This window comes from Rattus norvegicus, chromosome 4 (genome assembly GCF_021556685.1).
Source record: "Rattus norvegicus strain SHRSP/BbbUtx chromosome 4, alternate assembly SHRSP_T2T, whole genome shotgun sequence".
NCBI classification, from domain to species: Eukaryota; Metazoa; Chordata; class Mammalia; order Rodentia; family Muridae; genus Rattus; species Rattus norvegicus.
Window position 1 is genome coordinate 150193474 of NC_141537.1, and position 230992 is coordinate 150424465.

General features: G+C 42.6%; 2 protein-coding genes, 1 non-coding gene and 4 pseudogenes across 7 annotated transcripts; 3 read left to right on the top strand and 4 right to left on the bottom strand.

Annotated features, from left to right (window-relative positions):
• Positions 1-3497: 3497 nt before the first annotated feature.
• On the top strand, positions 3498-161654 carry Syn2 (synapsin II). 2 transcript variants are annotated; one of them, NM_001034020.2, is given in 13 exon segments: positions 3498-4001; positions 112929-112986; positions 114127-114218; positions 117528-117684; positions 122024-122113; positions 131952-132014; positions 132378-132520; positions 139442-139516; positions 139968-140070; positions 141240-141389; positions 153930-153990; positions 157774-158026; positions 160751-161654. In NM_001034020.2, coding segments are annotated over 13 exon segments (1761 nt in total). In that variant the 5' UTR covers positions 3498-3621; the 3' UTR covers positions 160887-161654.
• On the bottom strand, positions 18174-18592 carry LOC147995025 (interferon-induced transmembrane protein 2 pseudogene; annotated as a pseudogene).
• Positions 70388-72598, top strand: Edf1-ps2 (endothelial differentiation-related factor 1, pseudogene 2; annotated as a pseudogene).
• Positions 70653-72110, top strand: Tuba1b-ps4 (tubulin, alpha 1B, pseudogene 4; annotated as a pseudogene).
• Positions 87695-88636, bottom strand: LOC147995026 (large ribosomal subunit protein eL8 pseudogene; annotated as a pseudogene). The gene has a single exon (XR_015686953.1). The product of XR_015686953.1 is annotated as a large ribosomal subunit protein eL8 pseudogene (transcript).
• Timp4 (TIMP metallopeptidase inhibitor 4) lies at positions 123474-129984 on the bottom strand. 3 transcript variants are annotated; one of them, NM_001109393.1, is given in 5 exon segments: positions 123474-124333; positions 125198-125322; positions 127652-127766; positions 128220-128317; positions 129482-129984. In NM_001109393.1, coding segments are annotated over 5 exon segments (675 nt in total). In that variant the 5' UTR covers positions 129621-129984; the 3' UTR covers positions 123474-124135.
• Positions 136862-136989, bottom strand: LOC120102740 (small nucleolar RNA SNORA76). Its single transcript, XR_015687340.1, has one exon. It is a non-coding gene; the product is annotated as a small nucleolar RNA SNORA76 (small nucleolar RNA).
• Positions 161655-230992: the final 69338 nt, after the last annotated feature.

Sequence of the window (230992 nt, forward strand, 5' to 3'; positions counted from 1 at the left end):
CTTGAATCTCCTCGATCACCTAGTCTGTAGCATACAATGCCTTATGCGTTTTAGATACTTAAAATACATTTTAAATAGGCCGGTTTAAAAAATTATGTGCAAAAAAAATTATGTGCACACTACAAGCTCAATATTTAAGGGGAATTTCTTAATGAAATATATTAGAAAAATACCAAAATCACCTAAAAATAGAAGTTGCATTGTGCTGGCTAGTTGTGTGTGTCAACTTGACACAAACTAGAGTTGTCTAAAGGAGGAAACTTCAACTGAGAAAATGCCTCTATAAGAGCTAGCTGTTAGGCATTTTCTTTTCTTTTTTTTTTTTTTTTTTTTTTGGTTCTTTTTTTCAGAGCTGGGGACCGAACCCAGGGCCTTGCGCTTCCTAGGCAAGCGCTCTACCACTGAGCTAAATCCCCAGCCCAGGCATTTTCTTAATTAGTGATTAATGGCAGAAGGTCCAGCCCATTGTGGGTGGTGCTATCCCTAGACTGGTGGTCCTATGTTCTATAAGAAAGCAGGCTGAGCAAGTCATGAAGAGCAAGTCAGTAAACAGCATTCCTTTATGGTTTATCTATCAGATGCTGCCTCCAGGTTCCTGCTCGAGTTTTTGTCCTGACCTCCCTTGATGATGAACTGTGATATAGAAGCCTAGACTGAATAAACCCTTTTATACCCCAAGTTATACCCCAAGTAGTTTGGTTATGGTGTTTCATCACAGTAATAGTAACCCTGACATATATAGTCTGAAATCCTGCCAATAGAGAAACATGTTTGGGAAAGATTTCTTTGATTTTTCTTAAAAAAAATCCTTTTAGGAATTTTAGGAAGGAAAGTGTGATAAATTATGCTTATTTGATTATCAGCGATATAAGTTTTATTCTTCAGTAGGAAAGAACTAAATTATGTAAGGGGATACAGTTCAATTCTGAAACAATTAAATCTTTACTATGTGGAAGGTAATACACTGGATCTTGGGGGACCAAAGATGACTAAATTACAGTTCTATATTTGAAAAACTCACATCCTAGTCACTACAATATTTTATTATGATGTCTGTGGGAGAGCTGACAAAGTCAGCACATGAAACAGCCCATTCTGGAGGAGCCATGAGTTCATAAACATCCATTTCTCTGCCTGAGTGCTTCCTTTACTTCTCTGTGAATACATTCTCAAAAATTTTTTCTTTCTACTTATGTGTGTGTATGTATGTATGTATGTATGTATGTATGTATGTATGTGTAATAGTTTGAATGAGAATGGCTCTCATATGTTTGCATGCTCAGTCCCTAGTTAGTGGAACTGTTTGGAAAGGACTAGAAGACCTTGTTGGAGGAGGTGTGTCACTGGGAGCAGGATTTGAGGTTTCAAAAGTCTATGCTAGGCCCAGTCTCAGTCTGTCTCTGTCTCTTTCTGCCTGTCTGACTATAGATCAGGATGTAAGTTCCCAGTTCCATGTCCACCTGCCTACCACCAGCCATGATTTCTGCCATGATGACAATGGACTAATCCTCTGAAACTAAACAAGCCCCCAATCAAATGCTTTCTTTTATGAGTTGTCTTGGTCATGGTGTCTCTTCAGAGCAACAGAACAGTAACCAAGACAGTATATCTGTGTAAATGTTATGATATGTATGTGTGGGTATCCTTGGAGGCCAGATGAGGGTATCATATTCCCTGGAGCTGTGGTTATAAGTGATCATAGGTCACTTGACCTCGGTGTTGGGAACCAAACTTGGCTCCTTTGGAGGAGTAACACGTGTTCCAAACTACAGAGTCATCTCTCCAGTTCTGTTAACATTTACCACGAGTCTCAAGTCCTTTCTTAAACATTACTTCCTCTGAGAAGTCTTGCCTCCTCAGAGGTGAATGAATCCTGTATCTTTGTTGTTCCTAAACCACCTTATCCAACTGACTTACAGAATTCCTCACATCTCACTGTGGTTATTTCTTCCCGTCTCTTTAGTGCCTCCCTAGCTCTCAGTGGTGAGTATACCTGTGACAAGGGTTGCTTCCTAATTTTATGGGTTATTTATTTATTTTTCACAACTGGCAGCAGGCCTCTCTGATGCCATTGGTTTAGAGCTGAGCACCAACTGGGATGCACAAAACAGGAGCATCCTGCTAACATTAGTGTCAAGACACTCACTGATTCCATGCAGTCTCATTAATACTACTGAGAACTAAGTCAGATAATAATAAGGATTTAGGCACCACTATTAGAATATCTACTGGGTACCTGATGCTTTACCTACATGTTTACCTACATGTTTACCTACATGTTCCATTTACTCCAGCAGCTTTGAAAAGTGCTATCTGCTTTTATTAGCTGTGGAAGGGAAAGGTTCAAAGGAGTAATTTGTCCAAAGTCGTGTACATCACTCCAGGTAGTCTGCCTGTCACGTACATCTGCTGTATTTTGTCCCAATACAATGGAGGGGACGAATATATCTGAAGATAGATTAAAATGAAGGTCCAAAGAGCACACAGAATTTAGAGAGTGCACAGAGAAGTTTGTAATCAGATAAACCTTCATGGAGATGGTCAGTTAGAGGACTAGGTTTCCCTATAACACTGAGAAAAAAAAAAAAAAAACCAAACCCAAAACCAAAAAACAATGTATGTCAGGGAAGCAAATTGAGGGGGTAGCAAATTGGCTATCCATCTGAGGGATTCTGAAAAGACCTTTTGAGTCTTCTTGCCTCCCCCCCCCCAACTCTGGTTAGTGAGAGAATTGTGCACTATTAGGTGGGCCACAGAAATTGCCTCCAAGTGCCCTCCAGGGCAGTGTGGAGAGGCTCTGCTTAGGTTCCTTCTTCCTCAAGGAGGATGAGATAGCCCTTTACTTTACTGTGGTCTGGATTCCCTCTTCTTGGGTCTGGGAAAGATTTTCCCACTCAGCATGGGTAGGCAGCTTTTATCTATTTTTTCATTCATTCATTTATTTAGGTCTCAGCATACAGGGTGTGAGTTAGCAGCAACAGATTAGTCTATTCCTTCTCATTTGAAAGTTGGGGCCGTTGGCATATTTGTCCTGAGCTTCAGGAAAGGAGATGCTTGGTTTTGCTCACTGAATGGTGCGCTTGAGTGTGCGCGCGCGTGTACACACGCCAGAGCCCGGGTTGGGGGTGGGGGAGGAGAGGCGGGTGTAGCTCTTTTTCTCTCACCTCAGGGTAGGGAAGCTGACACCTCTTCTACCTAGATGGCATTAGGATGGTATCTTCGCCTGGAAGTGGGACGCCACTCTCCTCTTCAAACCACGAAGGTGGTGATGGTGGGAGACTCTAGGCTTCCCTTCCCGCCACACTGCAAGAGCGCCTGGTTCCCACACAGTCACGCTCCGCTAGGGGCAGGGCAGACTCTCCCTTTGCGCCAGAGCCTGAAGGAGGGGTGCGCGCGAGTAGGCGGGGGCGGAGCAGGCTCTGCGGAGAGGGGCGGAGACAGAAGTAGCCACGCCCTTGGCACCGCCCACTGCTCTCTCGCTAGCGGGCTCGCTCCCCAGACCCAGAGCGCCGCGGCTGTCTGCTGGGCTCACGGAGACGCGGACCACCTTTGGTCGCCCCGCGCCGTCCTCTCCGCGCCGCCTGGCCCGCCGCCTCGAGCGCCCTCAGTCCCTCAAGCCAGATGATGAACTTCCTGAGGCGCCGGCTGTCGGACAGCAGCTTCATTGCCAACCTGCCCAATGGCTACATGACTGACCTTCAGCGCCCGGAGCCGCAGCAGCCCCCACCCGCCCCTGGCCCCGGTACCGCTACCGCGTCGGCGGCCACCTCAGCTGCCTCGCCTGGCCCCGAGCGCAGGCCGCCACCCGCCCAGGCACCCGCGCCGCAGCCGGCGCCGCAGCCCGCGCCGACGCCGTCGGTGGGCAGCAGCTTCTTCAGCTCGCTGTCGCAAGCCGTGAAGCAGACGGCCGCCTCCGCCGGCCTGGTGGACGCGCCCGCGCCTTCGGCCGCTTCCAGGAAGGCCAAGGTGCTGCTGGTGGTCGACGAGCCGCACACCGACTGGTAGGCCCCTGCGGGGTCCACCGGGGGCAGGGTGTGAAGATGGACCCTCGAGGTTACCCGGGAGAGCACCCGGGACGAGCAGGTGTCCCTGTGTGGGAGGGGCGAGGGTAGGCACCGACCTCCCAGAGACCGGGTCCTGAGGTAAAGGATTCAGTGGCCTCCAGGCTGGTGGCAAAGCAAGCTACTTCATTAAGCACCTATGGGGCTTAAAAATAGTGATAAGTCGACCACAGGAGGGGCACACAGCTAAGAATATTAGGCAGCACATATTGGCCATGATGATGGGGACACCACAAAGTTGGGTGGGAAGAGAAGGGGGGATGGATCTGAAAAGAGTTGGGGGAGGAAGGGCAAATATCAAAACAGGTTGTACAACATCCTCAAAGAACTAATAAAAAACCAAAACACAAAACAAAAAATACTTATGGGGGGGGGCAGACTTAATAGTTTAGACACATATAAGCTAAGGTGAAAATGGTCCCAGATGGCCATCAAATAAAGGACACCAAAAAAGATTCTAGTCTGCAAGGTCTGGAATGAATTGGAAGTGGATATTAGTATTTAAAATCGATAGGTATTTGTTGTTGTTGTCGTTGTTTGTTTTTTTTTTTAAACCTGTACCTGTATTGACATCAAGGTAGGTTAGATCACAGATGTGCTCTGAGTGTGATTGACATCTATTTAAAAATAATGAGATTGATTATTGTATATATGCAGCATGGAGGGGATGTATGTTTTTAAAATTTTGTTCTCTCTCCCCCCTCTTCCCTTCTCTCCCTCCTCTCTCCCTCCCCCCCCCCGTGTGTGTGTGTGTGTGTGTGTGTGTGTGTGTGTGTGTGTGTGTGTGGTCCTGTGTTTGTGTGTAAACGATGTTGGCTTTTTCAGCTGAATCATGAGTAAAAATATTATAGATTGTTAAAGGGCACAGATAAAATGATTGGCTTTAATGCAGTAAAGGGGAAACTTTAAGAATGCTTTTCTTTTTCTTTTTAAAGAGATATAGGGAATGGGGAAGATTGGGGAAGGTGCTAGGTTTAGTTGAGAAACACATGAATGAGGTCCACTGAAGACTAATTAAGAGCTTCAGAGTGGTTCCTTTGATCCAGTAGGAAGCTGACTAAAGCAATGGTGAATGGTGGGCTGACTGGTGGGTATGGAAATAAGAAAAGGCCAGGAGTCTGAGGTATTTTTTTCTTTAGTAATGTGAGGAAGGGTTTGTGTTTGTTTTGTTTTTCCTAAGGGGATGAGGTCAATTGGTGCCCACACCTAAGAGTTCTTCGCAAGAGGAAGACATGACCCCAGAGCTGTTTATTTCTCTTTTAGCTGCTTCCCTGCTGTGCTTTCTCTGCTATCCCTTCACTGAGACTCTAGGGAGGGAGGGAGGGAAGGAGTGCTGGTATGAGCTGGTGGAAGTGACATGTTACCTGGAGCTGCATGTCCTCCTGCTGTTACCATACTGGAATCATTTCCTTTGGGTGGGTTGTGTGTTTGGCCCTTACTTTTCAAGGTAGTAGAGTGGAAAAGACCTTTATCAGGAAATAACAAAGGTCATGGGGAATACCAAGAGGAGGGTAACAGGGAAAGTATGACAGTAGTGCCACTAGCAGTCTCCTGGAAGGATCACTCTCAGTTCAAATCAACAAGTGTTTGTTCAGGAGGAAGGGAAAGCAAGCATGGGCAATTTAAACACCCACTGTATGTCAGATTCTCTAGTAAGGACTCTTAATGTGATATTCTATTGGGTCTTCACCAGAAAACTGAGACTTAGGAAAGGTAAGTGTTGAGCTTACAGCTATCCAGTTAACAAATGGTACAGTAACATTTTGACTTTAGGACTGCTTGGTTTCCTTCTGTATTGTCTCATTATTAGAATGTTACTACCATATATAGTAACAATACACTCACTTTTTGGGGTTAGACAATGTTGGGGACCTTTTGAAAGACTCACTGGTTTGGGTCACCCAATAGATATCTGAGACAGCTAACAAAGGAATCTAGAGTTATTAAGACTATTTCAGAAGTTAGTAGTTGGGGATTTAGCTCAGTGGTAGAGCGCTTGCCTAGCAAGCGCAAGGCCCTGGGTTCAGTCCTCAGCTCCGAGAAAAAAAAAAAAGAAGAAAGAAAAGAAAAAAAAAGAAAAGAAAAAAAGAAGAAAAAAAAAGGAAAAACAGAAATCAGTGACATTGAGAGTTACTGGTGAACAGTTAAAAAAATGAATCATAAAGAAAAGCCAGGAAATAGGGAGGAATGAGACTAACATTGACATTTCATTTTTCTGTGGATGAATCTGATTCTTGTGAGCTTTGTTCCGATCTCTTACCCAACTGAAGCTATTTTCTTGGTTCTAATTGCTAGTTAGATACCTACAGATAGGTGGATAAGTGTTGAGTATGTCGAGGCTCACAGTGCATCTGTTTATTTAGAAATGAGAGAGTTGAGATTTGAAATTCTCCTTGGATAGGGTTATTTTCTAGGAAGAGTGCCTGGTATAAACCGAGAATCTACTTTGCCCTAGAGACTCGACTTCTGATGGAAGTAATAGGATTCACTTTCCTGTGGGCTGACTCTCAAATGCCTTATGGTTTTCTCTGGAGTAATAACATTGATTTATTAAAACTCTTAAGCCAAGTTTGAGTCTGCGCTTGATGGTAGTTCTGTGCTTCTGTGTTTTTGTAGGTAATAGCAATTCCAAGAATTTTGTCATCTTCTAACATGTCTAAATTTGTTTAAAACACCTTAGTTAAATATTGATGAGTGGTTTTATTGAAAGGTCTCTGAATTAAGGAGCAGGTGGCTGCTTCTGACAAACACAGTAGCTTACAAGGGTGCTTTTTGTTCTGGAGACTAATTTAAATAATTTGTCTTATAGTTTAAGCTACATAGACAGAACTGAGTAAGCAGGTGTTACATATACCCAATGCCATTTTTATGCTGTTCGAGTAGGAAGAATGGAGTATCCCAGTAGAATTTAAATGTATTGTTCCCATCTGAATTATAGAATGCTAACATAAAGAGAGTTTTAACAAGCATCTAAATAATTTCACATTTAAAAGAAATCTTGGGCTGCAAGATGGCTCAGTGGATAAGAGCACTGACTGCTCTTTCAGAGGTCCTGAGTTCAATTCCCAGCAACCACATGGTGGCTCACAACCCCTTATGTAACAGGATGCTCTCTTCTGAATTGTCTGAGGACCAACTACAGTGTGTGTACTCACATATAAATAAAATAAATAAATCTTTAAAAAAAATCTTAAAACAGGTAGCTTTTCAGATCTGTGTTAATATACAGAAGATTCCTTTGAATTTCTTATCAGTGTAATTATGGGCAGTGTAACATGGAGCCCTGACTTCTGACCTGGTTCATGAGAAAACTGGAGGGTATGTCTTTCTTTTCCTTGAAATTTCAACGTAACCTGAGAGCTTTAGATTAATTGCTTACTAAAAGTTTATTGAAAAATACGTGTGTGTGTGCCACTAAGAATTAAATCAAGCTTGTTCGTTCTCTCTCTCTCTCTTTCTCTCTCTCTCTCTCTCTCTCTCTCTCTCTCTCTCTCTCACACACACACACACACACACACACACACACACTATTGGTTTTTGCATTGCCCCAAATACACATCTCTTTGTTTATAGCTAAGTTTGAAGTGCACTTAAGGTTTCACTTTAATGATCTTTACACTTTATCATAGAGAAGGTGATCAGTTGGCACGTTTTGCTTCTAATATGTCCTCACTGGTGAACAGGTAAAGTTTTCTACCAGATTCTCCCTGTCTTCATTCAATCAAGCAACTGTGACTCCAGTTGTCAAGTAAGCTTTTCCTGTTGGCACAGTTTAGCATTTGATTTGAAAATCAGTATGGCAAAGATATTCTTGATTATCTAGAAACCACAGATAACAATAAGTCAACAGTATCTTTATAGGGTACATTTGTTAAGACAAATGATAAATAATATGTCTTCTAAGAGCTTACTATCCAGCTGAGCAGATAAAATTTGTATACATTTTTAAAAAGCTTGCTAAAGTCTACTTCTTGTATTCAAAATATGGCCCTTGGATCAACAGCACTGGCATCAACCAGAAGCATTTTGAAGAATAGAATTCAGATCCTACTTTCTACCCACTGAAATGTATTTTGTATTTGATCCTCATAATCAAATTTGAGACATACTAAACTGACAGATATGTGATTAGTGCTATTAGTGTGCAATGTGACAACTCCTATCATTTACTGAGCAATTACTGTATACAAGATGTTATATTAAGTTCTGAAAATGTCATTTGTTCTTTGTGGTCATCAGGTGATTTAAAAGAATGTGTGGTACAGTTGAGTCGTGTCTCATACCTGCTGTTTCAGCACTCAAGAGGCTGAGGCAAGATGATTGTTTTGAGCTAATGAGACTATGTGTAAGGAAGAAGGGACAAACACAGACGAGAGTGGAAATGAAAGGAAGAAATGAGACTTCAAAGAAACTTGATTTAAGAGAAGCAGGTTTGGCTTCGTCCATAAGAGAATATAAACAGTGCCTAAAAAGGAGGTCACAAAGAGATTAGATTGATGTGATATACAGAATTTCTATGTGTTTCAAGACATGGTTTCTCTGCATATCTCTGCTGTCCTGGAACTTAATTCATAGACCAGACTGGTCTCCAACTCATAGAGATCCACCTGCTGCCTCTTAAGTGCTGGAATTAAAGGCGCGTGCCACCGTGTCAAGTTCAGAGTTTAACATTTTTTCTAAATATTTATTTATGTTATGCATATGAGTACACTGTAGCTGTCTTCAGACACACCAGAATTGGGCATCAGATCTCATTACCAATGTTGTAAGCCACCATGTGGTTGCTGGGAATTGAACTCAGGACCTCTGGAAGAACAGTCGGTGCTCTCAACTCCTGAGCCATCTCTCTGGCCCCAGAGTTTTTGTTTTTGATGGCTAGCTTTTGAGCATTTTATTAAGAATAACGGAATGAAAGATTTGGAGCCTGTTTGGATCAGTGCTCATGAGTGGCTCTAGGGAAATATTTGGATTGGAACTCAGGAGGGGTGGAATCAAAGGAAGTTTAGGTTTTATTTTTGACAGATATTATGTCTCGTATTCCTAATTAGTAGGAACATAACGTTCTTATAGAATTTCATTGTTTATAGCAATAATAGTTAATATTTTAAACTTCTAGGATATAGCTGAACTATAACTGGTTATTTGGGATACTTACAAATGGGAAAATATTGGTGTGAAGAATGTCAAGTGACTTCCTCAAGGTTATTAGACTAGTTACTGACATAACCAAAACCAGAATTTGTAATTTCAGCCTCTAACTTTTTGTCCCTTCATATTTATTCTCATTTCTCTCAACTGTTGGTGGGGGCTTTCGATTTTATAATTAAACTTGAAGGAAACTAAATAATCATTTAGCCTAGAGAAATGAAACAATCTGTTGAAGGTCAAGGTCAAAGGGTAAAAAGCTGGAGAGATGACTCAGCAGTAAAAGCACCTGCTCCTCTTACAGAGGCCAGATCAGATCTCAGCACTCACGTCAGGAAGCTCTACCTCTATGTCCAGCTCCCTGGAATCCCATGTCCTCTTCTGGCCTCCACAGGCACCCCCTCCTCCCTCTCCCCACCTATAAATCTTAAAAAAGAAGTAAAAAACAAAATGGGAAATTAGAACACATCTTTCAACGTATAATTTTTCTTTCTTAATTCACTATTTAAGGAAAATCTCCAATTTAGACTCTCCTTAAAAGTATGTGAAATTTTGCATTTATTTATTGTTTATGTCAGAGATGGAGGGAAGAAGGGAGAGATGGTGCACATGCCATGGTATACATTGGAAGGGCAAAGACAACTTGGGGGAATAAGTTCTTTCCTTCTACCATGTGGACCCTGGGATTGGATTAGTAGGTTTGATATCAAGTGTCTTAACCTGTCAATCTATTGTACCTTTCTTAAAAATACTTTTGTATCTCCTTCAATTCTTTTTTAAAGCTATATATATATATATACATATATATATATTTATATATTTACCTGTGTATATTTGTGCAGGTGCCCAAGGAGGACAGAAGAAGACATCAATTTCTTTGGATCTGCAGTTACAGGCTGTTGTGAGCTGCCTGATGCAGGTGCAGGAAACCCACTTTGGGTCTTCTGCCAGAGCAGGAAGGGCGCTTGACAGCTGAGCCATCTCTTCAGCCCCTCCCTCTCTTTAAAGAGTCATGGAGGAGTTGTTTGGAGCACTTAGCATATCACATAATAGCCAGGGCAGAAATCATACTGTTAGTGGGTTGTTGATGTTTCAGCATAAGTCATTCTAAAATTGTTGAAAGATACTCTTGAAGACCTAGTCATAAAAATCCAAAAATCTGCTAATGTTCCTAGGACCTGTGTTATAATGATGACCTCTTCAGGAACCCTTTCCTATCTTACTGTTCTTATGTATCCAAGATTACTTACTGACTTCCTGTAATCAAATTCAGTTCAGTAGCATTAGCCTTCTAACAAATTTTGCTAAAATATCTTGCTAATTAAGCAGGAAAATCTCCAGAAGGGTTATGCTTGTTTCTAAAATGTACAAAACAGTTTTAACTGGAATATGGTTCATCGCACCATGGAACACAAACCACGTGCTGGGAATATAGGATAGATTGGGTGTATGTATCTGTTGGGATCTTCCTGTTCCCTGAGGAAAGGGCAGGCATTTACACAGCTTTTTAGTATACTGTGTTAACTAGTATGCATAAAGTGTTAAGATAGCACAGGGATAGATTATTGGGATGGATATACTATGATTGGAAACGTTGCATAAAATGTACATCATGATTCTGAGGTAAACCACTTTGCAGCTCTAGACTTTGATTTTCTAAAATTTGCCAACTAAAAGGATTGTAACACACATTCTGTAAGATCGTTTCTTCTCTAACTTTTTCTGTGTTGGTAGTATCTATAATTCTTTGAACGAAAAGCACACTTTTGAGTAGTCTATATTTAGTACCAATTTACAGTTTCTCAACCACTTGATTTCTGAGGGGGAAAAAGAGCTAATCCTGTAATGTTTGTTGTGCGTGTTTCATTAAGGAACTCTTTTGGCTGAATTCTCTTCCCTTGATAAAAACCAAAGACTTTTTTCCCCCCAGCTCTTGCTGTCCTGGACCTCCCTCTGTAGACCAGGCTGACCTTGAATTTACAGAGATCCTCCTGTTTCTGTCTCCCAAGTTTTGAGATTAAAAGCCTGTGCTACCAGTGTCTGGCCTCTATTTTGTATGCATTCTGTTGTTGAACAAAATTTATCTCTTGATTCCTGTTGTGTGTTTTGTGTTCACAGTTTACTCAACATATCCATATCCCTTTTCTCATTTTATCTTCACGGTGGTCCTGAGTAGTAGATACAATATCCATTTAGCAGATAAATAGACTCAGGAAAATAGCTGTCAATTAGCTAGCTTATACTGAAGCTTGGATTAGATTAGATACAAAATTACAAAATTTTCCATCACAAGTTGTTTTGTTTGTTTGTTTGTTTGTTTGTTTGTTGAGATAGAGCTTCTGCTTTGTATTTTGGGCTGACCTGGAACTCAGGAACTATGGCAGTTCTTCTGCCTCAGCCTCCTGAGTTCTAGGATTATAGATGAGAACTACCATACCTAGCTATAAATCCTTTCCATATATAAAGATGATTTATTTTGCAATAATGTATACCATATGATTCATTTTAAGTAGTAGCCACCCGGTGTGTTTCCTATTATGGTATTTACAAATAGATGATACACGCAGGGCTTTAAGGATCATGCCTATTGTGTGGAGTAAGGACATGTTTAAATGCAGTGGCCACAGGTTGAGGGCTCTCTATAATCTCCATCTAATTCAAGGCACTCCTGCCATGTGTGAATCTCTAAATAGATTAGGTGATGTTTTCTGTGTGTGCATATTGGGTTGCATTGCATGCCTGTTCTTCCCATGTAGTTGGAATTAAAGACCAAAAGGCTATAACATTGCCACTTTAGAGGACATGATGGATGATCTAGGAGTGATTCCTCCTAGTATTGCTTCAGTACAGCAGGAAGAGGTAGCTGAGAACAGGGCAGGTTACCTTGGAGAGAATAAAGTGAATAACTAACACAGATCTCTGAAGTCTAGGCACGTCTATGCATTTAGGAATAGAAGGCTATACCAAGTTTGTTATTATTTCTTTACAAGAGCTATTTAAGAAATCTTAGTCATCTTACAGAATTTTATTTTATTTTTTTTGGTTCTTTTTTTTTTTCGGAGCTGGGGACCGAACCCAGGGCCTTGCGCTTCCTAGGTAAGCGCTCTACCACTGAGCTAAATCCCCAGCCCCCAGAATTTTATAATATAAATTAATATTATATTTCAGCTACCCCTGCCTTTTTTTTTCTTCATCAGTTTGAGGCAATATGAAGATACAGGACTGAGGACCAGAAGACCTAAAATTGAGCTCTGACTCCACCATTAACAATATGACTATCAGAATTACATAATCTTTTTAGCTTTTCCTTTCTCTTATTTGATAGTGTTTCAGTGTGAGGCTGCTATATGCCAAACACCATTCTGGATTGTGGAATAAAATAGATAAAATTAGCTTTTTTTATCTGAAAGATGGACACAACAATATAAACAGTGTATATATTTAAAAATGCTGTTGTGAGAATATATTTCAAATACTGTTGTAAGGAATAAATATGGTTCCAAAAAAGCATTTTGTAAAAGATGAGCCACCAATGCTATGCTTCATTCTACATCCCCATTTTATAGTTGTAGGTATCCAATCTGTTTGGGCACCTCCCCATCGTGTATGTGTGTGTACATGTGTATGTGTGCATGTTCATGTGTGTGTATGTGAGTGTGTGCATGTGTGTGTGTGCGTGTGTGGTATGTGCTTATGTACATGTTCCTATATTACATGTATGTGTGTAGGATATACCTATATACACATTTACATGTATACATATACTTATGCATATGTGTGTGTTTGTGTATGTGTATATAAGTGTGTGTGTAGGCCGGAGATCAATTTTGTCTATTTTACCCTATGACTCTAAACCTTGTTTTTTGAAACAGGATCTCAATGAGTCTAGAACTCTCAGAATCACTAAGACTTTTTGACCAGGGAGCTGCAGGGTTCCACCTGTCTTTTCCTTCCCAGTGCTGCTGGTTAGTGGTTTTTTTTTGTTTTTTTTTTTGTTTGTTTGTTTTTTTTTGTTTTTTTTTGTTTTTTTAAGATGTGGTTTTTCTGAGTAGCCCAGATTGGGTTTGACTCATTGTTGTAGTTCAGGCAGGCCTCACACTCCTGGTCTCTTGCCTCAGCCTCTGCATACTGGGATTATAGGCATGTGCCACTGAACCTGACTGGTTTCTTTTTAAATTTGTGTAGTGAGTGTATGTATGTGTATGTGCTTATGCCACAATGCACTTGTGGAGGTTAGAGGACAATTGTGAGAGTTTTTCCTCATATGATATTCATTGCTAGAGATTTAACACCAGTATCAGGCCGGAATTAAATGTGTCATTTTTACCCAATGAGCCATTTCACTACCTCAGCTATTTTTACACTTGATCTTAGCCAAAAGGCCGAGAAGCGATAGCTATTTTTAAAAAAAATATTTATTTATTTTCTTTCTAGAAAGAAGCATTATTTATTTGATTTGGTTGTCTTCAACAATTTAGGGACAGGATTACATAAATTCTTATTTTAATAACATAAATGCTAAAATGGCTTCCATTTCGTTTGTGACCATTAAGGCAAGGGGGTTAAGAGGGAAATTCAAGAAAGGTAAGCAGAATGTATTTAAAAGATGTTGCTTATATTCTTCCCCTTACCTAGTCCATTGTTCATTTTGCTTTCCAAGTACTTATGAGCAAAACAAACAAAGCATCCTCGGATCTTATAATTTAGTTTCTTCTTAATGTTCTTCTCTGACGCACTGCTCGCTATGCTTACCTTCTTGCTTCATAAGCTGCAGCATCTCTTTCAGACTCCTGTTGGTGTTCTCCTGGGTACTTTCACCATTCTCTTGATCCTCTTCTCTCTGCAGTTGTGCTGGACTGAGGATCCTGTGATGTTATTGTTCATTTGCCTTAGTTTGGAGTGCTCTTGGTTTGTGTATTTTTTAATATTTCCTTACTCTGTTCTCAGAGGATGAAAGTACCACGTATTTAAAAAGTCTCGTTCTGTAGATTTCTTTCTTTCCTTTCCTTTTCTTCTTTCCTTCCTTCTTTCTTTGTCACCCTACTCATGTTCCCATTTTTTACTGATCGCCTCTTCTGTTTCTACTTTCTTATCCCATAATTATTCATCCCCACACTTTCTGGGTGTCTCGTCTGTTTTGCAATGCAGATATTTGGTCTTGTTCAGGCATTGAACTGCTGAAACCTACTGAGAAGGTCATTTCTTGGTGTTTGACAATATTAAAAGTTTCCTGGCCTCTGAGCACTGCCTTCTTTGCTGTCTTCTTAAATTTCTTTGCTTTTTTTTTTTTTTAATTAGATGGAGTTGTTCCTCAGGGGACTATTTTCCAGTCACTTTCTTTTTCCATTTGACATTTTTTCACTGGTCCATCTATTCTCAAGATGCCATTTCCTCAATGTGATCACCTCGCACCCCCCCCCCCCATCTTTTTTAACCTTTAATCAGAAATTTGTCTTGATCTTTATTGGTTCAGTGGGCTGCTTGACATTTCTAGCTAGGTAGTTAAAGGCAGCTCCAGGTCATTTGTTCCAATATCGAATTTCTTTTCTTTTTTCTCTATCCCAGTTCTTCTCATGCTCTGTTTTACTTAGAGATACACAATGTTTTAGTTTCTTTTCTATTGCTGTGATGAAACACCATGATCAAGGCCGTTTATAAAAGAGAGGTTTAATTGGTTTTACAGTTTTGGACTGTTAGTCTATGACGGTAGAACAATGACACATTAGCAGGAACAACCGAGAGCTTGTTTTGAGACTAAATATGCTCTCCCTATTTAGTGCTGGTTGTCCTGGAACTCACTGTAGACCAGGTAAACTTCTAACTCACAGATCCTACTGGTTCCCTAGTGCTGGCATTTAAGTCATACGCTACTACACACACTCATATCTTGATCCATAAGCAGGAGGCAGAGAGACATACTGGGAATGCAAGTCTTTTGAATCTTCGAAACCTACTCCCATTGGCACACTTCCTACAGAAAGGACACATCCCCTAATCCTTCCTGAAGAGTTCCACCAACTGAGGACCAAGTATATATGCTTCTGGGAGCCATTCTCTTTTAAATCACCATAACAATGACTACTTACCTCAGATCCTCCTTGACTTTTGTCCAGAACACCTGCAAGTCTCTCCATAATTTCTACTTAACAATTTGAAGAGCTGTTTGAATGTAAATTTGACATTTTAGTCCTTTGCTTAGAGCTTTCTGTAGCTTCTTATGTCTTATAGGTAAAGTTCATGGTCCTCCTGTGATTTGACCTCTTTGTTCTCCAACCTCCTTCTAACCATTCCCAAACATTATTTTTTTGTAATTCTAAAATGGAAGTCTGTACATGTGCCATTCTTTCTTATTTTTGTCTAGCTGTTAACTCCTGAGGTAATTACCTTTGTTCTTCTTTCATTTTGTTGCCTGAGCAAATTTACATTTCTGATTTGAGATCCGGTCTACTTTTATAGACACCCCTTTCAAATGACCTAGACTGTGTTGTGTGCTGGGTATCCTCTTTCAAGCCTATGTCTGTCTGTCTGTCTGTCTGTCTGTCTCTCCATGTTATTTATTTATTTATTGTGTATGTATGCCATGTGGAGGTCAGAGGACACTTTCTAGATGGAATTAGTTCTGTACTTCCACCAGGTAGGTTCTAAGGATCAAATTGAGGCATTGATGGCAAATGCCTTCATCTTCTGAGTCATCTGGCTGGCCCAAGTCCATGAATATCTTTATCCCCAGATATAACATCTGTTTGTCTGTCTCCACTTAGTATTTTATTAATCTTTATATCCTTCCATACATCATAATTACTTCACATACTTTGAAGTATATCAATTATTGATTGCCATATTGAGTTCTACCAGAGCATAAAAAGATTGGGAGATTAGGAAAAAAAAGGATAGAAGGGAACATTGTCCATAGAAAATTATTTTAAGATGAAACATTTTATTAGTCAGTGTTCTATTGCTGTGAAGAGAAACCATGACCATGACGACTCTTATAAAGGAAGCATTTAATTGGGCTTACAGTATCAGAGGTTCAGTCCATTATCATCATGGCAAAAAGCATAGCAGCATGTAGCCAGATATGGTGCTTGAGAAGTAGTTGAGAGTTATATATCCAGATTCATAGGCATCAGGAAGAGAGAGACTCTGAACTTGGTATGGTCTTTTTGCAACCTCAAAGTCCACCCCCCCACCCCCCAGTGATGCACTTCCTTTAACAAGGCATCAACTCCTAATTCTTTCAAATAGTGCCATTCTCTGGTGACCAAGTAAGTGTTAATTTGAATCTATGAATGTGGGGGCCATTCTCATTCAGACCACCACAGACATGTGTTATATATTGGAAATCAACCATTTTTCTCTTCAGAAAGCTTCATATAAGCTTTAGATTGTGTGTATGGAAGACTAATTACTAGTTTCCAAACTCCAAAAACCAACCATCTTTAGAGGTTTAGCTCTGATTGTGAAAGCTATGACCTCCCATTACCAGTGGGATACATTATTTGGACCATAGCAGTTCTAATTGAGTGAAGGCAAATGGAATAAAATATAAGATCAAATTCCTCTTACTTACCTATGTTGTCAATTGACTTTCAAGGGGCCATTTTTCTTAAGCTAATCTTTCCTTCTTGCTTCATTCTTTCCCTGAGTGTAAAATTCTAGTCTTGAGCCATCTAAGTTACTTATCTTTTTTTCTAGAGAAGTAGTTTCTATGTGTTACTGCTTTGCCTGTATTTTTACCAAAGTTTTGTGTAACTTCTCCAAATAGCTCTTTTTTTTTTCCAGGAGCTGAGGACCGAACCCAGGGCCTTGTGCTTGCTAGGCAAGCGCTCTACCACTGAGCTAAATCCCCAACCCCTCCAAATAGCTCTTATGAGCTTCCTGCTTAATAGAAGTACAGGACTGGTTTAATTTGCTGATCTACAAGGACTCTTCAAAACTACCACAAACAATATATTTATTTTAATCAAAAGAAACAAGTTAGTTATAAATTGTGTAATGATAGACTAGCATTTTGGAGAATCAAAATAGCATTATGGTTGACAAATAATCAAAGACAGCAAACCTTCATGATCAGATCTTGAGTTTGCTTGATTCTTCAGTTTTATTTTTCTTTGATTCTCTACCTGTTTGATGTAGCCATGCTAGACTGCTTGAGGTAACCAAATGTGCCATGTCTCCGTGCTGTCATTTATGCTTATTTATACTACCACTGCACAGCTAGAAAGGCCTTTCTTCACTGTCATTGCTCATGAAGTTCTGAAGACACAGGGCTGTCGCTAATCCTTCCTTAGATGTGTTTCATTTTGTCAAACAACCAGTATGACTGTTTACTTCTTGTAATAGTTAACTCACTGTGTTATAATGTTTTATTTAACAGTAATGCTTTAATAGTTCTAGCACTTTACAATTTCTAAGAAGATTTTTATGTATGCAGCCAGGCCTTGTGGTGCAGGCCTGCAATCCCAGTTAGTGTGAATCTGAGGGAGAAGAATTGCAAATGCAAGGCTTGCCTAGTTTACAGAGTTGGTGTTATGTGATACCCATATAGTGAAACGGTTATGCTAGAGGAACATATTACTATATCCATCATTTCACATAGTTTACAGTTTCCCTCAGCACAGCAAGAACAGTTATAATACACCCACTTAACAAAAATCATGACTAGAATATACTTGTAACTGTAGCCCTCATGTTATAATAGTATATTTTAAGGGGCTTGCCTATCCTACATACATGCTTTTATGGGTCAAATACCATATATGCCTGTCTCATCTCTTCACCTTCAACAGTTCTAGGATTCCCTTGAAGGAAATGACTTGTAACATTAAAAAAAAGGTTTTCACCATGTACATTTTTTGAATCTACTGTAGACAGATATGTGAGAGTAATATTTTCATGTATGATGTAAAGGGTTAGGCCTCCACCAAGGCGAGGGGTAGCTGTGAACAATTGAGCACTTGGTAAGACTTAAAATTTAGAATGTGATATCTTTTTTGAAATAGCTTCAAAGTCTGCCACAGAAGTCCTGGTGGAGATAATAATGATTCAGATAATAGTCATAAGGATGCTAAAAGAAATCAGGAAACTAATGTTCAGGCACTTTGTAGTGAAGGTGGGCCTGTGCCCAGTATTGCTTACCAGACTTCACAGAGTACACATGCACAATGAAACCCAGGCAGAAGGAGTTCATGAGGAGTTATGTCAAACACAGACCAAACCTCATGAATCAGGCACAGTAAACTCTGGGTGTGTTAATCATGTTGGTCCTGACAACAGTTGAGCTGTGGGGTCCTGAAGCTCAGCTACCATGTATTTCTCTTTGATTCACTCATAGTTCAACAGGAGTCCATGTTAGTAGTCAGGAAGGCTTAGGATGTTTGGTTCATGGTATTGACTCTAGAACAGTCAGCCTTTCTGGAAGGTGTCTACTGCTATCCTTGATCTAATGACTATAACTTTTATTTAAGTTTAGATAGGTCAAAGAAGGCTTTTAATAATTAACTTGAGAATTGAACAGTGATTCATTAAAAACTTACAAAGTTATCAATGATGAGCAAAATCATTTCTTCAGTTTTTTTATAAATATGAAAAACAAACATCAGTCACATCAACCAAGATAGCTAATTAATGGTTAATGAATTATTTATTTTTACAGTACTGTGGATTGAACCTAGAACCTCAAGTATGCTGGGTAAGTGCTTGACTAATGAATTTTAATCTTTAGCTATCTTTCGTTTGAGATAGGGCTTCTCGAAGTAGTTCTAGGATGAGCTTGAACTCATTCTGTAGTTCATGGAAGACCTGAATTTGCCATCCTGCCTCAGCTTTCCGTATATCTACAATCACAGGCCTATGCTACCAGCCCTGGCTATATTTGCAAATACTTTTATAAACTGTAAGTTGCTATGATGGCATTAATTGTTATTGTTTGATATCTGCACCTTATACTCTTCCTTAGTGAGTGTGTTGATAGGCTCACTGTGAGTCTAAGTCGCCTCTCTGGTGAGGAGAAATGCTTCCATGATTGCTTTCACCTCCCAGAGAATAGCTTCATATCCTCTGCTCCTCTGCAACTCAGAGATGACTTTACTTACTTGTGTCTTTCTCACTGTAGAGTCTTGTCTTTCCTTCTTCTGAACGATAGACTGGTATGGGACCATTTTCCCATTCCAGTTCTTGAAGAACAACTGAAGTTCATTTTCTATCATTTTCTAGAATATAAGCCTCTTATCTGCTTCTCTGTTTAAGGATCCCAACCGTTTTCTATAATGACTCCAGCTTAATTTAATCCTGTACAAGGATACTTGGGCCTTTTTGGGAGGAAATAGAGATACTCTTCTCTGTCATAGACTTGAGTCTTTGGAGGACCCCAATATTAAAACGATAATATAGCTCCAAACTGTTTTTCCTTTATACTTTGTTAGGTTCCAATGATGTAGACCGAGTCCTTTCTTATTTTGCATCTTACGATGTGACTCTAGAGATATATAACAATGTACTATGGTTTCTAGTCCCTGTCTCCTCCCGATGAAAAACTGTTGTTGAGCATTTCATGTATTAAGTGCTGTATTCTTTGTCATTTTAACTCTTAGAAAGAAAATGAAAAAACAATGTTATTTGTTTGTTTTTTTATTTATGCCTTTACCTTATAGCTTAGGGTTGTTCCCAACTAGCTCCTATAACTTAATAACCCAGAACAAACAGCTCCTAATTCTAGAGTGATAGCTCCTATGAAAGCAATAAAACCAGTAAAATACTTGGTAAAAACATTTGTAGAGTGCATTTGTGTATGTTGTGTGTGTGTGTGTGTGTGTGTGTGTGTGTGTGTGTGTGTGTGTCTGTGTGTGAATGCTTTCAGTTCTAAGAACTTCTGTGAAATCTCAAGGAAAACAAAACTACTGTTGTACAGTGGAAACAGTGTTCAAACATTTACATCTCTGTGCTGCCAGCAATTTGTGTCATTACCATAGGCATTCTTGGGGCCTCAGTTTCTATTTAAAAATCAGGAATGTGATTTCTTCTGTCTTCCAAGCCCTTGCAAATTAATTTCTAGAAGTTGAGTGATTTCTAAAATTTGAATCCCTTGGCAGTATAAAGAGTTGTTCAGAGAAGGAAGAAAATAACCATGTACTGGAGGTCAGAAAATGCTTCTCATGTGATTTGGAATTTGAAGGATGAGTGTGATTTATTATTAGTGAGAAGAAGAGTAAGACCAAAAGCAAAACTGTAATAATGATGAGTCTGATATGTAGAGATTTAGGCTAGCTGCTGTGAAGGTTTTGAGTAGGGAAAAAAGGGATGCACATGATAATAATACATTATGTATTAGCCATATACCACATGTTGGGTAGAAACTGCTTTATGAACCAACTTACTATGTTATGAAGATTACTGTTATTAACCTCGTTTGCAAATGGAGAAACTAAACCTCAGAGGCTTAGCACCAGGAGTCTAACTCCTATGCCTATGTTCCCAGCTGTCATGCTCCATTCACCAGGTAATACTGTTCTGTATTTCTCCTCATGTAGGCATGCTCAAGTCTGTGATAGAGAAAGATGACTGAGGCGAAGCAAATTTCTTTTCTTTTCTTTCTTTCTTTTTTTTTTTTTTGGTTCTTTTTTTCGGAGCTGGGGACTGAACCCAGGAAATTTCTTTTTGTATTTTATTTGTTTGTTTGTTTATTGTGGTCCTGGGGCCTTGCATATGTTAAGTAAACTACTGCTGAGATGTACCAACTGCCCTAATAGTGGATGATATTTTATTCCTGTTTTATACTATTCATCGCTCTAAAGAGATAGAACCTATTTTAGAGAGTTCTTAGAAGAATCAGTTGAAATGAATTTTGGGAATGCCTGGCATCATGACTGGCACATGAAAGACTTCAATAACTATTCATTCCACTAGGTCAGGCATATTTTTATAGTACGTTTAAGACAATAGCTCACTCACTGCACCAGTGTTTATGGGAGTCTTCAGCTGAAGTTATATTGTTTATATAAAGTTATATACAGGGTTATAGAACACAAAACCCCAAAACAAACAAACAAACAAACAAAAAACCCAACTTTGAAAAATGAAACAAATCGCAGTGAATATTTTATTCCTTCTCCACATCTTCACTTGTAAAGATGAGATACAATATATTTTGGAGTGTTCTTAGGAGGATCAGTGAAATAAATTACCTTTTGGTAGATATAGTTTATTGCATATAGTTTAGAAAATATCAACTAGGGCTGGAGACATGGCTCAGTGGTTAAGATCACTGACTTTTCTTCCAGTGGTCCTGAGTTCAAATTCCAGCAACCACATGGTGGCTCACAACCATCCGTAATGAGATCCAATGCCCTGTTCTGGTGTATCTGAAGACAGCTACAGTGTAGTTATATATAATAAATAAATCTTTGAAAAAAGAAAATACCAACTATTGGTTTTAAAACAGTATCCAAGAAAGAAAAGAAAGAAAGCTTTTAAACTGGCTAATTTTTAGAATCTTTATCCTTACATTTGAACACTGTCAAATCCATTTGTTTAATCCTTTAATTTTCTCTACGGAGGTTAAGATGATTAACTGATGCCCCCACAGCCAGCAAGTTAGAATGTCAGGATTAAATCTAAGTCTTCGATTTTGATTCTGTATGCATTTCTACAGGCTTCCTGGACTGAGTCTCAGGTGTCTTAGAGTTAGGTGATTGGCTACTCTGGTTGGAAACACATATAGGCAAGAATTCAGTTGTGCAAGACACTTCACAGACTTCTTTGTTTTCCAAATCATTTAGTTGAATCATTTGGTGTTAACTGAGAATTTTCTTGTAGAATTGCAAGATTCTGATATAAAAACGTTAGCGAGGAGCTGCTTTATTTTCTTCTTCTGGAAGGTGATGATTGCAACGTTCAGAGCCATTTAATTCAGGCCATAACGAGTTGATAGTTCTCTAAACATCCATTTTCTTAAACTTAAACTTCCAGTTATGATACCCAAAGTACTTTCTTCACGGTGTCTCAGAGAGCTTGGTATGCTATACACACACAGTGATTTCAGTATATTATGTGGGTGGGGACTGTGGCAACCCAGGGAACGTAGAGTAGATATGTAAAAAGCACTTTCCACTTAATTTTTTCTTAAGTATTATTACAGGCAGTTTTTCTAGTTATAAGGACTGAGAATAGTTTTCTCATATCAGAGCTACTGACTCTAGTTTGAGCTGTAGGAAATAGTGAACTTTTAAAATGAGTTTTGCCTGCATGTATGTCTGTAGCATGTGTGTGCAGTGTTTGTAGACTCCAGATGTAGGCATCAGATCCCCTAGAAGTGGAGTTACAGTTGTGAGCTGCATTGTGGGTTCTGGGAATTGAACCAAAGTCCTATGGAAGAGCAACCGGTGGTCTTAACCACTGAGCCATCCCCCCCATCTCCCTCACTACTTGTCCCTCTCATTTTTTGCCCATGGGCATATGTCCTAGAATCTCGAGCCTATTCCTGAGATGAACATATGTTTGAGACAAAATTCATTTCTGAAGTCTTACTTTCTAGTGCAAGAAATTGTGTAGAATATTTTTCTTCCCCAAATATTTACTCTCACATTAAAAGTACAAAACAAAACATACAAGTCCAGGTATGTGAATGATACACCTACACTTATCCTTATTTAAACCGGTGCAAACCCATGTATATATTCTACCTCATTCATCAGTACTATATGTATAACAAGCAGTGGATCTCTAGAACAATAAAACTGGTTATCAGTAACACTGAAAATACGTGTAAATTATTTTCATATAATCACTTGAATGAGTAGAAATACATGCTTTGTAGGAATAAAGGAAATTATCAAGAATAAACAATTTTTGTGAGATTTTTAAAAAGTACCTCATATAGGAATAATTTATAGATTAACCTGTTAATCTTTAGACTTACTAATGCTAAAAATTCTTTATAGGGGATATTTTATAAGGGTAATTGCATTTTTTAGTTTGGATTTTGGTTTTTAATATAAAGAAAGGAATTTATTTTGCTTATTGCATAGTATTTCTAGGTTTCATTTTCTGTGGTATTAAGATGGTAGGTTGCCTGAGGACTTCCTATAGCTGCTTACTAATCACCAAAGGAGGCATCTAGACTCTGACACTAGAGGTTATACCGAGTTCAGTTTATTAGGAGAAGCAGACATTTTAGATTTACTAAATACAGAGTACATATCAGTGAATAAAGACACATTACTAATTATTGTGACTAAATGACAACAGTTTTGTTATTCTAGGCTATCATCTATCTTACATGTCTCATTCATACACACACACACACACACACACACACACACACACACACACACACACACACCCCCTCAGATATCTAAACATCCCTATTTTAGGAAACATGTAAATGGACACAACTCATAATCAGTTAAACTTATATGAATGACTTCACACTAGCAACATAAAATACACTCAATGTCATATTTCCAGAGGAAATGTTAGACATAATCCATGCACTTCAGCCTGGTAATATGGACTCCAAAAAGCATTTGATTATCTTGGTAAATTTGGTACTAGTCTCTCAAACCCTGATTTACCCAAGCAAAAGCTCCTCCTTGTCTGCTAACCATTGTTGTAATTTTTGGTAGTTTGGATGCCAGAGTTTGAGGAATACTTTCTTCAATGTTAAGTGCATTTATAGTATAAGTAGGGATGACTTTACTGTATGTCCTGAAAGCTTTAAAGATTGCACATGTTTATGGAGGCAAAGATACAGGTAGAGTGTCCTCAATGCATGGCAGTACAGATGTAGCCTGCTGCTCAGTGTTATTAGGGGGTGTTTAAAAATTTGGGTTCTCATATCACAGGGAGCAGAAAAAGCTGGAAGACTTTCTACTTAACTGTGAATTACCCTGCTATGGGGACCACATTGCTACCAAAGGCATCTTGTAGTCAATAAGTTTTCTTTCTGAACACAACTGAAGCTACCGTGTTTACAACAGGTGAGACAGCCTCCTCAGTGTTGTAGGAAGCCCAGGCTCATAGGTGGAGTCCATCATTGGCTTCAAGCTGACCCCGAATGGGAGGGAGGCATTGTTGTACAAGTCGAGCTCATTTGCCTTAGGCTGCTGAGCTCCAGGGAAGGGCCCTGAAACTAGGATCTAAAATCAGACTCCCAGGGAACAAAAGAGAGTTTTGTTGTTGTTGTTGTTTGTTTTGTTTTGTTTTTGCCCTGGGGCTTTCCAAATTTGATTGCAGAGGCCCTGTCTAGGGCAAACTTCCTGCCTTCAGTGGTGAATACCCCAAGACCTAAGAACACTGAGAATTGCCAGGAGGTAATCATCCTGTGAATGGTATCTTCCTGTGTGGAAATCTAAGTTTCAAAGTCAAACTCCTCCTCGCTCATCTTTATCTGGAAACCCAACTTTAAGTTAGCCCAGGATGGCTGCACATTGTTGCCCATCCCCTCATTCAAACACTTTTTGGTTACCTCCAGCTCACTTGTAAGATTTCCACTGCTTCATGAGGCTTGCTTACCGCCAGTGGAATCAGCAGTTGAAAAACCAACTCTGCAAGATTTTTTTGTGTGCTAAAATTTGGAGAAATTTTGGTGATTAGAAATGATGACAATGAAAATGTAAGTTGCCAGCTTCTTGGGCAATGTAGGTCAAATTGCTGTTGGCATTCCTGTTCCCTGTCAGTTTCCAGCAGGTAAGATTCAACTATGAGTTGTAATGGCTGTTAGTGATATTTTTCATATTTTTTGCATTTTTATAAAAATGTATAAAGACAGAAAAGCATCTGTGAGTAGAATTAGGACATTTTTAACACTAAAGCTATGGGAAATATGAATCTTCTTTGCCAACTTCTTTTTTTTTTTTTTAAGATTTATTTTATTTATTATATATAAGTACACAGTAGCTGTCTTCAGATACACCAGAAGAGGGCATTGGATCTCTTTACAGGTGGTTGTAAGCCACCATGTGGTTGCTGGGAATTGAACTCATGACCTCTGGAAGAGCAGTCCGGTGCTCTTAACTGCTGAGCCATCTCTCCAGCCCCTTTGCCAACTTCTTAAATGGAAACTTTTGAAAGCATAAATTATTATTTGGTCTGGCAAAGTAGAATGTGACTGATTTCTTGCAGCATCTAGATGAACTGTGAAGTTTTGATTTAAAAAAAAAGGAACTCATCTGATCCTGAAATGCCATTGTGATGCTATAATATGTTATATATGTAAGAGAAATGTTACAATTAGCTGTATATGTTACTTTGTGTATTGTTTTATTTACTTGTCATCTAATCTTGAGAAAAAATAGTATGTTTTTCCTTTTTAGGAAACCAATGCTCAGAAAGTCTGGTTTTCTTGAAGTCGCTATAATCAAATCAAGTTACATCTAAACTTTAAACATCTGATTTGTGCCCCTTTCTCTTTCAATTCCTCTCCAGCTCAACTCTCTTCTGAGCTCGGCGTCAGTCAATTGATAATGCTCTTGTATGCAGTTCCAAGTTTACATAAAAAAAAAAAAACTGCCTAAGCTGGAAAGAGCCTGTATGGTTTGTGACAGGTGCTGCGGAGGATGTTTGAAAAATAACTTAAGGACTGTCTCTTTTCCTTGTGTTTTTGTTAATTCTTGTAATACTTTTTAAACTTAGAACACCTTCTGTTTCTGGTATATTTCAGACTGATTTTAAATTGTCAGGAAAGGGAATTTTCACTCAAGAACACAGTTGTTTTTGTTTAAAAAGCATTTTGTTTTTCTTTACAATAAATGTATAGCTTAGAGCTCAGGGTGTTGTCAGACTTAAGTTTCCACTAAAAGGACTATTTTTGATTGGTGTATCTTTTTTATTCATTTTTGTCCCCACATAGTCCTTCTTGCTACAGTCTCCTTTCTCCAATTAATTCCAGTTATAGTTATATGGAAAGTTCTGGGACCCAAAGGTTAGTTTTGGAGGAGGGAAGGTATTTCTAAGCTCCTGCTCCTGCAGGAGTCTTCCTTGAAAACTGTGGCGACTCCACTTCCTAAGCATCACACTTTACTCTAAACCAGGAACTTCGGAAGAAGAAAGAGTTCCCAGAGACTCTTCAGTGAGTTGATTTAGTTTTTCTTGTGGTTAAGCCTTAGAAAGAGACATAAAGAGCCTTCTGTTTGTTCTGACTGGTCCAACTCCTCTTCTTGGGGTTCCCACCCATTTCTTTCATTCTTCCACGGACTCTTCCATAGGAACCGTTGCTGGAAGGCTGAGCACAGGCGATATTGCTTTGTCTTCACAAAGCTTACAGTTGACCAGTAAGACAGAGTTAAATAAGCAATGCAATAATGTGTTTTTATTGTTATGTCAGCATATTCAGAGGGAGTTTTAGATAGAAAGTTTTTCTCTGTGTTTTTATCATAGCAATAGAGCAAAGAGAAATGGCTCTCTCATCTTTTCATAATTGTTGTCAATATTTATCTAAATATAAATTACTTCACATAGCTGTGCCTGGGGTTAGGTTGTTAATTAATTTTAACTGGAAAATTTAAATATTCTAATATTTGTTTATGTTTGCTTAAAGTATGTGAACTTCACAATTTTAAATGATATGTTCATTGTCAACGAAGAGCAGGTGCTGGTGATAGCCAGAATGCCTTTTTGAGTATTTTAACTAAAAACATGAGAATTTGTTTTTACATGGTGAAATAATCAGTGATTATGAAGTTAAGAGAGGGATTTGTGGGGTTGGGGATTTAGCTCAGTGGTAGAGTGCTTGCCTAGAAAGCGCAAGGCCCTGGGTTCAGTCCTCAGCTCCGAGAAAAAAAAAAAGAAAGAAAGAAAGAAAAAGAGAGGGATTTGTAGGGGAGGTGTTTTGAGCCAGGGTATCATTACATAGTCCTGGGTGGCCTAGAACTTGATATGCAGACTAGGCTTGCTCAAACTCATAGAGTCCACCTGCTTCTGTCTTCCAAGTCTTGGGATTAAAGACATGCACCACCATGTCTAGCCCTACAAAAGCATTCTTTAAGATAAAGTCAGTGTGTTAGGTAGGACTAAGACCTATGGGGTAAAGAGCTGTTTTATTCTTCCTTTAACATTTAGCAGCTTGGCTGATAGTAAATTTTGATAACTGTTGAAGAAATATGAAGTTCTTAGAGCAGTGAATAGGTATCTTTTAATACCATTTGTACATCATCTTGTATTACATGAAATTTCATCATTTAAATTTTTGAATCTCAAGGCTTCATGATATTGAAGGTCTCTTTGGAATGAGTATGAATAGAGAAGGTATGGTGCTTTAAGGCAGTATACTGGAGATTATATCCACAGTAGGAGAACACCACCTTCAGGGGTGAATAGACACCTAATAGTAATGAAGTGGAGATTGGTGGGAAACATGCTCATAAGTGTTATAAGAGGATTTCAGGTGCTGGAGAGATGGTTCAGTAGGTAAAGTGCTTGCTACATAATAACGATATCTGGTCCCCCAACACCCATGTAAGAGCTTGATGAAATAGTGTGCATCGGTATCCCCTGCATTAGGTGGAATGGAGGCAGGAAGATTCCCAGTACTCACTGGCTTGCCATTCTGTGAGCTTCAGGTTCCATGAAGAAACCCTATTTTAAAATATAAAGTGAATATTGAGAGAAGAAGACAGTTGATGTCAACCTTCATCCTGTGTATGCACACACACTCACATGCACACATCTGAACACACACCCACACACCCACACAGCCACAAAGAACATGTCAGAAATAAAATTTATTTCAGAGAACCCATGAGACTGGAAGATAACCCCTAGTTACTGATCATAGTATCTTTGCCTGTAAACGTATATGAGCATGCCATATTCTAGGATTCTCTTAAGACTTAACTGAAATAAAGAAGTTATGCAAGTGCTCTATAAATTCTAAAGTACTGCATCAATAAAAACTTATTGTCAGTATCACCATAGCACAGTGAACACAAGAATAGGAGAGTAAATTTGCCTTTCCCCCAGGAGATTGAGTTATTCTTTATGATTTGCAGTTAGTTTTTATCATTGGAAGATGAAATCACAGTTTCTAAACATTAGCTTTCCTCCACCTCCGTCAGGAGATATTGAGGAATAGAAGGTCAAGAGTTGGCTTTGTGAAGACTGTAGACTTTGTTAAAGTTGTATCACATTAGTACACGGCTATCGATGCCTGATAACTTCATATAGGTCAATGAAAAGAAGACAGAGTAGAGGATATATTTAGTTTGAGTTATTTATTTCACCTTATTGGAGCTATTGGTCAAAATGAATTGATCCTAGGGTGAGATTGGGATTTGATAGGGGTTACTGTTTGTACTTTATCCTGTGGCTAGTGTAAAGTGGTGATGGTTTGGGGCAGAGGCTGATTAGATGAGTTCAGTGCTTAGTATAGAAAGTGTGAAGAGAAAGAACATGGACAGCCCTGATGTATTAGAAGCTTGAAATAAAGAGAATCTGGCCAGTGGAGAAGCAGGGATGGATTTGTGGTGTCAGGATGCAGTCACTAGTTAAAAGAACTCTTGGGCTTCATGATCTCATTCTGCTATGTCTTTAAGAGGTTTCTGTATGAGCTTTAAAATGAGTATACTTTAAATGACATCCATAAAATACACAAGTAATGATTATATAGCTCAGTAACTTTTATGAAGTATGTGTATATTACCAGGTCCTGCTCAGCCTCTGAAGTATCTTCTCTCATCATTTCTTCTTTACTAGATGGCCACCAGGTTTTCTTTCTTTGCTACATTATTTATTTTGCTCATCGTATATATACAGATTCATACAACATAACCTTCTTTGTGTCTAGTCTTGTTAGTTTGTCCATGTCTTCATGAGACTCACTTGTTTCCTTTTGTACAGCTTTAGTCTCTTCTCTTTCATTGCTGATTTGTATTGTTAGAAGGTAAAAGGTCTTGTCACCTTTGTGAGAGATTATGAATGGTAAAACTTAAGTAAGCAAAATATCTGCCTTTACCTTTCCTTTACATGCACACAAAGCCTCTTGACCACCATAGGAAAATTGCCATAGTTAATTTGCTAGGATTAGTAAGGGCTTGACAAAAGGAAACATTTGGGCCGGATATAAAAGAAGAGACGTTGAATAAGTGGGTTGGGAAACTGAAGAAATAATGCATTTCAGGGAGAGGAGTGAGGTGGGAAAGCATGGAAAGATACTGCTATTTTGGAGTACTGTGTGTGATGTGGATACTGTTTATGATGGGAGTGGCGTGACTGAAGTGCTCTAGGAGATAAGATTGGATTGTCCCTGGGCTCCTTTATAAAAGGTTTTGAATATTATAGTGGTTATGGCTAATAAAGAATTATAAATATCTTCTATGAATGTTGAGCTCTACCAGATGAAACTTAGTTTTGTGTCTTGATGAGTGTCATGTCTAAAAGCACAATGAGGAAATAAAGGGAGGATGTTCTGCTTGTTGCAAATGAGGAGTGCACTAGAGTTGCTTGTAGGAAATCTATACTTGTTCATATAGGAAAGCAAAGATAGGTAGTGTTTGAGTACATTTCTGAGGTAGGCAGAGTGGTGCATGCCCTTTAATCCCATCACTCACAGAAGGATCTTGGTAAGTTCAAGGCCAGCCTAACATTCATAGAGAGTTCAGAACATCCAGTCCTACATAGAGAGACCTTATCTCAAGCAAACAGCTAAACATTTCTAAGCATAATTAGTTCAAAGTCATAAAACTCATGTTTAAAAAAGAAAGATGATGGACATATTCTGAGTATGTTCAGCTTAAGGTCACAGAGCACATGTTCAAAAATGAAACATGGCATGTGCCAACGCTAGTCAGCAGAGAATGTAATATTTAATGAGCAGAGAGTACTCTAGATCACCTAAAGAATGAGTTCAGGGTAACATGATCTCAGCTGATCTCTCTAACGAGTGTTAGCTGAATAAAATGTAAAACTTTGAAGTTACATTCAAAAGGTACTTTTAAAGGGGCAGCAGCTTTCTCACTGTAAGGACTAGAATTTGCTTCTAAAGGCAGATGCCTCACTTCGCAGCTAACAGATGCAGGACCCCCACACTCAGAGCAGTATTGGATGTTAACTCAGGCAGGGGTAGTGTTCATACACTCAGAAATGATGCTGATCAGAGAAAGCCTTGGTGATACAAGGTCTATCCTGATTTCCTCGCCACATAAGGGTATTGGATATATGCATATTCCTTGCATCAAACAAAGTGGTAAAGAGTTGGAGGTTGTGCTGAGGAGAAGCAAGTCTCACACTGATAAATTAGCAGTGCCCTGGCTTTTAAAACTCATCATTAGAGCTGGAAGATTATAATTTAGCTTCCTATGTAAAAAATTAGAGTAGGCCTCCTGGCTCACTCTCCAGCTCCTCTCCATAAGGGGCCTCTTTATTTTGTCCCCAGAAACATATGCTTATTTGTAATGTATTCCATTTACGGTAACTGGAGCAGTGCCTTTCCATTTTCTTGTCAAATTCTATGTCCCCTGCCTGTTGATCTTCAGAGTCTGATATAATGAGCCTATGAATTACATTAGGTTGGAAATCAGCTCTCTAATTAAACACATATGAAGGATGTTTCACTCATTAGCCTTTAAAAAAGCCTTTGTGGTTTTCAGGTGTCTTTGAGTCCTGTGAAATTTCTGGCCTGGGTAAGAATAGCTTCAGATTGGGGTACAGTATCTTGCTAGATGGGAGAAAGTGCCACTTTATTCATTTACTAATCACCCAGAGTGAGTCGGCGGTGGTTGAGATGTTACTGTTAACAGGCACTGCACATGTTACACCACTGAACACTTGTATTTTCGGAGGGACCGTTTCCATTTTACACATGAGCAGTGGATTAACTAAGTTCCCTCAGTACAGCTACAAATGGATGGACAAGCAATTGAGTTTAGGTGTGAATTCACAACTTGTGCTTTTGTGCTTCATTACTATAATGGCAGAACAGTTGTATTGTTAATCAAAACTTTCATAGAGAAAGTTTAGGAGAAGGACTTTAGGTATCAGAAAAGGGGTTTTTGAGGATGAGCAATTACCAAAAATTACAGCCTTCATGAAGTATTTATAGAGTTGGAAGCAGCACCATTATGTCTCTTACCGTGGGAATCAAGCGGTAAGCCAGAACTGCTGGTAACTTAGCTAAGTTCCAGAGGTGAGGCAGAGCAGGACACAAGAAACTGATCTGAAGTATGGGCATTTTAAAAATGAGACATTATTTACATATTACAAAATTCACTGCTTAAACATACAATTAATTGGTTTTAGTGCACTCATAAGTTTGTGTAACTGTCAGAGCTATCTAATTCCAAAACCCATTCCTAACCCTCAAAAGAAACTCCATACCTTTGGCAGTCACTCCTCAGTTCTCTTTACTCTAGTCCTAGGCAAACAAGAAGTCTCTTTTCTCGTTCTGTAGATTTCCTTGTGCTAGACATTTCACAAAAATGAAATAATACAATATGTTGCTCTTTGTGCTTGGCTTCTTTCATTTTAGCCTGACATTTTCAAAGTTCTTCCATGTAGGATGTCATACAGATGAAGGCAGGTACAAGATAGAATGAGGCCTGTCATTGGACGAGAAGGAAGGATGGGTGGGAGAAAAATTTTAGAGAGAGGAGGAGACTGGAGGAGACTGAAGCAGCAGCAAAGGGAACATGGAGGCTGATTTTAAGATTCCTCTCGGCTGTTATGAATATTCTTAAGGGATGAATGTTTACAGGGCTTTGTATGTCTAGGTGGGCAATTATATCTTATCAATTTGATCAGAGGTTATTGTGTTGTGTGTTCTTTCATGTGGCAATATAAGTTCAAGAGAGTATGTAGTGGCTGGAGACACTAGGCCACCTCAGAATTGGGATGTATATTTCTGGCATGATGGCAACCTGCCTTGGGAACTAGATGGGTAGAGAGATTGTTGCCAGGTTCAAAGAAAGCCATTGGCAGTGTGATATGGGATGGAGCAGGGTGGGTGAGACGCTTTGCTGACTGAGATGAAGATATCTGCCAGATGTCTTGGGGCACTATGGTGCCAGATCTAATGTGGGATAAAAGACAGCTTTTTTTAAAATAATTTTACAGCAACACTTCCATATTTTAGTATTTCAACGTTTGGGTTCTTTTTATGAAGTGTGTGTGTGTGTGTGTGTGTGTGTGTGTGTGTGTGTGTGTGTGTGTGATAGGGTCTTCCTGTGTTGCTGTCCTGGACACCATATCCAGCTGGAATTTTATTTCTTTTTACAGAATATACCTTGTATACATTTACCACATTTTCTTTATCTAGATGTTATTTTATTTAGTATACATTTGATTTGTTTCCATGTTTCTATTTCATATGTTGTAAATAATGCTGCTATGAGCAGCATTTGTTCACAAGCAAGCATCTCCTTTCTTCTTCCCCTCTTCTCTTCTTTTTCCTCCTTCCCTCTTCATTTTCTACCTCCCTCTTCTTTCTTCTCTCTCTCCCTCCTTCTCCTGCCTCCTTTCTTCCTTACTCCTTCTCAGGGTCTCAGTGTACTCTTAAGTATGTGCAAAGGAGTAGAGGTGCTGAGTCTGTGTTTAACATTTTGAACAACAGCCAGACTGTTTTTCCAATAATGGCTACACCAGTTTACATGGTGCATGCATCATTTTACATTTTACATTTTACATGCGTCCTCACCATCAGTTTATTAAATCCTTGACTCTAGTTATTGTCTTTTAGAAACATATACTATTATAGCCATCCTAATGTGTATGAATTGACATCTTTTTGTGCTTTGGGCTTGAGTTTCCTTAATTAGGCATGATGTTGAACATTTTTTTATCTTTATTTACTTGAGTATTTCTTATTTACATTTTGATTGTTATTCCCGGTTTCCGGGCTAACATCCCCCTAGCCCATCCCCTCCCCTTCTATATGGGATTCCCCTCCCCATCCACCCCCCATTACCACCCTCCCCCCAACAATCACGTTCACTGGGTGTTCAGTCTTGGCAGGACCACTGGTGCTCTTACTAGGATATTCATTGCTACCTATGAGGTTGAAGCCCAGGGTCAGTCCATGTATAGTCTTTGGGTAGTGGCTTAGTCCCTGGAAGCTCTGGTTGGTTGGCATTGTTGTTCATATGGAGTCTCGAGCCCCTTCAAGCTCTTCCGGTCCTTTCTCTGATTCCTTCAATGGGGGTCCCATTCTCAGTTCAGTAGTTTAATGATGGCATTTGCCTATGTATTTGCTGTGTTCTGGGTGTGTCTCTCAGGAGAGATCTACATCCGGTTCCTGTTGGCCTGCACTTCTTTGCTTCATCCATCTTATCTAGTTTGGTGGCTGTATATGTATGGGCCACATGTGGGGCAGGCTCTGAATGGGCGTTCCTTCTGCCTCTGTTCTAAACTTTGCCTCCCTATTCCCTGCCAAGGGTATTCTTGTTCCCCTTTTAAAGAAGGAGTGAAGCATTCGCATTTTGGTTATCCTTCTTGAGTTTCATGTTGAACATCTTTTGATGTGTTTGTTGCCTGTTTGTGTCTTTTCTTTTCATAGAGAATTATCTATGCAGTTGCTGGTCTCTAATTTAACCAGACTAATTGGGTCGGTTTAATTACATGTGACTTTTTTATTGCTTTGTAAGAGCTCTTTATATATTCTAAGCACAAATTTCTTACTAGGCCACTGGTTTACTAATATTTCCTACCATTCTTTGTATTGTCCTGGCACTTTTGGTAGGACTGAAGCACAAATTTTAGATGTAAATTTACAGTTCAATTTATCAGTTTTTTAAAAAAAAACTAATTGTCTTGTTGCTTGTTTTGTGTGTTTATGAGAAACTGTTGTTGGGGCTGGAGAGGTGGCTCTGTGGTTAGAATACTGCCGTGAATGAGGAGGAAGGGCAGGCCATGTCACAACCACCTGGATTCCAGCTCCAAGATCCAATGCCACCTTGCCTTCTGTCCTCCTCAGACACTGCACTCACATGCAACTCCCTGACACACATACACATAACTAAAGTAAAAATCAAATATTTAAAAAGGGAACTATTATTAAGTAAAAGCTCACAAAGATTTATACTTGTATGTTTTTATACCCCGAGAGATTCAAACCAAGATCTTGGATAAGTTAGGCAAGCACTTCATTGCTGGGCTACACTCCCAGACTGAACAACTGCACTGCTTTTTAATGTTTTTATAGATTCTCTCTTCCATTTGGACCCTTGAATCATCTTGCCTAAATTTTTGTTTATGATGTGAATTAGGACTTGAACTTCATTCTTGAAAATGTAGTTCTATCTATCTATCTATCTATCTATCTATCTATCTATAACTCACCTATATTTCTGAATGTTTTATATTTCACACAACAAGAGGGTTGGGGAAATAAATGTAGATAAAGGAAAAGGGATAGTATAGGTAGAAAAGCCAGGCATCCTTTATCTACCTTGAGATTCAAGGGTAACATGTGTTACTCTGTTTTCTTCTATATCTTGAAAACCAAGAAGTAGTTTCTTAGAGCTGGAATATGGGGAAGAGGAAAAAGATGAAGATATGAAACAGATTTTGCTTCAGAAGAGAAAGGAATGGACGTGGGTGTGGGATCTCATGTGTCCAGGCATCAAAACTTGGCAGAGAACTTACTCTGAGCAGATGGAGTGAGGATTCATTGCTTGACAGACTGACTCAGACTTGCCTCCCTGCAACCAGCTAACGCTGGGGATGGTTTGCATCTCTTTCAAGAGCTATCTGATGATGGCATTCCTCCTCCTGTTCTGGCAGTGGGGAGTTCAAACTCCAGAGTTTGCCCTGGTTTTCTGTAAGGAGCTAATGTGGTTGTCCTTGGTCCTCAGGGATGATGATTGGCAAGATGGGCATTTCTTAGTCTAATATGTTTAAACAGGCAAAGTGGCTTCTACAATCCACATTGGTTTAGAGAGGACTTTTAGATTGGATTGGAGCTTGCATATGTGTTCTCCCAGCTCCTACTCTGCTCTGGAATTATGAGAGATAAGAAATGGAAGCTTCTGTGCAGTCCAGTGATTGGCCCAGTGAAGTCAGCACAGGACATGCTGTGGGTGGGTGGGAGGGAAGGAGGGGGACTGGGAAAGACTTAGAATTATTCTCTAAGTAAGCAGCTTTTCAGAAATTATGGATTTTGCAACCAGTCACGATTTTAGAAACTTGTGAAGATGAGCATGCTTTGGATTAGTTTGTGTCCTTCCCTTTAGCTTCTCCCTTGCTAATCTAGTCTGGAAATGCTGCCAAGCTCTCCCCACAAATCCCTGCTTTCATTACAGTGCACACTATTCAGGTGCCCTAGTGCCTGCTGATCTGCACCAAGCCCATCATCATACTGCCTCGCTTTGAAGTTTATGTCTAGCCATGTTTTCTATCTTCCTTCTAGCATTTGTCATTTGCTCCTGGGAGGCTTATCTCCTCTCTGTCCCCCAAGATAGAATATTAATCTGCACCTGGACCTCTTTCTCTAGACATTTCTTTCTTCTCTAGCTAAGTCCTGTCTGTCCTGTAAGATTTAGCTTAACTTTGTCTTCCTTCCAGCTATTATAGATTAATATCATCTCTGCTTATCAGACATTTATAGCAACTTCCAAATAATTTAATGGTAAATGATACCATATTTTAACTGTGTTAGTGTTGAATATGAGTCATTCAAAGTCACAGAATGCTTCCCTTTCTTACCTCCATTTAAGATATTGCCATGGCTGAAGAGATGGTTCAGCACTTAAGGCTGTGTACCGCTCTGGCAGTGAACCTGAGTTCTATTCCCATTATCCATATTAGGTGATCTCCAGTGGCCTGTAAGCCCACCTTCAGGGGATCAGGCACTTTCTTCTAGCCTCCATGGGTACTGCACTCATGTGCTCAAACACAGGCAGACACATAATTTGAAAAATGGAAGTCATTTAAAAGTTTGGCAAGGGGATGGAGACATGGCTCAGTGGTTAGAAGTGTGTGCTACTCTTCAGAGTAGTTTATTTCCCCAATGAGACTCCCTTGAGAAAACTAAAATTTTATGTGCAAATGGTTATCAATTGGATATTGCTTCTCGGATGGGATGGGGCATGCATCCACTTCTCTTTTCAGATCTAGGGCCCCAACTGGTGCAGACCCATGCAGGTCCTGTGTATGTTGCCTGAGTCTCTGTGAACTCATAGGTGCACCAGTCTTACTGTGTTTAGAAGATCTTGTTTCTTGGCCAGCAGTAGATGGCCATCTGAAAATGAACTTAATGGTATGTTTGAAGGTTCTTTGTCTCATAATGTGTCAGGACCTGCTCTTCCTTCTTCATTCCTTCCTTTCTTCTCTTTTCCTTCCTTCCTTCCTTCCTTCTTTCTTTCTTTCTTTCTTTCTTTCTTTCTTGATATTTTAATTTTTAAATTCATTGTCTCTCTCTGTCTCTGTGTCTCTGTCTCTGTGTCTCTGTCTCTGTCTCTCTCCTTCTCTCTCCCTTCTCCTTCCACCCTCTCTTTTTATATCCTACAGGCCCTTTGCATATATCATGGTTTCCAGTTTGGGGATTTTATGGGATTCATGAGTATGATCTCTGTTTCTCACACCTTTTCTTGGCCTTTTTTTCCTGCTGTTTGTTTGTTTTGCCCTATTCTGATTTATTTTATTATTATCCCTTAGAAGCCTGTTTGTTTTCTTTTTAAACATTTATTTATTTATTTTATGTTCAGACACAAGTGGATCTGAATTAAGAAAGGTACAGACTCTATACTGCAGAGAATTGAATAATGCTCCTCCCCTTCACTTTCTGCCCATGCTTACCCAGGACCTCAGGATGTGGCCTTATGTTGATGTAGAGAAATACTTGTCTAAAGAGCTTGAGATTATATCATCCTACATTCAAAATGGGGAATCAATCCAATGGCGTGTCCTTGCCAGAAAGCATACACAGAGAAACTTTGTCTTTCTTAATCAGCTTTGCATCCTTAATCAGCTTGATCCTGGTACCCTGACTGGGGCGGCCAAGGAATAAAGAAGTGACAGACAGATGAACAGAAGAAACGCTGGGATTGGGTGGGCTGGACTCTCTGATGGAGAAGCTACAGCACAGAAGCTCAGTGTATTTATTACAGTTGAAGGGGGCAGTTATTATATACAGCTCAACAGGAGGCAGGATTATTGCATACAGGTGAGCAGGGAACCTGCTTTAGCTGTCTGAAGGGGAACAGTTTCAGCTAGTGAACATGGTGGGGCAGAATTGGGGGAGAAAGCTACAGTGAACATTGTTAGAATATACAGCTAACAATCTTACTTGGATCAGAGGAAAGCTTTGCCATCTCTCTGAGCATACCCCTGAGAAGACCTATTTCCCATGATTCTAAGGCACGAGGTCCTTCACATGGCATTCGCCATGTCAGCAACACACATTCACTCAGGACTTTAGGAGACTTCACATAAGCAGCCACAAGCCAGGGACCAGCAAACATTGCTGATGGTCACAGAATCTGGAAGGAACAAGGTACAGCTGGTCCCCAGTAGCCTTCAAAAGTAAAGTGACCTGGAGGGCACCTTGATCTCATGTTTCTACTCAGAGAGTGTAAGTGGAACACATTTCACACATTACATAGTTTGCAATTTACTTAATTGAAATGGTTTGTCTATGCTGGATTGGCTAAACTTGTAAACAGTGGACCAGAGGTCTCATGCACCCCTTGCTTTCCCTGAGATTGTTCCTGCCTTGTCTTTCCTAATGCCTTATTCCCCACCTCCTACACAGTGACACCTCTTTCTTAGGTCCCTTGTCACCTATTCTCCTTGTTGCTATTTCTCCCCATATGGAAGTCTATAGCAGTTCATCTGCTTCTTTTTTCTTTCTCCGGTCTGTCTGTTCTGGTGTGGATCCTGTCTTATTTGCACAGGCATGCTATAGTTGTCTAGGAACTGGGGCTCATCTCGCTCAGTTTTATATCTCTGTACCAGGAATCCTCATTCATAACACCTGTTGTTTGTTGAATTTCTGTTTTCCTGATCCCACGCCTAGCAGGTTGGTTTTTCTTTTTCTCTTAGCCTCTCATTAAACTGTCTTTTAATATCCTTATCTTTCAATTTCTTTTTTGAGCCAGGATCTTATTAAATAGTGTAGGCTGCTCTGGAGCACGTTCTGAGGCTGAGGTCAATTTTGATCTTGCCATTTTTCTTGCCTTAGCCTCCAGCAGACATCCCTATACCCTGGAAGCTTTCTTTTCAGTGGTGAGGATCAAATTCAGGTCCCAGGGAATTATGGGTAAGCCCTCTACCTATGAGATACACCTGTAGACAAAATATTTTTAGCTTTGACAATTTAACACTGAGAGTTGGTTGAAGTCCTCTGTAATAGTATACTTTCTAAGAAATACCCAAAAAATTGGGAGACTTGAGTTTGAACTCTGACCCCAGATCTGACTTAAGTTATACCTCTAGAGAACATTTGTTATTTTTATGTCTGAGTGTCATTTCCCCCTTTAGTGTGGGAATATGGGTTTTTCTGGGGTGTACTTCCTCCTTAGTACTCAGGCTTTGGACAGAGCCTGTTTTATCTCTGACTCCGAGGATGAGCTTGGAAGCCATGCCTTGCTAATAAGAGCATTGCACTCTTGTCCACAGAGATAGGTCTAGGTATGAGCTTCCAGTCTTAGTTTGAATTGTCATTCTGACTTTTGATTTTTAGAGCATAGATTTATCTTTTTTGCAATGGATTTGGATTTTGGAGGGTAGGTCAACAAGTGAAGTCAAAACAAACATGATAAGAAACTAGGTCTTTTGAATTCCTAAAAGTTATTTATCTCAAAACCTATGCTTCTTAAATATGTGTATTAGTGAATTTTTTATTCATCATCTCTTTTTTTTTATTAACTTGAGTATTTCTTGTTTACATTTCGAATGTTATTCCCTTTCCCGGTTTCCGGGCAAACATCCCCCTAGTCCCTCCCCCTCCCCTTCTTTATGGGTGTTCCCCTCCCCACCCTCCCCCCATTACCGCCCTCCCCCCAACAATCACGTTCACTGGGGGTTCAGTCTTAGGATATTCATTGCTACCTATGAGGTCAGAGTCCAGGGTCAGTCCAATTATTCATCATTTCTACTGGAGTGTGCAGTTTAGATAAGCTTTAATGAGCTTGCACTTCCTCATCTCTAAAGTAAGTACACTGGGTTCAAAAGCAGCAGATTTACCTTTTAGGTGTTTAAAACAATGAATTCCTCGTCTGTTGGTTTGTTTGTTTGTTTTGTAGTCTAAGTGTTCTTGGTCTCATTGCCCTTGTGGGTTGCAGGGGTCAGAGTTCAGGAACTCTTTTGGCAACCCACTGTCATGCCACGCTCTTACCGCCAGGGGGCTGTACAAGTGCTGTGTCGTGAAAATGTGATCGTTGCATTGCGTTTATCTTAGTGTTTTTAAGTGTCAGCAGCTGCTTAGTGACTGAGATTTAATTATAATTTATAATAAGTGGTAAAATTAGAGAAATTTCTGATTCAATAAAAGGGAGTGGCTAAAATAAGACAGGTAAATTCATTGATCTTTTGCTGCAAGTAGAAGTTTGGTTTCTAAAACAAAAAATCAGCAACAGTGATGGACAGAAATATACTTTAGGTTTTCATGTGTTAAATAAATGACTCGATTGCTTCTATTTCAACAATTATTCCCTTCCTTGGAGGAATCTGTTGTTTATGGAGACCACCTCTGTGATTACCATCACTGATGGGAAACATTCCCACAGTCCTAGGACCGTGTCAGACCTCAGGCAAAATTACCCACTTGTCTCTCATGCCTGCATTGTCCTGTGCATGTCTGCTTGTGTTATGCGGACTCCCTACTTCACTGTGTCTCCTAGGACGGCGGTGACAGGGAGTGACTTGCTGGCCCTGTGGAGTTGGAGTTTACCATGTTAGCAGGTGTCCAGCTCCACAGCGCCTCCTAGAAGCACGGGGCTGGACTGTGGAGAAGTTAGGGGGGGAAAGCCAAAATCAGTTATGTTTAGGGGAAAAACAGCTTCAATTTACACCATATTCCAGTGAGGAAGTGTTGGGCCGTGGAGAGGCAGAACAGACATGGATTTTAATTAGTTCCTTCTCTTTTTACCAGGCAGTCATTTATTCTCAGAGCATTTTTACACTTTACAGTATTAAATTACAACTACAATTAACTAATTATTTCTTTAGTGATTATTCTGTGCTGTACATTGCTAAGGATACAATCAATAAGAATCATATGGTTTTGAAAACCCGGAAGCCAGCTCAGCCAGTAAAGTGCTTGCTTCTCAAGCAGGAGGGCCTGAGTTTGACTCCAAAAACCTATGTTAAAAAATAAAAAAAGCTCTGTGTGATGGCTTGTGTGTGCAGTCCTAGTGCCAGCAGGCAGAGACAGGCATATCACTGGGCTTCCAGGCCAGCTAGTTTGTCATTTGGTGAGCTTCAACCCAGAGGAGCCCTTGTTTAAAAACAAGTTTTACAGTGCCTGAGGAATTACACTAGAGTTATCCTGTGATCTCCACATATGTTTACACAAATGCACCTGCACACACACACACACACACACACACACACACACACACACACACACACACGAGAATTGCACTGTTGATAGTTACAGTCTCTGCACCTAGCACAGCAATAGAAATTTGTTGGATGAATAAAAGAAAGTCTGGTAAGTTGGATGGGTGAATTAAAATCAGCCGGGGTGACTCTGCTAAGGATTGTCTGTATACTAAGTGGAAGGGGCAGCTGTGCAAGGGTTTTGTTAGAGTTTGTTACCCTGGCCTAATCTGCTGGGCAGTAGACTCGGGGAGCGAGAGACTGGATGCTGGGAAGTGACCACAAAACTGCTGCAGATGTTCAGATGGGATTGAATTGTCAGATGAAAGGGGCCAGAGAGAAGTGGCGTGGCATAAGAAATATTAACACATTAGATAGCCAGGGCTTGGTTGATTAGGTGAGAGATGAAGGGAATGAAGATGCTGAAGCTTCTGACCACACAGCTGGGTGTGTAGAGGTGGCCCTGACTCAGGGGGGAGTCTGAATAAGCAGGTTTTATGGGGAGATGAGGAGTGGGTTAGACTTAGAAGTCTGAAGTTCAGGTGAACATACTGTATTCCATAACTGGTCCATACTAGGACAGAAAGAACTACTTCACTCTTTTTTTCATGATGGAGTGATCTTTCATTGACTATACTGAGGCACAAATTACATGCCACAGTAAACTTAGGGAAAAGGTAATTTTCATGGCAAACAGCATTATGATACTGTGAACTTCTGTTAGAAAATGAGTAAGGCTCACAGATGGTTTTGATCTTGGGTAAGAGGAGGGCACCTGATTTATTATTTTAACAGATGTGGTAGGAAAAACTGGGCAAAGCTACAGAAAGTTGTGTAGATTGGATGGTGGGAAGTTAGGAATGCATCCATCTGGTGACTTCTATTTTCTCTGTTTAGTAGGCGGGTGGGTCAACACCGAGAAAGAGAAGGATGATGGAGGGGGCTATTTGAGGGAAAGGAAAGATTTGAAATGATTGTCTTTTGACCAGACAAACATGCCTGGTCATGTGTCGGGAACCTTCGTGATGTGACAGTCTGCTCTGTTGTGCTTCTTTTTCCTTCCTGGCATTTTAGCGACTTGGAGATGCAGAAGGTGAACAGGTACTCGAGCTGACCAACATTTATTTTAGGTTTCTAACAGATGAAGGAAGAGAATGAAAGGAGATTCAGATATTGACATCCTAGATCACCGAGTTTTAAGCCAAATATCGAGGCAGATGAGGGACTGAAACAGTGATTATTAAATGTTCAAACACATCAGATGTACATGATGTTTGCTCATTTGGTTGCTGTCACTATTATGGGGACAGTTTATAATGTTGCTTAGTTTGAAGGAAACAGCTAACATGCTTTTTTGCTCTGTGTAATTCAGAATTAAAGTAGGTCAGTAAATCACAAGCCTCTAAAACCCTGGGAAACCATGTCTTTCTGAAGTAAGCCAGTCTTATCTGCTGTGTTTTACTTTCCTGAGGCTATTTGTGATTTTTTTTTACCTGTTTCCTGAAAGTGTAAGTGTCTTATGAGGATATTTGCCACCTACATAGTCTTCCTTTTAGTTGTTGGCCCAATTGCTAAACCTTATTCTATAGCTTACTATGTACCTGGCACAATTCAATCGTATAATGCCAAAGACAATCTAAGGAGTTTCTCAATAGTGAATACTTTCATTATACTGTCTTTTAAAAATTCTATTATCAGTCTTTTGAAGTCTTATATATACTACCCCTCCCTCATTTGAAAAGTGAAGTGAAGTGAAGTAACATTTCAGGTTGTGCAGCTAGGACATGATACCTGAGGCTCAAGCTTGCATTTCCCCAGCTCCAGACTTCTTCCTAATTCTCTACTAGAGTTACAGCAATCCACAGAGTAGCGTGTTCTCTGTTCACTGTACCATTATAGCAGCCTGTGTAGGAATGTTGCAGTCACATGCATATCTAAACATCTAAACACCAAGAATTCATGTCAGTCTTTTGAGTTCAAAGTGAGGTAAGATTGTCATGGCTTTTGAGTTTGCAACTTGTAGAGTATATATAGAAAATATCTGTAATCTCCTGTTTTGAACTTGTTTTCTTCTGTAACAGTCTTCTCTTTTGTCCCTTCATATACCCACTGGAAAATACATTGTTTTGTGTTACATCTTTGCTTAGGTGGCCAATATATTTGGAAACATGTCCGTGTTCAGAGTCAGAAACCAGAGTCAGCTGGAATCAGTACCCTGGAGAGCTCCATGCACTGGGCTGTTGCTGCGTGCCAAAGTGAACCCAGAAGTTTCTGGGCTGTCAGTACACATCTCTGCAAGGAATTTTACAATCTTACTATGCTAAATTTTATCAGAATAGTTTCTTTTTAAAAGACAGGGTTTCATTGTGTAGCCCTGGCTGACTGGGAATAGCTATATAGACCATGCTATCCTCACAGAGATTTGCCGGATTGTACCTCTGCCTCTCTAACTGGGATTAAAGGTATGCACCACCAAGCTTGGTTTTTCATTTTACATATAAAGGCATTCAAAAGAAGAATAATGAAATATAAATATCTTTGGCAAAAGAAGCATGGTAAGCTATGAGAAAGGCAGAACAGGATCCAAGTCTTTATGCACAATTCAATGTGAGATTATGCAATAGAGCTATTTCTGATTTGTAATTGTCTCTCAATAAAGACAGTTCAGATAATGTGTTTTTTAAGTAAAATATTCTGTGTAATATTTTAATGCTAAAAATAATTGGTTTGGGGGGGCTGGGAATTGGATCCAGGGCCTTTCCTTTTCAAGGTAGGCACTCTGCTGCTGATTTCCATCCAGCTTGTGTTCTGGACTGGTGGGATTTTAAGATAACTTTGTAAAACTACAGCAGGGGGATGGTGTCTTTTCTTCAGGTTCCCACAGTGGCTTTTGGTAGAGGCTCTTGTTTATACTGAAGCAGAAGCAGAAGTTGTTGTGTTTCGTGACAAGTTGCCACATTCTCTATTTCTTGCATGGGCTCAGAGAATACTTTCTTGAAAGGAGGTATGGGAACACTAGTCTTCAAATTGCTGCTCCTCCTGTAGATTTTACAGCAGAAAGATTCTTCAGTCAGGACTAAAAGTCTGAGAGGTTCTGTGGACTTCTTTGTTTTCTGTGCTGTATGTTCTGAGCTACTCTACATTCTCTGGGAGAGAACACCTAGGCTGTTCCAGTCTCCTTGGAGATGGGTTTTTCTGGAGCACAGAGAATAGTCCTTAAGTAGTTTAACTGCAAAGAAAGACCGTCGTGGGCACAGACTGTGTCTGCACAAGGCTTTGTGTGTTCTGGAGATGTCAGGGTCCTACCCTTTCAGGCAGGAGTTCCTCAGGCATTCGTTCAACTTATGTAAGAAAGGAGCTGTTCAGAGTTGGCTTCTGCTTGTTTTTTCTTCATTTTGTCCTTTTGTTTTGTACTTTTCAGTGATAATTATGCACCCATCAAATGCTTCAGTTACTAATATGCTGACACATCCATATTTAATCCTCATACCAGTCATATGGAATGCGTAGCATTCACAGTTTAGCTTGGGGAGTCGGCAAACACTTATTGGATGTTGGTTATATACTATGCATTGTGCTAGAATTTCTCATTTATGCACATTTGTGTACACACACATAATTTTAAAGGACTCATTTTTTTCTGGAAAGAAACTGAAAGTTTAAAGAGCTTGTGCTCCATTTATTTCTGGTTTCTAGTACTTACCACCGGGTTACACTTGTACTCAGCATTAGAAATGTCTCATGCAGTCCAAGCAGTGCCTGAAGGTGTCATATTTTTGGAAGATGGAGTAAAACTTAAGTAACTGTTAAACTTTTGTTCTTAGTCATTTTCCAAGGTCAAGAGTTAATTGTAAGATAGCAAGAAGAAACAACATTGTCATGGGGACTGAAAAGCTAACGGATCTGTAGAGGGGTAGGACCTGAACTGAGGAACCTAGAACTGCTCTAGTGCCCAGGCCTATGGCTAGCATAATAGAGTTGTGTGTTAAATGGGTTAGGCCAGTAGCTGATTTGTGGGAGTGCAGAGTGGGGTCAGGAAAACAAGGTAGAAGAGTGTTCTAATCAAGATCACTTGTAGCAGCCAGGTCTGGTCATGCCTTCTTTCCTCGTGGAAAGAGAGAAAAATAGATTAATTTTGTTCCAAAGAGCTGTAACATATCCAAGATTATTAGTATTGCCCCTGTGGTTTAGCCTTCCAATAAGTGGTAGGTTAGGGGGTTGAATACATAGCCAGTACACGTACTTTCCTTTGACTGCCAAATATAGCTTTGAATTTATTGCTGCTAGATTATAGGCCTGTCTCTTTAATAAGACGCCGCTCATTTAAAAAAACCAGATTTCCATAGCCTGAAGAACTTGGGCAATAACTCCCTATCCTCATTCCTAGACTGTGCAGCTCTCTTGGAGGGAGAGTTAAAAAGATATGTTGTGCTGTGACTCTTACAGTCTGTGGTCCTCCCCAGGACCTGGCTCCTTCATGCTCCTTTGTCACTCAAGTTATTCCAAACTTACTCATGTGGTGTGAAATTTTCCACAAGCCTCCAAAAATGTATCAGAGTCACACACACCCTTATTCAGTGGGGTTTCTCTGAAAGCTCTCCTCTCTACCTCCCCTTCTCCACCACTGTCATTTTGTCCACGACAGCTCCCACTTGAAGGTATCCCTTTACCTTCAGATCTTCTCCAGGTTTTAAATGGAGCCTCTCTTTCCTTTAAGGCTCTCTTATGCTATTTTTAATACAGCGTGCTGTTCCTTTCTAATGCTCTCCCCCTGCAAGGCTGGATCATGATCTTGAAGTGCTCTTTCCTAAAACAGCTAATTCCTGAAGGGCAAGTATGTGTCAGCTTCTCTCAGGAACCAACAACCAGGCTGCTGATCCTTTTACTCTAACATGTGCCTTTCTGAAGATGACTTTTCTCAGGAAACTTTACATACATGGTTTCACCATACTCTACAACCATCACATTGAAAACTCTCACATATCATTTCCATTAAATATATGAAGAGACAGAGACAAAGGAAAACGACCCTGAGCGGTTAGACATTAGCTTACATTAGAGCTGGGAATTGGATTCTGAGTGAGTCTTCCTTCTTATTTACTTAGGAAGTAGATGACTGAAAAGGAACCAGAATGCAGATTCCCCAGAGAATGTTAGTTATTCCAGTTATTAACCTTTATGTGTCTGTGGTGTGAGATGGTAGTAATTTACTTCTTTTCCTGACAGTGATTGTTCCATCTCAAGAAAACTGTTCCTTCCAATGCTGGACAATTTACCTCATTAGTTCCACTCACTCCACTCTCATCCCTTCTGCTAACACTGAGCATTAGGCTGTCAGTGCCCACTGAATCAAGACAGAAGCACCCGGGAGGGCAGATGTGAAGTCAGTGCTGGAGTAAGGGGATAGCTTAAAACCCAGAAAGGAATGTGAGTACTGGAGACCCATTTGGTATGGCTTTTTCTGTTCTTTCTGTGGTGTTATCTTTACTAAGCAATACGTAAGAGGATTACTCATCTTTACTACCGCCTACCCAGCCTCCTGGAAGGCTCTTCTGTTCCAGTTCCACAATAGTCCTGACTACTTTATCATGTTTCAGAATAACTCAAAGAGTCGTAATGTTTGGCTCCAAACTAGATCTTAGCCCTGAGATGGACCAAAATCCAGCTCTCTGGTGACAGGTAACACAAAAGTAGCCTGTCAGAATAACTCAAGAGAACTGCTATTGAGCCCGGGAGTGAAAATGCAGTTACCAACTACCGACTACCAAAGAAGTCAAAGCTGTTACTTCTAGCCTTGCACTGTAAACAACATGAAAATCATTCACGTTTCCCGGACTCATCTAAGAACTGAGATTCCAGAACAAGCTACTTGTGGCAGCTGATCTTGGTTATCTATTTGACAAACCTGGGAAGAGAAAACCTCAGTTGAAATTTGCCTCTGTCAAATTAGCCTGTAGGTATATCTATGGGGCACTGTCTTGAATGCTAATTCATATAGTAACATAATAAACATAATAATTTAGCTCAAATCAGTATTAGTTCATTAATTTGTGACAAATGTACTAAAGATGTTAACAGGAATCTGGGTTTGAGGATAATGGAAACTGGGTGGTACTTTTACATATTTTTTCCTATAAATCTCAAACTGTCTTAAATGATAAAGTTTAGTTTTATAAAATGAAAGTAGTTGTTTCAACATCAGAGGTAAAATAAACAAAATATTACTGGGGAAAACAAAAAATTAGAGTGTTCTGTTTTAGAAAATAAAAAGTTAGAATGGAAAGAAGTTTAATCAGACTACAAGTGATGCGCTTAGTGTTTCCTGAAAACCCCATCCTGGCCTCCTAGCATGAGGGAGGAGACGACAGTATGCTGTGATTGATTGCCGAGACTACAGTATGCTGTGATTGCCGAGACTACAGTGTGCTGTGATTGCCGAGACTACAGTATGCTGTGATTGCCGAGACTACAGTGTGCTGTGATTGCTGAGACTACAGTATGCTGTGATTGATTGCTGAGACTACAGTATGCTGTGATTGCCGAGACTACAGTATGCTGTGATTGATTGCTGAGACTACAGTATGCTGTGATTGATTGCTGAGACTACAGTATGCTGTGATTGCCGAGACTACAGTATGCTGTGATTGCTGAGACTACAGTGTGCTGTGATTGCCGAGACTACAGTATGCTGTGATTGATTGCTGAGACTACAGTATGCTGTGATTGCCGAGACTACAGTATGCTGTGATTGCTGAGACTACAGTGTGCTGTGATTGCCGAGACTACAGTATGCTGTGATTGCCGAGACTACAGTATGCTGTGATTGCTGAGACTACAGTGTGCTGTGATTGCCGAGACTACAGTATGCTGTGATTGCTGAGACTACAGTATGCTGTGATTGCTGAGACTACAGTATGCTGTGATTGATTGCTGAGACTACAGTATGCTGTGATTGCCGAGACTACAGTATGCTGTGATTGCTGAGACTACAGTATGCTGTGATTGCCGAGACTACAGTATGCTGTGATTGCTGAGACTACAGTATGCTGTGATTGATTGCTGAGACTACAGTATGCTGTGATTGCCGAGACTACAGTATGCTGTGATTGCTGAGACTACAGTATGCTGTGATTGCTGAGACTACAGTATGCTGTGATTGCCGAGACTACAGTATGCTGTGATTGCTGAGACTACAGTATGCTGTGATTGCTGAGACTACAGTATGCTGTGATTGATTGCTGAGACTACAGTATGCTGTGATTGCCGAGACTACAGTATGCTGTGATTGCCGAGACTACAGTATGCTGTGATTGCTGAGAGGAATAAGAGGGCATTGGACATGGACTTCCAAGATCCAGTTCTGATTCTGCCTGAGAATTACCTATCCCCACTCCCCACCTACCTTACTGAGGACTAAATCCAGACCCCACACAAACTAGAGAAGTGCTCTACCACTTTTTAACCATTTAACTTTTAGAAAAATCACTTTATCCTCAGGCCCTTAGATTCTTCAGCTTTTCCGTGAGAATGTTGGACTAAGTGATCACTGAGGTCCTCACCACAGTTAACATTTGACGGCTCATGTGCTGTAATAAATCAAGGCTGATAAACTGTACTTTTAGAGCTCCAGATATGTAATAGAAGTGTCAAGAATTACAACCATGTTTATTGCTTGAGCCTTGAGAATGAATATTTTTCTCCTAGGCCACACTCCTGTAGTGATTGTCTCTTCTCCTAGCTCTTCACACATGGTAAGATAGATGTCTTAATCTCCCAGATAGGTTCACTGTATGGTCTTCATAGCTTTAGAAGAGCAAAGTGGATGTGAAGGCACACAGATGCAGCATGAGGATTGATTGCATTTGTTGCTGGAGGTGTGCTGAAAGTTGTTAGAAATACATTCAGTATCTGTGTGACTCCTTCATGGTGTTATACATGAAGGCTCCCTCAAGAGGGAGAAAATGAATAAATGCTTCCTTGACTTATATACTTCTGTGTCAACTCCATCTGTATATCATACCTGCAACTTTAAAGCTGTGTTTAACATTTAAATTAAAATTTAAACTCAAATGTACTAAGTATATTTGGTTGTATTTAACATCCCTGGTGTGTGTGTGTGTGTGTGTGTGTGTGTGTGTGTGTGTGTGTGTGTGAAACAGCACTGTCAGTTGGGGATCAAGGGGTGTGGGAGCTTTACATTAAAAGCTTAGATGAGATAATGAGAAATCTCTTGTTTTATTTGTAAAAATTTACCTTAGGTATAAGTGATATGTCAATTAATACTGTCTTACTTTGGGTTTTATTACTGTGAACAGACACCATGACCCAGGCAACTCTTATAAAGGACAACATTTAATTGGGACTGGCTTACAGGTTCAGAGAGTCAGTCCATTATCATCAGGGTGGGAGCATAGCAGTGTCCAGGCAGACTTGGAGGTGGAGGAGCTGAGAGTTCTTCATCTTCATCTGAAGGCCAATAGAAGAAGACTGGCTTCCAGGCAGCTAGGACGAGTGTCTTAAAGCCACACCCACAGTGACATACTTCCTCCAAGGCCACACCTACTCCAACAATACCACACCTCCAAATAGTGCTCCTGCTCTGTGAGCCACGGATATTTAAACCACCACAAATATGTTATGTATCTTTTAATGCCTAAAATGATAGAGAAGAACTCCCTGCCATTGTAGTAAAATCACGGAATAACCACATGTGCACATTTATCTATGGATATTGCTTATATTGTTTTTATTAGTCTTGTATTTATCTTAAAATTATAAAGTGAATCTCCCAGGTCATTATTGAAAAGATGTTCTACTTTTCCCTAGCTTAATTTTTTATATGCTGTCAATTATCAAGGCAACATTTTCTTCAGTGTTTGGACAGTGACTTAAACATTGGCCATTTTTTTTTCCATTTCTAAAATCACTAGAACAAAATACAAGCTTAAAAACCTATTCAGAGGAAAAGATGTGGCTATTTAAAATGCTGTATCACAAGTAAGGTTTTTAACACAATGAATTACTCACTGTTTTTAAAGAGCATGTAGCTGGCAGTGTGAGCATCCAACCTCCACCAAGTGCTTAGGACTTAGCAGGTACTACTGTAGTTACTTTAGACAACATGTACTAATTTCTGATTAGGGTACTATATGACCATTGGAAGTTGGAAGTTACTTTTTAAGATCAATGCTAAGTGACAACATTATGCCAGATATGTTTATGTGTTTGAATCCTTATGTAACAACCCCTTAGACAAGTATCATTACTCATCAGAATTAAGGAAGGTTAAATAACTTGTCCAGTATCACTTGGCTGTGTGTTTTGAACACAAGTCTGTCTTTGCAAAGCTCTTGAGTTTCTACCACAATGCTTCTGGAAATTAATGTACTCCTCATAGCTCTAAGATTACATGTCAACTGCCTCAGTAGTCATGGGTAATATGAAGTAACAATTTTTCAAAGGTAACATCTACCTGGGAAATTGTATAATTGTAGATGATAAGAGAGAGGAGGGAGGGATGTGGAAGGAATTCTGAAGCAGCTGCTAGCTGATGGGCTAGAACTTTGATAGAAGAGGAGGTGTTATAGAGGAGGAGTTACAGTTCCCGTCCTGATTTTTTTCTACATTGTTTTTCTATTCAGTTCAGTTTGCAGACAGTAGGCAGTGGCCACATTGTCTCCTCCCTAATCTAGTCTCCAGAGCTAGTTACGTTAGTAGATACAATTCAGCACAGGACTTCATGCCAGGAATCCAATTAAAGTAGAAGCATTGCTAGGGAAACTTATGTAAGACTATTCTAAGGCTAGCAATAATTTCAACTCAGCTTTGTGCAAAAATCTTTGTGATTTGTGATTTCAGTGGTGATAGAAGAAAGAAAATTTATGTTTAAGAATTTGAGGCCTGAGAATGTAGTTCAGTGGTGAGATATCAGCTTACCTTGAAGGTTTGGTTCCCCATCCAGCTGGAGGGTAGAGATATGAAGGCTGAAGAAAAGGGTCCCTGGAAGGCATGGCAGGCACAATGTTCAACACACTAACAAATATGGCAAGAAACAGATTGAGCAGCTGTCCATGGAAGACAAAGCTTCCAAGCAGACACAGAAAGAGACATAGAAGGGCCCAGGCACGGTGGCACATACCTTTAATTCCAATACTTAGGAGGTAGAGACAGGTAGATCTCTATGAGTTAGACCAGCTTGGTCTATATATCAAGTTCTATATATGGAGACCTGTATAACAAGATCCTATCTTTAAGAAAATGTGAGTGGAAGAAACACAAAGAACTAAATGCAATTAAGAGACTTCAATAAATGTACATAGGAGAGATTCCTGTATGTCCCACCTGCTCCAGCAAGCAGGAAAGCAGTTACCTGGGCAAACTGTAAAGACAGTCCTAAGGGCCTGAGAGCAGGACAATTGGCCCCATCCCTGAACTGGCCCTGCCCCTCACCTGGGTAAAGCTAGAGAGCTGTCCCTGGTGGGTGCAAGAGGTGGGTTGACCATCTAAGCCTTCACCCAGGCCCAGATTCAGGGCTTTAAGTTGGCCCACCCCAACATCTGCCCCATCTGTGAACTTCTGGAACATGTAAAGGGGCTGGTTCTGCTGAGCCAAAGCTGCAGGATTTCCATAACACAGGGAAACAGCAGGACATCAAAAAGGAGTCCTGATGAGGATCCAGTATTGATAGTGTAGCAGAAGCCAGAGACCTCAAACCTGACCAATGACTCATTGCAATGAACATTTTAAGTAAAGCTATTTGGGCAAAAGGTATACTGTGTGCACTGTGACACACAACAGCTTCCATGGCAAGATTTTGTTTGCTTGCTTGCTTTTGGAGAGGAGGTTGCAAGGGTGGTGGGCAGATAGGAAGGTATGAGGAGATGAATGGGATTGGGGTGCATGATGGGAAACACTCAAAGAACCAATTAAAGTTAAGAAAAAAGTCTCAGCAAAAGCAAGTTGTTCTTGTATTTGATATGATGATGACAATTTATCCTATTCTTTGTTTTTTGTTTGTTTTTTTTTTCTTTTTTTTTCGGAGTTGGGGACCGAACCCAGGGCCTTGCGCTTCCTAGGCAAGCGCTCTACCACTGAGCTAAATCCCCAACCCCAATTTATCCCATTCTTATCTAATATCCAGATTCTCTGCTTTTAATATATATAGCTAGAATGAAAGGTTGTCTGGGAAACTTGGAGTTATGTATAAGAATAAACATTTGTTTAAAACACACACACACACACACACACACACACACACACACACACACACACACACACACACACACTAGGGATGTTGAGATACCCCAGCTAGCAAAGGTACTTATTGCCAAGCCTAACAACCTAAGTTCAATTCCCAAGATCCACATAATGGAAGGAGAGAACTGACTCCCACAAATTGTTATCTCATCTCATCTCATCTCCTGTGTGTGGCGGCATGCCTCACCTCTGATAAATAAATAAATAAATAAATAAATAAATAAATAAATAAATAAATAAATAAATAAATGGATGTGAAAAGTGAAAGCCTGCCCTTTTGTATGCAGATGCAATTGTCATTTCAAATACCATGCAGCCAGTGGGTTTATAATATGAAATTTCAAGAGGAGCTGCTTTAAGAGGAGAATGGTATATGTAACAGCACCTTCTGATTTCAGAAGGAATGAGCTATTGTTTCCAGATAGTTTCTCAATTCTCCAATAAAAGGTCACTGAAATAATTTGCTTTTCAGCATTCCTTATTTTAGTGTCTATTATAATTATTAGGCTGTTAATTTTAGATGGTTGAGCTTTTAGTCCCTTGTATTTTCTCTTGTTAATACAATCATGCATCTTCTAAAAGTACTCAACAAGGCTATTCAATTTATCAGCCTTGTTAAACTCAGAGATTGTGCTCTCTTCCTTTCTGCTGTAGTTCACTTGGTTCAGCTGATTTTTTTTCCCTAACTGTGCCTGAACCTCAGAATCAGATTCCCCAAAGTATTTTTCTCAGTAATCTAATCCATCCTTCTGACACCATGCGTACCTCCTCCCCACTATGCTCAGTCTTTGCCAGTGATCAAATTTTATCCTTGAGTCTCTAAATAGACTTACTTGTAATTTATTTTCCTACTTGTCTGTGTCATTATTTCTTCAAGGCCCAACTCAAGTGTTACTTTCTTTCAAGAGCTTTCCTGTATTGTTTACACTGTTCTTTCTCCCCATGGGTATTGGTTTTTTGTTAACCTCAGCATCTGTTCTAAGTCTGTAGGTGAGCCCAACTGGTGGCTTCTGGGCTACATGTGGTCATTGATAGCTGTGAAAGTGGCCCAATACAAAAATCATAAAATTACTTAGAACACGATGAGATTGTGTGTGCATTAAGAATAATTGCACAAATCAAAACAACCCTGAGATTTCACCTCACACCAGTGAGAATGGCTAAGATCAAAAACTCAGGTGACAGCAGATGCTGGCGAGGATGTGGAGAAAGAGGAACACTCCTCCATTGTTGGTGGGATTGCAGACTGGTAAAACCATTCTGGAAATCAGTCTGGAGGTTCCTCAGAAAATTGGACATTGAACTGCCTGAGGATCCAGCCATACCTCTCTTGGGCATATACCCAAAAGATGCCTCAACATATAAAAGAGACACGTGCTCCACTATGTTCATCGCAGCCTTATTTATAATAGCCAGAAACTGGAAAGAACCCAGATGCCCTTCAACAGAGGAATGGATACAGAAAATGTGGTACATCTACACAATGGAATATTACTCAGCTATCAAAAACAACGAGTTTATGAAATTCGTAGGCAAATGGTTGGAACTGGAAAATATCATCCTGAGTGAGCTAACCCACTCACAGAAAGACATACATGGTATGCACTCATTGATAAGTGGCTATTAGCCCAAATGCTTGAATTACCCTAGATCCCTAGAACAAAGGAAACCCAAGACGGATGATCAAAATGTGAATGCTTCACTCCTTCTTTAAATGAGGAAAAAGAATACCCTTGGCAGGGAAGGGAGAGGCAAAGATTAAAACAGAGACTGAAGGAACACCCATTCAGAGCCTGCCCCACAGGTGGCCCATACATATACAGCCACCCAATTAGACAAGATGGATGAAGCAAAGAAGTGCAGACTGACAGGAGCCGGATGTAGATCGCTCCTGAGAGACACAGCCAGAATACAGCAAATACAGAGGCGAATGCCAGCAGCAAACCACTGAACTGAGAATAGGTCCCCCGTTGAAGGAATCAGAGAAAGAACTGGAAGAGCTTGAAGGTGCTCGAGACCCCAAAAGTACAACAATGTCAAGCAACCAGAGCTTCCAGGGACTAAGCCACTACCTAAAGACTATACATGGACTGACCCTGGACTCTGTCCCCATAGGTAGCAATGAATATCCTAGTAAGAGCACCAGTGGAAGGGGAAGCCCTGGGTCCTGCTAAGACTGAACCCCCAGTGAACTAGACTATGCGGGGAGGGTGGCAATGGGGGGAGGTTTGGGAGGGGAACACCCATAAGGAAGGGGAGGGGGGAGGGTGATGTTTGTCCGGAAACCAGGAAAGGGAATAACACTTGAAATGTATATAAGAAATACTCAAGTTAATAAAAAAAAATAAAAATAAAAAAAAAGAATAATTGCACAGTTCCTGAGCTCAATTTCTGTATATGACAACATCATATCTGAGTTTCAAAAGGTTGGAGGTAGAGTTCTGAGAGCAGAGACTAAGGAAAACTGAATTTGACTCTCTGTGGCATCCTTACAACCACCTCGATTTGATAACTCAGGTGGACAAAAGGACTCAGCATGTGGTCACCAGAACTGAATTCAGGGCAGTGGAGGAATAAAAATCAAAGATGGCAATTAAAAGAGGCACATGGACAAGGTATAGAGAAAACCTTGTGCAGATTTCCCCAAAAGCAAGTTAAGATATGAGCTTGAAATGTTATATGCCAGAAAAACTCATTAGAGATTGAGTGTGCTAAGGTTTTTCTGTGTCTGCTCATGTAGACATCTTGTGTCTCATATAGACCAGCATTTCAGACCCTCAGAAAATATAGCACATGTTCAGCATAAACTGTTATATACAAATATCTCATAGTACACCACTTTTCTGAATTCCGAGAATGCCTTTGACCTTCATGAAATCTAAGTTACCACTTGCTGGCTAAGGCCAGTCTTCCTAAGGGTTAGCAATCTCATCCTGTAACTCTTTTTGCAAAGTGTAGTGTTATATGACCTTTCTGAGAATGCTATCAGAAGCTGAAATTGGCTGCCTTAGGAAATAAATATTGCCTTGTTACTAAAAGGTATTTAAAATACAGGTAGTTAAAAACCTTTATGAGAAATTTAAAATCACTTGGAACATCCATTGTTGTTGTGGCATTCATAGTCTGTACAATGTTCAGTGATTCTTACTCTCCTTAGTTTTATCTTTTGGGCAACTCTCTATTTTGGGAGGCAATGCCTTCTAGGATTACCATCACTAATGCCCCCATCACTTTAAAGTTGGAACTTTGCTTTGAGACTGGTGGACTGAGCCACTAAAGACAGGAAAGGTCAAGGGCGGAACTGAGGTTAGTATTTTTGCTCTTTCTTCTCAGAACTTTCCTGAGGATTGGGAAGCCTGTATGCTTGATGATACGTAGAAAAAAACTAAGGGATTGAATATTTCTGAAACTCTTGTACCATTATAATGACTGTCTTTGTGGACCATCATAATTATATCACTAAAAAAATCTGAATGAAAGCCACTGCTTTCCCTGAATATGGCTTTCATCATTGTGTTCACCTCGTGTTTCAGATAAGGATGTCTTTTAAAACTTTCAAAAATCCAAGAGAAAGTAATACAATCAAACTCAGTTACAGGAAAAGAAAATGATAGGACAATATCCCTACTGAATATAGGTAGAAAAATTCTCAACAAAATCCTAGCAGGTCAAATTCGACAGAATATCAGAAAAATCATTATAATCAAGAAGATTTCTCCCTTGGATGCAAGGAAATTATTTTATTTTATTTTTTCTTCATCTTTATTAAATTGCATATTTCTTATTTACATTTCAAATGTTATTCCCTTTCCCGGATTCCAGGCCAACATCCCCCTAACCCCTCCCCTCCCCTTCGATGTGGGTATTCCCCCCCCCATCCTCCCCTCATTACCGCCCTCCCACTAACAATTCCATTCACTGGGGGTCCAGCCTTGGCAGGGCCAAGGGCTTCCCCTTCCACTGGTGCCCCTACTAGGCTATTCATTACTACCTATAAATTTGGAGCCCAGGGTCAGTCCATGTATAGTCTTTGGGTAGTGGCTTAGTCCCTGGAAGCTCTGGTTGGTTGGCAATGTTGTTCATATGGGGTCTCAAGCCCCTTCAGCTCTTTCAGTCCTTTCTCTGAATCCTTCAACGGGGGTCCCATTCTCAGTTCAGTGGTTTGTTGCTGGCATTCGCCTCTGTATTTGCTGTATTCTGGCTGTGTCTCTCAGGAGAGATCGACATCCGGTTCCTGTCGGCCTGCACTTCTTTGCTTCATCCATTTTATCTAGTTTGGTGAATGTATATGTATGGGCCACAGATGGGGCAGGCTCTGAATGGGCGTTCCTTCAGCCTCTGTTCAAAACTTTGCTTCCCTATCCCCTCCTAAGGGTATTCTTTTTCCCCTTTTAAAGAAGGAGTGAAGCATCCGCATTTTGGTCATCCTTCTTGAGTTTTATGTGTTCTGTGCATCTAGGGTAATTTGAGCATTTGGGATAATATCCACTTATCAGTGAGTGTATATCATGAGTGTTTTTCTGTGATTGGGTTACCTCACTCAGGATGATATTTTCCAGTTCCATCCATTTGCCTATGAATTCCATAAAGTCATTGTTTTTGATAACTGAGTAGTATCCCATTGTGTAGATGTACCACATTTTCTGTATCCATTCTTCTGTTGAAGGGCATCTGGGTTCTTTCCAGTTTCTGGCTATTATAAATAAGGCTGCTATGAACATAGTGGAGCATGTGTCTTTGTTGTATGTTGGAGCATCTTTTGGGTATATGCCCAAGAGAGGTATAGTTGGGTCCTCAGGTAGTTCAATGTCCAATTTTCTGAGGAACCTCCAGACTGATTCCCAGAATGGTTGTATCAGTCTGCAATCCCAGCACCAATGGAGGAGTGTTCCTCTTTCTCCACATCCTCGCCAACATCTGCTGTCACTGGAGTTTTTGCTCTTAGCCATTCTGACTGGTGTGAGGTGGAATCTCAGGGTTGTTTTGATTTGCATTTCCCTTATGATTAAAGATGTTGAACATTTCTTTAGATGCTTCTCAGACATTCGATGTTCCTCAGCTATGAATTCTTTGTTTAGCTCTGAACCCCATTTTTAATAGGGTTATTTGTCTCCCTACAGTCTAACTTTGTGAGTTCGTTGTATATTTTGGATATAAGCCCTCCATCAGTTGTAGGATTGGTAAAGATCTTTTCCCAATCTGTTGGTTGCTGTTTTGTCCTAACGACAGTGTCCTTTACCTTCAGAAGCTTTGTAGCTTTATGAGTTCCCATTTGTCAATTCTTGATCTTAGAGCATAAGCCATTGGTATTTTGTTCAGGAAATTTTCTCCAGTGCCCATATGTTCAAGATGCTTTCCCACTTTTTCTTCTATTAGTTTGAGTGTATCTGGTTTGATGTGGAGGTCCTTAATCCACTTGGACTTAAGCTTTGTACAGGGTGATAAGAATGGACCGATCTGTATTCTTCTACATGCTGACCTCCAGTTGAACCAGCACCATTTGCTGAAAATGCTATCTTTTTTTTTCCATTGGATGATTTTGGCTCCTTTGTCAAAAATCAAGTGACCATAGGTGTGTGGGTTCATTTCTGGATCTTCAATTCTATTCCACTGGTCTATCTGCCTGTCTCAGTACCAATACCATACAGTTTTTTATCACTATTGCTCTGTAATACTGGTTGAGTTCAGGGATAGTGATTCCCTCAGAAGTCCTTTTATTGTTAAGGATAGTTTTAGCTATTCTAGGTTTTTTGTTATTCCAGATGAATTTTGCAAATTTTCTGTCTAACTCTATGAAGAATTGGATTGGAATTTTGATAGGGCTTGCATTGAATCTGTAGATCGCTTTTGGTAAAATGGCCATTTTTACTATATTAATCCTGCCAATCCATGAGCATGGGAGATCTTTCCATCTTCGGAGATCTTCAATTTCTTTCTTCAGAAACTTGAAGTTCTTATCATACAGATCTTTCACTTGCTTGGTTAAAGTCACACTGAGGTATGTTATATTATTTGGGACTATTATGAAGGGTGTCATTTCCCTAATTTCTTTCTCGGCTTGTTTCTCTTTTGTGTAGAGGAAGGCTACTGATTTATTTGAGTTAATTTTATACCCAGCCACTTTGCTGAAGGTGTTTATGAGGTTTAGTAGTTCTCTGGTGGAACTTTTGGGGTCACTTAAATATATAATCATATCGTCTGCAAATAGTGATATTTTGACTTCTTCCTTTCCAATCTGAATCCCTTTGATCTCCTTTCCCGGTCTGATTGCTCTGGCTAGGACTTTGAGAACTATATTGAGTAAGTAGGGAGAGAGTAGGCAGACTTGTCTAGTCCCTGATTTTAGTGGGATTGCTTCAAGTTTCTCTCCATTTAGTTTAATGTTAGCTACTGGTTTGCTGTATATGGCTTTTACTATGTTTAGGAACGGGCCTTGAATTCCTGTTCTTCCAGGACTTTTATCATGAAGGGGTGTTGAATTTTGTCAAATATTTTCTCAGCATCTAGTGAAATGATCATGTGGTTTTTATCTTTCAGTTTGTTTATATAATGGATTACATTGATGGTTTTCCATGTATTAAACCATCCCTGCATACCTGGGATGAACCCTACTTGATCATGGTGGATGATTGTTTTGATGTGTTCTTGGATTTAGTTTGCAAGAATTTTATTGAGTATTTTTGCATCAATATTCATAAGGGAAATTGGTCTGAAGTTCTCTTTCTTTGTTGGGTCTTTGTGTGGTTTAGGTATAAGAGTAATTGTGGCTTCATAGAAGGAATTCGGTAGTGCTCCATCTGTTTCAATTTTGTGGAATAGTTTGGATAGTATTGGTATGAAGTTTTTATGAAGGTCTGATAGAATTCTGCACTGAACCCATTGGGACCTGGGCTCTTTTTGGTTGGGAGACTTTTAATGACTGCTTCTATTTCTTTAGGAGTTATGGGATTGTTTAAATGGTTTATCTGTTCCTGTTTAACTTCGGTACCTGGTATCTGTCTAGGAAATTGTCCATTTCCTCCAGCTTTTCAAGTTTTGTTGAATATAGGCTTTTGTAGTAGGATCTGAGGATTTTTTTTAATTTCCTCTGATTCTGTTGTTATGTCTCCCTTTTCATTTCTAATTTTCTCAATTTGGACACACTCTCTGTTTCCTCTGGTTTAGTCTGGCTAAGGATTTATCTATTTTGTTGATTTTCTCAAAGAACCAGCTTTTACTTTTGTTGATTCTTTGTATAGTCCTTTTTGTTTCTACTTGGTTGATTTCAGCTCTGAGTTTGATTATTTCCTGTCTTCTACTCCTCCTGGGTGTATTTGCTTCTTTTCGTTCTAGAGCTTTTAGGTGTGCTGTCAAGCTGCTGATATATGCTCTCTCCTGCTTCTTTCTGTAGGCACTCAGAGCTATGAATTTTCCTTTTAGCACAGCTTTCATTGTGTCCCATAAGTTTGGGTATGTTGTACCTTCATTTTCATTAGATTCTAAGAAGTCTTGAATTTCTTTATTTCTTCCTTGACCAGGTTATCATGGAGTAGAGCATTGTTCAACTTCCATGTATATGTGGGCGTTCTTTCCTTATTGTTATTAGCCTGTGGTGGTCTGATAGGATACATGGGATTATTTCTATCTTTCTGTATCTGTTGAGGCCTGTTTTGTGCCCGATTATATGGTCAATTTTGGAGAAAGTACCATGAGGTGGTGAGAAGAAGGTATATCCTTTTGTTTTAGGATAGAATGTTGTATAAATTTCTTTTAAGTCCATTTGGTGCATAACTTCTGTTAGTCTGTCTATGTCTCTGTTTAATTTCTGTTTCCATGATCTGTTCATTGATGAGAGTGGGGTGTTGAAATCTCCTACTATTATTGTGTGAGGTGCAATGTGTGCTTTGAGCTTTAGTAAGGTTTCTTTTATGTATGTAGGTGCCCTTGTATTTGGAGCATAGATATTTAGGTTTGAGAGTTTATCTTGGTGGATTTTTCCTTTGATGAATACGAAGTGTCCTTCTTTATCTTTTTTGATGGCTTTTGGTCGAAAATCAATTTTATTCGATATTAGAACGGCTACTCCAGCTTGCTTCTTCAGACCATTTGCTTGGAAAGTTGTTTTCCAGACTTTTTACTCTGAGTTAGTGTCTGTCTTTGTCTCTAATGTGTTTCCTGTAGGCAGCAAAATGCTGGGTCCTCATTACATATCCAGTTTGTTAATCTGTGTCTTTTTTATTGGGGAATTGTGTCCATTGATGTTGAGAGGTATTAAGGTATAGTGATTGTTGCTTCCTGTTATATTCGTGTTTAGATGTTAGATTATGTTTCTGTGCTTCTCTTCTCTTTGTTTTGTTGTAAAAAGATTAGTTTCTTGCTTTTTCTAGGGTGTAGCTTGCTTCCTTGTGTTTGGCTTTACCATTTATTATCCTTTTTCCCTTTTGCTGTGCAGTATGCAAACCTATGAACAAAAATGGGATACGATTAATATATTTCCATTTAAAATAAAGCTTCAGAAAACCTGCTGGCAATTGTTTCTATTTTTCTTTATTGTCCAGGCACCTGCCTTGCCTCATTAGGAAAAGTAATTGGAATATGGCTATTTAAAAAGCTAATGCATCATCTTAACAGGTTTATCCTTTTTAACCCCAGTAAAAGCTTGAAAAAAATAGACACGCCATGAGAATGCAATCTGGGGAAGCAGATTTTGAGAAAGTATTAGAAGTCTCAATAAAGACACACACCTGTCATCTAAGGTGAGGCAGAAAGACACTGAGTTCAGTCATAACTTGGGGATGCACAGTGAGACTCCATCTCTCAAAATAAACTTTAAAATATGCTCCAAGATAAGTGGGTCATTTGTTAGTAGGAATTATGACTGGGTCTCAAGTTTTGTCATGTGCTCAAGGGGACCTCATGGGGAATGTGACAGTCTGTCAGAAGTCACGTCATACCTGCCTGCTGGCCTGTTCAAAAAGTCGGCTGCAAAGATGTCTGAAATCTGATTAAAAATGTCCTTTCTGCCTTTTTTTAAAAGTGGCTAAGGTAATGCTACTACCTTGTTTGCTTGATGCCATAAAGTATTGATTTCAAGAGCGTCAGTGCCTCTGGAAAACAGTTCTGAGAGAGGTTCCAGTGGACTCCGTTTCAATTGTCTCTATTTCCTTGCTACACGCAGCTCCTGGGTCAGAGAGCAAAAAGATCAGGAACATTGCCAGAGCTGGGCAGCAAGAATAAGCAGGGGGGGGGGGCTAGAGAGCACTGAACAGGTTTCTTTGGAAACCCTGGACTGGTAAGTGGAGGAAAAGAAGAGGAAGAAAAAGAGAGGAGCTTTGTCCGTCTACGGCCCAGCCTAGCTTAGAGACCGGCAGAGACTGACTAAAGGACACAAGTGGGACTGGTGAGGCTTCTATCTTAGGGTTTTCATTGCTGTGAACAAACACCATGACCACAGCAACTCTTATAAAGGGCAGCATTTAATAGGAGTCAGTAGCTAAGAAAACTTAAGAAACTAACAAAGTCCAAGCAATATAAAAACATGGCTATGTTGTAGGGTTGGATTTGTAGAAAGATATTGTGTAAATTTGGTTTTGTCATGGAATATCTTGGTTTCTCCATCTATGTTAATTGAGAGTTTTGCAGGATACAGTAACCTGGGCTGGCATTTGTGTTCTCTTAGGGTCTGTATGACATCTGTCCAGGATCTTCTGGCTTTCATAGTCTCTGATGAGAAGTCTGGTGTAATTCTGATAGGTCTGCCTTTATATGTTACTTGACTTTTTCCCCTTACTGCTTTTAATATTCTTTCTTTGTTTTGTGCATTTGGTGTTTTGACCATTTGGTGTTTTGACCATTATGTAACAGGAGGAGTTTTTTTCTGGTCCAATCCATTTGGAGTTCTGTAGGCTTCTTGTATGTTCATGGGCATCTCTTTCTTTAGGTTAGGGAAGTTTTCTTCTATGATTTTGTTGAAGATATGTACTGGTCCTTTGAGTTGGGAGTCTTCACTCTCTTCTATACCTATTATCCTTAGGTTTGATCTTTTCATTTTGTCCTGGATTTCCTGTATGTTTTGGGCCAGTAGCTTTTTCCATTTTCCATTATCTTTGACAGTTGTGTTGATGATTTCTATGGAATCTTCTGCTCCTGAGATTCTCTCTTCTATCTCCTGTATTCTGTTGGTGATGCTTATATCTACAGCTCATTGTCTCTTCCTTTGGTTTTCTATATCCAGGATTGTCTCCCTTTGTGCTTTCTTTATTGTTTCTATTTCCATTTTCAATTTCTTCACCTGTTTGATTGTGTTTCTCTGTAATTCTTCTGTCTTTCCTCTCTAAGGGCTTCTACTTGTTTACTTGTGTTTTCCTGCATTTCTGTAAGGGAGTTCTTTATGTCTTTCTTAAAGTCCTCCATCATCATGATCAAATGTGACTTTAAATCTAGATCTTGCTTTTCTGCTGTGTTTGTATATTCAGTGTTTGCTTTGGTGGGAGAGTTGGGCTCCGATGATGCCATGTAGTCTTGGTTTCTGTTGCTTGGGTTCCTGCGCTTGCCTCTTGCCATCAGGTTGTCTCTGGTGTTACCTAGTTTGCTATTTCTGACAGTGGCTTGACCTTCCTATAGGCCTGTGTGTCAGGAGTGCTGTAGACCTGTTTTCTTGTTTTCTTTCAGCCAGGTATGGGAACAGAGTGTTCTGCTCTCAGGCATGTAGTCATTCCTGTCCAGTGGCTTTTAGCTGTGCCTGTGGGCAGGAACCAGAAGGGCCTGCCCCTACTTCTCCTAGGTCCCTGTGCGCAGGGGGCCCAGATGGTGCTAGGTGTTTTCATCTAGAGTCATAAATGTGGGCAGAAAGTAGTGTCCTCTGGTTTCCCAGGTGTGCCTGCCCCTCTGAAGGTCTAGCTCTCCCTCCCATGGGACTTGGGTGCAGGGTACTGTTTGACCGGGTCCTTTCAGAAAGCCAAAAATTATAGGATCATTTCAATAGATACAGGAAAAGCTTTTTACCAGGCACCTGCTCTGAAAACCTTCTGTTTAGTGGCCAGCCATGGTGGCACACACCTTTAATCCCAGGACTGGAGAGGAATTGTCTGGTCATTCTCTGTGAGTTTGAGATCATCCTGATCTACAAATAGAGTCCAGTACAGCCAGGGCTTTGTTATACGGAGAAACCCTGTCTCAAAAAAAACCCAAAAAACAAAAAACAAACAAAAACCCCCAATACAATAAAAAAAAAACAAACAACGCCACCATACACCCATACACATTCAGCATAGTACTAGAAGTCATGCTAAGAGCATTAGGCAGGAACAAGAAAAAATGTGTTTAAGTAGGAAAGGGAAAAGGGAAAGTGAAATTGTGTCTCTGCTCCATTCTATTATATTTAAAAAGGAAAAAAGTAAAAATTCTACCCAAAAAAATCTGGTAAGCAAATTCAGTAAAGTGTATGCCACAAAACCAATAATGTTTCTATACTCATCAAAGTATACAATTTTTTTTAAGAAAACAGTTCCATATACACTAATATTCTTTAAAAGCCTAGGAGTGTGTTTGACAAAAGAGGACAAAGATTTATATATCAAAAACTTGTAAACATTTAAGAATTTCAATATGACAAATATATATTAGAATACATGTTCTGATCGTGAAGTGAAAGCATGCTGTTACATTTTATACTACCCAAAGCAATTTATAGATCCAGTGGAATCCTTTTAAAATTCCAGTGTCACTTTTCACTATAAGTACAGTAGAAATTTCTACTATACTTACAAAATCACTAAAAGCCCCTGAACATTCAACCCTATGGGTAAGATAACAGATTTGGAGACATCACACATCCTAACCTCAAAATACAAGGTTATTATGATCAAAATAGCTTGATACTGACATAAAACATACGAACAGAATAAGAAAATCCAGAAAGAAAGCATACATATATAGTTAACTGGTTTTCCTTGAAGGCACCAAGAACACACATGTGGAAAGAATGTTCTCTTCAGCACATAAGTTATGGGAAACCTGGGTATTCTACTAGTCAGGACTGAAGGTGGATGTTTATCTCATACCTTATGCAAAAAATCAGCTCAGATTGTATTAAAGACCTAAATATAAGACCTGAAACTAACATAAAAGTCAAAGGGCAGAGATTGTGTATTTAAAGGTAGATGCTATGGTATAATGGTGTGGAACGAGTCAGCAAAGGAGGGATTCACAAAATCAGGCAGGGACAAAAGTGAAAAGGTCTTTGAAAACCAGCCATACCATGAGTTGTTTTATTTATTTATTTTATTGTTTTATCAAAAGAGTACCAAGACGAAAGAGTTTTTGATTCAGGTAGCTGACTTAGTTACTTTTCTACTGCTATGGTAAAACACCAAGCCAACTTATAAGAGCAGCATTTTTCTACTGGAGCAATAGCTGAGAGTTTACATCTTAAACCAAAGCACAAGGAAACGAGAGAGAGAGAGAGAGAGAGAGAGAGAGAGAGAGAGAGAGAGAGAGAGAGAGAGAGAGAGAGAGAGAGAGGGAGGGAGAGAGAGAGAGGGAGGGAGAGAGAGAACACAAAGAGAGAGAGAGCACTAAGAGAGAACTAAGAGAGAGAGAGCACTAACTATTTGGGAAGTGGTGGGAGCCTTTTTTTTTAAACCTTAATTTTCAGTGATAGTCTGACAAATAATTAAGAAAGTGGAGGTTGAAACCCAACAGGTCACAGTGAAATCCATAGGGATCCCACTGGGGATATTCCCTGAGTTCTCTGAGGCTAAGATTTCGTGGCAGCATTTGACAATAACCATGGTGGGTATATACTGAGATCACTGTGAGGATAAAATAGGGCAAAGTACATTTGTACTGAACTGGAAAGTCATTCACAAGTAAAGAGCAAATCACGAAAAAAAAATAGATAATATGGCTATCTGCTCCTAAACTTTTTGAGTCTTGGAATCTCTGAAATTTAAATATAATTCTTCAGACATTCAGAGTTCATTGTTTTCTGAGAAAAAGAAGTTCTTAGGAGTGAAAGGAATCTTAATTGTTATCCAGTCCATCAGTTATCAAATCTACCTGTGTATAAAAAATCCATGCAGCTTTTTTATATATAAATAAGGATTTCCAGTTTCTATCTCACATCTCTATTAAGCCCGATTTTTCTATGACTTATGGGCAGTTCCTAAGTAGCCACATAGAGATAAACACTGGCTTTATCAACACTCTTTTTTTTGTTCAGGTCCCACAAATGCTTCAGCCTTTTCTTTGAGTATGAAAATTTGTTCTTCTTGTTCTCTGTTATTCTATTTATGTCTTAGAATTAATTCACCTAATTAGCATTCCTCCAACATTTTCTTGACCTAGGACTTTTCTTCATACAGTAAATATTTACTGATTGACAATTTAGAATCTTCAGGAGATGTGAGAAGTGTTTATTGAGTTAGGGTTTGAGATGACTGGAGTAATTTGTTCTTCTCTTCCCTCTCTTTCTCCCTTTCATCTTCTTCTTCCCCTTCTTCCTCCCCCTCCTCCCCCTCCTCTTCCTCCTCCTCCCTTCCTCTCCCCCAGCTATCTGTTTTTTTTGGAGGGTGGGCTTTTACTATGTAGCTCTGGCTATCCTGGTATTCACTTTGTAGACCAGGCTGGCCTCTGCCTTTCCAATGTTAGGATGAAAGGCATGTGCCAACCATAGCTGGCTTGAAGCAGTTCTCTAAGTTTTCTGAAGGAGCATGGTGACTTGAGAGTAGCTCTATAAACCCTTCTTCTTTTCCACATCTTCATAACTATCCTGACTAGAGTATGCTGAGATAATTTCTTTCCCAAGTTCTGTTAGCCATCCTAATGATCTTTCCTGCCTTTTAGGATCTCTTTGGCCTTGAAATGATTATTTCCTTTCTTTTGGTTTTTGTGTCTTCATTAGTAAATTTACATCAAATTGATCTTAAAGCTATTTTTTTTCCAGCTCCGGTATTGTTATGCTGTTGTCCAGACTCTCCTAGACTTTGGGGACACTGGCACAGCAGGACTCTTTGACATAAAAGCCAACTTCTGGAGAATAACACTTTCACTTACGTTCCAGACTCGTGGCATGTTAGTATCAGTGTATCCTGTGGACTTTTAATCAAAGGAAACTCTGGACATAGGAATGGTTTCATCTTAAGCATTCGCAGCTGCAGCTGAGAATGTAAGATAGGAAAAGATTATGGATGCCACTAGACCCGTTTTAACAACTGGGTAGTTTCAAAGCACACCATGACATCTGAGTTATTTTTGAATCCTGTGGGTCAGAATGTGTTTAGTTCCCTTTCCTGGAAAGGTAGAGCATCATTAAAGAACATTTGGTCTTGGTAATGGGCTGAATTTTCCTTTATTCTTTTGGGATCTTTAGCTGTAACAAGGAAACTTAGTAATATGAGTACTTTGATGTGGACAAACTAAGACTTTCTGTTGAAATCAGCTTGCTTTTATCATTGACTCTGAACACGGTTTTCTTTTCCATAGTCTTTTTTTCCCCTTGATGTTTGTAACTGTTTTAACTAGTCATTCTCAAAAGTCCTTACTTTACCATGTCTATTCCTATCCACCTTTTCTACCTATTTCTAAAATTCTAAGAGGCATCTGCCATGCTATTTAATCCTTCTCAGTCTTGTATGATCATCTCATTATTTTGTGTGTGTGCATTATTTGTTGTTTTAGAGACAGGGTCTTGCTATTAGCCCAGGCTTGCCTTGAGTTTCCCATGGAACCCAGGTTAGCCTCAAACTTGCAGGTCTTAAACACCCAGCTGTGCATTTAGAGCAGTCTGAAAAGCTATCTTGAACAGATCACACAGAGAGAAAGCAGTCTGAAGACTACAGAGTCAAGACCTATCTACAGAGATCTGTCTAGGAAGCCATCTTGAGCAGAGTATAGGCCACCAGCTTGGACTCATGATTTGACTTCAAGTCATTTGTTTCGATGCTCTCAAACACCCCTCTCCAAGCTGAGGCCAGTCCTTGGCAGTCTTGCATGTAGGAAGCTCTGGACTCCATCCATAGAAGTACACCAAGAAGAGATTAGGGGATAGACGCGGGGGGGGGGAAGAGAAAAACAAATGTAATAGAAAGTGTCATATTAATAACTGAAGTTCAAAGGATAAGGCATGATGGAGGAAAACTCAGAACTAGGTTTTGTGATCCTTTTTCTGTTTCAGCCCTGTCTCCACAAGTAAAATCTTCACTTACATTTCTTATATACATGTCTCCTAAATTTTCCTTCCTTCAAATTGGTGTCATCCCTCATCTCATGATCAAATAGTTCTAATTGTCAACCTAATACAGTCTGATCACCTGAGAAGGGAGTCTTAATGAAGGATGTCTAGTTCAGATTAGCCTGTGGATATGCCTGTGGGAGATTATCTTGAATATGATAATTGAGTTGAGCAGACTTGCCTACTATGTGTGGTACATTCTCTGGGTATAGGGCCCTGGATTGTGTAAGAGTGGGAAAAGCGATCTGAGCACCAGTATTCATGCATTAATTCATTGCTCTCAGATCTTGACTATGGATGCAACGTGACTAGCTGCTTCAAGTTCCTGCCATCTTGGGGAGGGGGGAGAACAAATTTAAAGCAAGCTTTATTAAATTTTAAATGCTGACCAAGAAATGGACTTTGGTTAGGACCATTCTATGGAAATTTCCAGCTGGAATGACCAAGTTCCTCCATATTAACTGCCCCACAGTGATGAACTGTAACCCTTTCTCCCTTAAGTTGTTCATGTCAGGATATTTTATCATGACAGCAGAAAAGAAGTAAAGATGATTTCTGTGGTGTTTGGTCTTAATTGTCAACTCGACATAATCTAGAGTCACTTAAAAAGGGTTCTGAGAATGTCAGTGAGGAATTGTTATAATGGCGTTGATTGATAAGAGAAGACTTGCCCACTGTGGATGGCACAATTCCCTAGGCAGAGATTTGTGAATTGTATAAAATAGGACAGGCGGAATACTAGCTTGTTGACTGACTCATTGCTTTCTGCTTTTAAAAACCTTATTTGTTTACTTATTTAGTGAATGCACACATGTGCTACAGTGTGTAAATGTGTGTGTACAGGTCAGAGGACAACTAGTGGGAACTGATTCTTTCCTTCTACCATGTGAGTCTTAGGGATTAAACTCTGACAATTGGACTTGATGAAGTTTCTTTACCAGCTGAGCCATTTCACCTGTCATGACTGTGCTCTTGACAGTGGATATGATGTGACAGGCTGTTTCAAATTTCTGCCACTTTGTCTTCCCCACAATGATGGATTGTAACCTGAAATTGTGAGATTGCTTTTTCCTGACATTTTATCATAGCAACAGAAAGGAAACTAATTATTAACACCTTATACCCATCTTAATAAATACTATCAATCACCATCCATTCAATCATGATAGAACTTTGAGGTCACTTTTTACACCTTTCCCATTCATTTCATCTACTTTAACATGAGCTAAATCTTTTATACCCCTGTATTTGTCCTTACATTTTCTCTATCCCAAGTCATCATCAATTTTTATATATATTAAAAAAATAGGTTCCTCTATATTCTTCCTGTTTTCACACTTACCATCTTATAAACCTTTCTCCATAAGAGATTTAAACAGAAAATTTAAATTTAAGCAGAAAAGATTTAAACAGAAATGAATTAGTTAATGATATGGTTAAGTGTTTTTGTATTAAAGGGTTGATTCTTGTTGATGGTTTTCAGAATCCCACACCAGGCCAGGGGGTGACTCAGAAGAGCACACAGGTGACTGAGACCAGTCCAGAGCTCTAGAACATTTTCAATAATCTGATTCCAAGTGACATTTTCTCAACATTGAAAGCACGTGGTTAGAGACAGAACTGTTAGTTCAGAACTTCTGCTCCTGGTACTGTAAGGTTCGTGATAATCGGTTTCTGCTGTTTGTGACTATTTACAATATGTTCTAGTAACTAAATGAATAAAGGAAATGATGAGAATGGTTTGCCCTTAAATAGACACAATCAATGAAAAGATGGAAAGTGTATATATTTGTCTATACATGTTGTTTATATACTGCTAATTATATAGTTATTAATGGTAAATATAATCATATATATTAGAAAATTAACAGTCTAAAATTACAATAACTGAAACAGAGTTAAGCAAGCAAAAGAAATCAGTAGATTTTAAGATTGGTTATAATTGAGATTATAGGGGTCAAAATAAATAAAAGAAAAACTACATAGAGCCTCAGATAACTGTAATTCCAGCCAGTGTCTCAATAGGAGATACTATAAGAAAGAAAAGGACTGAAAGAATATTTGGATGAAAGATAATACTTCCCGGAGCTGGAGAGATGGCTTAGTGGTTAAGAGCACTCTCTGCTTTTCAGAGGTCCTGAGTTCAATTCCCAGCAACCACATGGTGGTTCACAATCATCTGTAATGGGATCTGATGCCCTCTTCTGGTGTGTCTGAAGACAACGACAGTGTACCCACATAAATAGAATAAATAAATCTTGAAAAGAAAGACAACACTTCCTAATTTAATAAAATATTTGAATTTACAGATGCATGAAACTTCACAAGGTTCATGTAGGGTAACCTAAGTGTTTAGATATATAATGAAACCCTCAAATGATGGACTTAAAGAGTAGAAAAGAAAAATAATGATTCATCATGTACAAGAGAGCCTCAGAAAGACTAACAGCTTATTTTTTATCAGAAATCATAGTGGCACACACATACATATATAATGTATACATATATTTTAATCTGACATTTTTCATATATATTAACATTTTAAATTTATATAATTTAATATACTTATTTATATATTTATATTAAATTTATCAATACAAATATGTAATATTTAAATATTTTTATCTGACATTTTCCTTCAAAAATAGAGGATGGGGACTAGAGAGATGGTAGATAAATGCTATACAAGTGTGAGGACTGGAATTCAGATACCCAGAACCCACATAAAAACCTGGCAGGTATGGTAGCCTCCTGCATTTAGGAAGCAGAGGGTGGGGAGAGGGAGGGAGAATCTGCAAGGCAAGCTGATTAGCTAGACCGGGAAGTGGTGAGCTTTGGGTTCTGCAAGAAACTCTGCTTAAATACATTAAGTGAAGAGTGGCTGAGGAAGAAATCTGATGCCAACTTCTGGCTTCCATATGCACGCACATACAAGATCACACATTTGCATCCACATGTGTCAACAGGCATATGTACTTACATATGTACCACATACATACACAAGCAAAAAGAAGGTGATAGCTCATGTGGTATACTTAAACATTATCATTTAATATATATAATTTTTAGTCATGTGTGTATGTGTGTTGACAAGTGGGTATGTGCATGTGAATGAAGGTGCCCTTGGAGACCCGGGGCATTGGATCCCTGGAAGCTGTAGTTACGGATGTTTGTGAGCTATTTAGCATAGGTGCTGGGAACCAAACTCAGGTTCTCTGGAAGAACAATAAATTCTCTTAACTACTAAGCCATCACTTCTATCTAAAAGTTTTTAAATAGAAAAAGCATACCTTGCTCGAGCAATTGCCAGAGCCTCTGGACGGACCACCACCCCCACCGCGCCATGGCCAAGAGTGACTGGGACACCGTGAAGGTGATGCGCAAGAAGGGCCCCACGGCCATACAGGCTAAGTCTAAGCAGGCCGTCTTAGCAGCTCAGCGACGAGGAGAATATGTAGAGACATCAAGAAATGGACTGCTGGATTGCGTTACTTACCTGGACTATTAGTTGTCGGGAATGGTAACCGGGACCCGGTGTCTGCTTCTATCACCCTCGCCTTCTAACCCGTAACTGTCATGCATGAGTGCATCTCCATCCACATTGGTCAGGCTGGTGTCCAGATCGGCAATACCTGCTGGGAGCTTTACTACCTGGAACATGGCATCCAGCCTGATGGTCAGATGCCAAGTGACAAGACCAGTGGGGGAGGAGATGACTCCTTCAACACCTTCTTTAGTGAGACAGGAGCTGGCAAGCACATGCCCCAGGCAGTGTTCATAGACCTGGAACCCACAGTTATTGATGAAGTTCACACTGGCACCTACTGCCAGCTCTTCTACCCAGAGTAGCTCATCACAGGCAAGGAAGATGCTGCCAATAACTATGCTCGTGGCCACTAAACCACTGGCAAGGAGATCATTGACCTTGTCTTGGACAGAATTTGCAAGCTCACTGACCAGTGCACAGGTCTCCAGGGCTTCTTGGTTTTCCACAGATTTTTTGGGGGAACTGAGTCTGAGTTCACCTCCCTGCTGATGGCGCGGCTCTCTGTTGATTATGGAAAGAAGTCCAAGCTGGAGTTCTCCATTTACACAGCCCCCCAGGTTTCCACTGCTGTGGTTGAGCCCTATAGTTCCATCTTCACCACCCACACCACCCTGGAGCCCTCTGACTGTAGACAGTGAGGCCATCTACGACATCTGTTGTAGAAACCTCGACATTGAGTGCCCAACCTACACTAACCTTAACCGCCTTATTAGCCAGATTGTGTCTTCCATCACTGCTTCCCTCAGATTTGATGGGGCCCTGAATGTTGATCTGACAGAATTCCAGACTAACCTGGTGCCCTACCCTTGCATCCACTTCCCTCTGGCCACTTATGCCCCTGTCACTCTGCTGAGAAAGCCTACCATGAGCAGCTTTCTGTAGCAGAGATCACCAATGCCTTCTTTGAGCCAGCCACCCAGATGGTGAAATGTGACCCTTGCCATGGTAAATACATGACTTGCTGCCTGCTATACCGTGGTTCCCAAGGATGTCAGTGCTGCCATCAAGACCAGGCACAGCATCCAGTTTGTGGACTGGTGCTCCACTGGCTTCAAGGTTGGCATTAATTACCAGCCTCCCACTGTGGTACTTGGTGGCAACCTGGTCAAGGTTCAGAGAGCTGTGTGTATGCTGAGCAACACTACAGCCATTGCTGAGGCCTGGGCTCACCTAGATCACAAGTTTGATCTGATGTATGCCAAGCGTGCCTTTGTGCACTGGTACGTGGGTGAGGGCATGGAGGAGGGGGAGTTCTCTGAGGCCTGTGAGGACATGGCTGCCCTAGAGAAGGATTATGAGGAGGTTGCTATGGATTTTGTGGAAGGTGAGGGTGAGGAAGAAGGAGAGGAATGCTAGTTCATTCATTCAGTATCAGTCAAACTCAAAACTCCAGCTCAACACTAGCTGCAGGCATTGATGCTTCTGTGCTGTTTCCATTCTGTGGTCATGTCTTCTCCATGTGTACCTCTAAGTTTTCCATGATGTCTCAAAGTAAAAGCTTTAAGAAAAGAAAAGAAAAAAAAAAAAGAAATGGACTGCTGGCCAGAACAAGCAGCATTCCATCACTAAAAACACAGCCAAGCTAGACCGGGAGACAGAGGAGCTGCATCACGACAGAGTGACCCTGGACTTGGGCAAAGTGATCCAGCAGGGCCAGCAGAGCAAAGGCCTGACACAGAAGGATCTGGCAATGAAAATCAATGAAAAACCGCAAGTCATCACAGATTTTGAAAGTATCCAGGCCATTCTGAATAACCAGGTTTGGGCAAAATTGAGAGAGCCATCGGCCTTAAGCTCCAGGGGAAGGATATCAGGAAGCCTATCAAGAAGTAGCTGAAGGTGAAATGAACACACAGCCTCGAAGGCAGTGGTTCCAGCTGAGCTCTTCTGGCTGGTCCCCCAGGACCACCAGCACTGCTACGGGTCTCCTCCTCACATAGTCAAACGGAACACGGGGCTCAGGCCTGTGTGCCCCCTCAACCCATAACTGCTGTCAAACAAAGCAAAACCTTGCAAAAAAGAAAAGAAAGAAAGAAAAAGATAGAAGAAAAGCATACCTTTTTCTGCTCACAGTGCTATAAAACTGTAAACCAACAACCCCCACTAACAACAATAACAACAACAACAACAACAACAAAGACAAAACTTTGGAAATATACAGATCATGAAAACTGAGCAGATTATATTAATTAAAACATTAAGAAAGAGATGAACAGTGTTTCTTAATTTTGAGCATTACTAGGCAGTGGTAAGCACAGTGCAGCTGGCTGTTTCTGAAGCCATGGCCATCCCTTTGAAATGCATCTATTTTCTCTCTATATCCAGACACTGCACCAAGATGAGAAGGAACTTCTTGTGTCTCTGACAACCTAACTGAGTAGTCTGAGCAGTCTGGTTCCAGCTATTCAGGTTTACCCGAGAATGCCAGTTCAAGCATTGGCTATTGCATTGGACTAGGAGTCTGCATCTGTTATGCAACAGAAATAAGGTCTGATCCTTTTGTGCGTGTAGACCTTTCTGCGTGCCCAAAAAGCCTGAGGAAGATTTTCCAATTTTTCTTTTATAATATGCCTTGCTTCTGTGTAGCCTGAGGTAATTTTCACTTCCTGAGCACTGCAGTCTTTTATTTATACACAGTGTTTGACATGACAGACAACTAACAAATGTTTCAGTGAAAGATAAGAAGCCTAAGAAGAAAAAGTGAAGATCCACATTTTTCTGAGAAAATGAAGGAAAGAAAACCTGAGATCAGGAAGTCTTACCTAGGGAAACAAAACCAAACACAAATGGTGATGGGCAAGTCCTTCAGTGCATAATTCACATAGCTGCATTAGAAAGTATTCTCTCCTAAGGTTTTTGGGAGAAGATAAAAGTTACTGGGAAAAATCTATTATGGCTTGAAAGGAGACCCTCTCTTATCTTAGACTAATCTAGCCACCTTGATGTGCATGATGAAGTCCTGCAGTTCTATGGTTTCCAATGTAGACATGGCTTCTATAGTTCTTTTGCAGTGTGACACCCTATTTACTCATTCACAGCCATGCAGTCAGGTGTAATGCATGTAGGTTTTGTGCTTATAGTCACACAAAGTTAAAATTAAGATATCTGGGTGCTGGGAAAAATCTGTTTTCTAAGCTTATTCTTGTTGGCAGAATTCTGCTTGTTGTAGTTAGACTGAGATGAACCAGCAATCACTTTGACATCTGGAGGCCATGTACATTTCTACACATGTAGCCATGTCCATTTCACATTGTCTTGTGCTTCAGCTCTCTGAGTTTCTCTTCTCCCCAGCAGAAAAAGCTTCTGCTGTAAAGAACATGTTGATGTGATAGGCCTCCCTGGCTCATCTTCCCATTTCAAAGTTAACTTTGTCATGTGATAACCTGTTCATAGCACCCGATAACCTAGGGTTATGGTTTTGTCTGCCATATCTGTATTCTATTTCAACTCACTCCCCCCACCCCCAGATCTATTGGTTTTGAGGAAAGCTAATGGCTGACATAATATTTCAGTTAGTAAGTAAATACCTACATTTTTAGTAACCAAATTAATAATAGAAGTTACCTACAAGAATGATGATCTTCCTCATGTTCAACTATTTGACAGAAAAAGTCAAGTACTTAGTATGATTTAGAGAAGTAGATAAAAAACTAATAATTATTCATTATGCAATTCAGGGTTGTGACCATTGTTCTGGTGCTTATATAGAATAATATGTTTAAAAATTTCCATTCACAATTTCTAATTTTAATAAATTGGCATAGTTTTGATGATATGATTTACTGGGTATTATTTGTTTGTTTATTTGGTTTGGTTTGGTTTTTCAAGACAGCATTTCCTCTGTTCTGGAGCTCACTCTGTAGACCACACTGGCCTCAAACTCAGAGATCCATCTGTCTTTGCCTCCCAAATGCTGAGATTAAAAGTGTGTGCCACCACTGCCTGGTTAAAAGCAAAATTCTGCTGTTTATTCACAGAAGTGTCTGCTATACTTTTTTTCTGGCATAAAAAAGAAGAACTTGAATAGGTGATGAATTATGGATTCAGGTCTTGGTCCTACCATTAACTAGGGAGGGGTGGTGTGTGTGTGTGTGTGTGTGTGTGTGTGTGTGTGTGTGTGTGTGTGTGTTTCATGGAGTCAGACACATGCTGTGTATTTCAAAATACAAATCAGATGGTGACACATCCTATGTTAAAAACTTTGCATCTATCTCATAGAAGCTTTCTTATTTAAAGGAAAAAATACTTGAAGTTAGACATCAGAAGTATTAACTATTTCGTACTGCCCACATTCAAAACAGATACCGACAATAGCTTCTGTGAGAAGTTTATCTTTGGGATTGAAATGCCATTACTTTGGGATTATCTATTGCCAAATTGTTTCCTTCCTGCTTGAATGTTTTCCCTTTTACATCTTATTAAACCTGTAGTTTTCTCTAATGGATGTTGTTACAGTATAATGACATTGACTCCACCCTTATTGACAATCTGCTGAAAAAGTAGATTAGCAGATATCTAACAGAGATCTTGTCAGTATAATGATGTCACATAATCAGGCTAAGTAATGTAATTCTCTGCTTAGTCAGTTGTGAATGGTCATCCTGAGAGGTCAATCCCATTTGAGATGACTCATGTGGGTTTCTGGAATATGGCACTGTGCATTAAAGGAAGTCATGCAAAGGGAAGCAATTCCATTTATTCATCATCTTTGTCCTTTCAGTACAACGTAGGCTTTAACTTATCTCCTTCCTTCCTTGCCTTCCTTTCCTTCCTTTCCCTTCCTTTCCTTCCTTTTCCTTCCTTTCCCTTCCTTTCCTTCCTTTTCCTTCCTTTCCCTTCCTTTCCCTTCCTTTCCCTCCCTCCCTGCCTGCCTGCCTGCCTGCTTCCTTCCTTCCTTCCTTTCCCTTCCTTTCCCTCCCTCCCTGCCTGCCTGCCTGCCTGCTTCCTTCCTTCCTTCCTTTCCCTTCCTTTCCCTTCCTCCCCCTTCCTCCCTACCTGCCCGCCTGCCTCCTTCCTTCCTTCCTTCCTTCCTTCCTTCCTTCCTTCCTTCCTTCCTTCCTCCCTCCCTCCCTCCCTCCCTCCCTCCCTTCCTTTCTTTCTTCCTTTCTTTCTCTAGAGACAGGTTGCTCTATTTGGCCCTGGTATTATGAAACTCTTTCTGTAGACCAGGCTGGCCTCAAACTGGGAGATTCGTCTGCTTCTGCCTCCTTAGTACTGGCATTAAAGGTGCACTACTACCACCCGGCTAGTGCAACGTTTCTTAGAGTGATTTGACTACAGGATCTCTACCTTAGAACACTCAATAAACCATAGAAAACAGTTTGGGAAGGACTAGTGCCTTCTAACGTAAGGAAGTCCACCCAAATCTCAGGGAGCATCCATGTGTGTTTATTGTAGTTTAGTCACCACTCATCATCTGGCTACATTATAACAACTGGGGAATCGGAGGCCATTCAGGTCTGAAGAGACTTGCCCAATATACTGTTAGGGACAAAGTTTGGATAAGAATAATCAAGATCCCTGTCTCAAATTTGAGTTTTCCTTTATTATAGTTCAGGTCTTAACAACCGAGAAAAGGACCTAGTTATGAGGCTCCTCCTATCCCCCTGAAGATGGCCATGTCTTTAATTCTCACAGTTTGGACATAGGATTAGGGAGAAGATCTCCTGTTCTAGGAGATCCAGTGCCTCTTCTGGTGTCTAAGGGTACTACACACATGGTTTATAGACATACAGGAAAGGAAAACACTCATACTCATGAAATTTAAAAACTAGAGTTTACTTTAAAATGACATCTGCCACTAACATGAACTAAGTCATCCTTTGCAATCTTCATACGATAGGAATGAGCATTCAGTGAGTGAGGGTCAGATATTTAGCAATTGGGACTTAAGTTTTTTGGTTGCTTATTTGAGGTACAATATTTTTTCTCAAAATTTCTTGACTTTCTACTTAAAGACAGAGATGGGGGAGACAGAAACCTTGAAGAACGTTTTTTTAAAAGCATGGTAATAAAGGTTAAGCTCAGAATGTCACTGGAAGCCTGTACTTTCGTTCCTAAATACTTGCTTTAGCATATGTTGAAGACCTTTCATTCTTACTTCATTCAACTGGGAAATATCAGAAATCTTCCTCTAGAAGTTTCTTACAGGAAATATAAGTGGCTGGACTTGAGAAAGGGAACAGGATTAGAAGTGAGGCAAGAGACAAGCAGAAAATGAAATCAAATGCATAGGTTGAGAAAAGGTACATTTTCATCCTGGTGTCTGCTGGTTTTGAACTTTGCCATCATGAACAAAATCTTTAATCTCTCTGGGCATGTTATCTGATCTCTAAAATAAAAATAATATTACTCTTTCCAAGATTATGAAGATTTCATAAATCAAAGTATTTTAAAATGTTACTATGTTATATTCATGAAACCAGTTACAGTTTGCCTTTGAGGAATTAAGTAACATTTTTTTTAATTTAATTTTTTTTATTAACTTGAGTATTTCTTTTTTTTTTTTTTAGTTTTTGATGTTTAGTTGTGAATATTTATTCTGAGTCTTTTTTTTTTTTATTAACTTGAGTATTTCTTATATACATTTCAAGTGTTATTCCCTTTCCCGGTTTCCGGGCAAACATCCCCCTCCCCCCTCCCCTTCCTTATGGGTGTTCCCCTCCCAAACCTCCCCCCATTGCCGCCCTCCCCCCATAGACTAGTTCACTGGGGGTTCAGTCTTAGCAGGACCCAGGGCTTCCCCTTCCACTGGTGCTCTTACTAGGATATTCATTGCTACCTATGGGGTCAGAGTCCAGGGTCAGTCCATGTATAGTCTTTAGGTAGTGGCTTAGTCCCTGGAAGCTCTGGTTGCTTGGCATTGTTGTACTTTTGGGGTCTCCAGCCCCTTCAAGCTCTTCCAGTTCTTTCTCTGATTCCTTCAATAGGGGACCTATTCTCAGTTCAGTGGTTTGCTGCTGGCATTCGCCTCTGTATTTGCTGTATTCTGGCTGTGTCTCTCAGGAGCGATCTACATCCGGCTCCTGTCGGTCTGCACTTCTTTGCTTCATCCATCTTGTCTAATTGGGTGGCTGTATATGTATGGGCCAAACGTGGGACAGGCTCTGAATGGGTGTTCCTTCAGTCTCTGTTTTAATCTTTGCCTCTCCCTTCCCTGCCAAGGGTATTCTTTTTCCTCATTTAAAGAAGGAGTGAAGCATTCACATTTTGATCATCTGTCTTGAGTTTCCTTTGTTCTAGGGATCTAGGGTAATTCAAGCATTTGGGCTAATAGCCACTTATCAATGAGTGCATACCATGTATGTCTTTCTGTGATTGGGTTAGCTCACTCAGGATGATATTTTCCAGTTCCAACCATTTGCCTACGAATTTCATAAACTCGTTGTTTTTGATAGCTGAGTAATATTCCATTGTGTAGATGTACCACATTTTCTGTATCCATTCCTCTGTTGAAGGGCATCTGGGTTCTTTCCATTTTCTGGCTATTATAAATAAGGCTGCGATGAACATAGCGGAGCACGTGTCTCTTTTATATGTTGAGGCATCTTTTGGGTATATGCCCAAGAGAGGTATAGCTGGATCCTCAGGCAGTTCAATGTCCAATTTTCTGAGGAACCTCCAGACTGATTTCCAGAATGGTTGTACCAGTTTGCAATCCCACCAACAATGGAGGAGTGTTCCTCTTTCTCCACATCCTCGCCAACATCTGCTGTCACCTGAGTTTTTGATCTTAGCCAATCGCACTGGTGTGAGGTGAAATCTCAGGGTTGTTTTGATTTGCATTTCCCTTATGACTAAAGATGTTGAACATTTCTTTAGGTGTTTCTCAGCCATTCGGCATTCCTCAGCTGTGAATTCTTTGTTTAGCTCTGAACCCCATTTTTTAATAGGGTTATTTGTTTCCCTGCGGTCTAACTTCTTGAGTTCTTTGTATATTTTGGATATAAGGCCTCTATCTGTTGTAGGATTGGTAAAGATCTTTTCCCAATCTGTTGGTTGCCATTTTGTCCTAACCACAGTGTCCTTTGCCTTACAGAAGCTTTGCAGTTTTATGAGATCCCATTTGTCGATTCTTGATCTTAGAGCATAAGCCATTGGTGTTTTGTTCAGGAAATTTTTTCCAGTGCCCATGTGTTCCAGATGCTTCCCTAGTTTTTCTTCTATTAGTTTGAGTGTGTCTGGTTTGATGTGGAGGTCCTTGATCCACTTGGACTTAAGCTTTGTACAGGGGGATAAGCATGGATCGATCTGCATTCTTCTACATGTTGCCCTCCAGTTGAACCAGCACCATTTGCTGAAAATGCTATCTTTTTTCCATTGGATGGTTTTGTCTCCTTTGTCAAAAATCAAGTGACCATAGGTGCGTGGGTTCATTTCTGGGTCTTCAATTCTATTCCATTGGTCTATCTGTCTGTCTCTGTACCAATACCATGCAGTTTTTATCACTATTGCTCTGTAATACTGCTTGAGTTCAGGGATAGTGATTCCCCCTGAAGTCCTTTTATTGTTGAGGATAGCTTTAGCTATCCTGGGTTTTTTGTTATTCCAGATGAATTTGCAAATTGTTCTGTCTAACTCTTTGAAGAATTGGATTGGTATTTTGATGGGGATTGCATTGAATCTGTAGATTGCTTTTGGTAAAATGGCCATTTTTACTATATTAATCCTGCCAATCCATGAGCATGGGAGATCTTTCCATCTTCTGAGGTCTTCTTCAATTTCTTTCCTCAGTGTCTTGAAGTTCTTATTGTACAGATCTTTTACTTGCTTGGTTAAAGTCACACCGAGGTACTTTATATTATTTGGGTCTATTATGAAGGGTGTCGTTTCCCTAATTTCTTTCTCGGCTTGTTTCTCTTTTGTATAGAGGAAGGCAACTGATTTATTTGAGTTAATTTTATACCCAGCCACTTTGCTGAAGTTGTTTATCAGCTTTAGTAGTTCTCTGGTGGAACTTTTGGGATCACTTAAATATACTACCATGTCATCTGCAAATAGTGATATTTTGACCTCTTCTTTTCCGATCTGTATCCCTTTGATCTCCTTTTGTTGTCTGATTGCTCTGGCTAGAACTTCAAGAACTATATTGAATAAGTAGGGAGAGAGTGGGCAGGCTTGTCTAGTCCCTGATTTTAGTGGGATTGCTTCAAGTTTCTCTCCATTTAGTTTAATGTTAGCAACTGGTTTGCTGTATATGGCTTTTACTATGTTTAGGTATGGGCCTTGAATTCCTATTCTTTCCAGGACTTTTATCATGAAGGGGTGTTGAATTTTGTCAAATGCTTTCTCAGCATCTAATGAAATGATCATGTGGTTCTGTTCTTTCAGTTTGTTTATATAATGGATCACGTTGATGGTTTTCCGTATATTAAACCATCCCTGCATGCCTGGGATGAAGCCTACTTGATCATGGTGGATGATTGTTTTGATGTGCTCTTGAATTCGGTTTGCCAGAATTTTATTGAGTATTTTTGCGTCGATATTCATAAGGGAAATTGGTCTGAAGTTCTCTTTCTTTGTTGTGTCTTTTTGTGGTTTAGGTATAAGAGTAATTGTGGCTTCGTAGAAGGAATTCGGTAGGGCTCCATCTGTTTCAATTTTGTGGAATAGTTTGGATAATATTGGTATGAGGTCTTCTATGAAGGTTTGATAGAATTCTGCACTAAACCCGTCTGGACCTGGGCTCTTTTTGGTTGGGAGACCTTTAATGACTGCTTCTATTTCCTTAGGAGTTATGGGGTTGTTTAACTGGTTTATCTGTTCCTGATTTAACTTCGATACCTGGTATCTGTCTAGGAAATTGTCCATTTCCTGAAGATTTTCAAATTTTGTTGAATATAGGTTTTTATAGTAAGATCTGATGATTTTTTGAATTTCCTCTGAATCTGTAGTTATGTCTCCCTTTTCATTTCTGATTTTGTTAATTTGGACGCACTCTCTGTGTCCTCTCGTTAGTCTGGCTAAGGGTTTATCTATCTTGTTGATTTTCTCAAAGAACCAACTTTTGGTTCTGTTGATTCTTTCTATGGTCCTTTTTGTTTCTACTTGGTTGATTTCAGCTCTGAGTTTGATTATTTCCTGCCTTCTACTCCTCCTGGGTGTATTTGCTTCTTTTTGTTCTAGAGCTTTTAGGTGTGCTGTCAAGCTGCTGACATATGATCTTTCCTGTTTCTTTCTGCAGGCACTCAGCGCTATGAGTTTTCCTCTTAGCACAGCTTTCATTGTGTCCCATAAGTTTGAGTATGTTGTATCTTCATTTTCATTAAATTCTAGAAAGTTTTTAATTTCTTTCTTTATTTCTTCCTTGACCAGGTTATCATTGAGTAGAGCATTGTTCAATTTCCACGTATATGTGGGCATTCTTCCCTTATTGTTATTGAAGACCAGTTTTAGGCCGTGGTGGTCCGATAGCACGCATGGGATTATTTCTATCTTTCTGTACCTGTTGAGGCCCGTTTTTTGACCAATTATATGGTCAATTTTGGAGAAAGTACCATGAGGAGCTGAGAAGAAGGTATATCCTTTTGCTTTAGGATAGAATGTTCTATAAATATCCGTTAAGTCCATTTGGCTCATGACTTCTCTTAGTCTGTCGACATCACTGTTTAATTTCTGTTTCCATGATCTGTCCATTGATGAGAGTGGGGTGTTGAAATCTCCCACTATTATTGTGTGAGGTGCAATGTGTGTTTTGAGCTTTAGTAAGGTTTCTTTTACGTATGTAGGTGCCCTTGTATTTGGGGCATAGATATTTAGGATTGAGAGTTCATCTTGGTGGATTTTTCCTTTGATGAATATGAAGTGTCCTTCCTTATCTTTTTTGATGACTTTTAGTTGGAAATTGATTTTATTTGATATTAGAATGGCTACTCCAGCTTGCTTCTTCTGACCATTTGCTTGGAAAGTTGTTTTCCAGTCTTTCACTCTGAGGTAGTGTCTGTCTTTGTCTCTGAGGTGTGTTTCCTGTAGGCAGCAGAATGCAGGGTCCTCGTTGCGTATCCAGTTTATTAATCTATGTCTTTTTATTGGGGAGTTGAGGCCATTGATATTGAGAGATATTAAGGAATAGTGATTATTGTTTCCCTTTATATTCATATTTGGATGTGAGGTTATGTTTGTGTGCTTTCATTCTCTTTGTTTTGTTGCCAAGACGATTAGTTTCTTGCTTCTTCTAGGGTATAGCTTGCCTCCTTATGTTGGGCTTTACCATTTATTATCCTTTGTAGTGCTGGATTTTTAGAAAGATATTGTGTAAATTTGGTTTTGTCATGGAATATCTTGGTTTCTCCATCAATGTTAATTGAGAGTTTTGCTGGATACAGTAACCTGGGCTGGCATTTGTGTTCTCTTAGGGTCTGTATGACATCAGTCCAGGATCTTCTGGCCTTCATAGTTTCTGGCGAGAAGTCTGGTGTGATTCTGATAGGTCTCCCTTTATATGTTACTTGACCTTTTTCCCTTACTGCTTTTAATATTCTTTCTTTATTTTGTGCGTTTGGTGTTTTGACAATTATGTGACGGGAGGTGTTTCTTTTCTGGTCCAATCTATTTGGAGTTCTGTAGGCTTCTTGTATGTCTATGGGTATCTCTTTTTTTAGGTTAGGGAAGTTTTCTTCTATGATTTTGTTGAAGATATTTACTGGTCCTTTGAGCTGGGAGTCTTCACTCTCTTCTATACCTATTATCCTTAGGTTTGATCTTCTCATTGAGTCCTGGATTTCCTGTATGTTTTGGACCAGTAGCTTTTTCCGCTTTACATTATCTTTGACAGTTGAGTCAATGATTTCTATGGAATCTTCTGCTCCTGAGATTCTCTCTTCCATCTCTTGTATTCTGTTGGTGAAGCTTGTATCTACAGCTCCTTGTCTCTTCTTTTGGTTTTCTATATCCAGGGTTGTTTCCATGTGTTCTTTCTTGATTGCTTCTATTTCCATTTTTAATTCCTTCAACTGTTTGATTGTGTTTTCCTGGAATTCTTTCAGGGATTTTTGCGATTCCTCTCTGTAGGCTTCTACTTGTTTATTAATGTTTTCCTGTGTTTCCCTAAGTGTGTTCATGTCTTTCTTGAAGTCCTCCAGCATCATGATCAAATATGATTTTGAAACTAGATCTTGCTTTTCTGGTGTGTTTGGATATTCCATGTTTGTTTTGGTGGGAGAATTGGGCTCCGATGATGGCATATAGTCTTGGTTTCTGTTGCTTGGGTTCCTGCGCTTGCCTCTCGCCATCAGATTATCTCTAGTGTTACTTTGTTCTGCTATTTCTGACAGTGGCTAGACTGTCCTATAAGCCTGTGTGTCAGGAGTGCTGTAGACCTGTTTTCCTCTCTTTCAGTCAGTTATGGGGACAGTGTGTTCTGCTTTCGGGCGTGTAGTTTTTCCTCTCTACAGGTCTTCAGCTGTTCCTGTGGGCCTGTGTCTTGAGTTCACCAGGCAGCTTTCTTGCAGCAGAAAATTTGGTCTTACCTGTGGTCCCGAGGCTCAGGTTCGCTCGTGGGGTGCTGCCCAGGGGCTCTCTGCAGCGGCAGCAACCAGGAAGACCTGTGCCGCCCCTTCCGGGAGCTTCAGTGCACCAGGGTTCCAGATGGTCTTTGGCTTTTTCCTCTGGCGTCCGAGATGTGTGTGCAGGGAGCAGTCTCTTCTGGTTTCCCAGGCTTGTCTGCCTCTCTGAAGGTTTAGCTCTCCCTCCCACGGGATTTGGGTGCAGAGAACTGTTTATCCGGTCTGTTTCTTTCAGGTTCCGGCGGTGTCTCTGGCAGGTGTCCTGCCGCTCCTGGGCCCTCCCCCACGGGAGCCCAGAGGCCTTATACAGTTTCCTCTTGGGCCAGGGATGTGGGCAGGGGTGAGCAGTGTTGGTGGTCTCTTCCGCTCTGCAGCCTCAGGAGTGCCCACCTGACCAGGCGGTTGGGTCTCTCTCTCACCGGGTCTGGGAGCAGAGAGCTGCTGCGGGCCGGGATCCCGTAAGTAACATTTTTGCTATAATATAAAAAGGAAATCTGTGAAATTCCTGATAATTTCTAAGTGCTCTTTAGAGTTTTTGTTCTATTTTCATTTTATTTTCCTTCCCCCAACACACCCCATCTCAAAACTTGCTTCGCTCCTTTCATACTACGTCTTGCCTCTGTAAGGAAATGAAAAAGGCTGACTATACAGAAAGCTCTTCTGGATTTGGAGTAAGGTACAAGAGGAAAGAACTCTCCCTGTCTAACCTTTTTGTAACAGGCCATAGATTAAAGACTCAAAAGTTGTATCATTAGTCCTACTATTTATTGACTGGTTTACACAAAGTAAGTTTAATTTTTAAATAAAACTTAAGTGCTATATTTCTTTCTTAAGATGTTGCTGTGGTGGGTTGAATGAGAATGGTCTCCATAGGCTCTTATAGTTGAGTACTTGAGCCTAGCTGGCAGAACTGTTTGGGAAGGATTTGGAGGATGGGCCTTATTGGAGGAGGTGTGTCACTGGGGATGGGCTTTGAGGTTTCAAATGCCCATGCCATTTCCAGTTAGCTTTCTCTGCCTGTGGATTAAGACATAAGCTCTCAGTGCTCTCAAACCATACCTGTCTGCTTGCTGCCATGCTTCCCACTGTGATGGTCATGGACTCTAACCCTCAAAACCATAAGCCCCTAAATTATATTCTTTATTTTATAAGTTGCCTTGGTCATGTTATTTTATCACAGAATTAGAAGAGTAATTAAGAAAGCACTAATTATAATATATCTGTAGTTGTGATCAGAATATTGTTGTGTTGTCATTATCATTGTCACCATCTCTTCCTATCCAGATCCTCTTCTAGTTCTTAGGTAATCTGAAATGAACTTTAAAGAATCGCTCATTCCTTACCAATCCCATAGAATGGGATGATTGAGAGGAAATCATCTTCATTACTTATTGGGTCCTTCTCTCTCTCTCTCTCTCTCTCTCTCTCTCTCTCTCTGTGTGTGTGTGTGTGTGTGTGTGTGTTTCTATCTTTCTCTCTTTCAAATATCTTATTTTTCTTTAAGTTAAATAAGACTTTTGACCTCAAAACATTACACTTATTTTTTTAAACAAACTTTAATAATGATTTTTAGCTGACTGTGGTGGTACAGTCCCTTAGTCCCAGTTCTCTGGAGGTTGATGCAGGTGGATCTCTGTGATTTTGAGGCCAGCCCAGTCTGTATAGAAAGTTTCAGAATACCCAGAACTGCATAATAGAGAGATCCCATCTCAAAAGACCAATTTTCTAAAAAGATCTATTTGTGTTATGTACAGTAGTGTTTTCCTTTCATGAATATCTGTGTGCCATGTACCCTTGAAAGTCAGAAGTAGACATCAGACCTCTGAGAACTATAGTTATGGATAGTTGTGAACTGCTGTGAGTGCTGGGAATTGAACCCAGGTTCTTAGCAAGAACAAGTGTTCATAACCACTGCATCATCCCCTATACTTATTTTTGGTATCAATATTTTCTTCACTCTATCAGCCAAAATACTGCATCTGGCTAGTGGGTTGAGAAATCTGGAACTCCTTAACTGTGAGTTCCCTGCATTCAGTCTTGCATCTCTGAGGACACTGACTCCTGTTCTGCATTAAGCCATCAGAGATGTCAGTGTACTGTGACATCTAATTCAGGGATCCGCATGTATTACATGGCTGGAGAAGGAGCATGGTGACTGGCATAGTGAATTGGAATCTGGGTCATAGCATCATGTTGCCAGGCAGGCTTCTGAGAAAGAAGTATTCAGGACCTACTCAGTGTTAAAGCATAGGTAACTGTTGCCTGTCTAATCTGCCATTTGTGCTGTTACTAATGTCCTACAGAAACTTTCTTATGTTGTTACTGCTGCTACTAAGAAACTTTCTCATGCCCAAGTTCATTGCATATTCTTTTACATTCTGTCCTCTTGGAAACCATTCACAACAGAAGTCAGTAGAACTGCTTTGTATAGTTACCCACAATAAGCTTGGCCCCGAACCAACCACCCAGCAGCACTTTCTCTACCAGTGTATGGGCTATTATGTTATTTGCTCTTGTAAGCTGCATCTGGGATGGACCCAGATAAGAGAGACACCTGCACCAGTATAAGAAACTATTTGGAATAAGACTTTCATTTTGAGTAGGAGGTAAAGTTGAAGTTCCCAAGACCTCTCTGGAAACTAACATCCAACTTGGCAGGAAGAAATGTGTACATGGGTAACTGACATCCTGACTGGCAAGTTAAGACATGAATCTTTGACAAGTAATATATGACAAGTCCCATCCTGATTGACAAGTTATGACATGAATATTAGACAAGGCAAGTCCCCTGCCACAGCTGAATACCCCAACCAATGGGAGCAGGAATAGGTCTACAATAAAGACATGTTCCTAAGGAAATCCTCTATTCCTAAACCCTGAGTGGTGGAATAACTTACACAAATGTTTGTAGATCTCAGGGTTAAAAAGCCCTGAAGAATCTTAACTCAGTGTCATCGTTCAGCTCGGAGCTTTACCCTGGCCCTGATTGATTAATCCTAGTGGCATATGCTCAATAAACTGTCCCTAGCTGCATGCAATTGGTGTTTGTGTGACTTGTGAGGAGACTCCTGGACCCCAACATTCAGGCTTTAGGGAGTGACCCCTGGAAAAGAACCCCAGGTGGCTGCTGGTAGAATCATATTAGTCCTTCCAGGACATGAAGAAGCAGTATTTAACTGAAAAAACACAAGGTTGGTATATGTTAAGGATGGGCCAAGCTTAGAATGGTACCCAGCCCTCCTTGAAGTCTGAAAACACAGCAGATTATGTCTGCCACTGCTACCTCACTTCCAGATCAACTCTGCTTTGTCTCTGAGGCCACTCCCAGGAACCCTGTAATCAGATCTGATTAATTCATTTTCTTACTCGGCATTGTTTAATTGCCCCATCAACTAAATTGTGACATGGGCTACTTATATTTGTTTTAATTCTGTTTATGATGAATGCTTGTCCTTGTAACATATATTCTGTGCTTCAAAATGTTTACAACACAGTTACAAGGCTGTTAATCTATTTGTTTTTTTTAAGATTTATTTTTAGCTGGGGGGGGAGAGAGAGAGAGAGAGAGAGAGAGAGAGAGAGAGAGAGAGAGAGAATATGAATATGAATGCTACTTGTCTGAGGGTCTGCATAGACCAAAAGAGGGTGTCAGATCTCTTGGAGTTGGAATTACAGATGGTTGTGAGCCTGCCTGACATGGGTGGTACACGTTGTTAATCTCACCATTTAGGAGACAGAGGTAGGCAATTCCTATGAGTTCAAGGTCATTCTGGTTTACAGAGTTCCAGTATAGCTAGGAATACACAGAGAAACCCTGTCTCAAAAAAACAAAACAACAACAACAAAACAAAACAAACCCAGAAATGGAAAAAAGAAAGAGAGAGAAAGAGAGGAAAAAAGGAAGGAAAAGTTGATTTAAGCTTTTTGTCCACTTTTTAATTGCATTTTCTTATGTTAGAAGGCCTTTCTATATTCTGGATATTAAACTCTTACCAGATACATTCTCAAGTAACTTGTCCTTTCACTTTGACTTGTCCTTTCCTTTTGATGAAGTCCTGTTGTCTTCCCCCACCTCCTGTGTATGCCTAACACTTATGACTTATAGTTCTACCCTTCAGTGTTGGTTCTATTCTGAGTTAAGTGTTAAAATGTTAATGGTACAGTCAAGTTACATTTCAGTTAAGTGGTAAGCACTCCATTAAATTCCTTTCAGCTCAACCTGCTAGATACTGGAAATTTTCCATAAAAAAGGTTGAAGGGGAAAGAAACCTACATTTCATTCCTCTTTGTACATCTGTCTACCATATTCATAGCTTTACAATGTGGGTATGATGGAGGTAAGATGAGTGTGGCAGGCTCCCAGCTGTGTGGTGACTTTCTACTCAGACCTCCTTTGTTAGCCTGGTACTCTATGTTGTAACTCAGGATTTTCTAGAGCATGTACCAAAGAAACTAGCCTCTTAGTCTTGATTTTTATCCTTAATTACTATTGTTGGCAAAATGTCATTGCTCTGAAATGATTTCTTGCTTTTCATTCCAAAGAATAATCTAATGATCTGAATAAAGGCATTTTTTTGAAGGAAGATACTTTTGTAATTATATTTATGTACAGAAAACTTAGTGTACATTTAACCCAGTTTAGTGGCGAGTTCTTTAGCCTTTGCCTTTTCCAGCTTGGCAATGCGAGCCACAGACTTAGGACCCAGGACATTGCCTCCCCAGTGGCTGCGGATCTTGTCATATCTGTCATTATAATTGGTCCTAATAGTTTCCACCAGCTTAGCCAGAGCACCCTTGTCTTCCGAGTTAACCTGTGTGAAGGCAACAGTGGTGCATGTCTTCCTGTGGACCAGGCGCCCTAGCCTGGCCTTTCCCTTGATGATGCAGTAGGGCACCCCCATCTTTCCACACAGGGCAGGCAGGAAAACCACCAGCTCAATGGGGTCTACATCATGGGCAATCACCACCAGCTGAGCCTTCTTGTTCTCCACCAAAGTGGTGACTGTATTGACCCCTGCTCGGAGGACAGGTGGTCTCTTAGTTGGGACGTCCCCTTTGCCAGCAGCTTTCTTATCAGCGGGGGCCAGCAGCCTCTGCTTCTTCTCCTGCTTTGTCTCTGGCCTGTACTTGTGGGCAAGCTTAAGCAGCTGAGTCGCTGTTTGCCTGTCCAGGACCTGGGTGAACTGGTTGATGGCAGGAGGTACTTTGAGCCGCTTATAGAGGATGGCTCTTTGCCGCTGCAGCCTGATGTAGCGGGGCCATTTGATGAAGCGCGTGAGATCTCTTTTGGGCTGGATGTCCTGCCCAATGCCGAAGTTCTTAGGCCTTTTCTCAAACAAAGGATTGACCACCTTTTTGGCCTCTTGTTTCTTGACCACGGCGGGGGCCGGGGCCACCTTCTTCCCCTTGGCCTTCTTTCCTTTGGGCATCTTGCTCGGCTGGAGGAGAGAGCGGGCATTTTTACAGAAAGAAAATTTGATTGTGAGACAGGAGAACTACATTCCTGAAGAAACGTCACATTATGTACCAGGTCAAACTGTTGATCAGTGGTAGAATTTGGACCTGGAGTACTTTAATCCAATTTATCAAACAAATGAACCAGTTCTTTATAATAATTGAAAAAAAAAAACCACCCAAAACTATATGTCCCCATTCCAACTCTGCTGCATGGACAGCGACATACTTCTGAACCTAACCCCGGAAGCAAAATCAACCTTTTCTTAGATGGGAATATTTAGTCTCTTCTCAGTTGTCACATGAGGACTTTTCAGCCTTCATAGCTGTGGACTATTTTTTGCTTTATCTACAACAAGCACTAGGAAAATTGTCTGTTACTAATATGCATTTATCAGATGAAACATTCCAGGCTTCAGATATCCCCTTAACCTTTTATTCATCCTGTATATTTCATTTTATTTGCTTGTTTGTTTGTTCATTTGTTTTGATAATCTATTCAACCATATAATAGGGATTATTATATTAAAAACAACAACTCAATAACTGTCTAAAAGAATTCATTGAATTCAGGTTTTTACTTCACTTTTAGGTGACTACTTTTAACAAAGTATTTCTCTGCAGAGAGAGTTAGAACCCCGAATGAGTCACTGAATCAGGATCAGAGGGTTAATGATAACCAGAAAAAGAGACTGAGCCTACAAGCTGATTCATAGGGTTATATATCAGCTCTTTTGAGGGAAATGACCTAGATAAATCAAAGACTGGCAATAATGAACTCATAGCCTCCAGACAGCAAAAATTGTGGATGTTGTTGAACTCCTGAGGAAAGAAAAGAAAACTCTTTCTTAATCAAATTTCTGGACTTAAAAGTAGTGATTTTTCTGAGATTGCTGAGTTTCAGACTGCTAATACAAAGGGAGAACATGATCAAAGGAAGGTTGGGAGACGGGGTAACAAGAGGACAGAGAGGACAGCAAAATGAAATGGCTCAGCTTGTAAACACTTGCCTTGCAAGTAATGTCCTGAGTTAGAATCCCAGGAATCCATGTAAGAGATATAGTGGCACATATGTATAATCCCAGCAGCAGGGAGATGGAAGGCAGATGCAGGAGGATTCCTGGGAGTTTGCCAGACACCTAGCCAAGCCTATATGCAAAGTTCCAGGCCATTTAAAGACCTTGTCTCAAACGAAAGATTGTCCTCAGGCCTTCATAAACATTCTGTGTTTGCCTTCTTCCAGCCTGAGTGGACCCATATCCAAATCTATACCAAAGGGAGGGAGAGAGAGAGAGAGATGGAGACAGGACACACACACACACACACACACACACACACACACACACACACACACCCTCTTACAGTGTCTTTGGCCTCCTCTGGTTTTGTGAATGGCAGTACCTGGTGGCCAATGGATGTTTGCTGGAGATCCATTTCTCTGGAGGTGGAATGGCCACTGTTTCAGATGGTAGTGTCCATAGCTGCCATTCTTCAATTACTTTTCTAGACCCCCAGGACTTTAGATCCCAAAATGAGCTCTATGTGTTTGGTTGAGAAGGGAAGAGGCTTTAAGTAGCTATCCTTCTCCATAGTCAGGAGGGTTCCTGTTTAGTGATTGCTGTAGACTAGGTTCCAGAGCATTCTCGAATGGAGTCTAATCTTGGGGCTTCCATTTCAGTGTCAATGTTACCCAGAAATTTTTCTGTAGACACACTGGGTGGAACATATATAAAAGCAGTCTTTCCCTACTGCCCTATGCAAGAGACACACTTAAAATGGCACCATTACTGTTAATTCTCCCTACTTACAAAGGTCATTTGATTTAGTTCTTCCTAGTGAAAACTTACCAGTTTCTCCTAGAGATGGCTGAAGAGACAATCAGCATATGTTTACAGAACGCTAGCTTTGCCAGGTGTTTTGGGTTAGACCCTGAGCTAGGTAGATTTGGTCCCTAATATTGTACCAGAAACAGGTATTAGGAAAAGACATACTTGTCTAAAACTGATCTAAAAATCTTCATGGAAATGACTTATTACATCACTCGGGATTTGAGCCCGTATAAGATCTTGTCACTCATTGTTTAGAAAGGCCCAGGGAGGCAGAGTGCTTACTCAGTCCCAGCCCACCATCCTTATTTGCATCTGGAAATGGATCCAAGAAGTCTGGAAGGTAGGAGTAGGAGTCTATTATATAACCTGCAAAACCATTTGCTTACAGGCTACATTGCCAATTGTCAGACTCCAGACTTCTCTCCCGTGACTGTACTTTCTGTCTTTTGTTCTTCCTGCCTTGAAGTTTGTGGCAGCATCTCCAGAAACAGGACTTAGATGATCTGGAAGGAGTGGGAAATGGGAATCCCTGTATATTCTTATTGTGCCTACCCAGACCACTGTCTTGCCTGAGTTTTGACAACATGAAGGGTGTTTGACGTGATATATAGTGCATTCTCAAAACTTGGTCTAGCTAGGGAGCTGGATTATATGCAGCAAGAGCAAAATAAACATCAGGACCAGGATTCAAACAAGTGATATCTGTGCAGGGTAGGCGGCATGAAGTGAGGCAAGAGCAGCGGACCCGCACGTGGAGAATCAGATTCAAAGGCTCATTTGTGAGTGAATTTATTTTTCTTTAATTCACTTGTCTAAAAAAGAAAGAAGGAGGGGGTTGGGGATTTAGCTCAGTGGTAGAGCGCTTGCCTAGGAAGCACAAGGCCCTGGGTTCGGTCCCCAGCTCCGAAAAAAAGAACCAAAAAAAAAAAAAAAAAGAAAGAAAGAGAAAAGAAAAAGAAAAAAAGTAATACTAATGTAAAGTTCTTGACCTGCCTACACCTCTAGGTTCAAGTAAGAGAGTATATGAGTGAGCTTTGGAAAACACAAATTAAATAGAGACAGATGGGAAGTGACAGTGTCACATTTTAATGTGGGGAAGCAGAGACAGAGAGACAAACCACCTGTGGAATGTTCCCACGCTGGGATGGACAGCTGTTTGTTGTTCAACCACAAAATGTCAATTTCTCTTGCCTTTTAGCCCACTTTAGTCGGCCTTGCTTCCTATAAGACCCTTAACATAATGGATATATTTCTGGCCCTATATAATGTATTTTTGCAGGATGTAAGGAAGATTGGTTTTTTTTTTATCTGTTTGTTTGTTTCTTTCTTTATTTATTTGCAGAAACTATTTAAGTAACCCAAACTGGCCACAAGTTCACAATCCTCTTGCCTTGACCTCCCAAGTGCTGGGATTACTGCCATATGCTACCACATATAGTTTGTGGATTCATATTTCATCCTAAGGATGTTATAGTCATATGCTGTCTTCATTGTTGGGTCTGACAAAAAAAATAAGGTATTCCCTAATATAAATATAATACAAATTGCAAACAAAAATTTTCTAGTAGCCACAGAAAACCAGGCAAAATTAACAATATATTTTGTTTAATACATTATATTCAAACTGTTTCTTAACATTTAATTAATACAAAACTTCTTTATACCCCAGTCTGGGCTCAAATTCGCAATCTTCCTGCTTCTGTCTCTTGAGTAGTAGGATTGCGGTCTTCTGCTTCTGTGATGGTTGTCAGCTTAGTGGGGTTTAGAGTCACCATGGAAACAGACTTCTAGGTAAGTCTGTGAAGGATGAGGTTGACTGAGGCAGGAGGACCCACACTCACTGTGGGCTGCACCATTTCAGGGGCTGGATGTCCAGGGCTGAATACAAAGGAAAGAGGGGGCAAAGCATTCATCAAAGCATTAAGCTCCTCCCACCTGAAACTGTGAGCCAAAGCAAACCCTTCCTTACATTGCTCTTGTCACAGCAGCAGATGAATTAAATAATAAAGCCACCATGTCAGGCTGACACAGGTGTCTAATAAAATGCTTACATTCTTTTTCATGTTGATTCTCCAGAACTGGCTGTGTATATTCCTCGGAGCACATTGTCTACAGTAGTTATTTACGTGCTAAGGAGCCACCATGGCTGAGGACTGTTGTGTTAGAAAGTGGAGCCTCCCGCAGTCTCCATTTACACCCCTCTCCAGTTCTGTCTTTCTAACCTTCATCCTGTCCTCATTATTTCCTTTCAGTGGGTCTGCCTATTTCCTAGCTTTCTGCCCTGGAGACCGGCTTTCTTCCCTTTGGTTTGGTTTATGCATGTGTCTGTTGTTTGCCTTCTCTTTCAGCTGTTTGAACTCAGCTGTGTTTTCTGCCCTGCGTCTTTCTTCTCTGTAAGCATTCAGCTCTGTTTTCTAACCATGTTCCATAAGGACTGGGGTAGATATCTCCTCATTTGTGCAATCTCACTTAACCTGGGCTCTCTGACCTCAAGCAGAAATTTGGTGAGTTTTAACAATTGAACAAATGAATGAGTTATTTTTGGATTCCTCACTGGCTCTGTTTGCCCACCTCAACAGTAGCTTTTGTTCTCTCAGATGTTGCAATCAGGCAACTTTCATTATTTTTTTGTTTCATTATTATTATTATTATTATTATTATTATTATTATTATTATTTGGTGAAAAAGGGGTCTGGGCAGAATTTTAAACCTATTCCGCTGTTTGTTTGCTTGCTTACTTTTTCTAGCACCCTTTTCTGCAGTCACTTTTCAGGTTTTCTGACCCCATTGACTTGTGTCCTATGAGATCCTTTTGGAGCCTGGCTACTTAGCTGCCTAACTTGTGCTATCTGGTGTTTTCCCCTGTGTTCCTTCTCTTCTTACCTCATGCCTGCCTCTGCTCTGTCTGAGCTCCTGTGCAGTCAGGTCTGTTGACATCATCATAATCACAAATGACCGATGATGTAAAGTCCAAGAGGGTTCACATTTTAAAACAATGCCCCCCCCCCAAGATACAACCCTGTATATAAAACTGGAGCTGCTACGGTTGAAACAAGTTAGAAATACTCCAGGGCACCACAGAACATGGTTTGAGAGCCATGAGTCTTGTTAACTCCTTCCCAGTACAAATGGGAAAACAGGCTAGAGGAGTGAGACAGTGTGCCCAGTGCAAATACTGCTAGCAGCATGAGCTGGACCAGAACTCAGGTTTCCGTTCCAGGTCAGTACTCTCCTAACCACAATTTACTGCTTGGAGCTTCATTTCCCAAGGGGAGGAAGCAGGAACAATGGGTCTTTTATTGTATTCCCCTTGATGAAATCTGACAGGGTCTACCTCTCCTTCCCTTGTAGAAGATCAGGTTGGCCCCCTCTTGTTATTGTTTTTCTCTGGGACCCAGGCCGGGGCTTGCCTCAGCCTTTGTTCTGCTCCCAGTTTTCGTGGTGCCAAGAAGGATAGGGAGAGAGCGGATTCAGACAGGTCAAGGTGGCACAGATGTTTCCTGTCCCTTGGCCAGTCTGGCTGTGTCTTTCAGAACAAGCTGAATACCATGGCCAGGTGTGTTTTCGGGACCTTCCAAGCCCTTGGAGGTGGTAGGTGTTTATAACCGCAATTTCCTCATTGCCTTCTGTTTTTCATAGGCCCCTAGCCACTCCCTGAGGGAAATAGATTCCAGCCTGTATTCTGAGAGTCCTCCATCATTCCGAGCTCTCTGTAGTCTCATTGTTTTTATTCCTAGTGTCTTAAGTCCTGCACCCTGTGCTTTCTCCTAGGCACACGGTTCTCTGCCCTTTCCTCCTCCTCCTCGCTTATTAACATTGTATGCATCTTTCTAGACCAAGCTTATGCAATCTCCTCTGTTGTTTGTTTAACTTTGTGGGCTTTGTCTTCCATTGTTTTCCTTCCTGTGTTTTATGCACAGCATCTTTGTTCATGCCTCGTTGTTTCATATTCTGTGGCCTTCCCTAGGCTGTTGGCTCAGAATGTCTTGCTCTACTCTTTTCTTTTACTTTTGTGTGGCTCAGTCCTATTCAAATTTAGGATGGGCTTAAGCTTCACTTCTCAAGTTGTCCTCCTCTCCCCAAGCATGGTTAGATTCCTCTCATGATCCAGTGCACACCCTGTGTTTTATCTGTGTCCCAAACTATTCAGTGTTCCCAGAGAGATAACCTGTGCCTTGTCTCTGTATCTTTACCTCCCAGAAACATCTCACTCATGGTTAGTGCTTAATAAATATGTAAGAAATGAGTGAATAATTTTAATATTGTGTTTTGAGTTGTATTCTACATTTTAATAGTTATCTATCTACTAGTAGGTGAAAATCCCTGTGAACATAATGATGTGAAAGATAATCTATTTGTCCCTCTTAAGGACCTGTTCATAGTAAGTGCATTAGTCAGAGCTCCCTAGGCAGACATAATAGGATGGATTGGTATGTAGGTAGATATGTAGGTGGGTGGGTGGGTGGGTGGGTGGGTGGATTGGATGGATGGATGGATGGATAGATAGATAGATAGATAGATAGATAGATAGATAGATAGATAGATAAACTGACTGATCGACTCTCTTGGTTGTAGGGGTTGACAAATCCAAATTCGGTGCAGAGGCTGCAGACTAGATGCTCGAGCATGTACTGCAGAAATGTGTGAAATCTGTACGGTATAACAGCAGGCTGGGAATTCGGGGAGGGGGGTGGTTTCCAGTACAGATTTACAGTAGAAGTCTCCCTCCTCTGAGAAATGTGATTTTTTCATTAATACTTTCAATTACTTAGATGATTCTCATCCACATTTCCTAGTTAAGTCCACTATTTACTGTCAGCTGATGGTAAGTGCTAATCACATCTACAGAATACCTTCACAGCAGCATCTAGATGTCTCTAGATGTTGTTGGACACTTAACACTGTAATTGGGAACCATAGCCTAGACAAATTGACACATAAAATTTTATCATCACAGTAAGTGACCAACCAATAAATGCCTTTTGAATTAAGCATCTTATCTGCAGTTCAGAAATTTTTCTATTGCTGGTGATCATTTAATCTCTGAAAATCTTACACCACTAAATTCTGACCACTCTGAATGGAAAATAATGTTCTTTGAAATTCACAAATGAGCTTGCAAGAAAATGAGAGCATATCCAGAGGCCGAAAATGAAGACAGACTGAATAGTCAGACAGAGAGGATATTCTGTCTTAGGAACGTCAAGGGCTTAGCTTTTAATACAAGACACAGAAGATAGTGACTTGAATTGTCATAAGACAGGAGTCTTGGAAAATGGCCTTTGGAAAAATACTGAGACCTTTAATAAATTGGTGGCTAGAATAATAATATTCTCTTGTATATGTTTATATAAGAAATGTGTTTATGAAGGCTCATGTTCTTAATAGGAAAAATTCTCCCTTCAAGAATTCATAAGCACAAGCTTATTTCACTTGTGTTAATATAGCCTGGTGATTTGAGGTCCCACAAGTTCAATATTTAACTAAAATGTATGCCCAACCAGTGACAGCTTAGTAAAAAGTTTGGATCCCTAGAATCCATGTAAATGTGGAGTAGGAATGGACGCTCACATGTGATTCCAGCCTCAGAAGGTAGAGGTGGGATCCCCAGGTCGCAATCAGGAAAGGCCATATAGGCAAGCTCTGGGAATGGCTGAGAGCCAGCGCCCTGGTGAATAAGATAGAATGGTCAAGGAAGACACAAAGTCAACCTGCATGATTCGTGTATGCCCTGGCATGTATACACACATACATGTCATGCATATACTTAGGAAAAGAAAAACAAAAATGTGATCACTGCTTCAACAAGAGCTTACATTTTTCTGTTTGTTTTTTCCTTTTGTTGTGATTTTGCTGCTTTGAGAACTGAATCTAGGACCTTGTGAGTGCTAGGCCCTAGGCCAGCACCTATCACTGAGTTACATCCCCACCTTTTTTTTCATTTTTTAAAAGATTTATTTATTTATTTCATGTATGTAAGTTCACTGTAACTGTCTTCAGACACACCAGAAGAGGGCATCGGATCCCATTACAGATGGTTATGAGCCACCATGTGGTTGCTGGGAATTGAACTCAGGACCTCTGGAAGAGCAGCCAGTGCTCTTAACCTCTGAGCCATCTCTCCAGCCCCCCATCCCCAGCTTTTAAAAGAGGAAATTACACACTAGTGAAGACAAACAGAACTGTGAACAAGAAGGCAAAGCCGGATTGTGATAAAAAGAAGAGAAATACAGTAAAGCAAGATTAAGAGAAACAGAAGGTAGAATGAGGACTCTAAATGCATGTTCAATCATAATTCTAGAAGGAAGGGACAGAGAGAATGGAAGGAGACAGTTTTCAGAATCGATGGCTGAAAAATTTCCAAAACAATACAAGGTATTAGGATGTACATCAGGGTTCAAGGATTCAGCAAGGCCACATTTAGACATGTCACAGAATATCAAAGACAAGAGTCAGTCTTAAGAGCATCCAAAGACAAAAGAAATCCCCAGTGCAATTAGGCTGTGGTGCAAAACCAGAATGTTGAGAGAAAAAGTAGTCAGTCTCAAACTTTCATCCTAGCTCAGTTTACTTCACTGAAGAATGGGGATATCATAGAGACAGGCAAGGGTGTCAAGGTGATGTCATAGGTAATTTCTGAAATTAATACATTCACAGCTATTATCAGAAAGCAAATCCAAAGGAAGAAAAAACATGAAAGAAAGCAATAGTTAAAGAAATTGGTAAATATGCAAAGATCTAAAACAACAAAACTCAGAAAAATCCTGATGTATAAAACAACAAAAGCAGCGCATTCAGAGAACTCAAAGGAAGACAAGAGTGAAAGATGCCCATAGCATGTGGCAGAGAAGAGCGATAAGGAGAGACATGGGTGACAAATGTTAGATACCCTAAGGTTAGAGAGGGAAGAGCTGCTGCTTAAAGATAGCCAGGTGAGCAGGGTACGCGTGTGACAGAACTAAAAAGTAACCACAGAGAAAATAGCAATGAAAGGAATGGCATGATTAGTAAACAACTTTGAAAAGAAAAGCCAGGAAAGATGAACTCAACTTTACTTATCTAAAGCAGGCCAAGAAGCCTTACTATCCATCATTGTGAGGATAAATTAGAATATGTTTAAAACATGAAGAAGAAATGAGTCAGGACTTTATGTAACACCATGAGTACATGTCATGTATGAGAAAGGTGGGTAGACATAGAACAATAAATACCACTTATACAGAGTTCCCTAACAAGTAATACAGCACACAGTTGGTGGGTACAGGCACATGTAATAAAATTATAAAAACACGTAGAGAGAAATGACAAGATTCACTTGGAATTGTCTCTTGTGGAAGAAAGATAAACAGTGGGTTTTAGTGGTGTATTTCTTTTATAAAAATCTGAAAAGGAAATAAAGAGAAATAGTAAGACTGACAAAGCTAGGTGGTGGACAGACAGATCCATGTTTGGCATTCTTTAAATATTTCTGAGCACTTGAAAACTTACTTATTTTGATTAGTAAATGGCTTAAATTTGAAGGAAACTGTGTACCTGGTTGAAAAGTTATGTACTAATTAGTTAACTTTCACTTTTCCTTCATCTTAAGGCAAGCTATACAATAATCTCATGAATTTAAACATCTTCTACTAAGTCCGGTTACAATTCAAGACTTCAAAACAAAACAAAACAAACAAACAAAAAAAAAAACCAGACTTGCATTTCTCCAAGGTCCTATCTCCCTAGGTGATAATTTGCTCAGAAGACACTGTACAGAATAAGAACTCAGGTTTATCCAACTTCCAATATTTGATGCCTTATTCAATGTCCTGACCACTGAAGAGAGTTTCATTAAATTCCAGTTATGGTAGACATCAGGCTTAGGCAGAAGAACCCAAACTCTATAAGGAACGTTTGAGAAAAGAACATAGCCCTAAAGAAGTGATGTCTCAATGAGCCTGTTTACTATTCCCAAATGGTGGGCGTGGATAAGAGAAAGGCCGGGGAGTCTTATGTAATAGGCCCAGAATCAAACAGCAGGTTTCATGATGGAAAATTTCAGCTCAGTCGACAGTGAAAGAGAACAACCCTTAGCCCCATATGTCCCACTGAGGGCTCTTTCCTTTAATATTGTACTAAAGTAGATTTGATGACCTGGTTCTAAGTTTCCTACAGGGGAACATTAGAGGTAAGTCATTGAGGCCTTCAAGTGAAGTTGGCCACATGTGAGGTCGATGGTACAGAGAACAAACCTACTTTTAACTTCATATATGTTTTAGGAAAACGTCAAAAGAATAGAATCCAGAACCTAGAGAATAAATACTTCCCTAGAAGGTATCTTTCGTTATGAGAACACTGTCAGGATTTCTACATCACCATCACCCAAATTTGCTTTATAGGTCTAGTCTGCAGAAAGAAGTCTCTTGGTTATTGGTGAATCTAGATGTTCATCAGTGGATAAAGAAAATGTGAGATACACACACACACACACACACACACACACATACACACACACACACACACACACACACACACAATGGGGCTTTATTCAGCCATAAAGAAGAACATAAGTGTGCAATTTGCAGGAAAATAAATGAAACAAAGTTCATATTGGACAAGATAAACCAGACGTAGAAAAAATATTCTGTGTTCTCTCATATACAAAATCTGTCTATCTGTCTACCTACTATATATAGTAGAAGGGGATCATTGTGAAAAGGAACAGGTGTCCAGCATGAGCAGAGAATGGACACATGGGATAGCAATGGATGGGGGGGGGGAAGGGACATGATCCAAGTGCATTATATACAAGCATGAAAATGCTAAAACGAACCAACTGCTTTTGTTCAATTAATATACCCTAATGAAAACTTAAAGTTTGTGATGTTTTTCTTTTGTAAACCACTGTAATCAAAAAGAGGATTAACAGTTATAAAAGTTGCTTGTTAGAAAGGTATCAGACTGTGCCTAATGGGGCTGGCTGTCTCTACTAGCATGCATAGGTAAGCCTTTTAAAGGGATAGGCTCTTTCAGAAGTCATGCTTACTTGGAAATGTGTGTTAAAATATCAATGAACATTGTTATGCTCAATTATTTTTAATATATCAAATAAATGGAAACTAGCATAAATGTGAATATCTTAGAAAATTACTAGTACGTTCTGAGGCTTTTTAGTGGATGCCCTTTAAAAGTTCAATTTGTTGATATTATTGTTGGATTTGTTTAGTTGTTTATTTATTTTAGACACAGTTTCATTTCATAGACCAGGCCAGCCTTGAACTAACAGAGTTTGTTCAGAGATCTAATAGATCTTTGTTGAATGAGTAAATGAATGAGATTTATCATATTTAAAGGGTTCATAGAATATGTTTCACTATGACGATACTAAATAATCCTCTTCAAATAAATATGTTTGAAGTCCAAAAGGGACTTTGTCTTCAGGATTGGGTTGGGCCTTAAAACTACTACTTTTCAGGACTTGTTGAGTGTGAGGATTATTTCGAATCATTAACAGTGGCTAGAAGTAAGGACACATTGACAAAGAAGAGAGACAGATTAGTACCTGGCTTGAATTTCCTATTATACCAGCATTCCCACAAGATTCCCGTGGTGTGATCTTGGCCACTTTTCTCCTCTAAGTTTCAGTTTCTTCACCCATGAAGATGAAAAGAGGGCACCTAAAGATGGTCTCCCTTTCCTGTTGCTATACTCAGGTGCATCTGGGACACTATGGCATGTGACTTGCAGGACAGTGCCAGGTCTCCTTCCAGCATGCCAGAATCAGTTGTTATTACTGCATCTCCCCCTGAAGTGGTGCCAGCTGGAAAATTGTGGAATGGAATGTGCCACCTGCGCTGGGATTTGGAAATCCAAAGCATTATTGCCTTGAGATATGAAAATGTTTCTGCTGCGCTATGCTAGTGAGTGGGCTGACAATGCCAGCCACCACAGCTTACACTTGGCCTGAGAAAGGAGGCTCGAGCCTCCTCTGCTAATGGGAGTAGAGCATGGGAAGAGCGCCCTGAGTCTTTGCAGTTTGCTCTGTGAATCATGTCCTTCCTGGTGATTCAGCAGCCCAAGAACTAGCACATCCTCGGAGCGACAGAACCAGCTTCGCTGCACTCTGCAGTGCTAGGCCTTTTCCAGACCTTGTTTCACAAGCACTCTTAACAGAAATCATGATCTCTGTTCAACTTTAGTATCTGGTTTTGGGGAGAATTACCATCTTACTATAAAAGAGGCGTGGAAAGGAACATGGTTAGAATTTTTTCCCCTCTAAGGCCAGGTAGGTAGAATGAGCAACATTGTGCCTTTTTGATTGTGTTGTTGTTGTTGTTGTTTTGAGACAGATTCTTGTTCCCACTGTCTTCAGATTTGTGATTTCTGGCCTCTGCCTCCTGAGTGCTGGGATGACAGTGTGTGCTATTAGACTTGGATCTATTGTTAGATCTTGAAGTAGTCAAACATTTCCTTTCTGAGAGCCTGTTCCTCATAAATAATAAGTAAAAAGCCCCTAGGCAGAATTTTCTCTTAGAAAGATGAGAGATTGTGTTCTTGTTATAATGAGAATAAAATATGCAAGCCTTTCATTAACTGCTGTGTTGATGTATACCTGAAATAGTACATTAAGGGCTGGGGATGTACCTCATGGTGGAGTGCCAGCTCAGCACATACAAGGCCCTAAGTTTGTTCCAAAGAACCAACTAGCCCTGTCCCCACCTCCCAAAAGTGAAAGAAATGAACAATCAAACAATAAACATTTAAGACAGAATTCAGCCCTGTCATCTGTTAGAGTAAGTGTTCATTGTAAATGCTTATTTTTTGCATTTGTTTGAGCTGTGCATAAGATAAATATAGCAATTCCCATGTCAGCAGTGTTCTTGCTATAATGTTCTTTGTCTCTGTCTCTGTCTTCTCTGTCTCTGTCTCTGTCTCTCTGTCTCTCTGTCTCTCTCTCTCTCTCTCTCTCTCACACACACACACACACACACACACACACACACACACACAGAGAGTGGGAAACAGAATTGGCTCACATAGGTATGGAGATTAAAAAGTTCTCAGATTTTCAGTTGGCAAACTGGAGACACTAGTGAGCCAATAGTAGAAGTTTCAGCCTGTGTTTAGAAGCAATTTGGTGGCAGTCTAACAGACACACAGGCAGAGAGAGAGGGGATGGGGAAGGGAGGGGGAGAGGGGAGAGGGAGGGAGGAAGAAAGAGAGGGAGGGAGAATAGTTAGTTCATGCTTTAGACAAGGCCAGCCACATTGGGAAGACAGTATGCTTTACTGAGTCCACTGATTCAAATGTTAATCTGATTTTAAAATACTTTCACATGTTAGAAATGCTGTTTAAATAAATAACTGGGCACCTAGTACCCTACTCAAGTTGACACATGAAATTATCTGTCATAGGTGTGAGTCACATAAAGTAGAAGGGAGTAAGGTGAGCTGTTGAACAGTAGAACATGTAAGCTCTTCAAGGAGCACATACCCTCATGAGGTACATGGTACAGTGGGAAGGAGGAGAGACATAGCCTGTCTTTGTACTTTGTGGGTTCTTCTTTCCCCCACCCTTTATCCCCCCAATCCCCAGTTTCACCCCCTATCACTAGACAGGAGAGAAAGGAGGATAGAGGGGGGAGAGATCCACGATCTCCTTTCTTTCCTACAGTTTCTTTGAGCATGGCTACTAACAACCTGAGAACAACAACCACGCCTCTCGGGGCTCCAGCATTCATACACCCTCTGGAAAGTTCCCAGAATCTCAAATGTCACACAGTCACGGGAACTGTTTGCAGCTGGCAAAATCACACTTCTGCTAGGCAAGGCAAATTGTGGTCCACTACTGAGGACAATCTGAAGTATCCCCCTATCCCCACACCTGGGATTAAAATGAAAACACATCCTTATAATATTTCTGTGTTTTTGAAGAAACCAAAATTCCAAAATTGTCACTGAAGATATATGTGGAAATTTAGCTAGTGACACTAGTTCATGTCTGCTTAAAATGACAAGTTGATGGGTTTCAGATTAGGTTTTCTTTAAATAAAAAATTATTTTATGTGTATGGGTGTTTGGCCTGCATGTATGTCTATGCCCCATGAGCCTGCAGTGTCAGAAGAGGTCAGAAAAAGGTGCTGGATCTCCTGGAACTGGAATTACAGATGGTTGTGAGCAGCCATGGGTATTGGGGAACTAAGATCAGCCTGTTCTCTTAGCCTCCAGGCCATATCTCCGGGTCTTCATATTAGGCTTAAAGAAAAAAAGAAATTACTGTAGGAAGAGGAGATAGGGACCCTAAAGGATGATGACAGCGTGACTTTGCAGAGGACAGGGGTACAGTGGTGGTAACTGGGAAGTGATAGGCAAATAACTAGATGTAGGCAGTAGTATGCTTAGCAGGCTTTTCATGGTACAAATGGTGACCGGACAGCCGCCTCCTCAGCTCTCCAAGCCAAGCGCCCCAGGACAGAAGTGTGTTCTGTACCAGAACCCAAAGAAAAGGGTGCCTTCTCCTAATTCACGCAGCCAGGCATGAGTTTGAAATAGAGTGGCAGTGTGTCATGGGGAGGGTACTTCTTTGTGTCTAGGTTGCTGTTGAAGGACAGACCTGTGGCCTACAGTGGCAGTGACTGTTGGTATGATTTGTAACCTTCCATGGGAGACAAACCTGGAGTTTCTCAATGTCAGGGGCCCCGTTTATCTTACATTAAATACATCCCTATCTTTTGAAAATGACTGGCATAATTGTATAAGCCAGTCATGGAAAGAGAATCTGTCCATGACGGCAAAGCACTGTTCTGTAGCTCCACTGTAATTACAAACAAATGCATCCAATCTTCCCGTCATGTGTTCTCCCGAGTTACAGATTTTTCCCCCTAATTTTGATAACCTTGTTATCTCGTAATGCTGCATCATTTAATTACTCCCCAAAATAGATGTCTTCAGAAAATCTGCTCAAGAAAACTTGATTTGTTCCCAACTGAAGTCACAACTGGGTGCCTACTAGGGAATTCATTATTTTGAGAGCTTTGGGATTGATGTTAGGGGTCTCGTCTGCTAGCTGAAGACCTCCTGAGAATTACTTGGAGGAATTTAATAAACTGAGGAAAAAAGGACTAAGTGCAAATCCTCAGTGGCCTTTAAGCTCAGGACTCTATCAGGTTGAGGCTGGTTGCCCTCTCTGGTATTAATATCCAGATGTTGATCTGAAGCCAATTCAATAACCTTGTAAACATTTCCTGAGTGTCTGCTTTATGCCAAGCAGTAGAACAGGCATTGGAAATTAAAAAAAAATGTGTAGCACACAGCCTGTCAGACAGAGATGTCCAGCATCTAAACAGAATCATCAGAAGAGCATTCGATTTTGTTAACTTGTGACACCCACTAACTAATAATTTTAAGTAAGCCAGTAGATTCGTTTCAGACTCATTTCCCTAGAAAAATCAGTAACATTGGGGTGGCTTTGCCATAGGAGGCACTAAATATTGTAGGGATGAATTTAGGTTAGGGTGAGTGACATCTAACCATCCAGTCTTTCTTCTTCCCCCACACTCATGCCTTCAGTTTGAAGAAGGATCATTACTGTAGTTTCCTGAAAACTGTAGCTATTGCACTGGGTTCTGTTTTTCTCTGCATAATTTTTCTGTTCATAGTGTTGTTGGTGTAGAACACAAGACCCAGTACACTGTATCACTGAATACTGCAGCTTGGCAAGACCGAGTAGAGCACTGAGAAGCCCTCCGTGCTGACTTCCCAATACCCTTGCTGCTGATAACATTTTTAAAAGTTCTCTCAGTCCTTTTGTTATTGCTATGACACCTCTCAGAATTATCTTGAGGGAATAATTTTCTGCCATTCTGGCTACTTTATGAGGTTGTGGTTGAACAATGGTTAATAATGTTCTGAGACTTATTCCCCCCCAAATGTGTTTTCTTACACTTAGTCACATTAAAACTCCTCTGCCACTTTTCTGCCCACGTGCACATCTTCGTTCCCCTAATCAGCTTGGCATTTTAATCTCTGAAAATGCTGAATGCCATCTGCGAACTTGGCAGTTTCCCCATGCACTCTTCCAAATCATTTATGAGGATGTTGACTAAGCTGTCAGTCCACTCGCTCTATCTAAACAATGCCTTCCTTGCCGTGTTTGATCCAATGACTCAATCACAGAATTAATGATACAAAACCAACCCCTGAACATTTCATCCACCAAGGCCAGTGCCAGTGTCTTCCTGTTCTTAATTTCTTAGTCCTAAATCAAATGTCCACAACAGGCACTTCCCCATGTACTGAAAGAAATTCATTCTATCCAAATCCAAATTTGAGTTAATAATCTCTTCACTGACATAAGGTTCAACCTTATCTCATCTAATGATCTCTGTTCCAGGACACTTGCAGTAGAATTCTGTGTCCCCTTCTTTCATTAAGTCCTGTTTTTCCAGTGCCAGTGTCGTATCCCAGGTAGTCTCTCGAGTTCCCAGGCTCAAACAAGTGACTGAGTTATCAGGTGAGTGCTGTGCAGTAACTGGGTGTCAGCAGAGCCGCACCCTCTGAGGTCCGATGCAGCACAGGCTCCCTGAAGCCCCATCCCTGCTTCCTTTCCTTCAGTCTCAACACGGTCTCTTGGACCTTGGCCTCACCTGACTATGTCACCTTACTACTTAAAATCTTGGAGAGTGTTTTTTAAAGCAGTTGGGAAAGCTTGAACATAGACTCAGTAAAGATATTAATAGAATTATTCACTTTGTTCATGAGACGACAACCTGGTTGACCTCTGCCACTATCCTAGAGTAGAGAGTCATGGGGAAGAAAAGGAGAGAGAGAAGATTCCAGGTTTTCAGGACAGAAAAAGCACACAGCACAAAGAGTATACATCATGTGAGTAATTGTATGGGTAACATGAAAAATTTAGGTATATATTATGCTACAATAAAATTAAATCATCTACCAGCTACAGGTCATGTTGAAGAATGGGAAGGACAAATGAGTTCTGGGATTCTCTTTGAAGTATTCAACCAAAGCCAAGTGTGGTGGTACACACTGTTAATCCCAGCACCCCGTGGAGGCAGGAAGATCAAGAGTTCAAGGCCAGCCTGAGCTATCTCAGACACTGTCTAAAGCAAATAAACAAACAACCTTAAACCACAGTCCCAAGAACAAATATGTGAAGGCCTGACAAAATAGTGCTGAGTTTTGAGGCAAACATTTTCTACAGTTAAAGAAAATAATACATTTTATTAGGGGTTGGAGAGATGGTTCAGTAGCTACAAGCGCTTGTTACTCTTGCAGAGGGTGGATCTTCAGTTCCCAGCAGGCTGTTCACAACTGCCACAGCTCCTGGGGGTTCAACTTTCTTTCTAGTTTCCTTAGATGCTGTGTATGCTGTGTGCAAGTGTGTGTGTGTGTGTGTGTGTGTGTGTGTGTGTGTGTGGCCTTAGCTGGTCCTTAAGTCTCACATATTCAGCCTGAACCCATTTCTCTGCTAAGCCATAGTGAGCTGTATACCTGCAGTATCTGGAGCCTTCCTCAAGCCCTTGCCTTCACATTCCAGTGTTTGTCCTCCTTAGGTCTACCATTTGAATTTCCATGGTGCCTGTTTGTGCTTCTGTGGCTGATTTCCTGCACCACCATCTTGTATGGTTGGTTTTGTGTCCTCATTAACCTGTGAAAGGAAACTTATGTGCCTGGAAGGTTGAGACAACCTTCTGAGCTATACTAATCTTTTGTTTTTATGTAGTTGTCATTGTGTGCTTTAAATTTTAAATATTTATAGAGAAGACCGAAGAGTGGAAAGATAATTGTTAGTTGTAAATCTCAGGACGTGTAAGAAACCTTAGCAATCACTCATTGATATTGGTCTTCTGTAGACGTTTTTGTCTACCCAGCAACTGCTAATACCCCACCACTCCCACCCACACTTACCACTGTTTACTCAGCAAATTCTTGCTGAATTTACTGGCATGCCACAGCACCCCCATGCCTGTTTTTGGGGGGCATGGCACAAAGTGTTATTTCTCTAGAGAAAGCTCTCTGCAGATGTGCGTGTTTTAGAAGAAACAATTAATTAGTGGCTCAGTGGGTAAAGGTGTTTGCTATTAAAAACAAGTCAGGTCCTCAGAAATCCAAGGTAGAAGGACAAACTGACTCAGCTGGTTGACCTCTGACCTACTCATGCAGGCTGTGAACATGTAAATAAAATTAAAGAAAAGAAGAAATATTTAAAACAAACAACAAAATCCCAATGCCACTCTTTTGTTGTGCTCAGGACTGAACCCAGGGCCTTGACCATGTCTAGTAGGAGCTGTGCCCGCCCTCCAGCTTTCATGCCCACCCCAACCAGGAGGAACGGGATGTGGAGAGTGATTGTAGGGGCCACCAAGCAGTAAGCAGAAAGTGCAACGCACAACTCTCCAGTAGGTGGCAGCAGGAACTCACAAACTCAAACAGCAGATCAGGCCTGCAGACTGGATTTTTACCTTTCTCCCCCAACTACCCGCCTCCCTCGTGTGTGTGTGTGTGTGTGTGTGTGTGTGTGTGTGTGTGTGTGTGTGTGTGTGTGTGTGTGTGTGTGTGTAAACAGAATCCTGTATTTCCAGTTTCTCAAATTCTTTTTAAAGCGTGCACTGCTTGGTCAAAAGAACAAGTCACTGAGAGGCAAAGACAAGCACTTTGTTAGAGATAATTGTCTAGACAAGTGCTAGGCATCTATTAAGTCCTTGGCTATTTCCAAAGCTCCAGGAGATTTTCTGTGAGCCTTCTGGAGCCTACTGATGCCGCGTTAGCAGTTCTTCTCAGTTTGAAATTTGGTCCTTATGCAAATGTCAGTCGTCTTGGGGAGGATTTAGATTAGGCCAGTTATTGGCCCCTATAGATAGAGTTTTAAAGCATGTTTTCTTGTGTGGATGGGTAGGGACAAGAGAATATGACAGCCTAGCACTGGCATGTGAGAAGAGACATGTAGGCCTGCAGAGACAGACTGGGTCCTTTACTGTAACAATGGCTTTTGGTTTTCTATGTCAGCCATCCACAAACCAGACCTCCCAACATCTTCAGTGGGTAGGCAGTTCCTGACTGTGAGCCTGCTAAGTGAGAGATGGGTGAAGGATTTGGACATTTAAGACGGCGGTGACTGTAATTGTACAGGCCTAAGTTCAGAACATGCAGTCACACAGCAGAACAGAGTAAATATTTTAAATCTAAAAGATTCTGGGAAGTCCAGGATTTATACAAGAAATGGTCTGAAGTGATAGTGCGCACACAGGGCAGGCATCCAACTATTAGACAACTGCCTTTGAAAGTGGCATTAGATGATCCTGCATTGAGCCAAGTGTCATGAGCAGACAATGCATATGGTAATAGTCCAGAAGGTGAGGAAATCACATTGATTACATTAACATAAACATTTGCTGTGTTTTCTAACTGTAAATTCACATTCCCATAGGATTTCAGGGCTTCTGGAACACTTCCATCAGATTCCATTCCTTTTTAGAAATTAATAATGGGTTTTAGTATGAAACTTTCACACATGTATATATATGTTCTGACCATATTCACACACACACACACACACCTATAACCATCTCTTGTCTCACTTCCATACACATAATACTCTTCATAGCATCTGCACCCCAGATATTATCAAATATGATAAATTACATAAAGCATTTAGTGTTTGGTTCTTAGCAAGCCTTTACTGCTAATTATTAAATTTGCCATTAGCTACCCCACCCACATTTGTTTTGTTTTCTTTTGTTTTGAGATAAAGTCTTAATATGTTGCCCAGGTTGATCTCAAACTTTTGGGCTCAAGCCATGTCCTCCCTCCCCCATCATGCACCACTAAAGATACTCTCTTCCTTGAATAACAAGAGTTATGTCTCGATGCCCCTGCTCATTTTAGTAATAAGGGGAGATGGTTTATTACCCGGTCCATTAAGGAAGCTGCACTCTGTTAAACTCCCATCCTCAGCTGCTAGGCTTATTAAGAAAATGTTACAATGGGGGGAAATTGACAACACAGGCTCCACAGATATTTTTAGTTTGTGCTGCAAGGGTTCTGTTTAGGATTGAGCACAAGGGTACAAATCTGGAGAAAAATCCATGCTAAGTGCTTACTCTGTTGCCATCTTATGTAAGGGACAGTATGGGAAAACCAAGGCAGGTGACATACACTTCCTAAACTTCCAGGCAGGAAGATGTGTGATATATGCTTTTCCTTGGGTGGGAAGAGATTTGATAATTCCGTAAGAAGCTGTGCCTATTTATCGCATCAGAAACTCTACAAAAATTATTTCTCATGTCTACTTATTAAAACGTAAGCCATAGCACCAGTGAAGCAGGGCTGAGAATATGGAGATCTACTCACAGGAAACACCCATTAAGTCACCATGCAGAGAGAGCATTTCATGCAGCTGTTACAGGGTTCCCACTGCTGTGTGTCACAAAGCCTATCACCGAGACACACTCTGGATTGAAAATTAAGGCCTGAAAAAGGTTTTGTAGTTCCAAGATGACATATGTGTGTGCTTGGAGCACACAGTCATGTTTACACCCCCACCCCACTGGGAAGGCGTGCTGGCCAGTGATAATGGAATTGTATGTGTTAAGACATGAATGGAGAAATGGACTGTTTACATTTTTACCCTTTTATGTTGTTTTGAATATAGATTGACTAATTTATCAACATAAACAACTTTGTTGTTATTTGTTTAAAGGTAGAATCCACAGGTCACACAGCCAGGAAAGGATTCAGCCAGCACTCACACCCCAGACCGAGGCTGCAGAGCATCTGTCCCTGGATCATAGCACACTGCATCCTGCTTGTAGTGCCCCCTTAAGCTCAGGAGGTGTTTTTGTCATTTGCTAGCAAGTCATGGCACTTATTACATGAAGTTTTTTCTAGAACACCAATCAGAATGTCCTAGTGCCAGTTGCTTCAAGAATGTGTTCACCCTCTAGAGGGATCTGTGCCTTGTCTGTTGCCATCTTGGCTCTTTTATGACAATAACACTGTGGCTTAGCCAGGAACAATCAGTGACCCTGGACCATGAAACACACACTAAGATTTCCAACAGGACAAATTACCTTAAGGAAAAGGCATTAGGATAGCTTACGAGGTTGGAATGGAGGAAAGGCATGAAAACAGTTCCATTAGCCAATTTGGTCAATGGGCAGGTGCAGGAAGTGGCAGATAAACCTAGCCAAGAGCTATAAATATCCCCCAGTATCACTGTTCGAAACCCACAAAATAAATGAGCAAGTTAGAAAACTTGGCAGCATGTAGCATCTAGATGCAAACTCTCAGTTCTCAGCTTAACTCACAATGTTTTCTGTGAGTCGGCATTCTGTTGAACTGTTTTGGGGTTTCCGTTTCCCCAGCAGTTCAATGGACAGGAAGCATTCTCTCTCTTGACTCCTTCACAGTGTTGTGAGAAACTAGTATGTCGAAGAACATACTTTGAAAATGCTAATCTGCACACAGAATGAAGAGTTATTGATAAAGTCTCCGAGGCTAATCTTACAGAAAAGCTATTTGAGACACAAAGGTAAGAAGAAACATCAAGAGAGCATTTGTGATAGCAGTGCAGGCATACAACCAAAGAGAAGCCATTTTGTTGGTCCTTTATTTTAGTTTGTCCTTGCTATAGTCATAAGCAAAGTGACTGAGTCTACTCGTAAGCAGATCAGTGACAGTGTCATGCATAGACAAAACTGTCAAGAGAGTGGCATGTGCTACAGGGCATGCTGGACTGTGAATGTTGCTCAGGGTCCTGGATGCAAGCGGATGTGAAACTTAGGAAGGAATTAGGGCAGAGGTGGGGGGTTGGACTTAGTGATCCATCTCCAGGATGGCCCAGTGCCTCAGAGGAGCAATTTCAGGGTGGCCAGGGACTTGGATAGCACAAATGACAACTTCCTAGAACGGTCTGTTCCAGAATCCATAGAGCAAAGGAAATAGCCTGGCCTCATCCTGAGTAAGTTGACAGGAATCAGGAAAGGAAGTATTTGTGGTGGGACGAGTACTTATAGCATCATTAAGTTTCTTCTGAGTAGAAGAAAAATGGGGGGGGGGGGAAATGCTGCAGCACATGTGATAAGTCATTTTCCATGGTGTGGGACAGTGGGGAAAACACAACAGAGGAAGATAGTGCTGTGTGGCATAGGGGCGCCGCACTCAGGGTCCCGTGTGACTGTGCCACTAACTTGCCAATGACCTTGGAAATGTCATTTTCTTCCTTTGAATTTTGATTCTTTTTTTTCCTTATTGTTGTTTCAAAGAATTGTCTTCCTGTTTGGTCAGTCATTATGAGGATCAATTATTCTTACAAGCAACTAGCATACAGCTCATAGAACACAATGTGAAATAAAATATTGGCATACTCCTTTATTTTGAGAAGAGATTTGGAAAACCTCCACTGAAACAAGCTAGTTGGAAATGTAGAACACAGGGGGAGAAGCAGGCATGATTTAGCCTACTAGGTGCAGGTACTCAGGCCCTTCTTTACAAACAGAAAACAAAGCCTAAATAGCAGAGAAGAAAAATCCTACAGAGAGAAGGAAGCTTAGAGGCAGGCAGGAAGGAATACAACTGCAAGAATGTGGTCTCCTCATACAGGCCCGATGCAGGCCATTAATGCATAGGATGAAGCTCCTCTCAACCCTGGCAGATTGGGAGGACACTGGGCTGCATAACTTAGCATCACTTGTTTTCCCCAATGTCTGTGATACAGGCTGTATATGCTCGGTTGCAGTTGCTTTCCTTGGTTGTCAGCTCTTCTGGTATGTGTATGAAGAAATCAAGAGTTAATAGCAATCTCTCTCTCTCTCTCTCTCTCTCTCTCTCTCTCTCTGTCATTCTTTCTATTTTGATCCCATCTTCTTTTTTAAAAAATAGATTTCTTCTCTCATACATCACATCCCAAGCACAGTTTCTCCTCCTTCCACTCCTCCCAGCTCTGTCCCAGATCTCCCTCTCTTCCATTTCCCATCACAAAAGAGCAGGCCTCCAACAATAGGGCAAAGCAAAAATTCTTACACTGAAGCTGGAAAGGCAACTAAACAGGAGGAAAAGAGTCTTAAGAGCAGGCAAAAGAGTCAGAGACACACCCACTCTCACAGTTAGGAGTCCCACAAAAACACCAAGCTAATATCAAAAGCATATACAGAAGATCCAGTACAGACCCGTGCAGGCCTGTGCTTGCCACTTCAGACTCGTGAACCCCCCCATGAACTCTGCTTAGTTGATTCAGTGACCCATATTCTCCTGGTGTCCTCCATTCCCACTGACTCCTATAACCTTTCCTCCCCTCTTCTGAGGGATTCCTTAAGCTCCAAGGGTAGGAACCCAAAGGAGATCTCTAATTTCGACTCTTTCTCCTCAAGTTTGGCTATGGGTCTCTGTATCTATTCCTATCTACTGCTTGAGGAAGGTCTCTGATGATGACCAGAAGAGATACTGATGTATGAGTATACCTGAATACCAGTAGGAGTCATTTCATTGATTGTTTTTAAAGATACATTATATTTGTCTCTTCCCTAGGTCTCTGGCATATCCGGTCTTTGGTTCTTGGCCATCCAAGCAGTGTTGGACATGTGCTTTCTCTCATGAAGCGGCCTTAAGTTAAATTAGACATTGGTTGGCCACTCCCACAAGCTCAGTGTCATGATTGCTCAAACACATCTCACAGGCAGGACACATTGTAGTTCAAGTTTATGGTCCAGTTGGTGTCCATGTTTCTCTTTCTGTCACCACCAAAGAGTCTAGAACTAGGGGTGAAGGCTCCATGCTTAACCTTTCTATGTTCAATGAGCTCTGTAGATGTTGTCCTTTGCAATGGGACCTCATTGTTGGTTTGCAGAGAGTAACCATCTGTCCTAGCATCAACCTGGTTGTTTAGGGATCTCCACAGACCCCCCTCATCTAACAACTCAACCTAACACAACCCTGTCCATAGGGATTTCTTTAAATCCTAAAAGTCTACAAATTGATGACAGTTACATGTAGAGTGAAACATGGGGTTAGACAAGGACACATCAGAGGTGTGTAAGATTGACCTAGTCTTTACCAAGAACAATATAGAGGAAATTCCTATTTCTAGACACACACACACACACACACACACATTCTCTCTCCTCTTCTCTCTCTCTCCGTCTCTGTCTCTCTGTCTCTCTGTCTCTGTCTCTCTCTGTGTGTGTGTGTGTGTGTGTGTGTGTGTGTGTAATACAGGAGATTAGATCATAAAATGACAAAACAGTTGAAAGTAAAAGGATACTGTGGATAATTTTGCAGGTGGTGCTAAAGGGAATGAAGTGGCTTGCTTGGGACTTTATGGCAATCAATAGAATCCAGAGCCAGAACCCAGGTCTCCTGACTCTCAGTCTGGGGTCCATTTGCTATAGTCCTCTTATTGAGGAGATTACATATCTGAGTTCACACGCATGAACAAAACTAATCAGTGTGCCCTTCTCCCTTTCTCTAGGGCCAAGTGCTTTCGGGGCAAAAAAATCCTTGGAGATTATGACATCAAAGTAGAACAGGTAATCAGCAAGAAGCCTCACATGCCCTCCATCATCCCAGAGTGAGCCATCTCTTACTGTCCAATGTCCCCCAGTGGGTTCTTGAATGCGCATCTCCTGTCATAGGGCTTTTGAATTTTAACGGTTCAGCTGTTGGTTCAGAGCAAACAATGTGATTCTCAATGGTCTCTTGCAAGGCAGGTTTCCCAAGCTGAGGAAGCATTGGAGGAGTGTCTTCCTAGGCCACTGACCTTACCCCCATGCTGTTGATGGCAGTGTGATTCTGGGCAAGCATATGTCTTAGGCTCTGCCTACTCTGACCCTGAGGCTGCACTTCAGATAGAACATTCCCTTGTTTTTATAAGGATTTTGAAAGGCTGTTTGTTTACCTTCCTCTGCCTCTTGTTCCATGTAATAGAAAATTAGGTCCTTTGTAAGGAGGAGATGTGCTGTTTAAATATATTTTCTATGTAATAACAGAAGTTATTTCTTTTCTCTGTGTTAGAATTTACAGAATAATAGGATACTTTCCTACCTATTGCTATTGCTATTTGTTGATTTTTGCAACATTATCTCACTAAGTGGCCCGGGCTGTTCTGGAACTTGATTTAGACTTAGAGAGATCAGCTTACCGCTGTCTCCAGAAAGCAAGGATTAAAGGGGTACACTACCATGCCCAATCTATATTCCATTCTTAAAACAACTTGTTAGATATTCTGGATTGATTTAAAAAAAACTACCTGTGTTATAGACTGAAGAAACGGAAACCCAGGCAGGGCAAGTACCTCAGTTGACATGCTGTCAGGGACAGGGAGACAGAAATCTAGTAGCCTAACCCAGAATCCAGTGCTTCAAGTAGAGACTAAGAAAGGAGATACTGGTCCTGGTCACATTCTGTCTCTGTAGAGAGGTTCAGGGGAAGCTGAGCTGGGAATCAGAAGACACAGTGAGAGGTTTTTGTTTGTTCAGAAAAGTCATGTGACTTAGGCAGTTTTCTCCTTTGATAGATAGGAGAGTTCTCTCTAGCACCAACTCAAAGGGTTTCCTTGAGTACTGGGTGAAATCTAATGGATGTGAGAAAGATAGAAACTAAATAGATGTGTGGTCTATGGCTGCTGCTGTGTACGGGACTGAGACTCACTGTGTACTCTTACTCTCCAGGCAGAATTTTCAGAGCTTAACCTGGTGGCCCATGCGGATGGAACCTACGCCGTGGACATGCAGGTACTCCGGAATGGCACAAAGGTTGTCAGGTACGGGCCTTTCTGTTCTTGGGGTTGCTGTCCCCTCCACTTGATGTGGTGGCTTCAAGTCAGCTTGAGATGGTTGCATCAAGTATTACATGGACGTGCTAGAGAAGGCAGCTCTTAGTCCAGCTTTAGAGAAAGCAACCTTAAGTTTCACCGGTTCACTCAGAGGTAACTGATGTTAGGACTGCTACCTACCCTCAAGTCAGGGTGGTTTGTGCCTTTATCTCTCTCCAAATAGTAACCCTGGAGAACCAGGTCCTGTTGCTTTTGAAAACATTTTAAAGCACCCGACCTTCCCATTTATGCTTGATTTGTTCAGATTCACTCGGAGTTGATGGCAAAGCCCTGCCCTGCACTGAATGCTCATTTTGATGCACATCCCTGTATCTTCTCTTCATGCCTCATTCCCAACAACTCATGTGCCCAACAGGAGAATCTACTGTTGAAATAGACAGTATTTGTTGTAGATGGAAGAAAATTATTGGGTCCTGAGCACTTCTACACCAGGTGGTGTCCTGAGCACCTTGGTCTGGGGTGTTGATGAATGCAGGGAAGTTCTTTCATGAAGGGAATGAGAATTCCAGATGGGAGAAATGGTTTCATTTGTCCAGAAACTTAAGATTGCTTTAGGTTTTCAGAAATAAGTTCTAGGTTCCAGCAGTGAATAGCACTATTCTTTTTTTTTTTTTATTAACTTGAGTATTTCTTATATACATTTCAAGTGTTATTCCCTTTCCCGGTTTCCGGACAAACATCACCCTCCCCCCTCCCCTTCCTTATGGGTGTTCCCCTCCCAAACCTCCCCCCATTGCCACCCTCCCCGCATAGTCTAGTTCACTGGGGGTTCAGTCTTAGCAGGACCCAGGGCTTCCCCTTCCACTGGTGCTCTTACTAGGATATTCATTGCTACCTATGGGGACAGAGTCCAGGGTCAGTCCATGTATAGTCTTTAGGTAGTGGCTTAGTCCCTGGAAGCTCTGGTTGCTTGACATTGTTGTACTTTTGGGGTCTCGAGCACCTTCAAGCTCTTCCAGTTCTTTCTCTGATTCCTTCAACGGGGGACCTATTCTCAGTTCAGTGGTTTGCTGCTGGCATTCGCCTCTGTATTTGCTGTATTCTGGCTGTGTCTCTCAGGAGCGATCTACATCCGGCTCCTGTCGGTCTGCACTTCTTTGCTTCATCCATCTTGTCTAATTGGGTGGCTGTATATGTATGGGCCACATGTGGGGCAGGCTCTGAATGGGTGTTCCTTCAGTCTCTGTTTTAATCTTTGCCTTTCCCTTCCCTGCCAAGGGTATTCTTTTTCCTCATTTAAAGAAGGAGTGAAGCATTCACATTTTGATCATCCGTCTTGAGTTTCCTTTGTTCTAGGGATCTAGGGTAATTCAAGCATTTGGGCTAATAGCCACTTATCAATGAGTGCATACCATGTGTGTTTTTCTGTGATTGGGTTAGCTCACTCAGGATGATATTTTCCAGTTCCAACCATTTGCCTACGAATTTCATAAAGTCGTTGTTTTTGATAGCTGAGTAATATTCCATTGTGTAGATGTACCACATTTTCTGTATCCATTCCTCTGTTGAAGGGCATCTGGGTTCTTTCCAGCTCCTGGCTATTATAAATAAGGCTGCGATGAACATAGTGGAGCACGTGTCTCTTTTATATGTTGAGGCATCTTTTGGGTATATGCCCAAGAGAGGTATGGCTGGATCCTCAGGCAGTTCAATGTCCAATTTTCTGAGGAACCTCCAGACTGATTTCCAGAATGGTTGTACCAGTCTGCAACCCCACCAACAATGGAGGAGCGTTCCTCTTTCTCCACATCCTCGCCAGCATCTGCTGTCACCTGAGTTTTTGATCTTAGCCATTCTGACTGGTGTGAGGTGAAATCTCAGGGTTGTTTTGATTTGCATTTCCCTTATGACTACAGATGTTGAACATTTCTTTAGGTGTTTCTCAGCCATTCGGAATAGCACTATTCTTACCTCACATTAGTCATAGGACCCTGGACCCCTGGAGTCTAGTGTCCAACAGAATCTGGCAGGAAAGACCAGGCTGAGTTTGTCTGAGACCTGGCAATAGGAAAGTGGGCTTGCCCATTCTGGACTCTGAAGAACAACATAGGTAAAGCTTATTCAGGTGTGAGGGACACTTAGGTAGATCCACAACAGATAGACAGACTTCTCCATCCGTGGGTTGGGTGTGTCACAGAGACGCACACACAGGCGGGTGGTGACAGAAGGAACAGCAGCAAGACTCCAGGGCAGGTGCCAACAGGGAACTTGAATGACTCTCATAACTGGGATAAAAGGTTAGGATTTTCTGTCAGGGATGCAGCTGGGCTTCAGTGTCCAACAGGAAAGGACTAATTAGGGGTACGGGGGCCTCTGATCAGATCAGAATGCCCCGAGCAGATGTTATAGTAAGTTTTTGAATGGCTGAGGAGAGCGCCTCTAACCCTCACTACTAGAGCCGGTCTCTGAGCTGGGTTGGGTTGGATCTGTAGGTGGAGTTGGATGGTGCCTGGGCAGAGGACCAGGTAGGTCATTGTACATGGTGTCAAATGCTGAGCTGCAGAGCCTTGGGGCAGATGCTGTGACAAACTGTCTCTCTGGGAAGATCTGTGACGCTAGGCATGAAGGCAGGCAAGCTAGTCCTCTGAAGCAGCGCTAGCAGGAGCTTTGCTGGCTAGAGGTGAAACCAGGAGAGCTTTCCCGTGCATGGGAACATTCCGTACTCTCAGTGCTTCCTGCAGCCCCGTTGCTCAACCTCAGTTCTGCAAAAAATATTTGCACCCTCCCTAGCGTCCGCTTTGGAAGGATAACACTGGGAAGTTTGGCATCTGCCCTCAGCCAGCCTAGCTCCTTGCTCTCCTGGGGCCTGATGAGGGCATTGCCTATTTTAGGGAGCAGCTTTAAGGAGTTGAACAGTACATTAGGACCAGAGATCTGGTAGTCGTGTGGTCTTCCAGGACCTCACTGGAGCACAACTCTAGAACCACAGGCACTTCAGGCTTTCATACTACCCTATGAGGACAGAGAGAAATCCCTTTCACTTAAGGTGTGGGGATCTAAAGCTGTCTTTCCCCCTTTGAGTGTTTGTATGCTAGAAGAACACAGCATTTAGTCCAGAGAGAGCCAGAGATATGGTCCTCAGATCTTTGGAAAGTGTACTGGTACTTCATTACCCATCCAGAAAGGATAACACAGGGGTCATGGACTGGGCATTCATTTGCATCTCTTCTCTGTCTTAGGCTTTGAAAATGTGTTACTTGAGGTGTTAATGGAAACTTGACTCTGCATTCTTACCAGGTCCTTCAGGCCAGACTTCGTGCTCATCCGACAGCATGCATTTGGCATGGCGGAGAATGAAGACTTCCGCCACCTGGTCATTGGCATGCAGTATGCAGGCCTCCCCAGCATCAACTCACTGGAGTCCATTTACAACTTCTGTGACAAGCCATGGGTGGTAAGCACACCACCCCCACTCCCAACCCCAACCCCCGCAGAGTGCCTCCAGCACTCCAGTAGTTATTATCACCGACTGAGAAGCTCCGAGAGGCTTGTCATCTGGGAGTCTGGATGGGGCAGGCCATCACGGTAGCATATTACCAGATGTCATGGGCTGCACAATTTTGCTGCAGAGTAGACCTTTGACCTCTCCACCATGCTGTGCAAAGATCCCGTAATGAAAACCTTTCATGTAGGTCTTTCCTTGACCAGGGGCTACCGTGGTAAAAGTGCCTGCCTCTTGCCTCTTAAAATGGGTAAACTATCAGGAAGGCCTAGAGCCAGTAGAGAAATTCAACTCCAAACGGTGTTAGAGACAGTTCTACCAGTGCTTCAACAACCGCAAAGTCAGGTTCTTCTGCACACGCATGAATCAGACAGCACATGTGAGTTGGAAGTTTCCTTTGAGGTAGTCAAGTCCTAACCCCTCATGGGAGAAAGAAGAAAACGAGGAGCACAAAACCTCTTTGTGTGTGGTGCCACCTTCTGAGGTTATTCCACGTAATTTCATTTAATCTTCATGATAAGCTTACCAGGGAGGTATTATTATTTTCACTTTGTACAGAGAAATAAGACCCAGGAAGGATCAAGTCCCTTGCCAAACTTACAGAGCCAGGATTTCTGTAAGTCGCACTGCCTCTCACACGAAGTGAAGAAGAACTGGCTTGGTTCCCGCCTCCACAGTCAGTCTAGAAACCTTGGAGGGCTGTGGAAACTTTTAGGCTGAGAAAGTATTGAAAGAATGAGGCATGAGGGACTGGGATGCCTGGGTACTCCCCTCGGCTAGCTCTGCTGCACCAGGCTGGCCTCACTGAAGGAAATGCTCTCCTCTAATCGTATCCTCTTCATTGTCCTGTTTTTCAAAAATCAAATTTCACACATGCTAGATTGCCAAGGTTCACCAGGCTTATTGTGACATTTCAGAACCTTAAACCTCTTCACTCTGGGAGCTGGAGGGGTATTCTGTAACCACACAGGCCCACCGACACTGTTCTTGACTTTCGGTTGGTTTTTTTATACTCAAATGGGCAGCTTTCCTGTTCCCTGAATGCCAGAGAGACCTTCCAGTGTAGGAGGAAGAGGTGTGGACAAGGTCCGAGAGCGCTGTGGTTAAGGAGGGGTTGGGTTCTTGAGCTCACTTGCAGTTTTTCCCTGTGTGTGGCCTGTGACATCTGGAATCCTACTGTTCTGCAAAAATGGGCTAAAAGGGTGGTGTGATTTGAGTGTGCTGCCTATCTCTGAAAACACATATGAGGTATCTATTAAATATTGTTCTGGGAACTGCCCATTTCTTCTCAATTACATGACCTTCCTCCTGAAATATGCTCTAACCCACCCCATCTCCAATTCCTGTCAGAGTTTGGTTCTCTTGTGGCTACGAAGGGTGATGCCTCTGGAATCAGCTTTAACTGAGTGATTTAATGATGTAACCCTGTGACAAGCTATCTCATGTGACTACAAACTGTAATTAGTACTATATACGCCATACTTTGCCAGTGTGCTTGTTATAGTTCCCTGACACTGAGACCTCCCAGATAATGGTCCTGTGCTTCTTTCCCTGAACTGTGGCAGAGGCTAGAGAAGGCAGGAACAAAGAGATCCCTCAGGAGCTCTGGGATCTGGTGAGGGGTCACATTCTCATCCATTCACAATCCCAGCACATTGCCTTTGGCCTTGCATGGGAACAACAGGACTTGTTGGCCACACACCAAGTTCTTCCTATAGTCTCACTAAGCAGCTGCCACACAAATGACATTTTACACGTTGTTCTCAGCTCGTCAGTAGAAGTAGACATATTGAATGACAGTAAGTGGAGTGACCCTCTGATATGATAACATTGGCTCATGTTCCCTAAATTTCTCAAGGTGCTCTCAGTGTGAGGACAGGCATCCAGTAGGCTAGAGCATGCGATGCCCTGCACTAGACTGTGAGCAATGACTCCTTGGACCCAAAACTGTACTGGCTTTTCAGAGGAAACAGTTCTGTCAGTAAAAGCAATGGTCCAAAGAAAGCAAGAATGTCACCATCCTTGATTGCTCCAGATGTGTCTATATTCTGGGTTCCTTGGAGATTGACAGCCCTGGGTTAATGTCTAGGAAAGACAGGAATAACACATTATTCAAATAGAACCCGAAACCCTGTTTCTTCAATGAATTCTCTCTTGAGTCATTAGATGGGTGGTTTAAATAAGCATCTTCCTATTCACTGCCAGCACCACACCAGCTCTCAGACTCATTTTTTTGGTTGGCGTAGAGGAAATAGCCCTTATCAGATATTACCTTTGTTTAATTGGTAACTGTGTACTTGCCACTTAATCTTAGTTTCCAGGAAGTGAGAGGTTTGATGCCAAACCTAGTACATTAATCAGACAGGGAATGGAGTGGGGAGGGTAAAGTGAGCTCTCAGGGACCCAACTAAAGCCTGGGAACTGGCTGTCATTTTAGTCTTGGCTGTCCCAGGGCCCTGGGAGTCTGCCGCAGGCCTTCCTGGCATCTGTGTGGTTGTCTGTGTAACTCACCCACACATAGGGAAGATGGGGCCCTACATCTTGGTGCCATGCCAGAGTGTGGGCTGCAGCAGGACAGAGGTCTTTAGGCAGAGCTGCCATCAGCTCCCTGGAGATGCTGGAGCGCCCGAGAAGCCTGGGCGGGAAAGGAATCCTGCCAGGTCCAGATGGGCAGGTAGGTCTGAAGGTCAAGTGAAGTGGGAGGAATTGTAGAATGAAGGCAAGGGCTGAGGGTCAGTTTGGACAGTCAGAGCAAGTGAGGAAGCCATGGATGAGAAGGGAAGGGCAATGAAAGATGTGGTGGGCAAGGATAAAGGAAGCTCGGCGCTCTCCCCGTGTGGCCTCAGTACCACATGTGCTCTGAGGCTTCAGCCATAGTCCCCTCACATGGAAAACAGAGATCTGGTGTGGAATCTGCCTGGTCTCTTCCAGCAATAATGCGATGGAGACTGAGTTAAAGGAAGCCTTAGAACCCTAAGGTTACTAGTCCCACGTCACTGGAGGCTGTAGTCCCAAAAGGCCCATGTTTCCCTGCATTTTAATAGAATCTTCACCAAAAAAGACGGTGATCTGATGCTTGGGGGAAATACAATAAAAGGTGTTCTTCCTGATGCAGTGTGGGGAGTAGAAGGAACTGACCCTTCTCTGCTCATATCTAAAGAAGGAGCCTGGGAAGGACAGGGCCCTTGTCCAAAGGCTACTGTTGAGTTAAGAGGAAATCACCAGAAGGTTCTGCTTCACTAACAACCCTCCAGCTTGGCACACACACTAATACCCTTACAGAGAATGGGACCAAACTTTGTTTAAAAGAAAGAAAGGTAGAGGACAGGTTTGATCTAACAACTTTCCCTTGTAGCTGACCAAGCTATTAGTAGTTTGGAGCCTGAACTGATCCCACTAGAGAAAAGATGCTAGATCTCCCCTGCTGCCCATCATTGTGCTTGGCATTGTGGGATAGATGTGGACTGGCTGGGGAAGTCCTCTGCTTCCTGTGAGAAGAGCATTGCCTCTGCAGAATTGGAAAAGTAGATACTCCAAGGATTGATGAAGGGTCTGGCAGTGAACCTGGCTGGAGAGTGTGACCTCGGGCAGCTGACCTCTCTGTTGTTAGCTTTTTGTTTTAGTCCTCCCAGGAAGTCAGTGCCAGGAAGATGATCTGTATGTCTTACCACTGACCCTCCAGTCTTCCTGAAGAACAACCTCACTCGTGACATCTCCTGTGCACACTCTGGTGGGTCCACATAGTACACAGGAGAGAGTTATCTATCTCTTCAGTTATACCTTGCTCTGTTGCTCAGAAGGGCGTATTGGAGTTAGAGACTCAAGTTTTAACCCTTGCTTCACACCTTTTCAGTTCTGTTATTAATCTTTTTCTCAAGACAAGATTTTATCATGTAGCCCAACACAGTGGCCTAGAGCTCACTCTGTAGCTGATGCTACATCATCCTCCTGCCTCCACTGAGTGCTGTGATTACATGTGCGCACCGCTTTCCCTGCTCCAGTTCTGTGAGTGAGTGAAGTTCCCTACCTCTTCTCATCTCGGTCAGTTTGAAAAGGGATTATTCTTTTAACATAAGTAGGCTCTAGATGGATGCTAGCTTTCTCTTTCCTTCCCCCAACCAAAAGTACACGTCCTTGAAAAGGAATTGCGTGTGCCTTTCCTTTCTCTGTATCATCAGTGCATTTAGCACAGTGCCTTCTCCAGAGGAAATGCTCTATTTATTTGATGAATTGATGTTTTGTCTGTTCCAGAAGTTGAGGATACATTGAAATTCTCTCTTGTCTTTTGCAGTTTGCTCAGATGGTGGCCATCTTCAAGACACTGGGAGGGGAGAAATTTCCACTCATTGAGCAGACCTACTACCCCAATCACCGAGAGATGGTAGGTGGCTAAGTGGAGCTTTGACTCTGCTGTTTCTACATTAGTTACACGGTGACTCTAGAGGTCTGGCCAGAGCCTCTGCACCTCAAGCCCAACATGTCAGGTAACTGTGGGACTACTCAGAGCAGCAAACCTAGCTAGACTATAGCCAACAGCTTTCTGTTTTCCAATTCTGGGGACAGAGTAGAGAAAAGCAGAAACAAAGGGATTCTAATGTGAGAGAGTAACAAACCTTGAACCAACAGCCTGGAGTTTCATGATTTTTGAGTGTAGCCCTAGCTTTGCCACGTGTCACTGGGCATGTTACATTCCCCCACCATGTGTCAGTCTCCCAACCATGCCAAGTGGGCATAGCTGCCCTTGGCCAGGATATCTGATACAGCGTACACACGATTTCAGATAGCTTCATCAAGTAATAACCTTCTGGTGGGTATAAAGCCTCCTGACATAACAGCTGTTGGTTCTTCACTAAACTTACATTTCCATGGCCACCTCCAAATTGTAACAAGGCAGAGTTAATCCTATGTCTTCTTTGTGTCCACCCCAGAAATCAGAAGGAAAAGAAAAATGGTTGGTTGAGGCTATGAGGATCTTTCATATTGAACAACCTGGAAGTTAATTTCCATCTTCCTCTCCATCCCCACACCCTCTGCCCAAGGGTGATGTGGATTTTAGTAGATGATCCCTTGGAGTCTCATTGCCAGAGCCTTCCAAGTTCTGTGTCCTGTGACAGAGATCATATTTGTTCTCTGTCATTGTATTTAAATCCAGCTCCTTCTCCCAGCACAGCACAGATGGCCCTGCTTATCAGTTGAGCACATGTCAAAAATGAAAACCAGTCCTGCACTGTCAAAAAGAATGGGTAATCTCTACAATCTTCCCCAGGAAAGGGTTTTGGGGATGTTGAGCTCTATGGTTTAATCAACCACAGAGGCCATTGTCAGTGGTTTTCCATATAGACAAACCAGAAAGACTTACAGAGGAGCCGAGGAGCTCAGGGGACAGCAGTTAGAGTCTAAGACACAGTGGTAAGGGGTCTGAGCTGGAGGGGAAGCATACTCTCAGGGCCACAGCTGGCCTCTCCCTGCTGTAACATCTAGCAGGGAGAGCCACTGAAGAAACCTGAAGCAAGTGGAAGGTGTATTCCACCATCTTTCCAGAGGGTCCTCGTCTTGACTCCCTCCCACCTCTACTGAAACTTGGCCTCAGGAAAAGATCATGATGGTGGTGGGGCACCTTTGTTGTTTCACCTTTTTTGTTTTCTTTAAAAACAACGTTCTAAAGTAGGAACCAAGACGTTAGAAACCTAACGGAACTGAAGAGAAGTCTTCAGACACCAACAGAAGGCAATAGAGATATTTAACCTGGAGGGGAAAATGCGTGTTCTAGTATGTAAGTTTTCTTTTCCAAAGATGTATGCCAACTGGGCCAGACCTTCTGCCAGGACAAGTATCAGAGGACTTGCAGGACACCAAGGAAGAGTGTGCTGTTCAGCTCCCACTGCGTCCTTCAAGCAGATAAAAGTGTGTCAGAGGATTAGGCTAAGTTGAGACAGTGGGAGTAGGAGATAATGGAGCTTTAGGCAATCTTTTCCTTTCAGCCAACCAGCCCACTCAGGATATAGTCAGCCCACCTTCCATAGCGCACATCGCAAGGCTGTACCATTTTATGACAGTCACAGCTTCTCCCTTACGAGTTAAGAAAAGCCAGTTAAACAAAGCCAGAATAAAAACTGAGTAATGGGTATAAGCTAGACTAACAAGGTTTGGGAGACAGGGGAGAGGGGCTGAGGGCAAGGCAGATAAGATACTTCCTTCCCAACCCTTGACAGGTTGTGAGCTGGAGATGTGAACAGCAGACCCAGGCTGCCACATGCCCCACAGCCTCCAATTTACTGGCCAGGCCATCCACTTGTCACTTCTCATTATCTGGCAGCAACATGGCAAGTGGTGGTGATCAGAGTACCACAGAGAACTGGCTTGGTCTTCAGAACTCTTCCAAGGATATGGTTGCCGGTCCCTTCTAGGGCTGGACGATGTCAACGTATTCCTTCCGGAGGTGTAGGTGTCCTCGGTACCAGCTACAGATGCCATCAACATGCTTCATGCAGACATAGTGCTGGGCCTGGTACCCATAGAGCTTCCGTTCCAGCAGCCAGTCTGTCCAGAGACACTCATCGGGGGCTGAGATGGTACACGGCACTGCATAGCAAGTGGTGATCTAGTCGTGATCACACAATATCAAAGTGAATAGAATGTCCTCTCTCTATTGCTGCCTTTCACAGTCCTGCATTCTCACGGCCACCTCAGCTGCCTTCACTTTGCCCAGTCCTTCCTCCTGAGCTATCCTCCCTATCTCCTTATAACAGTATTATCTTCCTAGTGTCACACAGACTCAGCCTTGATAGGCCCCATTCTTTCTTTACTTTCAAATGAAAATCTTGGTTCTTCACAAATCTGTTATAGTCTAAATTAAAATTTGAAAATAAATCAATTATTACAGGGCCTGGAAGAGCACTCTGTCTGTCATTCTGTGTTCCCCTTTCTTGTTGTCTGTCTGTCTATCTTCCTGTCTTCCTTCCTTCCTTCCTTCCTTTTTTCCTTCCCTCCCTCCCTCCTTCCTTCCTTTCTTTCATGTTTTTTTTTTTCCCGGAGCTGGAGACCGAACCCAGGGCCTTGCGCTTGCTAGGCAAGCGCTCTACCACTGAGCTAAATCCCCAACCCCCTTTGTTTTGTTTTTAAAGACAGTGTCTTACTATGTTGCCCAAGGTGGGCTCAAACTTGGCATCCTCCTTCCTGCCCCAGCCTCTCAAGTACTGCCATTGCAGGAGTGTACTACACACCTAGCTTAGATTTTCTTTAAATGGTAGTTTAGCATTGTGTCAGTCTGCTGCATGTGATTGTTGGTGTCCCAAAGTACTTACCTTGAGTGCTTCTGCCCTCCCACCCCCAACTTGCACAGCACAGTGTAAGTAAGAGAAGTGAGTAAATGCATGGATGTGCAGGAATACATGAAGGATGAGGCTCTAAGGCTCTACACTTGGCCTGTACCCACAAGCAACCTCACAAATGGACATTCCCTTACTTGGCAGCCACAGTTCTGGTGGTAGTGATGATTCAGGCTCTCCCTCTGCACCAAGGACAGGTCCTCCCAGGGCTCAATGTAGTTGCACAGATGGATGAAGACTTTTCCATCACTGAGAATCTGGCCTTTGTGGAGAGAGAGAAAGGAGTTGAATCAGGAGACTGCTTAGGGTCCCAGTCATTAAACAGCAACTTTTGTTGTGGTCTTTCTTTTCTCTCTTTGTGTGTGTGTGTGTGTGTGTGTGTGTGTGTGTGTGTGTGTGTGTGTGTGTGTTAAATTATGCCCTATGTGTGCTAAACACACACTACACAACACATAGAAAACTCCAGTCTCAAAGGCTTCATGACAGCAGTGACAATGTAGGACTCAGACAAATCCCTATACCCTTTAAGCAAAGACTATCATGGTTATCTGTCAAGCCAGAACTGTGAGATCTGCTGAAGGCTTTGCCTTTAGTGTGAAGCAGGAGAAGGTAGCATTAAAGTCAGACTGCAGCTTTCTTTGTCAGATCTGGTGGCACATGCCTGTCACCTTAGCCCTCAGCAGACTGAGACAAGAGAATCAAAGCTTGAGGTCAGCCTGGGCTGCATAGACCATTCCTTAGAGAAACAGGGTTGGGAATGTAGCTGAGTAAATAGAGCACATGCTTAGCTTGTGAGCAGGCCTAGATCCCTACACCAGCTGCCTTAACCTTAAAGAAGGTCACAGGGACTTTCAGATAGAAGATGGGAATAATAAAGCTGTTGCTGAGATTAAATGACAGAATGTATATAGAGTTCTCTATACAGTTGTAGGCCCACAAAAGATGTCCACTCCTTTCCTGCTGGCCTCTCTTGCCCCACCGATAGCTATCTTGGTGAGTATTTCCCCACTGGAACGTGCCTTTAAAAAATAACTTGTTAAGTTCCTTCTATCTTTCATGATCTTTTTCTTAAGCAGCACAGAAGTTGTGAGCCCCCCCCCCCCACGTGGGTGCTAGGAGTTGAACTGAGTCCTCTAAAAGAGCAGCCAGAGCTCTTAACCACAGAACCACTTCACCAGTCCCATAGATCTTTTTAATACATCTTTTCCTCAAAGCCATCCCTCACCACTCCTAGGACTTGGACACCCGACCGTTTCTTCAGTAAGCAGCTGCTTGCCCTCGTACCAGATGCAGAAATCAATGGCAGTATCTCTGCCCTTTAGGAGGGCACATGGAAGGAAGGTGGGCATTGGTTACTAGACTATTACTGCCCAGATAGAAGAACAAAGTGGAGAAGAGGGTGGATAAAGGAAGTTGCCTTGAAGGGAGGAGTGGAAATCCAAGTTCAAGGGCCTCTGGACACAGACTATCTTGGACAAAGGCAGAAGGACACCCACACACCCTGCAACTACAGGTAGTTCTTTCAGTTCTCGGGGAGAAAGAAGCAAGGTGTCATGTCACTGGGAAGTGACAAAGAAAAAGCTACAACGTCATGGTGTAACCTATCAACAAAGGGTTTTACCAATCAATCCTTTCTCCTGAAGGCATGGGCACCATTTATCTATACTGTTTTGCAGAATTATGTTTTCTTATGTGCCCCAACCTTTGGTTATTCTTGACCTCCTCAAGAACAGAGACCTTACACTCTCTTTTCCCTGACACACCTCAGTAAAGCAGAAGCTCAGGAAAGGGGTGGGGAGAAGTAAAGGGACTGATCCACTTACAAGGCCACTGGAGGGTACGGTGGCTTGTCCTATCTCTGCAGAGGCTGCCCGGGCTGCACAGCCTCACATCCTTCTTGGGACTAGGAGCCAAGAAGTCCCTTTCATTGTGTCCTCTGGTTCCTGTCATTCTTCAGGGTACATGTCGGAGTATGGACTCATTGAAGGCTATTATCTACTCCTGAATCTCCACTCTTCTACCCAAGGATTGGTAGTATGGCTCCATGGATAGAGAGTAGAACTCCTCCCTATTCTCCTGTGGGCTGTGCTTTTTTTTCCATCTCATAGGCCACCATAGAGCCCACTCAAACAGTGGAGCTTTCTGGCTTGTTCACAACCACACCAGCACCTCTTTTCCTGAATTCCAAAGTACTTTAGTACTGTTTTCACTTATTCCCAGATCATATTCTTGGGTATATTGAATGGGTGGTTCATTTGCTTTTCTATCCTAACCAGTTCAGTGTGGAAGAGGCTAGCCCGGCCCCAGGCTCGTGGACGTGGAACTGCAAGAGTCAAGCTTATCCACAGGGCAAGATAAACACACAGGAAACACTTTCCAGAGGGTTCAAGACACCAAAAATCTTATACCAGAAACTTTCAAAATGGAACTAGCTGTCCTAGATTGGCAGAGCAGCCTGTCCTTAACATAGTGAAGCAGTGGGCAAGATCTCTGTAGCAAGGATTCCTGTGTTTTGAAAGGGAGTTCATTGTTCCTCCCAACTAAAAGGGCCATGGTCACTATCACAAGTCTTGTTTAGCCCCTTAACTTACCAGTCAACAGATACTGCTTCTGACTGTTGGTTTCTAGTTTCACACCACAGAGAGAAGAGTCAAATGGCGTGTAGACATACTGAATATCCTTGGCCTTCTCGAACCCTTTAAACATCTGAAAGGCAGTTACGGAAGGGCAGCAGTGGGTCAGGAGTGCAATGGGCATGACAGCATGATAAAAGATGCTCATTTCTACCCAAACGTTAAACACAGCTCAAATTCAGGCTTGGTGCGCCTGTGACCTTGCTGGCATGCATCCATCCATCCATCCATCCATCCATCCATCCATCCATCCATCCATCCATCCATCCAAGTCTACACCTTGGTTTATCCCAGGGAGATGGGGAGACCCCATGGACAAAGAGCTGTAGGACAGGATAGATAGCAAGTCCCCTGAGCAATCATTCGGTTCCCCTGCCCATACGAGCTCACATTCACTTCAGCACCTTCAAAAGGAGACCAGAGTCCACTGCCTGACTTTCACTCACCAGGTTCATCCCACCCATTGCACAAACCCCATCCCTCCATCAGCCCATCATGGTTCAGTCCCTGTTCTGCCCTCATGTACCTTTATCTGTTTGATTTCATACCGGATCATTTTTTGAGTGTCAGCAGGGTCTTCACTGGCAGGGACTACCTTCTCACTGGATATTTTGGCCCGTATTACTGCACAGAAAAATGGAAACTTTAGCACTGTGGCAGTACGCCTTCTGAGATCTGGATGGTCTGGGGTCCTCTGAGTGTCCAGTAAATTCTTGGGTCAAGTATTTTGGGTCCTTAGCAGTATGGTACAAACGAGAGAAGGGACTTGGAATTTACTCTACAATAGATGCTAGCTTTAAACCCTTCAGGGCTGTTAGGCTGCACACTGTTCTTTTGGCCTTTTAACCCATTGGTTTCCAGAGCACAAGTTCTCCATAACCCTGGGTATAGTGAGAGTAGGTATCCCATCGAGGCAATTGGTGTGAGACTCATCTGTCAAGATAAGTTAGAACCTCATAGCTCACCTAGAAGTGATGGTAACAAATGTTTACCCAATTTGTAAATGTCCCAATTCTCCACTGAGGAAATTCATCTCTTCCCATCTAATCAAGAGCCTTTTTTAAATTTAATTTAATTTTATTTTCCGGTATTGAAGACTGAACCTAAAGCCTCAGGCATGAGAGGCAAAGGTTCTATCACAGAGCTACAGCCCCAGCATTGGAAAATCTGTTTTAAAAGTTCTTCCTCTCCTCCTGAACTTGCACAAGGCACAAGGCTCACCGACAGGGTCCTCATACTGTAGAAGTCTTGATCTAATAGAGAATATCTTATTTAAAACAAACAAACAAAAGAGCAAAAACCCAGCAGCACCTACCACAAAAGGGATCAACAAAGAACCAATAAGCCTCAGAAAATGAAGGGTGAATAATAGTTGCCAGGAATTTAAAGTTCTGGAAGAAGAGTATCCAGGTAGGGGAAGAAAAGGTGTGTTCTGTGGGGCCCTTGCCAACCTCAACTGCAGGCTGGGAGACAGATGTTATAATGCAAAGGCCCTTTCCCTCCAGGAGTTCTGGAAATTACTTTAGCTCGAGAGACAGCTAGGTCGAATCAAGCTGAGCTGACAGAACTACTCTAGAGGTCCATGATAGATTACTTATTCTACAAATCAGGCTTTGCACTTCCAAGGTCAATAAAGCAATAGCCATTACTGACCTATCAGCTGCCACAGGAGGCACCCATACATGATCTGAGCTCCACCCCCTTCCCTCAGACTCCAGATCTAAAACTCTGCCTAACACTTTCCCCACTGGCAACCGCTCCTGTGGTCCTCAAGGGCCATGAACTTACCTAAAGCAGAGTGGCAGACGTGCTGCTGGGGGTGCGCAGGCGCGCAGCTGCACGCCTCACCCCGTCCAGGGGGCCACAGCAAAGCCAGCAGCCTCAGCACCAGCGCCCAGCTCAGCGCAGCCAGGGGACTCCAGGGCATGACACTGCAGAGCCCCAGCTGAGCTCGTGGGGTCTGCCTGTCGAAACAAACAGCCCCTCCAGGACTCCTCCAGAAAGCTTGTCAGTCCCAGTCTTTATGAGGTGGCTTTAGGGCCAATCCCGCCCCCATGGGCTCCTCCCTCCTTTGGCGCCCGGCCACCCACAGCCGCAGGACCTGAGGCCCTCCTGACCAGACCAACAAGACCCAGTCAACGCAGAGGGAAACATGCAGATTTCCGAAAAGAGCCTAGAAGTAGAGGAAGACTGGGCGCTAGGGGCAGAGAGAGAAAAGCAAAAACCAGTGAAGAGACTAGAAAAGGCAGAAAGATGAGGGATTGGGGCTCCAGCATTAAGAGCAAGAGCAAGTGAGAGGAGGCATAGACACAGAGAAAGACAGGCCAAGTCAGAGGCAGACAGAATTACAACAGGCAAAAGAGACAGTGACAGAGGAGGACGGACCCCTCGCTGAGCTGCATACTGGGAATGAGACAAGCTACTCAGGGCTTCTTTCAGCTGCAGGAAGTGTTTTCAATGCCCTATTTACGAGACTCCAAAGCAACAGCAAACAGTCAGGGAACAGGACAGAGAAAGTTGGGGTGTGTGTGTCTTGGCGCTGTCAGCCAGGGATGGGGGTGGGGCGGTGGGGGGTGGGGGGAAGGATGTCAGAGAAAGTCGCCAGTGCTTTCAAACCCTTTCTCAGTCAGAACCTTAGACTCTACAGAGAGTTGGAAGCAGTTCTTTTCAGGGAGCTTAAAAGAGGGGGTGTCTGAACTCAGGGTAAACTTTGGACCTCAGAGTGCTTACTGCGCATCATTGCCCCCTGGAGACTGCGGTGTTGCAGAAGGTGGAGCGGCTTAGCAAACAAGCCAGGCACTCATTGTGACCCAAGCCTTGTCCACTGTTTGTCAGCAAAGTGCTCCAAGAATTTGAATGAAAAGAAGCTCATGGAGTGACTGCCTGGGGAGGGTAGGAGGCAAGGCCCTGATTCTGACTGCCATTGGGTCTGGGAGTGATCTTTGCCTCTCTGGGCCCTAACTTTTTTCTCCATAAAATAGGACTGAGCCATACGATTTATTCCTCTCTTCATTTTACATTTGGTTAGTGATGTTTGGAAAAAAAGAACTCAGAAGAGAATGAAGTCAGAGAGAGGCAGGTGACAGGTCCAGACTGATATCAGTGCTCAGACCAAGAGTTGTCACTTAAAAGCATCAGCTCAACCTTGCCCCTTGGCAGATGTGAAGGCTGAGACGCTCAGTGCCGTGGAATGACTTGAAGATGAGTGGAGGAGAGACCTGCTAGTGTAGCTTCTTGTGCTCTTCCCACACCTCCATGGTACCATGCTACTTCTGCCTGCATTTTGTTGCAGCTCAAAATCCTGCCTTTGGAGAGCTCGTTGTCCTTTCAATCGTATTCTTCCTCTGATAAAACTGGGCTACTTTGGGAAAAAGTTTACTTTTCTTAAGGATGTCTCCCAAGGGTAAACATGTCAAGTTCTATGTCATCTCTTTCAAACCCTGAACTGACAGAGATAGGCCTCGGCATACTAATCTGTGTTTGGTCATGAGTCTGTGATGTTGGCAAGGAGTGAAGAGCATGACAGAGGAAGGGACAGGGTCAGCACCGGGAAGATGGCACTTGATGGGGAGAGGTCAAAGGTGCATGGATGTTAAGGTACTCAAAGTGCATTTCCTAACACTTCTGGTTTACTACAATACACTTTACAGACAGCAAAATTTACCCTTTCATGAATTAAAAGACAAACAAAAAGAACACAAACCTCCTTAGCTGTGAGGGGTCCTGCCAGGGTTATTTAACGCAGAGAAAACGGAAAGAGAGATGTAGCACATCAGATAGGAAGCTCTGCTTCCAGCCCGCCATGGAACCATGAGAACAATGCTGTCATTCTGTGGGTTCCGTGTGTAAAGCAAGTAGGGTGTACTAATTATTTAATTTTAATATTTTTATTAGTTATTCAAGAATGTCATGCAATGTATTTTGACGGATTCACCAAATATTTATTTGTGTGGAGGTATGTGTGGATGTATGAGTTTGTGTGTGTCATGTGTATGCAGTGTCTGCAGAGGCCAGACGGTGTCAAATCCCCTCAAGCTGGAGTTACAGATGGCTTTAAGACACCTGGCATAGGTGCTGAGAGCTAAACCAGCTGCTTCCCGTTGGAGAGCCTTTAAGTCGTTTTAACTGTGGGGCTGTCTCTAGCTCCTTCATTGATTCTTTAAAGGATATTCCCAAGGGTCTTCCCAGGGAAAATATTTTAGGATTCCAAAGAGGAAAGTCTTACTGACCCGTCCATTTCTTCCTTTTCTCCTCTTAGCTTACACTTCCTACGTTTCCTGTCGTGGTGAAGATTGGCCATGCTCACTCGGGCATGGGCAAGGTAAGACAGAATGGCCGAGGAGGTCTGGGTTGAGTCAGAAGGGGTGTTTGTCAGCAAAACCATCTGTAGACTCTTCTTCCTATGTTAGTGGATTCCCCACAAGGACCAAACCAAGTCCCTTGACAGCCATGGGTTTTGCCCAGTTATACAATGAAGAGTACAAGCCACCTAGTTGGTCTTTTGCAACAACTTATGACCCTGGCTCTGGGAAGGGACCAGACACAGGGAAACTGCTGGGGAAATGGATGCTCATTTTGTGCCACTACCAAAACTGTGTGGTTGGCTTGGAGACTCCATGTGCCTGTGACTTCTCAGTGGTTGAACGTACCTGTTCCCTTCTTATCTACCTTACATTAACATTAGGTCAAAGTGGAAAATCACTACGACTTCCAGGACATTGCCAGTGTGGTGGCCCTCACCCAAACCTATGCCACAGCAGAACCCTTCATTGACGCCAAGTATGACATCCGGGTTCAGAAGATTGGCAACAACTACAAGGCTTACATGTGAGTGGGGGGTGTGGGAGGATGTGGGGGGCTTGAGTAGGGGGGGCGTTCAACAGGTCCTTTTGCCCCCAGCAGCCTCAGTTTACCCTCATTAGATCTATAAGGTAATAGCAGGGAGAGGATGCCTGAGATGTCAGGCTTCTGATAAGTCAGAAGCACAGTCTGAGAAATAAAATTATAGCCAGTTTCATTAGCCTCAAGGTAGATTTTACTTTGTCTACTGACAGGAACAAACACTAGTATGAGCCTTTTCATTAACAGTGGTCATAAGTATTCTTGAATAACACTGTCATATAGGTTATGGCAAATGTCACTAAAACCAACCTGTCTTCCTCTTCTAAAACAAGGCAGACAGTAAACCTGCAGTACACCGTGTTCACAGAAAGACCTATTTTAATAGTTTTTAAAAAGTGGATTGTGCACCCTGTGACCCTCTGTACTCTGTTTTATACATCACACACACTACGTGTTTCATACTAGCAGAGGGATCTGTGTGCTTCACCAGACTGCAAGAGCACATAAGCAGCTGACAGAAACACCCAGCCTTGGAAATGCAGTCAAATGCTGACAGCCTCGCCTCCCCACGAGTGGAGGGCTGCTCCACATAGCCACATCCACAGGGGAAAGTGGAGATGTCAGGAAGACAGAAGACGTCAAGATTTGCCTTCCTTCTGTCATACACATGCAGCATACAGCTCCAGTTTGGGGTATTAATCCTTGGCCTATTAAAAAGTTGGTTAAGATGTGAGGTTTTCTTTATAAACAAAGAACATTATTAATATATGAATTTGATTTCTGCCACTCAAGGCACATGAAGTTGAATCCTTCCTGTCCCTCAGCCATATCCTTGTTCCCACTGCGCCCTTCTCCCTCTTTTTGTCACTCTTTCCACACCTGCTCCACACTTAGTCCTTCCCACAGAGCGTGCTCTTCTCTAGGGTAAGTTTCTGTGGGAGAATGATGAAAGTTCTCTCCTTGTATGGCAGTGGGACACCCTTGAAGAAAGCTGAGGCATGGTGGTGGGTGTCTTTCTGATTTAGGAGTTTTGGATTTAGAGTTTGGGTTGTGATCTCTGTGTGTGTCTCTCTGTCTCTCTTCATCTCTGCTTCTCTCTCTCTCTCTCTCTCTCTCTCTCTCTGTGTGTGTGTGTGTGTGTGTGTGTGTGTGTGTGTGTGTGTGTGTGTGTGTGTGTGTCTGCATATGTATGGTGTTGGGGAACTGGGAAATGAATCCAGGACCTTTCACATGCCAAGCACATGCCCTATAGTCTTGAATTTGTTTTTTTACCTATCAACTAGATAGGTAAAATCTTGCTTTCAAACCATTTATAATTGTTTATCATTTTTCCTGCTTCCAAAGAGGAATTAAGCATTGCTTTAAAACTATGTAAAATTAAAGACAGCTGTTTGTTTTTTAAATTGGTTTAAAAATGCAAAACTGAATATTTCTGGCCAGGAGAGAAGAGACAGGCAGATCTCAGAGAGAGAGAGAGAGAGAGAGAGAGAGAGAGAGAGAGAGAGAGAGAGAGAGAGAGAGAGAGAGATTGATTGATTCTGACAGATAAGAAGAGTGGCTAACTACAAAAGCTATGGGTGACATTTCTAGTGTTTTTCTTTGCGAGAGACCATTAGTGTTTTGGGTGAGTGTTTATATCTCTGCTCTGAGCAGGAATGGACCTCGCAGGAGCTATGGTTAGGTGTGGCAGTCTTCCCCTCTGGAAATCCCCCAACAGCATTCAGCATTGTTTGGTGAGAAGGTGTTCATCTCCGTCCACTACCAACAGAGGAAGTTAAGCTGTCCTAGGGGCCTTTCATTCTTCTCTGTCTTTGTCTCCGTCTCCATCTCCCCTCCCCACGACCCCACCTCCACCTCTCTCTCACTCTCTGTTTCTGAATGGAATTTCTAGTCCCTGGCTGCCCTGGAATTCACTCTGTAGACCAGGCTAGCCTTGAACTGAGATCCACCTGCATCTGCCTCCGAATGCAGTGATTAAAGGCATGTGCTACTACACCTTCATTAGTTTTCTTAATTAGCATTCACAGTCATGGATTCCATTGTGCCATTTTCATACATACTTTGCTTCTGTTGAGCTTCCCCACCCCCACTCCAGGCCTCTGCCTCCCCCTTCCCTCCTTCCAGTCCCTCCTCTCTGCTTTTATAGCACATAATTTCTACCTCTTTTTCTTTCCTGCCCATCCCCAGGTCCATTTTCCTCTTCCCACAGCCCCCTTTCTAGTTCCGTGACCGAGGTCCCACATGCAAACATACACACATATAAATATTAGAATATAAGCTCTGTCTATTAGAGAGAATGTGGTGTTTGTATGACTCTGGGTTGCTTTGTTTAACATAATTTCTAGTTCCATCCATTTTTCTGCAAAGTCATGATATCAGTTTTCTTTGTAGCTGAATAAAATTGCACTGTTTTCTTTATCCATTTACCTGTTCTATTTCCTGGCTGTCGAGAGTAGTGAAGTAGCAACAAGGATGTACAGTTATCTCCACCATAGCACTTAAAATACTTAGCTACACATGGCCAGGGGTAGAAGAGCTGGGCCGGTTGAGGTTTCTAATTTTAGTTTGTGGAGAAACCTTCACACTGTGCAGTGTGGTATGATTGTGGACATTAGATGATACCTTGCAGGGATCTGTTATCTCCTTCCACCGTGTGTTCTGGGGATCAAACCGAGGTCGTTTGGTACCTAGTGCCTTATCCACTGAACCGTCTTGCTGGTCCCAGCAGCTGTTTTAATTCCATGCAAACACATTTCTCAATTCTTAGGTTATTTCTTCGACTGCTGGAGTCCTTCTCAGAAAGCTCTTGCTGATGACTGTGTTTTCTCTGCTTCCCTCTAGTGTTTTTGGGTTCTATACTAAGGTCTTTGGACTGTTTTAAATGGATTTTGTTGACACTGAAAGACATACATCTAACAATGTCTTAGTGGATACCCAGCTTTCCCGTCATCATTTATCTAAGAAGATTATTTTTATTATTGTTTTTGGTACCTTATGGCTTTCTTCGTTAAGTGCTATTGATCGTGGTATAATTGGATCCTCTGTTCCATTGATCTACATGTCTGTGTTTGTGCTAGTCTTGCTGTCTTCATCACTATGGCTCTGTAGATTGGGTATTGTGTACCTCCAGGACTGTTCTTTCTGCCTAGGATTTCTTCTGTTAGTCAAGGTCTTCTCTGTTTCCTCAGGAATGGTAGGATTGCTATTTTCTACTGTGAGGACAGTTATTGGGATTTTGATGGGGTTGTATTGACTTCTATACCACTTTTGGTATTATAACCATTTAACAGTATTATCAATCTGTGGCAATGGGAGGTCTTTCAATAGTCTAGTGTCTTCTTGAACACTTTCTTCAGTGTCTTGAAGTTTTCATTGTAGAGGTCTCTCATGTTTCTTCATTAAGTTTATCCCTTGGTATTTTATTTTAATTTATATAAGCCATTATAAATAAGATATTTTTGTCTAACTTCTTTCTTGTCGGGCTAATTATTGATAGATAGAGAAGCTGATGATTTCTGTATGTTGACTTTGTATTCTGCAACTTTACTGAAAGTGTTTATCAGATCTAAGAGTTTTCTGGTGGAGTCCACAGGGTCTTTTCTGTATGGGACCAAGTAGTCTACAGATAGGAACAGACTGACTTCTTCCTTTCTTGTTGGTGTCCATCTTATTTTATTTGTGGTTTGTTTTAATGTCTTAGTTAAGAATTTGAGCAGGCTGTTGACTCGGAGTGGAGAGAGTAGGCATCGTGCCTTACTCCAGATTATAGATGAAATGCTCTCATCTTTACCCATGCAGAATAATGTTAGTGGCAGGCTTGTGGCTTTTTATGCTGAGGCATCTTCTTTTTGTTTCTAGTTTCTTCTGAATTTTATCATGTTGAACTTTACCGAATGCCATCTCTGTGTCTATTGAAATAGTCATGTCTTCTGCCACTCCATCTATTTAATGGTGCTTTTGTTTTTTAATTTAATGTTGGTATGTTTATATGATGAACTAATGTTACATCTCTGGGTTGAAATCAACTTGACCTTGTATCATTTTAATTTTGTATCAGCTGTATTTTTTTGTATGTGTGTGAGCATGTGTGTGCAATAGCACAGCTGAATATGTGTGTGTGTGTGTGTGTGTGTGTGTGTGTGTGTGTGTGTGTGTGTATGTGTGTGTGTGCATGCCACAGTGTAGGCACAGAGGTCAGAGAACAACTTATGGGAGTTGTTTCTCTCCATGTGAGACCTAACTCAGGACATCAGTCTTTGTGGCAGACACTTTTGTCAGCTAAGCCATCTTGCCAGCCCTTCTTTGTTGGTTTTTTTTTTTTTTTAAGCCTGTAGCTAGCAGTTAAAAGGGCTGCCTGCGATAGGCAGGCGGCCCCAGTTATGCACCAGCAAAGTGCTAAAGCACCGCAGCTTAAACCCTGGCACCACGAGGAGGTGCGCTGGGGCCAGCCCTTCTTAATGTGTTCTTGAATTTGGTTTATAAGTATTTTGTTGAGAATTTTTGCATCTATATCCATCAGTGAAGTTGGTCTAAAGTTTCCTTTTGTGTGTTGTATTCTTACCTGGTATGGCTATGTGATTTTGTATACTAGAGTAAATTTTTAGCAACCTTTTCTTTCCCATTTCTGTGAGTTTTATAAGTATTGATTTCAGGTCTTCCTTAAAATCTTTATAGAATTCAGCAGTGCTTTTCTTTCTGATTACACTTAATTACTGCTTCAATCATGTTGCTTGTTATGGGTCTGTTTACAATAGTTGTATCTTTTGATTTAATTTTAGTTGACCATATGTTCTTTTAGAAATTTATTCATTTTTCCAGATTTTTAGCTTTTGAGAATAAAGTTTTCAAAATATTCTCTAATGGTTCCTGGTTATCATTAGTGTCTCTTGTCAGAACTACCTTTTCATCTCTACTTTCGTTGTTTGGAGTCTTCTATTTCTTCTGCTTAGTTCTTTCCAAAAAGCCAAGTTTTAAATTTGTAGTTCAATGTACTATTCTTCTTATCTTTTTTTCTTAATTTCTACCTGAATCTCTATTCTTACCAGTTACTACATTTTGGGTTTGGTTTCTTGCTTTTCTGGGGTCTTGAGGTACATCATTAGGTTATTGATTTGAAACCCATCTGATGGGTTTTGTGTTTTTAACATTAGACCTTTAGCTGTGCTTTTCTCTCGTGCTGCCTTATCTGTACCTCAGAGCTTTTAGCCAGCTCTGCTCTCATTTTCGTTTGATTCTAGGACGTTTTTAGTTTCTCCTGTGATTGCTTCAGTGAGCTGACATTCATCCAAAGCGAATTGTTCATTAGTCATGTAATTGTGTATTTTCTCTTTCTGTGATTTCTCTTGCTTTTCACTTTTAGTTTTATTCCACTTTAGTCTGGTAAGAAATAAGGAATTATTTTAATTTTTTGTTTTTGTTAAAGATTGCTTTAGTGGCCTCTATGTGCTTGATTTTAGAAGTTTCATGAGCCTCCGAGAGTTGTATTTCTTATTTGCTGATGGACTCTTCTGTAGATATATGTTAAGTGCTATTGATCCATGGTAGAACTTAACTTTAGAGAATCTTGACTCATTTCTGAGCTGGGTAGTAGGTATATGGGAAAAGATATCACACTGGAACCAACTCGGTTCCTATCACAAGCCAGGAACCAAAATTCCTAGACTTTTTTGATTGAATATGCAAACCCAGGCAAGAACTCTTTGGAGTCTTATTCTCCTTATCTGTAAAGATGGACACCATTCTCCCTTCAGTCCACAGGGGCTGGGATGGGGTTACTGAGGTGTACTTTGGAAAGCATTTCGTGCTGTTCAAGTGTGAGGTTATTATCATCCCATTAGTTCATTCACTGCATCACCATAAAGCTCTGAAAAAATGGCTATGCTTGTGGGATTTTTAGTGTCTGGAATCAGCTCATCATGGAGGAAACACCTGGAAGCTGGCACCAGCACCCTCCACATAGCACTGAGTGTCAATGACAGAACCTGGCAACTCTGAGTGTCCATAGTAAAAGGGGGATTTATGTCCCCTATGTTCCCCCTCCTTCCTGATTGGGTTATCAGGTGAAGGCTGATAATTTAAGCAATAGAAATAGCTTTCTTTGCCTAAGTCTGTCCAGTTGGTCCTCCTGGCAACCCTGTGTTTATAGACAAGACCATGTTAGAGAGATAGAGTGACCTATAGGTCACCCAAGCAGTCAAAGGCAAATCCAGATCCAGAAGTTTGATCACCCAAGTCCTACGTAGCCAGGACTAGTTGTCTCTATTTACACTGTGAAGTGGTTGGATAGAACCACTTCATGGGTGAAGCACAGCATAGGAAAGGTTGGTTCTTGGTATGTCAGTTATTTGATAACTGGATAAGCCCAAAGGGGGAACTGACTCATCAGGGTCAAACTGCTATTATTCTAAGACCCTCAGAGGGTAACCATTAAAAAATTGTCCAGGTAAAGATCGTGAGAGATGTTCATGAGAGCTGGTGGGATTCTGTTTGTGTACTGCTCTGAGTCAATCCAGATTGTAGACAGGATGCTAGGTGTACAAGGCAGAATAACCTAAGACTTTGACATAGTTGTGGGCAAGATTTGGCTTACAACTTAGCTCAGATAGCAAGGAAAAAGGTAGCTAAGGTGGATCTAAGATTACCAGTAAGGTACAGGTAGTTTTGTAGGGGTTTCAAATAGAGCAAGAGCTCCTTTGGTTGAAACACTTGGGACAGGCTCCATGGAGCCACAGCTGTCTGAGACAGACCTTTGCTGAGGGAATCATAGGCATCGTATGCAACTTGAGGCCCAACACATAGACCCTTTGGCTTCTCAGGGGAATTCCCACAGGGAATGCAGGACTGATCTGGTGTTCTGTAGTTCTGGAATTCCTGCACTTTCCTGATGTGGCTCACGGCTTGTTTCAGGAGGACATCCATCTCAGGGAACTGGAAGACAAACACTGGCTCCGCGATGCTGGAGCAGATCGCCATGTCAGACCGGTGAGTACGAGGTGCCCCATCCTTTCACCTAGGAAGGCTGCCGTCCATAAAGACATGTTAGAAATAAGCAACATGTGAAGGGAGGGAGGCTCTGTGTAGACAAGAATAATATAACGCAGGTGCTCTGACAGCCAGTAAACCAGAGCAGACAGGGCCTAGTCAAGTGCTGTTACAGAGATAAAGGTTATGAACATAGAAGCTCCCATAAAGAAATAATAGTGAGGGCTGGAAGGTCCTCTGGACAAGGTGAGCTAAGTCTGGGCTTAGAAATATGGACAGGTTCAGTGGCTCAGGAAGGGAAGGCACCATAAATAAGGACCGTGCTTGGTGGAATACAGGAAGGAAAAGAAGAATGGAGGTGAGGGATGGGAAAGGTTGGGGCAAAAACGACCTTACCAAAATGTAGGCTTGATGTGAACTTAGATGCAGGACATCTTCCTATCCCCTCCAGGTACAAGCTCTGGGTCGACGCCTGCTCTGAGATGTTTGGGGGCTTGGACATCTGTGCAGTCAAAGCTGTGCATGGCAAAGATGGCAAAGACTACATTTTTGAGGTAAGTCTGTCCCAGTGAGCAGATCAGTGTGGGAACACTCAGGCTGAAGGCGGTCTCCGTCCAAACACGGTGTGGGCATCCCGTCCTGCATTCAGAGTCCTCTAATGACGAAGGTCCTAGATGGTAGATCTGCAGAGCAGAGTTCCTCTTCCAGGAGAGAGCTGTTGGCCAAGCCACACAAGTGGGCAACAGTGGAACACCTAGGCCCGGCTCCCAGCCTACCTTGTTATAGGAACACTGTTGTGACTGTATCATTTGTTTATTCTGAGAAAGCTGCCATTGAGAATTGTTCAGTTTGACCTAATCACTTTAGTAAGGAAGGAAATGGACCCTCTCTACCTCGAATGTGTGCTTATGGCCACAGGGTGAATCAATGTCAACTTGGGCACCTGGATACAGGTGGTTCTTTTTAATGTCTCTTAGCCTTGGCGATACTGTACTCTGCCTGGCCCCCTAACCAAGCTTGGCTAACTTTCTTTTTACCCGTTAAAGAGAAAGCTGTGGCAATGTGGACACCACTGTGTCAGCTCACTGAGCTCAATCTTCCTGGGACTAAAGGAATTGGTGTTTCAGAATGCCAGCATCAGGAGGCCAAAATGGGTTTTAGGTTCAGAATCTACTCCATAGCCTGCTTAGCATGGAGCTTTCTAGATAACCACATCACCCTTGCTGGGTGAGCCTGTTTACCCTCTGCAAAGGAGAGAAGGACACATTACCCCAGGTACAGGAAGAGTCAAGATCAGTGGCAAGCAGAGAGACTGTACCGGTCAGGAGCACGGACAAGAATCAGGCCGTTAATGAGCAGAGCGTGTTTGGAGACCAACTGAAATGTCAAAGATGAAAACTGCCTGCTCTTAAGGCATTCCCTTCCATGTCTTCCTGCTCCTCTCCCTGTGAGCTTCCAGCCCCAGGCTGTGTCTTCTCCTTGTTTTGTTTCTTCTTCCCTCTCCTAATAGCCAGCATCTCAGAGCCCTGGTCCAGGAGGAGGGAAAGGAAAGGGGTCATGGCAAATGTTCGCAGCACGAGCAAATGGTTCCTGTCTCTGCTGGGGAACACAATTCTAGCTAACCAACACACTTTGCTGACATAAACGGTACCCATTCCCACACAACATAGAGGGCCTTTATATTTCTAGACCTCTTCCTCATCTGGGTCACATCTTCCACTAGGTCATGGACTGTAGCATGCCACTGATTGGGGAACACCAAGTGGAGGACAGACAACTCATCACTGATCTAGTCATCAGCAAGATGAACCAGCTATTGTCCAGGACTCCTGCCCTGTCTCCACAGAGACCTTTAACCACCCAACAGCCACAGGTAAGGAACTGCAAAGAGACCCAGTACAGTCATGAACCTCTGCTCTAGACACTGTGGCTCCAGGAGGAAGCAGAGGTCAGATACGTGCTGGGCTCCACGGTTCTCTCTCTGCCTTCTCTCTGATTCCTTCCTCTCTGGGTTGTCTTCAAGTATTCCCCTTTAGAGACCCCCCTTTTCACCAGTCTGCAGCATTAGCTCTAGAACTATGCAGAGACAGGGTACTAGATCTTCACCCTGAGCTCAAAGACTCCAGGGAGCTACGTCCCATTTCTCCTATGACTCAGGGTGTCTCGTTTTGCACTAGGGGATCTCTGAGGGATGTCCTTGTGTGGAAGAGCATTTTTTCTGAGTTGGCTACTTGTTTAGAAGTAGGGAAAAGTCTGGGGTTGGGGATTTAGCTCAGTGGTAGAGCGCTTGCCTAGCAAGCGCAAGGCCCTGGGTTCAGTCCCCAGCTCCAAAAAAGAAAAGGAAAAAAAAAAAAAGAAGAAGAAGTAGGGAAAAGTCAGTCCCCTGTTGTCGGGGAGACTGTCAAGGTGAAATTTAAATTAGAAGTCTGTTTTTGTTCCTTTGAGAGAGAAGGTGACCGTTCACAGTTGATGTGATACATGACTCCCATCACAGTCAGATGTGGGTTAACTGGAAAATCCACATAAACCCCTGAAGAACATTAGGCCCAGGAGCTCTACAACAAGCCAAAGAACAGATAAGATCTCAGGCCCGAAGTTCTGAGTCCATGAGGGAGGCATCTCACTTATATCTCCATGATTCTTTCCACCAAAATTTTATATATTAGGGTAGTGAGAATGTGAACAGTGAATCGAAGGTCTGAGTCTTAGCGAGCTTTTCCGACGAGCATCTGTGTAACTTTGTGAGGAATCACTTCCTTTTAATGAAGTTTAGGTTTTACCATTTTTGTTAGGATTCTCTTAGAAACCTTTCCCCTGAATTCAGCTTGAAAGAGTTATAGGGATAGAAGTAGAAATAGAGCAGTGTAGGGTGTCCATTTTGAAATGAACATCAAGTCTGAATTGTAAACCTGCACCTGTTGGCTTTATGATCCTGGACAAGGCCCACAGCAATAGTTAAGAGAAGGTAACCACGGCCCATATCCCTAGAGTTTTATGAGAATTAAAAGAAAAAGATGAAGAACCGTAAAATAAGGCAGAACAACATGAAGCACCCAGGAAGGATAACATATGCGTGAAGCACAATCTGGATTTGTATCCTACAGTCTGAAATTTGGAGAAGCATCAGCATGTTACAAGGAGATGAGCGCATACCATCCAAGGTTACACTGCACCCATTAGTGATCGAGGTAACAGCCTTCTAGAAATCCTTCAGTGAGAAAGAATAAAGGGCTGAGAGTTTATGCCTGGCAGGGAAAATCAGACTAGGTCATTTAGAGTAGAGGCCAATTACCCTTCACACTTGAGCATTGCAGAATCGTAGATAGAAACATTGATATTCAGGATAATGAACCTGAATTGCCAAGAGATTTATTATTTTAGTCAGTAGTATATATACCTTTTAAGGTAGGTTAGAGACATGATGTATAATAAATATTTTCACCAAAATTGATTAAATTGAAACAATGTGGCAGTTGATAAGTTTGACCCCTCTCTGGGTCTGTTTATTCCTCTATTGTGGGCGATCCAATCTAAATATCTTTTGTGCTCTAAAATTTTTTCTGGAGCCAGGCCCAGTGGCATATGCCTTTAATCACAGCACTGGAGAGCCCGAGGCAGGCAGATCTCGGTTAGTCTATAAATTGAATGCCAGACTAACCAAATCTCTACAGTGAGACATAATAACTTTGGGGAGGAGTTATCTTCATTGGTTGCACAGAAAATGGGAACTTCTGGGCTAACAGAGGTTGACTTGTACTCTCTGGGATAGCCAAGTTGAGGGTGGCATTGTGCAGTGTCACACCATCTGGTGAGTGTTTCCCTTTTTTTGACATCTGGCTCTAGTTTTGTAAATGTAATGAAATCAAGATGTTTGGGTCCCAGTGTTACCTTCCAGATCCTAGAATGCCTCTGTAAATAGCTAACGATGACTTGTTAATCACATTGCAGACTTCATTTCAGCACAGGAATCCTTAGAGGACAATACCCAAATCATATCCAAACCATAACATCCACCCTTTTAAACAAACGATAAATATTTTCAGTGTACATCTTAGCAGACCACGCTGGAAACCAGGGTACAACTCTGTTATAACACACCCTCCCTCCCAACCTCTCCAGACTGTACCTCACTTGGGAAATGGAGTTAAATGGGTGATTTCTAGATCCCATCCAAATCTGGGGTCACCTGCAGTTAGCCAGACCACCAAGTCTGAGGGCATAGTCCTCTGTGAAGTCTTACTGAGGCCCAGTTAACTTTAATAGAGGACATTACTTGTTAGGACCACCTTCAGTAAGCTATCAGCTAAAAGTTCTGGAGTTCTAATGGAGCTCTGCAGGCACGAGGGAACTCACTGAAAATTGTACTTACAGTCACTGCGTGTTGTGGAAAACGACTCCAGTCAAAACCAAGCCACAGGAAAATGCATAGTGACGAATCAGAGAAGGTCCTAAAAGCAAGCTTCTGCGGCTCTTGGAGTATATCTCTTTCCCTGCATCCATGTGTGATAATTCTCAGGAATGTTACCAATCATAAGGGTCACCTGAGCATCACTGTTCAGAGTCATTGCTGGGACTTCATTGCCTGACCCTAACTGATTGATCTGACTGAACTATACACACACCCCACTCCCAGATGGCAAACTGATACATGCACTCTAAGGGGTTCACAGTGAATCACAGTACTTTGATTCTTCAAGAAAATATGGGAGTTTAGAGGTTACTTCTAGGAAGCCTGATGCAAAAGCCAAGCCTCCCTTTAGGCAAGGCCAAATTCTTCCTGCACACTCAGTTAAGTTAATATAGCAACTTTCCCAAATGTCTCTGCCTGTCACGAGCAAGGACCAGGTTTGCCCTGTGTTTTCTCTTGGCTAAGGAAGGCCCAGTAACCTTAAGACATAGGCAATGAATGAGATATGGTTCCTGCCCGAAGGTCCTTGGTGTCCTAAATAGAAGTGGTGACTGAATTCCTGCCTGCCTGGTGTCTTCTGTACCCTGTATTAACTTGCTCCTGAGCCTGTGCTTTGACCTCAGGCTGCCCAGAAGCCAGTCCAACATCTGGCAGGATGCAGAGATGGGACCTTGAAGCTACAACTGTACTGGTCACATTTCCAGACCCTGTTTAGTTTAGATAAGGACTCGATGCTGGTGACTGAGAAAACATTGTCCATTCTACACCCAGCTCAGGGACCAGGCTTACCTTCAGAGCAGCCGCTTTCTTTTTCCTGGGGCCACCTCCCCACCTCCCTGCACTTCACCCACAGGAATCTGTGTCTAAGGCCCAGTCTCTACCTGGGATCTGGACCTCGCCTTTTGCTTTGAAGTGTCCCTTCTCTTCCTTCACCAGTTTATCCTTTCCAAAAGGTCACATTCATATGTAAGCATCTCCCATTAAAAGATAAAGAACACTAAGACACTCTTCAAGCCTGTTCCCTTCTAGCTACTGCCCACTCTGTTGTTCATCCACTGTCCTGTGTCTTTGTCAGACATTTCTCAGTCTATTCCATTGGCATTCTATGGCCACCATTCCTCTGAAATTCCTCTCGGCAGAGTCATCTCCATGCCAAGTCCGGTTGTTACTTCTCTTCCTGCCCCGGTTTCACCATAGTGTTCGATACAGTTGACTCCTTCAAGACACTCCACGCTGAGCCTCTGGACCGTACTCTTGCCTATTTTTCGTTCTACCTCAGTGACTTATTGTCATCAGTGTGTAATGTCAAACAGACAAACATGTTTGTTCATGTCCTTTGTCAGAATTTATTGAAGGGCAATAAATCTACAGGGTGTAATGCTTTTAACGGAGACAGTTTGTCAGATATCCCCACCTCTTCATGGCGACGTCACTAAGGCAACACAAGCTCCTCCATTGCAATCTTAAGTACAAATATTAACTCTAAGATTGCTCATCACACACCATACAGTCTGTCTGTCTACCGCTCTCTCTGTGTCTCTCTCTGTCTCTGTGTCTCTGTCTCTCTCTCTCTCTCAGTATGTAGGTTAACATGGCTACACTAGGTTAAAATCAAGAGCTTTTCAGAAAAGGGCTGATAGGAATGTAAATAAAGTCATATTGATAAGACAGGAACCCAAACCTCACTGCAGGGAAGAAGCTGAAGAAGCCACTCACTTCAGCTGCAGGTGTCAGCTGCATGTCTGAAAGTGGGGTGTGGAGTTGAGTGTGAAGGCAGAGACCAAGGGGGCAGGCTAGCTCTAGAGGGAGGGACAGAGGAATGAATGGCAGGTGTATGTCATGTAGGCTGAAGGAAAATGAATAGTGGGGACTGAGTCGAAGCTCAAGGATAGTCAGGAATTCTGTCTACCTGTCCTTAGTGCATACGCAAGCTGGTCAGATGGCAGGTTAGTGAGGGGTGTTGCTGGTGCAGTTCTGGGACTCTCTCTCTGGGACCAGTATGAGAGTTATACCTTTTCTTGTCTAGCTGTGTCTGATAGGTTCTTAGGCTCAGTTTCCCTGGTGAGGTAAATTTATAAGGTGGCATCCTTTTTACTCCAGAATAGCCCTTTGTTAGTTGATGCCAAATAGATGGTGCTGGACAGATGGTGATGTGTGTATGCACCCAAAGGTACCCTTCCTCTTCAAAATGGAGTCCAAAGCTTCTCATGAAGTGGGGTCCCTCAGAACAAGACACAGCCTTAAATAAAAAACCAACTGTTTAATACAATGTGGAATGACTTAAATCAGGGCACCTGATCTTAACATTTCCTTCTGAGCTTTCTTTTCTGACCCTCTCACTTCTGATGAATCTCTAGATGTACCCTGAACTTGTAAATTCCCTGGTGAGCCTGGCCAGCCTCTATCTCCTGCCTTGATCACTCCTTGCAAGTCATGTGTCTGATGCCCATGTAACACCTTCACTTGCCTGTCTGAATACAGCATAGTGAAAGCACAGCTCTTGCCTTTCCACCAACAGCCTATCCCTTCCTGTTATTTACATAGTCACTTACCTTTAGCCCTTGTCCTGTCCTACATTTTGTGTCCTGTGTCCTAGCCATGCTAGTCTCAAAGGCCTATGTCTCTCTTGTAGCCTCTCCTTAAAATGATTACCTCTTTTGTTTTTGGAACTGCTCGCTGTTTTAGTGAAGAAACTTCACGACAGTCTAACATTTCTTCAATCATCTGAAGTGGCCACCTGCCCAGCAGCTGCTGCCGCTCCCTCCTGGAGTTGTGTTTTTCCACTTTCTATCAGACCAGATTGTTCTTCCCGCTTTGTTCATCACTGCTGCCAGGATGCCAGCTCTTTGAAAACAGGAACCTGCTCACCATTTCATCTAAAGGGCTTAGCAAAGCATCCAGAATCTAGCAGCCATTGAATATCGTCACACAGGGCTCTACAACTGGGATGGATACTCCTGGAGAGTTTTGGTCTCATGTGACTTCATCAATACAGTGCAGGCCTATAAGAGGCCATCACCAGGCAATGTAATTTCATGAGCCCACCAGCATATACGTGGCCAACCATTGACCTAAATCATTGCTATGCAGCATGTGACAGAACATCACAGGTGATCTAAGAAAGGTGGTTGAGAGCAGTTTGCCCGAGTTGCAGTCCATTGTCTGTAGAAAATGTAAATCACAATAACAAATATAAATCTGTCTTTAAAACCTCTGCATTTAGTAACAGGTCGTTGCAAACGACAAGGACAAGCTATTCCTCCTACCCAGCAATTAGCTTTTACTATCCTACCTCCGATCCTGGATCCCAGCCTATATGTCACATCTCCTGCCAAGCCCCTGCATGTGTCATGTATGCCATTCCTCACACAAGCCACTCTTGTTAGCTTCACTTGTGACTATGGAACCACAGACTGGATGGGAAAGAACTTCCAGCTTGAGTCACATAGCCCCATGATCTGCTCTTTGCCCAGCAATATAGAAGAGGACCAGGACAGACTTGTGACTTGGAAAACATAAGCTAGTTAACTGCTGTGCATCCTCCCAAGAATCAGGGAGGCATTGGCCTCATTACCAAAAGCAGAGCAATCGGTCAATAGCAAAGCTTGATTTGGCTGTCAATGACTAGGTCTCAGCCTGGCTGGAATGTTAGCCTCTAGGCTGTCCCATGCAAGGAAACCTCTACACTGGTACGCTGTTCTCAGGGTGGCAGTGACACCTGGTGGCCAATGACTGCAGAGCGTCTGTGGTCCAAACAGCCTCTTTCCTGGTACCCCCTGCTCTTCCATCCCCAAACATACTCAGTCATTTAGGATAGAAACTTGCTTGGTGCCTCCTCTCTAGGGCTTAGGAAAAAAATCTAGCACCCAGGGCCACTGAATATGTCAAGAACAGCTTGACAATTGGGAAATCCCTGAGAAGTGTGAGATGAGTCATCAGGATCTGAGACAGGCCTGAAGCTGGGGCTCTGGAGAGCTGAGAGTTGCCTTCCAGACTCCCAGAAAGAAGGGAGAGAGAGACCTTCAGGTGACCAGAATTTCAGATGCAGATAAAGCGAATCTGGGCCTGGTCTTTCTCGAGTGCCCCTTTGCTATGTATTTCGCCAGCTCCCTGTATGGCTTGTGGGTGAGATCTGTAGAGACCTAGTTTAAGACTAGGCCTTTGGAAGCCTAGAGCTGCATTGATGTGCATCTGGGATAAAATGAAGCTCTCTCCCTGAACTGATCAGATAACACACTGAATGCTGCTTCCAGTCCAAGAGTGGTAGTATGACAGGGCGGACTCCACCTGAGAGGAGAGACCAGGGTGGTGGGCTTGTGGCTCCTCTACTGTAAGGACAAAAGTAAGAGAACTGTGGCAGAGGATGCAGTTCAGCTGGCAGAATACTTGTGTAGCATGCTTCAAGCGTGTGTGCCTTGGGATCAGTCCCCAGCGTAGGCACACTCCAGGTGTGGCGGCACGCCTGGAATCTCAGCCTTCTTAGGGGAGAGGCGTAAGAATCAAAAGCTCTGGCTCATCCTTGACTATACAGCGGATTTGATGCTAGCGTAGTGTACATGGACCTCTATCTCAAACAAAACAATATAAGTTAAAGACACTTCAGTTGACTACCAGCTGTTTCCAGAAGGCTATGACTCAATGTCTCTAGCTTTCTGATGCCGTCACGGATTAGAAATGTCCCAGAGGCAAATCTGCTAGGAGACAGGCTTTGACCTTGTATTAAGGAATCAACTCACCGATACTGAGAGCAGAGCCTACTGCTCTGGACATGTGACTGTCACATTAATGTTCAGATTTCAGCAGGATAAGCTACTTATGGGTGGGGAGGTGGTGACAGGATGGGTGGGAGCCGATGAAGCAAATGGCTCTCAGAATCTTCCAGAGTCAGAGTACTGTGCTCCAGGCTACTTGTTACCACTAGACCTGGGGAGGTAGGGGAAGAATTTAGAATAAATTCTGGAGAAATGGCTCAGTGCTTAAGAGCACTGGCTACTCCTGCAGAGGACCCAGATCCAGTTACTAGCTCACAGCTATCTACAAGGATTAAGGACACTTTTCTCTGTCTTCTGTGGGCACTAAACATGCCCATGGTACCCATACATACATGTAGTCAAACACTCATACACACAAGATAAAGTAAATAAATTTTCCTGTGAACCGTACAAGGAGACCAAGACCAAGAAGGGATCTCTTCACTCTGAGAACAGCCTCTAGGGCTGAACAATTAGCAAGAAGCACAACCGTCCCTCTAGTCCCATATCGGGGCTGTTTCACTTGTTCTAAGAGGTAAAGTTAGGACAAACCAAGGCCTTCCTGCTTCCCACAGCAGGACTGGCTTGAGAGAACGTGTTCCCCAGTGAGTAGAAGCTGAGAATTCAAGGAGATTGGGGGCAGGTTCAGATAAAGCCACCAGTGACTAGATCCCTCAACGAACTATTAAGAGAAACTGGTTATTTTGGGACTGTCTTTACTTTTATGGACATCTTTAATCACTCAAAACTGACATTCTGACCTAGGGTGATCTGATCCTTAGAGCCCCCATAGGACTTGGGGCCCCCATGGACCATTTCTGGTGTCCTCAGGTTATGGGAGGGCCACTATCCAGGCAATGGTCTTTGCCCACAGCGTGGTTCCCCTGGGAAGGAAGCGGCATCATCTCATCCCCAGATACCTTTTATACCCTTGCAGAGGAAGGAAGGGGGACAGTGGCAACTGAAAGGGTGATCTGGAAAGGTCTCAAGGTGCTGCAAACATACTGTCCCCTTTGCTCTACAACCTCCTGACCACATTCCTTCCTGCTGCCTCATTCTCCCTGGAGTACTGGACCGGGGAAGCAAGGCCTGGGGGAGCTGATCAGAATAGTTCTGTGTCGTGGCCAGCAAGGAGCTTGGCCTGGCCCCTTTCCTGGGGCCAGACCCTGGGACCCTTTCCCAATTTCCTGTCTCAGATATGCTGAGCAAGCACAGGCCTTCTTCCTGGTGGGGGCAGCTGGTGTTAAGCCAACAATTCTCAAAAGTTGAGTCACTCGATGTCTTTCCTTCCTTAGCTTTCCATCCTGTTGGGGCCTCACTTAGATAGGAGCTCCTCTGCCAGTCTGTCTAACAAAAGCCACAGGGTGGAAAATTAGATGGACCTTTAGTTAAACCCCCCATAGATTCTCAGCCATGGGCTAGGTTTCTCACCCAGGTCAGTGATTTGCAATTGAGTAGATCTTGCCCAAACTAAGGCAGTGATACACAGAGAGAAGGCATGGTCTAACCCAACCCAAAATCCCCCATATAAGAACTACTATATGCCGGGGCTGGGGATTTAGCTCAGTGGTAGAGCGCTTACCTAGGAAGCGCAAGGCCCTGGGTTCGGTCCCCAGCTCCGAAAAAAAGAACCAAAAAAAAAAAAAACAAAAAAAAAAACTACTATATGCACAAGACGATGGGAAGCTATTTAGCAATATATATTCTCCATTGATACATGCAGTTCATACACTGTAGATTTACTTTTATTTAAATAAAAACAATGATGTTGTCTTATATCATTCACTGACTAGGACTTTACATTTTATAAAGCTCATTTGATGTTTTTAACCCTTGTGTGAGATATGGGACTTGTAACTCTATATGTGCTCCCATATCAGGAAAGACAATGAAGATGACCTCTCTAGAGTCACCTGGCTGCTATGGAGAGCTAGGTCTTCTGACCCCCAGCTCAGGAGGGTCTGTAATACCGTGCACCAGGGGTTTTTGGTGTGCCTGTAAGGGGAAAGGAAAGAAAGGGAGACCTGGGCACTTGTGGTACCTTATGAGAAAACTTGCTCTCCTCCCTCAATAGCCAGATGCTCGACCTATCACTTCACCAGCTGCTTCACGGGACATTCATCTCCCCTGCCCCCTGGCTTCTTTGATTGCTAAAGCCCCACAGACCCAGCAGAGCAGGATATTAATTAGCCTAGCTGGCCTCTATGGGTAGCAGCATGCTCTCCTCACCGAGTCCCTCAAACCCCATTCCTGCAGGATATCTCTGTTCAGCCCAGCAGCCCTGAGGCTTTTCTTGCCTCAAGACTGCACTGCTAATAAGAAGGGCTTATCTCTCACCTCAGTCATCCAAAGAACTCAAAAATGCACAAAGAATTAGTGGAAGCCTGGAGCCAGAGGAGCCAGCAGAACTCATCTGCCTGTGACAACTTGTATCCCTATACAGTATCTCTGGCCAGAGTTTTTCAATGTGCTGGTTGAAGAGCTCTCACGGTGGCACAATCATTGTTACCGAGGCTACCACTGACATGATTGACACTAACTGTGGTGCTGCCAGGGTCACATCAGCATTTAATCTTTGTAGTCTGACCATTTGGGGAAACCGAGCCGCAGAGATGTAACTTGTCAAGCGCATAAAGAAAGAATTTCCAGTCTCTCAACCCCCTTTCTCTTCAGAGATCCTGCCAGTGCACCCCTTCAAAGAGGTGCCAACTACTTTCTAATGAGGCTTGAACAAGCAAGAATGGAGGGTTCCCCTCCCTCATTAAGACACAAATGCACCTTCAACCACATTAGTTTTGGCAGTGGCATCTGTCTGACAGCCACTTGCAGCCATTCCATAAGCTCAGGATTTCACAGGGCTTCGTTTTGGAGGCCATTAAAAGGCTGTTTTCCTCTTCCCTGTTTGTGTGCAGCTGGCCACAGGTGCTGCACTAAACATTCTTACCTGTTTGAGTCAACAAGCTTCCTGAGAGAAACTGCTACTCAGGCTGACCACGGGTTCCTGCCTCGGGCTGGCTATATGCCAAATTTTGGCAGTGACGCCAGAGTGGCCAGACTTCTGTGGAATTCAGTATCCCAGGAGGCTCTTGGTGACTGGAGACAGATCCCGTGGTAGCCAAACCCCATAGGGAATAAGTCCTCAGCCTCTAGCAGACAGCAGGCTTGTGGGAGGAGCCAGATTGTCTCAGCCTGGCAAGGGACAGTCCTAGGGGACTCTCCTCCTGGCTTCCCGCACCCCCTGAGAAGTCTTCCATCTACAACCTCAGTGGAACCAGGGACAGGAGAAGCTCTTTAGGCACTATCAAGGGTAGCCAAGGCGCATTCCCAGGCTCTAGCTCTGAGGACTGCCTCTGGGGCCTCTCTCCCCAAAGCCTTGGGAAGGGCACTTTGAGACTCATTTTATCCCTGAATGTCTCACGTGTGTATTTCTGTGACGGAGGAGAACCAGGGTCAGTATTCATGGTGAGTGCCTTCTGTGAGGCCTGAGGGACAGGACTGGCAGGAACCAGTCTAGGCACTTCACGGGCTTGCCTTGTGCTGCCTGATGCCTGAGATTCTGTTTTAGAAAAGAGACTAACCAATAAGGTTGGGACCAGAAGGCATGCACACTTTAAAGACATATGGGCAACTGAAGGCTAGAGAGCTTCATTCCAACATTGCTGGAGCAATTGGGAATCTTGGTAAAGCAGCATCTACCACATACGGCCATTGTTAGATATAAACGGGTGGTCACATAAAGGGCCTGTGTATGTGGGACACTGTAAACACTCAAGGAATTTCCAGAGAAATTAAGTGGCACACCTAGGGAGGTTTGAAAGGGTGACAGTGTCCATGGGGAACAAAGATGGGAGAGATGAGTTGGAAGGATTAGGAAACTATAGTTTAAGCAAAAACCGATAGATGCTTAAGCAAATCAGGTAACTAGCAGATGGTGCCAGGAGGGAGGAACTGAGGAGCCCCGATGCAGGAGTGGCTTAGGTGGCCACCAACTAGCTTAATGCTTAATGAGCGTGTGTCTCGATGTCAGAGCTCAGGGCAGGTCTTCTGAAACCAGTTAGAGTGCTTGGGAGAAAGGGATGTTCTGTTGTTGAAGGTGGTTGTCAGGTAAGATAGGCTGCCCTGCTGTGTGATACTAAGAACACAACAAAGACCAGGCCTGCTAGTGTCCAAACTTCCGTACAGTTGGAGTCATGTTATTAGTGAATGACTGAGTACTGGGAAGAGAACACTTCTACTTCAAGGGTATTTGAGCTAAAAAGTGGCCATGGGGAGCAGGGGGAGAGACATGGCCAGACTTAGCCATGGGGGAAGTGGGGAGCAGGGAGGAAACTGCACTGATGTGGGAATAGGACTTGGAGCCTTATCTTCAGGGGTGAGTGTTGAAAGGGAAGTGACTGAAGGCACATTTAGCCCACTTCGAAGCCCTGCTTGGGAAGGCACACTCTGACATCACCATCGGCCCACTTGGCACACTGGCTTTAGAGGATGTTTCCGGCACACTGAAGACAAACTCCTAACGTGAACTGCCTGAAACACAAGTGTGAGACAAACGGAGTCACATGCATCTTTGATCCTGTCAGGACATAATCAGAATCCCAGCTGGGAGGAGAGGAAGCGTAGGAGTGGAGCCATGCCGTCAGGCAGACTACAACTCTGCGATTTGAGACAGCAAAACAACGTGGCCTTGAGCACTTTACCAGTATTAGCATCTTACCCTTGCTCAGGTCCCTCTCTCAGGCAGTACAGTCGGACCCCCTAGTAAACCCTGAACTGAGCCCACCCTACAGTTCATCCCGATTAGAAAGGAGGCATATACAAGCTTACACAGCTACCCCACCCTACCCCAGACCTCATTACCACCCCTCCCTGAGATCCACAGGCAGCCCAGTTGCTTTCCTTTCAGAAGCTGGGTACAGAGTAAGTACAAACCTGAATATTGGGCTATGTGGGGTGACAACAAAGCACAGACTTAAAGTTCCAGATAAAGTAAGTCTTCAGTGAGCAAAATGGAAGAGGCTTGAGGAGGCCTTGGACATCCATCAGTAATTCCAAGCCCCACATTGCCAACTCAAGACCAGCAACAGCCCAGAGACTGAGGGTCCTTGGTGGTCTGCACATGAGGATTTCCTGAGAAATTCCTGAGACCCTGGGACCACAGCGTGGCCTTCCACTGCACTTGTCTTTGGTGTTTGCTTGGAGCTTTGGTTTTATATCTTGTGGTATTTTTTTTGTTGTTGTTATTTTTGTCTTCCAGAGTGGAACACTTAAGGAACCGGACTCCAGCAAGACCCCTCCTCAGCGGCCAGCCCCCCAAGGTTGTTTACAGTATATTCTCGACTGTAATGGCATTGCAGTAGGTCCAAAACAAGTCCAAGCTTCTTAAAGCGATCAGTAGTTAACTTTTCAAAACAGAAAACTTAAGCCAAAAACAAAAAGAAGAGAAAAGAAAGGAAGGCGGGGAGGGGAGCAGCAGATGCTCTGCAGTTCACTGCTGTGTCCTCTCAGTGCTGACTGGACTGTTTCTCCTATGCAGTGTCAGCCCCCTGTCTGGTTGTTTACCCCTCCCTGTTTGTGCTTGTAATGCTTCTCTGTTCTGTGTAACATGTGGTTCCAGGGCTGTTTGTCAACAGTGTACAAAAGAATTGTGCCTCTCTTAAGTCCAGTGTGACTATCTTCTGGGTGGTTTGATAGTGTCTTTAAAGCATCCCACAATGAGGGATGAGATCCTAGCACTGGGGTGGATGGAGAGAGACAGCCACCACAAAGACGGCCCAGCTTCTCTCTCTTCCTCCCTCAGGCTCAGCCTCACCTTCTCGCACTTACCTCCATGAGTGCTTGGGTCTTCATTGAACTGTGTTTAACTTCCTCCCTGCATGACTAGGGTAAATAGATAGCACTTCCAAGAGATTCCCAAGGTCTACTTTTCATAGTTCCACCCAGTGAACTTGAAGGCATCCATCTTTCTCCATTTGCTACAGTCTGGTGCAGTTCGAGTGTGTGTGAGTAAGCTGGCTGTGCCTGTAGAGCTCTTGTGTTTTTAGTGACGAAATACAAAGAACCAGCTGCTTCCAGGAATGTGTTCTGTATTTTATACCCCGTGTACCCTTCGTTTTCATTATTAATTAGCTAAAGGTTAAAAAAAAATCAAGGGGCCGCTGATGTGCAATATCTAAGTGATCTCGTGTTTCCCGTGTTGATCTCGGTGCCTGCAGTTGTTTCTTTGTTGTTGCTGTTTCTAAGTTGGCTGTGTGTGCTTCTGTGGAACTGGGCTGCCATGTATTCCTCAAAGTGTGACCTAGAAACAGAGCTGATTCTCCAGCAGTGTTGGACAGAGAATGTAGGGAGTGCCCAATCCCAATAGTCAGATGTTGACCATTTTCCAGGCTTCCTAGCATGAGACCAGATCAAATATGTGTGTCTCCTGCCACCTGAGTGGGTATTCTACCTACATAGTTTTGGGCTTGACCACTTTAGTTCTCAGCCTTGGCCTCTTTGGAGACCCCAAGCCAGGTAGCTTTCTGGAAAAATCTGTCTGAGATGTAGGTGGTATGTTGGACAGAGGCAGCAGGCCTTGGAGAACTATTGCCAGTGTGTTTGTCCTTCCTTGTGACAAGGAGCCCTGGGCAGATGACCTAGTTGTTAATTAAGCCAGAACTTGAAAGTCAATACCTCAGATTGCCATCTGTGGGCAAGGCTGGGAATGGGTTCCAAGTGGCCCTTTCTAGTCCCAGAGCCTATATGGGAGCTCATGTCAGCAGTCTGCCTTTTCGAAGAAATGCTAAGCTGGGTTCTGGACTACCAGGTCTGAGAACTGAGCAGTACTGGTTATAAGTCATTGAGTCAAGGGGCACATGCCCTGGTTTTTCTTTGGTTTCTGGAAAATTGTGACACTCTGGAGCATACAGTATAAGTGTCATCATCTGTGACCCTTCCCTTAGATGAGGATGGTATTCAGTCAGTTGTAAATATATATACACACATATGCATATGCACTTCCAGGTGGATTAAGAATCAGGACCTTAAACACCTCCTGGTTTAAGGAAATGCTAGAAGAGAATACAGGAATTTCCCAAAATGGAGGAATACATTTTTGTTTGTTTGTTTGTTTTTTAAAAATTTTTTTTTGTTCAAGTGATAAGCTGATGGTGGTATTGCTTCTCTGCATGTTATCAGTGTGTTACATCCAGGTGCTTTTCATGTGACATTTGTGAGACACAAATACAAAGTTGCCATTTGAATTCAGTCAGGCTACAGGCCTCTCAGGTGGGGGTTAGAAGCTGATTACAGCTCCCACTGCCACATGCAAGCAGATAGCAGCACCTGACTATCATGTGCCCTCAGGCAGCATGCTAAGGGACAACTCTGTGGCCTGGGGGACACTTTTGTCACAGTGTAGGGTTTCTGTTCAGGTGTTTTGTTCCCATTTCTTTTCCAGTGTTGTTCCCCCTCTTTTGTACTGACCCGGCTGGGAGCCCCTCAGCCATGCTGGAGGTGTGACGAAGCATCTCCCTTTTGTGATTCTCTTGTACAGCTCAATGTGCAATAAAGGAAAAGTTATATCTGTCTTCAGTGTTAAGTTGTAAAGTTTCTGGCTGTTCGATTACCTCTGTACAAGTGGGGAAGCACTCAGGTTTGTGATGCGAGAGGCTGAGCTATCAACTTGAGTTACTTGACCAAAAACAACACGGTAATAATGCTAACAAAGTCATAGTCTTGGTGTCAGGCTTCAGGAGGCAGAAGCTTGTTATCTGATTTGGCTTTGAACTCCTTAAATATGTAGAATTCCTCATACTTTACATATGTATTTTATTTATGTGTAGCATAACTTAATATTAATTGGTGACTGATGATAACGGAGAGCTCATGCGGAATAGAAGGGAAATGAGCTGGTAATCCCAGGTGCGCAGTGGCGTAGACACACTTCGCCCTCTGCAGAGGACATAGGGGTATTCTGCTAAGAACCAGTCTTAGCTGCAGCAGGCCCATGAGCGTAAACTCTAGGGTTGAGGCAAGAAACTAGATTTTTCTAGGTTAATGGGAATCATTTCCACAAGTCAGTGTGTGTCCATGGGGTCTTTTGACTTCAGAGATGTGCAGAATCCTTTTCTGAAAAATATGAACTGATACCACACTTTCTGTCCTTCACCCGCCTAGACAAAGGAGGGCTTTTTTTCTCAACAGGCCATCTATCTGATGGCCCTGTGTCTCACATTGGGTGAGAGGTATGTTGTTATTAAGGGGCTGTTTGCCAGATGGTGCTCACAACATCCCTGGGGGAGACTAAGGTTTGGCTGTCTGGAGAATTTCCTCACACACCTGAGTGGTTTGTCATGCTGCCCCCCCCCCCCAGGATGGCACTCAGGCAAAGAGTGCCTGGGAAGAAAGGATTGATCCTGGTCGTGGGAGTTAATGCTCCAGTGAAGCCCAGGTGGGATGGCTGTGGCAATAAGGCACCTGCAGGCTTGGAGCAGGATGAAGGGCAGCACCATGGAAACGGTGTCAGGCACTGGTGATCTGGAGGCCCAGAATCTTTTCTGAACAACTTTTTCATCTGTTATCATCTTTAAAACAACTACTATCTTTAAAATACAATGGTAGGACTTTTAGGTGGTTTATGGCCCAGAGAAGCTGGGTGTCTTGCTGAGGGAAGTGTTACTCGTATTTCTTAGGTGTTCTGATTCCCTATTCTCCTGTTTGTCCCCTGCCCTCTCCTGCATCTTGTGTGTACAATATGGGGCTCTTAGGAAGTCTCGGAGCAAGGTGGCTACTTCTGAGGACTTCTGGGAAACAGCAGAGTTCCTCCGGTTTGGAGGCCTTGTGTAAGGAAGTTCTCTCTGTGGGGCTTCCCAATCCTCTGCCCTCTTCCCTGCCTTTCTGACTTCCACTGTGACTAAGTTGTTGGGTCTCTGAGGAGGTACAAACAGTGAGGATGTCTTGTCTAAGGACTCCCTTCACAGCACTCCAGAGCCTTGGGTAGTTACATACAATATTGCATATCCTTTTGGCAATGATCTAAGCACACCGTTTGAGACGTAGATTCTACTAAAGAAACCCTTTGATATGGTTAAATTATGAAGTTTTTCTTGTACTGAACCTAGGGGGCCCTGGGCAACCCCAAGGAATGCAGCCCCCAGGCAAGGTGCTGCCTCCACGTCGGCTCCCCTCGGGACCATCACTGCCACCTTCTTCCTCTTCCTCCTCCTCTTCCTCCTCCTCTTCCTCGGCTCCTCAGAGGCCGGGCGGCCCTACCACCACCCACGGTGATGCATCCTCCAGCAGCAACTCCCTGGCAGAGGCCCAGGCACCTCAGGCTGCTCCACCACAGAAGCCCCAGCCTCACCCACAGCTCAAGTAAGATAACCCAGCAGTTCCTTACCCCCTCTCCTGTCCCCCCTCATGGGCTGTAGGCCTCTGACCTGCAATAGAGCCACCTTCAGGTTGCCACAGATGTTTGAGGATTTTGGGGGTTGAGGATGATGATTTGTGGGTGTGTGTTTGTTTTCTGGTGTGTGTGAGAAGAATGACTAGATTGACTTGGGAGGGGAGGAAAGAGGGAAATTCAGTTTTGCCTCAGGTTAAGGGGGATCTTACATCCACCGCTTTCTTCATAAGGAATTACAGCAGTTGCTGATCCTTTCTGTCTAGCCTTAAACAAACTTAGGGCTCCCACTCTTTTTTTCCATATGCATGTCTCCTAAACTTATAAGCAAACAAACAAAAAAACCTTCAAGTCATTCTTCTTTCTGATCCAAAAATATATAATCAGCTGCCTAGAGGAAAAAGGGGGAAGTAGCTAACCCCATCTCAGTTTCTACCTTCAGCTCTGTGTGTGTGGGTAACAAAAGTGGCACCTAGTAAGAGATCCATTCTCCTGGGCACTCTCATTGTCAGTGTGCAACCCAAAGGTCCCTCCGCAGTGCTGTGCTGCACAGAGAACTGTAGGGAGTACTTGGGAAGCAGTGGTTCTGTCCTTGAAGGGTATCCCAGGTCAGTCTGCTCCCCCAACTCTCCAGAGCCACATGTGCTGGCTTTAGTACCCTCATGCAATCTGTCACCACTCTTGATAGAGATAGCAGCAGCTCCAGGAACATGAGGGCAACCCACCCTGCTGGTAGGTCTAAGGCAGTGGTTCTCAACCTGTGGGGTTTGACCCTTTCAATGACCCTTTCACAGGGTTCACCTAAAACCGCCAGAAAACACTGATTTTTAGCATCCATAACAGTAGCAAAATTACAGTTATGAAATAGCAAGAAAAATAATTTTATGGTTGGGGTCACCACAGTATGAAGGACTGTATTAAAGTCTCACAGCATTAGGAAGGTTGGGAACCACTGCTTTAAAATGATGTACAATAGAGAATCTCCAGGAAGCAGGAGAGGCGCTATGGCCTTTCAGAGTCTAGGTGAGTACCCTCAAGTTGTGCACATAGAAGAAGACTTTGCTCAGAGCCACCCATCTAAATCAGCGATAAAGTCAGGGTTGGGTTTGGGTGTCCAGATGGTCACTTCTCCAGGTCTTCTAGTTGTACACAATGGAAGAGACATGGCCACTCCTAGTCTTCAGCCCAAGCCAGTAGCATTGCTTACGTCTAACTCGCTGTGTCATCTCCTCAGTTCAATAGTTTCTACTTGCTGATTGGGATCATCAGATCTGCTCTGGCCCCAGTATTTAAAAGCAAATCTTTGGGTTGTCATTGCCTCTGGGCTGAAGCTGATGAGCAGAGCCAGGCTCTGATGATGAGCTGGAGGCTTGTACTGGGTGCCCTCTGCTTGTGAGTGCAGAGGTATTCCCAAGAGCCAGCGTGCTAGGACTTGTCACCAGTCCTAATGAAAGGCAGGACATCTGTCCATAGCCCCTGTGGGAGGAGAGAATGACACACAGGTGTGACTTACTTGCACCCAGCATTTAGGAGAGGGATGAAAGTTACAGAGGAGTCCTAGAGCCAGAAATACACAGTGGGAATCAAGAGACAAACCAGGCCACCTGGGAAGCCAAACCTCATGTTTCATTGCGGTGTTGGCTTCCCCCCAGCCCAGCCTTCAGAGTTTTTAAATCACTTGCTTTGGAAAAATAAGGTGTGTGTGTGTGTGTGTGTGTGTGTGTGTGTGTGTGTGTGTGTGTGTGTGTGTGTGTGTAAGGTGGTTGGGTTTCTTTCATTATAATATTGCTTAACAATCATGGTCTGATAAAGCGTCTCATTTACTCCTATGTACTCTGAACTCCACAAACCGTGTATTAAGGTTCCTCAGAGAAAGACTATAGAGTTGACTGTGATCATATTAAAAACAGGGGCATGAAGACAGAGATAGTTTAAGCCCCAGCACGGAATAAAACAAGGTGTTGTGGCACATGCCTATCATCAATCACTTTAGGAAGAGCCCGTGGGCTTCCACCAGCTACACAGGAAATTCAAGGTCAGCCTGAGCTACATGAGATCCGATCATTAAAAAAAAAAAAAAATGAATGCAAGACCAGGGAATGGAGGCATTAGACTTTGGCGATCAAGCTGAAGGTTCCTTTGAAATAAGAAATAGAAGGAACCAAGAGGACCCAGAGGTCATCATTTTACCAAAATCTTCATGCCACTCTCGAAAAGCCCAAGGCCAGAGTGACACATGGCTTGCCTGAGGCCAGATAAGACTTTGTGGCAGAACCAAGACTCTGAAGTTGAGTCCATCTTGGCAGTGGATGAGAAAGAGGGGCCAAGAGCCCACAAGTGCTGCTGCCTGTTCTATCAAAGGAAAAAGTTGTGAGATGCCTAGATCTGTACTTGGGAGTTGGAGACTTTTATCCTTAAACAAAAGACACAGCCCATTCTCCCTCTTTTCTCCCCTCTCTCTTGCCCTTCTCTCTGGTCTTCACACTGCTCCCACACCTTCCTGTTTCAGTCGCACTGAAGGTGAGGAAGTAGTGAAGGGCTTCCCAATACCTAGCACAGCCCTCCCAGTCATCTGCTACCCTGTTCTCCCTGGGGAGGGAATGGGAAGTTCTTGTTGTATATACCTTCATGTCACAGCCCTTCGCTGCCTCACTAGGAACACCCTCCTCACGTTCTCTCTGGTTTTTATCTTCAAGCAAGTCGCAGTCCCTGACAAATGCGTTCAGCTTCTCTGAGTCCTCCTTCTTCCGGTCTTCAGCCAATGAAGATGAAGCCAAAGCGGAGACCATCCGGAGCTTGAGGAAGTCCTTTGCCAGCCTCTTTTCAGATTAGCTCTTCAGATACACGAGGGCATCCGGCCCAACCAGGAAAGGCATCTAAGACATTCATCAACAGCAGTCCGCCATGTTTGGTGGCAATGTCCCATGACTTGACATGTGTGGCCCCTTCTTCTGTTCCTTTGTGCTCAGTAATTTGTGCAGCCCAGAAATGACCATGTGATGGTCTCAGGGCAGGTGGCTACCCTGAGAAAGACCTGACAGTAGAGGAAAGGGCTGTTTCCCTGTAGTCTTAAGAGCTTTATTCTGAAGTCATCGTTGCTGTGAATTTAGTGGCCTTATTGTGACAGAGCCATCGTGTCTTACTCTTCCCTGTGAAGCCAGGATCTCTGTAACGTAGGACTCCTGGCAGCTTACCTATCTCAGCATATCCTAGTAGTCAGTGCTACCTGTGGGAAATATATTCTTACCTTAGAAGTATTGTTGGCTCTAAGTTTTAGGAGCTTCTCCCCAAAGCTGGGTCTCCTGTGGTCCCTGTTGAAAGCACATTCACCTGACCCTGCACTCCCTAGACTGCTGTGGAGGTCAAGTTCCTTGTGACTGTTTGAAACAAGAGAACAAGGATCCACAGTGTCTCCTTTCTCCCCTCTGGAGAGCAGTTCTGTTGTGTGAGCATCAGTAACCTTGACCTTTCGAAGCTGTACTGTAGAAGAGAATGCATGCCGCTATAACAGCAGTCCACCAACCTTTGTGTTCCTCACCTTATGAATGTCAAGACCTTGGTGTAATAAAAGCAGCAGCTTTAACCAGCATTTGATTCAGCCCTGAGGTTCCCCGCTCTAGGTTGAGCGCATACATGGGTGTGCAGGTGTGTTTGTGACTAGGGAGTTAAAAGTCCAGAAGGGTAAAACTGCCGTTGCTGTGTGTGGGCATGTGACGGCAGGTGCGCACGTCTGTGTTAAGAATGGGCCTGTACCTTGAATATCACATGCTGATGCTCCTGACAGCAGCTCCCCTGTGGATCTGTCTCTTCTAGAACTGTTGACTGCCAACAACTTGGCATTTCTACCCATTTGATTCAATTCGTAGACTCCAGTATGCACAACACCCCTGCTTGTCTGTCAGCCAAGTTAAACCCATCTTTCCATCTTTCATCAAGATCCTCAGCTAAAGTCCACAAGGTATAGCCAACAAGACAGAAGCAACCCGCTCTGATGAATTTGTCCCACAGCTGTAACTCAGATATTCTGAAGGACTGTGGCTGGGGTGGGCCCTAAGGGCTTTTACTCCAACAACTTCTTCATGGTTCTCTGAGGATAAGTTCCACATTTGCATATATTTGAGAAAAAAATCAGTGTGTTAACATCTTAGCTATGTAATTCCCTGCATGTGATACCATGTGATATAAACTCAACAAGTTAACATCCCTTGAAATGCCACTGTCTGACACCAATTTCTGTCCCTACACGTGGTCATAAGTAGGAATTCCAGGAGGGCAGAGAATGAATTTCTGAGTCATATCATCCCATGTTTTTAGGGTCTAAGGACTGAGGCAGGTAAGGGAAGAAGTATGATTCCCACCATCCCCCATTGAATGGTGCCTGGTGAATGATATCATTCCTTCCTTGCACAGTATACAAACCTACAGACAGCTAAACAAAGGGCAAAGAGCAAGACACAGGCAGTGGGGTGGCAGGGGCGATCTCTCTCTCTCTCTCTCCCTTCCTCCCTTTTCTCCCTCCCCCACCTTGCTCTCTCTGCTGAGGTTGGAACCCAGGGCCTCAGAGTCTCACTCATGCTAGGCAAGCACTATACCTCTGCCTGCCCAGGTCTGCATATGTATTCTGTTTTTGTACCTACTCATGTGTCTTCATAAGAAAAGTGAAGATCTGAAGAAGCATTAGGTTTATTGCTTATGCACATACCAGTGTAAACAACAAATGACAACTTGAGGATGTAACACTACAAAGGGGTCTGGTGTGAAGCCAGTGAACTGTGGGAAAGGAATCATGGCGCACATGGGCAAATAGTGAAGGAGAAGGGTCACAAACCTTAAGTAAGGTTTTATTTGTATAAATGCATTTCATTTCTGTGTTAATTTCTAGTCTCTGGTAGTAAAAATGTTCTTATTGTATGGGTTTGTGAGCTTCTTCATGAGAGCTTTAGGTCCTATTTCAGGCACAAAGGGAGACTAGAGATTTCCCTTGTACCTCTCAATGCCCACTACCTTCGGCTCAAAATAGTCAGCATCCCAAGGTGGCATATTTTGAGGTGGCCTGTACTGAAGCTCTTTATAGACAAGAGTCTTCCACTTACCTCTCTGGTTCCAAATACACTGTAATGTAACCTGCTTCTTTGGTGACATGTATTGAGCATTTACCCTACATGTAGACATTGTGATGGAGTCAAAGACATGTTTACTAGCATATCTTAAGCTTACTAAGTTCCAAGCACAATTCTAAGCACTTAAAGCAACTTATTGATCTCCTATGGGATAAGTACTATTATGTTACACATGAAGAAATTGAAGAAAAATCCAATTACTTGTTTAAGGTTGTTCAGTTGTTCAAGTTGTAGAAATACGATTTAAAGCCAAATAATTGGGCTCAGAATATATGGTTCCTCAAGTAAAGTACCTGCTGCACAATGTAGACCAAAGTTTGGATCCTCAGACTCTTCGAGAAAAAAGCCAGGTGGGTGTGGCAGCCTGCCGGTAATCCTAGTGTGTGGGAGGCAGAAACAGGGAAGCCCTGGAGCAAACTGCTGCTGAAACGGTGAGTTCTAGATTCAGCCAGAGACCCTGTCGCAAAATAGAAGGTGGAGAGCAATCAAGGAAGATGGCCAGAGTCAACCTCGGACCTCCACACGTGTTCACACACGTGCGAATGCATACACATGCACACTACAAAGAGCAAGCCAAGCAACAGTACAGCAGAGCACATGCCCTTCAACACTTTGCTGCATTTTATTTAATCTGGCACAGTCCATAAGAAATAATTTCCTCAAATTTTCATAGTGTGATCATATAATACACAAACTTGGCCGGATGAGAGGTTAGTGGACACATTTACCAGTATTGACCTCTTGGCCTAGTACTATGAGTAACATGCACTATGTGTCTTATTCTGATCAAATATAATTTTGGCTCCTAAAAAGTTACTCATTCTTCCACATGTGATGTCAAACTCAAAACCACAAGTAGCTTATTTGGAAAATGAGTCACCCTGGAGGGACTGTTGGGGTGACAGAAGGAGGAGGCGTTTACCATAGTCGTGCAGTGCCCTAATCCAAGGAACACAAGGATTCTACCTAACTCCTAGTAATAGATCTGGACCAGAGGTGAGGCCATGGAGAAACAAACCTCTTGGTACTTAAGGTGGTTCCTGAGACTTGAAAAATTGTACCTCACAATAGTCAAACACCCAGTGAGTAGTGTGAATAAAAATGAACGAAAATTGGGCCAAAAGCTCTTGGTCTGTAGGCCAACTCTGCCTGTCTTGCAGATCAGATCAACTGTGTAGCTTGTGGAGTCCCTTCCAATAATGATCAGCTCAGATAAGTAAACAGAAAGATTCATCTGTCTTCATGGGGCTTCCCATCTCCTGGATCAAAGTGAATAAACTCTGCTCATTATGTATTTGTTGATAACTCTTCATTGTGTATTTGCTAAGCTCAACAAATTTCATGGGAAGAACATAAAACTGAGCTAACAAAGGTTTCTGCACTCACAAAACCCACAGCCTATAGGGGAGATGTGTACTGTCTTTAGGAATTCTGTCACGGTGTCCGCATGGAAAACTCAGCTTGATAGCTATCAATGAGGACGTAGGACACCCTTCACGTACACGACTGGTGGGAGCATGTGTGGGTACTACCACTGTGGGAGATCATTCCCAACATCCAGTGCCCAGCTGAGCTTCAGGAATCTCATTTCTGGATACTTCTATAGAGACCTCATATACATAAGGAAAAAGCAAAAGAATGTTGGTGGGAACACAGGAAGTTGGGTACCCAACATGGAACCAACCAAACATGGAAACAAACAGTTGTCCCTCGTGGAGGAATTAAATCATATATTCTCTCTCATTCATAAACAGGAGTACTCTGAGTTTAAATGTGTGAGGAATTCAGATGAGGTGCGATAAGGTATGGAAGAGAATGAGTGTAAGACAGACGACAAGCTGTACGTGTCTCAGTGGAGCATATGTCTAGCTCCGGGTCAGAAAAGCCTACACCACAGGTAGAGGAGAGCTGGGATGAGTCCACAAGATCCGGAGGCCTGTAGGCTGGGGGAGGGGTGGGTGCGAAGCATTCGTTCACAGTTTTACAGTTGAAAACAGCAATTAGTCTTCCTGCCTGTTTTCAGATGAGAAAACTGAGGCCCAGGCACTCAGGACATTTACCTCAGTCATGAAGGGAGTGACATAAACAAACGAATGGGCCTTAATGCTGTCTTTAGGGCCACTAAGAACTTGTCCTTCCGGAGACAAACGGATTTCTAAGAAGAGGTATACAGACAGCAAGTGACAGGCCCGGAGGAACTGGTAAGAGATTGTTAGCCAATCCAAAGAGCCTGAACCAAACCTAAGTTTGCATCCAGGCTCTGCTAATTACTGACTAACTGATTTGACCTTTCAAGGATTAGCTTTTTCTGTCTCAAAATTTCCTTTTCTGGGTGAGTTTAAGGATTAAATGAGGTAAATGTCCACTCCTGACCATGGCTGTTTCTGAGATCATCACAATCAATCCGACTTTCGTCTCAAAGATCATATGACTTCCATATGACTCTTCCCAAAGTAGCCAAGTGCCTTTCTCCAACTCCTAGACCAGTGGTCCTCTAGGGTGATTTAAACCCAACTGAAATGACCTAAGGCTGTGAAGATTTAGAGTTGAGGGTGGACACCTGGAGAAGCAGATGCAGCTGCCAGGCTTCCCACTGGCAATGATATAGTGTGAGTGCAGAGGCGCATGCACGCACGCGTGCACACTCACACACACACACACAATCACACACACTCACACACACTCACACACACAATCACACTCACACACTCACACACAGACACAGACACAGACATACACAGAATAACCTTTGCAGGTGTAGAAGTGAAAAAAAAACTCATTACACTGTCATGAACTTTTTAATTTTAATGTAACTTAATTTTATTAAGAGAGGCTCTCTCACTGTGCAGCCTTGGTTGGCCTAGAACTCACTATGTAGACCAGCCTGGCTTTAATTCAGAGATTCATTTGCCTCTGTCCCCCGAGTCCAGTCTTCTTTTTAAAAGATTATTTTTTATTATTTTTAATGTGGGGTATATGTATATGTCTGAGTTCAGATGCCCAGAGAAGCCAGAAGCCTGAGATCTCCCTGGAGCTAGAGTTATGGGTATTTGTGAACCAAATTCCTAGCCTAACAGAATTATACTCAGGTTCTCTTTGAGAGCAAGCAGGTGCTTTGCATCTGAGCCATCTCCATCCTACCACAGACCCAATTCTTAAACGCACCTCCTACGCTATCACCCACTATGGTTTGGATTCCTCCAAAGTCATGCTTCTGGGAGAGTAAACCTGAATTCTAGCCAGACTACTGCTTAGGCACTGAACGTAATTGCTTCAGATCTGTTGTAAGTACATTACTTGGATTTCTGTGACCTTAGGATGATCAGGAATTTTAAATCTAGGAATCCAGAGATTCCTGCACGGACTGTTCTGGGCATTCTGTGTGTATTTTATCAGAATTTTGACATACACAGAGAATAATTAAAAATTGGGATGGAGGGGCTGGGGATTTAGCTCAGTGGTAGAGCGCTTACCTAGGAAGCGCAAGGCCCTGGGTTCGGTCCCCAGCTCCGAAAAAAAGAACCAAAAAAAAAAAAAAAAAATTGGGATGGAAAGGTTCTCTCCAGGAGTCAGATTGAAGGATTAATCTACATTATATGTGGTGTCCAAATCATGTGACTATAAACATGCAAGACTATTTTTTTAAAGATAGAGTCTCACATTTGAATGTACTGTTTCCTCTCGTAAGTCCCCATGGGCTCCCAGCCTGTCGACTATAAACATGTAGAAAAGATACTGCAATTAGTCATTCCCTCTGGTTTATCTTCCTCTCACTCACCACCTCATCAGTTTGAGAATCCGCCGTTTCTCTTACAATCACACTTGTGCTTGTCCACTGGGCTGGGTTTTCATGTCTCTTTTCTACTCTGACTTTGTGAACCCCGCTCCCCTTGCGTTTATCAGGGTGCTAACCTGACAGACAGCGTGGGAGGGACCATGGGAGATCTGATACAAGGGCCTCACCCCATTTGTACACAAATGGTCCCCAAGGAATAGCCCTTTGGTCATTTTCAGCCACTTCCATATCCATCTCTTCCAATAAGAGTTTCCTCCAAGTCAGCCATTCCTCCAGGCATCTCTCCGAAGAAAACTGAAGCCCTCCTCCAGATCTGCTTAAGTCCCCTGACCCTGTTAAAAAGGGAAGAAGAAGTTTCTGGTTCGAAATCTAATTTGGGGGGAAGGTTGACTCTCTAGGATTAATTCTGGGACCACAAAGGTTTGACTTGTTGATTCTCTCTGGAGGCCTGTGGTAATGACAGGAAATGATAAGATTAGGTCCATAGAAAATTCCAAAAAGGGGTAGACTATTAAATTGACTCTCTCAAACCACCCTGGTCCCTGACTAGCTTGGACACTGGATTGGAATAAATTCAGGCTGCCTTTGGAGCCTGAATAAATTCTTTTGCCTTTGGAGTTTCACTAGGCTGACATACCATAACCCTTGGAATCTAAAGACTCTTTGGGTTTCCCTGTGTTCAGCCCAACACTGTGTATGGGTTTGGTGGCTGAAGTTCAAATGTTCAGCACTTGGGTGGTGAGGGTAGGCTGATTAAGAGCTCAAGGTCATCTTTAACCACATAGATTCAGTGCATCCTGGGCTACATGAGGTCTAAAACAAACCAACATTATTGCAAGTAATTACTCTGATATAGTCCACATATTATCAGAAGAAGGAGGATGGTGGGTTATTTTTCTTAAATTGTTCACCATTATTCTGTATTAGAGCCTCAGTCTACACAGCCACTCTGATGGCTTCTCCACCAGGTTTCCTGTGTTACTCTTCTACCCATTTCTGCCAGACACATTCTGTTTAAAATATCTGACCCTGTCATTTTCCTGATCAAAATCTTTTCCGTGAATCCCCAGGCTTAGAAAGCAGAGTTCAAACTCCTGAACTTGGTCTTGAAAGCCCTCTGGAGAGTAAGCTCTGTTTCCCAAGGAGACAGAATGTCAGTAGTTACGTTTAAAGGTCATGGGCTGGTGCTGGTATGGGGTCTACCACTCAGTAGCTGTGAAGCCTCAGGAGATGACTAAATTACAAACCTCAGCTTCCTCATTAGCCAGTAATGACCTAGCCACTGTGGTTGTTGTAAAGATTAAGTGAGATAGTATATTCCAAGCAGCACAGGCTGGTCCCTTACACAAAAGAGGAGCTTAGAGTCGTCCAATTCTCATCAGTGCTGCTTTACAAGTTTTTCTTCCCCCTTCAGTTGCAACTGCATTGGTAGAAACTTCGAGGACCTTGCTTTTGTCTTCTCATTCTGCCCATGGGTTCAGACCACCACTCTGCCCTGTTGTAGCCCACTTGAAAGGTGTGTGTGTGTGTGTGTGTGTGTGTGTGTGTGTGTGTGTGTGTGTGGTGTGTTTTCATACAAGAGTAACTTGTCGAAATCATGTCTCTTCTACCATGAGTCCTGGGGCTCACACTCAGTTCAGGCTCAGTAGCAAGCACCATGATCCACAGAGCAATCACCCAAGTTGCTTTTCTTGTCCTCATTGCCTCAAAAGTATAGACATCCTTCAAGGCCTGACTGTAATATCACTTATTTCATTAAGTACTTTCTTTCCAGTTAACTGGTCTTTCATGATGTCTCTCCTTCTCTAATTTCTTCAAATGTACCCATTATTTCTAATCCTTATAAATGATATTTTTTGAAAGCTCATGCCATTTTGTTAAAAATGCACTGTCAACTTTATCTCCTCTTTCATAATCTAACCACTTCTGCTGACTAGTGTGTATGTGGTATATGTGTGTGTATATGCATGTGTAATAGATATGGAGGTCAGAAGACAACTTTGGGAGTCATTTCTCCCCCTCTACCATGTCGGTATGGAGGACTGAACTCAAGGTGTTAGACTTGGTGGCAAGCACCTTTACCCATGGAACATTTCTCTCACTAAGCCTCAAACTTACCTTAAGGGATCCACCATCTCCTCCCACACAGTGACAGATACATACCCTGGTACCCAGATGTCACATAGGTGCCGAGGATCTGAACTTGGGGCCTCACACTTGTGTAGCAAACAGTTTACTCACTGAGCCATATCCCTAGCCCCGTTACTATTTATTTTTTAGTGTTATATATGCACGTGTGAGTGGGGGTGGTGTGTGTGTGTGAGAGAGAGAGAGACAGAGAGAGAGACAGAGAGACACAGAGAGAGAGACAGAGAGACACTGAGAGAGAGTTGTGAGAGAGTGTATGTGTGTGAGAGAGAGTGTGTGTGTAAGAGAGAGTGAGAAAGTATGTATGTATGTGTATGTGTGTGTGAGAGAAAGAGAGTGTGTGTGTAAGAGAGTGAGAGAGTGTGTGTAGTGTATGTGTATGTGTGAGTGTGTGTATGTATGTGTGTGTGAGAGAGTGTGTGTGTGTGAGAGAGAGTGTGTGTGTAAGAGAGCATGAGTGTGTGTGTGTGAGAGAGAGAGAGAGAAAGAGAGAGAGAGAAAGAGAGAGAGAGAAAGAGAGAGAGAGAAAGAGAGAGAGAGAAAGAGAGAGAGAGAAAGAGAGAGAGAGAGAGAAAGAGAGAGAGAGAAAGAGAGAGAGAGAGAGCGAGCGCTCAGGTCAATGAGCCTAGGCCAGAGGTCAACCTTGGGCATTGTCCCTCAGGTATTATCCACCTGTTTTTTGAGACAGGGCCTCTCACCAAGACCTAGTTAGGCACAAAGTCCTGGTCAGCGCCCCATGGATTTTGTAATCTCTTGCATTGGTACTGCAAGCATGTGCTGCCACGACTGGCTTTTTATATGAGTGCTGAGGACCAAGTTCAGGCCCTTCTGCTCGCCCAGCACACACGTTGCCACCTATGCTGCAGCTCTGTTACTGATTTTTAACATTAAACTGTTTCTTCATCTTTTCTCCAAAGGCCTTGTTTTAGGCTGTTCCGAACCCCTTATGTTTGCCACAGATTTTATTACAAAGGTTTCAAAGAGTTGAACTGCACCGTGACCATATTGTACCCACTGCCTATATATACAGCTGATATGTCCTGTCCTCGCTTCCCCCACATGTAAGCTTCACTCTGACTCTGACTCTGACAGTCTGTTTTATTTGTATGCATCTGTAGTTAATTGCAGGTTATCGGTCAGCTTCAGGAACACTTCATACAAAGCAGTTTGATCTGCTAAGAGCTTTGAAGAGAATCTGATTTATCTAACTAACCCTAACATCCTAAGACACCAGGCAATTAGTTTAACACTGCTTAACCATAGAACACAGACTGATCGTCTACTATCCTGCCAGGTCCCAGAAACAAAACAAATAAAGGTTCTGCCCTTGTGGAACATGCAGCTTAGCGTGAGGAAGACCGATGTTGGATGGATTATTATAAAGAGAAAATAATAATGAAGGACCCAACCAAGTTTGGGGTTAGAAAAGGACTCGAGAAAGGAGTTTGTCAAAAGTACACAGACATCCGAAAAGGTAAGTACGGCCTTTGGTGTCGAGCTCCACGTGCTCTCAGGTGTCAATCATCTCTAATCTTCCCCAAGCCCTGTAATGAGACTGCAGAATTGTTGTAATCGCAACACACGCCTCACACATCCCTGGGGAGGAGAGCATGTGCTCTGAGGGAGACATGAAAGTGCAGCCTGGGCAGGAAGCTGTGGGGCTGTCCTATACTCGGCAGTTAAAGCAGAGACTAGAAACACCAGCCCAGGCTGAGATCAGATTCCAGAGGGCTGGGAACTCTCCAGTGAAAGAGACTTCAGACTCAGGGAGTATGATTAGGGTAGGAGCAAAGAAATACAATTACAGAGGTAAGGATTTAACTACAAGCCCTGCCCCCTGAACCCCTAAGCCAGGCTTTAAAAATTTCTGAACATACTAAAATCAACATGGCTTTTCCTTATAACTGCCTGAACGTTTCATTCCCGGTGAATTGTTTGTACCACTGGATTCTCTTTTCCCTCTATAAGATAGAGAGATGGATTCATGTCTGCTCTGGAAGTTAGTCCTAGGGCTGTATAGCTCAGTGGCACTTGTCTACCATGTGTGAAACCTCAGGTTCAACCCCTCCTCCCAGCACCAGAAAAGCAAGAGGAAGTCTGAGAGTATTGCATCTCTAAAGTCAGTCCTTATACTTCTGACAGCAATTCAGCCATGATGTAAGAAAGTGAATGGCTGGACTCATCCTCAGTGGGATCCTTTCTCCTCAGGCTGCCATTTCCAAAGGCACCAGTGTATCCAGACAGGCAAGCTTCCCTGTCCCCAACCCTTCTAATTTATTTTGTATTTACTAAACACACCAGTTGAGACAGTCCTCAAAGTGACCAATGAGAAGACTGAGAGGCAGGGCCTTGTCTTGGGTTCTTCACTGTCCTTGTAAGATGTTGATAGATTCCCACCAGGGCTAAGTGTTTTTCCTTCCTCTCTCTCCCTGACACGGAGAGAGGCTTGGAAGGCAGTACACTTACTCCACACTTGTAACAACTCATTGAGATCTATCTCCCAGTACCACACATGCTCACACACACACATATACACACACACATACACACACATGCACACACACACACACATGCACACACACATGCACACACACATACACACACATGCTCACACACACATACACACACATGCTCACACACATGCACACACACATGCACACACATGCTCACACACACACACACACACACACACAAAACAAACAAAAAACAAAAGCAAACAAACAGCAAAAGCAGTCCCACTGGGCCTTAGGATGGGTGGGCAGGTGTAACGCAACCCCGGCCAGTTTGCAGCTGCCACCATCTGGCTGATAAATGCATGCCTGTGTTGTAAGAAATCGGTATTTCATACCACAGCTGAGTGATAAATATCAACAAAAAAATGTATTAAGAATAGGCCTCCCCTGGAGTTTTACCTTAAGTGGGTGAGATTTCTCAAAAAGCTAGTTTGTGAGCCCGTGATTGCAACATGACGTGGTACGCAGATGGCTTGGGAATGGGTGGAGACTAATTTGAGTAAATGGGTCGTCTTAGAGCCGGACACCCGGGGCAATGGTGTTTATGGGAATTCCACATCTCTGTGTTACTTTGTTGTCTTCTTTTTAACCTTGGAACTTGGCTTCTCTCAGGAGATCAGTGGCCTTTTGAAATAATAGAGTCATTGGACAAGGGACTGTTTTTAAGGTTCGATGTCCTTTCAAAGACCCTACCACAAAATGAACCTTCCCAGAGAACTGTCCAGCGGCACAGATATCAGCAGGCTCTTGGTTGGTTGGTTTTGATTTGTTTTGTGCTGGTGATCAACCCAGAGCCTGGACATGCCTGGTGCGTTCTCTACCACTGAGCTACACCCTAACCATGCCTTCTTGATTTTTGTCTGAAAACACTGTTATGATGGTCATGTCTTAAAACTGAACATGGAGTAAACCTAGAGACCCTTTCCATCTGGAGGGGCAGTCTAACCCAGCCATGTCTCCTTCACAACTTCCTGAACCTTGATGGGGGTAGACAGGTACCAGGATGGAATGAATATATTCTTGCCAAACCAGCCAACCCACATTTCCAAGCACACATTAATTAGGCCACCATTTTGGTCTTTGATGTTACAGTTTTCAAAAATGAACACTGCCTTTGTTCAAAACCCCAAACTGTGGCCTCACCGTGTGCTCTCTACTCCCAGAATCAACTTCCCCCATCCTTTTGAAAATGCTGGGCCAGAGAAAGCCTGGAGCACCAATTTCGTCATTGTGTATCCCTGACTCACATACCCAGAATAATTCCCCGCTGCCTAGAGCACAAACTTCGATCTGGGCTTATCATCAAGGCCTTCAACAACAGAGCCAAATCCACCCTGAGCTTGCTGTCCCCAAAGTCCCCTGCTTCAGATTAACGCTCTCCAAACTGTCCCACCCCCTGCTACAACTTGGGCTCTCCTGCCTGCTCACGTCTGGGGAGCAAGATGAGCTCTCTTTCCCTTATGCGTGGCCACATAGTCCTCACCTCTAGAGCCCATCCCCCATCTCACAGTTTACTACTGAGTTATCTCTCAGATGACCCAGAGACCAGGGATCCAAGCCTTACCGCTGCTACAGTGAACATGAGACTGCAGAGACCTTTCAGAGCCCATTATGTCAGCTTGAACGATGTCAGAGTCGAACGGGAGAGACAGCCTGGCTGTTAAAGGCTAGGTTCCAACCAAAAGGGAGCAAAAACAACAAACGAGCCTCCTGTGTTTGGTTCCTCAAGGGTTGCATAGCTTGATCCTGACATAAAAGGATACTCAAGACCCTACAGCCTTTTCTACAGGGCCAGATTCAGCTCTCTGGGTGCTAAGCTGACATTCATTTATTTTGAACTGGGGCCAGCTGCAAACACCCCGGTTGCCTCTTCAGAGGATTGACTTTTGCTCCAGCCATCCTTTCAGAACCTGGAGTCCCATTCGAAGTCTTGGGTTCTCAGACACGTGGAAAAGAACTCCTGGAAGATAGGGCATGGGCTAGGAAATCCACAAACCGTAAATACCATTCTTAAAATCCAGTAGCTGTTAAACTTTCTTTCTTTGGTTCTTGAATACTATTTCCTAAAAAGGTTTTGACATGGGACTTCAACGTTCCCAATAGACTGTAATGAATTTATTCTGATGATTTAGGGATGTGGGTCAGACACATCCCTAAGTGGCGGTTTGTCTCTCTATAGTTCCCCCATATCACACCCTAAGGTGGTACTTGTCCCCTGCCACGGAAGGCAGAGTCTTTAAGCACAGTTTATTATCAGCCTAGTCCCCACTAGAGCCAGCCCTGCCCCCGCTAGCATAAATGGCAGATACACTCCCTCAGTTGTCTTCAAAACCAGGCAGTTGGCTGCAGCTAAGCACAGTGCCCATATCAACAGGAAGAGGAAGATGCATCTTGATACAAACTCCTCCTGGGATGCATGGGGCCTGGCCCTTTAACAGAGACTAGCAGGTGCCTTGTGTTTGTACCCAGTGCTGCATCTGCAGTGGTGGGAGAGGCTGAGTCACGTCTGGATCAGTGCCCACAGCCTCCGAGGCAGGCCAGCATCAGGAGGTGCTCCATAGGGAGCAAGTACCTTGGAAAATAGGATTGGGCTCTCTGGCAGTGTCTTATCCTTACCACTGCTTCAAGCCTAGGGCCTTTGGCTGATTGAAATATCATTTTAATTAAAACATTTGCCCTACGTGACAGGAGCAATTTAATGAAAGATTACCAAGGCAAGCACGGAATTAAGAATGTGTCTATGCTCTGTTATCTTGTGACGTTAGTCTCCCTTCTATAAGGAAGGCCAAGATTTCAGTGGATTACACCAGGGGCTCAGTGGTTAACAGCACTGACTGTTCTTACAAAGGCCTCAGGTTTGATTCCTAGACCTTCATGAGAACTCAAAACTCCCTGTAACTCCAGGCCTAGGGGATCTGGCCTCCGCTGGCCTCCATGGGCACTTGAATGCATGTGGTGCACATACATACATACACGCAAATAAAATACCAATATGTACAAAACACATAAGTCTAAAATGAAAAGGCCAAACAAATCAGATTAGATATATTCACACTCAGGAAATATATACATTAATTCTTGCTAAGTAGACCCAGGTCTACTCAGCTGGGTGTATGGTGTATGCCTTTAATCCCAGCATGCAGGAAGCAGAGATAGGAGGATCTGAGTTCTAGGCCAGCCTATTCTACAGAGCTAGTTCCAGGATAGCCTGCTCTACACAGAGAAACCCTGTCTTGGTGGAGTGGAACAAGACGAGGGTTTGAAATGGATATTCATGTGAAAGGCGTTATGGGAAGAGAGAGTTCATACCGTGGTCCATGTGCTGAGGAACTAGGCTTTGACAGGGAGGAGCACAGTGGGAAACTAAGCTCTCACAGTTTTCCAGAGCCTCTCAGTGTAACCCCAGGCAGGGCAAAACCAGAGCCCCTCTCAGCCCTGACGTAGATGTTCTTGCCTTCCAAGGAGCCCTGGGACATCAGAGGCCTGAGGGCTTGGACACAGTGAGAAAGAGAAGGCATAGCTTTATGTGCAGGAAGTGACTCGTTTAAAAAATCCATTGGCTCTCCTTATCCTAATTCTGGCTTCACATCCGTGGATCAGACCTATGCTGGGCTCTGGCTGGCATGTACTATTAACCTGGGATGGGGGCATCAGTACCGAACAGGTACAGATTGTCATTGTTTCCTATACAATCCTGCGTGCTTATTCCTATAGTGTTGCCATGGCATCAGGAAGCAGAGTCCATCTCGGGGATGAAGGAGGCTGTGCCAGGTCCTAGGCAAACACAACACCATTTTGTAGAGGAGACCTGAGCATTTGTGGGTTTCAGCAACCACAGGAATCTCGGAATCCATCTTTTAGATACTAGTGTGTTTTAAAGACAGCCCGAAAGGTCACTCTGTGGTGAGTAAGGGTGCGGCTGCTGGAGCCAAATTAGGAAAAAGCAAGATGGCCAAGGTTAGATTTTTGTAGGTATGTACTAGTCCATGGGTCAAATGCCACTAAGAGCCAGATGGGAACATGAATATCAGAAGACATGAGCAAAAACATTTCAGAAGGGGGGAGGGGTTTCAAATCCTCTGAACACAGAGTTCAAGCAAGCAGCCCTGTGGAAGCAGGAAGTACACCTTTCTATGTCAAATGACTTCATGGTTTCTGTTGATGGTAGCAGCAGTGCCCCAGCCACAGACCAGCAAGGCGCTGGCCAGGGTACCTCCACAGTAGCTGTGCAGAAGTGAGACTGACCAACAGCCCTGGGAGGGGTATGATATCCACTCCTGACAGACCAGAGCACGACTCACCTGTGGAGGATAAGGTGGCACCAGGCAGGAGCCCTGAAACCAGACGGCTGTGCTTGGTGGTGGCTAGAATTGGGGTTGGAGTCCCCAACTCTTGCCACCTGTACTGAGTCTTAGCACACCTTCAAGATGTGTCATACCGAATTGAAGTCACTCCAGTCTGCCCTGCAGTCAGGCGAGGGTGTGAGTCAGGGTATGGAGACATGGGTTTCCTCAGCAAGCACAACATCTTCCTAAAGGGAGAAGCAATCATTAAAGCAGATTTTCCCTGATCTGCATGTACATTAAGATAATAGACATTTAGAACTGGAAGGGATATCAGAGGACATCAAGCCCCACTGTACCCATCACAAACTTGGCACGGAGCTGTGCAAATCAAGCTTGCAGGTGCCCACAGATGAGCCGTAAAACTTCATGCTTCCAAATCCTGTTATTTCCAATTTTGCAATAATGCGAAAGGGATGGAGAAAGATAAAAGAAAAGGAAAAGCTTCTATTCTTGAAAATACTATCAAAGAGCTCTGGGATCAAAGGAGGAACATGAAATGATTCTTTAAATTTGCTAGAAAACAGGTATTTTAGAATCTCAGCAGTAAGGTTAAACAGAGCCAAAGAAGGAAACTGGTAATAGTAAGCACCTGTGTTAATTAAAAATTAAACTAAATTAAGTATGTGACTAATAAGTCAGAGCGTCATCAATGGGAAAAAGAGAAACTGGTAAGGATAAAAGCAAAAGTTGATCAGATTAAAAACTGAAACGAATACATTTAAAAAGCTGGTACAATCAAAAGAATTAGCTGACTTTTCTTTTTCTTTTTTTTTTTTTTTTTAAAACGAGAAACACAAAGACACCAAGTAAGAAATGGTAGGTAGCCTGGTGCTCGGGAGAAACATCAAAGCTTACCTGATAGACTGGTAGACTATTGATTCCCAAACCTTTGGGGACTCCTGAAATATGAGCTGGAGTACAGTGTGGGGGCAAAGGGAGGCCGTAGCCCAACTGAGGCTCGGGCTCCATCCCCACCCCAGAAAGACTCGAGGAGCTTTCCTTCTGTAGGCTGTGTCCATGAATATTCACTGTGAGCAACAGAAGACTGGACAACTAAGAATCATTTACCACATCGCTGAGGAACTGCAGTAACTCTTAAGATCAGTTTGGGAAGAACTGCTATGTTTAAAATGCTGAGTTTGCAAGTCTGTGACTATGGTACGCCCCGTTTATCCAAGGTGTTTAATTTCTCCAAGTGACATTCTGGGTTTTCCTCTGTGCCAGCTTAGCCACGTCTTCTGCCAGCTTTCTTTTCTTTGAGACTTGTTTCTTTCCTGTTGTGCAGGTGTAAGTTTGAAAATTGTATTCCTTTAGCAGAGCCTGGTGATGCCGGCCTGGTGATGCCGGCCTGTAATCTCAGCTACTTGGGAGGCTGGAGCAGGAGGATTCCAACTTCATGGCCTTTCTGGCTACAGACTGATTTGAAGGCCAGTCTGGCCAACCTAGTGAAACTCTGTCTTAATCCTGAACGTAAGAAGAAGTGTGGGATACATACAGCTCAGTGGCAGGGGCATTGCTGAGCATAAATGACACCTGAGGTTCAGTGCTGATAAAAATAAATTGTCTTCTCTTATTTGTGTCTACTGTATAGAAATACAGCAGATGCTTTTGGGGCCTGACCTATACCCAGTAATCCAAGCTCACATATTTAGCAGTCGGATTTTACATGTTGCAATCCACCATATGCGGGCAATGGAATTTCCATTCTCTCTCCCCGTCCCCCACCCCCCAGTGGACTTGTTGCAGAGGCTGGAACTTCTAGTTTAATTCTGCCTAAGGTGGATAAAGCAGAAATAGAAAAATTTCAATATTTCACCATTAAATGCAGTCTGCTGGCCCTGGGTTCGATCCCCAGCTCCAAAAAAATGAACCAAAAAAAAAAAATGCGTCTGCTGAATTTTTTTTTTCTTTTCTTCTTCAACACAACCTTTATGAGATTAAGGAAGTATCCCTGGTTTTAAACAGTGAGTAGATTTTTATCAGATGGTGTTTGCCCACCGCTTAGGTAGTCAAATGGATTTCCATCTTCATACCGTTTGTTTGTGAATTAGGTTATTTAGCTTTCAAGTTGCAAATCACCTCTTTAGTTCCTGGGGTTAACGAGACTTGGGAATCAGTGGTGGTCCGGATGGGTGGGAGCTACAAAGATGAATCAGTGGTGAAGAATAATGGCTGCTCTTGCAGAGGATCAGGGTTCTGTTTGTAACCCCCCCATATGGTGGCTCACAATTATCTGTAACACCAGTTTGGGGTGTCTGACACCCTCTTCCGACTTGCATACATGTGGTGCATATACACACATGCAGGCAAACACTCAACCACATAAAATAAAAATAAGTACATCTTTAAAAAAAAAAACAAACCAAACAAGAACAAGTTATAATGTATTGCTATTTTAATTCCACACTGGGTTTTGTTGGGCAATATTCTGTTTGTTTTCTATGTGAATCATGGCTTCCTTACCAAGCTTTTATATCATCACTATGTTGTCTCGATGAAACCCTCTGGGATAGGATCTCTTCTCTTCTTGTCTCTGAGAAAGACTTTCATTAGAATGGTTGTTTTTTCTGCAAAGCTTACTGTTGAACAGACTGACCTGGAATTTTCTTTAAAGTTTTTCATCATGATTTAGTTTTTAGTCAACATAACATAATTCACATTCCCTATGCCCTCATATGTTGACATTGGAAGGATGTGTTTTAGGAGAAATTTTCCCATTTTTTTTAAGATTTCAATTTTATTAGAAAAAAGGCTTTCTACAATGTCTTGCCTCAGATATCATCTGTGTCTGTCTCTGTCACTGACGAGTCTGCTCTCTGTGGTATCATTAAAGCCACAACAGTTCCCTTCGATTAGAATTCCTGAGATCTTTTTTGTGACCCTATAAAGATATCTTAGAAGGCACAAATGATTGGATATAATATCCATTTGCTTTGTTAGCCTCTCTTTTACCTTTTGGGGTAGGGGTGTGCCATGGCACAATGTATATTTCATAGGACGTATCATGAGTGGGTCCCTGCTGTCCCTCCACTGTGTTAGGCCCCAGGATTGAGTCCATTTGTCAGCTTTGTCAGCAAACACCTTTCTCTGGTAAGCCATCTCCCTGGGCAGCTCTTTAGAGATGATAATCTAATTAATTTTCACTGTAATTGGACTGTTCACACAATACTGGGGTTCAATCCACCATCTTCCTTTCTTCTTTGTCCAACATGTCCTTTGTCCTTTCCCCTCTTCTCATGTTTGCTTTTGAGCCACTCAAGAAATGTTTGTCATCTCATTATGTTCTTCCTCTTAGCGTAGATGCTTGATTTTTAATTTTTTATGCAAGCGTGTTACTTACAGGATGCATTCATAACCAGCTTTACTGACACATATATGTTCTGCAAAAGCCACCTGCTCCAAGTATCTGACCCAGTACTTTTCAGTATGTTCACAGGTTTGTACAGTACAGTTTACCAATTCTTGTCACTCTGGAAGGAAAGCATAGATCTACTACTAACTGTTCCCTACTCCTCCTTAGCTTCGCATGGCCAGGAATCTGCCTTATGTTTTTTATGGATTTGCCTGTGTTAAGCATTTTGTATAAGTGGGGTTGGACGAGATTACATTTTCTGTGTGGGTGTGTATGCACGTGTGTGCTTGTGATTGTAGAGTCAGGGGTGGACACTGGGTGTCTTTCCCAGTTGTTCTTCTCTTGATTCTTTTAAGCTGGGGCCTTTACTGAACTTGGAGCTCACTTACTGCCTAGACTGGCTGGATGGGCAACCTTCTTCTGTCTCTGCCTCCCAGTGCTTCGATTACAGCTGACTTTCAGTGTCCCATCTCCCACCGTCTGGGTGCTGGGGATCCCAACTCAGGTCCTGATGCTCACAGAGCAAGAATCTTGCCAACTGATCCATCTCTTCAACCCAACATATGTTTTGTTTTATTTGACAGGTTTTGTTTTGTTGGTTGTGGTTTTGTTTTGTTTGTTTGTTTGTTGTTTGAGACAGGCTCTTGCTGACTCAAGCCAGCCTTGAACTCCTGATCCTTCTGCCTTCCCCTCCCAAGTGCTAAGCTTGGTGCGTGCCACCATACCAAGCACCAATATATGTTTTTCTTTTGTCACTGGCTTCCATGTTGCAGCAGGTATCAATACCTTACTGTCTGCCCTTATCTACTCTAGGTCTCTGTGCCCATCACCCCCCCTCACACGCATTGATCCCTTCCTCTAATTGATGCATTCAATTACTCTTAAGGGATTGATTCCAGGAACCCATACAGATACCAAAACCCGTAGGATACAGTTCCCTTAAACGTATCCTCCTACGTATTCTAAATTCTCTCCAGATTGATTTTACAGAACAGTATGCTTTTCATATAAATACTTGGCTACACTGTATTTTTAGGGAATGGTGGCAAGAAAAAAAGTCTGTGCTCAGCACTGAGAGGATATTTTTAATATACTTTTGGTCCACCGTCAGCTGAATATAAGGATGCAGGATCTGTGAGTGCTGAGGGTGGCTGTGTATGTCCTGTTGTTTCTGTTTCTGGAGAGGACACTGGTGAAGGATGAGAAGTGTGTCAGAAAATGGACATTTACTAAGAGGGTTTCAGCGAGAAATGGAGATGATTCACAATACCACATCATGTGGTATACCATATCTTCTCCGATGATAAATAATTGATATCCCTGACTGCAAAGTATCGATCTTGGGACCTGGCAGAGGGTGTGGGCCTACGTGACATACCTTAAATAGCTTCTGAAGGTTGATAAAGACAACGTGTCCATTTGGAACTCATCCCCAGACTTTGCGGTGTGTAGAATGATCTAGATCCTGGAGCTGTGGCGCCAGTCAGAGATTTTAGACACAGTGAACTCTGTCTGTGACCCAGAAACCTTGGTTTGAGCAGCCATGTGCGGAAACAAGCTTTTTTAAAAAAACAAAACAAAACAAAACAAAACACAGGATCCCTCTCTGTAGCTTTGGCTACCCTAGAACTTACTATGTAGACCAAGTTGGCCTCACTCTTATAGAGTTGGGATTGAAGTCATGTACCAACACATCCTAAAATACTAGCTGGAAACTAGTAATTTAAAGCAGTTCTTGCAGTTTGATTTTCTCCTTAATGAATTAATTTCATTAATTGTAGTATTGAAGATTGAACTCAGACTGAGTACACGTTAGGGAGGCACACTACCTCTGAGCTACATCTCCAGCCCCAAGCAATTTTATATAAAAGCCATCGCTAGCCCTACTTCATGCTTGAATATATTTACCATAGTCATCTGAATTAAGCTTTCTTGTTTTGGGGTTGGGGGCTTGTATGTAATTCTCTCATTCGATCCCCACAAAGTTCTATACTATGTACATGTTATTAGGTAATTCTAAAGTAAAGAGGGGGAAGAAACCTAGTATTTATCTTATTATTTTTTAAATGCTCTGCTAAGTCGTTTTAGCTTGGGTTATCCAATTTCGTCTCAGCCCTCTTTAAATTATTCTTGCCTTCAAGCCTTTTGCTAGAGGCTCTGAGATCTTGTTACTTGCCCAAGGACATGCAGGTGAAAAAATACCAAACTGTAATTTGAAGCAGGAAAAGAGTGTAAAGTGGGGCTCTGGGAGCCGTGGCTTGAGCCTATTTCCTGTGCTGTTTTTTTAGATTATTAACTGCGTGTGCATGGTGAAAGTTGCTCTCCCTCCCAAGTCTTCGGTTTCCTCATCGGTAGTGGGGGACAAGAGAAACCATATGTGTTTCACTGACTTATGGTGAAGGGTTGACAATGTGAGGAAGAACAATAGTGTTCAGCATCTTGTTGCCAGGAGCCCGGTTGGCCTTCACAAGCACCAGTGGCTGCTGCTGTTGTAATCATTGGGTTTAACTCGACGTTAGCTCCATTGTGTTGGTTTATCTCCAGAGTGGACTGTACGTAAGTGAAGGGTACACACCATTCATTCCTCATCAATGACTAGGTTTAACTCCAGAGACCTGAATTAGACAACATCCTCTTGGGACAGAATTTCCTAAAGGTGTTCTCCTTTCGGTTACACAGTTACAGCCAGTGGTTTCAGGCTGGCACATGTCTGACTGTTTCGTTGTTTATTTATGGACACTCTGTTAGCCATCATCTTCGAGGTCCATCTGTCTGCCAGTACTACAGTCTTGTTCGTTACAGCTTCGTAACATGTCTTCAAGTCAGATAATATAAGTACTTTGATTTGTCCTCTTCCTCAAATTTATTTTAGCCAGTCCAGATCTTTTTGCCCTATGAGTTTTAGAATCAACTCATCAATTTCTTTTTTAAAAAATGACTGTTGAGATTTTTCTTTGTACTATGATCTGTAATTTAATTTGTGGACTGAGTTTCTTAATTTATGAACATGGTTTAATGCTTCCTTTAATTTTCCCTTGGCCATGTTTCCAGTTTTCCCTGTATAGGTAAAATTTGTATATATTTTAAAATGTTTTTTGTCTAAATAATTCATGGTCTGGGGATGTTGATATACTTAAAACTGTACTTTCCAACTATACCCAGCTAGGTATATGTCTTTGTCAGTGTTCTACTGTGGTGAAGAGGCATCATGACCATCAAAACTTTTATAAAAGAAAGCATTTAATCGGGGCTTGCTTACAGTTTCAGAGATTTAGTCCATTGTCATCATGGCCAAGAGCATGGTGTCCCCACAGGCAGACATGGTGCTGGAGAGGTAGCTGAGAATTTCTACATCCAGACCATCAGGCGTAGGAAGAGAAAGACACTGGGCTTGGTTTTATCCTTTGAAACTTCAAAACTCACCCCAGTGACACATTTCCTCCAACAAGGCCACATTCACTCCTACAAGGCCACACCTCCTAATCCTTCTCAAGTAGTGCCACTCCGTTAAGACCAAGCATTCAAATATATAAGTTTATGGAGGCCATTCTTTTTTTTTTTATTGGATATTTTTTATTTACATTTTAAATGTTATCCCCTTTCCTGGTTTCCTGTCCATAACCCCCATAAGCTATCCCCCCTCCCCTTCCTTCTATGAGGGTGTTCCTCTACCCATCCACTCAACCCTTCCTGCCTCCCTGCCTTGACATCCCCTTACACTGGGAGCTTGAGCCTTGGCAAGACCAAGGGCTTCTCCTCCCATTGGTGCCCAACATGGCCATCCTTTGCTACATATGCAGCTGGAGCCATGGGTCAGTCCCTGTGTACTCTTTGGACAGTGGTTTAGTCCCTGGGAGCTCTGGTTGGTTGGTATTGTTGTTCTTATGGGGTTGCAAACCCCTTCGGCTCCTTCAATCCTTTCTCTAACTCCTCCAATAGGGACCCCATTCTCAGTTCAATGGTTGGCTGTGAGAGCCACCTCTATATTTGTCATGCTTTGGTAGAGCATCTCAGGAGATAGCTTTATCAGGTTCCTGTCAGCATGCACTTCTTAGCATCAGCAATATTTTCTGGGTTTGGTGACTGTACGTGTATAAGCTGGATCCCCAGGTGGGGCAGTCTCTGGTTGGCCTTTCCTACAGTCTTTGCTCCAAATTTTGTCTCGGTATTTCCTCCTATGAATATTTTTGTTCGCCTTTCTAAGGACTGAAGCATCCACAGTTTGGTTTTCCTTCTTCTTGAGCTTCATGTGACCTGTGGATTGTATCTTGGGTAGACTGAGCTTTTGGGCTAATATCCATTTATCAGTGTCATACCATGTATGTTTTTTTATGATTGGGTTATCTCACTCAGGATGGTATTTTCTAGTTTCATTCATTTGCCTATGAATTTCATGAAGTCATTGTTCTTAATAGCTGAGTAGTACTCCATTGTGTAAATGTACCACATTTTGTGTATCCATTTCTCTGTTGAGGGACATCTGGGCTCTTTCCAGCTTCTAGCTATTATAAATAAGGCTGCTATGAACATAGTGGAGCATGTGTCCTTGTTATATGTTGGAGCATCTTTTGGGTATATGCCCAGGAGTGGTATAGCTGAGTCCAATTTTCTGAGGAACCTACAGACTGATTTCCAGAGTGGTTTACCAGCCTGTAATCCTACCAACAATGGAGGAGTGTTCCTCTTTCATGGAGGCCATTCTTATCCAAAAGACACAGTGTGCACTAATAACATACTATCTTAGTTTGTTGATCTCACTTTGGAGTGTACAAAGGGTTCACTGATGCCCATTCTCTCTGTCACTTGGCATTATCTGTCCTTTTGTTCATAGCCACGTTCAGTGGATATGTATTTAACTGGTGACTAAAGGTCCTAAGCATCTTTTTATATCCTTCCTGATAATGTCAATCGGCTTTCTGTCACTGAGGCAAAGTAGCCAAGAAAACAAAAGGAGAAGAGGTTTATTTTGGGGTTCATGGTCACTTGGTCCATGACTTTTGACCTGTGTGTCATTGTGGGGAGCACACAGTAGGGACACACAGTGGGAGCTCACAGTGGGGCTGCTGAGAAATGCATCTTCAAGGGCACATTTCACTGATATACTTCCTCCAACTAGGCACTACATCTTAAAGTTTCCAGTGTCTCCCCAAGCTGAGAATCAAGCCTTCAACAAATGACCTAAGGACAATTAAAACTTAACCTATATTGTTGATTTTTTTTGGGGGGGGAGAAGTATCCAGTCAGATGCTTGCATACTTTTAATTGAGTTATCACTTAATTATCAGTGTCTTTAATTTGTTGTTATACTTGTTTATCTGTATGGTGGTGTGTGTGTGTGAATGTGCCATCCTTCCACCATGTGGGTCCTAGAGATTTGGTTAAGGTCTTCAGGTTTGGTAACAGGCAAAACTTAAACTGACCCATCTTGCTAGCCCAAGTTATTATATGTAATATATTATATGTTATATATAATATATACATGGTGACATACTTATATTTTTATGTATCTTCATATTTAAAATGTGTTTATGTAAAGAGCATACATCTGGGATTTTTGTCACTATTTAATATATTAGTTACACAGATTAGTAGTATTTACTACAATATTTCCATACATGCATCCGTCTATCAGGCAGACACTCCATCATTCCCTTACTCTGATCCTCTTTTCCCCTAGTCTGACTTCCCCTTCCCCCACCACTGTTCTAGTCAGTAAATGTTTCATCTTAATATTTTTTGTCCATCCTTCCTGCTACCTGGTTTGTTTAAATATTCAAATTAAAAATTGTTGCCCATTGATTAGAATGCTTAGACCATTTACATTTAATATAATCAGGTATGGTCACATTTAGATATATTGTCTTGCTAGCTGTTTCTTTATTGCTGTTGCTATGTTTTAATTATTTAGTCAATTAGAAATGAGGGTTTTACTTAAGCTGCCCAGGGAGCTTGAACTCTCAATCCTCCTGCCTCTGGTTCCTGTGTAGCTGAAATTAGTCATACATCACTACTACCGGCTTCTTGCTTTCATTTCTCCCATCTGCTCTCTGTTCCTTTTTTCCCCCTCCTTTGGGTTAACTTAACATTTTTAGAATACTAGTTTTACTAGAAAATGGCAAATTGATTGGCCTATGGCCCACCACTCGATATGTTGATCTATGAGTCTACAGTGTGCATCTTTGTGTTAGCACAGCCCAGTGATCTTCTACCTCTCACACAAAGTCTGCACAAAAGATGCATTTTCTGGTAAAAGAATGAGGTTGGTAGCCCCAAGACTCAGCTATCCTCATAAACAAGCATTAAACTGAAAGCCACAGTGATCAGAACAGACTCCTTCAGAGCACTGGAGCCTGATCTGACGTTTATATGAGAGCAGGATGAGCCATGAGCACACTCCTGGACGAAAGAGGCTGCTGGACTTTGGTAAGAGAATGCATGTAGAACCAACCACCCTCTTCTATACTTTACCCCACACTGCTGTTGGCATCTGTGGTGCTAGGGTGTTGGAACTGTAAGTGGTAAAGACTTATCTTCCCCAGAACACTGGTGGTACAATTTGGCTGACATGGTGGTTCTCTAAAGGACTGGATGTAGTCGCTCTGTTTCAGCCCCCTTAGGCTACATAGGCTTCCTGGTGTGTATCTGAAGGTTTAAGGAACAACTAGGGGTTGGGAATTTAGCTCAGTGGTAGAGCACTTGCCTAGCATGCGCAAGGCCCTGAGTTCGGTCCCCAGCTCCGGAAAAAAAAAAAAAAAAAAAAAAGGAACGACTGTCCTCCCTTTCAATCTATGGTTCAGGGACTAAGTATGTGTCAAGATGGTTATGAACATGGCCCAACATATTTGTCATCACAGTGTCATATTATACTGTTGAAGGCTTGGTTATCCTTACATTAGGTCCCAGGCTAACCTTGTAGATATCAGAAAAGAAATAGCAGTCATGTCATGTTACACTGTCAAAGGCTTGGTCATCCCTATATTAGGTCCCAGACTAACCTTATAGATATCAGAAAAGAAATGAGCCTTCCTACAGCCTTCCCAAGGAGAGGGAGGAGCTGACTTCCAAGTAACCTCATCATGAATCTCAAAACAACTCGATCTAAATAAAACCAGGAAGTCTATCTACTTCATTGGATACTGAAACACATTAAGTTGTCTGTGGTAAATACACACGTGATCTGCTCAGAGGAACCATCAACCAAAACACTAATGGATATTTGATGGCATAATAAGAGAATAAAACTAAATAAAGGTATAGAATTGGTAAAAACAAAATTCCAGAACTAAGCCCAATACTCCAGAAAAGGCGGGGGGGGGGCAGATACAAACTACAAGCAGGCAATGGCTGAGAGGGTAAAACAGCTGTAGTCATCCAGTGTACAGACTAGATATTAAAAACAGTAAGGAGAAAAAAATTAACAGTCCAGGAATAGCCTCAGTTGTATCAGCACATAGGGAAAGAGAAAAGGGAAAGAATATTAAGAGAGAATGGCACAAACTCCTCCAATTGGATGAAAGACGTGACCCTTGAAGTTCTCAGGATTCTCATACCCTGAGCAGAATAAACTCAAAGCCACAGGGCAGCAGGGAGAAAGAAGCTGCCTGTTCCCAGGACTTTCAGTAAGATCACTTGATTTCTCATCAGAAGCTCCAGGGGCCAGGAGGCATGGGGAAGACAGACAGATTTAAAATTCTAAAAGAAGAAAAAGGCCAAAGAAGAAGAAGAAGAAAAAGAAAACCCAACCCCAAACCCCATTTCTAGAAACCATCCTTTAAAATGAAGAGAAAGTGGCACCTCGTCAAACAAATAATTTCCTACATTTCTTAGATCCGTAAGAAATGTCCAACAGCTTCCTTCATGCGGGGAGGAAATGACACCAGACACAACCCAAAGCGACATGAAAAACAGGATAAAGGTAACTTCACAGATGAAGATAACATCCCTGGTGGCTGTCCTATTGTTATGTAACTGCTATATTTTCTATGTAGTTTAAAAGGCAAATACATGAGGCCACTATTTAAATCAACCAACAGACACGCCAGGTCTAAAGACATAATGTGTGGCTTTAACTGTCAGAAGGGATAAGGGAAGGAAATGTGGAGGGGCCGGATGTGTCTATACTTGGAAAACCAAGTTGGCTATATGCAAATAAGGTTGTTACAGACATCAGATGCTAACAGCAAATCCCAGATTAGTTACTGGAAAGAATAACTTAAAGATGCACAGCAATGAAAGACGAGAGAGTCAAGCAGTGTCATGCTGCCAGTCAGTCTTGAAGAGCCGATAGCAGAAGGACAGAAGACGCAAGACAGACACACAGCAAGAAACAGAAGACTTTCCTCCTCTGTGATTGCTTTGAGGCAGGGAACAAAACTCAGCGTCCAAGGGTGGAGATTGGAGGAATTGACTTTAAACTCTGATCGTGTCTGCAGAAAATCACAGATGAAAGAAACATGGCGTGTTTCAGAGTACATGGACTGAAGATCGTATGTCATGCAGAGAGTAGAGAGAACTGAGAGGCTTTGTTACCAGATAATGCCGATTTTGTAAAGACTGAAGTTTATAGAACACACACCAGTGCATTTCGATAAAAGCTCAACCCGAGGGGGGAAATAATGACTCTAGACATTTATGTGACTGTAGTAGAGACCCAAGACATATAAAGCAAAATGGACAGAATGAAAGGCAACAATCAAAGGACTGTGATAGTCCTCAGAGACGTCAGCAGTGTGCTTTCAATAACAGTAAAAACAGACAGAAAAACCAATAAGGAAACGGGAGACTTGAACAGCCCTATAAACCAATTAACTCTAACAGACAGGCATATAGCACTCCATCCAATGACTGTGGGCTACAAACTCTTCAAAGAGTTTAAGAAATAAATGCTCTCAAGGGTACAGCACACTCAAGATCAGAAAACAAGTCTCAATAAATCTAAAAGGAAAGCAGAAAAATTGGGGGGTAATTAGCATACCATTAAAAAAGCCAAAGGGTCAAAGCGGGCGGTGCTGAAGTGTCTGAATGTAGGAGAAGCTGTATGAGATGGGGACTTCTAGGTAAAAACCGGCGTTGAAAAGAGAAAAGACCTTAGTCAGTAACCTAGGCACACACATTAGGGATTAGGAAAAGACGGACATAGTGAGCCCAAGCTGACAGACGGAAGAGAACACTACAGAAAAGCCAAAGCAGAACAAGGACAAAACAATAGGAAATATTAGCTGAACAAAAAGATGGCTCTTAAAAAAGTTTGACAAGACCTTTAGTCAGGTGACACACGTACACAAGAAAGAAACAAAATTAGTGACATTTAGAAGCTGTTATTCCCAACTTAATGGAAAAGGCTGGGGCGGGGCAGACATTGTAAGAGAATATGAGAAATACTTTTATGTGCTATGGTAACCTAGACATGTAGACTACCAATGGTGAGCCAAGAAGAATTCTACAATCTGGATAGACTCATAGCAAGCAAGGTTGAATCACTAATGAGAAGCTCCTGGACGAAGAAGGGCCACTCTGGGATTCATAGTGGTTATGGCTCCCTGCACAAGACCCTCCTGAAGCAGGGCCCACCAGCATCCCACCATGGACAAGACAGGGGCTCATGCAGCCCCTATGCTCCTGAGTGGACTTAATGTTGTCAGTTAATGGTTGCTAGAAGAGCAGGTCTCTTTTTTCAGCACTAAATCTCATCTGGCTTCTCATCTTTTCTGTATTATAATGTCTCTTTTCTCTGGCTGCTTTGAAGCATTCTCTTTATGACTTCTTTTTTGGCGAATTGATTATAATACGCCTTGATGTCACTTCCTTGGTGTTTATCTTAGGATATATGGAGCCATTGGATTTTCAGGTTGTAGAGGTGTTTTCTAATTTGCTTTCCGTTGCTATAATAAAATACACTAAACAAAAACAAATTAGTAAAGGAAAGAATTTATTTCATCTTATGCTTCCAGGTCCCAATCCATCACTGAAGGAAGTCAGGTCAGAAAACTGGGAGAAATGCAGTTCACTAGACTTGTTTTCTCTGGCATGCTCAGTCTTCTTTCTTCCATAGCATAGATCCACCTGCCTAGGGATGATGCCTCCCACAGTGGGCAGAGCCATTACACATCAGTCATCAATCAAGACAATTCACCACAGACATTCCTGTAAGCCAATCTGATAGAAGCAGTTCCTTAATTGGTTTCCTCTTCTCAGGAGACTCTCTTTGTATCATTGACAATAAAAAAACTCACCAGTACAAGATGCTTGGGTTATTTGATTCCTTTCTCCAACTTATGTGGTAAATTGGCTTTTCTTTCTTTCTTTCTTTCTTTCTTTCTTTCTTTCTTTCTTTCTTTCTTTCTCTCTTTCTTTCTTTCTTTCTTTCTTTCTACTTTTTCTTTTTGTTTGTTGTTTTTTGTTTTGTGTTTGAGATTGGCCTTGTACTTATGATCCTCCTGACTCTACCTCCTGAGAGCTGTGATTTTTATTGGTTTGCTCCTTGTATCTGGTATCCTTTATTCATATTATTTCTGTCTTTTTAAAAGGACATTAGGCCATATAACATTAGATTTGTTAATATTTATGTTAGGTTAACTAATATTCTTGGCAGTCTACTTGATATTCATGTTAGAATACTTAATATTCAGCTAAGGGCACTTCATATTGTCACGTAAGACTCAAAGTCTTTCCTCGTTTTTTTTTTGTGTTTTCCTTCTGTGTTTCTATTTATTTGTTTGTTTGTTTATATGTGGTGTGGAAGAAAGGGGCTCCTGCATGCTAGGGGTACGCTCTTCCACAGAGTACATTCTTAGCCCTCTTCTTTACTGTTCATAAATTCTGTAATTATGGCTTTGAATTTTCTAGTCTTATGTTAAATCATCTAAAGTGTTATTAATAACCCCACCCAGCAGATTTTCCATGTCACATGTTCTGTTTTTTAGCTCGAAAATGCTCGTTCAGTTCTTTAACATGTCTTCAGAGTCGTCATAAAGCCTGGCATTCATTTGCAGCAACTTACAGCTCTCGTCTGATAATCTCACCACCTCCACTTTTAGGGCTGCTGCGACTGACTTTTATTGTATTCTTAGGTTCTGCCTCTTTGAGGATAGCAATGTTTTATGAGATACTGGATATCCTGATGTTCTGTCTTAAGTGTTGTGTATCTTCCCTCAGAGTGTTGTGAGGACTAGGAGGGAAGCTATTAAAATATTTTATGATCAGTTTGATCCTCCACGGGAATTTAAGAATTTTTTCTTATGTACCAGTAGAACAATCTTAACTATGGTTCATTCAGGCCAGTTTTGTGTGTTTGTGTGTGTGTGTGTGTGTGTGTGTGTGTCTTTGCATCTGTCTGTCTGTCTGTCCATCCACCTGTCTGTCTTGCGTGTGTCTGTTAGTCCATCCGCCTGTCTGTCTGTCTATGTGTGTGCGTTTTTAGCCATTGCCACCGCCATGTATGGAGGTCAGAACACAACTCTGGGGGGTTCGGTCTCTTATTTTGGCTTGTGGATTCTGGGGTCAGACTCAGGTGGTCATGCTTAGCAGCAAGCATCTTTAACCACTGAGCCATCTGGCTGGCCCTGAGTTAGCTCTAGTTTTAAGTCTTGGTTTTTCTGAAGTCTCTAATTGAATAATACCCTGGATGTTTGAAGAGGACTATATTTAGCCAGGCATGGCAACATGCCTGTAAATGCAACATTCTGGGAAGTAGAGACAGTATTCAAAGCCAGCCGTATAGCTACATAGTGAGTTCAAGGCCAGCTTGGCCAATTTTCTCAAAAACAAACCAGCCAAACAAACAAACAAACAAAGACATCTCCCACAGTGTTTGAGATCTCTACGTTGCCTATCTTAGAACTCCTGAGAGCTGTGCTCTTCCCCGTGGGGTTTGCCTTGGGTAGGGTCATCCTATGGTTACCTGGTTTACCATCTGGCCACAAACTACAGAACTCAGACAATTGTTCTGGAACTCTTCTTCCTCATGAAAAACTGTATGTCATCATCTTCCCAGAACTCTAATCTCCATCTCCTTGTTCAGTATGACTTGCACACTCTTGGTGAGCTCCTCCTTCCCAGACAGCAGTCCTGGCAGCCAAGGTGACCCACAGGGTTTCTTTACTTGCTGCTGCTCCTGAAGGTCTCAGTCCCGTGGTCTGTATGATCTCTCACCTGTCCAATGCTGTTTCGTAGATTCCATCCAGCTGGGGGTCAGACCCATTCCTGGAAACAGAACTATAATCCACTCCCTAGTCTCACGAACAATGATTGTTGATGGCTGTGTTCCCACTCTAGGTAAAATTGGGCTGGGTGTTTGAGTTCATGAGTGAGTGAGATATGGTCACATAAATTGCCTGAGTCTCCCAGAGCTTGGAGAGACTTCAACAGCTCACCTGAAACACATCCATCACGTGGGTAGTCTAAGTGAAGACCCATTCTTCCCTGAGGCCATGCATACTTCCACAATTATCCCTTCACTTCTAAGTAATCATTAACGCCACCAACATGTTGCCCTAATGGCTTTGGCGTATTCCTCCCAGCATTTAAAGGGTTACAGATGTGGAGTAAGTTCCACTTCGGCCTTATTCACTGAAGTGGTCCCCCCACTGTGTTTGTCCCATCCAGGCACACTTCTTTTTACCATTTCATAGAGGAGAGACATCAGATCGTTTCTATATAAAAATCTAAGATTGTGCTTTGGGGACTAGGGCCAGCTGCCTCTCTTAACGTACATTCAGCCTTTGGGTTTTGTCCATCATGGAGATGTGGTTACTATTTTGGCTGTCCCACGTTTTCATTATGCTTCCTCTCAGAGGTCTATCACACATTTTATGCTTTTTCCGGGGGCGGGAGTTAACCACGACATTGACTCTTTGAATTTGCCTACACTGTGTCTGCTGAGTGCCCTGTGAGAAAATGGTGCCGGTGAGTGAGGGAGACGTGAGTTTTCGCCATCCATCTGTCCGCAGTGTTTGTTCTTCATCTCTCTGAGGACCGCACTGTTGTTGGGCTCTTGGAGGGACTTAGCAGAGGTGGTCCAGGTTGTGGATTAGGCAGCTCGCAGCTGCCACTCCAGCTCCAGAAAGATGGGATACCTTTCAGGCACTATCGCACGCATTCATGCACACATACACAAAGAGAATTAAAAACAAACAAATTGATTTTTTTTTAAAAGAAGACTATGAACATTTTAAGCTTAAAAAAAATTGAGTCCAGTCCTTAATTTCAATACCTCCTAGTTCTTTGACTTTATGAATGGGAAAGGGTGGCAAGTATCCACTGGCTTAATCTAAGGTGTCAACAGTCCCTCTCTGAAGCTATTGAAATAAGGGGAGTGCCCGCAATTACTAAAGATCTTCCGGAGATAAAAGAGCAATTGCATAAACTTCTGGCTCCATGCATCCCAATGAGTCAGCATTTCACAAAAAGCTCAATCCCATTGGCGGTCCAGCTCCATACACTTTGAGGAATAATTTCTCCTCACATATAGGTGAGTTGCTGGAAAGGAACAGATGCACTGGGGTGGCTGTCGCCTCTCAAGGCTGCCCAGAGTTCTGTCTGCACCAGGGAGGGTTCCCTTTACCAGCTTCCTACTGGATATTGGCTTTGGCCAGAGATGATGGCCAAGGCCGAATTCTCTCTTCCAGCAGTGAGTTCTGGTATTAGCAAGGGAGAGGTGGTATGGCTGCAGAGGCAAAGAGCTGCCACAGACTCCCCATTTGCAAACTAAGGCACTTACTTGTTGCGATGCTTTGACAGCTGGAGTTCCTTCCTAGAACACACAGGGTGGAAAGGGAGCACTGACTCCCCGGAGTTTTTGTCTGACCTCTACATGCATATGTGGCATGCACAGACATGCATGTGCACACAATAGATAGATAGATAGACAGATAGATAGACAGACAGACAAATAGTTTTAAAAATTTCAGCTTGACCTTGTCATCTAATTCACCTGGGAGATTATGTACCTGGTTCTATGCTTATCTGTTGTGCTCCCTAGGGGGCCTGATTAGGAAGGAAAGAAATACGATATAGAGGCACATTGCTACCAGGCCACCCTACAAAGCACTGCATGCTAAAACCTTTGCTGAAGCTGTGCCCATTAACCTCTGCCTTCCGTGTTTACACACGGAGTCTAACTGGGCCCCACAGAACCCTCCGAGGAGGAGTGCAGTCTAGGTAGCCTGGTTTCTTGGATGGCCATGAAGAAGCATCCAAGCTTATAAAATAAGATCCTGGGCTGGGAGTGGCTTGGTGGTAGAATGTGTGTTTAGCCTGCTGGAAGCCCTGAGCTCCATTCCTGGCACCATAACATGAGCTTTCCAGGAAGGAAATCCTCCTGACATTTGTTTTTTTCCCTTATAAATAAAATGTGTAGAGTACCATTTTCTTGAAGGCACCCTATAAATTATCAGTCGCTGTGAGGCACAGTGCAATAGGATCCTTAAGCATAACAAGGCACTTAGACGGTTTCCCCAGCACTGAATACTAGTTGTAGACGTCTATCCTCTGTGGTTATGATGTTTTTCCTCCCTCATGGTCCTTTCCTCGCAGATATATTGGGACAGGTCACATTCAAGAAATTGAACTAACTTGAAATTTTAAGAAAATCCAATTTAAGTTGAATGATACATAGGAACTGTTATTGCTGAATTTTGTGTACAGATTTTCTTACAAAATTGTTCATGACTTTGGGAACACAGACTTCATGGCACCACCCATCGTGTCTGCTCAACTGTAGTTTTCCTTTGCTTTCTTGGGGAACAGAGGATATGTTCCAAATAGGTAGGCTTGTCTCAGAACTGAGTTGTGGTCAGCCGTCACGTCAAGGATATGTATGACTCCCTCACCATTCAAGAAGAATGTGCAGAGCCCCATGTTCCCTGATAACATATAAACATTTATCTATGCATGTATGAAAATGGCATGTTGAAACCTATTACCGTATATAATTCATGTATGCTAATAACACATTTTCAAAATTGGTATTTCCATGGTATTCCCTCAGGGTACACACACACACACACACACACACACACACACACACACACACACACAAACACAGAGGATATACTGCAAGAACCCTAATTAATACCCAAAATATTGGATAATACTAAACCCTATCCATGAAGGATTTTTTTGCTGCACATGCCTACAATGAAGCCTAATTTCTAAACTAGTATGATGCTATTAGTACAAGAAGAGATTAATAATATTAAATAATAAAATGAAGAGTTATTACTGTGACTAAAGTCCCAGGAATGTAGTATCTCCTCCTCCCTCCTTTCCTTGCCCCTCCCCTTCTACCTTGCTATTCTTTCTTTGGCATGGGGTCTCAGGGAACCCAGGCTAGTCTCAAATTCACCTGTAGCTGAGGATAACCTTGAGCATTCGATCTTCCTGCATTAGCTACATTTACAAGTGTGTACCTCCACACCTGGCCCCTTACAACCCTTTCACCTTTTTACTCAATGGAAGAAGCACTTTACAGCTTCCCTACAATGCATCTGAATTGCCAGCATCGAATCTGTTGGACTTTGGGGCCCTCTTAGTAAAACAAGCGCTGTGATAGTGTGTAACAGCCAGGCTGATAGCCAGATGAGTGCTCAGTGAGTAATGGGTGGGTATCATACACAATATGGATGTGGTACACAGGGAGATGACTCAGATCTGGAGTGGGACAGGGTGGGACTGGGAGATTTCACCATGCTACTCAGAACAGCACAATTTAAAACTGCATAAACATTTACTTCTGGGATGTTCTTTTTATTTCCAGAAAAGGTCTCCCTATGTCACTCAAGTTGGCCTTGGACTCCATCCTCCTACCTCGGCCTCCTGTGTTGAGATTACAGGTGTGCACCTGGCCCCATTTAATATTTGGTGGCCACGGTGGGCACTCACCGGGTCTGAGACTAGAACGCAAAACCATGGCTAAATCAGATCACTGTGTCAGCAACGGTATACAAAGAGGATGCCTCTACTGACGCAGACTCTGCCTGCTCATGGCCATGAAATGTCAAGCCTGTTTTTATGTTCTATGACCTTATTTCTTCAGCATTAGAAGCATTTGTTTTTATTATCCTATTTTCTTTATTTTTAAATCAAAGTTTTGTTTTAAAATTATGCATATATATTTTCTCCTTTCTTGGCATTCCAGTTCTCTAGCTAGGTTAAGCTTTATACATTCATTCTTTTCTCTGATTCCAGTATCCCTCCCACTATTTTGACAGTTGGCTCTGATAACCTCCCCCTGGCAGTAAATTCAACTAGAGGTTTTTAGTTTGAAACTATTTAAGTAGCCTGGTTGACCAAGTTGAATATAGGGATTAGAAAAGCCACTGGAAAAAAACCCAAGCATTCTAATGCAGTATAAATTTTAATTTAGTTAAATCACTTATAAACAAAACATACATCACTGCCCCAGACCGACACACCACCAACGACTATAACCTGTTTCACAGATTAGCAGTCACGGAAGGGGTCTTGGACACCAGCCAAGCCAGCATCTCATTCTATGTACAGAGCCCAGAAGTGAGTTCCCTAGAGTCTCACAGCATGGATACAATAGTCACGAGAGCGGGACCGCCTCATTGAGAGCTCTTGATATTCTTTTTACCACACGACCACGGAATTCTTTCTACTTTCTCTTCTGATCCCTCCATGAACCCGGAGCATTTTCTTGACTCCATTCTTTGGTGACCACAGTTATTCTAACTGTTGCTTTCTCAACCTCGAGTGGGTTTCTGGCATTCCTAGTTCCTAATTCAGTTCTGCAAGCCATCAGCATAATTTAACCAATGCGACTTAGCGGGGGTGAGAAACTATGTAGACACTTTCATCAATATCAGCTTTTTTTTTTTTAAAGAATAGCCCGATAGAAGACTTTTTGTAAATGATCTCTAGTTGAACCCAGTGTAGTGAGCTAATAGTCGGAAAGTGTGCGTGTTCCTTCAAGAAAGAGCCGCATAGCACACTTCTTCCAGCGAGTCGTCCTGTGATGGATTGAAACTCTTTCTCATCGAAAGTAAAGGCAAGCTGGTGATCTTCCTGTGGAAGGGGCTCCATGTAAATAAATCGGTTCTTTGATGGAGAATGAAGCCAACATCCAGTCATACACACAGCGACCATGTGAAGGCGTGGGCTGAGTTCTCAACGTGAACAAGTCTGAGAATTTCTCAGGGAAGGCCGAGGGTGGTGGCTGAGGAGAGGGAGCAGGGACTCTGATTTGCCTTTGCAAATATTTTCCTTTCCTATCGCTGCTCTTTGTCAGTCTCTCTGGAGCCACCGAGGCAGTCAAGAAATGGACAGTTTCTTTGAGCAAATCATTTTTGCCCAGAAATCCTGCAGGACAGGTATGGCCTGACTTAGCTGCAAATGATAATCTAACAATGTTGTTATGCGAGTTATGTGGGACCTGAAGCAGTATAAAGCTATGTGAAAGTGATAAAGAACTTTGGTGTGATGGGAGGGACGGGGGAGGGACTTTGACCACTGACATGGCGTAGAAGGCTAGAATCCTCTGCAGCTCGCCATTTGGGTTAAACCACCCAGAAGAACCCAAATCTTGCCTTGAGATGACTTATAACTGCATTGTCTAGCCACATCTCCAAAGATAATCTCAGGACTACAAAGATCTGAATTGCAGCAATGTCTCCCCCCTTCTTATGCAATCTCTTCAGCTGGCTTCTTAAAGAGCATTCTCATTCATGCCTGAAGTGGGCAAATCCCACCCGGTTTCTTCCATCTACCTGACATGGGATAGCTTGTTTCAGGAGTGACTATGTCCCTACCCTGGACTTGCCAGGTCCTGACGGCTGTCACTTAAACATGTCCACATCACTTTGTTGCCCTGGAACCAGGCAGTCTCGTTGAGAAATCCTTGAGCACCCTTCTATGCCAGCCTCCCACCTACCCCAGCATCGCAGCCACCAGCGCTAACCTCCTGGCATCCTCTTCTTGGACACCGACACTCAGGCTGAGACCTGCTTCCTGACAAAGGTGTTTCCTTCCTATCTGGCACATCCCGGGCAGAATCACGTTTCATAATGTCTCCCTCCTTTTGTTCTCGGATAGCTCCTTGTAGCTCACGTCCCTGTTAGCACACCTGGGTAAGAGCTGGCTCCCGGAACAACAGGACAGACTTGCCAGCAAACTTGCCTAGGACGTCTCTGCAGGAGAAATCTTGGGACCAAGGCCTGTTTAGAAATACCAGAGATAAAGTAGGAAGAGAAATGCCAACACCTCCTATCTGAACAAGCCAGAAAATCACATTGATCCTTATAAAGGAGCCAGGCTTAAGGGATGGTAGATACCCCTTCTCGATAGGAGGAACTTGCTCTGCGTGTCTCATCCACATTTGAGCAGGTTGTCCCTGACCTTCTCAGGACATGCACTGCACAGCTGGGGCCAGCACTTGAGGGATGTGGAAAGGCCACTGAATGCCTCTAGCATGAGAAGTCCCTCCCTTTGGTCTATCTTTTTAATCGCTAAGAATGTTGATTCATTAAAGTCCAAACTTTTGCTGGCACCGTCTTGGCCTCCCATGCCCTGCCTCTCATGGTCACCTCCATAAAAGCTATAGATGAGTCAGCAAGATGAGAAAAAAAGGAAAGAGGTGTGTTTCTGGCTCCTGCACACATGACTCTGAGCAAGGAAGGACTGCAAACAAAGGCTTCTCGATGAAACTGAAGGGTGTGGGGAGCTTTACTGCACAGGGCTAGCAAGGTTGAAGCTGCATGTTCAGCAGGTCAGACATGCATACTTTCCTTCCCTTTGCTAATTAGGAAGGAATTAAGTGGCCACTGAACTTCGGGGCAGTTGCTCACAGTTCTCATGGAAAATGCTGCTGAGACAATAAATACCAGGCTTGAAAATGCTTGCATGTCTTGATCAGAGACCAGGAGCCCCTTCTTTGTCTTAGTTACTTGTAGTCTAGAACATGTGTTCCTTCTGTGTGGCTCTCCAGTCGGTTTTACAGAAGGTTGATTTTCAACTGAAGCAGCTGAACACCAGAGTGGCATCTCCCTGACAGCCGAGGACACAGCAAGTTCCTTTGGCTGCCCACAGTGTGCTTGTGCCCTCGAAGCACTGCTCTCCAGTGCAACTAAAGTTCTACACAACTAGAAGTTTTCTGGGCTGGCTCAAGACAATGTTAGCTTTCTCATATCTCCATGGAAGGCTGCTGGATAAGACACGAAGACTCCACCCAAAGCCTGGAGTTCTCAGTGTCCCTTCATGGACCAACAAATACTTTGCAAGAATCTTGAACTGTTTCTCTTCATGTGAAGCTTGAACATCCAGCAACACATTATGAAATCTGATGTCTATCTTTCTGGCATGGGGGACAGTGTGGCATTCGGTTGTATGTGCATACAACAACTGTAGAGGCAGGTTTCAGCCTGTTTCTGCAACTTAGTACCTTGTTAAACTGTAGGAGACAGAGAAGAGTGCTAAGCAGGCCTGCCCTGGTTCAAATCCCAGCTCCGTCAATGATTAAGTATGAGCCCATGAGCAAACTACTTGATCTCCTTGTGCTTGACTCCCATCCTCTTCAATGTGAATGATAGTAACCTCTGCCTCCCATGGCCATTGTAAGGATTAAATTTTATTTGTAAAATGTTTAGAAGAATGTACACCGTAAAGTGTATGCTGAGGGGCCGGGGAGAGAGCTCAATGGGTAAAGTGCTTACTCTGTAAGCTCCAGGGCCCCAGGACCCATGTAAAATGTCAGGCATGACAGTGCATATCTGAGACCCAAATACTGAGAAGCAGAGATAGATAGAACCCAGAAGCTTGCCACCCGGCCAGTCTAACTTAAATGGTGAGCTCCAGACTTGGCGAGAGACCCTGTCTCGAGAAATAAGGTAGAGATTCATACAATTGAGGAAAATACCCATGTTGGCCTCTGGCCTCCACAGTGTCTGTGTGGATGAGTTCATGCCCTACCTCAAACTCTGCTGAATAAAGTAAAGGAATGTAAGTAAAGTAAACGGTGATGTCTTCGTTTGTGACATCACAATAACAGAATACCACAGGCTTAAACAGCAGGAATTTATTGTCCCATAGTCCGGAGGCTGGAACTCTTGAGATTAAGATATTGGCAAGATGGAGTCTATCTAAGGATTCTATCTAAGGATTCTTTTCAGGACCCATAGATGGTCTTTTCTCCCTGTATCATCACGTGGCTTTCCATCTGGGCCCATGTCCAAAGTTTCTCTTCATGTAAAGACACCAGAAATACTGGATTAAGTTGGCCTTAATGACCTCGTTTCATTTGTTTTAAGATTTATTTTTATTAATGTACATAGGTCTGTGAGTGTATGCTGTGTGTGTGTGTGTGTGTGTGTGTGTGTGTGTGTGTGTGTGTGTGCGCGCGCGCACCCATTTAACCTAATTTACTAGAGTCACTCATAAAAACCCAGTCAGACACTGTCACATTCTGAAGTACTGGGGGTTACAAAGCCACGTGTCCCAGCAGCCACTTGGGCACATGGAAGGGAGTAACTTGCATTTCCTTTGTCTTCTTTATTTATAGCTTAGATACATTCTTATCTCACACTCAGTGAAAACTGCCCTTATACGCTGTGTATCTTCCAAGGACTGTAAACAAGAACAGTTCTTTTTCTTTACTATTCATTGTACAAAAGAAACATAAAACCCACCATTTTATCCTTTTCAAATGTGCGGCTTCACGGCAGTGAGCAGGTTATTATGTAATTATCACCACCGTCTGGCTCTGGAGCCTTCTTGCCGTCCCCAGATGAGACTCTGTACTCATTAAACACTAGCCATAAAAGGGAATGAGGTGCTGACACATGCTGCACCACGGGTGAACCTGGAAAACACTGTGTTGATGTCACCAGAGGGCAGGTGCTGGATGGTTCCACTCACGGGAGGTTCCTAGAATTGTCAAGTCAGTTTCGTAGAGATGCGAAGTCAGTGGGCTGAGGACTGGGGCCAGGGAGAGAGGAACTAGTATTTCATGAGGACAGAGTTTCAGTTTTGTAACGTGTTACCAGAAGTGAATAATATTGGGAAGATGGAGTGTCTTGCAGGAGGCTTCTTCCCCTTGCTTGGCTGCAGGCATCCTGGTGTAGCTCTGCTAGCCCAAAGGCTCTCACTGCTCTGGAAGCAGAGTCTCCATCCATCCCTTTGGGTCTCTGCCCTCACGTTGCAGAACATCTTCTGCTTGGTCCTTGCATCAGCATCTACTTCTCGTACCATCCTACCTCCCCCCCCCACATGTCACTCTCACCCCTACATGCTGTTCAAACTTGCTCTTAGACAACTGCCAGGCTAAAACAGACCCAGCGGACAGGAGTCCTGCTATAGGGAGTGGTTATGAGTTCCACACTTAGAGGATACTTGCATTTTAGCAGGTGACAACTCAGGGCAATCTCAGCCAAGGGGTCGGGTGGAGAGGGGAGGTAGGCCTTGGGAAAGGGACTCCAGAATATTGGAGGGCAGGGAAGTGCCAGCCCAAGACACCATTCTGCATTCTCCTTATCTCCTGTTTCCAAGCCACGTCCACAGATGCTCCTGCAGTCTGAGCATCCCTGACTGACCTCCCCGACAGCTGCCTCGGTCTCTGTGCAGTGCAGCTGTACTGAAAGAGAACACTTAAGATGCACATAGATTACAGTCTCTATTTACAGAGATGCTGATCTCGAAATGGCTTTGTCATTTACAGCTCTGAAACCATTCACACATGTATGTGTGTGTGCGCGCACACACACACACACACACACACACACACACACACACCTGTTTTACTGGAAATGCTTAATATTTCACTGAAAGTGAGTTAACAGAACCTTTCGTTTAAAACAACCTTTTGTGTATTTAATATGAATTCTGGAAGTAAACCTTTGGAAGTCAGTTTGCCACCAAAAAAAGCATCTGAGTCAACAGTACGTAGATCCTTCAGTATTGCCAGAGTTCAAGCCCTGGGTTCAGTCCCCAGCTGGCATTAGAGCTGAGAAGGTTTAGTAGCTGCTCTGGATACAGGAATATAAACATGTCAGTTCCCCACAAGCATGGTAACTCATCTATTGTTCTCACATGAGCCACTCAGAGGGCTGAGTGTCAGTCTCCGTCCTCGTGAATGGGCTTTCTGTTCTCCCGCACCTTGAATTATGTGAGGAAAAGATCTGATCTCGTTAATAAGTTGTTTTTAATTGCACTTGGCCTAAGGGACCCGCCAACCCCCATCTTTCTTCTTACTGTTTTCTTGAAGTGTCAAGCCAAGGAAAGCAAGACTCTTTCCTTTCGAATACCTAAATACCCAGTTAAAGAAGCAAGAGAAAGTTGAAAGTGAGAATTTGTTGTTTTAGGGAAAACAGCACAGAGAAATCTCAGACCACAATCAGGCAAGTAACAGCAACTGCAAACACCAATAAAGCAAGGGACGATTGGCCACACCAGGTATTGTGGTGAGAACTAGTCAGAGCTCCTTCAAAAGGCAAATCCAGCCTCATAGCGGGAAGAGTTGAGCTAACTCTTGGGAGCAGTCTGATGGTGTGTCTGGGGTTCTGATAGTTTTCTCTATTCTCAGGCATCTTTCTTTTTCTCCTCACTTGTCGTTTGTAATAGTGACTCATGTTCGTTGTTAGAAAAGTCACCATTGGCCCTCCAACTTTCAAGTTATCTGTAAGACACACGGCACCTTTTGGACACTAGTGAACTCGTTATGATGAACCCCAGAGCCATAGGCCTAAATAAGATTCATTCTTGTTTTCTGAAACAAGGTTTTGCTATGTAGTCCTGGCTAGCCTGGAACTGGATATGCATTTCAGGGTGGTCTGGAATTGAGGCAATCCTCCTGCCTCTGCCTCCTAAAGGGCTGGGATTACAAGCATGTATCACCATGCCAACGTCAACCTAAGGAAGTTTTATAAACAAGTGTTCTTTTTATTTCTCTAAAAAAAAATTGTGTGTGTGTGTGTGTGTATGAGTGTGTGTGATTATGTATTGTGTGTGATTGCGTGTGTGTGTATGAGCGTGTGTGTATTGTGTGTGATTGTGTGTATGTGTGTGTGATTCTGTGTGTATGAGTGTGTGTGTGTGTGTGATTCTGTGTGTATGAGTGTGTGTGTGTATGTGTGTGTGTGTGTGTGTGTGTGTGTAGGAGGGGGGCAGGGAAGGGGAGATATACCTGCTGTAGTATTCATGAAAAGGTAGGTGGAAAACTTTACAAAGTTGATTTTTTCCTTCTACCTTTATGTAGATTCTGAGGATCAAACTCAGGTCAGCAGGCTTCCAAAGCAAGCACTTTTGCCCACTTAGCCATTTTTATTTGTTTGTTTGTTGTCGTTGCTGTTTGTTTTAAACACACAAAATCAAATAATATATTCCATTTTTCCTGGGGGCTAAAACCTCTCTTTCAACTCTTCCTTAACTTGAATTTCACTGTATTTGGAATAGATCAAGCATGGCCTGACTGTGACAGGCTAGGAGAGGAAGATGCTTCTCCTAGGATTCTCTTGAAGCTCATTAATTAATGTGTCTACTAGAGGAGAGCGATTATGATGAGATCTAATTTATTTTCCTTTGTCAAAACCAACATTTTAGCCTTGATACAGAGGAACCATTTCTGAGAGTCAGGCATTTGGATATCTGTGTCTGTGGTACATTTTGCCACTATTATCGTCACACTGCAAAATCTTTATTGAGCCAGTGCGACTCGGTGATACTGTGGGAAACAGTGTGTAAGGAGAATTCCATAAACACAATTCTTGTTCTGATGCGTGCAAAAGGGAAGCTGATGCAGAGGCACAACAGACAGATACAGACTGCTCCGGTGGAGAGGGGATTAGGAGTCGAAGAAGAGTGGGGCTGCAGGAGAGTCCCTCAGTGGTAGAGCTGGTACTTAACCTACACAAGGGTTCAATCGCTAGCACCAAAGAGGAGAGAAATTGGAGAGGGGCTCTTGTTTGATATCATAAATGAATTCATTTAAAAACAAAAGAATCAGCCAGTCCTGGTGGCCATGTCTTTATTCCCAGCACTCAGAAGGCAGAGGGAGACAGATCTCTAGTTTGAGGCCAGCCTGGTCTCCATGGGGACCATAGCCAGTGCTATGTAATAAAACCCTGCCTAAAACAATAACAATAAAAAACCTTAAAAACAGGATGATAAATCATAGAACTATAAAATCAAAATAGGCTATAAGGGTTGCCGAGGCTAACTCTCCTATATTACATAGTCTGTGAGGGTAGCCCAGGTTAACTCTCTTATATTACAGTTCAAAAGAGTGACACTGGACTATGAGGGTAGCCCAGGATAACTTTCTTCTTACATTGTAATATAATACAGTTCAAAAGAGTGACATTGGACAACTGACAGATTAAACCAAAGTTACAGAGAACTGGACACACTAGGGTTATAGATTGGCTCTCCCATTCTGAAGGGAATATTCCTTTCATCACACTATTTTGCCTTCATGTTTTTCAACACAGCCATAAGTTATATATAGATGTTCTCTCAGCCAAGATCCAAACTTTTCTTAAGGTTAACAATGGAAGGATTTGTTTAAGCTCAGCATGGTGGGGCACAATTTTGGTCCCAGCGTTTGTGAGGCAGAGTCAGGCAGATCTCTGAGTTTGCGGTCAGCCTGGTCTACAAAGTGAGTTCCAGGGCAGCCAGGGCTACACAGAGAAACCCTGCCTCAAAACAACAACAAAACAAAACAATAAAAATTTAAACGATTTGTTTAAGAAGACAAACGAAAGAGAGGCTAGGTGGGAGTGGGGTTAGGCTGCTGTTCTCCAGAGAGAAGCACTAGGAGCTGCTGAGGGCAGGCAATTGGCTGAGTGTCTCTGGCTGTGGGACCACAGGCTGGCTAAGTCAGCCTTCTGTCCTTGGGTCCTCTGCAGATCCAGCTGGAGTCTCCTGCCCTGTTCTTCTGTGTTCTCTATTCCCCCAGCACAGAAAAGCTGGGCAGTGCCTTAAAGAGAACCTGGGGTATCATGGAAGCCCGAATGAGCTCCCCACAGGGTTGAGTTGCAGTCTAGGGCCCAGAAGAAGTCTCCTCTGCGAAAGCCTCAGCAGCCTGACAGCAGGAAAGGCCTTGTCTCCACCTTCTGGACTCTGGTCACTTGTGTTAGAATTGTGGGAGGCAAAATCTTTGCTGTTGGGCTGTAGGCCACTCATAGGTGTGTAAACACATATGTGAATACAGCTATTGGAAACAGACTCCTTCCTCCCTGCCCCTCCCCTCCCTTCTCCTCCTCCCTTCTTTCCTATCTTTCTTCTCCCTCTCCTCTTTCCCTTTCCTTCTATCCCATTCCCTTCTCTTCTGCTCCCCCTCTTCTTTCCCTCCCTTCCTTCCCACCCACCTTCTTCTCCTTCCTGCCTTCCTTCCTTCCTTCCTCATTCTTTCTCCTCTCATTTGGTTAGGTTGTCTTTCCGGCCTGAGCTCTGGGATAATGTGAACTATGAGAATGGTTCTTTCACATGGACAGACAGACAAAGCCACCTCTGACTCTTACCACTTCAGGATGGCTCTGTGGTCCCAGAGGATCCTCAACCTTGCATTGGCCTCAGATTTTTATTTTTATTTGGTGACAATTAGGACACCCTGATTGGCTGTTTTTCTATTGCATTAAAATAACAGAACAAATTGCTCCCCCTCCCCCCTCAAATCCAAACTTCTCCTGGGTGTTCATTAAAGACAAAACTGACTACCAGAATAAACTGAACAAGTTCCTCATTTGACTTGGAAGCCCTGGGCTGCAAATCTTTTTTCTGACTGTGAAAAATACAATGAACTAATTATATATGCATATGAGTGTGAAGGCAAGAGTCCTAGTCGTGACTCCTGTCAGCAGGGAGTCCCAACCTAACTTGAGAGAGATTAAGACAAAGCCCCAAGCTCTGCGCAGCCCATCTCTTGAGGTCTGAGGCAAGATGGGTGAGTATTCTGCCAAGCCATCTTCAGCGTGTAGAAATATCTGCAAGACTCTGTGTGTTGGAGGTTGCTGTGTGAATGTTTTGTCTCTGTGCCACTAAACAGGTAGATTTTCGACATCAGATGGCAGCCTTAAGGGTTTTCGTTTTGGTTCTTTTTTTTTTTTTTTTCCGGAGCTGGGGACTGAACCCAGGGCCTTGCGCTTCCTAGGCAAGCGCTCTACCACTGAGCTAAATCCCCAACCCCAAGGGTTTTCGTTTTGATGAGACCTTCCACAATCTAATTTGGAGTATTTCCAATTAGTAATTGACACTGAGAGCCGTCAAGAAAGCACCAGCCTTGCTTTATTCCAAGTGGACGTGAGAGAAGAAAGGACTGTGAGGTTGTGTGGAGTTGGTGTTCACTTTCCCTTTGCAGGAATTGAGCCAGGGAGCAATTCTGAGACCCTGGAACTTGGTTGTTTTTAGAACGTTCTGACTCGGCTGTTTTCTGTCCTTTCCTTTTCCTTTTGTTAGCATTAAACTCTGTTCTCTGACCTATTGGAACAACGAGTTAGCTCGAACTGAGCATCCCATTTTGTCAGACCCAATCTTGGCAAGTGGACTGAGAAATCACTGGTACTCTGATGACTGGCTGGTTCTTGTTGGTTTGGTTTGTTTTGGACAAAGAAAATTCAGCGTATTTTCTACTTAGCTCTCAGATTTTTACCCAACAGATGGGACTGTGCACCACCTACTCTCTCCTCCTTGGTAGTCTCCAACTCCCCAGGGAAATCTTAGCCGAAAGAGAACCTCTTGTTTGACAGCATCTGTCCTGTTGTGTTTTCTCCTTTATATTCTATCTGAAGTTCGGAGACCAGAGATAGCAGCCTTTTTTTTTTTTTTAATGCAAACACCTGTCTTTGGTTCCCCCATCACATCCCATGCTTCCATTTCTTCTTTTCAGACTGTGTTGGGGCCATGACATTCTTGAACATAAGTATATTGTGGATCTTGGATACGGATTTCATTTTTAGCTCTGTAAAGGCCAGTTATATCCAACCCCAACCCTTCCTTCACTTCTTACTCTCAAAACCAGTTCCCACACGTACTCACCACTCCTTGCTGCACTTTTCAGAAATTAGAGTCATTGGTCTGTTTGGTTGCTGCTGTTTGGGGTAGTGTAATCCCAGGAGTCTGGAAGTTGAGGTATTCAATCAATTAGTTTGAGGCCAGCTTGGGCTATAAAGTGAGACTCTCATCTCAAAAACAACACAAGGCCATTTGAGTGGGGAGTTGTCATCCACAGTTCCTGGGGCTCTTCTGGTGAGCACACATCCAGACAGCCAGCAGGCCAGACTTGCCTTGACAGCCACCTACTGAGCAATGACCCTTTCTGAAAGGAATGGCAACTCGGAACCCTCAAGACCGGGTCACTTCTTACAGGCCTCATTTCCCACTGGGGATGCTTTGGGTCACATGAAAATCACAAGAAACTAAGGTTCATCTTGAATATAATAAAAAATTTTCTATGGAGCTGTCACCTGTACTTTAGTCGTATTTTGGTAGCATCTGAAGGGTTGGGGATTTAGCTCAGTGGTAGAGCACTTGCCTAGCAATCGCAAGGCCCTGGGTTCGGTCCCCAGCTCTGAAAAAAAAAAAAAAGAAAGAAAAAAAAGAAAAAAAAATTGGTAGCATCTGAAGAAATGGAAACACAAGGCTGGCAGTGTATAGAGCTCAATGGTATTTGTTTGTCCAGCATCCATGAGTCCCCAGGTTCTATCTTCAGCACCTCAGAAATACCACTAACAATAACAAAAATACAAAATGAACATATTTTGTTGGTAGTAATCATAGCGAGCAGAATTAGGAGTTTTGAAATGTTTATCCAAGCAATACACATATGTATACAAGTCAAACCAGATAACCCTAAGGAACTGTGATCTAAGAGGGGGCAGGACTGTAAGATCCAGACGTTAAGGAAGACCTGAGCGAAACTGTCTCCTAAACACAACAGGACCGATGCAGTCCTCAGCTCACAGCTGCTGCAGCTGCCTGCACAAGACCGGTATAAGATCAAGCCAGTCAACTTTCCAGCACGGAGGGAGGCGGGGCTCATGGGCTCCCACCCCTACCTGGGGAGCAGCTGTAGACAGTAATACATTGTGAAGGAGGAAGAGTCAGTAGACCAACTAGGTTCCAGTGGGTGGCACCATGGGCAGGAAAATTTGAGATGGGGGTGGATCTGGGGGAATTAGTTTGAATATGATCAAAATTCATTATATGAAACTCTCAAAGAATTAATATAATTTTAAAAAGAAAGCATAATTTATTACACCACCAGCCCAAAATTCTGTTTCTCAGTCACTTCTCCCCAACCTTCACTCTTTTCTGCCTCATTCACCCTCTCTCCTAATGCTTCCCTTGATACTTCTAGCCGACATTCTCGTGCAGCCTTTTCTTTGTCCCTCAGCTTCAGTGCTGTTCAATCCTCTCCTTTCTTTCATTCTCTCAATGTAATTTTATCATAATTTTGGGGGAAGAAATGAACAGTTATTTGTGTTATTATTACTGTATAAACACTAATCACACTAATTGAGCCAAGTGTGTCCATCATGAGCATGGCCCGCCCCTTTCCTACAAGCTTGCTTTTCCCTAGGGTTGATCACCACCTCCTCTTGTAGTACCAACAGCTCTTCCCACCTTCTCCAAAAGAAAAATAAAATTCCTTCCAGCACAGACACATCAAGCAGTTGGTGTATAGGTATCTTTCATAGGGTTGGAGAGACGCCTCTCTGGCAGTTCTTCCAACACCACCCCAGGCAGCATTAGCTGTTCTTGCTGTCTGTCTGTTCAGTGTCAGCCAGGTTTCAGTCATCTGCAGAATGGCCCTTCCTTTCTCCGGGGCTGATTCTTCTGTTTCCTGGATTCTTGTCTTCTGTGTAATTAGTCTACGCCATCCTTTTATTAGAGCACATCCTCCGGTAGTAGCTTAAGAAAAGCTGAGCGGGAAGCAACTCAAGGAAAGTTCTTTGTAAATAATCTTTAATTTTGTGGAAAAGCTACAAGAAGAGTTATACAGCAAGTAGTCACCTCTCTCCTGTTCCTGATACTTTGCCCATTTTGTTGTTACTTGCCTTTATACATATAAGCAGAAGAAAGAGTGGCAGAGAGGAGGGGTTGGGAGAGAGAGAGAGAAAGAGAGGAGGTAGAGAGTGCATTTATATTAAGCAAACCCATTCTGAGCCATTTGGAACTAGCTTCTGTTCCCTTTATCCCTAATTACCAATACAGTCCACATGACTTAAAGTAATATTTTACATACCAGCAACTCTGGTAAATGTAATACTGATGTAACACTTTTATAAAAATCTTCCCCCTCTTCATTCTAACCGCAACTGGTCCAGAAAGGTTGTGTATGTTTCTCAGGATCCACGTTGTGTTTCCATGTAGGCTCCCATGTTATAGTTAACTCTCCTGAGTCTTCAGTCTCTTTTCATCTGAAACATTACCGCAGCCTAGCTTTGTCTTCTAAGAATTTAAAAGTAAAGTCCCTCCCTTATGTTTTATAGAATTCTTTTCCTTTTCATGTCTTCTTGCTTTCTCCTGGTTAGGTTCAGGTAACACATTCTGGGTCAAAGCCAACAATCTCCAAGCATCAGCTCTGAGAGACACTCAAGGCCCACCTGTCCCTCATTAACGATGTTGAGTTTGGTCATCTGGTTAAGATAAAACAGAGACTGAAGGAACACCCATTCAGAGCCTGCCCCACATGTGGCCCATACATATACAGCCACCCAATTAGACAAGATGGATGAAGCAAAGAAGTGCAGACCGACAGGAGCCGGATGTAGATCTCTCCTGAGAGACACAGCCAGAATACAGCAAATACAGAGGCGAATGCCAGCAGCAAACCACTGAACTGAGAATAGGACCCCCGTTGAAGGAATCAGAGAAAGAACTGGAAGAGCTTGAAGGGGCTCGTGACCCCATATGTACAGCAATGCCAAGCAACCAGAGCTTCCAGGGACTAAGCCACTACCTAAAGACTATACATGGACTGACCCTGGACTCTGACCTCATAGGTAGCAATGAATATCCTAGTAAGAGCACCAGTGGAAGGGGAAGCCCCGGGTCCTGCTAAGACTGAACCCCCAGTGAACTAGACTGTTGGGGGGAGGGCGGCAATGGGGGGATGGTTGGGAGGGGAACACCCATAAGAAAGGGGAGGGGGGAGGGGGATGTTTGCCCGGAAACCAAAGAATTATTATTACGTATTAAATAAATTAAAAAAAAAAGAAAAAAAAGATACTGGGTTTTGTTGTTGTTGTTGCTGTTTTGGTTTTGGGGTTTCTTTTTATATGGTTATTTGCTCTAGGTGGTATGGGAAGACCCTTCAAAATGCTGATATCCTCTTGAATATCAAAGTTCCTCCTGGCTTTGCATCCATCCATTAGTGATTACTACCAGAATCAACATTGACTAGTAGAGTAAATGATTTATGACTACCTTCCCTTCACCTAGACCACCAAATCCTCCACATACTGTCAAAGGCAATAGTTCTGAAGCTTGCCTCATGAACATTCATCCCCAAGGCCTGTATACTACCTTAGGGCCCAGCCTGCTGCCTAATCAGTGGGGCCTCCACTGATTCAGTCAACCATGGACTGAAACCTCTAACAGCAGGAGCCTTAATAAATCGTTTCCTCTTTGAAAGTTGATTATTTGGGATATTTTGGAACAGAAAGCTGGCGACTCCCTTTCTATCTCTGTCCATCCATTCATCTGTCCACATCCACATTACCTATCTACATAGCATGTGTTTACTGTCCATCCTTGGTGTGAATTCTTAGATTTTTTCCCCTTAGTGATGATTTTTAACCAATTTCCTTTTGTACCTTTAGAATTCTTTTTTCCCAAACATTTGCATGGTCCTCTAATTTTCTTAACTTTTCTTGCCTTTTTTATGCCTAGGTCTTCTAGTTCTTTCTGAGACAGTTCCTTAGCTTTAAGTTCTAAACCTTGTGTCAACTATTTCATTTTTAGTTGTAATATTTTAATTTTTAAGAGCTCTTGATCTTTATTTCTCTTATTTCATGGATGCAGTGGGGTCCCCCCCCATGTTATTGGTCCTGTTTTTTCCAAACTCTCTCAATATATCTCCCTATCTTTCTCTCTATCTTTCTATCTTTCTATCTTTCTATCTATCTATCTATCTATCTATCTATCTATCTATCTACCCATCTCTCTCCTTTGTGTGAACTTCACGATGTCTACATTATTCAAAATGGCAGGTTATATCTCAGATGAAGCATGGGCAGAATCTGCTAAGTTTCTTTAGAGAACATAAGACATGTAGATGTTGGTCTCATTGTAGTTACACCAGAAGAGAATCATCTAATCCTATAATTGGGGAAAAGTGGGGGAGGGCAAGGCAAGGCTTGGACAAATAGTTAAGGGAAATGAGCTAATATTAAATGAAATAAACTGGGATGCTGACACCTCAAAGCACATCCTCCATCTTGCTCACAATCCCGTGCCTAGAACTTCTGCCTCTCTTAGTCTCCTTTCTCCTCCAGGGTAGTGAGGAGCATTACTCAGCTGGGAGGACTAGAGGAAGAATGAGAGGAACTAAGTGTTCTGGAAATGGTGTTTAACCAATCTTCAATTCTCCTGTTCTAGTTTCACTTCTGTTGTTGTGAGGGAAAAAAAAACTTGACAAAAAACATAGAAGAGGAAAAGCTTCCCTTGGCTTGTACTTCCAAGTCAGAGTCCATCATTTTGGGGAAGTCAAGGCAGGAACTCAAGAAGCCCCAGTCACCTCCCATCCACAAGCAAGAACAGAGAGGGACCAAACACATCCGTACTCTCTTGCTTTCAGGTAGTCCTCTCCTCTTCTATTGTTCATGAGCCCCTGGGTAGGGAATGCTGCCACCCACAATAGCCTGAATCCTCCTACATCAATTAGCAGCCAAGTTCCTGCTCTCTAATACATAGACACCCCTACAGACCAACCTGACCTAAATAATTCCTCATTCAAACTCTCTTCCCGGATGATTCTAGCTTGTATCAAACCAGCACACTTTCCTTCCCAAGGATCACCTAATATACCAGTTCCTGAACTTTCAGGGACTCTGCAGAATGAGTTGCTGTCACTTGAAGACTTCAGTCCTCAGCTTCTGTACTCTACTGTCAGTCCCCATGGGTCCCAGTTCTATACTCTGTCCTTGTCTCCTTTCAAATTGGCTTTATTCTAGTGCTTTTCTGAGACTATGAAGTCCTTACTCCGTCACTTTGATGGTGTCTCAAAGGAGAACAGAGGGAAGGACATGTGTTTGAGCCATTCTGTTCCTCTGGAATGGGAATACAAACCCGGAGACAGATGAAAGAAGCAAAGTACGGAGTTGCTGTCAGCAAGGCCAGCATCGCACATCCCTCTCCCAACAGCACCTGCGCTGGGGCATTATTAAGTTTGTTTCATGGTCTGAAGGAAAGACATGGCCCTAAAATTCTCATTTGGGGTGAGATGAGATACAGCTGCTCAGGGGAGGGCATGAGAATTTGAGCTTATGTTATGTTTCTCCATAAATGATTAATCTTTCACTATGTACAATGATAACCAGAGGCTTGGGAGATGCCTCCATGGGTGAAGGGCATTGCTGGATACACATCACGCATGAACACCTGAGTGTGTTTCGTAAAATGCCCTGGGGTGGTGGTGCACACCTGCCCTCCTAGCACTGGAAGGCAGAGACAGGAGGATTCTGGGACTCACTGGCCAGCCAGTCTATCCAGTCAGTAAGCTCCAGGATCAACCAGATGCTCTGTCTCAAAAGATAAGGTGGAAGGCCGGAGAGATGGCTCAATAGGCAAGGGTGCTTGCTGCCAAATCAGAAGAGTTTGATCCCCAGGATCCACACGGTGCAAGGAGAAAACCGAGTCCCACAAGCTTGTCCTCTAGCCTTCACACAGGTTCCGTGTGTGTTCTGTGCGCACACACACACACACACACACACACACACACACACACACACAAAATACATAAATACCAAACGTTTTTAAAAATAAGAAAGTATAGTGCAGTAGAAGGTATCGACCTTTGGCCTTGACTTGTGCTGGCAGGCATGTGCATCTCATACCCACACCCCTCCCCCAAATGCAAATACAAGACTAGAACATAGGAGCTGTTGGGGGGAGGGGCGCACCAGTAATCCTAGGACCTGGAAGGCTGACACAAGTGGATCTCTGTGAGTTTGAGGCCAGACGAGTCTACAGAATAAATTCTAGGATAACCTCGGCTACACGGAGAAACCCTGTCTTGAAAAAACAAACGAAACAAAACAACAGAAAACCCTGAAACATAGGGAGAGAGCTGGTAGGAAATCCCACCAAAAAGAGATATAACAAACATGTGCTGGGTGCCTCTTCTGTTTGACTGCTGCTAGCAGCTCATTTCCTGGGCTTTTCTTGCTCGGTTGCCATTAACATCTGCAGCAGGTGTTTGACAGGGACCAGACTAACTCAAGTCACGGTGTGGCCCTAGGTTGTGGAGCAATTAGGAAGAGCAAACCCCCTGGGGTGCAGTTTGACTCGACTCACAGGACTTGAGAGTTAGGTCATAAAAGATAGCCTAGGTGTCTGTCCATTTAATGATTCCACAGCTTACTAGAAATTCCGAAATTTGACTGAATTAATGGCAGATTCATAAATGGTGACTGGTGTGTGTGTGTGTGTGTGTGTGTGTGTGTGTGTGTGTGTGTGTAAACCATGGCTGGCATAGTTGTATTTACCTCTCCATGGGTGGCACCAGGCAGCAAAGGGCAAATCCATTATATGACTCACCAAATGGGAGAGCAGGGAGAATCCGTGTATCATCCAGTAAAACTTAACCAAATCCGAGTTAACACATATGATCAAGGCAGCAAGGATAATGCCTATGATGGTTCGTTCCTGGGTTTTATGGGCCTTGGTGTAATGTGTAACTACTGAGGCAAGAACTTGCTGCTTAGGTTCGTGAGAAGCATTGCCTTAAAGGAGATCTGCCCATTTGCGATTGACTTACATGGCAATAAACGGAGCATAATCAGAGAGGAAGAAAAAGAGATGTACAAATCCCTCAGAAAATACCAGCAGAGAAGCTCAGCTGTGCAGGCAACGCTGTTCAGTGATAGAAAACTTGCCTGACAGGTTCCATCCCCGTGATCAAGTAGGGTTTACCCCTCAGGAGCTGAAGAGACGGCTCAGCATCTTAGAGTACTTATTGCTCTCACAGAGGACTCAGGTTCCGTTCCCAGCATCCTCATGGGCAGCCCATAGCCCTCTGTAACTCCAGTTCAAGAGTATCTGGTGTCCTCTCTGGCATCCTGTGGCACACAGCATGCTGCACGGATAGACAAACACATAAAATAAAAGCAAACCCAACTTTTACAAGAAAGTGTGCAGCTGGAGCATAAGGGTGTTTCAACAGATGCTGGCCGCTGAGTGTGCTAAGCCGTGTTAGCCAAAGGAATGACAAAGACATGTGAACAGTCGACGGTAGCAGAAGAAGCATTTGACGAAATGTATGTGGAGCTGAAAGCTTCTGCCCAGTAGAGGTGGAGATGATCAACGGTGGAGACAGCCAGTGAAAAGGGAGGTGATATTTGCAAATCATAGCTCTGAGGAGGGCTTACTATTCAAAATAGTCTAGAAACCAGTATCACTCTAGCAAAACACAAACAAATATAACCTAACTGAAGAGCAGGGAAAAGACCAAAAGAAGATATGTGAGCAGCTATGAGGTTCATGAGGAGCATGCTCAGTGCCACAAGTCATCAGAGAAACACAGGTCAGAATCACTACATCATCTCATCCCCGTCAGAGTGTCTGCTACAACACAAAGGACGAATGTTGAGAAACAGGGACATCTGCACACCATGTGAGAATGGACAACTTTATGGAGGATATACAGAGTCCCCAGAAAACTAAAATTTGAGCCACACACGAACCAGCATCTAATCTGTATTTAAAAAGGTTTGAAATCAGTACGTTCAAGACGCATGTGCACGCTCATGTCCTCAACAGCTGGACAAGATGCAGGCTATGTGTGCATGAGTGGGTGAAGCAAATGTGGTGTGTGTATACCAAGGAGTCCTTCCAGTACATTCCTTACAAAGAGGGAGTCTGTCATTTTGATGATGACTCTAGTATGAGAAGTAAACTGGGAGTTGGGGAGAATCAGACAAATCATCCTGTTTGATCTCACACGTGCATAGAACCTAAAACAGTCAACTCATAGACGTAAAATGAAGAATAGTAGTTTCCAAGGGCTGCCAAGGAGCCTGATGGGGGGCAGCGCAGATGCTGGTGGAAGGATTCCAGATGAAAGGAATTAAGTTTTAGCGAGCTGCTGTACTGTGTGGTGACTGTAGTTACTGACATGTGTGCATTTTGAAGTTGCTAGATACATTTTCCATTCCTTTCCACAAAAATCGAGTAGTGCTCTATGTGGCAGCAATGCCTTTAATCCCAGCACTCAGGAGGCGGAGGCAAGAGGAACTCTGAGGGTTCCGCAACAGCCTGGTCTACATAGTGAGCACCATTGCTACATAGTAAGACGGTGTCTTGAGATGAAAAGAAAAAAGAAAGCTTTGAGGTGATATACATGTTAATTAGCTTGATTTTTTTTCTCTTCCTATACTTTACGCACCAACCAAAAGCTTGTACTCTAAACATACAATATTTTTCAGTGCAAAGTTAAATAAAATAGACAAAGGATATTGTTTGCTCCACAAGTGTCAGAGGTACTAGTTTTAGCTTAATTCTAACTGTGGAGGGAACAGCACAGTGGGTGACTCCCATATAAGAAAAAAGCATCCTCTTAGAGTATGGCTCTCAACCTGTGGGTCACGAACCCCTTGGGGTTGTCACAGTGGTCACCGGCTACCGTTGGAAAACACAGATACTTACATTACGATTCATAGCAGTAGTAAAATTACCGTTATAAAGGAGCAACAAAAATAATTTAATGGCTGGGGCCACCACAACGTGAGGAACTGTATTGAAGGGGCTGCAGCGTTAGGAAGGATGAGGACCACTGCCCTGCAGGATGTAACTTGAGAAGAGCAGAATGTAAGGAATAGAGATGAGGACAGTCATCGCGCTTGTAGAATTGAACGATGTTTTAGAACCTAATGTCACCGACCGAAGGAATCACCTGCAGACACTGCAGGGCCTGAGCATTTTGCAGGGTTACCATTGTGCTCTGGGAGAATCGTATGAGCATGAATGAATGAATAGGTGAGTGGAAAGGTTAGTAATCAGAGCATGTCCCTCTACTCAGGTTAAATAATGATCTGTGAGACACGGAAAATAACCTGAGCACCAGTGTGGTAGAACGCTTGCCTAGGATGTCTGAGACGGCGGGACTACCACCAGACCAGCCATAACAATAAATAAGGTTCATTTTTTTATTCTTAAAGTGTTCTGTCATGAACATGCACTGTTTGTTTATTTGCTTGCTTGTTTCCTTATAGACACGATTCCATTATGTGGCTTTGGCTGCCCTGGAGCTCTCTGTGTATGTAGACCAGGCCTCAAACTCACAGAGATTTGATGCCTCTGGCTCTGGAGTACTGGGAGGAAAGTGGCAACCATGGCAACCAGATTGTTTACTTTTAAATTATGTTAAGAATTGTGTTTGTTTCCCCAGTTGGGCAAGAGCACATTCTAGGCCCTTCTGGTGCCACACGGGCTCTATGATATATTCCTTACCTCCCTGGTTGGATCATTCTTCCTGGGTTTTTCTGTTTCTTTTCAGTTCTGCTGAACTCAGTCTCCCCAGACATGCTGTGTTTGTTCCTGTCACAGTTCTTGTCTCTCCACAGGTTGGGTGTTTTATGTTGTTTTTTTTTGTTTTTGTTTTTGTTTTTTTTTTTCTTCTCAGGAAGTCCTTGTCTCTGTGTCAGGAGCAGAGAAGCTCATTCCTTTAGAGGAAAGAATACTAAGAACAAGACAGGGCTTCAGGTCCAGGGAGCTGCGTATCATTCGAAGCAGGAGTCTTGGGGTGGGGGTGGGGCAGCACATGGAGGAGCCCCGCTTAGGAGAATCTGAGTAACACATTGACATGAGAGGAGAGCCCCTGATGCTGTACTGACAGGCCTCCCATGGCTACTTCCTAAACATATTGGGGATGCCTCCATTAATCTGGAAAACTAAACCAGATTCTGTGGCGAAATTCAAAGGAAGGAATGGCTTGTAGTGACCATATGGGCATCTTTCTTTGTGAATTTATCAAGTTCCCCATCCCCATTGAATGAAACCCAACCCCCTGGTACCCTCTCTGTTGAACATGGTGTAAATATAAGCTTCCCAATCTTTTTCACATGGTGTAGCTCATGAGAAATGACTCTCTTTAATGGTACACAGGGGTTTATCTCCAGGTCTGTGTAGACATAGATGATGAACCTTGGGTCTCTGTGGGCCCCAGCCCTGGCTGGCTTCCCTTGAGGCTGAAGTGATCACTATCACAGTCCACCTGGCCTAGGCTGTCCCAGGCAGCAGAAAATCTAGGCTGCTTGTAAACGTCCTCAGGGGGTTGGGGGAAACCACAGCAGCTTGCCTCTCCTCCTCAGCTACATTTACTATTTAGTTTTTCCTCATTAACTATCGGGACAGCGGCCTGAGCCTCTATATCAAACCACATATTTGAATGTCTACGCTACCATTATCTTTTTGTTACTTCTGTGATACTTTACGGAGCCCAAGCTTCAGACGTGTGGGGCAAGTGCTCTGTCACTGAGCTACATTCCCCAGCCCCATGATTGCATTCCTAAGAGTGCTGTGACGTTCTAATGTGACAGAGACCTTACTTAGAGCCACCCATCTCTGACTGCCATCGGCAGAGATATCTTGGTAAATGTATTTCTCTCTCTCAGGAGTCAATAAAGCTCTAGTAGCTGGAGGTAGCTTAGTTAGCAATCTTCCAGTGTGTGTGTGTGTGTGTGTGTGTGTGTGTGTGTGTGTGTGTGTGTATGTGTGTGTGTGTGCGCGCGTGAGTGTGTGTGTGTGTGTGTCTGTGTGTGTTGGGGTGGGAGAGCTACAACAGAAACAAAACAAACAAACAAAAAATGGCCTGTCTGATTTTGGTCACCATATTTCAAAGCAATAAAGGGTTTGGAAAAAGTATGCACAGAGATTCACAACCCAGTGCTTGATTTAAAGTCTTATTATTTATTTGTATGTGTGTAATCTACTTGAGTCTGTGTGTACCGTGTGAGTGCAGGAGCCCATGGAAGGCAGATTTTCTTCTTTCTTCCTCTTTCTGTGAGACAGGTTTTCCCTGTGTAGCCCTGGGTGCCCTGGAACTTGCTATGTAGGCTGGCTTCAAACTCCTAGAGACCCATCTTCCTCTGCCTTTCAGTTGCTAAGATTAAAGGTGTGTGCCACCATCTAATGCTAGTATTTGCTTTAAAGGAAGTACTTTTAAATGCTATTCACAAACCACACGTTTTTGATTTCTTTACACAAAAAATAGAAAAGGATCAGAGCAATTTCTACACTGCTTTCAAAAGTGGCTGCCTAGGAGTGAGCAATAGCCCAACTTTCTCTGCACTCTCACCTGCCCGTGTTACCTCTTATGTTTAGTAATAGTCAATCTAACCCATTCAGTCCATTTGAACAGTGGAATATTACTCAGCCACTTAAAAAAGATAGAAGCGTTTGCTACAACCCAATTGTGAAGGTCAGAGAACAACTTTTGGGAGAAGATTCCTTCCTTCTACCACACGGAGTCCTGGACTTGAGCTCCGATCTTCAGGCTGGTCAGCAAGAGCCTTTACCCACTGAGCCATCTTGCCAGCCCATCAAATATTCTTTTGACTCTTGGGGATGAGTGGAACACATCTGTAATCCCAGTTGTTTTAGAGGTGGAGACAAAGGGCCCAAAGTTAGAGGTCAGTGCAAGGAGAGAATGGATAAACAGACAAATAAAAACAAAGGTGTCTCAGTTCTTTAAACCTGCTACTCACATGGTCTTTCCTGAGCAGTTAATGGGAAGGAGATGTTGGACTCCTTGTCTTTTTGGAGAAAGGGAGGCCTTTCTCCAGGGTACACACATTAGAGCTAAAGACTGTGTATCACTGCAGAGTGCTAAAGGCCAGACAACCTGTCATATGTTTACTCTTGTGCTTTCCTGACTCGAGACTCCTACTCTGCACCCTACCACCACCACATTAGAAAGCAACAGGCCTTCCTAGCTCCTGTTTTCTTTGTAAGTTGTCCCAGTATTGAGAGCCACAACCTCAGAGGTAGTTTGGGAAGGAGACTTTGGCTCCAAAAACCATTTGTCAAAAAGAGAAAACATTCAAAGTACGCAGCATGACTTTTTTATGTGTGTATGCTTGGTGGCAGTCACCACAATCAAATCAATCCGCAAGCTAGCTGACAAGACATCGGTAACCCCAGTACCGATGAGTCAAGAAAATTGAGAATTTGAGGCCAGCCTGGCCATCTTGGTGAGATGTCATCACAAACAAATGAGACCCAGTTCAACATCGCTGCTCTTAGAATTGCTCGGTAGAGCTCCTACACTTATTTTACAACCGAAGTTTGTGTTTAACCTATCTCTATGAGCTTGTCTCGCCTGGCAATCATCCCAACCTTTGCCCTGTGATGCCTTTTAGACCCTATGCATGCATGAGGTCACGCAGTACTTTCCTTTCTGTGTTTATTTTGCTTAACACCACATCCTCTGCATTGTATCCTTGTCCAAAACTGGAGCTTCTTTTTCTTTTAGTGGCTGGGTAATATTCCACTGTCCGTACTGTCCGTATGTACTGAATGGGTTAGATTTACTATTACCACAACACAAGAGATAACCCGGGTTGGTGTGAGTGCAGAGGAAGGGGTACTATTGCTCACTCCTAGGACAGCCACTTTTGGAAGCAGTGTAGAAATTGTTCTAAAAATTCAAAGCAATCCAGACATATCAAAGGAAGTGAAGTTAGTGTGTTGGGGGCACATACACTCATGCCTATTGGTATAACACTTAGAGGGGCCAAGATATAAACTCAGCAAACAAGGGGTAAAGAAATGTGGTATATACAGCTTAATCCTTATATTTTTAAGAACACCCAGACTCTAGACAAACATAACTTTTTCATCATATCCTCTTAACCCAAGTTAGTAATATTTGGGATCTATTCTTTCTCTGGTGCATACAAACTGTTATATGCCTGATGTTTATAAGGTGAGATGTGCAGGCAGAGTTTATAAAGCTGTTTAGTCGGTGAGCTTGCAGTCTGAGTACCTTCCAGCAGATAAGAAGTAAGGCCCACGTTATGGTTTTATGTAGGGCAATCAGCCTGATGGTGGATAACCAGAGACAGGGACAGCCCACAGCTCGGTCAGACATGCTTTTCTTATTGTGAAAGAGCTCCATTAGATCTACGGGGTCCACCCCTAGGTATTTAGCCAAGAGAAATGAAAACATGTCTTTATATAAAAGTTCATACCAACGTACTCATGGAAGCTGAAGAGTGGAAACCATCGGAATGTCATCAGCTGGGTGATGGTGTAGCACTCAACTTTCCACGAAGAAGAAAGCATCCTCCCTATAATTCACCAAGAGAAAGTTACTCTGGCTCTCATTCTTGGAGGTTTCAGTCTCTTCTTGGTTGTCCACACCATGTTTAGGGACTGTGACAGGCAGTTTGCCATAAGCCAGAGAGCATGTTGGATGAAAGCTATTTACTTTGGGGCCAGAAAATGTGAGTGGAAAACAGGGAAGGGCTGAGTTCCACTGTCCGTGCCAGGGCATCTCCTCATGGCTGGAAGACCGCTATCCTATAGCACGGAACATCCGGTTTAGCCAGAATTTTAGATAAACGATGAGTATGTTTAATTTAAAAAAAAATACATCTTAAATATTTCATGGAATACACTTACATTAAACAATTACTAGATGTTTGTCTGAAATTTAAAGTTAAATTTAACTATGTATCTGTCTCACTTAGGATTCCTATTGCTGTGATGAAACACCATGACCAAATGCAGCTTGGGGAAGGGCAGGTTCATTTCAGCGTATACTTCCACACCACAGTCCATCACTGAGGGACACCAGGGCAGGAACACCAAACAGGAACCTGGAGGCAGGAACTGAAGCAGAGACCTTGGAGGAGTGCTGCTGGCTGGCTTGTTCCTTGTGACTTGCTCAGCCTGTTCTCTCATACTCGGGGTGGCACCTCCCAGAGTAACCTGGGCCCTCCCACCTAAGAAAATGTAGAACTTAGACCTGTTGTATGCAAAGGTGGCCATTGTAGAAAACAGAGAGGCCATTAATTTCAACATCGAGGTGCTGCTTCCTGAGCCAGATCAGAGCCTCCCTAAAGACTGGGTGAAATTAAACTGAGGGTTGACTGTGAGGTGTCCCACATTCCCTGCTGTGAAGAACACACTGCTTTAGGCTAAAATGGGGATATTTATTAAAAGGAGGCATGGAGGGAGGGAGGGTGGGAGAAAGGGAGAGAGAGCTTAGTGTTTTCATTTCTTATGACTTTTTTAAAATTATAGACAATCTTCAGTTAGGCTTGGGGTATTGCCCCATGGTTAACCTCTACACGTGACCCCTGTGAGTTCAGTCATTTCCAGCATTCTTAAACCTAGTTAAGTAGCAAAGGTAAGGGGGAATTAAGTCCCAAAGACAAAGTAAAATATGAGTAGCCCATCTGGGAAGCATGAAGGCTGCACCAAACATTAAATTGAAAGGTGCAGAGCTTAAGAAAATATTCGTGAACTATTTTTTCCCCAGGTCATTCAAAAAATGAAAAACAAGGGACTAGAAGGGACCGCTTAGTGACAGAGTGTTTACTTGGCACACACGGTGCCATTGGCTCAGTCTTCTGCACATACACGCCAAATCTCAACAGTAGGTAAAGAAATAATCAAGCAAAAATGCCATTTTACTATCGAGGGTGGGAACGTTAATTTTTGTCTTGTGCATCTATTTTTTAAATGTGTTTGAATGTTTGCCTGCATGTGTGTATGTGTGTGTGTATGTGTGCGTGCTGTGTGTGTGCATGTATATATATGCATGTGTGTGTATGGCATGCATGCGTGCTGTATGTGTGTGTGTGCATGTGTATATGTGCATGTGTGTGTGTGTGTGGCATGCATGTGTGCTGTGTGTGTGTGCATGTGTATATATGCATGTGTGTGTGTGGCGTGTGTGCATGCTGTATGTATGTGTGTGTGTGCATGTGTATATGTTCATGTGTGTGTGGCATGCATGTGTGCTGTGTGTGTGCATGTGTTTATATGCATGTGTGTGTGGCATGTGTGCGTGCTGTATGTATGTGTGTGTGCATGTGTATATATGTATGTGTGTATGTGTGGTATGCGTGCATGCGGGCTGTATGTGTGTGTGTGCATGTGTATGTATGCATGTGTGTGTGGCATGTGTGCATGCTGTATGTGTGTGTGTGCATGTGTATATGTGCATGTGTGTGTGTGGCATGCATGTGTGCTGTGTGTGTGTGCATGTGTTTATATGCATGTGTGTGTGTGGCGTGTGTGCGTGCTGTATGTATGTGTGTGTGCATGTGTATATGTGCATGTGTGTGTGTGGTGTGTGTGGTGTGCGTGCGTGCGTGCTGTATGTGTGTGTGTGTGTGCATGTGTATATATGCATGTGTGTGTGTGTGGCATGTGTCCGTGCTGTATGTGTGTGTGTGCATGTGTATATGCGCATGTGTGTATGTGTGGCATGCATGTGTGCTGTGTGTGTGTGCATGTGTATATATGCATGTGTGTGTGTGGTGTGTGTGCATGCTATATGTGTGTGTGTGTGGTATGCGTGCATGCTGTATGTGCATGTGTGCGTGTGTGCATGTGCATGCATGCTGTATGTGTGTGTGCATGTGTATATATGCATGTGTGTGTGGCATGTGTGCATGCTGTATGTGTGTGTGTGTGCATGTGTATATGTGCATGTGTGTGTGTGGCATGCATGTGTGCTGTGTGTGTGTGCATGTGTTTATATGCATGTGTGTGTGGCGTGTGTGCGTGCTGTATGTATGTGTGTGTGCATGTGTATATGTGCATGTGTGTGTGGTGTGTGTGGTGTGTGTGCGTGCATGCTGTATGTGTGTGTGTGTGTGTGCATGTGTATATATGCATGTGTGTGTGTGGCATGTGTCCGTGCTGTATGTGTGTGTGTGTGCATGTGTATATGTGCATGTGTGTGTGTGGCATGCATGTGTGCTGTGTGTGTGTGCATGTGTTTATATGCATGTGTGTGTGGCGTGTGTGCGTGCTGTATGTATGTGTGTGTGCATGTGTATATGTGCATGTGTGTGTGGTGTGTGTGGTGTGTGTGCGTGCGTGCTGTATGTGTGTGTGTGTGCATGTGTATATGCGCATGTGTGTATGTGTGGCATGCATGTGTGCTGTGTGTGTGTGCATGTGTATATATGCATGTGTGTGTGTGGTGTGTGTGCATGCTATATGTGTGTGTGTGTGGTGTGCGTGCATGCTGTATGTGCATGTGTGCGTGTGTGCGTGTGCATGCATGCTGTATGTGTGTGTGTGTGCATGTGTATATATGCATGTGTGTGTGTGTGGCATGTGTCCGTGCTGTATGTGTGTGTGTGCATGTGTATATGTGCATGTGTGTATGTGTGGCATGCATGTGTGCTGTGTGTGTGTGCATGTGTATATATGCATGTGTGTGTGGCGTGTGTGCGTGCTGTATGTATGTGTGTGTGCATGTGTATATATGTATGTGTGTGTGCATGTGTATATATGCATGTGTGTGTATGGCATGTGTGTGTGCTGTGTGTGTGTGCATGTGTATATGTGCGTGTGTGTGTGTGTGTGTGTGCATGTTGTGTGTGCAGTGCCTGAAGATGCCAGAAGATTAGGTATCAGATCCCCTGGGACTAAAGTTACAGAAAGCTGTGAGCTGCCATGTGGGTGCTGGGAATCAAACCCAGGTCCTCTGCAAGATCTGCGAGCGCTCTTAACCGCAGAGCCATCCCTCCAGTCTCTCATGTTTCCATTTTTAAACAAATGACTATAGACATTTCAGAGGACAAATTCCTTATGTAGTAGTAAAAATAGGTTCTAAAAGTTTTAGCTGAGGTGTGTATGTATCCAAATTCCATCTTCTACATGCCCAGTTTTCTGAGGAGGAGTGTTGCAAATGATGAAGCAGGAGTGGTGAGAAGCCTATGTAGGGTTGTTTAATTTAGAAAGAGGTCTGGAAAAGAGCCAATAAAGTTCTTGGCTTTAAATAAGACTCTGGTGACATGTTTCATTTTGATTTCTGAGATTGATTAATTAATTATGGGAAAAATCTTAGCATTTATTTAAAGGGTCGCATGGGAAAAGTTATACACTAGAAAAGGCCCAGCATTTCCAAAATGGGATGATTGGCATGTGGAAAATTACTAGGAAAGAAATAAGGCCTAATGTTCATGGTTTCCAAATTAGAAGGGAAATTTATTTTTGATGCCACTGTTGTGTTTGAACCTTTATAGACTTCTGAGTGGAAGAGCACAGAGTACTCTGAAAATGAAAACTTCTCTGAGTTGTTGGTTATCTAGCACAATGCTGGACCTATGTATGTAACTGGAATACTATGCATTATAGTGCAGACGGGGAGCTAATGGGTTATTCCACCAAGCACGTCAATGGAAGAGAGCATATTCAGGGACAGTTTCAGGCAGTGATACACACAGGAACGGAAAGACTGAAAAAAAAGCTGAATGAAGAAAGGAACTGACATTTTACCACATGGGAACTGGTTCCAACAAGGCCTTGAAACATTTGTTAAGACTTCTGCAAAAGGAGGCAAAACCCTACTGGCTGTTCTTACAGAAGATGGAGTTTAGTTTCCAGTACCCATAGTCTCGGGCACTGCATACGTGTAGTGGGTAAACATATATCCTGGCAGACACTCATGTAAAATAACAATAAATAGATCCTTTTTAGTGGTTTGTTTTATTATTTTTGATTATGTGCGTGTGTGCGACTATATACATTTGAATGAAGGTGTCCATGGGGGCCAGAGGTACTAGATCCCCTTAAACTAGAGCTTCAGGCATTCGTGAGCTGTTAGATGTGGGTGCTGGGAACTGAACTATGGTCCTTTGCAAGAGCAGTATATGTTCTTAATAACTGAGCCATCGCTCCAGCTTTGAATTTGTTTTTTAAGATCCCCGGGGTGGGGGAGTATTTTTTTTTAGTTGTTTGTTCTTTTGAGGTAGGGTCTCACCAGGTAGCCTGAGATGGCCTGAGAGTCATCCTCCTTCTGCCTATGTGCTAATAAAAAAGAACCACCTCTTTTGATCATTCCACATTGTTAGATGTGTGTTCATTGTCTCGTTAAAGCCCACACACAGGTATAATTCACAACAATGCAACAATAATAACTTTTGAAGAGAAATTTAAAATACAAGGTCAAGACTAAGTCTTGGTTTCACTTCTATGTACCTGAAAAGAGTTTTATATACTGAATTTCCCTCCTTTTTTCTCTCAAGCTGAACAATGCTTGAGAAATTTTTCTACCATGAAATATACTTAACAAATTATCTCAGGGGATGGGATCTCTTCAGGGAGCTAAACGCTAACTTGTCTTCCCTTCAGTTCTCTCTCCCTTTAGTCTGAGGTTTGAAGAAAAACACAATGGCCAAGTCACATGTCTGTCACATCCTCAGATTCTCTGTCAGCTTCCCTTTTTATCCCTTGCCTTTCTCCCCTGTCAGAATTCTCTTACAACTTCCGAATCATTTGTAAAGGTCATAATCACAGTTTGTCCCCCATTAGCAACTTTTGCTTAAAAATGCTTTAGTCATAATTTGACACCCACCCCCCCTTAATTATTTTTAAACACTAAGTATCTCTTTGCCTGTCTGCTTGCAACTTCAAATTTTGCAGCTTTCCTCAGAGGTCACCTCACACTTTCCTATGAAAAAGATTTCCCCCACGTTGTCAGACATTATATTAAATTGTATTCTGCAAAGCTTCTCCCCTCCCCCGTTTAAAAGTTAGCAGGGAAATAAAAACCTGTGAGGAACACCTCCCAAAAAATGACTGTCCCGCAGATTCTAGCAGATTTGTGCCAAGAACAAAACTTTCACTTTTACACACAGTGGGAAATTGACTTCAATTTCCCTAATTTAGGGTGAGTATTTATTCAGCGGCTGCGTTTTGTTGGCGGTGCATGGGGATACAGGTGCAGTTCCTTTCTAGACTTCGCATTGTCTGGAATGTTCCGTGTTGTGGTCCAAAATATACTTTGTGTTCCCCAAATGAGAGGAAGAGCTTGGAGGACTGGGTGATTTTTCACAAAAACCGGTGCCGAGTTTTGGGATTCTCTAAGTCGGTTCAGCGTCTACTGCAAAACCAATGTGATGTGCTCGCCCAGCTTAGACCTTTGCTGTTTTGCAAACTCTAGAACTAAAAGCTGAATTTCTACAAAATTCAAAAACTGTCAAGAAAAAAAAAATCACCTGGACTCTGTGGCCCAGAGTGAAGAGCTTTTTACACAATGAGGCTTTGTTTGGCTTGATTTTTCGGTGCATTGAAAATCCGATAAAGTTCTGTGTGCTGCTTTTGAGTGTTGTCCTACAGGGCCTCTGTTCTAGCGCTGGCCGGGCAGAGGCTGGGGTGGGGGAGGGTGGAGAGATATTATTTCCCCGTCACAAACTGCCCAGGATTTGCTTATGTAAAATCGAGGGAGCAGCGGGTAGGAGACACTTCAGAGCATGATGACATTTGTGCAGCGTGACAGTGCACGCGCTGAGGGCACATGAAGCTCAATTTGCTTTAGCAGATCCCTGAAAGGAATTGACTTCATCCCACTTACTCCTATGAGTCCTCATGAGGAATTTTTGCATTTTAACCTCAGAGGTTAGTTATTGGTGGGCAAGCATTCAGAAAAGTATTAAGAGTGTTGAGAAATAGTCCCCGGTAGGTTTAAATCACGAGCGCTAGTTCCTATTTTCCAATACCGTTACGTTTCAGTAAGATCATAACACTCGAAGCCTTCTCACCGAAATGTAATCGTGATATAATAGTGACTGATGCCTGAGGTATCACAAGTGTGTGTTGGCTTTCTTCAGACAATGTACTCCACTTCTAGGCTGTCATATCTTCAATCTTCGATATCAGCTATTCCAGGAAAGCAGATACACCCATATCTTTCAAGACAGACAGCTTATTCTGGGGAGATATTGAACTTCATTTCTGACCTTCACTGAAGTGGAAATTGGTATATGTTTTCAGTCTTTTTTTCTTCTTTGTATCTGATGTTCTATTCCCCACCTATATGGATGGTCAAAGTGACTCCCTTCAGCTAGAATGTTTTCTTCACGATTTTCAATCAAATTTATCAAAAGGACACCACATGATGCCCTCTGCCCTTCATTCTTTCCCTACCCCTACATATTAGCTAATTCTTTAAGCTGGGAAGGTTTTTTTTTTTTTTTTTTTTTTTTTTTTTTTTTTTTTTTTTTGGCACGGGTCTAGAAAAAGAACACAGGGACACTCTTGCCAACTATCAAGGAGTGAATGGAAGTGGTATTTTCGTAAGTGTGTAGATGTGGAGGGCGGTTTCCACATAAATATCTTTTGGTTTCTCAAGCAGTTTGTAGTAGAAATTAACACGATCTCCCACAATACAAAAAATAATGTCACAAAGGTGAATCTAAGATATGTATTGACAATAAAGAGCTGAAAGGACACGGTGGGCGAAAGTCCTAACTAACTTGAAAAATATTTGAACAATAATGGAACAGAGCCAGGTGCTAAAAGTCACCAGAGATCATTTTAATTGTTGTAGGCATAATGGTGTTCAATGACAGCTGTTTTGGAACAAAAAGGTTACTTCCTGCAAATTTCAGTAGGTTTTCTCCTAAAATAAACTCTCATTGATTGTTAAAAATTACCGATTGTCCTTAATTGCAGTGTACACTGACGTCGACTTTAAACATGGAGTCACTTCTCTGTGCTCACTTGTAAACATTATCTGGAGGAAAAATTAAAGGCATAATGTGGCCCCGTGTTATTTCTCCCTATGGAGAAATTACACGGCTCTTATGTAAGAGAAGTCAAAATAAAAAAAAAAAATTGAGTCAAAAAGTCCTTGCAACCTGTTGCAACTTCCCTACTAGCCCTGTTGTTTTTTTTAAAAAATCAAAATGATAATAAGCATTTTAAAATTATACTTGAAAAAGTATTCGCGGTAATTTAGCAAATTAGTAAATAAATGAATGAATATTAGTAGTGATTTAGCGAGTTGGTAGATAAAAGTATGCGTTATGGCACAATACCACTAAAGGAAACTGCTTCGCATGCTGTATTTTTCTACATGTTAAAAATTCATTCTTATGTTTCTTGACCCAAGACTATAATTGTATGCACTGTTCTTAAATGACCAAAGTAATTTATTTACTTTTTTCCCTTTTGGTACTGAGCGTGGAGCCCAGGGTCTTATGTTTCTGAATATGGAAAGCACTGCACGTTGAGCTGTGCGTTCATCCTGCTCGTGTAATTAGAAATGTTAAAGGAATGCAGGTTGGACCGTGTGTTCATCCTGCTCGTGTAATTAGAAATGTTAAAGGAATGAATGTCTGCATAGTGACTTAAGTGTAAGTAAAAGGAGTTTGGGGAAATGCAAACATGTAGAGGTTCTATTTTTCAAGTGTTTGGTTTGAGACTCAAGTCCTTCATGCTTGGTAGACAACCAGTCTACCCTTGAGCCACACGTACAACCTTACTATGACATTTAGCCACCCCCTATAATAATTAAATATTTGTAAAGAACTTAGAGAAAGTTGAACACTTTTGACATAGAGAAACAAGAACGTTTTAACTAAATAGAACTCTGAATTACCTGGATATGATGTGTGTGTGTGTGTGTGTGTGTGTGTGTGTGTGTGTGTGTGTGTGTGTGTCTGTAATTTTATCACTGTACTCCATATATATACATATATATATATATAAAATTATTTTGTGTCAATTAAGAAATTTATAAATGAATGAGCTTGTGGCACTAGCTACTTAGGAGACTGAAGTTGGAGAATTCTGAGTTCTAAACCAGTGTGGACATTATAGGGAGATGGCATCTTAAATAAATAAAGGTAATTTTTTAAAAGTTAAACATACACAGAGTTTATGGAAATATATATTTATTTGTTCTGATTTAAGGGGCACTTTCTAAGTGAAAAGTTCATAGAATGATGTACTTCTAATAATCTATGCTAAACACAGATAAAGGTGTGCATAAACTAAAACATACATGTATGGAAGCACATTCTTACAAAAATGTGCAGACGAGAGACTTGGGAAAACGTCTCATTCAGGCAATGAAGTTGGTGGTGACACACATAATTTGTTCTAGCGATTTCTATCTTTCTTTCAGCAAAAATGTAGCTATGCAGCAAAGAATAATTACTTTGGAATGGAAAACGTAAAATAACCACCACAGCTGGCCATAGATAACTAAATTCTGGGTTCGTTCTGGGCTCTTTTGTGCTAAGAACCAAATGAGGACCCTGCGCATGCTCAGTAAGCTCCATACCGCTGCCACGCATCCCAGCCCTCCGGCCACTTCTGGGACGATTCCGTCTCCATCAAAAAGGCTGAAATCTTTGGAACTGAGCAAAACTATCGCCAGAAGCGGTCAACTAACAGGTCTGAGTACGAATGTGCTTGTACGTACTAGCGATAAGGACACAAGATCTGGAATGAACCCTTTTCGGATATGATTAAATACGTTGATCTAAATACGTTGTCATTTTAGGGATAAACTCAGGGGTCAGGATGCTAATCATTTTCAGGAGCACAGTAGGGTCAGAGAAGGAACATCACTGGGCACCAAGGAGCTCTGGGTACCTCAGTCCAACCTGAGGGGTAGCAGATGGAAAACGGAAGCAGGAAGGTGTTCACAGCGCCCTGCGGGAGACTTTATCGCTCGCTTACCAAGAGGAATAGGCCTGGTGTCTACATCAAAAAGTTCTGGGTTGTGAACAAGAATGAAGTCACGTTTTCTCTAAATTACACTGATTGTGTCAGTCAATTCCAAATCTCCGCACAAGATCTCACTGTATCCCGGCTGGGCTTTTTGTCCTTTGTTTTGATACTTAGAATTTGAACCCAGAGCTTTGTACTTGGGCTACCGCTGAGCTCCACCCCCTCATCAGTTCCTCTCCTCTTCCGCTTTCTCCTTAACATAGGACACGCATGTCCTTCCTTTTATCATTGTCATATGACAGTGCTCTCTTACTCTCTCTACTCCTCCCTCTTGGACTCTCTTTCCCATCTCCCCCATCACTGTCTCCTCCCCCCCCCCCCCCCACATCTGCCTTCTCTTTTCCCTCCTCTCTCTCCCTCACTTCCTCTGGAGACTCCTTAAATCACCCAGGTTAGCACTGAATTTGAGAGCCTCCTCCAGTGGCCTCACAAATGAGATTACAGCCCCACCCCACCCCACCCCGCCCCCCGCAGTGCCTGGGTCACACCCCTTTTTTTCTTTCTATTTCTTCTTTCTCAAGCTCACCACCCTCCTACATTGGACTCTTTGCAAATAGCTTCTATTTTTCCTGCTAACAGAATACAAGGCAGAAGGACAGACACACTCTGTAGGGTTGGACAGCCAGCCCTGCCTGACCCAGCCCACCATTCAGCTCAAGTAACCACGTGGTTGTCTTAGTCACACTCCTATGAGCCTAGAATTTAGCTAGATGATGGGGAGATGGCTCAATAACATTCCAAAGAATTTGCCAAATCGTCAATTTGCTCTGAGGTAATTAAGAGTTAACTATATACTAGAGTTCAAGGGAATCTAGCCAAGTCAATAAATTACTTGCTGTTTACTGAATCCCAACTGTTTCCTCCACACAGAATTTGTTTACAATTTCTACAGCTTGCCTTTCTTACCGAGAGCTATTAGGATTACACTTTTTTTTCCTGTGAGAAGGAAAAGATTCTTTGTGTGAGATAACATCTTAAGCGACTGCTCTCAGATGGTTAGGAAGGCAGTTCTCTGCCTGGACTGGAGCTCAGACTCTGCAAGTCACAAAATAAAACACAGCGTTGGATATCCAGCCTACACCTGGAGCTCCGATACGTTTTCAGATTTTCCATCACAGAGATGACCCAAAACTTTCTTGTGTAGAAGTGTGGAAGGAGGGATAGCACCTGGATTAGAAATGAGGAGATTTTGACTTTATTTAAGCCTTCCCATTCAGGAAGGCTGACAGAGGTAAGAGTCCACCTTGCAGCTGTTAGAGTTTAGAGGATCTGAGTTCGATTCCCAGCATCCAGATTGGATGGCTTGCAACTGCCTGCAATTCTAGCTTCAGGGGTGTCTGACACTTCTGGCCTCTGCTGATGTCTGCACAACGCACACAAGTACAGTTTATTTCTAAAGGGTAAAAAATAAACCGTAAGAATACTTCCAGTTTAAAATTATGGCTTTCAAGCCCTACAGAGTGGGTTGCTGTGCTCTGTATTGTGTTAGCATGAAAGACAGAAGCTGCTCTGAAATGGTCCAAATGCAGGAGGAAGGCGAGCTTGAGGAAGAAAGAAAGGAAGAAAGAAAGAAAGAAAGAAAGAAAGAAAGAAAGAAAGAAAGAAAGAAAGAAAAGAAGACGTGGTCCAGGCACTGTGGGGAAGGCCTGTAATCTCATAAAATTTTAAACTAGAGCACAACATTAAAATATTATGTTTATTTGTTTTTGTATATGTAGGTTTCTGTTTTCCAGTGTGAGATGAGTTAAGTACCTATTAAATTCAGTGGGTTTTAGGCATTGTCTAACC

Coding starts and splice junctions, on each gene's coding strand:
- Timp4 (XM_087659188.1), bottom strand. CDS start 129,620: ATGCCCTGGAGTCCCCTGGCTGCGCTGAGCTGGGCGCTGGTGCTGAGG. Junction 128,318..129,481: donor CGTCTGCCACTCTGCTTTAG/GTAAGTTCATGG, acceptor TTTTCTGTGCAG/TAATACGGGCCAAAATATCC. Junction 124,315..125,197: donor ACCAGAACTGTGGCTGCCAA/GTAAGGGAATGT, acceptor CTTGCTATGCAG/TGCCGTGTACCATCTCAGCC.